General features: G+C 45.1%; 3 protein-coding genes, 1 long non-coding RNA gene and 1 pseudogene across 18 annotated transcripts; 2 read left to right on the top strand and 3 right to left on the bottom strand.

Moving 5' to 3' along the window:
* Positions 1–3230: 3230 nt before the first annotated feature.
* On the bottom strand, positions 3231–225284 carry DOCK8 (dedicator of cytokinesis 8). Of its 5 annotated transcripts, none has more exons than XM_028748429.2 (48): positions 225176–225284; positions 167971–169556; positions 165246–165421; positions 154975–155046; positions 149930–150053; positions 148049–148261; positions 146282–146367; positions 144479–144545; positions 143055–143204; positions 140123–140203; positions 139378–139537; positions 134411–134550; positions 131066–131159; positions 130156–130318; positions 119907–120024; positions 118999–119069; positions 101441–101579; positions 100521–100622; positions 98278–98373; positions 96871–97105; positions 96478–96642; positions 95489–95664; positions 94168–94263; positions 92449–92544; positions 90805–90954; positions 89128–89241; positions 86501–86656; positions 67350–67489; positions 66739–66908; positions 52829–52977; positions 51974–52156; positions 51499–51634; positions 48797–48884; positions 39632–39728; positions 38245–38379; positions 35490–35642; positions 32545–32703; positions 30999–31099; positions 29605–29797; positions 27855–27998; positions 26711–26842; positions 24422–24556; positions 22340–22429; positions 6033–6269; positions 5375–5518; positions 4785–4891; positions 4292–4462; positions 3231–3895 (listed from the first exon to the last, which is right to left on the bottom strand). In XM_028748429.2, exons 3-48 carry the CDS (start codon positions 165368–165370, stop codon positions 3835–3837), a joined length of 6114 nt encoding a protein of 2037 aa, XP_028604262.2. In that variant the 5' UTR covers positions 165371–165421; positions 167971–169556; positions 225176–225284; the 3' UTR covers positions 3231–3834. The 5 variants fall into 5 exon arrangements, with proteins under 5 accessions (XP_028604262.2, XP_077792023.1, XP_077792024.1 ...); XM_077935897.1 differs by lacking the exons at positions 167971–169556; positions 225176–225284 and adding exons at positions 170092–170194; positions 178809–180164; XM_077935898.1 differs by lacking the exons at positions 22340–22429; positions 167971–169556; positions 225176–225284 and adding exons at positions 170092–170194; positions 178809–180166.
* On the bottom strand, positions 55131–65670 carry LOC144329178 (uncharacterized). Its single transcript, XR_013394590.1, has 2 exons — positions 64308–65670; positions 55131–57738 (listed from the first exon to the last, which is right to left on the bottom strand). It is a non-coding gene; the product is annotated as an uncharacterized LOC144329178 (long non-coding RNA).
* On the bottom strand, positions 171237–175484 carry LOC144329176 (uncharacterized; annotated as a pseudogene).
* On the top strand, positions 203148–235607 carry ZNG1A (Zn regulated GTPase metalloprotein activator 1A). Of its 11 annotated transcripts, none has more exons than XM_077935927.1 (16): positions 203148–203214; positions 204307–204459; positions 205582–205668; positions 206497–206593; positions 209946–210037; positions 212933–212992; positions 214112–214149; positions 217967–218013; positions 219038–219124; positions 220119–220163; positions 223568–223624; positions 229503–229554; positions 231866–231934; positions 232678–232743; positions 234036–234165; positions 235383–235607. In XM_077935927.1, the coding sequence occupies exons 1-16, from the start codon at positions 203163–203165 to the stop codon at positions 235454–235456; spliced, it is 1206 nt and encodes a 401-aa protein (XP_077792053.1). In that variant the 5' UTR covers positions 203148–203162; the 3' UTR covers positions 235457–235607. The 11 variants fall into 11 exon arrangements, 10 of the variants coding, with proteins under 10 accessions (XP_077792053.1, XP_028603927.1, XP_028603924.1 ...); XM_028748094.2 differs by lacking the exon at positions 203148–203214 and adding an exon at positions 203232–203525; XM_028748091.2 differs by lacking the exon at positions 203148–203214 and adding an exon at positions 203511–203609.
* A 14898-nt stretch (positions 235608–250505) lies between these two features.
* LOC114606273 (uncharacterized) lies at positions 250506–254720 on the top strand. Its single transcript, XM_028748308.2, has one exon. It carries the CDS (start codon positions 252655–252657, stop codon positions 253576–253578), a length of 924 nt encoding a protein of 307 aa, XP_028604141.2. The 5' UTR covers positions 250506–252654; the 3' UTR covers positions 253579–254720.
* Positions 254721–274520: the final 19800 nt, after the last annotated feature.

Consider the following 274520-nt stretch of genomic DNA (forward strand, 5'->3'; position numbering starts at 1 on the left):
CCTGAACGTCAAGATCAACCTAGCGTCGGCGAGACACCCGCAGACCAACGGACAAGCGGAGCGGGTCAACGCCATCATGCAGCAGTACCTGAGATGCTACGCAAATCAGCAGCCTGCAACATGGGTGGACTACCTGCCGCTCGCCGAGTTCGCCTACAACAACACGAAGCACGTGTCCACGGGAGTGACACCGTTCTTCGCCAACAACGGGAGGCATCCCAGAACTTTCCCGGGATTAGAGAGAGTGGGGGAGGGGGAGCCACAGGCAGCGGAAGACTTAGCAGCAGAGTTGCAGGAGGTCCACGAACAGCTTCGGAGGCAGTTAGAACTAGCAAAGCACGCATACAAACTGCAGGCCGACAGACACAGAAGGGTTGGGGAAGACATACAGGTGGGAGACTGGGTTTGGTTAGCAGCCCAGGCAGTGCCGGCCAGATCGTTAGCAAAGAAGAAGCTCGGACATAAGCAGCTAGGGCCTTACCAAGTCGAGGCACTGGTCAATCCAGTGGCCTTCCGGTTGACACTTCCGGAAGGATCCAGAATGCACCCAGTTTTCCATAGATCAGAGCTCACGCCCTACAAAGCACCTCACAGATTTCAGGAGCCAGGCACGGCACCAGACCCACTCAGGGAGACGCCCACAAGGGGGGGGTCGCCAAGGGGGGAGCCCATCAACGACGTCACAGAGATTTTAGACTCGAGATGGGGGGAAGAGGGAGTAGAATATCTCCTAGCCAGAGAAGGTACCCCGGCCAGCGCCAACAGTTGGGTGCCGGACTATGCTTTGGAGGAACCTCTGCTCAAAGAGGAGTTTCATGCCCTTTTCCCACACAGACCCATGCCAGCCGAGTATTTCGACAACTGGCTTTTCACACCCACATTTTCAGCCAGCACGTTCCAGGGGTTCGCCTCAGACGAGGAACCGGCACCAGACACACGCTCCTCGGAGGGCTCACCCTCGGGGTCTGCCACAGACCGCTCTTATTGGTGGGACGATCGACCAGAGGAGCAGTGGCGCAGGAAGTGGCTGGGGGGTCCTTGGCAGGCATCACCTTCAGAGGGGAACGGGGGAGAGACGGACATGGGCGTGTTGGGAGAGGACGTGGGGTTCGAACACGGAGGCAGAGAGATGGAGGCAGAGGAGATCGATGTCGCTGAGGGCACGGAGAACGAGCCGGACTTCGCCAGCTGGATGTACGACACGGGGGACGAACTGTATCCGGCAATCACCCCCACAACGACGGAGCACCCAGTACCCCCACCGGAAGGAGGGGAGGGGGGAAGGGGGGGCTTCGAGGGGGGGATGGATGTCAGGGGCTCAGGAGCAGAGGCACAGGAAAGGGAGGAGATAGAGACCGAGGGGGAGGAATCCGAGGGAGATGTCAGCGATGACAGCCGTCCGAGGTCTCTGAGTCTCTCCAGCGAATCGGAGGATTCACAGAAAGGGGCTCCCGTGGTCAGAGCAAGGGGGTTGCCAAGGGGAACACCCCAGGAAGGAGGGGCCAGAGGGGAATCAGAGAGCAGCAGTTGGAAATCGGGACCAGCTTCCCCACCAAAGAGCAGTAGGGGGGAGGAGTCCCAGGTATCGGCATCAGGCAGCTCTCCGTCAGCAGAAGGACATGAGTCAGGATTGGCCACGCCTGCATCAGAGAGCGAAGAAACGGTCGAAAGGAAGGTCAAAGACAGGGCGCGCGCGCCAAGTTCAAACCTACAAGAGAGTGGCGCAGTGAGCAGCCCGGATAGGGAGCCAGGTCCTAAAGCCCGCCGAAGGGAGGGGGAAGAGTCAGAGGGGTCCGCGTCCGAAGCGTCCAGGAAGGAAGGGATCCCGGGGGGTAGTAGGACCCAGAGGCGGAAGGAGAGACGGAAGAGGTGGAGTAAGGCTAGAGTCTTAAGCTGGTGTACAGGGGGCGGAGATTCAGACGGAGCTTCGCCAGTCTAGTGTCTAGACGTAGAGACGCACGCTAGGGTTTGAAAATGGATAATGTACTTAAATAAAGACTTTTGTATATTACCGCTGGCTAGCGTTGGTCCTCTGTGAGCTGGGACCTGGAGGCAGTCTCTGACAATAGGGCTCCTTATCCTTTGCTTCAGAGATGGGGAAATAGGGGTCATACTGTCTGGGGCTGGTGGGAGTTGGGAGCTAAGCCATATCTGGAGGGCACCAGATTCTGCATCCAACTTGACAGTCTTTCAACTATTTAAATATCTGAAGCTCTTCTACAAGTTCTTAGTTTAGCTTCTTTTGCCCATCTTTCCCACCACAAAACCTTCCTGTACCCTTTTAGACAAGCTGCTGCCCTCAGGTGCAATAGAAGTCACTGTTTCATCGCCAGTGCTGAAATAATACCTAGCTGGCAGTACTATAAACTTCTGCAATTTGAATTGGGAGATGTGAGGAATGCCATCTTGTCCGTTTCTCCAGGCACCCAAATGTTTCATTACTTTTAAAAATGCTATTTTACTTGAAAAAGAGTAAACTCAATTTGAACATCTCCCTAGTTCTTTTATGATGGCAATGATGCCCACCTGAGAGGTGCCCAAACTCTAGCACTCTAGTTCTAGCAAGTTCAGGCTGAAAAAAGCCCTTCCTCTAAATTCCAAGGAGCTTAAGGTGCCACACGTAGTCCTTCACGAAAATGAAAACATGACTGACCCAACATCACCCAGTACATTTCATGGCTGAGTGGGGATATATGAACCTGGATCTTCTGAGTCCTAGCCCAATGCTTTAGCCACTACACTTTAGCCACTACAGCCTTGGGCTGGATCTGAGAATGTATCGGTCTGTCAACTGCTACCAGTCATGGTAGCTAAATGGAACCACCATGTAGACAAACAAGAGGGGGTGGTTGTGAGGCTGTTTGGGAACTTCCACATGCATCTGTCTTGCAACTGCTGAAGTACATTTCGGGTCACAACAAATATTAACAGCCGGGGCACTTTATGGCTCCAAAAGGAAAATTCGGAGATATTCCAAAATTAATTCAAACACATCCCGTCTAATGCTGGAATAGCATCTTGATCACTTCTGTGAAATTTTGCAAATCATTTAACATGTACTAGGAAGCTATGAAACCGGAAATCTGTTTGTGGGTGTAATGGGAGTCAGAGAACAAGGGCCACCAATTTGGCATCTGATCTGCATCTGTGCAACTCCCACTGCAAATCAAGTAGAGATGGAAACAGGGCTCTGGGTACACTTCTGGGGGAATGTAAAAAAGGAGTATCACTTTTGTTGTTGGCACGGTTTTAATAAGAGACAATTATGTTATAACTTTCAGGCGAAGAGAATCTATGGAACATCCTTCCAATGGAACATCCTTCCATTTGCTTTTCAAGGCTGTTCCTGATATTTTGCACCAATTTTGCACCTGATATTTTGCACCAACATACTACGTGCACAATCTAAGAAGATAAATGGGTATCTTTCTCAATTAAAATGTCCAGGTTATTAGTAGTACTATTACTAAGTGCCTATAACTACAATAGCTCTTAACTTATACACACATATAGGGAACATCTGTTGACAATGCAATATTGTGAACTGGCCTTTAGAATATTGGAGAAAACACAAAACTCTTTTCTCTGTGCGTGCAAATATCCATGTCAATTTATAATAAAATATCTGTTTTTCTGCAACTAGTTTTAATACCCACTCCCTTAGAAGATGTGATGAGTTATAACTCTTCCTTGTTGAGTCTTGTACAGAAAGCAATCTTTCCAAAATGTGTTCATGAGAAATTGTGGTGAAATTTTACAATTTGGAACAGCATTTGCATATTCTCTTGTATTTGATCCACTGCAAGTAGATAGCTCCTTTTCATGAAGCTGCTTTTAACTGTTCTGTGGAGGCAGATTTTCATATTTCCTAAAACTAGAATTAAGGAAAGAGCCCCTAAAAGAAATAAGAAGAAAATGAGAATAGAAATGACTGGACAAGTAAGTAAGCAAGTAAGTAGTAGTAGTAGTAGTAGTAGTAGTAGTAGTAGTAATAATAATAATAATAATAATAATAATAATAATAATATACCCCACTCATCTGGCTGGGTTTCCCCAGCCACTGTGGGCGGCTTACAGCACATAAAAAACTGTAAAACATTAGACACTAATTTTTTTTTGATACAGAGTTGCCTTCAGATTTTGGTTAGCCAAGGTGGTTCCCTCCAAATGTTGTTGGACTCATGATAACTGGTTCACTCATCATCTGGAGTGAACCACACTGGCTACCCCCGTCCTATGCTGTATTTTGCTATGGTTATTGGGTGTGTGGGGGAAAGGGAGTTTCTTATACCTTGAAATACTGTTAACTTTCACAATAGGTTTATACAGCTCTGGGATCTTCCTCTCAATCATTGGTCTGAGGTTCTCTTTCAACTTGTTGTAGTTCTTTTTCAGTTCTTGTTGATATTCCCTTTGGTCAGCAGTAATCAGACATTTATTTTTCTCCACTGCTTCACCACATCTGTTCCCAAAAAATGAAGAAAACAATTTTATTGATTAATATAACTGCACAGTATTGGACCATGTGCATCTTGTAATAAAGTTTCATTTTTGGCTGGGACTGAACATGAAGATTTGGAGTTACTTTTTAGTCTTGTTACCAGGATCAATTTAGTGTCCAATGGGACAATAATTTCACCAGAGGCTGCATTCCATGCTACAGTGGGGATTGTGTAATTTGTTTATATCTTTGCCGTGAAGCCACCTAACGCACAAGAATGTGCCGACACAGATTTAGTGTAATTGCAATTTTAACAGATATTTTACTTTGTCACGTTACTCACCTCATTATGAATTCTTTGAAGCATAACCTCAGCTTGTTGTGATGTCGATAAAGTTTTGGATCCTCTGGAATTTCAGCCAGGAACACTTGAGCTACTTCTAGTGGTCCCTTATACATAAACATAAAATTGTATTACATAAAGCATATTTCATGAGGAAACAGATGATCAGGTATCAACCAGAATTACTATCATGTAAAACCCAATAAATGGCAAAAAAATCTAGTCAGATTTCAGGAAGGCACAACTTTCAGAGCAACTCAGTTGCAACAGGAGGGAGTAGGAGAGGATTTCAGTGGGACAGTACTCAAAAACAGGAATTGGTAAGAAAATGCCTTTGGACACCCAGCTTTCTCTAACCCTTGAGAGGGAAATCTTGGTATTATAGGTTGATTGGGCTGCAGTTTTCATGTTTGGGCCTAAGAAGTCACCGGGATTAGTGACAAGGAGATGTCAGACTCCTTTAATAGGAGGATTAATCTACACCATTAATATGTGTAGGTGTGTGCCATTTTAATGTTTTGTTTATGCTGTTAACATGGCTAAGCAGAGAGAAGAAAAGAAGAAGAATCAACAATATTCTGACAATATACCTGATTTACTGTGGCCCCCACAGAACCTTGAAGCACCATCTGCAGCATTTTGGGATCTGGTGGCACCTGTCTGGTGGCAACAGCCAGTTCAAGCGTTTTCTTTTGCATGTCTTCAATAGCTACTTCAATTGGCATCAAAACAAACTGAAATTACAGAGGGACAGGTATGTTGCAACTCTTTCACAAAGAAACTGCAAATAACAGTTGCCACAAGGATGACAAGCTGTTTTTATGTGGTTGTTTTTTAAGCCAAAAGTAGATAGCATGGTCTTTCCACTCTCTGCCACTTGATAAAAGACTGGCAAAAGAGTTAAATGGGAGGAAGTTAAGTGAACCACTCCCATCAGACAGCTTAAATGAAAGAAGAGTAGGGAAAGCAGAAATGACAATTTTAAGAGTGTCCAGTCCCGCATGCTGTAGCTCAGTTTTTTGTGATTTAATATTCATTTTGTCTCAGTACTACTGTACATTTTATTTTAGTTCTATTGCTTTGGATGGTTGGATAGTGTTCTCAAAGCTACAAATATGAGTCTGACCAAACAGCGGGAGGTAGTGGAAGATAGAAGTGCATGGCGTGCTCTGGTCCATAGGGTCACGAAGAGTCGGACACGACTAAACGACTAAACAACAACAACATTGCTTTGGAAGCAGACATTACCTCCTCCTTTTGAATGACATTGATTCTAGTTTTGATGTAGGGGAAAGCATGCATTGTGGTCAAAATGGTCTTCCTCTTATACTGCTCACTCAATTCTCCTCGTGGCCGTCCATCCCGAGTGAAAGGGGTGGTATACATAAATCGTCGGAGGTTGAAGTTTTTCTCAAAATGGGTCACTCTGTCTTTCATCTCATAGTCATCAAAATAGGGTTCCACAAAGGTAATTTGTATGTAGGCCTGGAAAGACGGGGAAATGGAAAAATGTTTTATATGTAAGCTTATGTCAATAAAAATTATTTAAGCATGAAGCTGAACCTGCAACTGAGAGACATATTATGCTACTCACACAACAAACATAAGATGTTTAGATGGAAGAATGAAGGTATCCTTCTACAAACAGTCCCTATAAGCAAAGAAGCTTGAAGTGCTGGCTTGCCCCTTGATTTTCCCTATGGCATCGTAATAACTTGTGCACCAAACTGAGAGAAAGCAAGGCAACTTGTTTCCAGTGGGAGCTTGCCTTTCCAAAGCCAAACCGGACAGCTTCTCCAACGGCCAGGGCTAAAGCTGATTTGCACAAGCTCTGCTTATTGGAGGAGGTGGGAGGAATACCTACATACCTGAGGACAGCACCCTATATTGCAACCTGGTTTCTTCTCCCCCTCATTATAAAAATATTGTGGGGTTAAGGGAAGATAAAGACAACAGAAGATAAAAGGTTTTCCCAGGAATGACTGGACAATAGCCTCTGTCAGCTGGGACAGTGTATAGAAGGAGCCAGGACTTCTTTATTATATACAAGCAGATAAGAACAGGTGTAGCCAGGATTTATTTATATATTTATTTGCAGGGTATTACTTTTGTTAGCAGGCTATCTGGTCATTTAATTAAGTGTTTTTATTTATTTACTTAATCCGGTAGGGAGCTGCACCCTCTGGCTACACCTATGCAGAGAAGTTTGCCATATGAACTGTGTGTAATGTGCATCTAGGTTCTAAAGAACTGGACATATATATTGATGGACTGTAGGTATTTTTAGTTCATCCGTCACTCAAGAGTCCCAAGGGAGCAAACAACATTAAAACCACAGTTAGCAATAAATATTTAAAACAAAACAAATAAAACAACACCATAACATTAATAACAATTGCAAATTGTTATTAATTAACAGGCTGCAGAGGTAGTGGTGGTGGGAAACAGCACCATGCATTTCATCCCTCCACAAAAGCCTGGGTAAACTTGGTTGGACTGGTCATGTTGTGCGGATGCCTGATGATCGTCTTCCAAAGCAACTACTCTATTCCAAACTTAAAAATGGAAAGCGTAATGCTGGTGGTCAACAAAGAGGTTTAAAGGTCTCAAGGCAAATCTAAAAAAATGTAGTATAAACACCAAAAACTGGGAAACACTGTTCTGTGAGTGCTTCAACTGGAGAACAGCCTTTACCAAACACCTTTGGGCTTTGAAAATGATTGAACTCAGGACGAAAGGGAGAAACATGCTAAAGCACATTCGGCAAACCCTCACATCAAATCAACCCAAAAAACAAGGGTTTCGCCACCCACCGTCTCGGATTTTGATGAAACTAGGTGTACACCCTTCCCTTATGGTTGAAAGAAAGCCCCTTAATTTTTTTTAACTTCTATCGCAAACGGTTTTAATTTTATAGCACTTCAAAATTTCATGAAATCTGTGTTTCTGTCCCTCTTGAGATCCTCGGCCTTGTGTGCATTTCCCCCCCCTTTTTCTCCATAACCAATGATCAGATCTCTTTGAAATTTTACACAGAGCTCAATAACATGATGAGGATTTTAGGGGGAAAAAATACACCAGCAATCAAAAGGTTTTATAAATGCCTTTAAAATGTATACCGTATTTTTCGCCCCATAGGGCGCACCGGCCCATAGGGCGCACCTAGTTTTATTGGGGGGAAATAAAGGGGGGGGGAATTATTTCACCCGCCAGGTGTGGAGCTGGGGCGGGGGAAGCCCAAGCTTCCTCCGACCCCAGCCCCCAGAACAGACTGCTATCCGCAAGCCTAGGGAGCCCGGTGGGAAGTCGCGCTGGTCTCCCCAGGCTTGCGGATATCTGCCTGAAGTCGCGCAGCTCTTCCACGGCTTGCCGAGAGCTGCGTGAAGCTCGAAGCCTGGGGCGCGCTGAGCTCAGCGCACCCCAGGCTTCAGGATGCAGGCAGCTCTCCGCAAGCCTTGGGAGAGCTGCGCGACTTCGTGCTGGGCTCCCACGGCTTGCGGATAGCTTCCTGAAGCCTGGAGAGCGAGAGGGGTCGGTGCGCACCGACCCCTCTCGCTCTCCAGGCTTCAGCGAAAGCCTGCATTCGCCCCATAGGACGCACACATATTTCCCCTTCATTTTTGGAGGGGGAAAAGTGCGTCCTATAGGGCGAAAAATACGGTAAATGTAGGTTTTTTTGGTGGAAAAACTAGGTTTAGAAAACATAAATTTTCAGCATTAGCCCACAATGTTTTTGATGGTGAAAATCATCTTGCTCTTTCTCCACAAAGAATAAAATTTATGGGTCTCTTATGCCTTGTAACAAATTTTTACATTTTTTGGACATCTGGGGGGGGGGGGGAATGGCTACTGGGTACAACTTTCCTACAATCCATAGCTGTAATAGACAAAATTAATGAAACAAAGTTGTTCATCTTAAAATTTAAAATATTAGTTGGGGGGGGTTTCAAAAGTCCAGACATGTTTTTCAGTTTGGGGGTATTTAAAACTATGAAAATTGGCTATATCGTGAAATCAATCTAAAAAAATATATTGGTCAGAAACTTTAAATGTTGACATGTAAGGAAATAAGACCTAGAAAGAAAATGATTAAAAGAATGTAAAATTATGCATTATATTTAATTATGAGTACATCAAATTAGGCTTAATTTAAAAAAAAAAATTCATTTCAGAAATATTAAAAATATGAGACATTTTAAAATGTTTTCTCAGATTGCAGTTCAGAGAAGTCTTTTGTTTATGCTACATGTGTATGCTATATGATGTGAGGGGAGAGACACGGCCTTCTTCCCCCTGCCTTGCCCCCCCACAGGGAGCGCTTATAAGGAAGATGTGAGGGGAGAGACTCCATCAGGCAAGGCCTTCTTCCACCTTGCAGTCAATCTACTTCTGGTATCAGTGTGGTGCACTCTTATAACTTATCCAATCTTTGATTTTTTGGGTGCTAGTTCTTGCTGTGTTTTTCAACTGGAATAAGATGGAAAATTCAATATGCAGTGTGGGAGAGTTAACTGCTAGTGAATGCCGTAAGTTAACTTTCAGTCACAGAAAGGGGATTGAGAATGTTAATTGTTTAAGCGAAGAGGACAGAGGGCTGTTACATTTAAGAATTGAAGCTAAAGCTGAAGACTTAGAAACTATTTGCTTACATTTCCAAAGTGTATATTTGAAGAAATTTGAGTCTTGCCAAAAAAAACCCTACAGGGATCCTTTTAAAAAGCACAAAGGACCAGTCAAAAAATATCTACGCTCTGTAACGTTACAGAAGTCTAAAGATTTGCTAGAGACAGGAATTAAAGTAAAGCCAGGCCATAAATTGTGCAGAAGATGTAGACAAATTATTTATAGCAGCGATGTAAATCAAAGTGATGTTGAAGACAACCTGAAGATATAAGTTTAGAAGAAAAGACCTGTTTGGAGAGAAGAGAAGCCATAGAAAAGCTGAAGACATCCCTTTAAAATTACATGGTTTACCTGAACACTGTAAGACATCTTATGGAAAGAGGAAGATAGAAAAGTTTGAGGTAAATATTCATGATAAAATGAAAAAAGTGCTACAGGTTGAAATCCCAACTAAAGAGACTGAAGCAGACTGAAGAGACTAAATTACAGATAAGGTGAGTGACATGGACAAACTTGTAGAGGTGATGAAATATTCCATAAAATGCAGAAGAAGCAAATCCAGATGCTGACCATTCCTGCTTCTCTTTCATGGCCATGAAGAAAAATTCAATAAACATTTAGTGTATCTGATTATTCAGTTCACCAGGCACAGAAACGGTTTAAAGAGGAATTTTAGCTGAACCAGATCCCAGAGGTGGAAAAAAGCTTCCATCTGAAACTGTAAGCAAGGTTCTAAACTTTTATCACAGTGACGAGCAGTCCAGAATAATGCCAGGAATGAAAGATGTGGTCAGCATTGGTATCATAGGAGTGGCTAATACTGGGCAACCTCTGAGAACTGTATGCAGGCTTCAAGAAGCAATATCCCAGTGTTAAAGTAGGTTTCTCAAAGTTTTGTGCTTTGAGTGGTGTGTTTTCGCTGGTTCTAGTGGAGCCCACAATATATGTGTGTGTACCATTCACCAGAATCCCATTTTACATCTGCATGTGTCACGAATACAAGGACATAATGAAGCTTCTAGTCTGTGAGGATCCAAAGAGGGAATGCATGTAATAAATGTCCTGCAAAGAATAATCTTGATAAGATTTTGATGGAAGTGACCCCACTGAATTTTCTCAATGGATTTCCACAGATTGAATACACTTGATCAAAACCACTTTAGCACTAGATGAGTTCATTGATGATCTAACAGACAAAATAGAACGTTTGATTCCTTTCATAGCAAAGTCACAGTCTTCCTTCCTTAAAAATTTAAAAGAAAACCTTCCATCACACACTGCTGTTATTCTACTAGATTTCAGTGAAAACTTTTCATTCATCATCCAATATGAGGTACAAGGACTTCTGATTCTTGTACTTTGCATCCTGTGGTAGTGCATTATAAAAGAATCTAGATTTCAACAAGAAATCTTAAACAATGAAGTGAAAATTTTATCTAAAATGTATAAAATATTGTTGGAATGGAATACTGTGGACGAAGAGGTTAAATCTGTTATGATTAGTTGGGCTAGAGATTTCGGATATAATATTGAATTTGAGAAATGGACTAAATTATGGAAGGATGGGTTAAAGTTTACAGCTTGTACAACGATTAAGGAAAATGTTATGAAGATGTTACATAGATGGTATAGAACACCAGTAAAACTGGGTAAAATGTATAAAGTGTGTAATAAATGTTGGAAGTGTAAGGAAACAGAAGGAACGTTTTACCATATGTGGTGGGAATGTAACAAGGTAAAAAGCTTCTGGGAGATGATCTATAATAAGTTAAAGAAAATGCTGAAAAATACTTTTGTTAAAAAACCAGAAGCTCTCTTGTTGGGAATACTGGATAATGAAATTAGTAAAAAAGATGTGAAATTAGTTTTGTATGCAGTAACAGCAGCCAGAATTTTGCTGGCACAGAAATGGAAACAGGAAGAGATGCCCACGAAAGAAGAATGGAGGATGAAACTGATGGAATACGCAGAAATGGACAGATTGACGGGGAGAATTAGGAACCAACGTGACCAGAGATTCTCCGAGGACTGGAAGAAATTTACAGAGTATATCAAAAATTTCTGTGATGAGCAAATAACGTTCGTTGGCTTTCAAGAAGCTCTGTGAAATTACTGTTAGAAATATTGTTTAAAAAATATGATGTGATTAAGAGTATTTGAGTGCAATATAATATTGGGAAATGTGAGACGAGGATAAAAAATAAACGGAAAATTGACAAGCTGAGGGAAGTTCTGGAAAAAAGGGTTTAAGTTAAAAATGGATGTATAATTTTGTAAAAATGTTTTTTTTTAATGGGAAATCTAATAAAAAATATTTATTAAAAAAAAAAAGCCCAGACGGAGAGAAGTTGATCTCATCCCATTGCATTGCTTCTGATGATTTAAAGCATGATGTACAAAACTCAAGAATATAATTTTCCTCACATCAAACAGATGTGACAGCTGTGCAGCACACTACAAAAATAAGTTCAACTTCCTAAATCTCTGTCATCATCAGGAAGATTTCCAAATAAACGCACAGTAGTCTTTCTTTGGAACTGCTAGAAAAGAGAGTCTTGACAAGCAGATTACTACTCCAAAAACATTTTTTTTATTTCAGTGGAAAAAAAATATGAAAAGGCCAAATTCCATTATATTGCAAGGGAAGACAGGGACATAATCCGCTCTTCCTTCAAAATCCATTTCAGATACGTGCACACACTCCCTGGAACTCGCAATTTCCGCAACTTTAAACCACTCAATTCTACAGGCAAAATTAAAGCAAGAAAGATCATTGATAAAGAGCCCTCCCTCACTTTCAACCTGAGGAGCCTCCCCAAACTTTCTGTGAATGCTGATGATCTGTATCCTGGATGTTTTGTCGCTTGCAAGTATGATCATTTGTGATACTTTGGAATGATATCAGAGATTAATCAAAACAAGGGAGATGCTTTTGTAAAATTTCTTCAACCAAATGGACCTTCACCTTCATTCTGCCATGACGATTCTTGTGCAACACCATTTCCTCATATGCTTGGTATTGTACAACACCCACAGACAATAACTGGCAGAAGATACTTCTTTCCCAACAAGTGTATGGCATTGAAAATGAAAAGCTTACAGGTGATACCAAGGCTGCAGCAAGGAAACTGAGGAGCATTGAACTTGTAACATAATCTTTTTTTATTTTTTTAAAATAATTTTTATTAACAGGCCAATCAAATCACATTAATTCCAAATCACAATAATTCCAAATTACACAGTCAAATTTTTTGTTGGGGGTACCCATTCTTCGAGCTCCGAAAGAGATCCAATCATCTCTCTTGCTGCTGCTTTAATTACACAGTTCTGTCAAAATAATATTCACAGTTCTGTTCAATCTTCTCTTTGTTGTTTTCTTCATCTTCTTGTTGTTATCATATATTCCTTTCTTTGTGGTCTCTGATAGTCTCCACAAGCGGGTGGACAAACGTTGTTTTATCCTGTGTGGATTTTACACTCATCCAAGAGCCATAAAAGTGGGCAGCCGCCATTTCAACACCTCCGGACAAAAACATTCCAACAGTCTGTCCTGATCTCCCCAGGCCTGCCGCTCCGTCATAAATTTTCTCAGGGGGCCCTGCTAGGCCGAACCCACACTCCAACACACTCCAACATAGTAACAGCCAGTCCTCCTCCCCCTGAATCCGCCTGCCATGATAAATCTCTCTTTATCACAAAGGACTTACTTTCGTTTCCCGATGTTCCCATAAGCCACGTCATTGCATAGTAATTAATTTCCACACAGTTCTTAATTCTCCTGCTTGTGATTAGTAATTGCAATGATTCTTTTTGGGGGAGGGAGAGTTATTGGGTACTCACATAAGACAAAAAAAGAAAAGTTTTTCTCTCCCCCCCTTTTCAGTCTCGCTCCGACATACCAAACCTCTGATGAATCTTCTTCTTGATTTATTCTTCTTCTTAATTTATTGTTAAGTCCAGTCCATTGCTCCACTTCCCAGAGATCCCTTTAGTTACCAGTCTTAACTCCCGATCTTCGCTCGAAGTATGTTTGTTTGCTTCCGTTCTGATTGTTTATTTTGAGCTCCCGCAACTAGCGCGCAGATCAGAGACAGCGTCCAGGAGAGCCGACCCACACGAGGGCTTTTGTGCCTAGTGCCCTCACCCCCTTTCGAATCTGGGGGTGAATTATGGGCACAGCAGGCAAGGCAGCGTTCCCCATTCCCTTGGGGTAATGAGGGAGGCTGCATACTCCCATAACAGCCTCTTAATTACCTCGTGTGAACCGGAGAGATGGTATTGTCGGCCATTTTCCGATGTGCCCCCTTATTTTTTACTTTTGTTTAATTGTTGTCCTTATTGCTATAAAACTGCTTCATTGTGAATTACGCCTCAGTATATTTAACATAAATGTTAAAAAGTCTCCATGCATCTATTAATTCAAGATGGCACAAAAATATCATTCTCCCTGCCCCCCTTAAGACAGACATGTCTTTGTATGCAATAATATTCTGATAAACAAATTGGGGATCATGTAATGTTGCAAAATTGAATATATTGCACAACACCCACTGTGATGGGATAATGAGCTGCTTGTGCGTAAAAAGCAAGTCCCTCAGAGTTTGATCAGGTTCTCAAACCTCTGCCTGTGACGGAGCCCCTCCGGCATGGCTGCATCAGTCGCTAGCAGAGTCCGAAAGTGTTGCTTTCGGAATCTCTTCCAACATAAAAGCTCCTTAACGGAAACACGTCTTCTGGACTCTCTGCGTGACAGTTTCCGGCGAGGAGTGGGTGTCCCTATAGGAGGTCCTGAGACCTCCCCACTGTTTTCGCTGGAAGCGTCTCTGAGCCATCCCTCCGACTCACTTTCCCTTGGAGTTCCTTCTCTCCCCCTACTGGTTCCCTCTTCAGCTGCTGCGTCTCTCTCATCCTCAGTGAGCCTTTCCACCTCCTGTCCTTCCGATGGCAGTTCCCTGACATCCACCTCCCCTCCAGGGCCCCCTTCATCCCCTCCCGTCTCCTCCTCTATGGGCGGTGAGGAGGTAAAACCCCTGAAAGTTTCGAACACTTCCCTCCACTTGTTGCTGTCCCTGGTCTCCCGGTACTCCTCGTCATCGGAGTCAATTCCCTCTTCCAACTCCGAATCCGCGAATCCTTCCAGTTCCTCTTCCTCGTCGGTGGTGCCGAAATACTCCCTCCTAAACCTTGCTACCGGCTGAGGTTTCCTCGGGAATCTTTGGTGGAACGTTTCTATTAAAACCTCGTCATTGACCTCCCCTGCAGTCACCCAGGTGTTTTCTGACTCCGGTTCCCCTTCCCACGCCACCAAATACTCCACCTGATTTCCCTTCCACCTGGAATCGAGGATTTCCGCTACATGGTTGCTGCGTTCCCTTTCTTCCAAGGCTGGTCCCCTGGCGTGCTCCCCTTCACGTCCCCCCCGTATGGTGACAGTAACGACCTGTGGAACACTGGGTGCAATTTCATGTGGTTGGGCAACCGGTGTTTGAAAGCCACTGGGTTGACCTGCTGAATGACCTCAAAGGGTCCCAATCTTTTGGGTCTCAATTTCTTACAACCCCCTTTGGAAGGCAACCCTTGGGTTGACAGCCACACCTGATCCCCCACCCTTATGGTTTCACCTTCCCTTCTGTTCTTGTCTGCCTGCTTCTTATATTGTGCCTTGGCCCTTTCTAAGTTGAGCTGGAGCTGATGATGGATCGCTTCCATCTCTTCTACAAAATGTTCGGCCGCTGGGACGCTCCATCTCTCCCCTCCATCTCCTGGAAATGCCCTGGGATGACACCCGTAATTAGCCAAAAAGGGGCTCATCCCTGTGGACACATTCTCCGCATTATTGTAGGCAAATTCTGCCAGCGCCAACTTTTCGACCCAATCGTTCTCTCTGTCATTGACATAACACCTCAGGTATTGTTGGAGGATACCATTTGCTCTTTCCGCCTGCCCGTTGGTTTCAGGGTGCCGGGCAGTCGAAAAATTGACCTCCACGTGCAGCAAGCTCATGAGCTTCCTCCAGAACCTGGACGTAAATTGTTTGCCCCTGTCTGAGATCACCCTCAAGGGGGCGCCGTGCAACCTAAAGATGTGTTCTACAAACAACTTCGCGGTTTCTTCCGCTGTGACTGCATGTGAACATGCTACAAAGTGGCACATCTTAGTTAACAGGTCTACTACTACCATGATGGCTGTTTTCCCCTTGGACTTCGGCAGATCCGTCATAAAATCTATCGATACCGCTTCCCAAGGTCGTTCTGGCGTGGGTAATGGTTCTAATAACCCTGCCGGCGCCCGTCTTTCCCCTTTGGCTCGCTGACATTGGTCACACCCTCTTACATACTCCCTTACATCTTCCCTCACCTTGGGCCACCAAAATTCCCTGGTAACCAACCACATGGTCTTGTGTTGCCCAAAATGTCCCGCCGTGGGGCTATCGTGCAACTGCTTGAGTACTCTCCCCCTCAATTCACCTTCAGGTATATACAGTGCCCCTTTGTAATACAATGCCCCATTTCTTTCCTCAAAACCCCCGGGGCTCTCGCCCTCCCCCCTGAGACCTCTGAGCTTATCCTGGGCATATTCATCATTTTCCGTTTCCTCTACCAGTTCTCGTTGCCCCACCAGCGCCGCCCCACACACCCAGCGGTCCTCAGGGATGACATGTCTCTCTTCGATTGCCCCCTCCCCCTCCAAATACTCTGGTTTGCGTGAGAGAGCGTCCGCCCTGACGTTTTCTGGGCCTGGCACATAACGAATTTCAAAGTGGAATTTGGAGAACTCCTGTGCCCATCTCACTTGTCGTTGGTTGAGCACTCGAGCCGTTCTCCAATACTCTAAATTCTTGTGGTCGGTGCACACTTGCACCTTGTGTTGTGCCCCAATTAATAAATGTCTCCACCTCCGGAACGCTTCGTGAATGGCGAGTAGTTCCCTGTCATACACCGTGTAGTTCCTCTCAGATTTATTCAGCTTCCGCGAGAAGAAGGCACATGGTCTCCACTCCGACGTACTCCTCCCCGGTTGAAGAAGCACCGCCCCTACCGCCCGGTCGGACGCATCAGTTTCCACTCTCATGGGTTTTTGTAAATCCACATGCAGAAGTTGTTCTTCTGAGGCGAAAGCCCTTTTCAGTTCTTCAAAAGCTCGCTCCGCCTCCGCCGTCCAAACAAATTTCTTCTTGCTGCTGAGGCAGTCGGTGATGGGAGCCGTCAAGTGGGCAAAGTTCTTGATAAACTTCCGATAAAAGTTCCCAAACCCCAGGAATCTTTGCACATCCTTCTTGGTCTTCGGTGTTTTCCATTCCAGTACCGCTTAGACCTTGCCTGGATCCATGGCCAATCCCTTGTCCGACAAGCGGTACCCCAGGAATTCCACCTCCTTGGTATGAAACTGACACTTCTCCAGTTTCACCCACAGCTGGTTGGCTTGCAGCCTGCCCAACACTTCTCGAACGTCCCTCACATGCTGCTCCTCATTCTCCGAATACACCAACACGTCGTCTAAAAAGGCCACACAATTCTTGTAGAGCAAAGGTCCCAGGACGTGGTTCATAAAGGCTTGAAAACACGCCGAGCCGGCTTGTAGACCGAAGGGCATAACGAGATATTCAAAGGCTCCCAAAGGGGTGAACATGGTGGTTTTCCATTCATCCCCCTTCCTTATTCGTATCAGGTTGTACGCCCCCCGCAGGTCCAGTTTTGTAAAAATCTTTCCGTTCCTCACCCTAGTCAAAATGTCATCAATTCGGGGCATAGGGAAAGCCAGGGGTTCCGACACTGCATTCAGGGCCCTAAAGTCCACTACAAGCCTCGGCTTATCTGTGTTTTTTTTGTCCACAAAAAACACTGGGCTGCCCCCCACCGCTCGGGACTCTCTGATGAAACCTCTTTTCAGGTTTTTGTCAATGAACTCCCTCAACTCCTGCATCTCCCTGTCTGACATGGCGTACAGCTTGCCCACTGGGAGTTGGGCTCCAGGGAGTAGATTGATTTGACAGTCAAAGGGTCTATGCGGCGGCAGTTTGTCTGCTTCCCTTTCGCTGAATACATTGCTCAGATCTGCGTATTGCGGGGGCACCTTCCCTTTATCCGTTACTTCCATCCCGGCTAGGGTGACTCTGGCTCCTCCCGGAACCATTCCCTCTTTGCAGTGTTCTAGACAATGCGCTGACCCAAAGGAGACCACCCTCTGATGCCAGCCCACTAGCGGATCGTGTAGCGCCAGCCAGCTCATCCCCAAAATAATGGGAGCTCCTCCCAAGGTGGCCACATTAAACGCTATCCGTTCGGTGTGCCTTGCCACCCTCATTATCATCGGGACAGTCTGTTGGCTAACTTCTCCTCCCAACAGCTCTCTGCCGTCAATCGTGGTCACCTGCAAGGGGTTACTTAAAGGGATAGTCTGTATCTGGTGCTCAGCTGCAAACTCCTTACTCATGAAATTACAGGAGCTGCCTGAATCCAAAAGCGCCTTGATCTTTAGTGGGTGTCCGTTTGGCAGCTCTAGTAACACCTCTATCACTAAAGCAGGTCTTGGAGGTTCCGGCGTGGGCACTTTCACTGCTCTTTGGCCTGGCTGCTGTGCCCCGACGGTGGCAGCCAGGCGTTGGCTTTTACTTGCTCCTTGCCGTCCTCCTCTTTTTCCCCAACAGCTCCTGCCATCCCTTGCCATTCCTTTCTTTGTGGGCAGACTCTGGCAAAGTGACCTGGCTGTTGGCAGAGATAACATTTCTTGGCGCTCTTCCCCTCCTTCTTCCGCCCTTCACTGGGATTTGAAACTGCGCGCGCCCGCGCTGTTCCAATTTCCATCGGCTCTGCCGGCGGGAAAGGTGGCTCTGGAATGTCTGGAATGCGGAAATCCCTCCAACGTTCCCCTTTCCCTTCCCGCTTTTCCAAAGCCCTCGCCTCCTGGCGTGCTCCTATGGTCAGCGCGGATTTGGTCAGCTGGTCCATAGACTCCGCCCTGGGCGCCCGGGAAAGTTCATCTTTCACCGCCGAAGAAAGTCCTTCTTCGAAAAGCATCTGGATGGGTTCCGCCGATAGATCCCACCCCAACTTATGGATCAGCATGGTAAACTCAGTCCAGTACTCACGGACAGATCGGCTCCCCTGTTTGCAAGCCATTAACTGCCTTCGCACCACTCCCTGCTCAATGTCGCTGGAAAACATCAGGTCCATGGCGCGAAAAAACTTCCGCGTATCCTTTAGAATCTCATTATTCACTGCCATCAGGGGCCTGACCCAGTCTTTCGCCCCCGCTTCGAGATGGCCAATCACAAAAGCCACTCGCGACTCCTCGTCGGGGAAGTCATCAAACTGCAGATTGAGAGCATATTGCATCTCTGTTCTAAAGGCATGATAGTTCCTGGGATCCCCCCCAAACTTCTGCACCAATCCTGGCACCTTTCTGGCGAGCGGGGTGGTCTTTCCCTTTTCTGCATCCTGAGCCCTCCTCTCTTCAAGCCGTGCCGTTTGCAGCACCAGCTGGACCTCCAACACCCTGTACCTTTCTTCCAGGTTTGGACCGGCTCCAGCTCCTCCTGGACCTCCAGTTTCGGCTGGGTTGCTCATGATGCCTTTCTCTGCACAAGCTGCTTACAGAGACTTTCGGACTGCTGTGATGGGATAATGAGCTGCTTGTGCGTAAAAAGCAAGTCCCTCAGAGTTTGATCAGGTTCTCAAACCTCTGCCTGTGACGGAGCCCCTCCGGCATGGCTGCGTCAGTCGCTAGCAGAGTCCGAAAGTGGTTGCTTTCGGAATCTCTTCCAACATAAAAGCTCCTTAACGGAAACACGTCTTCTGGACTCTCTGCGTGACAGTTTCCGGCGAGGAGTGGGTGTCCCTATAGGAGGTCCTGAGACCTCCCCACTGTTTTCGCTGGAAGCGTCTCTGAGCCATCCCTCCGACTCACTTTCCCTTGGAGTTCCTTCTCTCCCCCTACTGGTTCCCTCTTCAGCTGCTGCGTCTCTCTCAACCTCAGTGAGCCTTTCCACCTCCTGTCCTTCCGATGGCAGTTCCCTGACACCCACAGACAATAACTGGTGTTGTACAAAATTGATTACATTCTTTTAATCTTTTTCTTGCTACATCTTATTTCTTGCTACGTCTTATTTCCTTACATGTCAACATTTAAAGTTTCTGACCGATTTTTTAAAATTAATTTCATGATATAGCCAATTATCATAGTTTTAAAAACAAGTCTGCACTTTTGAAAAAAACCCTGTACAGTGGTACCTCGGGTTACATACGCTTCAGGTTACATACACTTCAGGTTACAGACTCTGTTAACCCAGAAATAGTACCTTGGGTTAAGAATTTTGCTTCAGGATGAGAACAGAAATCATGCTCCGGCGGTGCGGCGGCAACGGGAGGCCCCATTAGCTAAAGTGGTGCTTCAAGTTAAGAACAGTTTCAGGTTAAGAACGGACCTCTGGAACGAATTAAGTACTTAACCCAAGGTATCACTGTAATAACTAATATTATTTTAAATTTTAAGGTGAACAACTTTGTTTCATTAATTTTTCTATTATAGCTATGGATTGTAGGAAAGTTGTACCCAGTAGCCATCCCCCCCCCCACGATGTCCAAAAAATGTAAAATTTTGTTAGAAGGCATAAGAGGCCCATAAATTCATGGGTCTCTTTGTGGAGAAAGAGCATCTCTTTGCAATAATTTTCACCGTCAAAAACTTTTAATTACATCATGCACTAACGCTGAAAATTTATGTTTTCTAAACCTAGGTTTTATAAAACCTTTTGAGTGCTGGTGTATTTTTTCCTGAAATCCTCATCATGTTATTGAGCTCTGTGTAAAATTTCAAAGAGATCTGATCATTGGTTATGGAGAAAAAGAAAAAGAAAATGCACACAAGGCTGAGGATCTCAAGAGGGACAGAAACACAGATTTCATGAAATTTTGAAGTGCTATAAAATTAAAACCGTTTGAGATAGAGGTAAAAAAAATATTAAGGGGCTTTCTTTCAACCATAAGGGAAGGGTGTACACCAAGTTTCATCAAAATCCGAGATGGTGGGTGGCATTGAACTGATGTAGAATGACCCCATGATCAACCCAGAAACCAATGTCCCCACGTATGGATCCAGAATTGGCCTCCACAGTCATGTATAGAAGGAGGAGGAGGAGGAGGCTAAGGTAAGAGGCATACCTGATACAACCAAATCCAATCAGGGCTCTCCCTTTTGAGAAGGTATTTCTATAATATGTTCATGGGCATAGCCAGGATTTTCTTCTTCGGAGATCGCCCAAGCTTTTGGGGGGAGATTATGGGTAAAAATTCCCCCCAAAAGTGTCACAGTCCAGGTCGTAGGCGGCGGCATTCCAGATCTGACACACCGGGACCAGGATAATAATGGTAGCAGTTCAATGGAGGACGAAAACCCAATGAGGCTTGAACACAGGAACAGAAACTGGAACAGGAGAAGGCACTGGAGCAAGGCCAGGAGCGCTGAAGCATGAACAGGAACTGGCAACAGCTGGGTATAAACCCCATTGCTGTGGCAAAGAACCAGGGCAAAATGCTGGCCTTACATCTCTTGATCTGGCCACACCTGCCAGGCCGCACTGACTCCCCCAAGCCAAACACAGCAACTCCTCACCGTGCTCAGGGCCTGGCCCCTGCAAATACTCATGGTACTCCATATGAAAGGAATACATTATGGGGGCAGGCTTTTGTTAGGAGGGACAACTTAATTAAATATTTTTAATGCTTTTCAATACTTTTTGAGGATGGGGGGGGTACTACACCCATGAATATGTTTCACCATTTTTATCTCTACTGTACGTATTTAGCCAAGTCTTATGTTCTTACTCCCTCTGGTTAAATAAAGACAAGCACAGGCCCCTGCATGATTTTATGAATAATAATAATATTTTATTTATTTTATTTTATTTATTTATTTATATCCTGTCCTCCCCGGCTGAAGTGCAGAGGCTTTATACTGCAAATGGGTTGTTCAGATACAATGTTTGTTTTTGTGCATTTGGCATATGAGCTTCCACACGTTCCTGTTTGTTCAGTTGTGGATATTCCCCCACTTGGCATCAGACAGTGGAATTTGACAATGTTCCAGGAGGTGTTTTTTCCTTTTTCTTTTTTAGCTCTCTTCCACAGTTGTTCTTCCTCTGTGCATGTACACCTTTGAATTCCCACCTCCTCAGGAAGTGTGCAAGACTGCCAATGTTACCAGCCTTATTTATCACAATGGGCTAAAGGGAGGCTTGTTTTGGAGTGGGGCCATTCATTTCTATTTGGTTTTTAGTTTAATACAGAGATTAATACATTAATTAATAGTTTAATACAGAGATAAATTTATTTATCTCTTTATAAAAAGCCCAATGTACTGTGTACAGTAATCCCCCAGATGTCCTCTGTGGAAAACTCAGGAGAACATTTCTCCTAACCGGGTTGTTGAAACTCAAGCATGTCTTCAGCATGCCACAAATGGCAAAAACAGGAATGCTTGTACTGCTGGAAACAAAATGGCTAGGTTGTGCTCAAGTGATGATCAAAAGGAAGCAGGGGTGTGGCACCAGAGGCTATCCACTGAAGCCTCACCACATGGGACTGAGTTTTTATGAATCATAGAATTTAGAGTTGGAAGGGACCATGAGAGTCATCAAGACAGTGTCATATGGACACTGCAAAAACCTATATAGCACTAATTGGACTTACCCAGTGAGAGCAAAGTTGTGGAATTGTCTACTGAATTCAATCATGGTGAAAGTATGAGAGAAGGGATGTACCTGTTTAACTCTTCCTTTAAACCTAGCCAAAGCAAATCTATATATGGCTATGATTACATAGTTTTGTCAAATGTGTATAATCAATTCCAGGTTTAGACTTCAGTTTTATGGTTGTAAAATGTAAGAATGCTCAATACAGAATTCCAAGCTCAATGGTAGTAAATGCCTTCCATACCTTACTGGGATCTAGCTTGCTCTTGTCTACTGGAGTAGAATCTTTAATCACTACAATGCGATCCTCCCCAAAACACTGACCATAAAAGCCCTGAAAAGGAAAACAAGATTATGGCTGAGGGGCTTTTTTGTTTACAATCCTTTTTAATGTACTTAGTTGGGTCTACAAGTTGTTAAAAAGATGAGATTATTAACTGAAGATAGCTTTACAACTAAACACTAGTTTTCACAAAGAAAAAGGTCACATAGAAATGTTGCAGGTTTCAGTCCTGTCATGTGGAAAAGAGTGAAATCTGAAAGTGAAACCAACTGTGTTCCTACAACACACTAAGACAAATATTGGCTTAGTGAGACAGCGAATGTGAGAAGAGCCCGTTGCCTCTTTTCTCTTGCTCAATCCTTTTAGCTGCTGTGCAACCACTTGTTACAGCTAGTGGTTAGTGAGGAGAAAGCATAGCTGCAACTCCTGGTTCTCATGACACGCTAAGCCAAACTCTGGCTTTGCTTAGCATGGTGCAGAAGCAAAATAAATAAATAACAAAGAGGAGTAAAGCAGCTGTATGGGGGGGGGGCGCATGTTTGTGAAATCCTGCTACGTGAAGGTTTGGCTTCATGTGCCATGTGAACTAGGCCATAATCTTGCTACAGACATTCTTCAAAACACATATCAGTGTATGGTCAGAACACTGCAGGCTGCCCTTAACAATTTGGTTTATATTTGAAGCCTCCCCTGATGGCTGGAACACATAGAATTCCCCAAGCACTCTAGCCCCATAGAGGGGATTTTAATTCTAATCACAGTAGGAATAGATAAACCTCCCCACCCCCATAAGCTCTTTCTCCCTCCGCAACTGTAATGAATAAAGACAGCTACTTGCCATGCTGTCTTTGAAGTATGACCCTGAGTCCTTCATCAGTAAATTAGAAATGGCAACGCCACCTGGTTGGGTTGTACAAATTACTGTGATTGTGTATATGAACTACTTTGAATGTTCAAAAAGTGGAATAGAAATGCTAAATATTATCATTATCCAAGCTAAAAATACCAGAGTTGCCACACTGGCTGTACTACTTGGCCATTTAGATTAAATCTACTCCAAAGGTACCAAGCTCAACACCATAGGCAAAAGATTAAGCAATTTCAACAATGGATTTGCTCTAAAGAGTTCACAGTGGCAAGCTCCCTTTGTGCACTGACAACCTAATCTAGGTTTATGGGGAAGAAAAGTATGTCAGCACGTTGCTTAAACATGTTGAGGAAAGTTGAAGATGGAGCCAGAGTTCCTCAGAAGATCAGGGCATGGAAGAGGAAAGGGCAGTTGCACCTCCAATTGATTGGGACAAAGATTCAAAGGTGAATTTGCAAAAGCCCTGCCAGTTAGAGCAAGTAGGAGCAGTTAACTGCACTCTAGGAACTGCAATAGAGGCTATTTACCCCCACAAGAGAACAATCATTATCACATACTCTGCATGAACATAGAAGGCACAACACAAAGTTGTGGCTGAATTTATGAATTCCACCCCCATGATCCAAATCCTGAAACTCCCAACAGACTCTGAAAGGGTTTTATGTTTCCATGGGGATTTTTTTTGAAATAATCTGTTCCTCTACATCCATCCATGAGGCACAGAAGTAAGGCCTCATGGGAGGATGAATATGTGATGAAAACATGTGCTTTTCCCTTTCAGCCTCACTCATTTGGGGAATAATGGATGCAGAAGTGCCTTCCTGTCAAAAGCTTCCCACTCCTCTCCACCATCAACACATCTTATTCACCTCATCCTGACCACTGCTGTCCATAAGTGCAGGATATTGTAGAGGTATATTTGTCACACTGCTGTGACACCAGATAGCACTGGAAATTATAGTGCTGGATTACTTCCCATTTGGAAAGGCTTTTTTTTTTTTTTTTTTTTTTTGCAAACTGCCAGGCTCTGAAGGTTAACTAGAGAAGTGAATTGTGGAATGTTTATCTGCATTATCTCTTTCATTCCCTGTCATTTTAGGTATACATGTTATTCCTCTTTGAATGCTATCCTTTTGCCATGATGTCCTAACGTTTACAGAAGTATAACCACTTACCTCCAGTCTATGAGAAATCTCAGGAAGTTTGGTAATGGCAGGCTCTTTGTAAACAAATTCCTGTTCATCTAAATCTCCAAATATGGCTCCATAGAAGCCAACACGGAAGTAAGTGCCAAACATTCTCTTCTGACCCTGTTTGAGGAATATGAAGTCACTAAATTTCAATTTCTTTTCATAGCTTTCTATTTTTGTGCAGTGATGAAATTAATTTTTATGGTAATTTATACATTTGTGTTTGTTATTCTACAAAGCAGCCGTATCTTAGTAGAACTAAGCATAATTAAAATAAACCAAGAGAAAGAGATATGGTCTGTAAATTAAAGATTTAAGCAAACTTGAAAAAGCTTTTCTACATCTCAAGAGCAACAAACACTATTTGTCTAAGCAGACAAATAGAAGAAGAGAAGATGAAGGAAGACATCAGCAGAACAAATAAAACTTGGGCAGAACCCACTGGCTTGCCCTCCTATACTAGCCCCATAGCACTCCTCCTGTTTGATTTAAATTGAGCTTGCAGGTAAGAACCTCCCAGTGTGCTTTGCCCATTCTCCTAAAATAAAAACATTGTCAGACATAATAAGGCAATTGTCAGGCAATAAGGGTTGACCTGTTTCTCTTCTTAACTATTAATGTCCATTTGCACTCAGATACTGCCTATAATTTAAAATCTTGCATCAGTATAGTATTGAATTGCTAGCTATCTTTGAAGGAGCTCCACAAGCACAGAAGACACTTTGTTGCTGTCAAAAAGGCTTATTTGCACACATGGACTGATTTAGTGAAGCTATGTGCACTCCCATTCTCTTTTGCATTCTCTGATGCATGTGCAAAGCCACTTCCTTTCTGGAAGATCCTGATCTTGTGCAATTTAGGATTGTGCCAGTTGACTATATATAGGTGAAACAGATTACCACTTACTACATGAGTGTCATGAAGCATGTCCTGCTTCATAGCTTCAATCATGGGGAGAGCTGGTTATTTGTTCACAGTAGCCTTACAGTTGAGTTTAAGTCACCATATCTCTACACAGGGGCTGAGAAATAGGCATCATAACAAAAGGTGGTTTGAAGAGTCATAAAAGCACTAGGCTATGATTATGTCTCAAATTTTGTGGGAAGGACTGCAGCTTTGTGGTAGAGTGCACACTTTATTTGCAAATGGTGCAGGTTCAATCCTTGGGGTTTCTATATAGGGTAAGACTCCTGCCTGAAACCTTGGAAAGCCACTATCAGTGACTGTCAATGATACTGAGCTAGATGGATCAATGGTCTGACATGAGATAAGGCAGCTTATGCTGTGTTCAATTTCATTGCACATAAATCCCATTACAACCAAGGGGACTTCAATATGCATAACTGACTGAAGAATAGGAAAGCATATATTCTAAGGGGAGTTAATGTTAAACATGACTTGCTCAGTGAAAAGGCAAAATGTTACTCATCCAATATAACATATTGCTGTTGCTAATTTAATTTCTGGCTTTGTAACACAGTTACAAGAGATTGATTCAGTTGATCAATCAATCAATCAATCAATCAATCAATGTTTATTATGGCAAACAGACAGCATATTAAACCAGAATTTCTGCATAATTCTCTACATAAGCAATAAAAACGATCAATATGGGATTTAATATCAATATACTAATTGAATGTACTTGAAATATGTGTCCAGACAAATACAACATCATAAAAGTTTAAAAGAATAAGAGATTCAACTTAGAACCATATAACAATTTATGCAGCTGTGTAATCATGTGCTTTCTGTGACTTATGACTATTGCACAAAATCTAGCTACATTTCTAGTAACATACGAATTCCAGTCAGACAAGAGGTAATTTAAATAGTATTTCTCTGACTTTCTAAATTTGGGGATGGTCAAATTTGTCAAATATTTGGTAAGTACTGGAGCCAATCTGTTTGTCCTGGGTGTGGGACAATCAGCTTGGACTAAGTGGTTTTGAAATTCAATATCCTTGGTTAGGATATTGTCGATGGAAAAACCAAAAATGAATAATTTAGTATTTAACTGGAGTAAAAACAATCGGTCCATGTGTCCTTTTAGTCAACAAGGAAGAGAGTCCTCTGTGCTTGTGGAGCTCCTTCAAAGATAGCTAGCAATTCTATACTATACTATGCTGATGCAAGACTTTAAAATATAGGCAGTATCTAAGTTACACCATGAAGTGCAAATTGACATTAATAATAGTTAAGAAGAGAAACAGGGCAGTTTTGTACTACAGATTGTCTTATATTCATGATCAACAAATGCTGCAGCTAACATACCTTATTTATGATGCTCTCAAAGGCTTTCTGAAGTTTACTGTGAGTGGAAGAAAGTTTCCTGAAATCTCGATGTGCTTCTAAGATGGGGGTGACAATCTTGTAGACCTCATTCACAGTTTCACACAGTCCTCCCTTGCGTGAAGATATAAAATTAAAACCGGTGTCAAGTCTCTGATGACATAGACAGATTTTCAACAACAAGCTGACAGGGATTGCTTAACCCTTTTCACACCTACTATTTTTCTACTGTTGTTGAACCTTTTAACCCCATGGGAGTTCCAGATTCATGTTTATCCTTGCAAACAAAGAAGCAGGCTGTCAGTTGCTGCCACACATGCACTCTGTTATAGTTTTGTCAGCCAGCTCAAACAATAAGAGGAAGGCAAGGTAAAAGTGGCTAAATAAATGAATAAAAGTCCTCTCAAATCCTGACACAAGCATGGCCCTAGAGCATAGCTTTCCAAACTTTTCATGCTGGTGACACATTTTTTAGACATGAAACATTTTGTGACAAGGTAATTCAGTTTTACTAGCAAACCAGAGGTTAAACTAATCCCTTTCCAATTTTTTCTGGGGGACACACAGATCCCTAAACATTTTATGAATCTTTGTACTTTTGTCCATTTACTGTATTTATTTTCCCCGATTTGAACTATAAAATGGTGATTTTCTTGAGTCAAAATGAGAGTACCCCTAAACATTTTTTAAGAAAAAAAAGCACTAGTGGGGAGTGTGTGAGGAGAACCAGAGCTTACAGGGTTAACAGCTCATGGAGTGACGTCCTGAGTCCTCAGGGTGCAACGGGTTTCTGCTTGTTTTACTTTCTGTTTTGCTAGGAGGGGAGAGACAGCATGTCTTCTCGCTTTCCTGGACTGCTGATTTATTATGCCGCTGCAAATAAAGCTTCTTAGATTAGAAAGAAGCTGCGTACGGAGTGTTATTCTGTATGCCTGAGATTCAGGTTACATACAGGTTACACCGCTGATTGCTATACTCTGGTAGAAGCCGGGAGAAGCACTGAGACGCAGTGGAAGCGTGCCAGATGTTCAATTTCACAGAGTTGACACACTTACACACAGCAGCCAACACACTAACATGTTCACACAGTTTGGAAAGCTCTGCCTTAGAATATAATACTACTCACAGTGTTAAAAAGCTCTGCAGCTTGTTCCAGCAGTCCCACCAAACCATTCTCTGAGAAATACCTTCCAGAGCACACTCCATCTTCATCTGGAGACAGAACATCATCAGAAACAGCAGACTCCTCAAGCACATTGGAGGAAATATTCTAAAAGACAGAACAATTGTGTGGTTCCAAGCTATTCAACCCTTTGCTTCTGCTATTGGAGCCTAGCTGAGCGGAGTGGTCAGTACAGTTTCTGGCCATGCCCTCATTTCATGGTGGTTGTTCTCTGCAGTCCCTCTGGGGGCTGTGAAGTAGTTCAGGCAGTGAGGAGGGAGAAAATGAGGCATGAACCCTCCTGAAACTTTCTGGAGGTGCTAAGGCACCCACTGAGTTGTGTAATCCCATGTCTCCTACTTCAGGAGGCAGAATGGGAGTGACCTGGGAGCGAGCCTCTGCCAAGGAACGAGCCTCCTTCATTTGACTAAGGTTCCTTCGTAATTTGACTAATTGGTTAACTCATGAGGCGCTTTTGATGCAAGATATGCAAGCAGTCTATGCTGAAAGAATCAGGACTTTTGAAGGTCTTTGAATGGTATTTGAGAGCTTTGAAAATCCCTGCAACAGCCAAGACCAGAGAAAGAAGAGGGAAGGATGCTTTATGTTTTCTTATGATTATTGGATGCAGTTTTCTTTCCCTCTGCCCTCCACTGCACAATGGAATGAGACATGTGTAGTCATTTGTTTCTTGGAAGAAGAAGAAGGGGAGGTAGACCTTTGATTTATGTCTTACAAGGAATTTAATATGGTTTTACTACGTTTATCCCCCCCACCTCAACTCAGGAGTGAATGGATGAAATTTATGACTACTTTCCGATGGGGCGGACTGCTGAGGAGAGGCTGAATTTGAGAGAGAATTGATGCGTTTTGTACTGGAGGAGAAGGCATAGTAGTGTGGGATCCAATGGCTGAAAGAAAAGTTCTGGAAGATTCGCCCTCCAAAATGTTTGACTGTGGTCTGATCACTGATCACTCCTTCAGGGTCAAATTCCACCTTGATGATAATCATTGAGATGGAATTTGACCTTGAAGGAGCACACAGATAAAACAGACACTGCAATATAACACTCAACTAGGTAAAGATTTATGAATAGAACAAAGAGCGAGAGGACTTAAGTTGGAATAAGACACAAAAGTCTAGAAACAAAGATTAATGGAAACACATATGTTGTATGGATTATATATACTTAGGTTTAATTGAGCTATTTGTTGTTTGCAGGGCTGTAAAGGGGCAGATCATAGAATCATAGAGTTGGAATAGACCACAAGGGCCATCGAGTCCAACCCCCTGCCAAGCAGGAAAATGAATGAATTAATAATATTGCCAAGTGTGAAGTAATGTCAACTAGAGACTAAGTGAGAACTGATGGAGCAGTGGGGGTACATCTTGGACATATCCTGTATTGAGAGCAGGAAACCATTTTTCAAGAAACTGTATTAAATTGAATTAATTTGGTCTGATTTGTAATTCGGAAAATAAATAAAAATAATTGGCAAAAAAGAGTGGTCAGTACCTGTGTGGCCCATCCACCACAATCAGGACATTACATTTATCAACCTGGTACCTTATAGATATTTTGGACTGCAATTCCCACCATCCACAGCTAACAAGGGCAATGGTCAGGGATGATGGGAGTTGTCATTCAACAAAAACAAGTGGAGGGCACCAGGGGAATGCTCACTTACACAAATAACAATTGTCTGTTTTTACCTGAAAGCTGACACTGCCAACTGGCAGGTAACTGTGATCTTCCAGCATGCTCAGGTATTCAGCAACAAGAGCAGCAGCATGAACTAGACACATGGCAGCCTCTGTGTAACATTTTTTCTTAGCATGCTTCTCTGCCATGTTTTGGAGCCAGGTCAACCTTAAGTCAGGTGATGTCTGATATCCTTTGGCAATTCTAATAACAGAGCATAAAAGATGTATCTTTCATTAGTCTTGGGGTTAAATTAAAAGCACTTCCTTTTCTTTTGTGGAGATGCCACATCATTTGCTAGGTTTTAATTCTTACAGAGAAGTGTGGATTTGAAGATAGCAGAAGCCTAACTAAATATTCTCTACAGCAAGATTTACCAAACTTGGTTCTCCAGCTGTTTTTGGTCCACAACTCCCTCCATCCCTAGCTAGCAGGACCAGTGGTCAGGGATGATGGCAATTGTAGTCTAAAAACAGCTGGAGACCCAAGTTTGGGATGTTGTTGTTGTTTAGTCGTTTAGTCGTGTCCAACTCTTCGTGACCCCATGGACCAAAGGACACCAGGCACTCCTGTCTTCAAGTTTGGGATACTCTGCTCTATAGCATTGTAAATACTTCATTTGTTCCACCAAACCTGGCATTACTTTTACTAATAAATGACTCTGACACTACAGAATTCCTTTCCAAGCACCTGCTTTCTAATACTTTCCATAACATTCTCTCTTTGTTCTCTTTAGATAGATTAGGAAAGAAAAATTATAAAAAATATTTTCAGACCTGCTAATATTGAGTTATTGTCAATGTGTAACATCCCAGGCAAAAACTGACTGAGTAGAAACGCTGCTAGAGAACCTATGCGGTGGATACAGAATGATCCAAGCTACACTGTGTATGCACATGCACATCTCTCTGGTCCTACCATCCCATTTTCAGAACGAGAGGGGAACAAGTGTAACTGTACGGTTGCCGTTCACAGAAAAGTGGTCCCACATCTGTAGGGTAACATTTAAAGGAATCTTGATATTATTCACAGTATTCACAGTAAAGGGACTACGAGAAGGCACACACCAACACAAAGCTTGGCCCCATCATGTTGACTTTCTCACTAACAAAATATCTGGGTCAAAATGTTTATCTACACTAAACCTGGTTAAATAGGCATTAACCCAGGATTTCATTCCCCATGGAATCTGATAACCACCATTTTCTAAATGGGCATAGAGATATTGTATAGAGAATTCCCAGGACTGTTTGTCAGAAGCCAAGGTACTGATAACTGATATAAATCTGTCATTGATGTATGCCCTTAATTGTACAGCAGATATTTTGGTTTTGACAAATTTAAATCTGAAAGGTTCTGCATCATTCATCGGAAATTGCTCAAGAGAAATATTAGTAAGCTCAACCTGTACATAAGATCCATGAGCATCTCTGGATCTTCCTGAAACTCTCGCATTTTCACTGTGTCTGACAATATGCTGTTCAGATTATACAACAGCTCTTCCACCTAAGCAAACAAACAAGTCCAACATTAAAATGAACAAATTACTGATGTGCAAAGAAATATAATATTTTTTTCATAATGAATATTTGAAAAGTCATATTTATGATGGAATTTTATTTTGAATATTTGTTTATTGCAGGGGTAGCCAACCTTTTATACCTACCGCCCACTTCATGCATCTTTCTTGATGGTAAAATTTCCTTACCGCCCACCAGTGCTCTGTGGAAGGAAGATTCAGCTTGTGCCATAGAACCCCCTACTGCCCACCTAGAATCCTGAAATGCCCACTTTTGGGTGGTAGGGACCAGGTTGACAACCCCTAGTTTATTGCATTATCATACCTTTCCCCCAATTTTATCCTCACAACAACACTATGAGGCAGTCAAAACAAAATAAAATAAATAAAATAAAAAAAATAAAAAAATCCTTCCAGTAGCACTTTAGAGCCCAACTAAGTTAGTTATTGGTATGAGCTTTCGTGTGCATGCACACTTCTTCAGATACCTATGAGGCAGGTTAGGCTGAGAGATTGTGGCTCAAGGCTCAAGGTCACCCAATGACTTTCATAGCTGAGCAGGGATTTTAACCCTGTTCTTCCAGGTCTTTGTCCAACACTCTAACCATGGCAGTACATTACACTACACTGGCTCTCTTTGTTGGATTAATCTACAAAAATGGCATATCGTAATATTTTTTCTGAAGTGTTCAATTTGTGACAATTATGAAATTTGGGGAGTGGGCAACAACTAGATAATGTGGTAGATCTGCAAGTAAACACAACTACCATCCTTAAGGTTTCAGAACTGAATGATTCACTACACCAAGGATGTCAGAAAGCAAAGACTCAGCAAAGTTAATGCCATTATCCATCAGAGCCTTTTGCCACAACTAGATTCTGGTTGGGTAGATCTTTCAATGTTCAGTGCTGGTTCTTTGCTCTCCTCCTCCTTACCATTGTTGCCACCCTGCCTCTCCCTCTGAGACAATCCACAGAGGATGAGACATGCAGAGTTTTCAAGGACTTCTGGTTTGGCTGTGTCCCGAAACAGATCACTCGGAGATGAGCGCCATTGGGGGGGGGTGCTGGGGTGACGCGAGGGCAAAGCACACCCCAATATGCTCAAGAGGGTGTCTTGAGCCCGAAAGAGAAAGCAGCGGTGGCGCAAAAAGGCACAAAGGGTTGGCAGTGAGCCCACATTGGGAGCATGGGTCTTGGTAGGTTGCCAGAGAATGTTGACCTCTGATAATGGGTCCTGCTTCTTCTCCCTTGGGCTGGGAGCAAGACACAAAATGGTTTTCCAGGTGGTTCTGGTAGCTCTGTATGATCAGCTTTCCTTCCGTCTGTCCTCCCTCACATGAATGCCAGCTGATTTTTGTAAGCATACAAATAATTAACTTTTGTCCAGTAACCTACTCAAATTTTGCACTAAAGTAGCAAAATGCCTTACCTGTCCCGGCAAGAGAGTTGGCTGCATGTCTACATCTTCCTCTGCATATGCCAAAATAGTTCGTAAAGACTTTCTGAGATACTCCTCGTTAAAATCTGATGCTTTACCAACCAGAGAAGCCAATGACATTGTCACTTGCATTTTGACTCTTGCAAAGTTCTTTTAAAAAAACAGAAAAGGGAGTGTCAGATTGTACAAATGAAATGTATTGTACTGATTTTCCGTCAGCTGATTTTTGTTTGCATGAAATTTAAACCTCCCTTTGGCTTAGACAGAATTTGTTATAATGGATTAAGTAAGCCCCACTAAAATAAATGGGATTTCCTTCCAAATATCATGGCATTATGAAAGCTACTCTTAGTTCATTTTGTGGAACAAATAAAATTCAGTTTCATAGGCACTGGTAATCTCACAAATTTTTTTAAAAAGTTTTTATTTATTTTCATGGTACAGAAGATAAATTTTGTGAAAACAATTGTTACAACATTAAACAACAAATAACTTGTCCTGATGAAATTACAGACTTTTATCATGCCATGTGTTAAAGTTTCATTTGATTACTCTAAGAGTCTGAACAATTTATGTATTCAATAAAAGTTTGTTATATGTTATAAAAAGATTGTGGATTGTGTTTGCCCTTTGCTGCTCTCACCTGGCATGCTATTGACCATACTCTGTCATACCAAGAGCCATACTTTTGGCCATACTTTGTTATACCAAGAATCAATGTTCAGCCCAACACCAGTTTTCCAACATCTGGCTATCATACAGGCGGTAGTCAATAGAAAGGCTAAGAGGTCATCTTCAGGATAATCATGAGCAGATGGGATCCTAAGCCCAAGTACTGCTGGTGCAGGGGACATTTCAATTGTTTTGTTGTATATCAAGCTTGTTTCTTTAAAGACAGCATTCCAGAAAGATTTGATTATGTCACAACCCCACATATGTAAATATGCACCTTTGACTGCACATTCCCTCCAACAATTGGGATTGACTTCCTTACATATTCAGGATAGCCTGCAGAAGTTTTAATGAGGCTTCCCTTATTTTTGCAGAAACTCACTGATTTATTCTGAGCTTCCCAAAGTAAGAGTGAGTTTAATAAACCAGAACAAATAAGAAATGTACAAATCTGTCAGTTTTGATTTTTCTCAGTTTCTCATTCTTAAATTAAGTTTGCCACATTTTCCTATCAGTTTCATATCAGTTTACAGTTTGATTTTCTTCTAATCTAATATACATATTTTAATGTAATTTCCCCAAATATACCCATTTTTGCAAAGCAAATTCCTCTAATATGCAGTTTTGTTCATTACTTTCACAAATGCATGTATCTTTTTCTCCTCACGCATGCATATTTGTATGCATTAATTGACTGGATAACTGCATTGAAACATTTGGCAAGTGTGAATTTCAAGGGATAGCTGTGTTTCAACTATCATATAGTTTCAGAAAGTGCAGATTAGGAAGGTTTCCCTTTAAATGCAAACTGAATTGAATCTTTTCCTCCTTCCATAATCAATAGTAATAACAAGTTAAAATGAGGTTACATCATTAAAATGTTACTTCTTCTCAAACCAAAGGCTACTAGACTATTATTCTCCCTTCCTGTAATGGTTGGGTCTCTCCCACAGAAGCGAGTCAACTCCGGCAGTAATTAACTCAAGTTTATTGCTCAAGACACACAAATCACTCTGGAACTCAGTCACTCAGTGACTGCTTCCAAATTAGCTGTTGCCAAGTCTGAGTTCCGCCCCTTCCTGGTCCCACATTTAAAGCCCCACTTTCGCTTCCTTACCTGTTCACACCTCTCATTAATTCTTGTGCACATCATCAGATGGGCTACTTCCAGTGGCCCTCCCTCTGAGTCCGAGCTTAAACTGTCAGTCTTCCCCCTTGAACTCCCCCCTTCCTTCTTCTTGTTCTCGGAGCTCAGGCTTCTACTGCTACTAGACTGCTCCTCCTGCCTAATTACCTCCTCCTGTCCCCCTCTGTCAGCAATGGGATGCAGCTGACACTCTCCTATCTTCTTTCAATTACAGGTTCCAGTTTACTCTTAACGGTTTGCATGCATACTGTTTTTAATGTATCATATAGTTCCATATTATGGGATTCAGAGTTACAAATCCTGTACATGAAGGCCAAAAAACTTGGGCCAGTGCAGCCTCATCATATATGGTATCCCTCAAACTGCATAGAGCTGCACAGTGTAGCATGGCCAGGCCATTTTCGGCTAGAAGGAAATAGCTTCTACTAATACAGTGGTGCCCCGCAAGACGAACGCCTCGCAAGACGGAAAACCCGCTAGACGAAAGGGTTTTCCGTTTTGGAGGCGCTTCGCAAAACGAATTTCCCTATGGGCTTGCTTTGCAAGACGAAAAAATCTTGCGAGTCCCCGAGGGTTTTTTCCGCTTCCCCCCCCCCTTTTCCTAAGCCGCTAAGTCGCTTATCAGCTGATCACGAAAAGCCGCTAGACCGCTGTAGCGCTAATCCGCTAAGCTGTCAATGGGCTTGCTTCGCAAGACAAAAAAACCGCTAGACGAAGAGAATCGCGGAACGGATTCTTTTCGTCTTGCGAGGCACCACTGTATAAAGTAATTATATCAGGCAAACAGACAATGAAGTAGAATATACAGTGGTACCTTGGGTTAAGAACTTAATTCATTCCGGAGGTCTGTTCTTAACCTGAAACTGTTCTTAACCTGAAGCACCACTTTAGCTAATGGGGCCTCCTGCTGCTGCTGCACCGCCGCTGCACGATTTCTGTTCTCATCCTGAAGCAAAGTTCTTAACCCGAGGTACTATTTCTGGGTTAGCGGAGTCTGTAACCTGAAGCGTATGTAATGTGAGGTACCACTGTAATGTAATTATTCTGTGGGAAAACAAAATAAATGCAAACACTGAATCTGTGATTTAGGCTGTGAGTATCTAAGGAAGTATCTTACACTTATGCAGCTGAAGCTGTATCTCATAAGGAGGTAAAGAGTAGCACAGGCTTGAATCCGAGTGGTATCCATGCTGCTGCTGCAGTGCTGAAGGAGTCTTTGACACAGGTCAGCACACTGCTCCACTTCCTCTTCAAAGAACAACTCTCCAAACTAAAGGAAGCAGAAGAAAAGACTGTAAGATGGTGTCACCATAAGAGCTTTAAAATGACCAGGTAGTAGCGAGAGGGTTTTTTAAAAAGTTGCCTCTGTGCCTTCTGAGACAAGGGGTGCCTCACCCAGGGGTTCAGAACCTGTGGTCCTCCAGATGTTGGTGGATTAGCCCTACAGACCAGCCCTAGAGACCATGGCCTTTAGTGAGGGAAGATTGGAATTGGAGTCCAATGGAAGGTAACCCTGTATGGTGACCTGTGCCAGGAAAGTGACAAGGGCAGTGCAACCGTATTGATTCTCCATCTCTTCTGAAAGAAGTTCAGTGTCACAACAAGGGAGAGGACCCTTTTAGAGGCAGCCCTTCATTTAAAGAATGTTCTCCTCAGAGATGCTTGCCTGACACCATCTTTGATATCATTTAAGAACAAAGCAAAAACTTTTCTGTATCAGAAGATGTTTGAATGCTGATGTTATTACTCTTGGGAATGGCTGCAGTACTTAGTTTATTTTGTGATAATCATGTCATGGTTGTGGAAGATTTTGGTGTATGATGGTTTTGATGGCTTCACCAAATTCACTACTTAATCAATTTAACTTGATATTTAATGTATTTTTTTATAAAAAATGAAAATTACATTAAATATCAAGTTAAATTAATTAACATTTTTTGTATTGCTCATTGCCTTGAGATGTCTCAGTATAAAGCAATTCATAAATTTTATTAGATCTAATCTAATGATATAGGAACATCAAGTCAGCAGTGATGACTGCCAGTTTTGAATTCTTCATGTTCTGCAGCAGCAAGAAGAATTCATCAGTCCAGATTACGGTTCCAAAGAGGCACCACAACATCAGACGCTGTACAAACACAGCACACATCAGATATAACCCCCTTGGCCAGGCAGTTCTACTGAAATACATTATATATAATGCACAGCAAGATGCTGTGACAAGCTGGAAGCTTGAGAAGGGAGGAGGAGCTACTCCTTATACTTCTTTCTTCTTCTAAGAGATGTGTTGCATGTTGTGAGTGCATGACATTCTGAAAAAATGTTTTTAATTACAGAACAGTTTCATAAATACAATAAAACAAAAAATGATTCTGATAAGCTAGCATGTGGGAGAGCTCAGCTGGCAGAGCATGCGACTCTCAATCTCAGGGTAATGGGCTTGAGCCCCACACTGGGCAAATGATTCCTGCATTGCAGGGAGTTAGACCACATAGTCCTCATGGTCCCTTCCAACTCTACTGTTCTATCACAAAGAAGACAGGTAAGAATGAACGTTTGTACAATAGGAACACCCACCATCCCTTATTGCTGTAAACTGGTAAGACAATTCCACTATATCAGATATTCCGTTTGCTTATTTCTCTGGCTATCCTAACATTGCTGAAATTCTTTGGATTTCATTGTCAAAGGAAATTTACAATGATATTTACAATGGTAGTATAAAGCACAGTGTCAAGTCATTTTGTCTAGAAGACAGATTTCTTCAATGGTACAGTAATTTTAATTGCAAGAGAGATTGGACAGATAACATGAAATAAGAGCTTAATCATGAATTTCAAAACAACTAATGGCACTGCTCTGTAACTTGTTAACCAAGTCACATTTCAGGCAACACTGGCTCTTATTTAGAAAGGCTATCCTGAGATTTTACATTTACATTTACACCTATACAATATATTTCTTAAGAACCACCCTGATGGATCAGACCAAAGGCCAACTACTCTTAGATCTTTACCACAGGGGCCAATGAGATGCCTCCAGCAAGTTCTCAAGCAGGGCACGAGGGCAAGAGCCCATCTCATACTGTTTTACCAACCCAACTGGTACGAAGAAATATGTTGCCTCTGATTCTGGAGGTCGCATATGGCCATCACAGTCATCAACAGCTGAATCTGGTGGCACTATGTGAATATGTGCTTCCTTTGGTCTGTCCTGAACCTCCCACTATTCAGTTTCACTGGATGACAACATTTCCTAGTATTATTCTCTATCACATATACTTTTATAAGTCTTTAACATGTCCCTCCTTCCTCTTCTTTTCCCTAAGCTAAGAAGGTTGTATCCTTTCCACAAAGCTGAGCTGCTCCATCCAATGACCTTTTTCTACAACACTGGGTATGTACAATTTCTTCAGAGGTTTATTCCTAACAATAAAACATTTGCAGGATGGTAAATGTAGCTAATGAGGTCTGTCTCCTGAACTTCACCTTGATGACAACTAAGCAAGCCATTACATAAAATGTTGCCCAGGTTTGTATTCTGGTATTTCTTTCTTTCTGAGGATGGATCACAAGGCCTGTCTTTCTCTGCTATTTTAAAATTTAAAGAAATCTAAGTAATAACCCATCAATCTTATTCTATCTCATTTTCTGCCATGTGTACCACCAGCAACTCAAACTCTGAAAACAGAAGTCTCTACTCACTGAGTTATCAAATGCATGTACAATTTTGTGAAAAGGTTACCTTGAGGGCTCTTGCACAGGGATAACAGTGCAATGTTTTGAGGGGATCACAAGGGGTTTGAACTTCAATAATGTGCCCTTCAGGATCCTAACAAAGAACCTGATAACATAAGTAAGCCAAGTACTTACCTTGACAATTAATGCTCGGAGAGTAGCAAAGCAATGAGTCAAGTAGGTTGTGCTCTGATCACAGGTCAAAGAATTTACAAGGACTTTCAACACACCTCCCAAGACATTATCTCTGCAATCCATAGCTGAAGTCGCCTACATCACAGAAGAGGATTCTTAAAAAACAGAGTTTATGCTATACTAGTGCCAGTCTTGACACAATAAGATAGCCCTAAGCAATAGACAGAAATTACCTTGATGCTTTTCACAGTAGAGGGGAGAATGCCCCTTCCGATCGTCAGGAGGAGGGGGGGTTGCGGGATCACGACCCGCCCACACTCGCAGGGAGGCAGGGATTCCCCCAATTAACATCCCCTGTGGCGCCAGCCAATCGGCTGGCGGCAGGGGCGGGCCTTAGTAAGGCCACTTAAGGTCGGGGCAGCCCTTGGCTCGCCCCTTTTTACCCCTGGAGTTGACGCGGTTTCCCACCCACCCGCCCTTTAGGTTTTGCCACTGACCTTGCTATGGGCTTCGGCTGGTCGCCGCAAGGGGCCTGGTAGGAGTTTTTCCATTTGGCTAATTGGCTGGTTTTGTGAGCCACTTGGTTTTTTCGCCTACCTCGTAGCAAATCGTCACAACTCCCTCGGTTTTGGCGGTAGGCATTGGCCGGGGTATTGTCATGCAGATGAGGTTGGGGGGGAGGAACGCCATCACCTCCCCCAATGCTTGAAGGGTAGTTCGTTAAAGGACTCCGAGGGGCGACGCCTCGTCCGAAACCTATGGAGGCTAGGGCCTAAAGCGCGCCCCCGAGCGGTAACCCCTCGGGGAGCGCCTAGGGATATGCATCTCGGGTGGCTCCCCCTGTTGGTGTTTAACCCTTCCCGGTTAGACCGGATAGTCGGTTAGGGGCCAATGCCTAAAGCCAATACCCTTCTTTCCTGTAATCAATAAAGTTGTGGCCATTTTCGCCCATTAACCTAAAACTCTGTGTCCGTTGTCTTCATTTATTCCACCTGTGGGGGGGAGGGAATAGCCACGCAAGGCATATAGCTACAAAAGATTTGTTAAGAGTGTATTCACGTACAGGGTTTTTCAAGCATTACATTCAATGAGTGTAATGATCTAAGACCCAGAAGTCAATGGGACTTGAGGAGACCTGTGTAGTACTCTCTGTGGACTCTCCTGAACAGCAAACTGAAAGATGCAATTTCATGTTATCTGAAAGTATAGGGTGGTAGGAATAGCATGAAAACAATTTACTCTTAACAATTGGGCACTAAGCAAAGAATCATTTTTAAAATTTCGACATATAGCAATTAAATATACCATGTACTACAACAAAAACAGAGGCAGAAAGAAAGCCTCCCTTTCCAAGGGTAGAGGAATTTGTATGCAGCCAGTTTCTCACCTGGATGATGTTCTCTTGCATGTCTAGGATAATCAGATTAGCTTCTGTGGCTAGGTTCCCACTAACCAACACTTCTTGGTCAATCTCAGCTTTTGTTCTAGGAGCATGACAAATCAAGTTACCAAATTAATTCATTAATCAAATCGCCTCTTACTTTAGCGTACTAGGCTTTAGAAACAGGACCTACAGTAACCCTGAAACTGCAATGCTGGGTCTACTTTTAGTTTATCATCAGAAATATTTATCTTCTTTGTTTCTCTTTTATTCGGCTCAGATGCTGTGATCCATGGTTAAACAAGTTTAACAGAATTAGTTAAACCCTTTCATTATAAGGATTGAGGCAGCTGCATTTGGTGGTAGATGCTAGTGACACTGACATGGTGGAAGACAATTTGGTGTATGCCAGCCTGTCCAGCACCCCTTAAATTTGCTGCCATTAGGTACATGACATGGGTGGGATATTGTAAGGCTTGGGTCTCTCCCACACAAACGAGACGGCTCTGGCAGTTAATTAATACGGATTTATTGGCACTTTTTTTTTAATAATAATTTTTATGAATTTTTCCATTTTAAGAATCCAATCAAATCACATTAAACATTCCAAATTATACAAATACATATCATAAAGTCCAAATATTTTGCCAAATTATAATTTTTTTTATTGGGGGTTCCCATGCTTCGAGGTCAGTGGGGTCCAATCATCTCATATTTCTACTGCTTTAAATGTCCACAAGTCCCTTCTTTAAATCTTCTTGTTATTATCCTTCTTCTTTAATAGCCTCTGAGTTCATTCCACAGGCAAGCTGAAACGAGCATTATTATGCCTCCGTGTGAACTTTGTGATGACTATCCCCCCCCTTTTTTGCAGCTGGTAAGTCTTTTGTTTGCAGTATATCCTCGCGCGCTGGTATTTATGCCGAATCCATCCGAAAGTTCTTCTCGGGTGGCAGGCGCCATCTTTTCTCAGTTCCGATGAAATAGAGTCTAGGCGTTTGCTCGTTAATTTTCTCAGAAAAGTTGCACCAAACATTAGTGTTTCCAGGCAAGGTTTGCCAAATCGAACTTGAAATACAGATATAATAACAAAGTAAAAGCTCGCCTCCCCCTATGACTATCAATCTCTGCAACATAGTCTGTCTCATAATGACGGATCCCGATTAAATAGTGCGTCACAAGAGAGTCTTTTTATCTTCTTCCAAATATTTCGAAAATCAAAGGCTTTAGTTAATATTTTTATTTCCACAGAGTTTATTTTCCAATCTCACTTGCTAAAGGTAGTATGACGGTTCTTCTGGGGGGGATTTGTTAGGTAGTGTCAGGGGCTCAGGAGCAGAGGGACAGGGAAGGGAGGAATTAGAGACCGAGGGGGAGGAATCCGAGGGGGAAGTGAGCGATGAGAGCCGCCCGAGGTCTCTAAGTCTCTCCAGCGAATCGGAGGATTCACAGAAAGGGGCTCCCGTGGTCAGAGCTAGGGGGTTGCCAGAGGGAACACCTCAGGAAGGAGGGGCCAGAGGGGACTCAGAGAGCAGCAGCTGGAAATCGGGACCAGCTTCCCCACCGGAGAGCAGTAGGGGGGAGGAGTCCCAGGCATCGGCATCAGGCAGCTTTCCGTCAGCGGAAGGACATGAGTCAGGGTTAGCCACGCCTGCATCAGAGAGCGAGGAAACGGTCAAAAGGAAGGTCGGAGGCAGCGCGCGCGCGCCAAGTTCAAATGTACAAGAGGGTGGCGCAATGAGCAGCCCGGAGAGGGAGCCAGGTCCTAAAGCCCGCCGAAGGGAGGGGGAAGAGTCCGAGGGGTCCGCCTCCGAAGCGTCCAGGAAGGAAGGGACCCAGGGGGGTGGTAGGACCCAGAGGCGGAAGGAGAGACGGAAAAGGTGGAGTAAGGCTAGAGTCTTAAGCTGGTGTACAGGGGGCGGAGACTCAGACGGAGCTTCGCCGGTCTAGTGTCTAGACGTAGAGACGCACGCTAGGGTTTGAAAATGGATAATGTACTTCAATAAAGACTTTTGTATATTACCGCTGGCTAGCGTGGGTCCTCTGTGAGCTGGGACCTGGAGGCAGTCTCTGACAGTAAACTCCGTCTCCAATTTCATCAGTTTTCTTCACCGAAGGAGTCGCTGCGTGAGTATACGCAGCGCGGGAAGGAGACTGGTGCCTCGCGAGCTCACAAGAGTCAGGCGAAATGACTACCGAACAGCAAATAGCTGCCTTGCAAAATGCGGTGACACAACTCAATGCAGAGGTAATCGCATCCAGGAAGAGAGAAGATGAAGCGGCTGCTGCCTGCAGAGATCTCCAAGCCAGGTTGGAAGTGCTTGCGAAGCAGGGGCAACCGGGACCCAGATCCGAGGGGATTGGGTTGGGGAAGAGAGGAGGCAGCCTTGTATCTCAGTTCGATGGGAATTTACAGCAGTACCCCAATTTCCGAGCAGACGTACAGTTTGCGCTGAAACTGCTGGAAAAAGACTTTAGAGATGAGCAAGAGAAGGTGGGGTTTATCTTGTCCCATTTGCAAGGGGACGCGAAAGCATGGCTGCGCAATCTGTGGAGAGATAAGGATCCAGCGCTCCGAAATGCAGATGCATTCATTAAAGCAATGGATTCCTGCTTTTTATCAAACATAGACATTGACATTGCCCGGAAGGACATATTTGGGCTAAGACAAGGGAAAGCCAGCGTAAGGCAGTTTCATTCCCGCTTTTTTGCATTGGTCAACGTCCTGGGTTGGAATAAGGATTCTCCGCCTGTTAGAGACCTCTTTTGGGAGGGATTGAACCCGCAGGTCAAGGATGAGATCGCAAGGGGGGAGAGACCCAAAAGCACTCAGCAAGTGGTTGAAAGAGCGCTAAGGATTGGGGTGAGGCAGGAAGAACGCCCATGGAGCAAAGAAGAAGGGTGTTGGGGACGCACACCAGCGAGAGGGCCCCCCCTCTTGCCCAGGGATGTCGCGCGTGCGCAGTCCACGCCTCCACAGGGAGGGGGCGAAGAGCCGATGGAGATTGGCGGTGCTAGGGCTCACTCAGCAACCGGAGCCTTAACACCGGGAGCAGTCAAAACGAAGCCGCCTAGAGGGAACAGGAAGTGCTATATCTGCGACAGTGGACAGCACATGGCGAAAGAGTGTCCCCAGAGGCTCCACAAGCACACTGCAGCTTCATTGACAGTAATGGAAGCAAATCAGCAGAGAGGACCACAGCAGGGAAACGACGGAGTCTGGCTGGAAACGGAGGCACTGGGGCCCAGCCAGACGAGTCAGTGAAGAAGTCCCCAGAGATGTTGCAGCCCACAGACCCCCTCCCGCCCAAACCAGTGGTGCAGCTCACCGCATCGCTCCAGCTGCCCAATGGACTCACCTTAGAAGTGCCTATTACGATTGACTCTGGCAGTAATGCGGACTTTATAGGACTGGAGTTTATTCAGCAACACAACATAGCGCTACTGCCAGCCACGCTGCCCCTGAAGGTGGTCACAGTAGATGGCAGGGAACTGCTGGGGGGGGCAGGTGGTACAGCAGACACCACCTATGGTGATGCAAATTGGGAATCACCGGGAAGTCATCAGCTTCAATGTCACCCAATTGTCGGACACGCCCGTAGTTTTGGGCATGAGTTGGCTGCACAGGCACAGCCCAGCATTGGCTTGGTACCAACGCCAACTGACTTTTGGCTCCTCCTACTGTGCGGAACATTGCATCCTACCTAGCCCAGAAGGGGAAGAGGATGACCCGCAGCTACATTTGGGCACGCTGCAAGCAGTGCCTCTCAAGTATGCGGAATTTTTGGAGGTATTCTGTGAGAAGGAGGCGGACAAGCTACCTCCGCACAGACCCTATGACTGCAAGATTGACCTCCTGCCGGGGGCGACGCTGCCAACCGGGAAACTGTATTCCATGTCTGAGGATGAACTGCAGGAACTCAGGGAGTTCATAGATCACAATTTGAAGCGCGGGTTCATCCGGGAGTCGAAAGCGGTGGGAGGCAGCCCAGTATTCTTTGTGAAGAAGCGGGATACGCCCCAAAAAAGACTGGTGGTGGACTATAGAATTTTGAACTCGAAAACCAAGCCCTCGGCCTTCCCCATGCCCAAGATAGACGACCTGCTCGCGACGGTGAGGAAAGGACGCGTTTTTACCAAGTTGGATCTGCGAGGGGCGTACAACCTGATTCGCATGCGGGAGGGCGACGAGTGGAAGACGGCCATGTTCACGCCGCTGGGCACCTACGAATACAGAGTTATGCCCTTCGGATTACAAAATGGCTCTCACTGTTTTCAAGCCTTCATGCATCACGTGTTGGCGGGACTCCTTTACAAGAAGTGCGTATGCTTCCTGGACGACATCCTGATATTTTCTGAGTCGCGAGAGGCGCACGAGAGGGATGTCAGGGAAGTTCTGCAGAGACTGAAGGAGCACAGGCTGTACGCCAAGCTGGAGAAGTGCCAGTTCGACATGACGGAGGTGGATTTCCTGGGCTACAAACTGTCGGACAAGGGGCTCGCCATGGACAGCGCCAAGGTTCGCTCAGTATTGGACTGGAAAAGCCCGCGCAATCGGAAGGAAGTCCAGCGGTTTGTCGGCTTTGCCAACTTTTACCGCAAGTTCATCAAGGGGTTCGCTATGCAGACGGCGGCCATCACCGACACGCTCAGCTCCAAGAAGAAGAAATTCATCTGGACGGAGCAAGCGGAGCAGTCCTTTCAGAAACTCAAGCGCCTCTTCGCGTCCGAAGAGCAGCTGCTGCATGTGAATCCCAGCAGACCGATGAGGGTGGAGACAGACACCTCAGACAGAGCCGTGGGAGCCGTCCTGTTGCAACAAGACCAGCAGGGGGACTGGAGGCCGTGCGCCTTGTACTCGAGGAAGCTCAGCAAGTCGGAGCAGAACTACACCATCTGGGACAGGGAGTTGCTAGCCATCCATGCAGCGTTCAAGGCATGGCGGCACTTCCTTATCGGAGCCAGACACACAGTGCAGGTCCGCACGGACCACAAGAATCTAGAGTACTGGCGCACGGCGAGGTTCCTGAACCAGAGGCACATTAGATGGGCGGAGTTCTTCGCGGACTTCGACTTCAAGATAGAGTACATCCCGGGCGACAACAACGTAATGGCGGATGCATTGTCCAGAAAGCCGCAATACCTCGAGGAGGCGGCACCGTCGGCGGCCAAGCACATTTTCGCACCGGAAGCGTGGGCATGCGCTTCGGCAACCGTGGACCTGGACGCCGTACGTCAAGCGCTGCAGGAGGACCCCTTCGCACGAGCCAAGATGGAGGAGGTGCACAAAGGCACGGCGAAGGACGACGAGTTCCAGATAAGAGACGGGTTACTCATCCGCAAGGGAGCGCTCTACGTGCCGGGAGACGACCTCCGCGCAAGGGTACTGCAGCAGCTACACGACGCTCCCACCGCCGGGCACTTTGGCAAAGAAAAGACGGTAGAATTAGTGGCCAGAGACTTTTGGTGGCCCAAGATGCGGGGGGAAGTAGCGGATTACGTCTCGAGATGCGACACCTGCCAGAGGGCCAAGTCAGTTCACAAACCGCCGGCGGGACTGCTGGAACCGCTGCAGACACCATTGGAACCGTGGGAGAGGGTGGCCCTGGACTTTGTCACGGACCTGCCCAGTTCGAGGGGAAAGACAGCAGTGCTAGTGGTGGTGGACATGTTTACCAAAATGGCACACTTCATTCCGTGTGCGAAGGTGGCCACGGCGGAACAGACCGCCAAACTGTTCATAGACCACGTGTTTAAAGTCCACGGTCTGCCACGGTCTATTCTCTCCGACCGGGGGCGACAGTTCATCTTGAACTTCTGGCAGAAGCTGATGGGCATCCTGAACGTCAAGATCAACCTAGCGTCGGCGAGACACCCACAGACCAACGGGCAAGCGGAGAGGGTCAACGCCATCATGCAGCAGTACCTGAGATGCTACGCCAATCAGCAGCCTACGACATGGGTAGACTACCTGCCCCTCGCAGAGTTCGCTTACAACAATACGAAGCACGTGTCGACAGGGGTGACGCCGTTCTTCGCCAACAACAGGAGGCATCCCAGAACCTTCCCGGGTTTAGAGACAGTGGGGGAGGGGGAGCCACAGGCAGTGGAAGCCTTAGCGTCGGAGTTGCAGGAAGTCCACGAACAGCTCAGGAGGCAGTTAGAACTAGCAAAGCACGCATACAAACTGCAGGCTGACAGACACAGAAGAGTTGGGGAAGACATACAGGTGGGAGACTGGGTCTGGTTAGCAGCGCAAGCAGTGCCGACCAGATCGTTAGCGAAGAAGAAGCTAGGGCATAAGCAGCTAGGGCCTTACCAAGTCCAGGCACAGGTCAATCCAGTGGCCTTCCGGTTAGCACTTCCGGAGGGTTCCAGAATGCATCCGGTGTTCCATAGATCGGTGCTCACGCCCTACAAAGCACCTCATAGATTTCAGGAGCCAAGCACAGCACCAGACCCGCTAAGAGAAGGGCCCAGAAAGGGAGGGTCGCCAAGAGGGGGCACATCAACGAGGTCACAGAGATTTTAGACTCGAGATGGGGGGAAGAGGGAGTAGAATATCTCCTAGCCAGAGAGGGTACCCCGGCCAGTGCCAACAGTTGGGTGCCGGACTATGCCTTGGAGGAGCCTCTGCTCAAGGAAGAATTTCATGCCCTCTTCCCACACAGGCCCATGCCAGCCGAGTATTTCGACGACTGGCTCTTCACACCCACACTTTCAGCCAGCACGTTCCAGGGGTTCGCCTCGGACGAGGAACCGGCACCAGACACACGCTCCCCGGAGGGCTCACCCTCGGGGTCTGCCTCAGACCGCTCTTATTGGTGGGACGATCGACCAGAGGAGCAGTGGCGCAGGAAGTGGCTGGGGGGTCCTTGGCAGACATCGCCCTCAGAGGGGAACGGGGGCGAGACGGACATGGACGTGTGGGGGGAGGACGTGGGGTTCGAACACGAAGGCAGAGACATGGAAGCAGAGGAGATCGACGTCAACGAGTGCACGGAGAACGAGCCGGACCTCGCCGGTTTGATGTACGACACGGGGGACGAACTGTATCCGGCACTCACCCCCGCTACGACGGAGCACCCAGTACCCACACCGGAAGGAGGGGAGGGGGGAAGGGGGGGCTTCGAGGGGGGGATGGATGTCAGGGGCTCAGGAGCAGAGGGACAGGAAAGGGAAGAATTAGAGACCGAGGGGGAGGAATCCGAGGGGGAAGTGAGCGATGAGAGCCGCCCGAGGTCTCTAAGTCTCTCCAGCGAATCGGAGGATTCACAGAAAGGGGCTCCCGTGGTCAGAGCTAGGGGGTTGCCAGAGGGAACACCTCAGGAAGGAGGGGCCAGAGGGGACTCAGAGAGCAGCAGCTGGAAATCGGGACCAGCTTCCCCACCGGAGAGCAGTAGGGGGGAGGAGTCCCAGGCATCGGCATCAGGCAGCTTTCCGTCAGCGGAAGGACATGAGTCAGGGTTAGCCACGCCTGCATCAGAGAGCGAGGAAACGGTCAAAAGGAAGGTCGGAGGCAGCACACGTGCGCCAAGTTCAAATGTACAAGAGGGTGGCGCAATGAGCAGCCCGGAGAGGGAGCCAGGTCCTAAAGCCCGACGAAGGGAGGGGGAAGAGTCCGAGGGGTCCGCCTCCGAAGCGTCCAGGAAGGAAGGGACCCAGGGGGGTGGTAGGACCCAGAGGCGGAAGGAGAGACGGAAAAGGTGGAGTAAGGCTAGAGTCTTAAGCTGGTGTACAGGGGGCGGAGACTCAGACGGAGCTTCGCCGGTCTAGTGTCTAGACGTAGAGACGCACGCTAGGGTTTGAAAATGGATAATGTACTTCAATAAAGACTTTTGTATATTACCGCTGGCTAGCGTGGGTCCTCTGTGAGCTGGGACCTGGAGGCAGTCTCTGACAGGTAGTATTGTAGAAGAAGAAAAAACTTTTATACCCCCTTCTTTCCGTTCCGTTTCAACATACTGGTTTAGATGTTGTTCTCTGATGTTATCTTCTTTCCAATCCATCACTCTTAGCGTCTCAGTGGCTGGCTTAATTAGCAGATAAAGTACTCCTTCTTTCCTCGAAGCATGTCATATAAATCTTATATCCAATCTTTTATCTTAAGAAATGGAATTTGGAGCGTTCCCAGAGACAGTGTCCAGGAGATCCGAGCTCACTCGAGGGCTTTCCATCCAGTGCCCTCACCCCCTCCTTCTTTTCGAACTCAGGGGTGATTTATGGGCAGCTGCGGATGAGACTGTGTCTTCCCTTCCACCGGGAAGAATCTAGGGAGGCTGATTACTCCCATCTCAGCCTCTTAATTACCTCGTGTGAGCTGGAGAGATGGTATTGTCGGCCATCTTCCAAGGCGCCCCTAGCGGAACCCGATTTATTGGCACTTTTAAAAGCTCCGGTTGGAGCTCCGCTAATTTCAGTTCCTCTGATGACCCAGTTGTCGGAACTAAGCTCCACCCCCTTTCCCCCCAACAGGAAAAATGCCACCTTCTCTTCTGGGTAGTTTCGCTTCTCATTTAATCTCATTATTCTACGAGATCTGGGAGACTGTACCCCCCTAAATCTGTGTCTGCATCACTATCTGAGCTCTGCAGCTGTATTCCTGCTCTCTGTGTTTCTCCTTCCTCTGTGTGCACAAAGATCGAATTCCTTTTGCTAATTGCTTCCCCCTCTTCTCTTAGGAATTCTCTCTGTTCTTCCACTGTCTCTGTTTCTGTCCTGTCAGAGAGTCCCGTTCTCTGACAGATAGGGTGCCTTCTTGTCTGGATTTACGAAGCATGGTTATGATAACTCTGGTTTATCATGAAGTCTAAAATTGACAAACCACCTGAAAGGTGTGGGCCGAGAGAATGAAACACTGCAATACTGACAAGAGGTACCTCCACCATAGATTTATTATTTGGGGGGGGGGGGGGAGAGAAGCAAACAAGAAGCTCTAACAGTAAATTCTTCTAAATGTCTACTCAGAAATATCGTTCATTTACTTCAATGGAACTTAGTACCAGAGCTGCAGTCTAAACCACTGTTGACACATATGTTAAGAACAGAACAGCTATACAGTCCAGGATGCTTTAAGGATAGAGTTTTCTGCCTCGGTTCAGGAATGAAACTAGATGGCCACAGAGAGAAGCTGCTCTGGTTAAAGCAATAAAAATTCATTAAATTACTTACTTATCTAGCCTCTCATTTGCTTGCCGCCAGTGTGTCTGCTCTTTCCTCCATCGTAGGTTCTCATTAAATCCTGGGAATTTATCGTTCCCTACAAGGGCAACATACATAGAATCACACTGAAACTTTAATATCAATATTTCCCTACTGATATGAGTTCTGCAAGAGGCTACATCCATTGTGCTAGCAGTGAAGGAAAGGGTATCTTTTTACACACAAACTAAAAGAGCACATTTGGTATGGAATTGTTGAAATACAACAGATGGGAACCATGTGCCCCTGAGAACAATGGGGCTTAGAGCCAGGAAATAAAACCAACCTAGAAGCAAAACAGGACAGGGGTGGTGCTGTGGTCTAAACCACTGAGCCGCTGGGCTTGCCAATCAGAAGGTCGGTGGTGCAAATCCCAGCAACAGGGTGAGCTCCCGTTGCTCGGTCCCAGCTCCTGCCAACCTAGCAGTTCAAAAGCACGCCAAAAAGTGCAAGTAGATAAATAGGTACCTGTCAGGTGCTGGTGTGGTTGCTCAAGAGCAAACAGGCAAGACTCCGACCTGTCTTTTCCAGGCTTTATTCTTAGTGTAAACTATTTACAGTGAAGAGCGTCGTAAGTTCATGTCTGGCTCAATCGCTATCAGAATCTGGAAGTGGTCGGTCTTTGTACCTCCCCCAGCATAACAGTCGCGTGACCCCCAGCCTTCTCCGCCCCTCCCTGCGCCGAAACCTACTGCACAGAAAAGGCGCTGGCAAAGGGGTACTTCCCTCCTCTCCGGTTTGCTCAGGCTTGGTGTTGAGGCTCTCCCTTATACCCCCTGCTCCCTGCACCTCCTTTCCACTGGAGGCGGGGTTTTCCTCCTCGCCGGAGGAGGAACTGCTTTGCAAGATTTTCCGAGGTTCCCTATAACACAACTGCCCTTCCACCTCTCGCCCCTGAGCTGATGGCAGTTTCCTGACAGTACCGCTCCGGCAGGAAGGTAAATGGTGTTTCCGTGCGTTGCTCTGGTTTCACCAGAAGCGACTCAGTCATGCTTGCCACATGACCCAGAAAAACTTGTCTGTGGACAAACGCTGGCTCCCTCGGCCAGTAAAGCGAGATGAGCACCGCAACCCCAGAGTCGTTCGTGACTGGAGTTAACTGTCAGGGGTCCTTTACCTTTACGAAGCAAAATATTGGACAGAGGCAGACAAATGTATGAGGCCCAGAAGTCCAGACTTGGGTGAGGTACAGCAGGAGTAGCCAACATCGTGCTACCAGATGCTGCAGGGACTCTTAACTCACACCAGCCTTAGGCACTATGGCCAATGGTAAGGGATGATGGGAGTTGCAGCCCAACATCATCTGGGACTACCACACTGGCTTAGGTATAGGATGTACTCTTGCATTACCCTCTTAATGAAAATATGTGTGTAACCAACACCTGCAAGCCACCTTCTTTCAATAAGCAGAAAGAGAGAATGGCTGGCAACCAGTCCCAAGCTCAGTTCACCTTTCTGCAGAAGTGGCTGTGCTACTGACCTGGTTGCTACCTGTCCTGGCTACCAGAAAAAAGCAGCCTGTATGCTTCTTTTGGCAGCCAAGGCAAGCAACAGCAGCAGGTGAGGACTAGTTCCATGCACGTCCTCATAAAATGGGCACCTTCAATTGGCCTATACTGTAGTAAGGATCAAATTGGGGAGTTGAAACAATGATCAAACCAGCTTTCTGGTCACTTTCTAGAAACTCGAGGACGAAAGAAGAGGGAGAGCAGTACTAAGCAATCAAGAAGAAGCCAAACTAGTACAGTTACTTGCTTAAAGAAGTGATTTGCTTACAAAAGGCCTTGGAAAATAATAGTCAATGATAATCCACTTAGATTCAGTGCCTTGTCTACTGCTGACACTTTTCCCCTAGGCATTTTCAAGTATATAAGCACAGTTTATCCCATCTAGTTGTAGGAAGCTAAGTTTAACAACAACAACAACATATTATTATTATTATTATTATTATTATTATTATTATTATTATTATTATTAACATTCACCACCTTTACTGGTTCTGGTTTAAGAGGCAGAGCTCAACAGAAAGGGCTCTTGCTTCTCTTTGCTCTCAGCCACTTTAATTGCATAAGCCTAAAGTTCCGGTATGCACTTGAATCCCTCCTACAAAAGTGTAACAATCCTCCAGGGCACCCTTAGAACAACAACAACAACAACAACAACAACAACAACAACAACAACAACAACAACAATAATTTATTTATACCCCGCCCATCTGGCTGAGTTTCCCCAGCCATTCTGGGCAGCTTCCAATCGAGTGTTAAAAACAATGCAGCATTAAATATTTAAAACTTCCCTAAACAGGGCTGCCTTCAGATTCTTTTAAAGATAAGACAGCTGTTTATTTCCTTCACATAGGAAGGGAGGGCGTTCCACAGGGTGGGCGCCACTACCGAGAAGGCCCTCTGTCTGGTTCCCTGTAACCTCACTTGTCGCAATGAGGGAACTGCCAGAAGGCCCTGGCGCTGGATCTCAGTGACCGGGCTGAACGATGAGGGTGTAGACGCTCCTTCAGTATAACGCAATTTCTTAATTTTCTAACTCAGTCATTACTCTTTTCAAATATTTCTTCAGACATTTTTTGCTGTCAAAAGTTGTTATGGAAAACTGTGTTTTTATATCTACAATTTCTTTTTGGTTTCACAAATGAGATAAAAAAGCAAGGAGCATACCAGCAGGCATCCTGCACCGCTTCATCATTTCACCCCTGGCTCCCTCTCCTCTTAGTAAGGCCTCTTCTAGCCGAGCTTTTACATCCCTTGATTTCTGGAGTACTTGAGTGCTGACTTTGTCTGAGCTTTGCTTGCCCTGCACAGACATAAAGAATTATGTGAGCTAAACCACCAGTATCAAAAGGTTAGTATGTCTTTTAAATGTACAGGGTGAGTCCTTCAAAAGAGGCCCCGTGGATACAGAGTACACATGTTATGCGGGGCCTCTTTTAAAAGACTCGCCCTGTACAAAGAAATCTACAAACCAATTATTTTGTACCTCTTGAAAAGTTCAATTTTGCACAAAGTTTTGCACAAAGTTAAAAGTGAAGCACACTTGTAAAATAAATGTAGCATATTTCCATCCAAGAAAACCTGTACACTGTGTCTGTAACGCATCAAAACACAAGTATGGACTGGACACCATTCTATTTACCTTATACTCAAAGCCTGAGACACAGATGTAAAGGACATCTAAAATCCTGTTTAGCTGCATAGATGGCAGGTCTGCAACCCATTTCTGAATAAGATTCTGATCAGCGTTTTTCATGATCCACAGGAAACAGATCAAAAGGTGGCGTGTAGTTTCTGGACTTAAAGTGTTGTATTGTTTGTAAGGCTTGGAACAAATAAAATAAGAAGTTCAAGAAAGTTAGACATAAAGAAGGGCATATTTAATAGTCCTAATGAATGTCACCAGTCACACAATTGGTAGGGCTCCTTTCTATTGTTTAAGGTGCCGTTTCCAGCTAATAAATCTGCTGTAGCCACTTAGATTTGGGAGTTGGGAATATCTCTATTTCAGGTGGTACACCTCTGTAGGTTTTTTTGCAGGTGTGATCGGCACACTTGCAAAAACAAAAAACAGCATCAAATACTCTGGAGTAGCCTTCCTCAATCTGCGGCTCTCCAGAAGTCTTGGACTACAAGTCCCATCAGCTCCAAACAGCAAGGAGGCTAAAGAAGCATAGAGCTATAGGAAACTACTGGATATTTGGTCCTACTTGCTTAGTACTGTCTACACTGACTGGCAGTGGCTTTCCAGGGCTACAGGCAGGAGTCTCTTGCAGCCTTACCTGGAGATGCTGGAGACTGACTGAACCTGGGACCTTATGCATGTTCTACCACTGAGCTACGGCCCTTCCCCCTGGAAAATATGCTCAGTATGCCCACTAGATCAAATGAAAGAACATAATAAATCCTTAAAAGTTGGCTCCTAGAATTTGGGTCAGTAATAGGGAGAAACAAAGCAAGAAAAAATTATGCAAACACATAGTGTAGGTAGACCTACCACTGTGGACACAGATGAACCATAGGACCGTAGGAGATTAAACTGATTCCCAGCAATGGCCAGAGCAATATTTTGGTTAATTTGGCTTGCAGCTTCTTGTTCTTCATCTGGAGATCCGATGCGGCCTTTCCCATTGCGGCCATCTGAAACTATATTAGAAAATATAAGTTGCATACTTGTAACTGAAGTTCTTGAGAATGGTCATCTGTAGAACCATTCATATGGAAATACTTATGTCTATGCAGTGCATCTTCACATACTCCACCCCTTAAGTTCCAGCTTGCAAGTCCAAAGAGGTTTTGCTCAGTTCAAAAATTGCCATACCAACATTCAATATCTAACCACAGTGTGCAGCTGAGAAAGTTGTGTGACTCCACATATGATCACTCAAGAGAACTTCAGTTAAGGTCAAGCTACCCATCCTTCTTCATGGTCTCTGTGCAGACACACATATGGGAGAATAGCAAGCTTTCTCATCTGAAATTTGTAGTAGGTTGTCCTAAAGAGTTAACACATTGGAGGATTATTGTTCCAAAAAATACATCAGCACAGGCTGAAGTATCAAGAGCACAGTGGAAGTTGAAAGTCAAGAGCTGTGATGATGTTGTAGCTCAACATGGCTCTGGGATTAACATTATCCTAGTGGTTGCTGCAAAGGCAGCTATAGCCTGCATGCAGCACACTCTGAAGCCATATTGCAGGGGACGATGAGCACTCTTGTAACCCACCCACTGAGGAGAAAGTTTGTGATCTTTATACAGAGTGGCATTAACAATGACAATATTAGGGTTGTTGTTTTTTAGGATAACAAGGTCCAATCAACACAAAGATCAACGATCAACACAGAGCAGGGGGCAAGAAAAAAGGTAATATAAAGTTGGGGTGGAAGTTTGACGAAGTCTTTGGCAGAAATTAAGAATCTGGATGGAAGACTACCTTGTCCCAATATAATGTCAGGAAGAGAGGACTGGAGTGCAGAGCTGCAAGTTACCCTACATCCTCAGAAGCTTAAATTGCCCCAAGAAAGGCTACGCTCCAAAAAACAAAGGAGAAAGGCACACTGCCAAAGGTTTGAAAGGATGGTGCATAAGTTGTGTTGGCACCAATTAAAGACTCCACTAAGGCAACAGTTTCCATACTTTAAGAAAAAAAACTTCATTAAAAGTTGTACAGACAAACTTGATTACAACAAGTTACACAGTCTGTGGTTATGTTGAAGTACGGTCGCCATATTTTGAGAAGCAAAAAAGAGGACACATTTGCCAACACTCATTTTATTTTATTTTTATAACAATATTTATTGAATTTTCTTTTTTTTAATACAATCAAAATAAAATTTTATCATCACATACATCTTTGCTCAATCAGAGCATCGACTCCCCCCCCCCCCTGGCTTCCATAATTCCAGATTCTTCCCATAAGTGATAGTTTCATTCTTCCCCACACTTCCAAATCTCTCTTAACTTCATCCCACACTTTTTCATATTAGCTCCGTTCGTTGCTAGAAATGAGTAGTCCGAATAGTTATTACTTTATAACACCTCTGTATCGATCGCCAGCAGCCCTGGAAACAAAGTTGCCTTTGGCAGAGCCGGCCGGGGTTTCTCCTCCCCCAGCGTTTCAGAACTGTCTTTCAGTCAAAATGAAATCTAAAGTCTATAAATCTGGAGTAAAATTATATATTTTTTTAGAAATCCATTCAGCCCTGCCTTATGAGGCTAGTGGAATAGCACTAAAATTATATCCGCTTGCGGAAAAAGGAACTCACGTACTTTCGATTTCGTAGAAATTCTTACTGCGCCCTTTTCTCACCAGCAATGGGACGGACTCCCTGTTTACATCCCATTATGCCATCTGTTCGCCAAATACTCCAAAATTTTACTTCACATCCAGTCAGTCTTTTTGCATCAGGAAGCCAGGTGCTTTTTTGCCACCGGAAACAGAGGCCTTGCAAGGCAGGAGTAGCGATAGATCCCAAGCACCCGCGCCTCAATCCCCTGGTCATTTGACCTCTTTTTACAGAGCCGTCCGACTAAAAGGATAGACACCAAGGGCGCCGCCCGATCCCCTGCACCCAAAACTCCCTTTGGGGTTTTTTAACGCAGCTCACAGCGCCTTTGTGTAGCTCCAAATCTCCTGCCGAGCTCGGACTTTCCCCAAGAGGCTAAATCCGCATCTGTAATGGCTCTGCAGCCGACCGGAAGTTGCAAACTCTCATTTTAAATACCCTTCTATAGCCTACAGCTATAGAAACTGTGATATATTGCTATGTTCTTAACTTTCAACAACAAAATAATAGTTGTATTTATTTGTTTGTTTGTTTGTTTGTTTGTTTGCTTTTATTAATTATCCATTATTTTTGCCATTAATTATCCATTATTTTTGCCATATTTATTGTAACTATGAACTTCAACCGTTTGGCTAAAGAGGGAAAAAACAATTCTTCCCAACACTTCACTTAAAATTGCTACAGGTGCAAAAGAAAGTTAAAGAAAGCAGCTGCTTCCGTCACTTCCAGTTATTGGTGGCACGATAGCAAGGGACCTGAGGGGAATCAACCACATGGCCGGGAAAAAATTAATGCAGCCTTTACCTCAAAGGGGTTAAATAATACCCTGATGACTAGTAATCAAGAAAAACAAATGAAACTACCTTCCACTGACTCACTCACACTTAGCTTGACTGAAAAAGGGGCAATGAACTTAAAAGAGGGAGCCCCGGACAGACTGTACTTCACAGTGAAAAATATTCTCTCTCTCTCATCCTCACACTTGTGCCAAGCTAGAAATGTGGGAGGGGCTCCAAGGGCCCCAAAAGCCTATTGCTTTAAGGAAATGCTAAGAAACTGCAAAAAGCTTTGGAACTGCTGAGAAAGCTTTTGTTATGCAAGCACCCTTTCCCATGGGAAGAGAAGAAGCTAACGTTTTTATTGCAGAACATACACAGCTATTTATGCAGGTTCAACAAAAGGACAATAGATTTTGCTATAAAAATGTAACACAATGTTTCTACATGGAGGCCATATAGATGACAGCAAAACAGCCAATGCTTATGCTTAGTTTGCACAAGCACACTAACATGAAATGTATCCAATAACTGAATGAGGTAATTAGAAATGCTTCAATGCATATGACTGAAGAAAATTGAACTGCTTTATGTAAAAACTTATAAATATCACCCCCAGACCACTGAATCGCAGTTGCAGCCTTTGTGGACCTATCCCGCTATAACCTATTGCTTTTGTTGTTGTTTCGTCGTTTAGTCGTGTCCGACTCTTCGTGACCCCATGGACCAGAGCACGCCAGGCACCTCTGTCCTCCACTACCTCCCGCAGTTTGGTCAAACTCATGCTGGTAACCTCGAAAACACTATCCAACCATCTCGTCCTCTGTCACCCTTCTCCTTGTGCCCTCCATCTTTCCCAGCATCAGTGTCTTCTCCAGGGAGTCTTCTCTTCTCATGAGGTGGCCAAAGTACTGGAGCCTCAGCTTCACGATCCCCTTCATGGATCACTGCCTTGCCGTGGCGAAGGGGCTTGAAGAACTCAGAGAAGCTATGAACTATGCCGAGCAGGGCACACAAGATGAACAGGTCATAGTGGAGAGTTTTGACCAAACGTGATCCACCTGGAGGAGGAACCGGCAAGCCACTCCAGTATCCTTGCCAAGAAAACTCCATGGACATGGACAAAGACAACCTATTGCTTAGAAAGTAATAAATCGTTGGAATCTATCTCCTCCCGGCTCCTGGGTCTTATTGGCCTGACTTAGGAGCCTGTATAAGCTTGCAACAGAAAGACTCATCTTCATACCCACTCAGCCCAAACACCTGCACACAGGATTAAGTTGACCAGTCCCAAATGTACACACTTCCATTTAACTACAAAGTGAAAATAGCTCATGCTTCCCTTTCAGATCAAAGCTGGTTTGAGGTAAAATGCATCAAGCAGCAATATTTCCCAATAAACTGAGGGTTAATGCTGTAGCATAGAATCTTGTGATGTCATGTGCCTGAGGCAATCCCCGCCCCCCATTAGTTCAGTTATCAATTGTTGTGTAAGTTTTAACTGTTAGAGCAGCAAGTATATCATGTTATGCTGCTGTTTGCCTCAGAGTCAGTCTGTAAATCTCAGTCAGTTTCAGATACAAATTACCCGGGGCAACTTCTGCACAACTCTGTAAAGCATAATTACCACAGAGACTACAGTGGTTCTCAAATGCCTTGATACTCAAACAACTTAGAACCCAAACACTGCAAAGCCGGAAGTGCGTGCTCCGGTTTGCAAAAAATTTTCAGAAGCCGAACATGCTCCATTTTGAGTGTTACACTTCCAGTTTGAGAGTTATGCTTCTAATTTGAGTGCCACGCTTCTGTTATGGAGTGTTACACTGAGGTCAGTCTGTTTTTGCTACTTATTTTGCGTTTTTGTTACTCTTTTTTTTTGTTTTGTGACTGTGTGGAACCCAGTTCAGCTACTGATTGATTGATTGATTGACTGTGTGTGTGACTGCAGTACATTGTTTATTGCTTTCATTTTATGGATCAACGGTCTCGTTAGATAGTAAAATTCATGTTAAATTGCTGCTTTAGGGGTTGTTTTTAAAAGTCTGGAATGGATTTATCCATTTTGCATTACTTTCTATGGGAAAGCATGCCTTGGATTTGGAACACTTTGGTTTTGGAACGAACCTCTGGAATGGATTAAGTTTGAGAACCAAGGTACCACTGTACAAGATAGTGCTTCATAATGGGTAACGTGTATGTTGAAATGTCACCAGCCCGGGAGCTATGCCAGCCTCCCGGTACACTCCAAAGACGAAACATTTCGATGGTCATCCCCTGGCTGCTATTCAGGAATCTTGCTCCAGTCCAGGTCAATAGGCAACTTCTCTTTCATAAGAAAAGCATACCTGTCAGAGCTGCTCTCCGATCCCAGCTCACAGAGGATCACGCTAGCCAGCGTTCGCTTTATAAAAGTTTTTATTGAGTTACAGTTTCCATTTCCAAGCTGCTGCGTGCAACTCTACGTCTTATGGCTAGACCGGCGAAGCTCCGTCTGAATCTCCGCCCCTCGTACACCAACTTAATATCCTCGCCTTACTCCACCTTTTCCGCCTGACCGTCCTTCTCTGGGTCCCTCTGCCCCCCGTGGTCTCCTCCCTCCGGGACTCCTCTGACGCTGACCCCCCGGACCCTCCTGTCTCCTTGCGTCGGGCTTTAGGACCTGGCTCCCTTTCCGGGCTGCTTACTGCGCCGCCTTCCTGTGCATTTGAACTTGGCGCGCGCGCCCAGCCTCCCACTTTCCGCTTGACCGTTTCTTCGCTCCCCGATGGGGGCGTGGTCACTCCTGACTCATGCCCTCCTCCCTGCTGCGAGCTGCCAGGGCTCGATCCCTGACGTCCTTCCTCTCCACTGCGCTCTGGTGGGGACGCTGGCCCCGATTTCCAACTGCTGCCCTCTGAACCCCCGCTGGTCCCTTCCTCCTGGGGTGTCCCCCTAGGCCCCCCCCTTTGCTCTGGCCACTGGCGCTCCTTTCTGTGAATCTTCCGATTCACTGGAAAGACTCGGAGATCTCGGGTCGTCGTCATCACTCATCCTTTCTTCGGACTCCTCCCCCTCGCTCTCTGTTTCCTCCCTTGCCCTCGCCTCTGCTCCTGAACCCCTGACATCCATCCCCCCCTCGAAGCCCCCCTTTCCCCCCTCCCCTCCTTCCGGTGCGGGAGCTGGGTGCTGCCGAGTCATGGGGACGAATGCCGGATACAGTTCGCTTCCCTTGGCGGGCCTCCAACTGAAGACTTCCGATTCTTCCTCCCTGCGCTCGTCGACAGCGGTCACCTCCGCTTCCATCTCTGTGCCACCGTGCTTGAAGCCCAGGTCCTCCCCGAACATGTCCACGTCCGTCTCCGCCTCAGTCGTTCCCGGGTCCGTCGCTCGACCTGGAACCTCCAGCCACTTCCTGCGCCACTGCTCCTCTGGTCTATCGTCCCACCAATACGAGGGCTCTGAGGCAGCTCCCGAGGGCGACCCCTCCGGGGAACGCGTGTCCATTGTCGGTTCCTTGTCCGAGTCGAACCCGTGGAAAGTGCTGGCTGAAAGTGTCGGTGTGAAAAGCCAATCGTCGAAAAAGTCTGCTGGCATGGGCCTGTGTGGGAAAAGGGCGTGAAACTCGTCCTTGAGCAGAGGTTCCTCCAAGGCGTAGCCTGGCACCCAGCTGTTGGCACTGGCCGGGAAGCCCTCCTTGGCGAGGAGGTATTCTACTCCCTCTTCTCCCCATCTAGAGTCCAAAATCTCTGTGACCTCGTTGACGGACTCCTCTTGTGTCACTCCCCCTTGTTCGGTTCCCTCTCGTAGCGGACTCGGAGCCGTTCCTGGTTTCTGAAACCTGTGAGGTGTCTTGTAGGGAGTGAGTACCGACCTGTGGAACACCGGATGCATTCTGGAACCCTCCGGAAGCATCAGCCTGAAAGCCACCGGGTTGACCTGGTCTTCGACTTGGTAGGGCCCTAGTTGTTTATGCCCTAGTTTCTTCTTCGCTAATGACCTGGCCGGCACTGCTTGGGCTGCCAACCAGACCCAGTCTCCCACCTGGATCTCTTCGCCGACTCTCCTGTGTTTGTCCGCTTGCACCTTGTATGCGTGTTTAGCCAGCTCCAGGTGCCGCCGAAGTTGGTCGTGGACCTCTTGCAACTCTGACGCGAACGCGTCTGCTGTCTGCGGCTCCCCCTCCCCCATTCATTCCAGTCCCGGGAAGGTTCTGGGGTGCCTTCCGTTGTTGGCGAAGAACGGCGTCACCCCTGTGGACACGTGTTTCGTGTTGTTGTAGGCGAACTCGGCGAGCGGCAGGTAGTCCACCCACGTTGCAGGCTGTTGATTTGCGTAGCATCTCAGGTACTGCTGCATGATGGCATTGACCCGCTCCGCTTGCCCGTTGGTCTGCGGGTGTCTAGCCGAAGCCAGGTTGATCTTGACGTTCAGGAAGCCCATCAGTTTCTGCCAGAAGTTCGAGATGAACTGCCGCCCCCTGTCAGACAGTATAGACCGCGGCAGACCGTGAACCTTGAACACGTGGTCTATGAACAGTTTGGCGGTTTGTTCCGCCGTGGCCACCTTCGCGCACGGAATGAAATGTGCCATCTTGGAGAGCAAGTCCACCACCACTAGCACTGCCGTTTTGCCCCTCGAGCTGGGCAGATCCGTGACAAAGTCCAGGGCCACTCTCTCCCATGGTTCGAACGGGGTTTGCAGAGGTTCCAGCAGTCCCGCCGGCGGTCTGTGTACTGGTTTGGCCCTCTGGCAGGTGTCGCACCTCGCCACGTAGTCCGCGACTTCCCCTCTCATTCTGGGCCACCAGAAGTCCCTGGCGACTAATTCTATCGTCTTCTCTGTGCCAAAGTGCCCGGCAGTGGGCGCGTCGTGCAACTGCTGCAGTACCTTGGCGCGAAGATCGTCCCCTGGCACGTAGATGGCCCCTTTACGGAGGAGTAATCCATCGCAAACCTGGAACTCGTCGGTCGCCGCCGTGCCCCTGTGCGCCTCTGCCATCTTTGCTCGCGCGAAAGAGTCGTCCTGCAATGCACGTCGTACCGCCTCCAGGTCAACAGTCGCCGAAGCGCACGCCCACGCTGTCGGTGCGAAGATATGCATGGCCGCCGCTGGCGTCGCCTCTTTGAGGTACTGCGGTTTACGGGAGAGGGCGTCCGCCATGATGTTGGTGTCCCCCGGGACATACTCTATACGGAAGTCGAAGTCCGCAAAGAACTCTGCCCAACGTATTTGCCTCTGGTTCAGGAACCTCGCCGTGCGCCAGTGCTCCAGATTCTTGTGGTCCGTGCGGACCTGCACTGTGTGCTTGGCTCCGATCAGGAAGTGCCTCCACGCCTTGAAGGCTGCATGAATGGCTAACAACTCTCTGTCCCAGATGGTGTAGTTCTGTTCTGACTTGGTGAGCTTCCTGGAGTAGAACGCTCCCGGCCTCCAAGCCCCCTGCGGGTCTTGCTGCAACAGAACTGCTCCTACGGCTCTGTCTGAAGCGTCCGTCTCCACCCTCATTGGTCTGCTGGGGTTGACGTGTAGTAGCTGCTCCTCCGACACGAAGAGACGCTTGAGTGCCTGAAAGGACTGCTCTGCTTGCGCCGTCCAGATGAATTTCTTCTTCTTGGAGCTGAGCGTGTCCGTGATGGCCGCCGTCTGCATCGCGAACCCCTTGATGAACTTGCGATAGAAGTTCGCAAAGCCCACAAACCGCTGGACCTCCTTCCGGTTGCGCGGACTTTTCCAATCCAAAACTGCGCGAACCTTGGCGCTGTCCATTGCGAGCCCTTTGTCTGACAACCTGTAGCCCAGGAAGTCCACCTCCGACACGTCGAACTGGCATTTTTCCAGCTTGGCGTAGAGCCTATGCTGCTGTAGTCTGCTCAGCACTTCTTTGACGTCTCTGTCGTGATCGTGCTGCGATTCAGAAAAGATGAGTATGTCATCCAGGAAACAGACACACTTCTTGTAGAGCAGCCCTGCCAAGATGTGATGCATAAAAGCTTGAAAGCAGTGGGAGCCATTTTGTAATCCAAAAGGCATAACTCTGTATTCGTAGGTGCCCAGGGGCGTGAACATGGCCGTCTTCTACTCGTCGCCCTCCCGCATACGAATGAGGTTGTACGCCCCTCGGAGGTCCAACTTGGTGAAGACGCGTCCTTTGCGCACCGTCGCGAGGAGGTCGTCGATCCTGGGCATGGGGAAGTCCGATGGCTTGGTCACAGCGTTCAAAATCCGATAGTCCACCACGAGCCTTTTTTGGGGCGTGTTTTTCTTCTTGACAAAGAATACCGGACTGCCCCCCACTGCCTTGGACTCTCGGATGAAACCGCGCTCCAGATTGTGATCTATGAACTCTTTGAGGTCCTGTAGTTCGTCCTCAGACATGGAGTACAGTTTCCCCTTTGGCAACGCCGCCCCTGGTAGGAGCTCGATCTTGCAGTCGTATGGTCTGTGGGGGGGTAGCTTGTCCGCCTCCTTCTCGCAGAAAACCTCCAAAAAGTCTGCGTACTTGTGGGGAACAGCTTGCAGCGTCCCAAGCTGCAGCTGTGACTCCTCTTCCTCTCCCTCCTGCTGGGGCAGGATGCAGTGTTCAGCACAATAGGAAGAGCCGAAAGTCAGCTGTCTCTGATTCCACGCCATCGCCGGGCTGTGCTTGTCCAGCCAACTCATGCCCAATACAATGGGCGTGTCCGATAATTGAGTGACATTGAAGCTGATGACTTCCCTGTGGTTCCCAAGTCGCATCACCATTGGTGGCGTTTGCTTCACGACTTGTCCCCCGAGCAGCTCCCTGCCATCCACCGTGACTACCTGCAGGGGCAGTGTGGCAGGCAGCAACTGTATATCGTGCTGTTCGACAAAGTCTTGCCCTATAAAGTCCGCATTGCTTCCTGAGTCAATAGTGATTGGCACGTCCATGGTGAGTCCATTGGGTAGTTGGAGCGATGCGGTGAGCCGCACTACTGGTTTGGGCAGGAGGGGGTCCGTGGGTTGCAATATCTCTGGGGACTGCTTCACTGACACGTCTGGCTGGGCCCCAGTGCCTCTGTCTCCAGCCAGACTCCTTCGTTTCCCTGCTGTGGTTCTCCTTGCTGAGTCGCTGCAGTTACCATTGCTGAGGCTGCAGTGTGCTTGTGGAGCCTCTGGGGACACTCTTTCGCCATGTGCTGGGGATTGTCGCAGATGTAGCACTTCCGGTTCCCTCTAGGAGGCTTTGCTTTCACTGCTCCCGGTGCTAGGGCTCTGGTTGCTGACTGAGCCCTTGCACCGCCAACCTCCATAGGTTCCGCTCCTCCTCCTGGCGGAGGCGTGGATTGCGCACGCGCTGCTTCTCTGGGAACGAAGGAGTAGCCTCTGGCTGGTTCGCGCCCTCCGCGCCCTTCGTCCTTGCCCCAAGGACGTTCCTCCAGACGGACCCCAACTGCGAGCGCCCTCTGAACGATCTCCTGCGTGCTCCGGGGTCTCTCCCCCCTCGCAATTTCGTCCTTAACCGGGCCGCTCAAGCCTTCCCAAAACAGGTCTCTGACTGGCGCCGAATCTCTGTCCCATTCCAGGGCACTGACCAATGCAAAAAAGCGGGCATGATACTGCCGTACACTGGCCCTCCCCTGCTTAAGTCCATGTACCTCCTTCCGGGCAAGATCCACGTCTATGCTTGATAAGAAGCACCCATCCATCGCTTTAATGAAGGCATCCGCATTTTGGAGCGCCGGATCCTTATCTCTCCACAAATTGCGCAGCCATGCTTTAGCATCTCCATGCAAATGGGACATGATAAACCCCACCTTCTCTTGCTCATCTCTAAAGTCCTTTTCCAACAGTTGCAGTGCACACTTTACATCTGCTCTAAAGTTGGGGTACTGTTGCAATTCCCATCGAAGTGAGAGACTAGACCGCCTGCTCGTCTCCCCAACCCAATCCCCTCCGGTCTGGGTGTCAGTTGCCCTTGCTTCGTAAGCATTTCCAATCTGACCTGGAGATCTCTGTAGGCAGTAGCTGCGTCCTCCTCTCTCTTCCTGGATGCAAGTACCTCGGCATTCAGTTGTGTCACTGCTTCTCTGAGATCCGCTATCTGTTGTTCGGCCGTCATCTTGTCTGCCGTTCGTGAGCTCTCGAGTAGGCACCAGCCTTCTCTCCTCTCCGCTAGGCTTTCGATGCCCACAGGAATGAGAGACGGAGCTTACTGTCAGAGCTGCTCTCCGATCCCAGCTCACAGAGGATCACGCTAGCCAGCGTTCGCTTTATAAAAGTTTTTATTGAGTTACAGTTTCCATTTCCAAGCTGCTGCGTGCAACTCTACGTCTTATGGCTAGACCAGCGAAGCTCTGTCTGAATCTCCGCCCCTCGTACACCAACTTAATATCCTCGCCTTACTCCACCTTTTCCGCCTGACCGTCCTTCTCTGGGTCCCTCTGCCCCCCGTGGTCTCCTCCCTCCGGGACTCCTCTGACGCTGACCCCCTGGACCCTCCTGTCTCCTTGCGTTGGTGCTTTAGGACCCGGCTCACTTTCCGGGCTGCTTACTGCGCTGCCTTCCTGTGCATTTGAACTTGGCGCGCGCGCCCAGCCTCCCACTTTCCGCTTGACCGTTTCTTCGCTCCCCGATGGGGGCGTGGTCACTCCTGACTCATGCCCTCCTCCCCGCTGCGAGCTGCCAGGGCTCGATCCCTGACGTCCTTCCTCTCCACTGCGCTCTGGTGGGGACGCTGGCCCCGATTTCCAACTGCTGCCCTCTGAACCCCCGCTGGTCCCTTCCTCCTGGGGTGTCCCCCTAGGCCCCCCCTTTGCTCTGGCCACTGGCGCTCCTTTCTGTGAATCTTCCGATTCACTGGAAAGACTCGGAGATCTCGGGTCGTCGTCATCACTCATCCTTTCTTCGGACTCCTCCCCCTCGCTCTCTGTTTCCTCCCTTGCCCTCGCCTCTGCTCCTGAACCCCTGACAATACCAATTTCCCTTTCAAACTCCAGAAGGGAAAAGGCAGTCTCGTAGTTTCTTTGCTACATTTTATTCACTGCAAAACAACAAAACACAAAGGACTGCATGTCTGAGCAGTCAACCTCTGGGTTTCACGACACAACCCAGCACTCTCCTCAGAGCGGAAGAGAAAGAGACTGAGAGAAACGCCTCCCAGCTCTCAGTGAGCACACAGTCTGAGAACAGTGCAGATAGGTAGCCGTGTTGGTCTGCCAGTCAAAACAAAAAAAAATCCTTCCAGTAGCACCTTAAAGACCAACTAAGTTAGTTCTTGGTATGAGCTTTTCGTGTGCAGTGACCTGGTCTGAACAAAGACATTGGATTCTTATCTCATTATACATGACAAAGCCATTTTTCACCTTCTCACCCCTTGCTTTTTCCTGTAAGACCTATTGCAGTCGTTAAGAGTCGTCAACAGGCTCATCACAGCTATCTGCCAATCACCCATTCCCACCACCCTTCTGAGTAATACCCCTCCCCACCTTCTCACTATATAGAAGGATCTGGCAACTTCTGTTTCAGTGTATCTGAAGAAGTGTGCATGCACACGAAAGCTCATACCAAGAACTAACTTAGTTGGTCTTTAAGGTGCTACTGGAAGGAATTTTTTTTGTTTTGAGAACAGTGCCTCACTTCTGTTCCCACGCTGTGAGACAGCACCTGCTGTTTCCTGCCAGCATGGCAACTGGTGAGGGCTAAAATCCCAACAGTGTGCACAGATTCAAAAGTCAGTGGTGAGAGTGCACTGGACTCAGTACTAATGGGTACACAGCCTTTGGCCAGAATCAAATAAGGTTTGATTCCAAAGCACAACACAGAAAGTTTGAATGTTTCTGGCAAGCCTGCTTAGTGAATTTTTGGCAATGCTCACAAGAAGCCATCAAAATCCTTTACTCAAAAGACTTGTGGCCAATGATGGCCAATTTCCCATCTCAACTTTTGCATTTCTTAAATGTAGGCTGCTATGCCACAAGGTGCAGGGGAGGGGGGAACAAAGAAGGGAAGAAAACAAAATCACAAAACCAATGGAGGGGGAAATGTAAAGGAAAGAGAGGGAGAGCTGTAGAAACAAAGACTCAGTGTCTTGCTCACTTGGTCTGCAGACCAAAGGAATGTTCTTCATGATGTCACAACTGCAGCTGTGGAAGAAGAACTAAGCATGTGGAACCAAGCATATGCATATGCGCTGGAACCGTAGGATAGACCTTGCCACCAAGAAGTCTCTATAGACTAACACTGTTTCAGGAATGCACTCAGCAGGCACAGGTTTCCCCACTTGTGTGCCTACACCAAGAATACAAAAAAGAACCTGCCATTACTACAAAACTCTCTGTAGTTGGAGGCATGTGCAATATACCGTATTTTTCGCCCTATAGGACGCACTTTCCCCCCTCCAAAACTGAAGGGGAAATGTGTGTGCGTCCCATGGGGTGAATGCAGGCTTTCGCTGAAGCCTGGAGAGCGAGAGGGGTCGGTGCGCACTGACCCCTCTCGCTCTCCAGGCTTCAGGAAGCTCTGCGCAACCCTCGGGAGACCGGCGTGACTTCGCGCCGGTCTCCCGAGGGTTGCGCAGAGCTGCCTGCATTCCGAAGCCTGGGGCGCGCTGGGCTTCGCGCAGCTCTCCGCAAGCCTGGGGAGACCGGCGTGACTTCCCGCCGGGCTCCCTAGGCTTGCGGATAGCAAGCTGTTCTCGGGGCTGGGGTCGGGGGAAGCTCGGGGGGGAAGTAATTTTTTTTTCTTTATTTCCCCCCCCCCAAAAAAAAAAAACTAGGTGCGACCTATGGGTCGGTGCGCCCTATGGGGCGAAAAATACGGTATACATTTCTGGACTACAAGCAAGGAAAGGCAGTGTGGGAATCTCTCTGAAGTCTAGTGAATAGGAATACTTATTTGTCTTATAAATTAAAAACAGTTCATATTACCAATCAATTAACAAGAAAAGCAATGAATAAACAAAAACAATAAAACTCATAAATGACCAGGATCCAACTGAGCCAATTAACAGTGTCTGTTAATTATTGCTAGTCAAAGAGCAGCTTCTGTTTTTGTTCCTATCAGTTCCTATTGCTTTGAGTCTACCTCTCCTTTTCTTTTGTCTTGTCTACCTTTCTTCTCTGTCTCTCTCTTCTGTCCTAACTCTTTCAGCATCTTCTCTAAGAACTTTTTCTTTTCCCCAAACTGTCACCAACTGAATCCCCCCACCTTGATCTTTCCCAACATTCTGTGCTCCTCCCACACCCCATGATGTCATGGGGGGGGACAAAATACATGATTTCTGAAGTTTGACCAAAACAACAATTCCTTCCTAGTCTGTTAGCTTGTAAGCCTTTTTAAAATCTTTGTGCAACAGTTTGAAAATGTTAGGTACTTTAACAACAGCAGCAACAACAAACTTATCTTGCCTGTAAAGTCATGTAACTGTGGAAGTGCATCCAAAATTATTCCAACCAGCGGCAGATAAAGGGCAGCAACTTTCACTTTCACTTCTGGTTTCAAGCAGGATTTGTCCAAGTCGTGGGCACTCAGCAGGCTGTGGATGGCACTGACAGCTTTCCTTTGCACTTTGCTTATTCTGTCAGCACAAACAAGAGAACAACGCTTGTGACTGATGCATATGTTGACAGTATGGATTAAGCAGGCTTCAAGCGATAACCAAAGATGAAAATAACATATGATATTAATTGACATGGTATGTTAATTGAATGGGCTACTTTTTTGCAATGTAAATTGCAGTCCCCTTTGGAGAGAGGACACAATCCAAATTCAGAGTGCAGTCAGAGGGGCAAATGGTTAAACTCCCCACCCCTCACACTAGGGTACTGCACTCAAGGTCACATGTAGTTCTGCCCTTCAGCTGCTAGGGAACTATCACCCAGAGTGCATCCCTGACACAGTAAGAAAGAAGGACTCAGCGCAAGGAATATTATGGGCAGCGTAAAATTTGGCACTGTCAACTCCTATAATCTGCTCACATAGTCAGGTCCCCGGAAAAAGAAGAAGAAACAAAACCTACCCTTCTGCTTCTGTGTCCAGGGCAGCTGCCAGTTCAGTGAAGAGTAACCCTGTTAGGAAGTGTTGCTGCCGATATTCTGCTGTCAGGTCAAACATGTTGGCAAATTTGTGATCTTGGAAACTTGAGCAGGAGCTTGAATTCTGCAAAAGAAAAATCGGCTACTGTGCAAAATATGAAATAGGTCTTAGGTGTGTAGTTCCTGATCTGTAGTGGCTCATATCCTCACAGGGCAACTAGGGAGCCAAGACTGCTTGATTCAGCTATTAGCAGTGTTGGCAGGTCTACTAGGGCAAATGGGGAACTGCCCTACCAAATGAATACCAGTTTGCATTCATCCAGCCCTCCACCTGCCTGCCCTTTTACTTATAACCAGTCCATGGGGCAACACTGCCAGACAGCATCCACCTCCTGAGTCTTAGTTTTATTCCACATGCCTCAGAAGCGAAGATTCCCATCAGCACCAGGCAGCATAACCAATGGCCAAGGCTGGTGAAAGCTGTATTCCAGCATCATTTGGAGGGCTACAGGTTCCCCATCCCTGCTCTAGATCAATACAAATCATCTGGAGAAATCTAAGTTGAGCCCCAGCCAGAGTCAGCTCAAGCACTGTACAGTGGTCCCTCTAGTTGCGGACACGATCCGTTCCGGGGTGCCATTCACACCCCGAAAACTCCGCAACTAGATCGGTGCTTCTGCGCAAGTGTGGAGCGTGATAGAGCTCTTCCACGCATGTGCGAAGCGTGCAGAACGCTTCTGTGTGTGCGGTGAAACCCGGAAGTATACACTTCTGGGTTTGCTGTGCTTGCAACCTGAAAAGCTGCAACTTGAAGCAAACGCAACAAGAGGCATGACTGTACAGGGAGGCAATGGATCATCACACAACAATTCCTATTAGCCAATACTGCAGAAAGCAGGAACTACATCTTTTAGCTGTCGTGCAAGCATGCCCCAAGCTGGCAGAAGTTCTGCAAGGAGACCAGAATTGTTCAGCTGGTAGCCAGCTGCAGTATTAAATCATGCAATTCTAGCAGAAGGCACTGCTGACTTCAGTAAGTTCACTTTGTAAGTCATTCTTAAATGTAAAAGGAGATGGTGTCCTTACTTAGCAGAAAGAGTTGCCTTTAACTCCTATCTCTAACCCTTTAACTCCTATCTCTAACCCTGCTGAACAGGGAACCAAGCAAAGGGCCAGAGTAGCTGGGGCAACCCTATCAGATGGGCAAGGTACAAATAATAAAATTGTTGTTGTTATGGAGACCTAGGGGATCTTAAGACTATCTACCCATGGAAGCTCAGTTTACTTGGCTGTAGGGCAGAACAAAATCTGAGGCCTGGTTTTGGTCTAGTCTAATCACTACAAAAGGAGAGAACCATACACTCGTTGGGAAAGAAGTATCTTCTGCCAGTTATTGTCTGGGGGGGGGCGTTGTACAATACCAAGCATATGAGGAAATGGTATTGCACAAAAATCATAGAATCATAGAGTTGGAATAGACCACAAGGGCCATCGAGTCCAACCCCCTGCCAAGCAGGAAACATCATCAGAGCACTCCTGACATACCCATAAAAGCCTTTTTTGTTGCTTTTAACCTCTCTAGCAAGCCTGAGTTCATTCTGTGCTTTAGCTTTTCTGACTTTGTGTCTACATGTGCTGGCTATTTGTTTGAATTCCTCTTTGGTGGTTTCCCCCCTTTTCCATTTTTTGTACACATCCTTTTTTAATCTTAACTCAGTTAAAAGTTCTTTAGATAGCCACCCTGGCTTCTTTAGGCACCTTCCATGTTTCCGTCTCATTGGTATTGCCTGAAGTTGTGCTTTTACTATCTCCCTCTTAACAAACTCCCAGCCATCATGAACTCCCTTTCCTTTTAGTATTACTGTCCATGGGATCTCACCCAGCACTTCCCTATGTTTTATGAAGTCGGCTTTCTTAAAGTCAAGAAATTGAGTCCTAGTATGCTTGGCTGCTCCTTTCCTCTGTATAGTAAACTTCAGAAGAGCATGATCACTCGCGCCTAATGATCCTTCCACTTCTACCCCACTAACCAGGTCATCAACATTGGTTAGGACCAGATCTAAAATGGCTGTTCCTCTTGTTGCTTCTCCCACTTTCTGGACAATGAAGTTGTCTGCAAGTCCAGTGAGGAATCTGTTTGACCTTATGCTCTTGGCTGAGTTTGACATCCAACAAATATCCGGGTAATTGAAGTCCCCCATTACTACTATCTCTCTTCCTTTTGCATGCTTGGCCATCTGTTCCAGGAAGGCATCATCTATGTCCTCCGTTTGGCTTGGGGATCTATAGTAAACTCCCACAATGAGGTCTCTGTTATTCTTCTCTCCCTTAATTTTGACCCAAATGCTCTCACTTTGGCTTTGAGGTTCTAAATCTTGGATCTCTTCACAGGTATACACATCCCTGACATATAACGCCACTCCTCCTCCTTTCTTGTCTGGTCTGTTTTAACGAGCTGATGTTTCAAATATGAGTCTTGCGTAGAAAAGCAGGGCCATAGGGTATATTGCACAATCAGTAATTGTTAGGTTCCTCTGAAATCCAAGCTTGCTCTCCCTGGGCCCTAGGGAAAGCTCGCGAGGATCAAAGATTCACCCTCACTTTGACATTAATCCATATATAACAATAATCCATGCAAGCAAATGCAGTTTTTTGTGTGAAAAATTCCCCAATTATAATCCATCGATTATCTTCAGCCTCTCCTGGAGGGGAGGCCGTTTCTTTTTCTCCTGCACCACAGCCTGCGCCCTTTTCTCAACCTGAGCCACATGTAGATCTGATCTTGTTTTTGCCAGTTCTAATTCATAGAATCATAGAATCATAGAGTTGGAAGAGACCACAAGGGCCATCGAGTCCAACCCCCTGCCAAGCAGGAAACACCATCAGAGCACTCCTGACATATGGTTGTCAAGCCTCTGCTTAAAGACCTCCAAAGAAGGAGACTCCACCACACTCCTTGGCAGCAAATTCCACTGTCGAACAGCTCTTACTGTCAGGAAGTTCTTCCTAATGTTTAGGTGGAATCTTCTTTCTTGTAGTTTGGATCCATTGCTCCGGGTCCGCTTCTCTGGAGCAGCAGAAAACAACCTTTCTCCCTCCTCTATGTGACATCCTTTTATATATTTGAACATGGCTATCATATCACCCCTTAACCTCCTCTTCTCCACGCTAAACATGCCCAGCTCCCTTCGTTTCCAGGCCTTTGACCATTTTGGTCGCCCTCCTCTGGACACATTCCAGTTTGTCAGTGTCCTTCTTGAACTGTGGTGCCCAGAACTGGACACAGTACTCCAGGTGAGGTCTGACCAGAGCAGAATACAGTGGCACTATTACTTCCCTTGATCTAGATGCTATACTCCTATTGATGCAGCCCAGAATTGCATTGGCTTTTTTAGCTGCCGCGTCACACTGTTGGCTCATGTCAAGTTTGTGGTCAACCAAGACTCCTAGATCCTTTTCACATGTACTGCTCTCAAGCCAGGTGTCCCCCATCTTGTATTTGTGCCTCTCATTTTTTTTGCCCAAGTGCAATACTTTACATTTCTCCCTGTTAAAATTCATCTTGTTTGTTTTGGCCCAGTTCTCTAATCTGTCAAGGTCGTTTTGAAGTGTGATCCTGTCCTCTGGGGTGTTAGCCACGGCTAGGCCAGTAGAATGAAGGTGAAGGTCCATTTGGGTGAATAAACTTTACCAAAACATCTCCCACATCTTGATTAATCTCCGATATCATTCCAAAGTACAGTGGTACCCCGCAAGACGAACGCCTCGCAAGACGGAAAACCCGCTAGACGAAAGGGTTTTCCGTTTTGGAGGCGCTTCGCAAGACGAAGTTCCCTATGGGCTTGCTTCGCAAGACGAAAGCCCATAGGGAAATCTCCGGGGACAGCGGGGAAGCGCCTCCGCTGTCGCCCGCCAGCATTTTAAAAAGCCCCGGGACAGCGGGGGACTTCTCCGCTGCCGGGGCGATCTTAAAATGCTGGCGGGCGGGAGCGAAGCCTCCACTGTTGCCCGCCAGCATTTTAAAAAGCCCCGGGACAGCGGGGGACTTCTCCGCTGTTCCGGGGCAATTTAAAAGCCCCGGACCATGCCCCGATGCCGGGCGGTGGGGCGGGAACGCCTCACCCCGCCGCCCGCCATCGGGACCATGTCCCGATGCCGGGGGCGGGGCCGCGAAGCCTGGGCGCGCTGATCTCGGCGCGCCCAGGCTTCAGGATGCCGGCATCTCTCCGCAAGCAGCGGCAGCGCTGCCGCTTTTTGCGGAGAGGTCCGCGAAGCCTGGGCGCGCTGATCTCGGCGCGCCCAGGCTTCAGCATGCCGGCATCTCTCCGCAAGCAGCGGCAGCGCTGCCGCTTTTTGCGGAGAGGTCCGCGAAGCCTGGGCGCGCTGATCTCGGCGCGCCCAGGCTTCAGCATGCCGGCATCTCTCCGCAAGCAGCGGCAGCGCTGCCGCTTTTTGCGGAGAGGTCCGCGAAGCCTGGGCGGACAGCTTTTGAAGGCAGGGGGGGAGCAAAGACTTTCGCCCCCCGCCGGCCTTCAGAAGAGGTCCTGGACCTCTTCTGAAGGCCAGCGGGGGGCAAAAGTCTTTGCTCCCCCCTGCCTGCCTTCCCAGGAGAGCGGAGAAACGCAGCGCGTCCCGGAGGGCTTTTGAATGCAGGCGGGGGGGCAAAGACTTTCGCCCCCCCCCCCAGCCTTCAGAAGAGGTCGGGGGACAGACTGTCCCCGGACCTGGTCTGAAGGCGGTTTCCCTAGGAACGCATTAATTGATTTTCAATGCATTCCTATGGGAAACCGTGCATCGCAAGACGAAAAACTCGCAAGACGAAGAGACTTGCGGAACGAATTAATTTCGTCTTGCGAGGCACCACTGTACCAAAAATGATCATACTTGATGGAAGAAAAAATGGAAAACTTACAGGTGATACCAAGGCTACAGCAAAGAAACTGAGGAGCATTGAACTTGTAACGTAATCAACTGTGATAATAGTATAATCTGTTATGGTAATTTTTTACTTTAGTTTAATTGTTGTCCTTATTGTTATTAACACATCTGCTGTCATAAAACTGCCTCATTGTGAATTGCACCTCAATATATTTAACATAAATGTTAAAAAGTCTCCATGCATCTATTATTTCAAGATGGCATGCAAAAATCAATCATCCCCCCCCCCAAGATAGACATGTCTTTGTATGCAATAATATTCTGAAAAACAAATTGGGGATCATGTAATGTTGCATAATTGAATATAATGCATAATTTTAAATTCTTTTAATCTTTCTCTTGCTAGGTTTTATTACCTTACTTGTCGGCATTTAAAGTTTCTGACCGATTTTTTATTATTATTTCACAATATAGCCAATTTTCGTAATTCTTTAAAAATATTTTATTACATTTCCATTTTATATATTAAAATACAATCAAATTATTCCTTCTATTAATTTTTTGCTCATTTGATAGAGGGAAGCTTAGCGACTTCCCTCCATCCCACCCATGGCTTTCAAAATATATCCTCGCATTTATACATTTTTTTCAAAATAATATTTTATTAAGTTTTCAGAAAAAAGAAAATAACCAAGCATATATCAAACATAAAAGACATAACTATCAATTATATATAAAAAGAAAAGAAAAAAAGAAAAACACAGTTTTTCATACATATGTTCCATAACCATCTGGACTTCCTCACGTTTCCCTTTCCTGCGTTCTCAATATAAAAGTTATGTTCAGCAATTTATTACCTTCCTTCAGATCTTATATTCTAATTCTAATATGTTATGCCTCTGGTTTTAACTAATTCCATCAAATATTTATCTGCTTAATTTAGGCATAACTTTACTTCAAATCTCATCAAAACTTATCTTTGTATTTCAGCTTATTCTCATATATATCTCATCTAAGCTGCTGTTACCATAATCTTTCCTTTCATGCACCTTCTTAACATTCATACAATTTATATGTTTTTTGTAAATAGTCTTTAAATTTCTTCCAGTCCTGTTCCACCTCCTCTTTTCCCGGGTCTCGAATTCTGCCAGTCATCTCGGCCAGCTCCATATAGTCTATCAGTTGCGTTTGCCATTCTTCCAGTGTGGGCAAATCTTGTGTCTTCCAATGTTTTGCAATCAGTATTCTTGCTGCTGTTGTTGCATACATAAAAAAGGTTCTGTCTTTTTTTAACACCTTCTGGTCGACAATACCCAAGAAGAAGGCCTCTGGTTTCTTAGGGAAGGTATACTTAAATACCTTTTTTAACTCATTGTAAATCACTTCCCAGAATGCCTTCACTTTCGGGCAGGTCCACCAAAGGTGGAAAAACGTTCCTTCAGTCTCCTTACATTTCCAACATTTATTGTCATGCAAGTGATATATTTTTGCAAGCTTGACTGGGGTCATGTACCACCTGTATATCATTTTCATAATATTTTCTTTCAAAGCATTACATGCCGTAAACTTCACACCGGTGGTCCATAACCTTTCCCAGTCAGCAAACATGATGTTATATCCAATATCCTGTGCCCATTTTATCATAGCTGATTTAACTGTTTCATCTTGTGTGTTCCATTTCAACAGCAAATTATACATTCTTGAAAGTACCTTAGTCTTAGGTTCTAACAATTCTGTTTCTAATTTCGATTTTTCCACCTGGAATCCTACCTTTTTATCCATATTAAAGACCTCCTTAATCTGAGCATAGTGTAACCAATCTCGCACTTTACCCTCTAATTTCTCCAAACTCTGCAGCCTCCAGGTTTCTCCAACCTTTTCAATTATTTCCCAATAATTCGGCCTCCATATTGAGTCTTTTCCGAGCCTTGGCCTCCAAAGGTGACAACCACCTTGGAGTCTTGTTTTCTAACAAATCCTTGTATTTTGACCAGACATTAAATATTGCTTTCCTGACAATGTGGTTCTTGAACATTTTATGAACCTTTACCTTGTCGTACCACAAATAAGCATGCCAACCAAAAGCATTGTTAAACCCTTCCAGATCCAGGACATCAGTGTTCTCAAGAAGTAACCAATCTTTCATCCAGCAGAAAGCTGCAGCTTCGTAATACAGCCTTAAATCCGGCAGGGCAAACCCCCCTCTTTCCTTTGCATCAGTTAAAATTTTAAATTTTATTCTGGGCTTTTTGCCCTGCCAGATAAACTTAGAGATGACTTTCTGCCACTTTCCAAAACATTCCACTCTGTCCACGATCTGTAGGGCCTGAAACAAAAACAGCTTTTTGGCAACACATTCATCTTTATAGCAGCTATTCGGCCCAACAAGGAAAGTTTCAATCTTGTCCAGATTTCTAAATCCTTCTTAATTTCTGACCAGCATTTTTCATAGTTGTCTTTAAATAAATTCAAATTTTTAGCAGACAAGTTAACCCCTAGGTATTTCACTTTTTTGACCACATTTAAATCCGTCTCCTTCTGAAACCTCTCTGTTTCCATGGATGTCAAGTTTTTTTCCAACACCTTGGTTTTCTGCTTATTTAATTTAAATCCTGCCAACCGACCAAATTCATGAATCAATTCTAAAGCTCTTTTCGTACTAGACTCTGGATCCTGTAGTGTTAAAACCAGGTCATCTGCGAACGCCTTTAGTTTGTACTGTTTAGCTCCGACCTGTATCCCTTCCACCAACCGGTCCCCTCTAATTATGTTCAAAAGAACCTCCAGAACCGAAATAAATAACAGAGGGGAGATAGGGCAACCTTGTCGTGTTCCTTTTTCAATCCTAAACTCTTCTGTCACCACATTGTTAACTATCAGTTTAGCTTTTTGCTCTGAATAGATTGCCTCTATTCCATTTTCAAACCCCCGTCCCACTCCCATCCCTTCCAAATTTTTCTTCATAAACTTCCATGAAATATTATCAAATGCTTTCTCCGCATCTATAAAAATTAACACTGCTTTGGTATTGATATTCGTCTGTAAAAATTCCAAAATGTCAATAATGTTCCTCGTGTTATCAAACAAATGTCTACCTGGGAGAAAGCCTGCCTGATCTTTATGAATTACTTCATTTAACACTTTTTTAAATCTACTTGCCAAAATGTCAGCAAAAATTTTATAATCCACATTCAGGAGCGAAATGGGACGGTAGTTCTTAAGTTGAGTCTTTTCAGTTTCCGATTTAGGTATCAATGTGATGAAAGCTTCTTTCCACAATTCCGGTGCCTTCTTCCCCTCCAAAATCTCATTACAAACCTCCAAAAGTGGTTGTGTCAAATCGTCTTTCAATGTCTTATAATACTTTGAGGTAAGTCCATCTGGCCCTGGAGACTTGCCTAGTTGCATGTTCAGAATGGCACCTTCATAGAATAGAATCATAGAATCATAGAATCATAGAGTTGGAAGAGACCACAAGGGCCATCGAGTCCAACCCCCTGCCAAGCAGGAAACACCATCAGAGCACTCCTGACATATGGTTGTCAAGCCTCTGCTTAAAGACCTCCAAAGAAGGAGACTCCACCACACTCCTTGGCAGCAAATTCCACTGTCGAACAGCTCTTACTGTCAGGAAGTTCTTCCTAATGTTTAGGTGGAATATTCTTTCTTGTAGTTTGGATCCATTGCTCCGGGTCCGCTTCTCTGGAGCAGCAGAAAACAACCTTTCTCCCTCCTCTATGTGACATCCTTTTATATATTTGAACATGGCTATCATATCACCCCTTAACCTCCTCTTCTCCACGCTAAACATGCCCAGCTCCCTTCGTTTCCAGGCCTTTGACCATTTTGGTCGCCCTCCTCTGGACACATTCCAGTTTGTCAGTGTCCTTCTTGAACTGTGGTGCCCAGAACTGGACACAGTACTCCAGGTGAGGTCTGACCAGAGCAGAATACAGTGGCACTATTACTTCCCTTGATCTAGATGCTATACTCCTATTGATGCAGCCCAGAATTGCATTGGCTTTTTTAGCTGCCGCGTCACACTGTTGGCTCATGTCAAGTTTGTGGTCAACCAAGACTCCTAGATCCTTTTCACATGTACTGCTCTCAAGCCAGGTGTCACCCATCTTGTATTTGTGCCTCTCATTTTTTTTGCCCAAGTGCAATACTTTACATTTCTCCCTGTTAAAATTCATCTTGTTTGTTTTGGCCCAGTTCTCTAATCTGTCAAGGTCGTTTTGAAGTGTGATCCTGTCCTCTGGGGTGTTAGCCACCCCTCCCAGTTTGGTGTCATCTGCAAATTTGATCAGGATGCCCTTGAGTCCATCATCCAAGTCGTTGATAAAGATGTTGAATAAGACTGGGCCCAAGACAGAACCCTGTGGCACCCCACTAGTCACTCTTCTCCAGGATGAAGAGGAACCATTGATGAGCACCCTTTGGGTTCGGTCAGTCAGCCAGTTACAAATCCACTGAGTGGTAGCATAGTCAAGACCGCATTTTACCAGCTTCTTTACAAGAATATCATGGGGCACCTTGTCAAATGCCTTGCTGAAATCAAGGTAGACTACATCCACTGCGTTCCCTTCATCTACCAGGCTTGTAATTCTGTCAAAAAACGAGATCAGGTTAGTCTGACATGACTTATTTTTCAGAAATCCATGCTGACTATTGGTGATCACAGCATTCCTTTCTAGGTGCTCACAGACTGTTTGCTTAATGATCTGCTCCAGAATCTTCCCTGGTATTGATGTCAGACTGACTGGGCGGTAATTATTTGGGTCCTCTCTTTTCCCCTTTTTGAAAATAGGGACAACATTTGCCCTCCTCCAGTCTGCCGGGACTTCGCCTGTTCTCCAGGAATTCTCAAAGATGACTGCCAGTGGTTCTGAAATCACATCTGCCAGTTCTTTTAATACTCTTGGATGCAGTTCATCTGGCCCTGGAGACTTGAATACATCTAGACTAGCCAAGTATTCTTGTACTATCTCCTTAGTTATTCTGGGTTGTGTTTCCTCTGCTGAATCATTTGCTCCAAATTCTTCAGGTCGGGCATTGTTTACTTTATCAGAGAAGACTGAGGCAAAGAAAGCATTGAGGAGTTCAGCCCTTTCTGTGTCCCCTGTTTGCATTTCACCATCTTCTCCTCTGAGTGACCCCACTGTTTCTTTGTTCTTCCTTTTGCTACGAACATACCCATAAAAGCCTTTTTTGTTGCTTTTAACCTCTCTAGCAAGCCTGAGTTCATTTTGTGCTTTAGCTTTTCTGACTTTGTGTCTACACGTGCTGGCTATTTGTTTGAATTCCTCTTTGGTGGTTTCCCCCCTTTTCCATTTTTTGTACACATCCTTTTTTAATCTTAACTCAGTTAAAAGTTCTTTAGATAGCCACCCTGGCTTCTTTAGGCACCTTCCATGTTTCCGTCTCATTGGTATTGCCTGAAGTTGTGCTTTTACTATCTCCCTCTTAACAAACTCCCAGCCATCTTGAACTCCCTTTCCTTTTAGTATTACTGTCCATGGGATCTCACCCAGCACTTCCCTAAGCTTTATGAAGTCGGCTTTCTTAAAGTCGAGAAATTGAGTCCTAGTATGCTTGCCTGCTCCTTTCCGCTGTATAGTAAATTTCAGAAGAGCATGATCACTCGCGCCTAATGATCCTTCCACTTCTACCCCACTAACCAGGTCATCAACATTGGTTAGGACCAGATCTAAAATGGCTGTTCCTCTTGTTGCTTCTCCCACTTTCTGGACAATGAAGTTGTCTGCAAGGGCAGTGAGGAATCTGTTTGACCTTATGCTCTTGGCTGAGTTTGACATCCAACAAATATCAGGGTAATTGAAGTCCCCCATTACTACTATCTCCCTTCCTTTTGCATGCTTGGCCATCTGTTCCAGGAAGGCATCATCTATGTCCTCCGTTTGGCTTGGGGATCTATAGTAAACTCCCACAATGAGGTCACTGTTATTCTTCTCTCCCTTAATTTTCACCCAAATGCTCTCACTTTGGCTTTGAGGTTCTAAATCTTGGATCTCTTCACAGGTATACACATCCCTGACATATAACGCCACTCCTCCTCCTTTCTTGTCTGGTCTGTTTCTTTGAAATAGATTGTATCCCTCCATTATTACATTCCAATCGTGGGATTTATCCCACCAGGTTTCAGTGATTCCTATTATGTCATATTTAGTTTGCTGTACCAGGAGCTCAAGCTCATCTTGTTTATTTCCCATGCTTTGTGCATTAGTGTACAGACATTGAAGTCCATTAATCATTCCCCCGTGTCTCTTATTTAAGGATTTTTTCCTCCCACCACTAGGTCTGCATGCTCTTTGCTCCATTCGGTCTATGACATTTGGATGATCATCTTCATCAATTGATAGACTCCTACCTTCAGGAGCACTGTCTCCCTCCCCCACATTAGTCAGTTTAAAGCCCTCCTGATGAGGTTTCTGAGATTTTTTGCAAAAACATTCCTCCCAACCGTTGTGAGGTGCAGCCCATCGCTTGCCAGAAGTCCATCTTCAAGAAACTGCATTCCGTGATCTAAGAATCCAAACCGTTCTTGTTTACACCATTTGCGAAGCCAGTTGTTCACTTCCACTATTTTTCCCTCTCTCCCTGGGCCACGTCGTTCAACTGGGAGGACAGATGAGATGACAACTTGTGCATTTAATTGCTTCAATTTCCTGCCCAGAGCCTCGTAATCTCTTTTGATCTTCTGGAGGCTATTGCTTGCAGTGTCATTGGTTCCCACATGAACCAAGAGAAAGGGGTATTTGTCAGTGGGTTTTATGATTCCTTGCAGTCGTTCAGTTACATCTTGGATCTTAGCCCCGGGGAGACAGCACACTTCCCGAGACATCTTGTCAGGCCCACAGATCACTGCTTCTGTTCCCCTCAGTAGGGAATCCCCTATCACCACCACACGCCTCCTCTTAGGTCTGGTCGGGGTTCTTCTGTGAGCTGTCCGTTCCAAGGTCGCCTGGACATTCCCAGAGGACTGCCTTTGCTGCTCGTCTTCATATAACTGATCGACTGTAATGAGGGAGAGATCCTCAAATGGAGTCTGCTCTTCGTCTTCCATGGTAGGGGAAAGGACCTCAAAGCGATTGCGTATTTCTAAACAATCAGAGCAAACCCTGGGCCTCCTACTTCTTTGAGTCACGTTTCTCCATATATCTGGCTCCTGTGTTGGTGAACTAGCCACCTTTTCAGGGGAGTCCCCTGTCTCTTCCTTGGTGGAGACGGTGTGCTCTGTTGCTTCCAAGAAGAGTTCCAGGTCTCTAATTCTTTGGAGCGTAGCTACACGTTCCTCCAGTTGCTGGACTTTGTCTTTTAAGAGGGCAATCAACATGCAATTGCTGCAGGTAAAGCTGCCTGCAACCTTTGGCAAGATGGCAAACATTGCGCAGGAACCACAGGCGACTGCAGCTGTTCCCTCACCCTCCATCTTGAGAACGTGCCGTTGGGGGTGACTACAGTGGTCCTCTATCATAAAAAGTGTGGAGACAGGACAAATAAATCCCCCCCAAAAGACCTAGGTCTCCCCCAACAAATGTTTGAGACTAGCTCCCCTAAATCTAAAATATGGATCAAACTGTGCGCGCCTACCTCAACAGAAGCCCTGCCCCCTCTGACCTTTGCCCAGAGAGAGCAGCTAAACAGCCACAAGAAACTCACACAAGAAAACCCTTTTTGTTCCTTCTTCAGCCGCTGCCCTAAAGCTCTGATATAAATTTCTTGTTGTGTTATTTTGCAATCTAGTATTGACCTCTTTTCCTGGGATAATTTTGGTAGTCCATTCTTCTTTAGGAATTGATCAATCTCAGTCTCTTTTTGTGGCCCTTGCGTATAGAGTTGTTTAAAATATCTCTGGAAGCACTTTCTAATCTCTTCGGGGTTTTGTATATTTCTCCCTTCATTTTCTAAGTTTGTCACCGTGTTCAGTTTTTGTCTCTTTTTCAGCTGCCATGCTAGCAGCTTCCCACATTTATTTGCTGACTCAAATGACTTTTGTTTCATTGATTTGATTTTCCACTCCACTTCTTGATTTACCAATTTAATATATTGAGCTTGATAAAATTTAATTTCTCTCAAGATCTCCTGCGACTTTGGTTTCAATCTCAACTTTTTTTCTCCTTCTCTTATTTTCTCCAAGATCTTGTCTTTTCTCTCATTCTGTACTTTTTTCTTAATGGAGTTCTGTTGTATCAAAAAACCCCTCATAACAGCTTTGCTTGCGTCCCAGATTACTCTTTTTTCCACTGTGGTGTTCAGATTTATTTCAAAATAATCTCTTAAAGTCTTTTGGGCCTTCTTAATAACTTCCTGATCTCTAAACAAGGTGTCATTCATTTTCCATCTAAAGGAGCCGGTTGGAGTTAGTCTCATTTCCATTTTCATAGCGTTATGGTCGGAGCAAGTTTTTGGGCAGATTTCCACTTTTCTAGTCTTCGGTGCCAGTCCTCTAGTTATCCATATTTGGTCGATTCTTGTCCATGACAGATGAGCTTCAGAGAAGAATGTTTCTTCTCTTCCTAGGGGGTTCTTTGTCCTCCAGATGTCAATCAAGTCCAGATTGTCAGTTAGCTCAAAAAAAGTTTTAGGTAGTCTGCCGTCTTTTGTTAAGTTTTGGTTTTGTGATTTGTCCATGTTAGTAGATACCACCCCATTCATATCTCCCATCATAATGATGTTATTGTAGTCCAGAAAGTCCAGCATTGTCTCATGCAGCTTCTTGTAGAATTCTGACTTCCCCTCATTTGGTGCATAGATTCCCAATATCAAAACCTTTTCGCCTTGTGCTTGTATCTCAATTGCCAAGATTCTTCCTTGCTCATCTTTAAATAAAAATTTTGGTGCTAGGCTCTCCTTTGCATAAATCACCACTCCTCTTTTCTTAACTCTGTCCGATGATATGAACTCTTGGCCTAATCTCTTGTTAACTAACACTTTCCTGTGGAGCCTAGTCACATGCGTTTCCTGCAAGCAGATAATGTCCAATTGTTCTTTTTTTAATATATGAAATATTCTTCTCCTTTTTTCCGGGGAGTTACCACCATTAATGTTCCAACTGAAAAGCTGCAGAGACATCCTGGTCAAATCTGCTAATCACTAGGTGGTGGCGTTTCTTTCTTCTGGTCTTCAGGCTCCAAAGGTGTAGGTATAGACGATGGTGTAGGTTCCGGTCGAGGTCCAGGCCCTGGCGTTCCAAAAATCCCTTTCTGAAGGTCTTCTCCGTAGTCGTTCAGAAATTTATCTTTGTCCTCAGGAGTTTTTATTCTTACTTTCTTCCCTTTGAGTGTAAAAGACAATCCTTGGGGAAATTCCCACCTAAAGGGGATGAGGTTGCTCCTCAACAGTTTAACAAGCTCTGTATATGTAGATCTAAGGTCCAAAAGTTGTCTTGGGATGTCTTTATAAATTTCTGCCTTCCTGTCTTGAATTGTTAGTGACTTTCCGTAGTGTAAACTTAATATTTTATCTCTCTCCTCCTTGGACCTCAGAATAAGCAAGCAGTCTCTGGGCTTGTCCTTCCTTGCCACTCTTCCCAGTCTGAAGGCGGTTACAATTTTAAAGTCCTTATCTTCCTCTAGGGCCCAGAACTTGGCAAATTCTTTTGTTAAATAATCAATTAAGTCCCCTTGTTCCAATTCTGGAATCGCCCTCAATCTGAGATTATTTTCCCGGTTTCGCAATTCAATCATAGACAGGTAGGCCTGCTGTTCAGCAATCTGCTTGTGTAGAGGCCTTACTTCTTCCACATTTATACATTTTTTGAATCTACACTTTCTTTTTAAATTTAGCTCAATCTTTAAATAAAAGTAAAAAGGTACTATTGTAAACATTACAAGATTTTTTACAATACTGCTAGATTTGTTAATTGATTACAATTATCCTTTAAACATTGCGTAAATTTACTCATCGTCAATTTTCATAATTTTAAATACCACAGAACAAAAAACAAATCTGCACTTTCAGAAAAAAACAAACCTATAATAACCAATATTATTTTAAATTTTAAGATGAACAACTTTGTTTCATTAATTTTTTTCTATCACAGCTATGGATTGTAATGAAGGAGGTGAGGACAGGTGACCCCACCTAGGCCCGAAGTCACCCCAGGCCTCAAGACTTCACCCCAGGCCTCAAAACCAAATTTCCCCTTTCTCTCTTCTAAAATCCACAGCTTCAGCTTTTCTCTGCTTTCTCACAAGATGCTGCTACATAAGCAAAACGTTATTTTTATCAGTACAAGAAAGCTTCAAAGCTAATGAGTGGCTCTGTCAATGCCAAGCAGAAGCAGGCATGAGAACTGAGTCTTGTCTCACCCAGTTGCAACAAATTTCGGACACGCTGACACACAGGCTTCTCAACCCCCCTTTTTCCTGGGAAGGGTGCCAGGAGTCCCAAGACAGGAGTTTCTGTTCATGCTCAGGAAAACTCATGAGGCAGGGCTCCTGAGGAGGGGGAGAAAGGGGAGGTAACTGGAGGGAATATATACTCTGTGCAATGGCTATAAAACTTGTGCTAAGCTTGTGAATTATCACGCTTGCTCCTTCTACCAGCAATAAAGCTCTTTCTCTGAAATTAACCCTTGAGTGTCTGTTTAACTCCCACTTCCCTTCCCGGGCGCAATGCTCTTCCCACCCGAAGGCAAAGCCTGAAAAGGCTACAGTACAAAAGTTGTACCCAGTAGCCATTTTCCCCACATGATGTCCAAAAAAGTAAAATTTTGTTACAATACATTAAAAAAACCCATAAATTTCATTCTTTGTCGAGAAATAGCATGTCTTTGCAATAATTTTCACCATCAAAAAACTTTTGATTTCATCATGCCCACATGCTGAAAATTTAGGTTTTCTAAACCTAGTTTTCCCACCCAAAAAACTACCATATTTTTCGCACCATAGGACGCAGTTTTTCCGTCTTAAAAACTAAGGGGAAATGTGTGTGCGTCCTATGGAGCGAACGCAGGCTCCCTGGCTTCAGCGATAGCAAGGCAAAGCCTCCGAAGCCTGCGCTCCGGAGGCTTCCCGTTGCTTCCGCTGAAGCCAGGAGAGTCTGCTCTTTGAGGCTGGCGGGGAAAAAGCAGCGCTTCCCCCATCGCCAGCCCCAGAGGATGGGGGGCAGCAGGAAGGCGCGCGGCGCCTTCCCACTACTCTCCAACCCTCCTGTGGGCTTTTGTGGGAGATGGGGGAATTCCCCAACCTCCCGCAAAAGCAGGCAAAAGCCGCGCGCTCTTTAAAGAGGCTCCGTGGCTTCTGCTGGCTTTTCTAGGAGGTGGGGGAATTCCCCCATCTCCCGCAAAAGCCCGCAGGAGCCGCGCACCCTTTAAAGAGCGAGCGGCTCTTGGGGGCTTTTCCCCAAGGAGGGAGAAGGGACTGACTGGCTGAGTCAGTCCCTTCTCCCTCCTGCGGGCTTTTGCGGGAGATGGGGGAATTCCCCCACCTCCCGCAAAAGCAGGCAAAAGCCGTGCGCTCTTTAAAGGGGCTGCGCGGCTTTGCTGGCTTTTCTAGGAGGTGGGGGGATTCCCCCACCTCGCAGAAAAGCCTGCAGGAGCCGCGCAGCCTTTACAGAGCGCGCAGCTCTTGGGGGCTTTTCCCCAAGGAGGGAGAAGGGACTGACTGGCCGAGTCAGTCCCTTCTCCCTCCTGCGGGCTTTTGCGGGAGATGGGGGAATTCCGCCACCTCCCGCAAAAGCAGGGAGAAGGTCTTGGAGTAGCGCACAGGCTGCGTGCAGCCTGTCCACTGCTCCCAGAGCTGGGGGGGGGGAATCATATTTTTTCCTTGATTTCCCCCCCTGAAAACTAGGTGCGTCCTATGGTCCGGTGCGTCCAATCGTGCGAAAAATACGGTACATTTATAATTTTTTAAGGCATTTATAAAATCTTTTGAGTTCTGGTGTACTTTTTCCTGAAATTCTCAGCATGTTATTGAGCTTTGCATAAAATTTCAAAGAGATCTGATCATTGGTGTCAGGGGCTCAGGAGCAGAGGCACAGGAAAGGGAGGAAATAGAGAGCGAGGGGGAGGAATCCGAAGGAAATGTTAGCGATGACAGCGGCCCGAGGTCTCTGAGTCTTTCCAGCGAATCGGAAGATTCACAGAAAGGGGCTCCCATGGTCAGAGCAAGGGGGGTGCCTAGGGGGAGACCCCAGGAAGAAGGGGCCAGAGGGGACTCAGAGAGCAGCAGTTGGAAATCAGGACCAGCTTCCCCACCAGAGCGCAGTAGGGGGGAGGAGTCCCAGGTATCGGGATCAGGCGGCTCACCGCCAGCGGGAGGATATGAGTCAGGATTGGCCACGCCTCCATCGGGGAGCGAGGAAACGGTCAAGAGGAAGGTTGAAGGCTGGGCGCGCGCGCCAAGTTCAAATGTACAGGAGGGCGGCGCAGTGGGTAGCCCGGATAGGGAGCCAGGTCCTAAAGCCCGCAGAAAGGAGGGACAGGAGTCAGGGGGGTCAGCGTCAGAAGAGTCCAGAAAGGATGAGACACCGGGGGGCAGAAGGACCCAGAGGAGAAAGGAGAGACGGAAGAGGTGGAGTAAGGTTAGAGTCTTAAATTGGTGTACAGGGGGTGGAGACTCAGACGGAGCTTCGCCGGTCTAGCTTCTAAGACGTAGAGCTGCGCGCTGCGGCTTGCAAATGGAAACTGTACTTCAATAAAGACTTTTGTACATTACTACCGGCTAGCGTTGGTCCTCTGTGAGCTGGGACCTGGACGCAGCTCTGACAATTGGTTATGGAGAAAAAAAATAAAATATACACAAGGCCGAGGATCTCAAGAGGGACAGAAACACAGATTCCAAGCAAGTTTGAAGTGCTATAAAATTTAAACTGTTTGAGAAAGAGGGGGGAAATTTAAGGGGGTTTCTTTCAACCATAAGGGAAGGGCATACACCAAGTTTCATCAAAATCCGAGATGGTGGGTGGCATGACCGCATTGAACTGACGTAGAATGACCAGGCAGTTCTAGAACTGGTAACAGCTCTCCTGCTTGAAAAGCTACAGAACTTGCATTTCAGACAAGGCTAAACTGTGAAACCTTTTTATTCTCTGCACAAATCAGTAGTGGCCAGTGGGGGAGGGCAGCACATCTGGCCTCTTGTCTACAGAGTCACTGGGGGAGGGATGAGTGTTGGAGAGGTTGGGACTGTGAGCAGAGTTGTAGCTAGCTGCTCCAGCACCTGGAGCGGCAGGGAGCGGGGCGATCCGCCCACGGGGGCACTGTGGTCTGCCCAGGGGGGTGGCACGGAGACCTGCCCACAGAGTTCGCCTGGTGGGCGCAAGCCCCACGCTGCTGTTTTGGGCAGCACGGGGCCCGAGCCACTGTATCACTCCCAGGAGAGACGCGTGACTTGGGCGCGCAGCAGGCCAGGCCCCGCGGTAAGTGCTGCCACCCGCGGTGCGCCATTTTGTCACCCCCCTCAAGGATGACACCCAGGGTGGGCCGCACCCCCTATGGACCTGGCTGTGAGGGAACAAAAATGGAGCCAATCTGGTGCTCCTGCCAGAACACATGAGCAGCCCCAAACCTCTCCACCATCTCTCCCTCTCCTGGTATGTGGCAGTGACTACATGAACAGAAATGTAGAGCTGTGGCTTCACCAATTGAGCCATTTCTGCTAAGAATGAACCAATAAAAACAACGTGACAAGCTGACCACCTGTTTACCATTATAGTATTGCCTGCCACCCCAATCACCAGGCAGTGTGAGATTCCAGGGCTTCCAGGCACTCACCCAGGGTTCGTGTTTCCTTTGGAAATGAGGAACGGTGGCGACTGTGGTGTCTTTATGATATATGGTTTATTTACACACATATACCTATGATGGCTATGATGGCCTATGATGCCTCACAACATTAACACCCCAAAAGGGTCTTGTTTCTCCCATAGCTCAAGCCTTGGATTCAAACAGACTATTTCTTCAGTTTGCTGCTTTACTTCTAGGTCATATCACTACTAACTCTACTCCAAACTCTGACCTTATCTGCTAAGGGAGGTGCCGCCTCCATTTGCCATCTTGCACCAACCCCCCCTTAATGGATCCCAGGCTATCACCCAGGCTATAACCTTACCAGGAGATTACCCTGGCTATTCCAAGAATTAGAATCCTTGGTTAAATTCTAACACTTGCTGGATACCGGAATTAGAAGAGTCTAGCACACAGCTTAACACCCCAAATTCATAACACTACCCAGTAGATGTTTACTCATACTTTCATCACACATAGCAAACTATAGGAGTGGGTACTTACCTGAGATGACAGAGAAGGAGAGGGAGATGTTGGAGCAGATCCTGAAGTCATAAAGAAGAGATTCAAATTGAGGTAATGTTCATGACTGCAGAGAATTTGGAGAAACTCCAGCCTCATGGAAATCAGTGTTGGAAGAGTGTTAAGTTTATTTGACAACTGGAAAAAAAATACAAAGGAAAACATGACTAGAGTGAATAATTGTATAAACAGAAAGAAATACCCTGCCTCACTTTAGCATCACTTTTTGTTTAAAAATAATAATGAAGGGGCATCAAATACTGTAAACTGCTCCTATTAATACTTGCATCTTGTAAGTTTCCATCCATTAGAATCTAATGGTTTGATGTTCTTTGCTAGCAAGAATGTTTTATCACTTGACCGACTTTCCACTAATGCAATGCTTTAGCAAATTTGTCTGGAAAGTAGTTTCCTTGCTTGTGAAATTAAAAATAACACTTGCAATTGTTACCAACAGCAAAGTAAACACATACGAGTCCAAAGGCCCTTCACACAACTGCATTAAACCAGCAAACTTTAAAGTGTTTTTCATCCACTTTATTTTGGATACAGGAAGTTGATGAGAGAACTTTAGCTTTCTTTGCACAAAAGTATAAAAACAAAATACTATATTTTTCCATGTATAAGATGACCCCTATTTTTTTGAATCCCAAATTAAGAAATCAATATTTTAAATTAGGGTTGCCAAAACCATGAATGACATTGTAACTTACAAGCAGATGGAAATCTGTAGCATTGAAAGGGGCAAGGAGGCATGTGGAAGAGAAAGCCTGCAGAGGACGGGCAGGAGGCCCCCTCCAGCCTGCTCCCCTATCCCCCAAAAGTCCCTAGCCCAGCGAGGGTGAGAGGAGTCTCTCACTGCCAGGGCCATCTCAAGCATATCCGGCACCTGGTGCAAAGATCCCTCCAGCGCCACCCCCCTTTCCCAGAGTTGTTGACCTTTTCCCAAGCCTCTACAGGGATCGCTTTCCTCCTGCGGAGGCTTGGGAAGGAAGCTGCACACCCGCCAGCCATATGGTTGACGGGGCACAGCTGGCGGGTGTGCAGGGAAAGGGGAGGCCGCTGGAAAAGCCGCACAGCTCCCCCACTCACTGAGAGGCCAGCACTCTGGCGCAACGAGCCAGTAAGCCCAATAGGAAAGAAAGCTCTGCTCAGTGCCGCCTTGCCCAGGGGGGCCTGTGGTCCCTGAACTACTCCAGAGTAAGCACGTTGTGCGTGAGAGGAGAGGCAGGGCTCTCCAAGGTGGGGAGGTTGGGCGAGGACAGCAACACCACCACGCAGCTCTGGGGAGGGTGACCTGAAGGAAAGGCAGTGAAGGGTTGGAGGCATTCTTGTGTGTGTCCTGAGGGGAGGGGGCTGGGACTCGGCAGAGGGATCGCGCTCGCTCACATTCAAATCTGGCTGGCTGATGAGAGTGGCAGCAGCAACAGCAGCAGTGCTTGGGCTGGTGCCGGATTTTGCTGTGAGTTGTTTTTTACTCCTCCTCCTGCTGCTGCTGATGCTGCTGCTGCTGCCTGATGCTTGAATGGTGGAGCTGAGCGCTTCACTGCTGCCACGGCTGCAGCAGCAGAACAAACAGTAACAGCTACTGGGAGAGAGGCTTGCAGGGCCCTGCCACCGGAAGAGCTCAGCCTGAGATAGCCATGTCCTGGGGACCATCAGTGGCAGCGGCAGCAGGTTCTTGAGCTTTTTTTGACCGATTGCTCTCCAAGTTGTTAAGGTTTTTTTCGTCCAAGCAGACAACCTGCCCAAGCCAAAAGTCTGAGTATAAGACTACCATCCGTGTATACCATGGGTAGGCAAACTAAGGCCCGGGGGCCGGATCCAGCCCAATTGCCTTCTAAATCCGGCCCACGGACTGTCTGGGAATCAGTGTGTTTTTACATGTGTAGAATGTGTGCTTTTATTTAAAATGCATCTCTGGATTATTTGTGGGGCATAGGAATTCGTTCATTCCCACCCCCCAAAAAAATACAGTCCGGCCCCCCCACAAGGTCTGAGGGACAGTGGACTGGCCCCCATGCTGAAAAAGTTTGCTGACCCCTGGGGTATACAGTATGTGGCTCAATGACAAAGGTCTAAGAACCAAGCTCTATCAGTGTCAGAGTGGGGGAAAAGACTCGTCTCCTAACAGATTCTGGCAGGAGCTGCTCTCTGCTTGACTCCACCCCACTGGACTAAAAGTTGATTCAGACATTCAGGAAGACCATGCCCTCATAACACAGTCCTCATGGGTCTGTATACTAGTCCAGAAGCCCCCCGGATGTTCACTTGTTCAGAGACCCCACCTCTCTTCACAGATGGCTTTTTGACCAGGAAGCCTAACAAGAAGCCTTCTGCCAAACGAATTAGCATCGCATGTGCAAGATGACTGTGATGTTGCATTGCGTTCGAGGAACTGATTCTCCTGCCCTAATAAGCTAATAGGGCTTATTAGCTGGAACTGTCCCAGCCGTATAATTAAAACAGAAGTTAATTATATGAAGGAATGAACTGAAGCTAACGTTGCCATCTAGGCACACTAGGGAGGGCACACTATTCCTACTGAACATGGTGGGGCTTCCTTGGATGGTGCTCCATGTTCTGGTGGAGGTTTCAGTCAGGCCTACCTGATTGCAGTAGTGTTTGATGAGGTTAAAGACAAATCCACGATCCATGAGAGATAGAAGATCATACAGGAAAAATGCTAGGCTAATGTTGATCTTTTCTGCTTGTTCACTTTCCTTTAAAATAACAATTAAAACATGTTACTACAATTAAAATTAGCTTTCTTTTTACACATATTTTGAAGGGGGAAACTTATAAAATAACCAGAGGACTTTTCAGGTCATTGTTTATGTGAGTGCCCTCTTGAACAGCCACGCAAGTTTGTCAAGCACCTGGAAAGCCACATATGTGCCATGCAGCTAATAGCCCAGAAACAACCACTTTTACAGGCATTGAAGAAACTTAATATTAGCATTTGTAAATGAAAATGGCAATGTGTCATTTAAGGCTCATTCTGCATTGAATTAATCATGATAATACTTGTAACACGTAACACAAAGTGCAAAAACCTGTTTGGCAATCTAAAGCTTGACTGATTTTAATAGAAGGCATTGGCCAGCCTTAGCATTAAGCAGTGTGAGGATGAGTTTGAAAGTCATAAAAGGGCAGTATTTGTTCCTTGTTTAACATGCTACTATTTTTCTTTTACTGCCAGAGAGAAGCACTTGTCTGATTTTCTGCCTCATGTCAAAATAACTTGGCCAGCCTTGAGTACAATGAACCTTGACCTGTGAAGGTGTGGGTGGTGAGGAAAATGTCATTTTCTGTTCAACCTGAGCTAGTAAAATGCATTGGGCCACCTCTGAAGTAATAAATCTCAATGGTGTTATAAAATCCATGGGTTTTGTAATCTTTATATAATTTATTATCCACTCTTCAATAAAATTAATCCTGGTGTCTTATTAAATTCAAATTTCAAAATCATCATAAAATAAAAAAATTATTTTGAAGCCCTGGAACTTTGCCACTTTAGGGCTCTTTTGGAAAACTAATTATGCAGAAAATCTGTATAAGACCATATCAAATTTGTTGCTGTTACATTTTTTGAAGCCTGCAAGAATAGAAAGTTCTTAACCTGGCTGCCTTATATAATAATTAGTTCCCATAGTGAAAAAGGTAAAGGTAAAGGACCCCGGGACAGTTAAATCCAGTCAAAGGCGACCATGGGGTGTGGCACTCCTCTCGCTTCAGGCCAAGAGAGTCGGCATTTGTTCACAGACAGCTTTCCGGGTCACTTGGCCAGCAGGACTAAACCACTTCTGGTGCAATGGGACACTGACGGAAGCCAGAGCACATGGAAATGCCATTTACGTTTAATGATTAGGTCCCATGGTATGTTCTGAAGACACATGAAGCCACTATCTTGCTACAGCCAAGTAGGTCTGCCCAGCACCTGAGATACCACCTTGGGTTTCATGATAGAAGAAAAGCAGGATGTAAATGTAAGAAAATGAATATATTTTAAAATACCTTTGTTGGTCTGCTCATATATCAGTATAAAAGAACATAAATCAGAGTATAATAGTTGGGGGGAACATATTCAAAAGTTATTCACAAAACAAATACCTTGGAATGCAATTTATTGGTGTTCAAACCATTTCTACCAAATTTCAGAATGTCTTTCTGTCTTATCGATAGAGTAGAGAAAGCAGATAAAGGGAAGTTTTTCAATTGCTCTGCCTTTTATAATACTAGAGCCAGTAGTCATCCAATTAAGCTGATTAATGGGAGAAAATTACCTTCTGAGGTTTGACTAAAAGTGCTGCAATCTCTGAGGTGACCACATTCACTATAGTGGTGATGTCATCCTTGAAGCGATTGGAAAATCTACTTCGGCGGGGCGTGTCCTGTTTGTTCATGTTATCAATATACTGAGCCATGCTCTTGATCTTTAAAAGAATAGGCACTGTTTAATAAATGTGTGGCTTTAAAATGGGGCCAAACTGGGGACTTGAGAAAAATCAGCATATTCTGGAGCCCTTTAAGAAACCCTCCTCAAGCTTTTCCTGCATTCCCTGAAACCTGAGACAAAAACCTCTAAAATCTGTACCAAAAATCTTTGCAAGGAATGTCAAGTATTCAAACATCAACTCATAATCAATACCCAAATTTCCAGAATTCCTGCATATAATGCAATAATACACAAGCTCCCTGGCTTGAGTTAAATATAATACTGGTGGTTTTTTTAAATTAAAAAAATCACAAAGACATCAGTGCAGGGATTCATGCAACTGGTGTCATGTTTACATTGGCCTATATTTGTACTTCTGCCTTTGCTTGCACATGAGAGGCTTGCCGAGTGAGACAGAACTGCAATGGCAGTGGGTTACTGAGTGAGAGGAGGAAAGGGAGGTTGGGGCTGTGTGGGCGCACCAGCGGCATTGCTAAGTTGACTTCACTGGTGCACCATATTAGTCCTGGCCTCCCCTGCAGTGACACAACTGCCAGGAAGCTAGCGTTGCGACTCTGCTCCATCAGGCAAGCATCTTCTGGTGTGGCATACATCTGGCCCACAAAATCCTGGCGTGCAAACATGGTGAATGGTTTCCATATTTAAATGTAACACTAGACACAGAGTTTTGTTTTAAAAATGAACCACACACACTTGGCATCATGTTTAAATTTATCTCCTTTTGTTTCTTGCTGTGTGAGTGATCAGCTCAGCTGAGTCAGTTTTCCTCCTTTTCACTGGCAGTCAAATCCTCACAGGTTGATCAGTGACCCAGAGTTTAAGCACAGCTTAAAGAACTCTCTACTGTGCTGTTGGAGAAACGGTCCTGATTCCTTGAAAGCTATTCCCTCACCACAGCTCCTTCCCTGACTAAGCTGTTATCATTTATAGGTTGCCCATAATTCACACTTTCATATGATTACAGTGGTGCCTCGCAAGACGAAAAGAATCCGTTCCGCGATTCTCTTCATCTAGCGGTTTTTTCGTCTTGCGAAGCAACCCTATTAGCGGCTAAGCGGATTAGCGCTATTAGCGGTTTAGCGGCTTAGCGGCTATTAAAGGATTAGCGGCTAAGCTGCTAAAAGGCTATTAGCGGCTTAGTGGCTTAGAAAGGGGGGGGGAGCGGAAAAAAAATCGCAAGACTAGCAAGACGTTTCGTCTTGCGAAACAAGCCCATAGGGAAAATCGTCTTGCGAAGCAACTCAGAAACGGAAAACCCTTTCGTCTAGTGGGTTTTCCGTCTTGCGAGGCATTTGTCTTGCGGGGCACCACTGTACAGAGAAAGGCTCGATAGCTGCGAGGGCCAAGGAACCATGCTAGGATTAAAGCATTCTTCACCTTCCTTCAATTGGGCCTCTTCAAAACTTCCAACAATGAGAATGCACTGAACTTGCCTGGTTACTGAAAACAAAGCACCGTTATAAAACCTTACCAACAATTCGAAGAAGAACCAAGCATACTTGAAGACAGATTCTCTCACGATGCCAGTGCTGACTACCATTTGAAGTGCTAACTCTTCATGGAAGTGCTACACAGTATATTAAAAACAAAACAAAAATAGGATAATCTGGTTTTCAACATTGGACATCAACACAACATAACTCAGACAGGGGCGAAGGAAGGTGTTGTGACACCCGGGGCGGGCGTCACTACGTAGGGCGCATGTGCAGCGTCGCTATGTACGACGCATGCGGTGTACGTAGTGATGCCGCACATGTGCTGTATAGCGGTTTGCTGCCGCTGCTGCTTCAGCGTTGTACGGACGGTGCCGGGATCCCTCCATCACCACTACAGCCGTGAACGGAGGCTGTGAACTGCATCGCATGCATGTGTTGTACTTAGTAGTTTGCCGCAAGCACCAGGATCCTCTGCTCACGGCTGTAGCCGCAAATGGAGGATCCTCCACATGTGGCTGCGGCGATGCATTGGCTGCTCGCACCGCTGCAAGCCCCCGTGGGGTGACTTCTTGTCACCTCCACAGACATGGAACCCGGGGCACACTGCCCCCCCCCATTGCGACGCCACTGCTCTCAGAGGGGGGAATCTAAAATGAAAGCCTTTTTTGATTAGTGCACACAGACATGCATAGGCTAAGATTAATGAAAATAGATAACAGGTAGATGAAAAAGCAGGTAGCTGCAACCCTAAGTAGCAGATTTGAAACAGAACAACATGAAGGAAAACAGGACAGTAGTGATCATTAACATCTCGGGTAAAATGAATTAACAATGCCAACAAAACAAAATGCATAGATATAAATATATTAAATATAAAGTTCATTTATTGAAGGCCAAAATAATTTGGAGGTATTACAATTAATATTAGGTACATATTGCTCAATCTGCCAGAGACCTTGTGAAGGTAAAATGGCTAATGTGCAGCCAGGCTGGCCTACAAATTCAATGGAATCCAGATACCATTCTAAATCTTTAATTCCATAAATATATATATGCACAAGGAGAATGTCACATGAAAACAATATGGGAGCCACTAGCATTATTTAAAGCAATACTGAAATCAATGCAGGCATCATTTTTTGAATAAGATATTTCAAATGTGGCTGAACATTCTGGCTGGCTGAATGCACTTGGGCATTTAGGCTTGGACACCAAAATGGGCTCATTCTTTTGATTTGCCTGGCCATACGTTGCCTCCCTTGAACACTGGGCTTCCTGCCATTCGTAGCCGCTCTCCCCGCAGCCCCCCAGGGTGATCTGCTGATAACTTCAGTCCTTTTATCATTTGCCTTCCACTCTTTTTCTGCTGCACTGGAGAAAGGTGACTGAGTATATTTCCAAGAAAGGTTTTTGGTTTTTTTAAATAAAAAACCACTCTGTTACAGTGTAGAGATCACTTGTTTAAGAGTAATTTTATAAACACATTGGTTTTATTTATTTTTTCAATTTCATATGCTACTATTCTGGTCCAAATGTACCCTTAAATTAATTTATCCAAAGATGATTGGCTTAGGTGTTCAGTTACTGATCACCTGAATCTCTGCGGAATGGTTCATCTGTCTGCCCGATACAACCCTCCTTGCAAAGGGTTCATCCTCCACACCTTCCTTTTTCTTCACAGGAATATTTATTGCCAAAACTGGTGTGCTTGCAGACCTAATCAGTGACTGGTGTTGCATTATGTGGCAGAGTACCTTTTTATTGGACGGTCGAGGGCTTCCACAGGGGCTTGACATATCACTGGTGGGCTCACTATAGCAAGACATCCGGTTAAAGCTGCGATCTGCAACCTGGATAAAAGCACCAGAAGCCATATATAAAACGAAATGAATGAATGCCTGAGCATACACAGTCTTACCAAATAAAGACATGCTGACTTTTTAATGGTGACTGCTTGGCAACTTTGCTTACACTGGAAGAATAAACCTGGTTTAACCCTACACAGGTGGCATATGGTATACTAGATTTCTGACAAATTGTTCTGGCAGAGAAATTAAGTGGCCAAATAAAGGAGGCAAGAGGACATGCTGACAATTTTGGAATGGAGTACTTTGTTTCATTTCTAATGTTAATACAGCAGATCCCCCAACAGAGCCACCTTCGACTCATGGATTTCTCTGGAGGGACACACAGAATTAAATCAACCGGATATTATATATCACAATGTTGTATCCAATAGTACTTCAGTTGGTTATGGTTGTTTATGTGTTGTATGTTTTATGAAAACTGAATAAAATACAAATATTTAAAAAGAAAGAGAACATGAACACCATTACCCATGGCGGAGTGTGCAAGTGTTGTTATATACTCAGTAAATTAAACAATGCAAATACACAACTGGCCTCATATGTTTCAGTTTAGGACTGTATTCCCAGTTTTCATGCTGGCTCTCAATCCCATCCAGCACTGAGTGAGCCTTTCTTGCATAGACTTTAGGGTCAGATTCATTTGTTATGTAGACACGACACACCTCTGGAATAAAGTAAGTTTTATCGTGGAAATAGTTGAAGTTATCTGCTTTTAATATTCAACTCTCTAACATAGGTATTTATTGCCCATTGATCCTAAACAATGCTGAAGGTACCAGAAGGGCATTAAATGAAAGTTAGTGCAGATTTTGTATTTTTTGCCCTATTTTATTATGAAGTTATTTGGAACTTTTGAGGTGCATTTGGGATTTTATTCCTTTTTTGTTTGTATTCTGTGATTTCCTATATTCTGCAATGCAAAGCAATGATCGTCACTGTAAAAAGCACTGGCATCCTTTGCATTACCTGCCTCAAAGCCTCAAATGAGATCAGTAAATGGCTCTAGCCATTTGGTGATCCAATAAGTGTAAACTTAAGCAATATAATGCTCGCTATAACTGTTAAACAACTGCTATAATATGCTTAGTCCATGAAGCGACTCTACTTGCTCCAATATACTACAGCCAGACACATTTGCTACTGGGTGCAGCAACAATAAGCACCAAAAATGAAACCCATCCTGAATTTCAGCTTTCTTGCACCTTACCTTGGAAGACATGATGTTTCTGACTTCTTCATCAGTAGAAGCCTGTGTCCCAGCAATGTCTGGATTACTGCAGCTTGTTGCCCGGCTTTGCAAGAGTCGAGAGCCCACGGAGAAAGCTGTGGTACGGCCATAAGTGTAATAACGAGATTCAGCCAGGTTAGTGCTGCCTGTTGCACCTGCCAGGAGTAAAACATTATTGTAGCCCATGTCCTTTCAGCCTTTGCTCCTAACTCAAGTGGTGATGCTCATCCATGTGCTATCCAGCACCTCATCTGATACCCTGGCTCTCTAGGCAGCCTCTTCTGTCTCCCACACATGGGAGGGGGAGGATTGGAAGGCCACTGCAGATGTACATATACTTTTATGTCATTCTTCTGTGCTTATAATCTATGTATTAGGTTCAATCCTTAAGTCATGGAAGCCTGTGGAGTATGTCATTGCCCCTTGGCGAAAGATTAGACATCCACCTGATAGTGATGATGGTGCATTAGGGACGTGGGTGGCGCTGTGGTCTAAACCACTGAGCCTCTTGGGCTTACCGATAAAAGGTTAGCAAGATTCAAATCCACGCAACAGGGTGAGTTCTGGGGTGATTTGTCTGTGGACAAACGCCGGCTCCCTTGGCCTGAAAGCGAGATGAGTGCCACACCCCATAGTCGCTTTTGACTGGACTTAACTGTCCAGAGGTCCTTTACCTTTACCTTTTAGTGATGATGCAATTTCAGACATTGCATCACTCAACATACATAGCATTTACTATGTCACATACATCTCCTTATCTGGCTTATCCTCAGTGAAGCTGTTACCTTGTGCACCCTTAATTGGAGTTAAAACCAGCTGCACTCACTGCAATTTATTTCTGAGCACATGTTCACCGGACTGAGCTATAAATGAGCAAAGAGGATGTCAGGACCTTCTTACTTGCTGCCCACAACCAGAAGGTTCAGTTCATAAGCAGTTTATTTTTACTAGAAGCCCAAAAGCAATACCTAGCCTGATAGCATCTCTCTGTACTTCAGGAAGGCGGAAGACATAGTAGACATAAGATGCTAGGAGACAGTTTCTGCCATGCAGGTCCTTGCTCAAGTCTTTGCTGTTGTGGAGGCTGTTCACTATCGCAGCTGCAGATTCAAAAGCAAACTGGGAGAAGTTGGCTGGAGACAAAAAGAAAATACTTAGTTTCTGATACATCAAAGAAAAGGTATAAAAGGATCCAAGTCCACTTTATCACAGACATTCCTCAAAACACCTTTCTTCTTATTTAAATCTTGCTTGATGTAGCAAATAGCATTTTTTTGTTAAACCAAAACAAAACGCTGCAGAAAGTATGATGGGGTTTGGCCATCAACAGCATCATTTTGTGAAACTACAATGATAAGTACCTGTCTGGCCAGCTATAACCATGGGCTGGACAGCCAACTGGAAGAGTTTATCCAAAACCAAGTGTAAAAACAACACAAGGGGCTCCAGGCGGGAGGAGTGCAAGCAGATAATGCTGAGTTTTAGTTCATGTTCAAGAGTGGTTTCTGTGATCTTCTCATTCAGCACTCGAATGGGGAATGCAGCTTGGCTTTCTAGTGCATGGCACAGGATGAAGAATTTCTCCAGGTGATTGTCCTATAAATATAAGCCAGAAAGATGTATACGATGTGGGGAATCTATTACGTAACTTAACTTCCACTACTAAATATTAATCCAAACAGAAAATGGAAAAAGGTAAGAAATCATAAAGGATCAATGTTTAATCATTTCTGATATTTCTCTAAAATTCAAAACTGCTTTGAAATACAAGACTAGACGCGTCATACACGAGGATTTTTTCAGGATTGTAATCTTAACTGCTTTATAGTGGTACCTCGGGTTACAGACGCTTCAGGTTACGGACACTTCAGGTTACAGACTCCGCTAACCCCAAAATAGTACCTCGGGTTAAGAATTTTGCTTCAGGATGAGAACAGAAATTATGCTCTGGTGGCATGATGGCAGCAGGAGGCCCCATTAGCTAAAGGTTAAGAACAGTTTCAGGTTAAGAACGGACCTCCAGAACAAATTAAGTTCTTAACCCGAGGTACCACTGTAGTTTAAAGTGAAAAAGCCAACAAAGCAATGAAACTAAGATTACATTTGGAGACTACTACATCATTCCTTTTATCCTGGAACAGGTTTTATTTCCCCATTTGAACTGCAAACCTATTCTAAGATACACATGAATAAACTTTGCTGAACTTAATGGGCACCCATATTCCATTACACACACACACACACACACACCCCAAGTAGCAGAAGAACTGGTTTGCGTGTGTTGGGGTTTATGCCTAAAATGGTCTAATGGGAAAGGCTTATGAAGCACCCCTTCCGCTAATACTGGTATATGAACAGGTTCCAAGTTTACTGGAAGTTGACACCTTCTCCCTGGTTCTTTTCATGGATACTTGTAAGGGCAATGCACATGATTTCAATTGGAAGTTGTGACGCCATTTTCATCTAGGGGGCTTCTTTGAGAACTTCATTTGGAACACAACAGGACTACAAACCAGTCTTGCTCAGCACCTAAAAAAAGTCTCATGGAACTACACAAATAAGCAAGTTGCATTATATTTTAAGTTGGGTTTCCTTGAATAGGAAGCTGGTGACAACTGTAACTCAGGCTTCAGGTATTCCAACAAATTTTTTTTCTAATGCCAGAATTTTTTTAAGCAAGTCATTTTATCCAAGCTATGAACTTGAAATAGCTTCTCTGATGCTTGGGATTTCAGTTGCCAGTCTCCAGGCAAAAATTAAATCCTCACCTGTGTGTGAACTGATGATATACCTTGCACTTCAATATTAAACACTCCCTTGTGTCCTTCAACCCATTTAACTGGAGGAGATTGTGGAGGAACTTTCTGTATTGAAGATAAAACAACTTGTTGATCAAACCACACACACATACACACAATGTATTCAAGATGCCAATACAATTCTACTAAGTTTTTGGCCTTTTTTGCAATTAACACTTAATGTTTACACCCACCATTAACATTTGCAATCCAGTGCAGGTCATTCTCAGCCTATCAGGTTGCTGAGATTATGGCACGGCATTTTATATGGCTTTACAGTATGTGATTAATTCATCTGGGTTAAGTTTTTACCAATGCTCATTGTTGAAACTGACCAAGACATTAGCTAAGAAAGTGCTCATGAGCAAGTTGCTGGAAATAATCATGATCTCCTAGTCTATACATGATTACATATGATTGTGTAAGCACAAAGGTGGGGGCAGATGAAGTTTTAAAACAAAATAAAGCAGTGTCTGGACTACTTCTCCCGTGTTTCATAGAAACAAGTTGCAGTGGTGGAATTGAAATCTATATCCATTACACCTTGTATTCCTAGAAAGTTCTCCCACAAACAATGTCCCAAAGGAACATAAGCTGCAACATTCCTCTGAATATTAGAGCCTGATATTTGCTTGCTAACCTAGAGGAACAAACCAAATAATTCCATAACATAATTTTTAACATGAATCTGACTGAGCTGTAGGACCAAGTCATAAGTCCCATTATGAAAATAACAAAGTTCAGATACATGTCTTTTTTAAATGGCCGGCAATTAAGACCCTGTTTTGTTTCATGCTGGAGAACTAGATTATGCCTTTCCCCATATTACTTCCAGAGACTTTGCTGAGATTTAACATACATAGGGCAGGATCCACCTAATGAACCCCTTCAATGGGATTCCTATGCAAGGGATTTTCCAACCTTTCTTCCACCCTGTGTGGCTCTGGTGGTGCCAAGAGAACCTCAAGAACAGCACATGGCAGAAGAGGATTATTCTGCCTTGCAAGCTGATAAATTCATCTTAGTGCAATGTCGAATTCCACCCCTAGTGTATACACCCCTTGCATTTATATATGATACTCTATTTAAGTAAGGCAAATATTAGAATGCAGGTTGGCAACTTGTAGTGGGACATGGGTGGTGCTTTGGGTTAAACCACTGAGCCTAGGACTTGCTGATCAGAAGGTCAGCGGTTTGAATCCCTGTGACGGGGTGAGCTCAAGTTGCTCAGTCCCTGCTCCTGCCAACCTAGCAATTCAAAAGCATGTCCAAGTGCACGGAGATAAATAGGTACCGCTCCAGCAGGAAGGTAAACAGAGTTTCCTTGCACTGCTCTGGTTTGCCAGAAGCGGCTTAGTCATGCTGGCCACATGACCTGGAAGCTGGATGCCGGCTCCCTCGGCCAATAAAGTGAGATGAGCGCTGCAACCCCAGAGTCAGCCACAACTGGACCTAATGGTTAGGGGTCCCTTTACCTTTACCTTTAGGCAACTTGTGGCCTGGACTTCATTTTATGCAGCCCCTTACACCTTGTTGTTGTTGTTAGAATTTATATACTGCCCTATACCCAGAGGTCTCAGTGCGGTTCACAGAACAAAATCAAAATACAAAATCACAAAATACATAATCAAAAACAAAAACACCCCCCTAAAAACCCCCCACATTTTAAAAGGGCCTAGGAAGCTTCCTCAGTCTTCCATCTTATCAGAGTTCTTTCCTTCCTATTTGTTTCCCTCCTTATTTTCCCCAAAGTGTTTTCTTCTTCCTTTTAATAAGTTTCAGAACAATTGGAAGGAGTGGCATTTTATTTGATAAAAAATAAATGCCCCCCCCCCCCAGCATGCCAGAGGAGGCTGGGCCCCCTAATATTCCGCAGCCTGGCAGGCCCCGTCAGGTTGCAGCTGCAACTAGGCCCCGTTGGGCTTCCTCCCACCATGTGACATCATGCATGCGTGCCAGCCCCCCCCCCCCCCAATATTGGGTGGAACTCGGCGTGCCTGCCACCCCCGTCTTTTATCCTGGATGCTTGACTTGGGGGAAAGTCAATCAATTGACTTGGACAATCTTTATTCCAGGTTAGATAATGCAGAACACTTTTGTCTCTCGGTCCCCTCTTGAGGGAAAGTGGCCCACCTCTGCATTATACTGAAAATAAAGTCGATCGTGTCTGTTTAAAAGGGGAGACTGTTTCTTTCTGTAGTTTTTCCCATTACCTCTGCTGAGTGCATGGAATAGTTGGCAGGCAGTCTATCCAAGGCAACAGGGAGGCAATAATGGCCTGTCTGGAGACGATCATTTAACAGAATTGGCAGCCACTGAAGAAATGAATGGAAAAACAGTGTTATATCATTACTTCATGTGATGCTGGATACTGATCTGGCTTAATTATATTCTTGAGTAAAATATTTAAATACCAACTGAGATTGTATTCCTTCCTATAGTGGATAATGTAAAGACTTTTACAGTCTAATTTCTTTGATAGCTACTTTGTAGACGTTATCTGGATCACTGCCACCATCTTTTGTTCTGTAAAAGTGATTAGTTCTGAACCAAAAATTATGAATAGCTTTTTAAGAGTCCAACCAAATGAAGGCAGATTACTCTTCTTGGTAGGCTATACATTTATACACCAGAGCTGCAGCTGCTCCTGGACGGAGTCATTCCTAGTTGGGATGACAGATGACATGCCACATGCCTATATGACAGGTGTGATATACATGTAAACCATGAGTTATATGTGGGATCTAAGACATGTACCCAGTCCATGCACTATCATATATGCAACAGATGCAACAGACACTGGCACACATGTCTGTGACCTATGCGTGTCTCATTTTCTTGTCATTTGAACTATGCTACATATGCCTTGCACATATATACAAGTGTATTGCAACTATGTTTCTAGTGCACTTTTGCCGTACACATTACAAACATGATAGTGTGGTGGATTATATTTCACTCATGCTCCTTTGAAATCTTGCATCCACGCATAAGAAATTCAAATAATTTTGCCTTTGGTTGAAAAAATCTTTTGCAAGTTTTGCAGGGGGAAATTGTTACAGTGGAACGTTGAGCTTTGTGGAAAATGTCTATTTCCTTAAGAACTTGCCAACATGAACCAAAATTGACCTACTGAATATCCCAGGAGAGTTTCTACACAGGCTCCTTGCTTTGGCTGACAACTGATGTGGTAAAATGTGAATAGCAGGTGATGTTTTTCTGTGAGTTTAGCTGGCAGCTTAATTTTCACTTCTTCATAGAAATCAGGAGATCTACATTTGAAAATATAAAACAAAACAAATATACGTAGCAGTGTTAAAGCCAAGTAGCAGAATTCCAACTTGACAGAGGAGGTGGAGAGGAGCCTGTGAACCTACAGTCTTCTCCTGGCTTTTTAAGCACTATGCAGCCATTGGCAACACTGTACCTTCATCAGCCACCTCTGAGGATTTCATATTTCAGTGCCACTATTTTTTTCAAAAAATCTTTGGTGGATCAGAAGAACAACTTTATTACATCAATTTCACCACTCCTTTTGCAGAAATATTGCTGTTCAGGAAGATGGTAATTCATACACCTTGTTCACCAACACAACCAGTCCCACCAAACTACTCAATATCCATCACGAAGATGTTCCATCCAGCAATTCCCAAGTGATGGCTGTCCAGCCTCTCATGTTGGCAAAAGAGCACAGCCTTCTGGCAGTGCAACAGTTGGGCAAAACTTTCTGACTAAAGCAGCAAAAAGAAGCAGCAAGCCTTGCTCTACCCAGGTGACCCTTCCTGATAAAGAGTCTGATACTAGGAGAAAAATGAAGAGAATGCTCCCATGCTAAAAATGTTGCCTTGAAGATTCCTGCCTCTACTGATTCATAGCCTCAGGGTGAATCAGTGGTCCATCAAGACTGGTATTGCTTGTTTAATAGCACCTGGTGTCCTAGACCAGGCATGTCCAACTTCCATCAAGGTTTGATCCACTTTCCAATATCAAAAACTGGTAGTGATCTACCACACTCTCCCATTGTCATTCTTCAACTTAAACATATTATATTTGGCTGAGCTTATGATAAAAATAACAACAAATGATAGTCGCTTCCATAAAACCTGAAGAGTTAGTTATAAATCAATATTTTTAACAAAATACATGCTACCTCCATCGGCTCTGCCTGCTCCACCCCCTGGCACAGCCCAAGTCCCAGCCTGCACCCCCATTTGCCAAAACAGGGTGCAGGCTAGGATCCAGTTCCTAATGGGGGGGCATCTGCCCCTCCCCCTCCTACCAGGCAGGGCGCAGCATTTCTGCAGGCATTTCCCCCCCCCCCCCAATGTGTGTGGGGGGACGGGACAAGAAATTTTCCGTACCAGGTACCACCTGACCTTGGTTTGCCACTGACTGAGGGCTTAAGATTGACTATTCCCGACTGATTATTTTCTTCCCTTTGCCATCTAATATTTAATCTAATATTTAAGAGCAACTGATGCAGCCATCTTAATCACTGATTTTCTTCCATAAATTGGCCTGTTTTTTTAAAACCCAACCCAATAATAATCATTCATTCATTCATTCATTTAAATTTCTATACCGCCTTTCATCTGAGGATCACAGGGTAGTTTACAATATAAAAACGCAAAAATACATAACCTAGTAACTAACAAAACAATATGTTTAAAAAAGCCACAGATTGTTTAATTAGCTAAAGGCCTGAGAGTTGAGGAATGTTTTTGCCTGGTGCTTAAAGATATGTAACAAAGGAACCAGGTGAGCCTCCCTGGCTATAGATTTTTTCTCATATATGAGGCCATAGATGGGTCAGCAAACTTTTGCAGCAGGGGGCCGGTCTACTGTCCCTCAGACCTTGTGGGGGGCTGGACCATATTTTTTAATAATAATAATAATAATAATAATAATAATAATAATAATAATAATAATATTTATACACCGCACATCTGGCTGAGTTTCCCCAGTCACTCCGGGCGGCTCCCAATCGAGAGTTAAAAACAATACAGCATTAAATATTTAAAACTTCCCTAAACAGGGCTGCCTTCAGATGTCTTTTAAAAATCGGATAGCTGCTTATTTCCTTGACCTCTGATGGGAGGGCGTTCCACAGAGTGGGGGCCACTACCGAGAAGGCCCTCTGTCTGGTTCCCTGTAACCTCACTTCTCACAATGAGGGAACCGCCAGAAGCCCCTCGGAGCTGGATCTCAGTGTCTGGGCTGAACGATGGGGGTGGAGACGCTCCTTTAGGTATACTGGGCTGAGGCTGTTTAGGGCTTTAAAGGTCAGCACCAACACTTTGAATTGTGCTTGGAAACGTATGGGGAGCCAATGTAGGTCTTTCAGGACCAGTGTTATATGGTCTCGGCAGCCACTCCCAGTCACCAGTCTAGCTGCTGCATTCTGGATTAATTGCAGTTTCTGGGTCACCCCACGTAGCCCCCCCCCAAAGGTAGCCCCACGTAGAGTATATTGCAGTAGTTCAAGTGGGAGATAACTAGAGCATGCACCACTCTGGCAAGACAGTCCACGGGCAGGTAGGGTCTCAGCCTGCGTACCAGAAGGAGCTGGTAGACAGCTGCCCTGGACACAGAATTGACCTGCCCCTCCATGGACAGCAGTGAGCCCAAAATGACTAACAGGCGGTGACCTGGTTCTTCAGTGGTGCAATTACCCCATTCAGGACCTGCCCCCCCCCGCCCCCCAAATAGTACTTCTGTCTTGTCAGGATTCAACCTCAATCTGTTAGCCGCGATCCATCCTTTAACTGCCTCCAGGCACTCACACAGGACCAAAAATTGCCTATGTAATCAGCCAGCCTGAAGGCAATGCCACTTATGGCTAGTAAGCACCATGCCCTATCAAATCTGAGCGAGTTTCTGCAGATGATGAATTGTACCTTTTGGAAGATGAAAAAATTATACAAGAAGCACGGAAAAAACTGTTGGAGTATTTTTCGGACAATATGAATAAAGGTACAAAGATGAGTACAGTTTGGGATGCAAGCAAGGCCGTAATGAGGGGATTTTTTATTCAACAGAATGCAATTAAAAACAAGAACAAAGAGAAAGGAAAGAAGGAAATCCTGAAACAAATAATGGACAATGAGCAAAAGTTAATTAAAAAACCGAACAACGTTAAAATAAAACAAACTATCAAAGCCCTGCAGACGCAATTCGCTATGATTATCAACAAGGAAGTGGAATGGAACATCAAAAAATTAAGACAAAGGAATTTTGAATTTGCAAACAAACCTGGTAAATTGCTGGCATGGCAAATCAAGAAAAGAAAGGAACAAAGTACAATCAACAAAATCATTGTGGACGGAGAGGAGATAGAGAATCCAAAAGGTATCAGAAAAGGATTCTTGGACTTTTACAAACATTTATATGCAAAACGAGAGAAAAATAATATGAAGAAAATAGAAAAATATTTACAAGAAAAAAAGGTGCAAAGGATCCCGACAGAAAAGAAAGACAGACTGAGTGCCCCGATTGAGAAAGAGGAAATAATACAAGTTATAAAAGAAATGAAAAAAGGGAAGGCACCAGGACCGGATGGGTTTACAGCGACTTATTATAAAGAAATGAGAGACTCTCTGACGGTACCACTTAAAGAATTTATGAATAACATTATGAAACAGCAGGACATACCAGGAACTTGGAAAGAAGCCTTTATCACACTTATACCAAAACAAGACGCGGATCTTACACAAGTGAAGAATTATAGACAGAACACAGAATTATAGACAAACACTGTGTTTGTTGAACACAGATTACAAGATCTTCTCGGGAATTTTGGCAAGAAGATTAAAAAAGATACTGCAGGAATTTATCCATGAAGATCAGGCGGGTTTCCTTCCTGGCAGACAGATGAAAGATAATGTGAGGAACATAATAAATATTTTGGAATATCTGACTGCCAGGAATGAGAAACAAGCCATTTTAATGTTTATAGATGCAGAGAAAGCGTTCGACAATATATCATGGGAATTTATGTTGAAAAATTTGGAAATGATGGAAGTTGGAGAGGACTTTTTCAATGGGATAAAGGCAATCTATTCAGAGCAAAGTGCAAAATTGATTGTAAATAATGTAATAACAGAAGAAGTAAAGATAAAGAAAGGTACAAGACAGGGATGTCCTCTCTCACCTTTGCTGTTTATAACGGTCCTGGAGGTCCTTCTAAGCTCAATTAGAGGAAATGAACAAATAAAGGGGGTCACAATAGGTCGAAACGAATACAAAGTAAAAGCCTTTGCCGATGATCTAGTAATTACGATAGAAGACCCGGCAAACAGTTTGAAAGAGGTGTTAAAGGAAATTGACCAATTTGGTAGGGTGGCCGGGTTTATCTTAAATAAAAGAAAAACCAAGTTAATGGGTAAGAATGTAGACCAGACTCTAATGGAAGAAATGCAAATAGAAACAGAGATGGAGATGGCAAAGAAGGTAAAATACTTAGGAATATGGTTAACCCCAAAGAATATTGATTTATATCAAAATAATTATGTAATGATCTGGAATGGCATTAAGAAAGACCTCGATGTTTGGGGTAGGATGAAATTATCCTTTTGGGGCAGAATCTCAACGATCAAGATGAGTGTGCTTCCAAAGATGGTATTCTTATTCCAAATGATTCCAATAATCAAAGGGACAAAGATCTTCAGAGAATGGCAAAAAGTGATATCAAGATATATGTGGCAGGGCAAAAAGCCAAGAATACAATTTAAGTTGTTAACTGATGTGAAGGAAAGAGGTGGCTTTGCCCTGCCAGATCTGAAACTATATTATGAAGCATCTTGTCTCTGTTGGTTAAAGGAGTGGATAACATTAAAAAATAATAAGTTGCTAGACCTTGAAGGTCATGATAATAGAATTGGTTGGCACGCCTATTTATGGTTGGGAAAGAAGAAAGCCCACAAAAGTTTTGAAAATCATATTTTTAGGGGTTCTTTAATAGAAGTATGGGAGAGGTACCAAAACATTCTGGAACCTAAAGTACCACATTGGTTGTCTCCACTGGAGATGATGAGTGTAAAGAAAATAAATATGAGACGGCACTGGATCACTTATGGAGACATAGTTATTAAGGAAGAAGGGAAATGGAAAATGAAGCCATACGAACAAGTTAAGGATCATGTACATGATTGGTTGCATTATCTTCAAATAAATGAAATGTTTAAAAAAGATTCTAAAGAAAGGGGATACATCGAAAGAGAGTCCAGATTTCAAATAGAGATAATAAATAATGATTATAAAATATTGTCCAAAATGTATAAAATGTTACTGGAATGGTTTACAAAGGATGAAGAGATTAAATCGGTCATGATACATTGGGCCAGAGATTTTGGTCATAATATACAATTAGCAGACTGGGAAAAAGTATGGAATGAAAATATGAAATTTACTGCATGTATGACGATAAAGGAAAACATAATGAAAATGGTATATAGATGGTATATCACCCCGGTTAAGCTTGCAAAAATGTTTAAAACATGTGATAAGTGTTGGAAATGTAAAGAAAAGGAAGGGTCTTTCTTTCATATGTGGTGGGAATGCAAGAAGGTGAAGGGCTTTTGGGAAATGATTTACAATGAGTTGAAAAAGATGTTTAAATACACATTTGTAAAGAAACCAGAAGCTTTTCTGTTAGGAATTACAGGAAGAGAAATTAATAGAAGTGACTTTAAACTTTTCCAATATGCAGTGACTGCGGCAAGAATTTTAATGGCCCAAAAGTGGAAACAAGAAGAACTACCGACAGTGGAAGAGTGGAGAATGAAACTTATGGATTTTGCAGAGTTAGATAAAATGACTGGGAAAATCAGATATAAGAAAGACCACAAGTTCACCGAGGACTGGAAAAAGTTTACGATTTATCTGGAAAATATCTGTGATGAACAGACAACGCTAGTTGGGTTTAAAGAGGCTTTGTGATGATAAAGGGTATTGTAAAAGAAATAAGAAGAGAGGATTTTATTAACTGGCAATATATTATAAAGAAAATGTGTAACAAACATATAAATATGAGGATTGTGGGAGGAACCGGTGGAAGTCAAAAATTTGTAATTTGTGAAATGGTAAATATGGAAATGTTTGAATAATTTGTAAAAGAAAAATCTGTTAAAAAATTTAATAATAATAATAATAAAGAATTGTATGTTTAAGAATGCAGCGGCAGAGCAGCAGCTGCTGAATCTACGCCAGGGCAAGAATTCTGTCTCTGCCTATTGTACTTCATTCAGCTTGTTAGTTCAAAAACTGGGCTGGCAGCTAGACAGTAAACCTGTGGCTGCACTGTACCAGGCAGGCTTGAGTGAATCAATTTTGGATGAGTTATCGAGAATAGGGCCTCTTGAATCCTTGGAAGAGCTTGTGCAATCGTCCTTGCAGCTGGGACTGAGAGAACACCAGAGGAGGACTTTTTACCATATGTGGTGGGATTGTAGCAAAAAAATTTGAAAATTGGGAAATGATATATAATGAGTTGAAGAAAATGTTCCATTTAACATTTCTAAAAAAAAACCTGAAGCATTTTTGTTAGGGATTGTAGGAAAAGACCTGCCAAGGAAATTGAAAAATATTTTCATGTATGTGACAACGGCGGCAAGAGTTTTAATAGCACAAGGATGGAAGAATGAAGACACTCCAACTAAAGAACTGTGGCAGGACAGGAATGGAGATCTGAGACTGTGTGCGTTTCATTATTGGAAGTTGAATTATACCATTTGGGAAAGAGAATTGCTTGCCATAAAGGAAGCTCTGGGTGTGTGGAGGCATCTGCTCAAAGCAGCCCAACACCCAGTAGAGGTGCACACCGACCACAAGAACTTGGAGTACTCGAGAACTGAGAGGCACCTGAATCAGAGACAGAGCCAATGGGCAGAGTTTTTTGCCCAATTCAACTTCCGGATAAGATATGTACCAGGACACCAAAATCAGAGAGCAGATGCTCCGTTCCAAAAGCCTGACTACTTGGAGGGAGAACCAGACACCGGGTTGAAATATATGTTGAAACCAGACCAACTGCAACTGGCAGCGGCATGGGTAGTGGACCTCGCAAAGTTTAAGAGGCAGACGGTAGCGGATGAGTTCGTACGAGATAAACTAGAAGCAATGTGAGGAAATGGGGACAGTGTTGAAGGCTTCAGTGAGAAAGACGGTTTACTGTTCAAGAGGGAGGCACTCTGTTTCGGCGGAAGAACTTCGGGCTCGCGTGCTACAAGTGTCATGATAACCCTACAGCAGGTCATTTTGGATACTACAAGGCACTGTATCAGCTCACGAGGCGATTCTGGTGGCCAAAAGTGCGAGAAGAGACAAAAGAGTATGTGAGAGTGTGAGAGACCTACCAGCGGGCAAAAACGCTGAGGGATTGCTACAGCTGCTTCCCACCCCACAAGGACCTTGGGAGACAGTCGCAATGGATTTCATCACAGATCTGCCAGAGTCAAGGAAACAGACCGTGATATGGGTGGTGGTGGTGGACTTATTCACAAAAATGGCGCAGATGTTGTGGACCACGTGTTTAAGTTGCACGGGTTGCCATTGAGGGTTATTTCAGACAGAGGTACACAATTCACTTCGCTGGTTTAGAAGATGATACAGCTGTTGGACATGGAAGTGTGCCTGACCTCATCAAGACACCCTCAAACCAATGGAGAGTTGGAAAGAACCAATGCAACGCTGCAACAGTACCTTTGCTGTTATGTTAATTATCAGCAGGAGGACTGGGTGGACAAGTTGGGACTGGCAGAGTTCGCCTACAATAATGCTGTGCCGCGTCAACCCAGCAAGCTCCATTTATAGCCTACAGACAACACCCAAGAGTGTTCCCAGACCCTTGGAGTAACCTGTCGGTGCCGGCGGCGGAGCACCTCGTGGAAGAAATGCAGACCTTACACGGATTATTGAGGGAGCAGCTAGACACCACCAAGGCAGTGTACAAGAGGAGTGTAGACGAGCATAGACGGTCAGGGCCTGAGATCAAGGTGGGAGATCAAGTATGGTTGTACACCAAGGACTTATCTCAGAAAGGGAGGTGCAAGAAGTTAGGACCACGAAGGGTAGGGATGTTTGAGGTAGTGGAACAAATTAATCCTGTATCGTTCCAGCTCAAACTACCAAATTCTATGAAAATACACCCCATATTCCATAGGGCTCTCCTATCACCGGTCACACCAGCCCATCAATATCAGAAACCTAGACAACCTCCTCCACTACAGGTAATGGTGGAGGGAGAGGAGATATATGAGATAGAAGCAATATTGGATTCTCAGCTCTGCAGGAGGAAGCTGCAATACTTAGTTGCCTGGAAAGGTTATGGGCCTGAGGATAATTATTGGCAGAAGGCAGAGGATGTGCATGCCCCATTATTGCAGAGAGAGTTCCACCACTGTTTCCTGCACAAGCCCAAACAAAGAGGGTGGAGGGAGGAAGCAGACTAGGTTACTAGTAGCAAGGAATCTCCAGAGGAAGAGGAATTGGCTGCACCTGAGTCTCCACCTCCAGAGGAGGAGGAATTAGCTGCATCTGAGACACCAAGAAGTAGGAGGCAATTAGAGCAGAGGCGGGCAAGGACGTGGCGTATATCTGGCCTGGGAGGGGTCAGAAACCAGTCGAGTCAACTGACTCCAATGGCGAAGGATGAGTTGTGGAAGCTGGGACTGCTGTAAGCCAGTTATTGAGAAATAAACCTCAGCTACTTAAACTGCCAGAGTCTTGTGTGGGAGAAGCGCTAAACCTGACATTGCCCAAGATTGGTAGATTTGAGACTGGGCAATAGTTGGCCATATTGGCTGGGTGTAAAGATTTTTTTTTAAAGAAGCGTTTTAATGACTGCCTCTTTCAGCGGGTCTGGGAAGGCTCCCTCCCAGAGGGAAGCATTCACCACCCCACAGTACCCATTGCCCAGCCCTTCCCCGCTCACTTTTATTAGCCAGGATGGGCAAAGATCAAGGAGACAGGTGGTCGGTTTTACTTATCTAAGCAGCCTGTCCCCTTCTTCGTAGGTAACAGATTGGAATTGATCCCATGTAACATGACTAGACAGGACTCCAGCACTCTCCCACCCTGGCCCTGCTCCCACAGTGGAGTCTACCTCCTTCTGAATCTGAGTGACTTTATCTGCAAAAAACTTTGCGAAAGCATTGCAGGAGATCTTGGGGTCTGTACCAGGCTCCGGCGACGAAGGTGGTTCCGCTAAATTGTGAACCACCTGAAAGAGTCTCCTGTTGTTGTTTTCTGCAGATGCAACAGAGGTGGTGAAGAAGGTCCTCTTCGCCATCGCCATTGCCACTTGGTAGGCTCCAGATTGAGCTCTAGGCTGTGTCTGGTCTGATTCAAAATGAGTTATCCGCCACCGGCACTCTAGCTGTGTCAGCAATTGTTTCATTGCGCTTGGCTCAGGGGAAAACCATGGGGCTGTCCAGGCTCCATGCAATCAGAGAGGGTGCTTCGGAACCAGACAGTCAATAGCCCTGGTTAACTCCGCATTCCAGAGGACAACCAGGGAATCAGCTGAGAGGCCATCAACATGGGATAAAACATGCCCTACCACTCCCTGGAAGCCAACTGGATCCATTAAGTGGCGGGGCGGACCATCCAAATCGGTCCCACCTCCCTGCAGAGGGGATGGGTCGCAGAGAAGTCCAGTTGCACCAGGAAGTGACCTGACCATGGCACTTCTTTTGTTTCGCTTTTACTTAGTGTCAGATCACCCACAACTGTAGAAGTGAACACCAGGTCCAAGGCATGTACACGGCTATGAGTTGGGCCAAACTTATTCAGGGACAGCCCCATGGAGGCCATGCTTTCCACGAAGTCCCGAGTGGCCCCTTGTAAGTTCGTGTCAGCATGGATGTTAAAATCCCCCAGGACAACCAAACTAGGTGTCTTCAGGAACACATCCGCCATGACCTGAAGCAGCTCGGGCAGGGAATCCTTGGTGCAGCAGTGAGGTTGGTACACGAAAAGGAATCCTGTACTGCCCCTATTACCCAACTTCCAGAACATGCACTCAGAAAACTGGGTCTTCCCAATAGGATGCCCAGGGTAAACTAGTGACTTCCTAAAAATCACTGCAAAAAATCCCACCCTGCCCACATGACCTGGGTTGCTATGCGTAAGAGAAACCTGGTGGACAAGCAGCTTCAAGGACAGGCCCATCTGCTTAATCCAACCAAGTCTCTGTGGATGGAGGTCAAATCCTCCATCCACAATCAGGTCGTGGATGGCAGTGAATCATTGATATGGCATTGCAGAGCACCACATTCAGGTCATGTGGGTTTCCCTTGCTGATTCCAGTATCCTTCCGGTCAGGACCAGACCTGGAGGCAGGGATAGTCTTCAAAAAACAACTAAACCTGCCTCTTCAGTAATGACACGGACTGGTCCTGGCGTAATGGCTCCTCTTGCGCGTGATCACTAAGATCGGGTGCCCCAATACATCCCCCCTTGGCACCTGCCCCAGCTATTCTGTTGGCTGAGGCCCACGCCCAGGCAGCCCTGAGCCTTTCCCCTTAAAAAGCAAAATACAAACTATACAATAACTTAACAAAATAGTGAAAGTAAAAACAAAGCAAGAACCAATTATGCTAAAATTAAACTACTCCCCACCCCGACTAAACATTTGTCCCTCCCCAAACAAAAAGAAAATAATAAAATAAAATAATATTTTTAAAAACCCACCATTTGAGGTGCAGCAGATTAAGAACACTTTTTAAAATTTTAGAAACATTTTTGCCACTTGCTGCAGAGAGCTGCTCAGGGTATTAGTGAGTGTAGGCCCCGCCCCCTAGGCCCGATGGAATTGGCTGGAGGAGGGAGCGGTCTTCCCAAACACTCACAGGAGCAGCAGCAGTGCTCTGGAGCCATCTCTGGAGCCTCTTAAGCTGTGGCAGTGAACAAATTTCACCTGCCCACAAAGAGGCCTGAAGCTGCTTTGCTTTACCTGCTCCAGTTGTCGTCCCAATAGCTGCAGTTGGGCTTCTCCAGCCAGCCAGGTGCCATGGCTGGGTAGGAAGCTGAGTTGGCCAGCGAAGACAGAAGCAACAGCCCCGGCGGAGGAGCCGTGGATGGAGGTAGGGCAACTGGAGGACTCCCCTGAGTGAGTGCCTGAGGGCCCTGCTCTTGCCACTTACCATCTGGCCTGGGGCGGGGCCTGAAGCCTCATAAGGACTGCCTGCTGCTTGCTGCCTGCTGCCCAGGAGGACTCCCCTGAGTGAGTGCTTGAGGGCCCTGCTCTTGCCACTTACCATCTGGCCTGGGGCGGGGCCTGAAGCCTCATAAGGACGGCGTGCTGCTTGCTGCCGCTGCCCAGGAGGACTCCCCTGAGTGAGTGCCTGAGGGCCCTGCTCCTTCCTGCCACTTACCATCTGGCCTGGGGCGGGGCCTGAAGCCTCATAAGGACTGCGTGCTGCTTGCTGCCTGCTGCCCAGGAGGACTCCCCTGAGTGAGTGCCTGAGGGCCCTGCTCCTTCCTGCCACTTACCATCTGGCCTGGGGCGGGGCCTGAAGCCTCATAAGGACTGCGTGCTGCTTGCTGCCACTGCCCAGGAGGACTCCCCTGAGTGAGTGCCTGAGGGCCCTGCTCTTGCCACTTACCATCTGGCCCAGGGCGGGGCCTGACAGGCCTCACTAGGACAGTTGTTATTGCCGGAGGGGCACAGAGTGTTTTTAAAGTGTTTTTTAAAAAAATTTCTTTTGGATTTTTGTATTTGGGGGGTGGGATGGATGTTTGGTTGGGCTTGGGGAATTATTTTTTATTCTGATGTTTTTGTAATTTTTACATTTTTTTGTTTGTATTGTTTTATTGGTTTGGTTTGTTTGTTTAAAGTCTTATTTTGATCTTAGGGGGAGGGGTCAGGGCTGCCGGGGAGTGGGCACCAGCCCACAAAATGGCTGGGGCATGTTCCACAGGGGGGGATGCACTGGGGCAACCGATCTCAGTGATCACGGGTAGGAGGAGGAGTTACGCTAAGACTAGACCATGTCATTACAGAGGGGGCAGGTTTAGTCGTTGTCTGAGGACTATTCCTGCCTCCGGGTCTGGTCCTGACCGGATGGATACTAGAATCAGCAAGGGATACCCACATGACCTGAAGGTGCTGCTGTGCAATGCCAGGTCAATGATTCATAAGACCACTGCCATCCATGACTTGATCATGGATGGAGGACTTGACCTGGCATGTGTAACAGAGACTTGGTTGGATGAAGCAGATGGGCCTGTCCTTGCCGCTGCTTGTCCACCAGGTTTCTCTTACGCACAGCAACCCAGGTCATGTGGGCGGGGAGGGGGGGTTGCAGTGATTTTTAGGAAGTCATTAGTTTGCACCAGGCGTCCTATTGGGAAGACCCAGTTTTCCGAGTGCATGTTCTGGAAGTTGGGCAATAGGGGCAGTACAGGATTCCTTTTGGTGTACCGACCTCCCCGCTGCACCAAGGATTCCCTGCCCGAGCTGCTTCAGGTCGTGGCGGATGTTCTCCTGGAGACACCTAGCTTGGTCGTCCTAGGGGATTTTAACATCCATGCCAACACGACCTTACAAGGGGCCGCTCGGGACTTCGTGGAAAGCATGGCCTCCATGGGGCTGTCCCTGAATAAGTCTGGCCCAACCCATAGCCACGGACATGCCTTGGACCTGGTGTTTACCTCTATGGATGTTGGTGATCTGACACTAAGTAAAAGCGAAACGAAAGAAGTGCCATGGTCAGATCACTTCCTGGTGCAACTGGACTTCTCTGCGACCCATCCCCTCTGCAGGGAGGTGGGACCAATTCGGATGGTCCGCCCCCGCCACTTAATGGATCCAAATGGTTTCCAGAGAGTGGTAGGAGATGCTTTATCCCATGTTGATGGCCTTTCAGCTGATTCCCTGGTGGCCCGCTGGAATGTGGAGTTAACCAGGGCTATTGACTGTTTGGCTCCGAAGCGCCCTCTCTGATTGCATGGAGCCCGGACAGCCCCGTGGTTTTCCACGGATCTGAGGGCAATGAAACAATTGTTGAGACGGCTAGAGCGCCGGTGGCGGATAACTTATTCCAAATCTGACCGGACACAGGTTAGAGCTCAACGTCGAGCCTACCAAGTGGCGATAGCGACGGCAAAGAAGAATTTCTTCACCGCCTCTATTGCATCTGCAGAAAACAGCAGCAGGAGACTTTTTCAGGTGGTTCACAATTTAGCGGAACCACCTGCAACATCGGGGCCCAGTACGGGCCACATGTTCTCCTGCAATGATTTTGCAAAGTTTTTTGCAGATAAAATCGCTCAGATTCGGGAAGAAGTAGACTCCACCGTGGGAGCAGGGCCGGGGCGGGAGAGTGCTAGAGTTCTGTCTAGTCAAGTTGAGTGGGATCAATTCCAATCTGTTACCTCCGAGGATGTGGACAGGCTGCTTGGACGAGTGAAACCAACCACCTGTCTCCTGGATCCTTGCCCATCCTGGCTTATAAAAGCTAGCCGGGAAGGACTGAGCGATGGGCTTCGTGGGGTGGTGAATGCTTCCCTCCGTGAGGGAGCCTTCCCAGACCCGCTGAAAGAGGCGGTTATTAAACCGCTTCTTAAAAAACCATCTTTAGATGCGGCCACGATGGCCAACTATCGCCCAGTCTCAAATCTTCCATTCTTGGGCAAGGTGATTGAGCGAGCGGTTGCCGAACAACTCCAGGCACGCCTGGAAGAAGCGGACCATTTGGATCCCTTCCAGTCGGGATTCAGGCCTCATCATGGGACTGAAACTGCCTTGGTCGCACTGGTTGATGATCTCCGGCGGGCTAGGGACAAAGGTGAGAGCTGTTTCCTAGTTCTGCTGGATCTCTCAGCGGCGTTTGATACCATCGACCATAACATCCTTCTGGACCGTCTTCAGGGGCTGGGAGCTGGAGGCACTGTCATACAGTGGTTCCGCTCCTTCCTCCTGGGCCGTGTTCAGAAAGTGGTGGTGGGGGATGAGTGTTCAGACCCCTGGGCTCTCACTTGTGGGGTGCCTCAGGGTTCTGTCCTCTCCCCCATGCTTTTCAACATTTACATGCAGCCGCTGGGAGAGATCATCAGGAGGTTTGGGCTGGGTGTTCATCAGTATGCGGATGATACCCAGCTCTACCTCTCTTTTAAATCAGAACCAGTGAGGGCAGTGAAGGTCCTGTGTGAGTGTCTGGAGGCGGTTGGAGGATGGATGGCGGCTAACAGATTGAGGTTGAATCCTGACAAGACAGAAGTACTGTTTTTGGGGGACAGGAGGCGGGCAGGTGTGGAGGATTCCCTGGTCCTGAATGGGGTAACTGTGCCCCTGAAGGACCAGGTGCGCAGCCTGGGAGTCATTTTGGACTCACAGCTGTCCATGGAGGCACAGGTCAAATCTGTGTCCAGGGCAGCTGTTTACCAGCTCCATCTGGTACGTAGGCTGAGACCCTATCTGCCTGCAGACTGTCTCGCCAGAGTGGTGCATGCTCTGGTTATCTCCCGCTTGGACTACTGCAATGCACTCTACGTGGGGCTACCTTTGAAGGTGACTCGGAAACTACAACTAATCCAGAATGCGGCAGCTAGACTGGTGACTGGGGGCGGCCGCCGAGACCATATAACACCGGTCTTGAAAGACCTACATTGGCTCCCAGTACGTTTCCAAGCACAATTCAAAGTGTTGGTGCTGACCTTTAAAGCCCTAAACGGCCTCGGTCCAGTATACCTGAAGGAGCGTCTCCACCCCCATCATTCTGCCCGGACGCTGAGGTCCAGCGCCGAGGGCCTTCTGGCGGTTCCCTCATTGCGAGAAGCAAAGCTACAGGGAACCAGGCAGAGGGCCTTCTCGGTAGTGGCGCCCGCCCTGTGGAACGCCCTTCCAGCAGATGTCAAAGCGATAAACAACTACCTGACATTCAGAAGACATCTTATGGCAGCCCTGTTCAGGGAAGTTTTTAACGTGTGATATTTTACTGTATTTTTGGTTTTTATGGAAGCTGCCCAGAGTGGCTGGGGAGGCCCAGCCAGATGGGCGGGGTATAAATAAATTATTATTATTATTATTATTATTATTATTATTATTATTATTATTACTGGGGCATCGCTGGAGCTTTTACTCACCACCTCCTGCTGCTGCTGCTTCCGCTTCCTGAGAGGAATCGCAGAGAAGACAGAGCCACCCACCAACGCACAAGCGACAGCCACAGCCACTGCAACAACCCACCTGAACGCCATGGGAGGAATGAAGGAGGGAGGCAGCCAGGCAGGTGGCAATGAAGAAAGTGTGCGGAAAAGGGGCACAGAGAAGGAAGGAAGGGCAGACTGAGGGAGGAGGAGGAAAGCGCAGCAGCAGCTGGCAGCCAGTGTCACACACACCCTTCACAGCGTTGCCCGGCGTGGGACAAGATTGCTCCATCCCTGAGGAGTAAAACGCTGCCATGTGAGGGAGAGGGAAAGTACGTGCGTGCTGGCAATCCACGTGGCAATTCCCGGACCATCCGCGGGCCGGATCTAGAAGGCAATTGGGCCCAAAGAATCATGGCAAGGAAAATTGATGGACTATGCAGAACTGGCAAAATTGACATATAAGCTTTGGTCAAATCTGAAGCTTTCCTTGTTGGGTCGAATTGCAGCTATAAAGATGAATGTATTGCCTAGAATGTTGTTTTTGTTTCAAACACTGCAAATTGTGGACAGGATGGATTGTTTCAGGAAGTGGCAGAAAGATATTTCTAAATTTGTCTGGCAGGGCAAGAAGCCCAGGATAAAATTTAAGATATTAACTGATGCAAAAGAAAGGGGTGGATTTGCCCTGCCAGATTTTAAACTTTATTATGAATCAGCAGCGTTTTGCTGGCTGAAAGACTGGCTGCTTCTTGAGAACACAGACATTTTGGATTTAGAAGGTTTTAATAACATTTTTGGGTGGCATGCATATTTGTGGTATGACAAGGTTAAAGCACATAAAACATTCAAAAACCATATTGTCAGGAGAGCTTTGTTTAATGTTTGGATTAGATACAAGGATTTACTGGAAAATAAAACCCCAAGGTGGCTGTCGCCAATGGAAGCGAAGCCTCAGAAAAAGCTTAATATGGAGGCCAAATGGCCGAAATATGGGGAGATTTTGGAACAAGAAGGAGATAGATTGAGACTGCAGAGTTTTGAGAAATTAAAAAACAAGGTGCAAGATTGGCTACATTATTTTCAGATAACGGAGGCCTATAATTTGGATAAGAAAATTGGCTTCCAGGTGGAAAAATCTAAATTGGAAACAGAATTGTTAGAACCTAAAACTAAGATTTTGTAAAAAATGTATAACTTGCTGTTGAAATGGAACACTCAGGATGAGACGGTTAAATCTGCTATGATTAAATGGGCTCAAGATGTTGGACATAACATCATGTTTGCTGACTGGGAACAGTTGTGGACCACAGGAATGAAATTTACGGCATGTAATGCCTTAAGAGAAAATATTATGAAAATGATATATAGGTGGTACATGACCTCAGTCAAGCTTGCAAAAATCTACCATTTGCCCGATAATAAATGTTGGAAATGTAAAGAAAATGAAAGTACATGTTTTCACCTTTGGTGGACGTGCCCTAAGATTAAGGCTTTCTGGGAAATGATTTATAATGAATTGAAAAAGGTACTTAAATATACCTTTGAGAAGAAACCAGAGGCCTTTCTCTTGGGCATGGTCGGCCAGTTGGTGTTAAAAAAAGATAGAACTTTTTTATGTACGCTACAACAGCAGCAAGAATACTTATTGCAAAGTATTGGAAGATGCAAGATACTCTGGAAGAATAGCAGATGAAGTTGATTGACTGTATGGGATTGGCAGAAATGACTGGCAGAATCCGCGACCAGGGAGAAGAGTCGGCAGAAGAAGATTGGAAGAAATTTAAGGACTATTTACAGAAATATTGCAATATTAAGGAATGTTGAATGATGTTGGATTGAAATTAAGTGGTTTCTAGCTGTAATGGTATAAAAGGTTATGAAAAAACGGTTATTTTAAGGTAAATGTTTAAGTTTCAAGAAGATGGATAAAAAATAAAGTGTTATTTAGTGGTAATCTTATGAGATAAGTATTTGCTGAACAAATAATTTGAACTAGAAAACAGGAAGGGGAGGTATGAGGAGGTCAGTGAAATATGTTATTGAAAATAAGTTGTGAAAGATATGTGTTTTTAATATCTTTTTTATTTTTGTTTTTGCATTTTTCTCTTTGTTTCTATAAAATTGAAAACCTTAATAAATATCTTATAAAATAAAACAAAAACAAAATTGACATATAAGCTATGGGAGAAGGATAACTGTGACTTTAAGGATGAATGGGAACCTTTCACAAAGTATCTGAAGACGCAACAAAGTGAATTGGACTCCTTGGCAGGTTTTGAATAAACATCCACAATTTTTTTTACTGATAATAATCAGCTAAACAGTTTGAGGATCTATACAACTTTGTAACATGCAGAAAATAGCAATATTAGAGAAACCAAAGACTGGAACTGAGGGAAGTCGAGAGGTGGGGTGGGGGTGGGGTTCTGGGGGGGAGGGGGAGGGAGGAAAAATGGGGGGGGGAATAAGGATATGTTTTTGGATAATATGTCTTGTTATAACTTTGAATAAAAAATAAATAAATAGAAGGCAATTGGGCCTGATCTGGCCTGCGGGCCTTAGTTTGCCGACCCATGCCATAGATGGTAATGATAACCTTACTTGTTATGATATGTAACAGGTGTGCAAACTTCTGCAACAAATTCTGGACCTGAGGATTTCCCAAAAATGACCTACATGACAAAACATAAATACATTAAACAACATTAATTAAAAAGTGACCAAGACATAAAGATATGGTTATAACATAATGCATCAATATTAGGCATTCATTTGAAGACAGGGTCAGGTTTGGATCAGGCTCAGGACATGTAAACGCTAATTTAAAATATAAAAACTAAAGTTGACTTGTTAACAAAAATCGCTTTAATTGGTTGTAATGGTTCTAGGGGTTGCTTGTGTGTAAATCAACGCCACCCTTGGCTGGTTGCCTGAATGAACCCTTTCTGTCTGGACAGCCACGCGCCCGTGGCTGTCTCAATCGCTGGCAGAATCCGTTAGTGGGCGTTTCTTGAACTTCTTCCAGCAAAGAAGCTCTTTGACGCCTAGTCTCCACCTACTTTCCCTGCGCGGAGGGTGTGGGCATCGGAGGACCCGTGCTCTCCCCACTGGTTCCCGGCGAGGAGTCTTGGAGCCACCTCGCCGATTCCCCCATCTGCCCCCCTTCTCCACTGGTGTTACGCTGATTTCCTTCCCCAGAAGATGTGCTGCTTCTCTCCCTCCGGAATCCCTCTGGAGCCCTCCCTCTCCCTCTCCCTCTGGCTCCGATGGCAGTTCCCTGACATTGGTAGTACATGAACATTTAAAAAATATTTATTATTGCATTTAGATCTCACCATAGTTGATTTCAGCTTTTATTAGCTCGGCTACTATCTGATCTGTTTTGCCACCTAGTAAATATATGTTGTTATAAATTGGCTCAGTCTTACCCTGAAATTAATGGACTACTTTTGAATTTAAAATGCTGCCTATTTTTATTTTGGCTAGAAATGCACAATAAACAATCTTACCGGCATTGCACAGGCAGGGTCTTCTCCACACATAAACTGTATCTTAATGGTAATATTCCGGCCTGAAGCCAGGCGGTTTGCAAAATTCAGCCGTTGTGGATACACATATAGAAGATTTCTGGGGGGAAATGAAATTTCAGAAAACCAAGAGATAATTTTATGTCACTTTTGTATTTGTTTAGAATTCTGTCCTGCCATTTGATACCCCAAATATTCCTGATGCAGCACGTGTGAAAGGAGTTGAGGTGTCACTCCTGACGGTTTTAACTTGCCCCACACTGCACCAACTTGGGCCCCACACCATGGGAGCCCAGCATGCATACACTTCCAGTAATAATAATAATAATAATAATAATAATAATAATAATAATAATTTATTATTTGTACCCCGCCCATCTGGCTGGGTTTCCCCAGCCACTCTGGGCGGCTTCCAACAAAGATGAAAAATAAACTAAAATGTCACATATTAAAAACTTCACTGAACAGGGCTGCCTGGTAAACACCAGGTCCAAAGCATGTCCGTGGCTATGTGTTGGGCCAGACTTATTCAGGGACAGCCCCATGGAGGCCATGCTTTCCACGAAGTCCCGAGCAGCCCCTTGTAAGGTCGCGTCGGCATGGATGTTAAAGTCCCCCAGGACAACCAAGCTAGGTGTCTCCAGGAGAACATCCGCCACAACCTGAAGCAGCTCGGGCAGGGAATCCTTGGTGCAGTGGGGAGGTCAGTACACCAAAAGGAATCCTGTACTGCCCCTATTGCCCAACTTCCAGAACATGCACTCGGAAAACTGGGTCTTCCCAATAGGACGCCTGGTGCAAACTAATGACTTCCTAAAAATCACTGCAACCCCCCCTCCCCGCCCACATGACCTGGGTTGCTGTGCGTAAGAGAAACCTGGTGGACATGCGGCGGCAAGGACAGGCCCATCCGCTTCATCCAACCAAGTCTCTGTTACACATGCCAGGTCAAGTCCTCCATCCATGATCAAGTCATGGATGGCAGTGGTCTTATTAATCATTGACCTGGCGTTGCACAGCAGCACCTTCAGGTCATGTGGGTATCCCTTGCTGATTCTAGTATCCATCCGGTCAGGACCAGACCAGGCAGGGATAGTCCTCAGACAACGACTAAACCTGCCTCCTCTGTAATGACATGGTCTGGTCTTAGCGTAACTCCTCCTCCTACCCGTAATCACTGAGATCGGTTGTCCCAGTGCATCCCCCCCGTGGAACATGCCCCAGCCATTTTGTTGGCTGGGACCTACTCCCTGGCAGCCCTGACCCCTCCCCTTAAGAACAAAATACCACCTTTAAAAAAACAACAACAATAAAACAATACAAACAAAAAACAGTAAAAATTACAAAAACGTAAAATCAAACAAATTCCCAGGACCAATAAACATCCATCCCACCCCTACCCACCCCACATACAAAAAATTCAAAAGAAAATTTTAAAAACATTTTAAAAGCACTCTGCACCCCTCCAGCAGTAACAGCAACTGTCCTAGTGAGGCCCGTCAGGCCCTGCCCTGGGCCAGATGGTAAGTGGCAGGAAGGAGCAGGGCCCCCAGACACTCACACAGGAGAGTCCTCCTGGGCAGCAGAGCGCAGCAGTTCCTGTGAGGCTTCAGGCCCCGCCCTGGGCCAGGTAGATGGTAAGCGGCAAGAGCAGGGCCCTCAGACACTCACACAGGAGAGTCCTCCTGGGCAGCAGAGCGCAGCAGTCCCTGTGAGGCTTCAGGCCCTGCCCTGGGCCAGGTAGGTGGTAAGCGGCAAGAGCAGGGCCCTCAGACACTCACACAGAAGTGCCACCCACCTGGACCGGGGCCTGCACCTCTGCCATGAGGACTCTAGCCGCTGCGCAACCTCCATCTGTGGCCATAGTGGGCCCCAACAAAGGCCCCATGATGAAGACACAGGCCCCAGCCCAGTCACCACCATGGCACCTGACTGCTGGAGTTAAGGCGGTGCTGGTGAGTGTTGGTGGCACCCACCCAGAAGGCTGTTAGGATATTTCCGTTCCACCTTAAAAAGGGAGCAGGCTTTTGTGAGTCTGCGTATTTCCTGTTACAGGATGTTTATGTTTGCTATTCCTTTCGGTTTTGCCTGTCTGTGCATGAACGCTGAAGCAGACGGACATGTCTTTCCTTTGTTCTGACCAACGTTGAATAAACTGTAAATATACTCTCCTGCTGTGCATCTTTTGCTGTGTGGAGTCTGCTGAAAGAGTGTGCACCAGCCTAGGAATGTGGATCCAAAGGCTTCGTGTCGCTAAATGATACTGCGTGACTGCGTGACTACGGGAGGCAGATGGATGTCCGGCAGCCGGCTTGGGGGCTCAGATGGACGTTATCTCCCTGGCAGTATCCCAACAACAAGGTTTCGGGCCCAGATTCACGGCACTTACAGGAGAGTAAGACAACTGCAACAGACTGCTAAGGTATGTTGGAAAAGCGAAAGCAGAGGCTTTTCTGTTGGGCCGACGCAAAGAGCCTTTGATGTCCGGCAAGGCTTAATTGGCCTGGGAGCTGAGCCAAAAGGCATCGTGATTAATGAGCTGCCACGATAAGGAGTCTTTGAAGGCATAAAGGCTCACGGCTCAAGTAAAAAGCTGGAATGGAGTTTTTCCACGCTTTTGAAGCTTCTGAAGCTGCTGAGTGCCCAAAGTTAAATCGGCACAATTATGAGACCTGGGCAAAATGGTGTGAGAGTTTGCTGCGTCAGTATGGAGTGTGGCATACTGTGTCCCAAGCCCCCCCAGATCCTCTGACAGAGAAATGGCAGGCCGAGAATTTGAAGGCCATAGACGTAATAGTCTTATCCGTCTCTCTGGAGGAAATAAAAACGCTTGCTGGCAACGTGACGGCACGAAAGATGTGGAATGCTTTGAAGATAGCCCACATGCCAGTCATCCCAGCTCAGAGTTTGAATGCCCAGAGTTTGACTGCATCGGAGGTCCTGGCTGTTTCCCAGAATGCGAATGAATGCAGGGATGCTGAGGGCACCGGTTGCAAGCTGCAGGGGGAGCAGACTGTGATGTCATCCCAGGCAGCATTCCAGCCTCCAGGGGGAGCCAAGGAGTCGGCAGCTGAGAGCTCTGTTTCTCATGGGAACCAAGGTCATCGCCTTTGCAGAGGCCGGAAGGCCAGAGGTAAACAAAGACAGATGCCTGCAGATGGCCCGAAGCAGAAGGGGGGTGAAGAGCCCACGCCAGTGGAAAACAAGGCTTTGTTAGCTGGCATTGCTTCACCAAAGGCTAAAGGCAAGTCTCATGGCCAGGAGCAGGGGGGCAAGCTGCAAAAGCCCACGCCGGTGGAAAACAAGGTTTTGCTTGCTGCAAAGACTGCTCCAAAGGCTAAGGCCAGATTTGTTGTTGACTCAGGCTGTACGCGCCATCTTTCGAAGGACCGCCATCTGTTTATCTCCTTCATGCCACAAGAAGGAGAGATCCACCTGGCTGATGGAAGGACGTTGCAAATTGCAGGAGAAGGGACTGTGAAACTTGCAAGTTTGCATACAACCATCAGTAATGTACTGTATGTTCCTGGAGCTGCAGACAATTTGCTGAGTGTCCCACAGCTGACTGGGCGTGGTTTTGAGATATCCTTCAAGAGGAGCGTCTGTGTCATCAGGAAAGGCAAAGAGGACATTTTGCATGCTAAGTTTATAGATGGTTTATTCTGTATAACTTATGATGACAATGCTGTTGTGTCTAATGCTGATTCTTGTTGTGTTGCACAAACTAACAAGGTTCTTCATGCAGGATGCATTCATGATGCACATCGAAGATTTTGTCACATGTCTTGGCAGGCGCTGGCCAAGATGCCTGGATTGGTTGAAGGTTTGAACATCAAACCTTGCAAATTTCACATGAAATGTGTATCTTGTGCAGAGAACAAGGTGAAGGTTGCTCCAAAAGGCAAGGAGTCTAGCAGGCAGGCTTCCAAACCCTACCAGCTAGTTCATGCAGACCTAGTTGGTCCTCTTGCGCCCTCTTTGGGAGGAGCAAGGTTCTTCATGGTTCTGATTGATTCTTTTTCTAGGTACATTCATGTGTTTTTGCTCGAACAGAAATCGCAAGCGTTTCCGAAGTTTAAGGCATTCTGTGCTTGGTTGGAGAATGTGCACGGTAAACGTATTTCCTGTCTGTTTTCCGATCGAGGTGGGGAATTCACTTCTCAGCAGTTTGAAGCTTTCCTGACTGAGAAGGGAATCCAGCATGACATGTCAACCCCCAGATCGCCATGGATGAATGGGCTTGCGGAGAGAGCAAATCAGACATTGCTGCAAGGAATGAAAACCTTGTTGCATGATGCCAATCTCCCTGATAAGTTTTGGGGGGAAGCTTTGGGGAATTTGGTTTACTCCTATAATCGCAGATTGTCATCACCCATTGGTTGTACCCCCTATGAGAAGATGTTTGGCAAGAAACCCAACACCAAACACATGAGAATTTTTGGTTCTGACATGTGGGTACGCACCCCACAAACCAACAAGCTTGGGAAGCGTGGGGCACATGGTTTGTTCATGGGGTACGAAAAAGGTGCATACAGGGTATGGATGACTGACTCTAAATCCATTAAGTTCACAAGGAGTGTTGAGTACAATCCTAAGTGGGGGGGAAATGTGGGAATTTTCCAGAGTTACCCAGAGGAGGATGAAGGTGATGTCAAGCAAGTAGCTAAAGCTGAGGAAGCTGCTGAGGATGATGAGGATGAGGATGATGATGATGATGATCAGAGTTCAGATTCCAGTTCAGTGGGCGGCGCTGCTGCTAGTGTCAGTGACAGTGATGACACAGCAGACTACCAGAGCGCAAAGGCCTCAGTCAGACCATCTGATGCGTCTGACAATGAACTGGAAGAACCACTGTTCACCATTGGTCAATTTTCTCCTAAGAAAGAGGAGATGTGTCCAGAAGACTTGCGTCTAGTACGTAGGTCTGAAAGGGCGACCAAAGGCAGACCTCCAAAGAGGTATGCTGATGAGTTTGCTAAGACAGCAACTGCTGTTCTTAGTAGCTCAGAGAAGGTGTGGGAACCTTCAAGCTTCAAAGAGGTTCAGGAGTTAACCTCTAAAGATGCTGAGCCTTGGCTTAATGCCATGAAGGCTGAAGTTGATTCCTTGAACAGGAACCAAACTTGGGAACTGGTACCGGTAGTCCCAGGAATGAGACTGGTTGGCAGCAAATGGGTCTTCAAGGCCAAGACAGACCAGAATGGCAAGGTAGTCAGACACAAAGCCAGATTGGTTGCCAGAGGTTTTTCACAGGTACCAGGACAGGATTACCACGAGACCTACTCTCCAACTGTCAAATATGAGAGCATTCGGCTGATGCTCAAGATCGCTGCGGAGGAGAAACTGCATGTTTCCCACCACGACATTAATACAGCTTTTTTGTACGGGATTTTGAACGAAGAGCTGTTCATGCTTCCACCAGATGGGATGGAGATACAGAAGGGAATGGTCTGTAAATTGCGGAAATCCTTGTATGGTCTCAAGCAGAGTGCCAGGTGTTGGAACACCAAGCTCACTGAGACATTGCTTTCTCTAGGTTTTCACCAGGGCAAAGCTGATCCATGTGTGTTTGTCAAGGAGGAGGGGCAAAACAAACTGTATTGTTTATGTTTTGTTGATGATCTTCTGATGTTTTGGAAGAATCAGGCTTTTTACCAAAGCACCCTAGCTCAGCTGAAGGAGCACTTTGACATGAAGGATCTTGGTGAGGTTTCCAACTATCTTTCTCTGCAGGTGGAGAAGGACCAAGCAGGTAATTTTCTGGTACACCAAACACAGAAAATTACTGATGTATTAACCAGGTTGAATTTGGTTGATGCAAACCCAGCAGACACACCGATGGTGACAGGTTACCAGGTAGATAGTACTGCTGAAGCGTTTTCTGACACAACGCTGTACAGATGCATTCTAGGCAAGTTGAATTTCATTGCTAGATGCTCAAGACCTGACATTGCTGTAAGCACTAACCTGCTTAGCAGACATGCTAACAATCCTACTGTTCAGGATTGGAAAGCTCTGAAGCGCATAGCCCGCTATTTGAAAGGGACTATGCACTACAGGCTGAGGTTCACCAGTCAGAAGACTGGAGGTCTTGAAATCTTTGCAGATGCAAGTTTTGGAAGTGACACCACGGATGGTACAAGCACTTCTGGAGTATGCTACATGTACAACCACTGCCTGTTTGACTGGTTGTGCAGGAAGCAGACGACAGTGAGCCTAAGTTCCTGTGAAGCAGAACTCAATGCTCTGTCATTTTCACTCATGGATTGTGAATGGTTGATGCAACTGTTTAAGGACATCGGGGTTTCTGTGAAATGTCCTATACAAGTGTATCAAGACAATAGATCTTGTTTGGCTTTGCTGAACTCGGAGAGTTGCAAGCAGAGAACCAAGTACTTGCAGATTAAGCTACATCGTGCAAGAGAGTGTATTCAAAAGGGACTGATTCGGGTGTCCTACATGGCAGGAAATGAAATTCCTGCTGATCTGTTGTCTAAGGTTGTTAACAGAGAACAACTTAAGGTTTACGTACAGAGGTTGCAATTGGGTTGAACCACAGGTACTACAGGTTACACGGAAAGGGGGAGGATGTTAGGATATTTCCGTTCCACCTTAAAAAGGGAGCAGGCTTTTGTGAGTCTGCGTATTTCCTGTTACAGGATGTTTATGTTTGCTATTCCTTTCGGTTTTGCCTGTCTGTGCATGAACGCTGAAGCAGACGGACATGTCTTTCCTTTGTTCTGACCAACGTTGAATAAACTGTAAATATACTCTCCTGCTGTGCATCTTTTGCTGTGTGGAGTCTGCTGAAAGAGTGTGCACCAGCCTAGGAATGTGGATCCAAAGGCTTCGTGTCGCTAAATGATACTGCGTGACTGCGTGACTACGGGAGGCAGATGGATGTCCGGCAGCCGGCTTGGGGGCTCAGATGGACGTTATCTCCCTGGCAGTATCCCAACAAAGGCTGGGCAGTGGTGGCAGGGGGGAATGCTGGGTGGTGCTGGGGCGCCACAGTGGTGGTGGGGGCAATGCTAGTGGGGGGCAGAGGCTGGGCACCCACAACAAAAGAATTGTGGGTGCCAGGCACCCAGTGCCCACTGAAGTTGGCACCAGTGCCCATGACTCACTTCCATAAAGCAGCTTGATAGACCTCCATCTTGGTATTAGACATTAGCATCACATTCTCCCATATCCTTTTGGAGAACTGAGTCAGACAAAGGCCGCTGGCCTCCTTGGCATTTCTCTGGATTATTTGGGGTTGGGCAACAGAGGAATGTATACTTTGATCCAAATTATTGATTTTAGAAGCAGAAGTTGCAGGAAGGAAACAGGGATTGCAGAGATTATGCTGGGAGACTCTCTGAGAGAATGTGTGTGTTGAATGCAAATTATGCATGTATGTCTCTGTGTGTGATGAATGCATGCATTTGAGTGGGATGTGCTGTACTGTGTGTGTGTACATGCACACACAGTGAGTAAGATGGGGATGCCCACTTTTGTCTTGGTCACACCCACTGCTGGCTTGCGATCACCAGAGGAAATCTGGCCTTCAAGCAAAAATTAATAATCTTCATCTGTATTCTAGGACTTGCACCCCAAATTACTGAGTACACAGAACAGTGGTATGGAAACAGTAGGTTAGGCAATTTCAGTCATTTCTACTAGAGAAATAAAACTTCAGCAGGCCTCTGCAGGGAGGTGGGACCGATTCGGATGGTCCGCCCCCACCACTTAATGGATCCAAATGGTTTCCAGAGAGGGGTAGGGGATGTTTTATCCCATGTTGATGGCCTCTCAGCTGATTCCCTGGTGGTCCTCTGGAATGCAGAGTTAACAAGGGCTATTGACTGTCTGGCTCCGAAGCGCCCTCTCCGATTGCATGGAATCCGGACAGCCCCATGGTTTTCCCCGGAGCTGAGGGCAATGAAACAATTGCTGAGACAGCTAGAGTGCCGGTGGCATTTTGAATCAGACCGGACACGGGTTAGAGCTCAATGTCGAGCCTACCAAGTTGCGACAGTGATGGCGAAGAAGACCTTCTTCACCGCCTCTATTGCATCTGCAGAAAACAGTAGCAGGAGACTCTTTCAGGTGGTGTACAATTTAGCAGAACCACCTGCTCCATTGGGGCCCAGTACGGGCCACATGATCTCCTGCAATGATTTTGCAAAGTTTTTTGCAGATAGTCACTCAGATTCAGGGCCAGGGTGGGAGAGTGCTAGAGCCCCATCTAGTCTGTTACCTATGAGGATGTGGACAGGCTGCTTAGACAAGTGAAACCAACCACCTGTCTCCTTGATCCTTGCCCATCCTGGCTTATAAAAGCAAGCTGGGAAGAGCTGGACAATGGGCTTGGCGGGGTGGTGAATGCTTCTCTCTGTGAGGGAGCCTTCCCAGACCTGCTGAAAGAGGCGGTTATCAAACCGCTTCTTAAAAAAAAATCTTTAGATGCGGCCAATATGGCTGTGCTGGTCCTGAGGGTTAACTGTGCAGCGAGGTCTGAGTCCAGTCCAAGGTCGAGGGTGCGGTATGGAGGCTGTCCATCAAAGCTGAAGCTGGGTCCAAGGCAGGGAGTCGGGTGAGGTCAGGAACTCTGGCAGAAGAGCAGGACAGGGTGCAGGAACAGGCTACCAACAATGTTGCTCCTGCAACCTGGGACTGGGGCTGGCTGGCTTTTATCTGCCCCGAGGCATAGGGCGGCCCCGGTCCACAGGTGACTCGCCTCTCCTGGCCTGGAGGTGAGCACTCCTCCTGCGGGAACTTAGTTCCCTCTATCTCTCTGCCCTGAGCCTCTGCAGCTCAGGAGAGGCTGGAGGGTTACTGGACCCAGAGGCAACCTCAGCTTCCCCTGACGGGGTAACTGTGCCCCTGAAGGACTAGGTGCGCAGCCTGGGAGTCATTTTGGACTCACAGCTGTACATGGAGGCACAGGTCAATTCTGTGTCCAGGGCAGGGTATAAATAAGTTGTTGTTGTTTTGAATGCAATGGGTGTTAATATCTGGCATGCACGCCCTCTTAACATTTCACAGGTGGAAATGAGCACAAAATGTACTGTGTGAGACTCTTGTTTTCATGTCAAGGATCACTACCACATTGCCCATCCACTGCACATTCCAAAAGTCTCAGCCATTTATAAGCTGTATTCATTCATTCATAGCCTATTCTACACAGACGTATAAGCAAACAGCACACTGAAACACTGAAACAGGGGGGGAAACACTTATTTGCCTGATGATAGGCTGCTGACTATTCAAAACAAACCTCATCAGTTGAATTGTGCAATTGCAGGCAGCATGCTGGATGGTGTATTAAGTGTTCATGAACACACATTGGCATGCACACAGACTCAGGACAGATGGCAGTTGTCTTCCGTACCCCCTGCCTAGTCTCACAGATTTAACCTTTCAAGACCAGGAGGTAAGATGGGGAGGAGGTCCCAGCAATTCTCCTTATCAGTATTTTAGAGCATCCCCCCACTCCTAATCTCTCCAATTTGGACAACCATACATAACCAGAAGTCAGTGGCTATTCTGGGTAAATAAAGAGTTTTTTAGATTTGATATCCCGCTTTATCGCTACCCTAAGGAGTCTCAAAGCGGCTAACATTCTCCTTTCCCTTCTTCCCCCACAACAAACACTCTGTGAGGTGAGTGGGGCTGAGAGACTTCAGAGAAGTGTGACTGGCCCAAGGTCACCCAGCAGCTGCATGTGGAGAAGCGGAGACGCGAACCCGGTTCACCAGATTACGAGTCTACCGCTCTTAACCACTACACCACAGCAGAGGGGCACTGAACATACAAGGAGGACATTTTTAATCCTTTCAAAAACCACTTAACATTTTATCCCAATTGTTCACAGTTGCAGCAATTCTCAGAAAAGGAGGCAGATTTCTTTATGGAAATGCAGTGGCTCCCAGGAAAGGGGCGAGACTTTTCTCAAATCCTCTCCCAGGGTGCATCTTGACTGGGCCACCCCACCCTACATGCAATAGTTCTTCTCTGTCACTAGAATTACCACAAATAAAGTTTGAGGAGGCATTCAGCAACCTCAGCTAGTTATACTTCAACATTTATTGTCTGATTAACTTTGCTATGAATTACTTTCCCCGTATGTCTTCAACAGCATTACCTGGTAATGCCAACTAGACAAGAGGTCTAGCTCATTTGATTTAGATGTGGGTCCTAATCCAGGAAGAGAATGGATTTACCTTGATCATGTTAATCCTCTTACCTATATACAGTATGGGGGACATAGACTTCTCGCACTGGAAACTCCAGAATCTCTTTATGAGGCCGACTGCGGTTTTCAGGGAATGGCTTCACCAGCAACAACTCTGGGCTGAGACAGCAACTGAGACCTTCTGAAGCAGGGGAGATCTCCAACTTGAGCAATCCTTTAAACAAAATATAGTAACATGAAAGACAAATGCTTTATTAAAAATAAACAAGACAGAAAAAAATGCCAAATCTAACAAATGAGACAGGTCAATACACTCTGATTCACATATAGTCTCAGCATGTACACAGCCTGAGATGGCTGAGAGTGTGAACACTGGGTACACCATCCTCCACAGGATATTTAGCATGAGGTGATTCTCACAGGACCACCTGCCATTTGATGCAGTGGGGAACAAATGGGAATGGGGAGGAAAGGTAAAGCATTGATTAGGGAAAATTATAATGACATGACATGAACTGAGGTAAGGTAGCCTCAGCCTCAGCCCAGGAGAAGGAATGCTAAGAGAAGCCAGGGGTGGCAAGGAGAACAGATGAATCCTTCAAGGCAAATACTCCAGCACAAATCCCCAATAGCAGGAATACTGCTTGCCTGCTCCAACACCTGAGGAATCCCAAGAAACAAACTTGGCCAGGTTTGGATAATCTTTCTCAGCTTGACAAACCAGGGTTTATGAAGCAGGGAAGGCGTGCTGTGCGGAATGCTCTTCCTTCAGCCATCATCTTTAGGTATTTCATTCCTGACTTGTATTAATCCCAATTTCCTCACTGCGTCCAAAATGGTGGACAGTGGCTTAATGTCAATGAACAAACAAGGATAATAAGCCATCGCTTATGGAGCTGGGAAAGCCTGTCTGAATTCAGTCACTGTATATGGCTGGACCTAGCTTTATTATTAAAAGTACCTGGTATAGATTTCACTCTTCTCTGCAAAGAAGACGATCTCTTGTAATCAGCTAAGAACTTGAATAAGTCTTCATCAGTCAGCCGATCTCCTTCCTGTAAACAGCGAGAAATTTGATAACAGTCTCACGATTATATATATAATCAAATATTTTCTTTTGCAGCTAACTATATATGAAACACTATGACATAATGGCACCTTCATGGATCACTGCCTTGCCGTGGCGAAGGGGCTTGAAGAACTCAGAGAAGTTATGAACTATGCCATGCAGGGCACCCACGATGGACAGGTCATTGTGGAGAGTTTTGACCAAACGTGATCCACCTGGAGGAGGAACCGGCAAGCCACTCCAGTGTCCCTGCCAAGAAAACTCCATGGACAAAGACAACAGGCATATAAAAGGTATGACGCTGGAAGATGAGCCCCTCAGGTCGGAAGGCGTCCAACATGCTACTGAGGAAGAGCGGAGAACAAGTACAAGTAGATTCAGAGCTGATGAAGTGTCTGGGCTAAAGCCGAAAGGTCGCTCAGTTGCGGATATGCCTGGAAGCGAAAGGAAAGTCCAATGCTGTAAAGAAAAGTATTGCATAGGAACCTGGAATGTAAGAACCATGAACCTGGGTAAGTTGGATGTGGTCAAAAATGAGATGGCTAGATAAATATTGACATCATGGGCATCAGTGAACTAAAATGGACGGGAATGGGCGAATTCAGTTTGGATGTCCATCATATCTACCACCGTGGGCAAGAATCCCATAAAAGAAATGGAGCAGCCCTCATAGTCAACAAAAGAGTGGCAAAAGCTGTACTGGGATGCAATCTCAAAAATGACAGAATGATCTTGATACGAATCCAAGGCAGACCTTTTAACATCACAGTAATCCAAGTTTATGCACCAACTACTGGTGCTGAAGAAACTGAAATTGACCAATTCTATGAAGACTTACAACACCTTCTAGAAATGACACCAAAGAAGGATGTTCTTCTCATTATAGGGGATTCCCTAAAGTAGGGAATCAAGAGATAAAAGGTACAACTGGCAAGTTTGGCCTTGTAGATCAAAACAAATTATACAAGGAAGGCTCAAGCAGTATGTGGACCGAGAACTCCCAGAAGTGCAAGCTGGATTTAGAAGAGGCAGAGGAACCAGAGACCAAATTGCAAACATGCGCTGGATTATGGAGAAAGCTAGAGAGTTCCAGAAAGACATCTACTTCTGCTTCATTGACTATGCAAAAGCCTATGACTCTGTCGACCACAGCAAACTATGGCAAGTTCTTAAAGAAATGGGAGTGCCTGATCACCTCATCTGTCTCCTGATAAATCTCTATATGGGACAAGAAGCTACAGTTAGAACTGGATATGGAACAACTGATTGGTTCAAAATTGGGAAAGGAGTACGACAAGGCTGTATATTGTCTCCCTGCTTATTTAACTTATATGCAGAATTCATCATGCAAAAGGCTGGGCTGGATTAATCCCTAGCCGGAATTAAGATTGCTGGAAGAAATATCAACAATCTCAGATATGCAGATGACGCAACCTTGATGGCAGAAAGTGAGGAGGATTTAAAGAACCTTTTAATGAGGGTGAAAGAGGAGAGCACAAAATATGCTTTGATGCTCAACATCAAAAAAACGAAGATCATGGACACTGGGACCATCACCTCCTGGCAAATAGAAGGGGAAGAAATGGAGGCAGTGAGAGATTTTACTTTCTTGGGCTCCATGATCACTGCAGATGGTGACAGCAGCCACGAAATTAAAAGACCCCTCCTTCTTGGGAGAAAAGCAATGACAAACCTAAACAGCATCTTAAAAAGCAGAGACATCACCTTGCCAACAAAAGTCCGTATAGTTAAAGCTATTGTTTTCCCAGTAGTGATGTATGGAAGTGAGAGCTGGACCATCAAGAAGGCTGATCGCCGAAGAATTGATGCTTTTAAATTATGGTGCTGGAGGAGACTCTTGAGAGTCCCATGGACTGCAAGAAGATCCAACCTCTCCATTCTGAAGGAAATCAGCCCTGAGTGCTCACTGGAAGGACAGATCGTGAAGCTGAGACTCCAATACTTTGGCCACCTCATGAGAAGAGAAGACTCCCTGGAAAAGACCCTGATGTTGGGAAAGATGGAGGGCACAAGGAGAAGGGGACGACAAAGGACGAGATGGTTGGATAGTGTTCTCAAAGCTACCAGCATGAGTTTGACCAAACTGTGGAAGGCAGTGGAAGACAGGAGTGCCTGGCGTGCTCTGGTCCATGGGGTCACGAAGAGTCGGACACAACTAAATGACTAAACAACAACATGACCTAATGGGTGACTTAGGTTTGGTAGTGTCAGGGAACTGCCATCGGAGCTAGAGGCGGAGGGAAGGCTCCAGAGGGATGCCGGAGAGGGTCCCAGTAGGGAGAGAGGCAGCCCATCTACAGGGGAAGGAAATCAGCGTAAAACCAGTGGAGAGGGGGGGCAGATGGGGGAATCGGAGAGGAGGCTCCAGGACTCCTCGCCGGAGACCAGCGGAGAGAGTACGGGTACTCCGCTGCCCACACCCTCCCTGCGCAGAAGACTTCCGCGCAGGGAGAATAGGAGGAGACTTGGCGTCAAAGAGCTTTTATGCTGGAAAAGGTTCAAGAAACGCCCACTGACGGATTCTGCCAACAACTGAGACAGCCACGAAACTTGAGGCTGTCCAGACAGAAAGGGTTCAACCAGGTAACCTAGCCAGGAGTGGCGGCAACTTACGCACGAGCAACCCCTAGAACCATTACAGGTAAGGTATCAATGTTCCATGTTCATGTTTATTATGTACCTTGATACTAATTATGTATCACTGTTAAATACAACTCCCTTGTGTTCACTTACAAAAAAACAGCATTCAAAAAAAATATCAAAAAGAAACGCACAATCACAAAAACTAAGCAAAATACAATATATTCAAAATTTTACTCATTTTGAAAGGTACATAATTTGAAAAAGTAGGTTTGATGGGAGCCAAGTTATTTTAACTGCCTTGACAGAGGAGAACTTTTGTCTACTCAAAATAAGTCCTACTGAATTCAATGGAGCTTATTCCCAGGGAAGTGGGGCTAAAGTTACAGCTTAAACAATTCATAATTCTGCAACAGATTTAAAAATGCTGAACTTTTTTTGTTTTCAATATTTATTAGACAAGAAAAACTCAGAAACTGCATACTGGTATTTTCAATTTCCTCTACATTACTACCCAAAAATACAGTGGTAAAAGTACTCCTCTTACTTTTCATGCTATTTTGTTAGGCTACTTGTTTCTAGGTCACTGGAGGGGGGAAACCATAAAAATCTTGAAGATGTCAGTCTATACTATACCTGTTTAAAAAATGTGCTGAAAGTCAGAGTGGTGTTTTTGAAGGTTGGCAAGGCAGGAACATCCTCCAATCCAAGGCTTCTTTCAGAAAGTCTTCTACCTTGCATTGCCATTGATTTTCTGTCACCAGTGGACCCTTTGCCTTCAGAGAAAAAATTTCAAATGCATCTTAAAAAGGTAAAGGTACCCCTGCCCGTACGGGCCAGTCTTGACAGACTCTAGGGTTGTGCGCCCATCTCACTCAAGAGGCCGGGGGCCAGCGCTGTCCGGAGACACTTCCGGGTCACGTGGCCAGCGTGACATCGCTGCTCTGGCGAGCCAGAGCCGCACACGGAAAAGCTGTTTACCTTCCCGCTAGTAAGCGGTCCCTATTTATCTACTTGCACCCGGGGGTGCTTTCGAACTGCTAGGTTGGCAGGCGCTGGGACCGAACAACAGGAGCGCACCCCGCCGCGGGGATTCGAACCGCCGACCTTTCGATCGGCAAGCCCTAGGCGCTGAGGCTTTTACCCACAGCGCCACCCGCGTCCCCAGATGCATCTTAGTTTCAATAAAAAAAACGAATCACTTTACTATTGTTATGTTGCACACTTTCGGGATGTAAGAAACTGAAAGACCTCCTCATTTGCTTACATTTTCCATCACCTCATCTTGAAGCTGCAATACATCACTTAATGCAGAATCAAACAATTGTATCCTATGTTTTAGCATGTGATAAGATTGCAAATTTTATTAACATATACATATATATATATTTCATAGAAGCAAGTGTTACATTTAAGTAGTATATAAATAAATAAAGAATATCACATACTTAATTCAAGAAAATTGTAAACACCTCCTGTCAGGGAAGAGTTAGAGTTAGAAGTTTCCAGTTTCCCAGAGGGAGAATGTTTTCCCCAAGGGGGCGAGGAGAGCAATGAATCTAACAGAAGAGAGCAACAGGAACAACAGGGAGGACAGGATGTTCCCAGGAAAGGCAAGGGTTAAGTCCTATCTCCTGTTGCTTCGTCTGCGGAAAACCAGGCATCTAGCACGACAATGTCACAATCGTAAAGGATGGGAGTCTCTATCTGGAGCAGACATGGGAGGAGACAATTGCCTGAAGGAACTGCATCAGGGAAACGAATGTCCCCGGCTGGAAATGGGAGCTTGCAGCCGGGTGGAGGAGCAATAGAAGGCTCTCACGCGGAACAACCTATCCCAGGACTAATGGTGAAGGTGCAACTACAACTTCCCAATGGACATAGGGTCCAGGTAGAGGCGTTGTTAGACTCAGGAGCATCAGCAGATTTCATAGACCAGAAATTGGTACAGGAACACAAAATCTCTTTGTTACCTTTAAATTTCCCACTGCGAGTGAAAACAATCAACGGCAGACCGCTACTGTCAGGAGAAGTGATTTACGAGACTCTACCAATGAAAACGGATATGGGAAAGAGACCAGGGCATTTCATGTGACCGAACTAGCTGGCCACCTGATGGTGCTGGGCATGAGTTGGCTCAATCGTCACAATCCGGTGATTGTCTGGCATCAAAGGTCTTTGTTTTTTTTGTTTGATCTATTGTATGACACATTGTTTGGGGCAAAAGGGAAAAATCTTGGTGGAAGTAATGGGAACAGAGGTGGAAGGGAAGTTGATGGGGAATGAAAGTGAGATTCCATCACAATATATTGCTTATCGGGATGTTTTTTGTGAAAAAGAAGCAGATAAACTTCCACCACATAGGCCCTATGATTGCAAGATAGACCTAGTCCCTGGGGCACAGTTGCCACCAAGCAAGATATATGCCATGTCGGAATTAGATTCTGCAGCATTGAGGGAGTTCCTGCAAAAGAATTTGCAGAGAGGTTTTATTAGAGAGTCCACAGCCTCGGGGGGTGCACCCATCTTTTTTTTCAAAAAGAAAGGGGAGGAAGGGGCACCAAGATTAGTATGTGACTTCAGAATCCTTAACAGCCAAATGAAGCCTCGCGTGTGCCCACTGCCACGTATAGATGACCTCTTAGAGAGAGTTAGGTCAGCCAAAGTCTTTACCAAGCTTGAGCTACGAGGAGCATATAATCTGATAAGGGTCAGAGGTGAGTGGAAAACCAGTTTTTGTACTAAGTATGGTGCATTTGAATTCTTGGTAATGCCTTTTGGCTTACAAAATGGCTCAGGGGTATTTCAAACTTTCATCAATCACGTCTTAGCAGGTATACTGGATCAGTTCTGTGTCTCTTATTTAGATGACCTCTTAATATATAATGAAAGTATGGAGGAACAAGTAAAACATGTCACGCAGGTGTTAGAGAGATTGAGGACCAACAGGTTATATGTGAAGTTAGAGAAGTGTAAGTTCCACACACAAAAGGTGAAGTTCCTGGGATATTGCATTTCCCACAAAGGGGTGCACATGGACACCAGTAAAGTTCAGGCAGTGGTGGAATGGGAGGCACCTAAAACTAAGAAAGATCTGCAGAGGTTTTTAGGATTTGCTAATTTCTATCATAAATTCATAGGCAATTACTCCAAAATCACAATGCCACTGACTGATTGTCTAAGAGGCAAGGGGCCATTCAGATGGTCTGAGGAAGCACAGAAGGCCTTTGATAAATTAAAGGCGGTGTTTGCTTTAGAAAAATATCTTATGCACTTAGACCCAAGTAAACGTATGAAGGTAGAAACTGACGCCTCTGAAAGGGCTATTGGGGCTCTTCTGCTGCAACAGGACAAGGAAGGGGACTGGAGATCCTGTGCATTCTACTCTAGAAAATTAAATTAATCAGAACAAAACTACACCATATTTGATACGGAACTTTTAGCTGTGCATGCTGCCTTTAAAGTGTGGAGACATTTTTTGGAAGGGGCATCACATCAGGTGGTGGTACAAACAGATCATAAGAATTTAAAGTATGGGAGAACTGCTGGACAGCTAAACCAAAGGCAAATTAGGTGGGCGGAGTTTTTTGCTGGGTTTAATTTTAGGATTGAGTACATACCTGGGCATCAAAACGTTCGTGCAGACGCACTATCACGCAAACCTGAGTATATGGAAGGGGAAGCACCTCCCAAGTTGCAAGAAATGCTGAGATCGGATCAGTGGGGGTGTGCAGCCGTAGTAGTGGACGGCAGGGAATTCCAGCAATTGACAGTAACAGATGAGTTTGCACAAAAGAAAATGGAGGAACTGAGAAAAAGTAGAGGGGAAGAGGAAGGTTTCAAGGGAAAAGGTGGATTGTTGTACAGGACAGGGGTGCTGTATGTACCTGAAGGTGAATTAAGAGGTAAAGTGTTGAGGCAACATCATGATAACCCGACTGCAGGACATTTTGGTAGAGAAAAGACCCTGTATCAAATCACACGGCAGTTCTGGTGGCCAAAGTTGAGGGAGGAGGTAACACAATATGTAAGAGGTTGTGAAGTATGTCAACGAGCCAAGGCACCCAGAGCAGCTCCCGCAGGGTTGTTGCAACCTATGCCCACGCCAGGAAGGCCTTGGCATGTGGTGTCTATGGATTTTATAACGGATCTACCGTCATCGCACAGGCAAACAGTGATCTTTGTAGTGGTTGACATGCTAACCAAGATGGCAAATTTCATACCATGTGCCAAAATTCCGACCGCGCAGGAAACTGCAAAGATGTTTTTAGATAATATTTTTAGGTTGCATGGTATGCCATCACAAATCATTTCAGATAGAGGGGCCCAATTTACATCACAATTTTGGAGGAGGTTAATGCAGTTACTAGATGTGGAGCTAAGCCTCACGTCAGTGAGACACCCGCAAACCAATGGGGAAGCTGAAATAACGAATGCAACACTACAACAATATCTGAGGTGATATGCTGGTTGTCAGCAAAGCGGGTGGTTATAGAAGTTGAGTCTAGCAGAGTTTGCATATAATAATGCAATGCATGTGTCTACGGGCAGAGCCCCATTTGTGGCAAACTATGGCTTGCACTCAAGGGCATTCCCGGGTCAAGAGGAGCAGTTAGCAGTACCAGCAGCAGAACAAATGATAGAGGAGTTGAGGTGCATTCATGAGATATTGAAAGAGGATTTGGAAGAAGCTAAAGAGGTTTACAAGAGAGCTGCAGACAGGCATCAGCGAGTTGGGGAAGAAATCCAAGTAGGGAGCTGGGTATGGCTGTCTACCAAGGGACAACCAATACAAGGGATGTGTAAAAAGCTAGAGCCAAGAAGATTGGGATCTTTCCAAGTAAAGGCTCAAATTAACCCAGTCGCTTTCAAGCTTCATTTACCTGAAAATATGAAAATACACCCTGTATTTCATAGATATTTATTGTCAGTGTTTGTACCAGCACATAAGTATCAAATTTCAAGGGAACCACCTCCTTTACCCACCTTGATGGGGGAAGAGGAGACCAAAGTGGAAGAGATATTAGACTCGAGAATAGTAAAGGTACCCCTGCCCGTTCGGGCCAGTCTTGACAGACTCTAGGGTTGTGCGCTCATCTCACTCTAGAGGCCGGGAGCCAGCGCTGTCCACAGACACTTCCGGGTCACGTGGCCAGCGTGACGAAGCTGCTCCGGCGAACCGGCACCAGAGCAGCACACGGAAACGCCGTTTACCTTCCCACTATACAGCGGTACCTATTTATCTACTTGCACTTAAGGGTGCTTTCGAACTGCTAGGTGGGCAGGAGCTGGGACCGAACGACGGGAGCTCACCCCGCCGCGGGGATTCGAACCGCCGACCGTGCGATCGGCAAGTCCTAGGCGCTGAGGTTTTACCCACAGCACCACCCGCGTCCCAGACTCGAGAATAAGTAGGAGGAAATTACAGTATTTGGTTGCATGGAAAGGGTTAAATCTTCCAAAATGTGCTTTACAAATACAGGACACAAATTACATTATAATCTAGAGGCTGAAGCAAAGCCACTTCCTTGACATGATATTTTTAAAACTTCCTGTTTCAATATTAATTCTTATGTACACATACACACAACATTTAAACTTACCATTTAAAACTTCTAACTCTGCTATATCTCTTTCAAGTGTTGAAACACTGAAGAAATTTGCTAAATTTATTGGAACCCAAGCAAAAGGCATACGATACTTTCCCAAACGTTGGCAAAAGGACTCAGCATGCACTTTTAATTTCTCAATTTTTTCTTTAGTCTGAAAGAAAGCAGAAAAGGGGATTAGCTAAAATAAGACATGGATCCAAACACTGTGAAAATTAGTTTGTAACACACACTAGCAACCTCTGTTAATTCCTCTATGGATGCCATAAATTAAGGTAGTTAGAACAGGGGTGGAGTGAAAAGTGAAGCGGCAGAATAGAAGAGAGAAATAGCTTCAGAAATGGGATTGAGAAGGAGAAAAGTTTGCTAATTCATTACTTTACTTTATTTTATTTATTAATCTATTTATTTCACAAGATTTATATACTGTTTTGATTGGACTCAAACCTCAAATTGGTTTATAAAAAACCCAAATCATCAGTAGAAAAGCAGATAAAAATGACTAAGCCAAAATGTGGGGGAATGGCAGGTGGAGCGTGTAAGCAGGGAGAGCAGGAACATCCCCCCCTGTTATTATACATAGATAAAAACAACAACAGTCCTGAGGCACTGAATTTAGACTGGAATAGGAGCGCTTTAATAATATTTCTGGTTTAAGTTTTTGCAAGCCATCTTTGACAGATGTATCAGGGAAGCAGGTGTGCATTTCATGTAAAAATCTTTATTATATCATATGTACCTTCCCAACTTCACTTTCTTTTAGAACCAGGTAGGGTTCTGCACAATCTCCAATTTCGCCTTGTTGAAGGACTTTTTCAATCTACCAAAAAAGAAAGAAAAGAAAAGAAAAAAGAGATTTCAAAACACCGAAAAGAAAATGAAATTTAATAAAGTGCATTGCTAGTATATGTCAACATAGTAAAATTTGGAACATAAGCTATAGTTACTAATTACAACCTTGGTCAGTACTGAGAGAAATACCTTCCCTTCCTGTGCTGATGAGATTCAAAGGAGAAAATGGAGAGATATTCAGACGTTGAAAAAGATGTACATGGAGTATTATAGGATGGAAGTGCTAAACTGGTGAAAATTAATAAAAATTATTTAACCAAAAAAAAAGAAAAAAGAAAAAAGGAGGAAGTGCTGAGCTGGGGAGTGGAGGGGCTGAGTTAACCTTGAGAAACCAGCTATGCACTGAATAACAACCACAACAGCACTGCAGGCACCCAGAAAGGAATGCCGCTCATCATCTTTGGAAATGGTGATGATTGATATAAATGGCAGAGGATAAGGTCAATGAAAATTATATACTAGAATTGTCATACACAGAATGAAATGAAAGCAGTATTATATTATCACTTGAAGCTTTACAAAAGTATGTAAATGCTTTAAATCGGTGTTTCTCTTTTTTTGTAAATTTTTAAAATTAATTCTCCAATATACCTCCAATAATAGCCAAATTATAACAATTCCCAAATTATACAATTCTCAAAATGCCAATCTACTTCCAATTAATACATTTTAGTTAAAGTAGCTCTCTGCACGACGGTTTGGGTGCATTTCCGAAAGTTATATAGTTTCCTGCTTGGCAGGGGGTTGGACTCGATGGCCCTTGTGGCCTATTCCAACTCTATGATTCTATGATTCTATATCACTGTGTTCTATAATCTTAATTAATATCAGTTACATTTCAGTAATAATAATAATCCATTAGCCAACAGCTGTGAGGAGAATCAGAATTTACAAGGTTAAATAGTTCTGTGTGACGTCTCTGCATACTGAGGCATGGTTTCTTTCACATACAGGAATCTTTCTTTGTATGTGAGTTACTTTCACTTTTCGCTGATGAGCCGGAGAGAATGTCTGCTCGATCTCCCGGCTGATTTATTGTGTTTTTCTATACATGATTAAAGCCTTCTTAGATTAGCAAGAAGCTTGCGTACAGACTATGATTTATTGCACCTACACAAGGCACACACCGCTGCTGCGATACTCTGCTTGGAGCCAGGGAGAAGTCTGAAGACTCAGAGAGGCACAGGAAAGTGTGCTGGACACCATTCTAACTCCAGAACAGCTCCATTATTAATGATTTCCATTCATGATGTTAAAATATATAAATTTATAAAGCTTCAAGTGAGGAACTCAAACTATTATCTTTCTTTTGCCCTGTGTGTGAAAACTGTTCTATTCATGGAGATTCCTTCTTTCCATATATGGTACTGCCTCTTTTACTTCCCAGCTGTTGTTTTCTCCCATCACGGCTACTGGCAGAACTGAATCTCCAAGTTTCTCAGGGGTCTTATCTCTCCATCCCTTGCTTCGATGTCTTCAGAACAGGTGACAGTCTGCTAGAAACCATTCTGTCTCACTAATAAAACACGTTGCAGATCTTCGCCATTTTCCCCTCAGACTAGAAAAAGGTGGGCAGTTTTCGAACACGCTGAAGATTTAATACTCCTTTCCAACTCCCAGAATCTCTGCAGCGTTCTTATCACAGTCCCCCATTTTCCTTCCAGCAAGAGATTTATGGCTCTGTTAAACTTTATCTTATATTACATTCTGTCAGTAGAACACACAAATCTGTCTCTTTTTCCTTGTCTGTTTTTTTAAACAGATATGAGGGGAATTACTCGGTCTTTCCAACACATCATACTTGAGCTTCCCCTCCCCCTCCTTTCTTCATTTCAGATCACACACAGTTTCCATTTTTGCTTGTTAATATCAATATTACCTCTACGTCCCTGCCTCACTTGTAAATATCTTTTTATCTTGTATTCTGGAGAGGGTTGCAGAATCATAAATATATAAAAGAAACTTAGAATAAACGAACATAGGCTTCCCTCTCCCCAACCGACTCTCACGCTGAAGAAAATCTTATCTCAATTCAAACCTTTGATCCATGCAGCTGATATGATCTGCAATATGTTGTTGCAATCCTTTTCCAGCACGTGCCGGTACTTTAAAGCCAATTAAAAATCCAATTTAACGGAGAACCTCTGCTTCCGAATGGCAGCGTAGGAGGGTTTTCACCAGGCAAAGTGCTTTTGAACTCATAGCCTCCCTGGCCCCCGCAATCCATGCTGGAGCGAGAGCCAGGTGCCAAGACAGACTGCAAGTGAAGCCCATTACCCCCATTACGGCTTTTGAGTTGGATGAGGAGGAGCGAGAGGGGCCAGAGGAAGAGGAAGCACTGGAAGGAGTGGGAGAGCAAGGGGAGGTGGAGGCAGGGCTGCCTGATGTTAGGGAGCCCCAGACCACTCCAGCTCTGGCACAGAGGGAGAAGGCACACCACTGTCCTGCCCAGGACAGGAGGGGGTTAAAGCGTAGGGAACAACGCAGACATATGAGATTACCCAGACTGCTTTGCTGGAGGCGGAGCCGGAAGCCCCCACTGCCAGGATTGGTTGCTGATGATTCGGATGCATGAAGAGATGCTCTGTACTTTGTAAATATTTGTACAATAAAGACTGTAAATACCACTACCGTCAAGCCGAGGGATTTATTGCGAAGGGCAAACCTCCCCCCACCTTTACAGTCATGCTCAGTAGACTCAAGAGAATTTTATCGTGTCCGATCTTTCCATACAGTTAATATACACAAGTTTGCTTATTCTGCATCAGTTCTAGTTAGAGTCAGAAAATATGATTTTAAAATCCACAAATATGACTTACCTTCACTACTAGATAGATATCCGGAGATGGATATGTTACAGAAAATACTGCAGACCTTGCCTGACTAGATGAGTCAATACATGGTACATGTGATCGCAAGAACCCTTTGAATTGTTCAGAGTTCAAGTCACAATGAAAATTTTCTGAGATCTTTAAAAAAAATGTAAAAACAAAAAGATATTTCACAACTTTTGCAGGAACTGGTGCACAACCTATCATAAGTAAATAATCACAGCATTTTCACAGGCCCATAAAAGATCAGCGTACACAGTTGGGACTGATGAGCATTTACTGTTCCCAACTCTAATCCTGCGGAAAGCCATCTAATTCAGATTTTAATTTGATCCTGTCTTGTTTTTAAGAGGTGATTTAATTATTGTTTGATTTTATATCAATGTTATATAATTGATGTTAGGTGCCCTGAGCCCAGTCTCAGCCGGGGAGGACGGGATACAAATAAAAGTTGTATTATTATTATTATTATTATTATTATTATTATTATTATTATACTAATGTGTGTGTGAATTCTGGTGTGGGTGTTGTTTTAAGCATTGGAACAGAGCCAGTTACTTTAGAGGTGAGATTGCACAGCTTCAGCGGACATTTTGGCTCTGGGGAGTCAGAGAAATGTGATTTTTTACACTCAGGAACTCTCTCTAATCCCAAAGGTCCCTCTGCTGGATTTTGGTGAGGTTAAAATGAAAGAACCACACAAATGCAAATATTGGTTTTTAGCCAAGTAAATTCTACTCAGACCAGACCCACTGAAATCAATTGCCCTAAATTAGTTACGCCCGTCAACAGGCCTGCTCTCAATTTAATTAGCTCTGGATACAACCCAGAGACAGAATCTCAAAAGTCCGCCAAAATTAGTTCTCACTCATCCATCACTGTGTCTAATTAATTGCAGTGGATAAATAAGGTGGTGGTTTTCTCAAAGCATATTTTAGAAACTGCTGAATTAATTTCATAATGACTGATTTTATTTTGCAAAACATGGCAAGCAGCTTATTATGGTTGATTATTATGATTCATAAACTACAGTCAGTTGTGAAAATGTTGAGTTGCACAAACTTAAGGATAGGGTACATCCAAAGGATATTTACCGTGTGGTGACCATTTGTCAATATATTGTTGCAGCATGCATGCAGCTAAGGGGAAATCTATGGCTACCTATCACATTCGGACATGTCCCATGCCTCTGCTACCTTACTGCTTCAACTGATTGCAGAGCTCTGGTAAACGTTGCCTCAACTTTCCATGTGGCTTCCTATCTCCCACAGTCATCTGTAGCCACCCAAAGCACAGTCCCAACAATTCATATGTGAACAATTTTGAAATGAGGGAGGGGGTGATGTTTTTAACTAATGTCTTGTTTACATTGTTTTATCATTACCCTTGGTTTTGTTCATCTGCACTCTTACCTTTTTCCTTTCTTTTATATCATAGAGGGCTAAGCTTGCGAATAATGGCTCAATTTCTATCTCAAATCTGAAACAGGAAAAGATGGGGTACTGATTAATAACTACGCACATTTGACACATGTAAACAAAACACAACACAAGGGTTAATGTGCAGTATCTGTGCATTGGCAACATTAATTTAACTCAAGTTCTGGCTTGTCCCTTTAATCCTCCTTCCCTACTCTAACCAAACTTTAAGTGTATGTGCTTTGCATATTCTTCACTTCCAACCCGTCTCCCTCCATCCTTCCTTCTGTTTTTCTCCACTGTCCTTTTTACATTGTAAGCTCCTCGGGGACAGAGACCTGGCTGTTTCTGCCTATGACCAACTGTAGATGATGATGTCCGGCTCGGGGAATTCTATCCCTCCCCTGGTGGCAGCAAGAAGCAGGGAATATCAAAGAGAGTCCTGACTAATGAGTTTATTTAATCATCACGGTGAGAGACAAATAAATTGATCGCGTTGCTCCAACTGAGTTCCTCCCTGCTCCCTTCCTAGCAACAGCACCTCCCCTTATGGTGTCTGCCCGAGGCCATGTGTCTCTGCATCCTTTGCTCTCGCACTCTTAACAAACGCCGAGTTCTAGGAGATGGGGGTCAGCTATACTCTCCAGTGACAACATGTCAGCTGGCTGCTCTGGCTCTGTCTCCCCCTTCTCTTCTCCCAACACCTCCCAACTCTTCTTTTTGCCTGTCTCTGAGCTGTGATCTTCCTCAAACCCCTGATGTAAATTAATACTGCCTTCCTCTTCTCTGGAAGCTTCAGGAGGGGGGGGGTCTCCCCAATCTCCCCCCGCCTTAAGTCCAGTCCCTGACAGATGATGATGATAAAATCTGAGATACACATTTGATTATCACTCCACTACATTTTGACTTCTGCCATAGTAAAATAGCATTTGATATTACATTTGGTCTTTGTTAGCTTAAATTTGTTCCATTTTTAAAAAGAAGAGCACATTGTCAGATACAAGCAAAATGGTTGTCAGTGATAATATGAAGAGGAATATATGGGTTACTATTAATTGTTCACTATTATTAGTGCATTTTGGCAATTTTTCCATATTACCGTATGGGCCCAAATATAAGCCACTCCCTTAAAATTCCACAGGCACTCACACCCATTCCGTTTTACCATATGTCTGTTTCAGCAGCGAAGCCAATTTTTGTAAGTTCGTGAATTTAAGCCGCACTTTAACTTTTCATGGTCGGAATTTGGAAGAAAAAAAAGTGTAGCTTATATTCAGGCCAATATGGTATTATTATTTTCAATCCAGCAGAAAAGAGCAGATCCGTAGGTGGGTTTCTCCCCTCTTCATGGCCTTCAAAGCCAAAAAAACTTCAGTTAAACTAAGAAATGTGAAGGTTTTTTTAAAATATCCTGAAGTAGAGACAAGGCTTGCAAAATACTAGACGGGTAAATATTTCAGGAGGCTACCTCTGTAGGTGGTGTACTGTGAGAGAATCAGAAACATTTCACACAAGCAAAAGACTACCACGTTAGAGAGAAAAGTTCAACACCTGTCCTCTCACTGATCTGCTAATTTTCTTTTTGCCTAAAGAAAAAGGTAAATAAGGGAAGAATCCACCAATATGATCTCACATCTGCAGGCTGAAGTTGCAGAGTCTATTCTACCATCTCAGAAGTGTCCCACCTCATTCTACTGCATGTGCAGGTGTAACCTCAACCTCTGAAGGTCACATGATGGAACAATATCCAAACCTGAAAACATGCCCTGTGGAACCAAAAGTCACAGAGATACTTACTTCAGAGTCTGTACTTTCACCAATATCCTATTGCCCAGATATTCCTTGGGGCACTCAGGCACCGGACGTATTTCCACAGCATCCTCCTATTAACAAACACATTATGGAACAGTTCTTTTTGATCCAAATATTTATGATGCTTCTGTGTTATCAGTCCCAACAAAAGCAAACGTAACCCAGGCTGCACACAAAACAACAAGGGTGATATCCAACTAAATCATATCCAAAGCAGATCCACTGAAATCAAAGAATGCAAGTAACTTAAGTCCATTGATTTCAATGGGTCTCCTCTGAGAAGGGGGTGGGGAACCTCAGGCCTTAATTTTGCCTCTGGCCTGGCATGTGGCACTTGGAATGTTTCCAAGAGCAGAATAGGTCCTCCCTCTGAAAAGGCTCCCCAGTCTTGACTTTGTGCATGACTTAGTTTGGTAACATTCAGTAAGATACTCACATACAGTGGTACCTCGGGTTAAGAACTTAATTCGTTCTGGAGGTTCGTTCTTAACCTGAAACTGTTCTTAACATGAGGTACCACTTTAGCTAATGGGGCCTCCCACTGCCGCCGCGCAATTTCTGTTCTCATCATGAAGCAAAGTTCTTAACCCGAGGTAATATTTCTGCGTTAGTGGAGTCTGTAACCTGAAGTGTATGTAACCTGAAGCGTATGTAACCCGAGGTACTACTGTACAGATCTCCCAAACCATATGCTTCAGGCAATTCAACTAACAAGTCTGCCATGAACAAGTTGGAGCAAAGCCATTAATCCTTTAAATTTAATTTATAACCTACATGCTAATCCCTTTAATGTATTCCTTCAGCTGAAGTCGGAAATGCCAACCCACCTCACAAACCCTTCTAGTTCTAATGAAAGAATGAGATATCTGCACATGAAACCTAAGGAAAGTAAGGCTGATCCACAAGGCCATAACAGGCTTTCATTTGATTGTGGAATGGCAACTTTTAATTAGCTCTCATTGAAGTTGGAGTGAATTTGGCTGCATGATAATCTGAGTGCTCCATCAGAGCTCAGAGGTAATGATTTAGTATCACGGCAAAAAGCCACATTTCAGGCTTTGTCTGAGGTTCTGGTTTTCCACAGGTTGAGGTTCTTTACTGGATACACTTGGCACACTTCTAGCCTGTGGGATCTGTGTGTGACACTTATTTCCCCTATACAGTCATGGTAAAATGTACTATCTGTTCCAAAGAGGTGCACTCTATTTGAACAGGGGTGATATGATAGCCATGTTCAAATATATAAAAGGATGTCACATAGAGGAGGGAGAAAGGTTGTTTTCTGCTGCTCCAGAGAAGCGGACACGGAGCAATGGATCCAAACTACAAGAAAGAAGATTCCACCTAAACATTAGGAAGAACTTCCTGACAGTAAGAGCTGTTCGACAGTGGAATTTGCTGCCAAGGAGTGTGGTGGAGTCTCCTTCTTTGGAGGTCTTTAAGCAGAGGCTTGACAACCATATGTCAGGAGTGCTCTGATAGTGTTTCCTGCTTGGCAGGGGGTTGGACTCGATGGCCCTTGTGGTCTCTTCCAACTCTATGATTCTATGATTCTATGATCTGGCGTGACCAGGTTGGCAAAGCCTGCACTAACATAACGTGGTCAACACAGAGACAGCAAGCAAAGCACATTGGTGAGATGTTTTGTGGGCACAGACTGAGGCAAGCTCACAACTCTTGTTTGAATCTTAATTCTTTGTGAGATATTTCCTTGTTAAGCATGCAACTGCACAATGCAGGTTTATGGCTCACCTCATCTATATTGGGATACAGTGCAAACAGTTCTGCAGGCCTGTTGGCTCGTCGTTGCTCCTCATTTTGCCTTCGAAAGTCTTCTGCACTAATGTGCTGCAACAGGTCTGCCAGACGAGCATCTGGCTGTAGGCTGCGCAGGTCAAAGTCCCCAGATGTCAGTGTGGCTCGACTGGAGTCATCACAGAGAACTTTTAAATGCCTGGGAGCTGTCTGCTCAAGTGGGCATGAAGTAGGAGGCAACATCATTAAGCACTTTTTAGTTCGCAGATGTTAAAGATACTCAGTATTTCTCTGCCATAATTCTTTTTCAACTCACTGCAATAATACCTTTGAAAGAACTATTCTCCAAAACAAGTAACAGATGATACGGACAGACTAAGGCCAAGCCAAATATTTCCCCCTTCGTTTTTGTGGGATCGTTTCTCCCCTGCAAAAAACGGGCAGGAGTTTGGGTTCTCACAAGAGAAATGATTGAATTCTAATAACTTTAGGGTAGGGGGGTAAAGAAAAGGTGGCATGGTTTCTCCTTTTTCTATTATTATTATTATTATTATTATTATTATTATTACAAAAAATGAAAGATAGGGTAGAAGCTCTGGTGATATTTATGAACTGCAACCTTTACTGGAAAAGGGAAGGGTGCACTGATATTTCAGGGGTGAAATCACTGGGACCATATGGAGAGCCAGTCACATGAAAGCATTGTCATGTGAAATGCCCTCTCCCCAGTTGTAGTGCAAGTAGCCACACATGGATAAAGATGGGCTTTGGGCACTGGCAGAGGAAGAGGAGGGGGGGAACGCACCGCCCCCACCAGCACGATCCTGGTGGGGTTCCATTGCAGCTGTGCCCCCTCACATGCTGGGCGCCCCGCCCCCGCAGGCAGTGCCCCCACCCCCAGAACGCACACCACGCCCCTGCAGTCAGTGCACCATGCCTCTGGGACGTGTGCCAGCCCCGCCCCGCCTGCTCTCCACCCCCCACCCCCCCGGTGTCAGAGCATGTATTGCTATGAACAGTGCTATTTTTCTAGAAAAAGAGATGCCAGAACTCACTGTGAATGCCTCCCTTGTTCTCTTATAATGACAATGGTGCCCAACTGAGAGGTGCTAGAATTGAGTTCCAGTGGCTAAAAAAAAGCTCAGTTTATGAGGGGGGTTTTTGGGGGGTGCCAGATCCCTCTAATCCCTGGATCCAGCAAGTGTTAAAATCTAATCAAGTCAAGCTAATTTCCTGGTGAGGTGATGGGCTATTAAGGCGTTTGGTGTGAGATGACCGCCTCCTTCAACAGATAAAGTCAGAGTTTGGAGTAGTAAAGAATTGTGGCAGTGATGTGACCTAGAAGAAAAGCAGCAAGCTGGAGAGAGAAGGATATTTGATTTCTGTTTGAATCCAAGGCTGCAGCTATGAGAGAAACAAGACCCTTTTGGGGTGTTGATGCTGTGAACCTCTACATTGTAGGCCCATGTTATATATAGGTGTAAATAAATCATACGTCACAAAGATACCAGTCTCCACCGTGCCTCATTCCCCAAAGGAAACACAATCCCTGTGTAAGCGCCTGGAACCCCTGGAATCTCACATCGCTTGGAGATTGGGGTGTCGTGCAACAATATTAAAAATTTCAAGTGATTTGCCCTTTAGAGTCATTAGATTTACCAATGAGCAAGTGATGAATTAAATATCTAGTGTGCCTAATATACCAAATACATATTTGGTATGTAGCGGGCAAGAATGCAATTAGTTGGGAGCTGCCCTGAGTGGCTGAGGAAACCCAGCCAGATTGGAGGGGTATAAATAAATGATACTGCTGCTGCTGATAGTTCTACCCCTCTTCCCTGTTCAGCCCAGGCCAGAAGCTATCTCAAAGGAAAATACCTGATAATTTGAATCACTGTCATCTAAAACTTCAGATTCAAATGTTTGCTTTTGAAGGGACTTGTGGAAATCGCTCCGGGATCCCCTTTTCGTTAAGATGAATGTCTCATTACTTCCTTGGTTTCTTAAATAATAAAAAATAGCAAGTTAGATTTCAATTAAAATGGGGGGGGGGAGGATGAAAGCACAATTGCTATCAAATAAATAAGTTCAGCTGAAATATCATGGCATCCATACAATAGTGCCAGTCTAATGAATTAACATATGTGCTTAAATGGAATATAAATTTATCATAATATACTGTAATGCTATATCCATATTATGAAGTTCAAGTTAAAGCAGATTACAAAGGATATTCCATGTTTATATTTATATTGTTCATCAAAAGAATGCCCTGCTCCAAAAGTCACTCAAATAAACTATGTAACTGCCAAGCAGAGTGAGATTAGGATGCATAACCCCCCCCCCTTGAGCCTCCCTGGTCCTCTGCCTGCAACTGCTCTCACTGCATACGTATAGTATCCTTCCAGTGATGGATTTTCAGCTGCCCACGTCTCCTGGAGAGCGATGATATTAAAGTTTTGATGGTAGAAGGGAATGTCTGTAGAATGGGAGAGGCATCTGGACCAGCCGGCAGCATTCCAGGAGATGATGTTTAGGGCACTAGTTGATTCTTGGGTTTTTAGATTCCAGGCACTCATAGCTGTTTTCTGCCGCTGATTCCTCGGGTCCTTTGAGTTTGGCTTGAGCCGCAATGCGAAGGCATGGGGGAGCCTTTTGAGGGAAAGACTAATTTGGGGGTATTAATTTGTCTGTCCAGGCAGTCACCTGCTAAGACCTTATTTCATTCCTCTGCAAGAATAGCTTCTAGGATTCCCCAGCAGTCCATGAAGATTGAGCCAATTCCCGGCGCTGGCACCACCAGTTCAACTTGTTGCGATTTGGATTGGGCTATTGGAGGGGGTGTTTCTTCTGGACACAGATATCGACAAGTTGTCCATTCCTCGTTGGTTAAAGGCTTTGCTTTACAATTGATGTAATTAAATTCCATGGGAGGAAGCGGGGCTAGAGGTGGAAGGGAGTTCCTTATGGTCGATAGTCTTTCAATTAGTGCATCCTGGGAAAGGAGAATCTGCTCGAGGTAGGTTGTTAGGAGTTGTTCATCCTTCAAGGAGAAATCCTTTTCTAGCTTATTTGGTGAGGGCGGGGTTTTGTACAGCCTGCCAGATTGTTTAAGGTTGCCAGCCTCTGGGTAGAGCAGCTTACCGTTTCCGGCACTGTTGGATTCTGCAGTGCTGGTTTTGGTTTTTGGTCTGGCTGGCCTATGTGCTCCTAGAAGTGGTAAAGGGTCTTCGATGTTTTCGAAGAAACGGTGCACAAGCAAGCCAGCCCTCAGGAAATTGTCTTTATTAGAAAGGGTCTGTTTAGTTGAGAGCCCGTCCTTAAAAGTCACTATAGCCCTATTTTGGGCCGTATCATGAGGGAGGAATTTTACCTTGATGATATTTTCTGCTGTCACGAGACCCCTGGTGACTATTCCGATTTTTTCAGGAATATTTACTTTTCTTTGAGCATATGATGGATGACATCTGTTTGTGGGAAGTATTGTGAAGGCAAATTTGTGTTTGTTTAGCGTTAGCTTCCAACAAGTCTGTGTTGTTTTATCTTGATCCTTTTTTGTTATATTAGGGTACACAGGATTTATTTGCGATGTCAAGAGAAGGGTTGGTTGCTTGGGAGCTGAAATTTCCTTTGGTTTTCCTATTTTCCCACTAGAGGGCGGTGTGTGATCTGCTGGGGCGTGGGGCTTTTCCTCAGAGTGCTTTATTGGCATGCATGAGTTTGTGATTTTCTTTTGGGTTGTAGAAGCAGAGTTCTTTGTTGTTATATTCTCCAGCACCTTAAAGAGCTTCTGGAAATTCATTTTTTCAGTCCGGCAGGTCGGCGCTCCTTTATGGCCTCTCAATTTGATGTTTTTGGTCTTATTCATTTTTTGTGTTGAGCATTTTCTCTTTAAGGTCGGCTTCTTGGGAGCAAGGGACCCTCCCTCCTGCACTGAATTGTTTCTGTTTGTTTGTTTGTAATCGAGTCCCGGCTTGGTTTCACCTCCATTAGTCCTAGTCCCAGATGTCATGTGAGGGAAAGCGGCCTCATGGTTCTTAATCAATTCAGTTAGGGTGGTAAGCAGGTTCAAGCTTTCCAAAAGGAAATTTTTAATTGGCTCAAGTTCTTTGCTTATCTGTGTGAAATGAGTTTTGAGTAACTCTTCAAACATCCCTGACAGGTAGAAGATAAAGTTGTCCGGGTGCTGTAACCTTAAGCTGTTTGGCCATTTGTCTGTCTCAATCGGCTCAGTCGGGGAAGGGCACCTTAAATTCTCTCCTGATAGGGAGGAGAGGGGAGGCTCGTTTAACATGGCTTCTGGGTTTTCCAGGAATAGCTCCTGTTCTAAACTTGCTTCATGTCCCTCTGTGGCTAGCTCAGCTTGTTTTAGTTCCATTTCCAGGTCCACTCCCTCACCTCCAACGTTAGTTTTTTCCTCCCTTCCAATCCAGGTGTGGTCAATAGACCACTCATGAGAATGGAGATTTCCTGGATTATTTGCTTCATCAGCCTTGGGATGGAAGTAGGTTGAAATTTTGGCCTGTTTTTTCTTTGGGGGAGTTGTTGCAGGTTGTAAAGGTGGAATCCCCAGTTCTTTGCAACATTGTCTTGTAAGTACCATCTTCGTACTTGGAGATAAATAGGGCTATTTTATCCAGCCCACAGCTTTATGGGCTTTTCAATGGAGGTGGTTCAAAGTTGATTTAAGTAGCTTTGAAAGGGGGGGGGTTTAAAAGTTCACCCGACAGCTCCCAGAGTCTTTTACTGATAAAAGTTGGCAGATATTTTCATAGTTTGAGCCTTTTTATCAGGGTAATTTGATCATTAGAGCTCCTACTCGCACAGCAGAGACTCAGTTGAGACTTGACCCGGCGCCATCTTCCCCGCCCCAAGCTGGTAATTTGCTATGAACTTTTGGGCAAGGACATCTTAGAATGGTCAGAGGCATGAAGTATGTGGCATGTGGAGCGATACAATGCAGCAGCTGCCCTTACAATGGTCTCCATGCAATGCCAGACTCTGTATAACATTCCAAGCCACAATGTGTGTTCCAGCGGAAGCCACCAAGAGACTACTGCCACTGCTTTGGTTGTATCTAGTCTTACTTCTGGCCTAGTTACCCGCTCTAAATCTCTAGACTTTCTAATGTTTGCTTCCATGCAGGGCTCTATTAAGGCCATAAATAGGATCATCTGAACCTACCAGTCAGACTCACTCATCCCATGCCACTTGACAGCCCCTCTGAGTTCTGACCGTCTCCACTGCAGGTTCACCAGAACTATCTGCCTGTAGTTCTAGGTCCCATAGCACACCCTTAAACATCATAGATTCTGCCCTTTATTGAGATTCTGCTACAAGCAACTTAATTTACTGCTAGACTGAAACCCAAGACTCTCCATGGGTGTCCCCATAGCTATGACCAGAGCAGAGCCGCTTTCATTTTGAGATATTGAGAAAACACTTTTTTGCAGCCAGGCCTACTAAGTAACACCATGTTGATTAATTCAGGTTTCTTTCTTTCCAAAGCAACAACAATACACTGAAATGCTTTGTTGTCTTGCATAACAAATATGCCACAATAAACAATTGCAGTCCCTCCAAGTGTCCCTATTTTCCAGGGACATCCCTGCTTTAGAGAAGACATCCTGGTTTTTGATTTGATCCTAAAATGTCCCACTTTTCCTTATGATGTCCCCATTTTATTGGAGAAAATTTGCCGGTTATGGAGTTATCTGAACCCCAAGTCATCTGAAGACAATCCTGTATAGGTTTTTTAAAAGTGTTTAAATTTTTTATTATGTTTTTATATATGTTGAAAGCTGCCCAGAGTGGCTGCAGTAGGATGTGTGGGGTATATATAGTAAAATTATCATTATGGAATGGGATGTCCCTATTTGCATCAGAGAAATGTTGGAGGTCATGCAATTATTGATCACAGAGACACTTTTTATTACATTTTTGGGGAGTAAATGAATTATATGCACTGGTGGTTGTCTTTTAATAGATTGCATTTTAATTGTTTGCCAGTTGACTGAGAATGAAAAATGAAGCTATAAAGCACCTTACTTGCCTTCCCTGTTCTCCTTGGGCATGACCTTGCTTGGGAAACAGTCTTAACTACACAGCATTAAAGACAAGAGTGCTGGATAGTTTTTATTATGAAGCTATAATGTCTGAGAATTGTTTTTATGTGGTGAAAATGTAGATACTTCCTTTGTAAGCATTGAATGCTTTGCTGCTTTCATGTTTCAGAATACCGTAGATTCTGGCGTATAAGATGACTTTTAAACTCCGGAAAAGAGGTTAAAAAGTCGGGGGTCGTCTTATATGCCGGGTATGGCTTTCTCCCGGCGCGGAGCCCGCCCACCCACTGCAGCTTCGGAAGCTGCCAAAGCTGCCGCTGAAGCAGCAGCAGGTGGTGGGCTCCGCTTCGGGCTGGGTAGCTTTCTCCCGGCACGGAGCTGCCCAGCGTATTAGGCGACTGGACTTAGAAAACAAACCACCAAATTGGCAACTGCAACTGCCGGAATCTACAGTATACCAGGATAGGCAAATAACCATCAAGTTGGAACCATTGGAAGTTGCCCTATACTGAGTCAGACTAATGGTTCATCTTTGTTCAGCACTACCTACTCGGACTGGCAGCTGCTCTCCAGGGTTTCAGGCAAGAGTTTTTCCCCCAGCCCTGCCTGGAGATGCTGGGGATCGATCCTGGGACCTTCTGCCTACAAAGCAAATGCTCTACCACTGAGCTATGGTTCTTCCTCCTTCTAGTTGCCAGGCCTTTCTAGACTGAGCCAGTGATAATATCTTGTGAGAGACTAATCCTACATCTTGACAAGTTAAGGGACTAGTCAAAACAAAAGATGTTAATATTCCTCTGGGAAGAAAAAATATTTAAAATCATTGTTTTGACACTCTGCTGCAAATGTGGCACTTACTTTCGATTCACAATCAGCCAGTCACGAATATAGGTCTGAATACAATCCCGGACATGCGGATCCAACTCAGCCCTGGAGAGGGTACAAGAATATTAATATGCGTAGCTAATTACAATGCACAACTTATTTTTTTGGAATATGAATGGGGAACTCCAGACTCGGGGGCCAAACACAACCTGCTAAATTTCTTTATCTAGCCTTCAGAACTTTCCCCAAGTCACATCCCTCCACAGCCCTAATTTACTCTCAAAGTGTTTTGTCCTGGCCAAAATGCATCTTTAAACTTTGAGTATGCCCCTAGCTTTTCTGCAAGGGAGATACTGAGGAGCGTGCCAGTATGTGTAGAAATTTCCTACCATTACCAATGTAAAATTTATATTTGTTCCTTTGCCCACTTCTTGTTCTGGCCCCATCCCCCATCAGCAACTGTCCCCACTCAAACATGGTCCAGAAGAGGATGTGGTCCTTGGGTTTAAATGGGTTCCCCACCCCTGAATTATAGCTAAAAAGGAACAAACCATACAAAGCCAAATAATAAACCACACAAATAAAAATATCATTTTTTTAAAGGAGTATATTGTTTAAACTCCAAAAAATAATCCATGCAATCTCCAGCCAGTGAAGTGAGGAGCAGCAGGAGACTAAATGATTGGTCTTGGAGTGGAAAAATTGGAGTGGAGGGAGAATGCATTCTGGCTCAAATGAGATAAAAGTAAAAAAGCTAAAGGACCCCTAGACGGTTAAGTCTAGACGAATTTGACTATGGGATGTGGCGCTCATCTCCACTTTCAGGTTGAGGGAGCCGCCGTTTGTCTGCAGACAGATTTTCTGCGTCACGTGACCAGCATAACTAAACCACTTCTGGCACACAGAACACTGTGAAGGAAGCCAGAGCACATGGAAACACTGTTTACCTTCCTGCCACAGTGTTACCTATTTATCTACTTTTGTTGGGATGCTTTCAGACTGCTAGGTTGGCAGGAGCTGGTTGCGTGGATTCGAACTGTTGACCTTACGGTCTGCTAGCCCAAGAGGCTCACTGGTTTAGACCACAGCACCACCTGCGTCCCTCAAATGAGATAAACATTCATTTATCTCAAGCCTGGAAGGAGGAATTGCTAAGTGATGCTCGGGTCTTTGCTATCAGTGGCTACTAGCCATGGTGACTATGCTCTGCCTCCCTGTTCAGAGGCAGTCTCCTTGGGAATCCCAGTTGCTGGAAACCACAGGAGCGAAGGGGACTCTTGTGCTCATGTCCTGCTTGTGGGTTTCCCATAGGCATCTGGCTGACTGCTGAACTAGATGGACCATTGGCCTGATTCTGCAGGCTCTTTAGGTTTTAAAGGATCAGGCAGTGCAACCTTCCCCAGCCTGGTGCCCTCTAGGTGCTCTCACACCTTCCAGCAGTCCCTAACCAACATGGCCAGTTGTCAGGGAGGACAGGAGCTACAGATGCAGCAACATCTGGAAAGTAGGCAGTACTAAACGGAACAAGACAGACCAACAAAGAGACTCAGCGTTAGACATCTTTATCTGTTCACTCTTATATTTGGCCAGGGCGTAACGCTGCACCTGCTAAGTACTTAATTTGCTGAGTTGCCCATTCCTCATGTTTGCAGTAATGGGTAACTCAGCAAATGTCAAAATGCAGTGCCACATTCTCACTCTGTCCCACCCACGATATAGTGAAAAGAGAATATAGTGATTAGTGGATAGCGAAGGGGCAGCTATATTAATACAGAGCTCAAATGAAGTGAGTGGCTCATGTGTGGCAGATGCTTGCATGTGTCAATATAATAGCAGAAAAAGACCACAAGGTGTCAGCACAGCATCAAATTCTCACTCAAAGTGCATTTCAAAATGTTTTCATTGGTTTCCTAAGTCAATAGTGAACAGTGATAGTTCCTACAGTATCTGAAATGGATCGCACTCCAGCTTCCATCTGTATCCTCTGTTGATACAGGCTTGAGTGTACCAGGCTTGATCTGTCATAAAGTATGGAAACTCTCAGATTCAAATATTTCAGAAGATTTATAGCCCCTTTAGAATACAGTGGTACCTCGGGTTACAAACACTTCGGGTTACAGACTCCGCTAACCCGGAAGTAGTACCTCGGGTTAAGAACTTTACCTCAGGATGAGAACAGAAATCGTGCTCCGGCGGCGCTGCAGCAGCGGAAGGCCCCGTTAGCTAAAGTGGTGCTTCAGGTTAAGAACAGTTTCAGGTCAAGAACGGACCTCCGGAACGAATTAAGTTTGTAACCAGAGGTACCACTGTACTGATCTGGAAGGTGTTGTTATTGTGAGAGAATTCGAATTTAATAGGAAAGCTGCAGTAATACCATAGACTGGCTCCCTGCAAGATACCTGTGATCTCTGCAATGTAAAGTCTCTATCTCTGTCCAGCCATACCTGTTTTTGAATAGCTGAACTACACTGGAGTCTGCTGACCAATCTTTTTACAAGGGCAAATTGTTGCACATGAGATGCTATCATTGAAGTTTCACTGTCAGGTATTTAAAAATATACTTGCATCAAAGATGGTTTGTACTTTTATCTCTGCACTTAGCTACTAGCACAGTTTCTCATGCCAGACATGGAATTATTTATAGGGTTATTGCAACCAAATCCTATGTAAGGTAAAGGTAAAGGGACCCCTGACCATTAGGTCCAGTCGTGACCGACTCTGGGTTCGCGGCGCTCATCTCGCTTTATTGGTGGAGGGAGCCGGCGTACAGCTTCCGGGTCATGTGGCCAGCATGTCTAAGCCGCTTCTGGTGAACCAGAGCAGCACACGGAAATGCTGTTTACCTTCCCACTGGAGCGGTACCTATTTATCTACTTGCACTTTGACGTGCTTTCGAACTCACCCCGTCACGGGGATTCGAACCGCTGACCTTCTGATCGGCAAGTCCTAGGCTCTGTGGTTTAACCCACAGTGCCACCCACGTCTCATATATATATATATATATATATGCTTTCGTAGATTTTCACGGGTACAGGAATGCAGGTTTTGGTGTCCTCGGGTGTCTTCCCGTGTAAAAGTTGGGGTGTCTAGGCGACGTTTCGACGAGGTCTCACTCGTCATCTTCAGGCTGGTGCTTTCGGCTTCTTGTTACTGGAACAGAGCAGGATCTCAGTGTTTGAGTTCCTATAAATACTGTTGAGGAGGTGTGGTGTATAGCCTCCAATGTTCTGGGCCGAGAGGAAGTTCCCAGGCTAGTGTGCCTTTTCTTCTTTTGTTCCTTAATTGCTTGAGGGATATCTTGAGTGATTTCTTGAGTGATATCCTGAGTACCACTTAGGTGGGTCATTAGGTGTGGATTAGTTGCTAAAGCCTTTGTGTCTTGACCTCTTGAACTTTGTGAAGAGTTTTTCTGAGAAGATGGCTGTACTGCACTTAGTTGTGCTCTGGCTTGGCTTCGTGTATAGGGGCGAGCTGTGGTTTTGTGGCCTGTGCCAGCCAGATCTGTGTAGGGATTGCAGGGGGGTGCAGCATCCGGAGGTGCCACCATGGTTTGGCTACTGGATGGTGTCTGTAATTTATCTGTGGAGAGGGTCTGGGTTTGGGTCTGGTGTGGTTGATTGGTGATGGCGTTCTGTGTGCCTCTGGATCTGGTGTCAGTTTTTGTGGGGAGGGCTAATTTCCAGATGTCTGGCAAGCGGGATGTGTCGTCACGCTTGTTCATGTTGTGAGGGTGTTTCTCTATCTCGATGGCTTCCATGATTATTCTCTTGTGGTGATGTTCCATGTTAGAGAGCAATTTGGAATCTGCAAAATTAATTTCGTGTCCTGTTTCTTTCATGTGTTGGAAAAGAGAGGAAGTTTTTTCTTCTTTTTTTGACGGCATTCTTGTGTTCTGCGATACGTGCATTTATTCGTCTGTTTGTTTGTCCAATGTACGTGGCTGGGCAGACTTTGCAGGGTATTTCATAGACCCCTTGGTTTTCCAACTGGATTTTATCCTTGGGGTTTCTGAGGATATTGGCTATCTTTTGGTTGGCGCAAAAGGCTGTTTTGATATTGTGTTTATGGAGGATTTTGCTAATTTTATCTGTAGTGCCCTTGATATAAGGAAGGAGGGCCATGCCATTGTTTTCTTCTGTGTCTTGGTTTTTGGGGGGTGTTTCTTTTTGGATTAGCTTCGTAACCCTGTTTTGCTGGTATCCATTGGCAATTAACACATTTGAGAGATTCTGTAACTCAGTTGTCAAGTGGTCTTTGTCAGCCAGGCGTTTGGTTCTGGAGATGAGAGTCTTGGCTACGGAGTTTATTTGTGCAGGGTGGTGGTGTGATTGTGCATGTAAGTAGCGGTTGGTGTGTGTTTTTTTTCCGGTAGATAGTGTGTCCTAGGGAGCCATCAGGTTTTTTTGTAGATTAGGACGTCAAGGAAGGGAAGTTGGTTGTTGGCTTCTATTTCCATAGTGAATTGTATTTTGGGGTGTAGGCTGTTGAGATGTGTGAGGAAGCTGTCCAGTTTTTCCTTCCCGTGTGGCCAAATTACAAAGGTGTCGTCAACATATCTGAGCCAAAGTTTGGGTTTGTGTTCTGACTTGTCTAAAGCATTGGTTTCAAAGTGTTCCATGTACAGGTTTGCGATGACCGGTGAGAGGGGTGATCCCATAGGTGCTCCTTCTATCTGTTTGTATCTTTGTCCATTGTGGATGAAGTACATGTTGGTTAGGCAGTGGTTGGTCAGGTCCAAGATGTATTCCCGAATACATCTTGGACCTGACCAACCACTGCCTAACCAACACGTACTTCATCCACAATGGACAAAGATACAAACAGATAGAAGGAGCACCTATGGGATCACCCCTCTCACCGGTCATCGCAAACCTGTACATGGAACACTTTGAAACCAATGCTTTAGACAAGTCAGAACACAAACCCAAACTTTGGCTCAGATATGTTGACGACACCTTTGTAATTTGGCCACACGGGAAGGAAAAACTGGACAGCTTCCTCACACATCTCAACAGCCTACACCCCAAAATACAATTCACTATGGAAATAGAAGCCAACAACCAACTTCCCTTCCTTGACGTCCTAATCTACAAAAAACCTGATGGCTCCCTAGGACACACTATCTACCGGAAAAAAACACACACCAACCGCTACTTACATGCACAATCACACCACCACCCTGCACAAATAAACTCCGTAGCCAAGACTCTCATCTCCAGAACCAAACGCCTGGCTGACAAAGACCACTTGACAACTGAGTTACAGAATCTCTCAAATGTGTTAATTGCCAATGGATACCAGCAAAACAGGGTTACGAAGCTAATCCAAAAAGAAACACCCCCCAAAAACCAAGACACAGAAGAAAACAATGGCATGGCCCTCCTTCCTTATATCAAGGGCACTACAGATAAAATTAGCAAAATCCTCCATAAACACAATATCAAAACAGCCTTTTGCGCCAACCAAAAGATAGCCAATATCCTCAGAAACCCCAAGGATAAAATCCAGTTGGAAAACCAAGGGGTCTATGAAATACCCTGCAAAGTCTGCCCAGCCACGTACATTGGACAAACAAACAGACGAATAAATGCACGTATCGCAGAACACAAGAATGCCGTCAAAAAAGAAGAAAAAACTTCCTCTCTTTTCCAACACATGAAAGAAACAGGACACGAAATTAATTTTGCAGATTCCAAATTGCTCTCTAACATGGAACATCACCACAAGAGAATAATCATGGAAGCCATCGAGATAGAGAAACACCCTCACAACATGAACAAGCGTGACGACACATCCCGCTTGCCAGACATCTGGAAATTAGCCCTCCCCACAAAAACTGACACCAGATCCAGAGGCACACAGAACGCCATCACCAATCAACCACACCAGACCCAAACCCAGACCCTCTCCACAGATAAATTACAGACACCATCCAGTAGCCAAACCATGGTGGCACCTCCGGATGCTGCACCCCCCTGCAATCCCTACACAGATCTGGCTGGCACAGGCCACAAAACCACAGCTCGCCCCTATACACGAAGCCAAGCCAGAGCACAACTAAGTGCAGTACAGCCATCTTCTCAGAAAAACTCTTCACAAAGTTCAAGAGGTCAAGACACAAAGGCTTTAGCAACTAATCCACACCTAATGACCCACCTAAGTGGTACTCAGGATATCACTCAAGAAATCACTCAAGATATCCCTCAAGCAATTAAGGAACAAAAGAAGAAAAGGCACACTAGCCTGGGAACTTCCTCTCGGCCCAGAACATTGGAGGCTATACACCACACCTCCTCAACAGTATTTATAGGAACTCAAACACTGAGATCCTGCTCTGTTCCAGTAACAAGAAGCCGAAAGCACCAGCCTGAAGATGACGAGTGAGACCTCGTCGAAACGTCGCCTAGACACCCCAACTTTTACACGGGAAGACACCCGAGGACACCAAAACCTGCATATATATATATATATATATATATATATATATATATATATATATATGACGCGGGTGGCGGGTGGCGCTGTAGGTTAATATATATATATATTCTGCTTTCTTAAGACTAATGAAACTTATATCTAATTTTTAAAACAAACCTGTCCTAACTGAGAGACATGTTTGATCAATATTGTTTCACAGATAGCTTCGTACTGTATTTATACTTCACTTTTTACATGTTTTATAAGCCAGTCATTCAATGGTCTAAACTGAGGGCACATGCACTGCCTTGCCTCCACAACTGAGGGGGCCGGGGTCACGCAGTGGGTGCACACACTGCAGGGCATGCTGATGTGTCCTGCAGGCGTCACCCATCTTCCGCATGTGATGCGAGCATGCCCCACAGCGTGCATGCACAGCCGCCACAGAACCTTGAGGGGGCCTGGCTCCCTCACTGAAAGTTGCCCTTGACTGAGGGCCAGACATGATGCTAAATACATCCCCTGACATGACTTAGTTGGGCCTTGTAAATTCCTAACCGCTGTCAGGTTTGTGTCCTGACTTTCAATGGAGTTTGACCCATGTTGTACAGGAAGGGGAGAACCTTTCCTTTCCCTCCAGTGGAATAATGCCTTTGAAGACGAACAGCCACTGTGTGTGTACTAGTGGGGAAGTGGGGCTGGGATCGTCACTGGGTTCTGATGAAAACCCACCCTCTCAGTGACTATTAACAATTTTAAAATGCTGTCAGAGGCAATATTCCTCTGGATACCAGTTGCTGGGCTCAGAAGTGGGAAGAGTGCTGCTGCACTCATGCCGTGCCTGTGGACTCCCCTTGGGCTTCTGGGGGGCCACTGTGAGAGAATATGGACTTTTGGTCTGATCCAGAAGGGATTTTTTTATGCGCTGACTGTGGCACTTCAAGTGTCGCATCCAGGTTGAGGGCCTATATGTTATGTAATATGTGAGCTGTGACTAGGTTCCTCCCCACATAAATTTTTTGGAAGATTTAATTAGTAACTCTTAAGCAAATGTTTTTAGATTAGGGCAGTGGCACTCTAGGAGAAGGTGTCTGATCCTGTCCTTATTTTTAAAATTTATTTATTTATTTAGATTTGGAAACTGTCCTTCAGCCACAGATCTAAGGGAGGTTCACAGCATAAAAATACAAGATAAAGACACAAAATACATAATAAAAAACCCCAAAACAATAACCCCCCAACACATTTGATGTCAGTCAGCCAAAGGCCTGGTTAAAGAGGAACATTTTCACCTTGCGCGTAAAGGTATGTAATGGAGGCGCGTGGTAAACCTTCCTGGAAAGCGCATTCCACAAATGGGGAGCCACTGCAGAAAAGGCCCTTTCTGGTGTTGTCACCAGCCAAGCCTCTCGTGGAGGAGGCACACAAAATAAGGCCTCACATGATGATTGCAGGGTCTGAGTAGGTTCACATGGAGAGAGGGAGCCCTGAGCTGTGGGTTTATATTTCAAAACCAGCACTTTGAGCTGGACCCAGAAACTAATTGGCAGCCAATGCAGTTGGGCTGGGATCAGTGTAATAATCTAAATCATTTCTTTTATAGCTACTAATTCTGAAGGAGGAGTGGGTAGAATGAGAGGTACAACATCTAGCTTTTACAGTGGAACCTCGGTTTTCGAATGTCTCTGTTCACAAACATTTTGGAACCCGAACGCCGTAAACCCGGAAGTAAATGCTTCTGTTTTCAAACGCGCCTTGGAAGTCGAACTTCCAAGGCAGCTTCTGTTTTGAGTTTCCCTATTGTTTTGAGGCTTCTGTGTTGAGTTTTTGAACATTTCAGAACTTGAACGTTCTTCCGGAATGGATTAAGTTCAAAAACTGAAGTTCCACCGTAACAGAGACAGGGAGAGGGAACTGCTGTTAGCTTCATGAAGGGGCCGGGGCGGAGTGCAGCATCTGTACCAATCTCCCTCTTATTGCTTTTTGTAAGGGTGATACATCACTCCAAATCCTGATAGTTATACATCCATTCAAATCTGAGTACATGAGTGCATCTCTCCCTTCATCCTACACAGATATTCCAGTTCAAAATGCAATCTCTGCAGCTTTGCTGGATGAGAGGTGAATCCCCAAAAGCAAAGGTTTTCAACCTTTTTGAGTTCACACCTCCCTTGACCAACTACATTCTTTCTGCAGCACCCCTGTGGGGCCCAGGAGCCCAGTTATGTCCCCCTTTGCCTGCAGAGCTGGCAGCCTCTCACTGCTGCTGCCCCCCTCCCCGGTCTCCTGCCCCTCCCCTGCTCCAAAGAGAGGTGCCTCCTCACACTGCCCCACAGGGGCCTGCCAAGGGGATCTCCCCAGCCTTAGTGGCCCAACAGAGACTGGCCAAAGATGAATGTGAGGCCAGCACCTTACTCACCTTCGGAGGCGGCAGTGGCAGCAGCAGGTGCTGCTGGTGCTGGGCCTGTGTGCGGGAAAGGCTCCCCGTCAGCACCAGGCACTTAGCTCCCAGGCAGGCCTTGCATACAGCAAGCACAAGAAAGGCCAATGCAGTGCTTGCCCAGACTCCCAACAGCAAGGGCTGGCGGACTGGCTGGCTGGGCTCCCTCCCCTGCTTGCTTGCTTGCTTGCTTGCTTGCTTGCTTGCTTGCTTGCTTGCTCTGAGCCGCCTCAGCTCCTGGCACCCAGCACTGCCTGACCAGCCCCAGAGGCACCTTTTGCCTGGGGAACTTGTAGCCAGGGCTGCTGCAATGAACAGCTTTGGAGGCCAAGATGCGAGAGGGCATCCGAGGAGGGAGAGAAGGAAAGAAGGACAGAGGCTGTGTTGTCCGCAGCACCCCTGACCATCATTCAAAGCACCTCAGGCTGCCACGGCACACTGGTTGAAAACCACCATCCTCCACTATCTATCACTTAACTCAGTCCATGCTGGTTCTCTATGGAAACACGGCATTGAACAGAAAGCCTTCCTTGAAGGAACAAAATGTTTCATTGTGGCAATTACCGTACTTTTTCGTGTATAAAACAATGTTTTTTCTTTAAAAATTATGTTTTAAAATTGAGGTTGTCTTATACATGGATTGTGCATAGGGAGGACGTGGGATTGGTAGCTGCTGCAAATCAGAGACTGTCAGCGGCTATATGCCGTGTTATTGGTGGCTGTGTCAAGGGCTGGGGTTGATTGGCTGTTGCTGCAGCAATAGGGCGTGCAACTGGCGGCTCAACAACTCTGGGCCATTTTCTCAATTTGGAGTCCCCAAAAATAGGGGCCATGTTATACACGGGAGCGTGTTACACATGGAAAAATACAGTAATGTGCCCACAGAATTTAATACATGCCTTTCTTCTCCAGATGTTTCCCTGGAACATATTTTCAATACCAGGTGAAGCCCCAAACAAGAGTAATAATAATAGTCTATTCCCTAAGCCACTGAGTACTCACAGCCCACTTCTACACATCATCTGATGGTTAAGGGGAGATGCTTCTTAGCTCGGAAAGTGTACTATCTCTCTGGTGGGCTGCAAACCTGTTGGGAGTTTCTTTAAAAAGTAATCCCTGTTTCCAGTCAAGGACTGGAGTAAATTTGTGGATTATATGAAAAGCATATGTGATGAGCAAACAACGTTTGTGGGTTTACAGGAAGCTTTGTGAAGAAATAATATTAGAAACACTGTAAAAAGGGGAACAAGGGAGTAAGTTTATTTAAAACAAAAGGCAATGTTAAATTTAGAATTGCGGATAGAAGATTTGATAACGGAAGATTTGCGGATGAGTCGAAGGAAGTCAAAATTTGTATTTGTGATAATATTGAAAATGTATGTTTAAATTTTATATTGGAAATTGAATAAAAATAATTATATAAAAAAAGTAATCCCTGTTTCCATACCCTTCTTCTGGCAATGATGGCTGCAAGGTCCTGTGCTCCTTTGGAGTAAAGACTACCTCCAAATCATCTTCAGGAAAGTCACCAAGTTCTTGCAGGAGTTCCAAATCCAAGTTATTCAGCTGCATTGTTAGGAAACCTTCAAAATCCACTGGTTCTACAGCATCATAGAACTGAGGCTAGGTGTTACAAAACAGAAACAAGTAGCTCATAACTTTTTTATATAGGAATGTTTTAAGTACAGCCAATGACTATGGCTCATATTCAGTTAAGTTTTACTTAGGGTAAACCCAATTAAATTAATGGTGCCTCCAAGTTTTCCTGAAGAAAAGCAGTAGGGCAAACATGGATGAGCCCTCTGTTTCTTGGGTGGGTGGGCTTTAATCAGTGCTTTTTCTCTTAAAAAAATGTTTAGGGGTACTCTCATTATCCTACTCATATTGAGATACTGCCCCTCAATGAGGCGAAGCTTAGATTCACAAAATGTTTAGGGGTATACGTATCCCTGCATCCCCCCAGGAAAAAAGCACTGGCTTTAATTATTTGCTTCCTTTCAACCATTTTTCCTTTTCTTTCTTTTTATGGAAAAATAGCACTACTTCAATATAACAGTATCCCCAGATGCTGGATAATTACAAGGTAATTAATATTAACTCCCCAGCAATTAACAGGAAGCAGTGAAACTTTTCAAACAGGAAGCTTTTGATTAAAGAAACAGAAGCCCTTAAAATCCTCAAAAGCCTCTCCACAATAAGTAGGCAATATGACACAGCAACTGTGTTTATAAAAAAACAAGCAAAAGCCCACCCAAAGTTAAGTCTGAAAAAGTAGGATAACACATAAAATATTGAATGCAGTAATTTAGCAATGTCATCTGGAGGTGTAATGAAAAGTGAGTGGGTGACATTTTGAGGGTAAAAGGCCTATGGTTGAAGGAGCTACAGTGGTATCTCGGGTTACAAACGCTTCGGGTTACAAACTCTGCTAAACTGGAAGTAGTTGCTCCGTGTTGCGAACTTTGCCCCAGGATGAGAACGGAAATCGTGCACCAGTGGCGCGATGGCATCGGGAGGCCCCATTAGCGAAAGCGCACCTCAGGTTAAGCACAGTTTCGGGTTAAGAACAGACCTCTGGAACAAATTAAGTTTGTAACTCAAGGTACCACTGTATTCTTAACTGTAAGTCAGAAGAAAAGCAAGTTGTTTCTAAAAACATTACTTTTCACATAGCTCCCAATGGTGGGAGACTGCAAAGGGCAACATTATTTGATGGGTTAGATATCACTGTGCAATCTAGCCAAGAAAAGGGTAGTGACTAAAAACATCCAAGGATGTGTGAACATTATAGTTAACATTCATTATAGTTATGAAGAGGGACAAGCATTCTGCCCATAGGAACTTTCAGGACTTCATATGTTCTTCAAAATTGCCTTCATACGGAAACTGGTTTAAGCGCCATGGCTGCAATCCTATCCCCACGTACCTGGGAGGAAGCCCCACTGAATTCAATAAGACTTTCTTCTGAATAGACATTGTTAGACTTGCACAGTTAGTCCTGGTGAGCCTGGGTTCAAATTAAACCCTAGAAATTGGCATCAGTTTTCTATCCTGCTACTGGAAACTCATTCTCTATCCTGAGATAGTATTAAAAAGTGAGCCCTTCTCTACATCCTTGCTCACCTCACCAGTTTTTTAAACAGTCCTGTCAATAACTTATTGGGTTGAATATTTTAATAATTAAGGTGTGTTTTTTCAAGTCCTTGTTTTCTTTTCTCAATCTCACTGAAGTTTTGCTTAACTGCTAGTATAAAATGAAAAGTAAAGTGCATTTGCATTTCAGTGAGTTCTTTTTTTTTAAAGATGCTTCAAGAGATGTGACCAAGAGAAATAGTGCACAGAAAAAAAACATTCTTATTCTGTCTCTTGCCAAACCCTTCTTGTGGAGAAGTACAATGCCACTTGAGGTTCTTAAGCAGCTTTAGATAAGTTAACTGTTGAGACTACAAACTTGTGTTAGGGTGCTTAAATCCCATTCATTTACTGGACAGTAGCCAAAAATATTATTTCACCATATAACATTTTTCACAATCAAATGATTTCTTTCAAGAACACAAGGTTTACGTTAGATGTATCTTTTAACTGTTTTGGTATAATCAAAGGAAGCCATCTGAGAAGTCTTTTGCTTCGCAATCCATTGCTTGGTTCTCCAAGCTTAAATCCTCTTTAAGTCAATGGCACTTACATGTTCATAACTGAACACTCCCATTTTCCTTGAGGAGAACCATGTACTATGATACCTTATGACACCATGAGGTTAAAGACTAACAAATATACTCTAGGGTCAGATTTTGTATACTGGATCCACTTTTGGCCCCTCTGGAATTTATATCAGGCACACATTAGGCTGCAAAGAGTTTTAAAATTAATAAACAAAATCTAAATGTACTTGTGGATAAACACAGGCTGTGCCATGTGTTTTTGCTTTCCATCCATGTAAATTGTGCATAATTTGCTGCTCTAAAATTGTGTGCTTGTCACTTCCAGAAAGTTTTGCAAACTTCTGAGGCAAGAATAAAAAATATGAGAAAAGGGTTGAAAGAGTATTCATTATAAAAGAAAATCTGTCAAAAAAAGAAGTTCAGTGCAGCTGCTGAAGAACTGAACCTATTTAAGAAACATGGTTTATCCAGTGAAAAGCAAAGTAAGGATCACACAAATTGGGTACATACCTTTTCTGTACGGTACAGTCAGCAGCAATCAAAATGGCGGATACAGGAAACAAACAGTTTTAGCAAGCTTCTTAGCAGAAACATTTGAGAGCAAAAGATGGACACACACACCCTCCCAACGAACAACCCACAAAGAACAAGTTAAACACCACAACTTCTCAGATTGAGGAAGTGAGTAAAATGATGGTGGTTAGCTTTGACAGACAGGAAGCGTACAATTATTATAGCGTTCCAAAGCTGTAGCTTAAGAAAATGTAGTTTTAAAAGTCTGAAGATCTCGTATTCAGCAAAACTATGCAATGACAAAATACCCTTTACATTTAGATGAAACAGAAAGGAATGATTATATCTGAATAATAGGGGTTGTCATGTTTAGTTTATAATAGGCAGCTATTCTGAAAGATTCCATGTTATTTCAAAACATCATGGGGACAGTCTAGAAAAAGTAATACTCTGTAGAACCTTAGGACTGTATAACTCTAAAGTGGGGGTAGGATAATTTTTATTATTTCTTTTTATTTATTAAATGTCTATACCTCCCTTCATCCCAGGATCAGTATGTTTTGCAATATAAAAACACAAAAATATATAACATAGTAACAAACAAAAGCAATATCCGGCCACACAGTATTTATTTGTTTATTATTTATTGTTAATTTTGCTGCATTAAATGTGCAGTCTGTAGTTGTCTTCCTTTGTAATGTTTTATTTTGAAATATTTAAGATAATATTTTAGTTTCCTGTTAATTATGGTGATTTGAATGTATACTTTATATTTTACTTTATTCAGTCATGTTTTATTCTAGATTGTTGTAAACCACTTTGAGAAATAATAAGAAGTTATGTTTTGCAAAAACTTTATCTCCATCCCCCCGCCCCAGGCCAATGTTGACTCATGGGCAGAACCATCCACCAGTGAATCAATCATCTGGTGTCAGAATGACGTCAGATGGTTGGCACCTGTCAGAGTGTAGCACTTTCTGTAGCACTTCCCAAACACCTACTCATTGCGCTCTTGGAAGCCCTGCACAAGGAGCTTCGTAGGCACTGCCAATTGGCAGTATGTGCAAAGCCCCCTTTGGCTCAAATTTGCAGGTGAAAATGGCATGCAAGCCAGGAGTTTCCTACACCTCCTGTATACAGCTCCACAGAACAAATCATGCTGCAAGTTTGAAAATGCCACCTCAGGTATTCCACATACAATTTTAAACATTTTAGCTACTGATAATGTTATGGGACGCGGGTGGCGCTGTGGGTAAAACCTCAGCGCCTAGGACTTGCCGATCGCATGGTCGGCGGTTCGAATCCCCGCGGCGGGGTGCGCTCCCGTCGTTCGGTCCCAGCGCCTGCCAACCTAGCAGTTCGAAAGCACCCCCGGGTGCAAGTAGATAAATAGGGACCGCTTACCAGCAGGAAGGTAAACGGCGTTCCATGTGCTGCGCTGGCTCGCCAGATGCAGCTTGTCACGCTGGCCACGTGACCTGGAAGTGTCTGCGGACAGCGCTGGCTCCCGGCCTATAGAGTGAGATGAGCGCACAACCCTAGAGTCTGGCAAGACTGGCCCGTACGGGCAGGGGTACCTTTACCTTTAATGTTATACTGCTCTATTTTTAATTTGTATTGTTTTTAATTTTATTGTATATTTTGTATATTTTGCTTTCATTCTTGTGCACCACCAGGAAATAATTACATAAGGGACGGTATATAAATAAATATATGTTCCCTTGTTAAGCATGGTATTCATTCTCAATTGCTTAAAATAAGGGGACACACCAATAAAATTATGCATTTCATCAGGATACTTTAAAATCCTAAACATTATTGGTCTGATTTTAAATCATTGTCAGGTAGATGCACTTACAATGGTCAAACAACATCTCTGAAGAGTGGGCTGTCCTATTTACATGCAAACATACTAACAGCATTGTTTTATAGGAAAAGGGAGATGGAGAGCTTAGAAGTGGCAGAAGGCTGTGTGCATAACCTCTTCCCTGCCCAGTTTCTCCACTCCAAATTCCCTCCTATAGCCCATCCCACACACTCAAAGGCTCTGTTCCTTGTGTTAACTGGAGCTAACGTCATGTAAAGAGCACAGAAATACACCACAAGCTCCATACTTACTAGCTGAAGGGAAGAGAAACCAGGGTTGCTGATACTTCGCTGAGACAACTGTCCATGGTTGGCCTGCTGCACAAAGTGTCGTCTTATTTCTGCCGAGGAATGCCTTTGACATAAAAAGGAAGAAGATACCAGCTATTCCCAAATTAGGTCCTATTTTACTTTAAGTATTTTGACACGTGATACACACAAGTCCTGCTATCCAAACATTTGTCATACAAAAATTCACTTATCCAAACATGAGGAGTTAGCACCCAAAAATACAGACAACAAATTCAGATTTCCAAACATGTACTGTTTAGCATGTAGTACTATAAATAAATAAGCACAGTAAACAAGCCTTACTTCTTTGTGTTTTTCTGGTTCTCAGCAGCCACTTTGTCAGAAACCCGGGGGGGGGGGGATTCAACAAATAAGAGAGCATTTTTTCCTTCTTTGTTTAGCTTTTGCAAGGTTTCAGATGGTTTTCCCTGGTTTTTTCATCCTTTCGGGGTCAGAATTCTGAGGTTAGGTACGCATTAGAAATTTCCCCATAGGAATCCACAGAAATTGCAGACTCGTTATGTAAATGTTTGCCTAACAAATGATTTCCTGAGAACACATTGTGTTTGGATAGTGAGACCTGCATGTATTTGTATAAAAATATGCTCATGGCCTCTAAACTAGGCATAATGAACTCACAGCAAGATAAATCAAGTGGAGCTTCTATGGCTATATAGCAAGTGCAGAAAAGAGAAAGGAGGGAGAAGTCAAATCAAACCACCAATTTAAGAATCCCATAAAAATGTTTAGCAGATATGTTTAGCAGAGCGTGAATTCTCAATATTTCTGTGTCTAGCCTCTAGTGACTACGAAGCAAAACAATCCCTTTGATCATGGGTGGGGAATTTGTGTCCCTCCCCTAGAATACTTCAACCATGGCCCTAGAATGCTTCAACCATGGCCAAGGTGGCTGAGGCTGGTGGGAGTTGATTCCTAAGACCATGGTGGAAAGAAAATGATTACAATACTACATCAAGTATGGATTTAAAAGACTCTGAGCAATCTTTATTTATTCAGAAGTATGTGCCGTTCATTCTGTATCTTACATAAATATTTAAAACCGTGTGTGTGTGTGAGAGAGAGAGAGAGAGAGAGAGAATCTACTGTCTGCAAAGAGGAAGCAACAGATTCGAAGCAGGAAGTTCCTTTGGTAGTTATTCGGAGGAATGTTTTTGCCTGGTGCCAAAAGATATGTAATGATGGTGCCAGGCAAGCCTCTCTGGGGAGAGCATTCCATAACTGGGGAGCCACCATAGAAAAGGCCCGTTCTCTTGTTGCCACCCTCCAAACCTCTCTGGGAAGGAAAACATAGAGAAGGGCGTCAGATGACAAGCGCGGGGTCCAGGTCGGTTCGTAAGGGGAAAGGTGATCCTTAAGGCATTGAGGTCTTGAGCCGTGCAAGGCTTTATAGGTCAACACCAGCACTTTGAATTGGACCCAGAACCTAATCAGCAACCAGTCCAGTTGTGCCAGGATTGGTGTTAAATGCTCAAATCGTCTTGCTCTGGTGAGCAATCTGGCCATTGAATTTTGCACCAGCTGAAGTTTCTGAGCCATATTCAGAGGTCTTACCAGAGCATAGGCCACAGAAGTCAGGCTACCCCTGTCCAGATAGGGGCAGATGAGCCACCAGCCAAAGCTGGCAGAAGGCACTCCACACCACTGAGGCCACCTCAGCCTCAAGTGACAGTAGTGGATGCAAGATCCTCGCCCCAAGCTATGAACCTGCTCCTTCAAAGGGAGTGTAATCTCCCAGCCATCCGGTCTAGGGAACCACCCACTAACAGTGCCTCTGTCTTATCTGGATTGAGCTTCAGTGTATTGACTCTCATCCAGTCCATTACCAAGGCAAGACATGAGGCAAGATAACAAAAGTAGCAGACATCTCAAAATTGTGTAGATTACAGGAATTGGTGGAGACGGCTCAACTGACTAGTAAACCCAGAGGAAACTCAAAGCAAAAATTTGCGAAAAATGGGGTGGTTATAGAAGATATGTTCAAAAATACAATAATAGTTTTGACTCCGTGCTAGCATTCGAGTGATAAAGGAACTAAAAGGAGGTGGACAACAATTAAGGATTTATTATGTTTTCAGAAGGTATTAGAAAAATTATATAGAAAGGTTTATTGTTTTGTGTACATTCAAATGCAAGATAAAATATATGCAAAGGGACTTGACAGGAAGTCAAAGTTGAAGAAAAAATTTTGGAAAATAAAAGAGAGAAAAATATTTACTTTCATTATTATCATTTTGTGTGTGGGTGTGGGTGTGTGGGTGTCTGCATATATGTGTGTTGCTGTATGCAATGTTTGGGAGGAAATAAGACAGTAAATAACAAATAACAAACTAAATATCGATGTATGTAATTTTTATTTCTTAATTATATTTAGTGGTAGTATGGCTGTATTGTTTTTTGTAACATAAAATCATTCAATAAAAATTATTTTTTAAAAACCCCAAAGAAAATTGTGTAGATTATTACTGCCAGCACCATAACAGCAGGATGGATATTTGGTACAATGTTTTGCCAGTCATGCGAATATTGTTCAAAACTGGAAACTCAGAAATAGGAAGTTGCTATGTCACAACAATCCACCAGGGTTCCTGGTGCGCACAAGTCGTATCCCTCATGACACACAGTTGTGGAAGACAGCACACAGGAAATGCTGGCAGTGACCACAAAGCTGTTCAAAAAACCCTTACTGTTCAAAATTGTATGGTTTTGTCATGAAATCAGGCGGCCAGCAGTTACCGGTAAGTTTGCTGTGATGGTATCACATAATAGCAGGGTGTCCCTGAACGTATCAGTAGACTCAAGAAATCCTATACAAAACAAAATCTACTAGGAGGTTGGATGGACTGGCTGCCAACTCAAGATCTCAGTATTTTATAACTATGTAATTCTGAATGGTGGCAGGTGGGTGTGGATCTGGATACTGTGAAACAGAAAAGGTGCCATTTCCTCCTCCCCTTCTCTGAAAGATCCCCCACCAAACATAACCCTCTATGTCTAGGACGTTTGCTATAGGCTTACAGGCCTGAGCAGCACAACCTCCTTCTCTTTCCTTATCCCACCTCTTCCCCAAACAACACCTCAACATATTGTAGGCGTTCTGGAAGCTCACAGCTCCTTGTCTGCCATTTTAAGAAAATGTTTTTCTTTTAACGGACAAACTTATACGTTTCTATATACCTAGCGAATCCTTCAAACATGTAGAAGCCATAACCTAATTTTAAGGTGGTTCGGTTTTGCTTGCCACCTGGTAGGCATTCAACCAGATGCAGTTCACAACATAAAAATATAATATAAAAGCCCTAAATATATGATTTTAAAACCCCAATAACTTCCCACACACACACTTTAAAGGGGTATTGTGGTCTAAACCACAGAGCCTAGGGCTTGCCGATCAGAAGGTCGGCAGTTCGAATCCCTGTGATGGGGTGAGCTCCCGTTGTTCGGTCCCAGCTCCTGCCCACCTAGAAGTTCGAAAGCACGTCAAAATGCAAGCAGATAAATAGGTACCACTACGGTGGGAAGGTAAACGGCGTTTCCGTGCACTGCTCTGGTTCGCCAGAAGCGGCTTAGTCATGCTGGCCACATGACCCGGAAGCTGTCTGCAGACAAACGCCGGCTCCCTCAGCCTATAGAGCGAGATGAGAAGAGTGACTAGTGGGGTGCCACAGGGTTCTGTCTTGGGCCCGGTCTTATTCAACATCTTTATCAACGACTTGGATGATGGACTCAAGGGCATCCTGATCAAATTTGCAGATGACACCAAACTGGGAGGGGTGGCTAACACCCCAGAGGACAGGATCACACTTCAAAACGACCTTGACAGATTAGAGAACTGGGCCAAAACAAACAAGATGAATTTTAACAGGGAGAAATGTAAAGTATTGCACTTGGGCAAAAAAAATGAGAGGCACAAATACAAGATGGGGGACACCTGGCTTGAGAGCAGTACATGTGAAAAGGATCTAGGAGTCTTGGTTGACCACAAACTTGACATGAGCCAACAGTGTGACGCGGCAGCTAAAAAAGCCAATGCAATTCTGGGCTGCATCAATAGGAGTATAGCATCTAGATCAAGGGAAGTAATAGTGCCACTGTATTCTGCTCTGGTCAGACCTCACCTGGAGTACTGTGTCCAGTTCTGGGCACCACAGTTCAAGAAGGACACTGACAAACTGGAACGTGTCCAGAGGAGGGCAACCAAAATGGTGAAAGGCCTGGAAACGATGCCTTATGAGGAACGGCTAAGGGAGCTGGGCATGTTTAGCCTGGAGAAGAGGAGGTTAAGGGGTGATATGATAGCCATGTTCAAATATATAAAAGGATGTCACATAGAGGAGGGAGAAAGGTTGTTTTCTGCTGCTCCAGAGAAGCGGACACGGAGCAATGGATCCAAACTACAAGAAAGATTCCACCTAAACATTAGGAAGAACTTCCTGACAGTAAGAGCTGTTCGACAGTGGAATTTGCTGCCAAGGAGTGTGGTGGAGTCTCCTTCTTTGGAGGTCTTTAAGCAGAGGCTTGACAACCATATGTCAGGAGTGTTCTGATGGTGTTTCCTGCTTGGCAGGGGGTTGGACTCGATGGCCCTTGTGGTCTCTTCCAACTCTATGATTCTATGATTCTATGAGCGCGCAACCCCAGAGTCATCCAAGACTGGACCTAATGGTCAGGGGTACCTTTACCTTTACCTAGATGTTTATCAGCCAAAGGCCTGGTTAAAGAGGAACGTTTTTGCCTGGCACCTAAAGGTGTATAATGAAGGTGCCTGGCAAACGTCCCTGGGGAGAGCCTTCCACAAACAAGGAGCCTCTACAGAGAAAGCCCGTTCTCGTGTTGCCACCCTCTGGACCTCTCAAGGAGGAGGCACATGAAGAAGGGCCTCAGAGGATGATCTCAGGGTCCAGGTAGGTTCATATGGAGACAGGCAGTCCTTGAAGTATTGCGGCCCTGAGCTGTTTAAGGCTTTATACCTCAAAACCAGCACTTTGAATTGGGCCCAGAAACTAATTGGCAGCCAGTGCAGTCGGACCAGGATTGGTGCAATACATTCAAATGGTCTTGTCCCAGTGAGCTGCTGAGTTCTGCACTAACTGAAGTTTCTGAACCATCTTCAGAGGCAGCCCAACATATAATGTTGCAGTAATTTAACCTTGAGGTTACCAGGGCATGGACGACAGTAGTTAGGCTATCCCTGTTCAGATAGGGGCATAGCTGGACCACCAGCCAAAGCTGAAGGAAGGCACTCTGTGCCACTGATGCCACCTGAGCCTCAAGTGACAGCAAAGGATCCAGGAGCTTCACTTTGTTGGCTCTCATCCAGTCCATTATCAAGACAAGACAATGGCCCAGCACTTCCACCTGAGGATGTAAAGGAGAAGTAGAGCTGTGTGTCATCAGCATATTGCTGACAAAGGTACTCCAAACCTTCACTTAGCAGTTTCATGTAGATGTTAAACAGGACAGGGGAGAGAATCGAGCCCCACATCGAAGCTTCCACGGGGCTGAAAAATATTCCCCAAGCAACACCCTCTGGGAATGACCATCCAAGTAGGACTGCAACCACCGCAAAGCGGTGTCACCCACCCCTAATTTGGATACCATGGTTGAGGGTATCAAAAGCCACTGAAAGGTCGCAGAGAAGTAACAGGGACACATTTCCCCAGTCTTTCTCCCAACAGAGGGCATCATACAGGGTGACCAAAGCAGCTTCTGTGCCAAAACCGGGACTAAACCCTGATTGAAATGGATCTAGAAAATCAGTTTGCTCCAAGAGTGCCTGGATCTGGTCTGCAACCACCCACTCTAGAACCTTGCTCAGGAAAGGGAGACTAGCAACTGGCCAGTAGTTTGCGAGATTTTCTGAATCCAGGGAGTGTCTCTTGAGAAGTGGCTTTACCACTGCCTCCTTCAAGCAGGCAGGGACCACCCCCTCTCGTAAAGAGGCATTAACCATCTCCCTGGCCCAGCCAGCTGTCCCCTCCCTGCTGGTTTTTATAGGCCAAGAGGGCAAGGGTCCAGAGCGCAAGTGGTCTCCCTGACTGAGCCAAGGACCTGGCATTCAGCAACAGGAGCCACAGACCTGAGGGCTGGCCGATAGGACAACTGCAATTCCCCAGGTTGGAGAAGGGGCTGGCACACGGCACAGTCACCAACTGCCTGTGTTGTGTGCCCCTTACTTGGCCTGCCCCTCCATGCCATACCTCCCCCTACCTTGAACCACTGTGACTGGGGCCCCCTGCTCTCCTTCACTCCTCTCCTCTCAGGCACATCCAACAAAGAGACCTGACTTTGACCACAAATAAGTTGTCAGTTAAAAACAGTTAAAAATAATTAAGACAATTTAATCTTGCATGTACAGTGAAACACATTTTACTATATAATAACCAGAGATATGAGTCTCCTGAGGAATAATCACAGGTGATCAGAAGTCCCTTAAGAACATGAATTGTAAAACAGAAAACTAAAATGGGCTCTTTAACAAGATTAATTTGTCTTTATCTTGATCGGTAACTTTCATCACATATTGAAGAACAATTGCTATTTATACACTGTGATCTCATTATTCATAAGATCTGATAAGATCATGAAAACTCAAAAATAAAATCTGCATGTGCCAGTCATTCTTAAAACACTTATCTGTGTTCTTCTCCCCATGATTCCTTACTCTATAAACACAGAATGTGCATGATTCTGGTACAAAAAGCAGGATAACCTTGTAGTACAACCTGGAATTCTTCAGTCTGATGGCAGTGATTATTGGAGGAGAAGAAGAAGAAGAGTTTGGATTTGATATCCTGCTTTATCACTACCCTAAGGAGGCTCAAAGCGGCTAACAATCTCCTTTCCCTTCCTCCCCCACAACAAACACTCTGTGAGGTGAGTGGGGCTGAGAGATTTCAGAGAAGTGTGACTGGCCCAAGGTCACCCAGCAGTTGCATGTGGAGGAGCGGGGAATCGAACCCAGTTCACCAGATTATGAGTCCACCACTCTTAACCACTACACTACACTACACTACACTACACTTTTGACAAAAGAGCATGAAAATATTAATTGCATTACTGGAGTAGACAAAAGTGCATCTCGTCCCACATTTATTCTATACCTGTGACCAGTAAGATGCCCCATAATAGTCATCACCTTTCATTTATCCTAGCAACTGGAATTAGATTTGTTTAGCTAAGCATATACCTGGACATGCTAGAGGGAGAGCACTGAAGCATCTGAAAGGTCCCAACAGTTGAGTTTCTACAATCACTTACATTTTCTGCAGTGGCTTTTACTCAACTGCCACAATACAAAGACATTTTTGCAATTGCACAACTGCAGAATTTCCCGGTTGTTCTATCCTTCAACTTACTGAATTTGACTACACATAGAAAAGAATCAAAAGGTGTGAAATGCTTCAGACTGGGAAAAACCTTTAACATTTTTATCTGCAGTTTTATTTTAAAGAACGAAAGCCTTCCATCTTGTTGTGTCAGGGACTAGGCAGATGAGGAGTGGTGGAGACTGCCATCCCTGGAGGCTTCCAGGCAGGAGACAGATGAAGATAGCATGGGCCCAGGTTCGTGGTGGTGGCACACCTCAGAAGAAGAAGCAAAGAGCTGGGAAATAATGGAGGGTGAGGAACAGGAGCAAGCTAGCAGATGCACTAGTCCTGAACAGAGAGAGGAGTCAGAAGTAGTAGAAACAGTACAGCCACTTGAAAGCCTGGGAGAGCCCCTTCCTCCTCCTAGAACTAGGCTCTCCCTTCCTGTATCTGGACAGAAAGATTTCATTGCTGCCCACCGTAGACGGCAGTGAGCCATATATTCAGCAGGTGAGTCTGCCCGTTACTGTATTTCTATGCCTAGGAAAGTAGTGCCTGTTGAATTTCTGCTTGTACAGTTATTAAAGGTGTATGGAAAAAGCAAAACATTCAATCGACAGCAAGCCACAAGTTACTTACATCCTTAATTGCACTCAATTGGCATAATCCCAGTATTTTCACCAGGATTTTTTTTAATGGAAGTATGCCAAACATATATTCACTGCGGTTCAGTGGCGTAGCGTGGGGGGTGCAGGGGGGGGCCGGCCGCACCGGGCGCAACATCTGGGGGGCGCACGCGCACTCGAGTGCTAAAATCCACGGGTTAGGGGGTGCAAATTACTTGCCTTGCCCCGGGTGCTGACAACCCACGCTACGCCACTGCTGCAGTTTAGAACCATGCTGAGAACAAGTTCTGACCAAGTTTTTAACACTTCCTATTTCTCAGAGCTATGAAAACCTTCTATCAACTTATTACCACCTCTCTGTGCAAATAATAATATGATCAGGGTTTTCCTCCCAGGAGGTGAGGCTTTCTCCTTCAGAATCGACCAAACAACAAGCTGCATCTAGATTTCTAACCCAATGCCAAGCGCAAACAAGCCTGGAATGAGGGAGACTGATTCCAACTCCCCCCGCCAAAAAGCAAATTCCTTCGGCGCGTGCGTGTGCGCCCGCTCTGCTTCGCCTCCCCTGAACGCCCGCGGACCGCGGCTCTGCGGCGGAGTCCCGGGCGGTGGGCAGATGGGGCAAGCGGCAGATCTGCTCTCCGGGCGCGTCTCTCCCGGAGCTTCCCCGGCCAGCGAGGCCAGTCAAGAGCCGCTCTTGGGGAATGCCCCCAGGCGCCCTTACCTGTTGATTTTCAGAGCAAAGGCTCTCCTGTCCGAGCTGGGCAGAGTGGCCATGCCAAGGGGCCGGGCCGCGATCGCCCCGCAGGGTCCCGCTCCGCCGAGGAGGAAGCCTCTTTCTCGAGCCCTGCTCCGGGGCCTCCTCGGCAGGCACGTCGGGGCAGAAGAAACTTCCGCCTTTTCGGTCTTCCTCCTTGAAATCCGCAGGCGACGGGCAGGGAGGGGCCAGCGACGCCTCTGCCGCGGCGGGAGGCAGCCGGGGTGCCCCAGGCGGGCGGGCGGGACGGGGCGTCCCATTTGGGAATGTGGCGTAGCCGGGATCAAAACACCCCTGCAAGCCAAAAAGAAGTCTAGCTCATCAGGGAGAGGACGAAGCCGAACCATTTCCCCTGAGGTGCTGGCTTTCCATTTTGAGGGGTGCGTCGTCTTCATACCTTTCTTCCCTGCCCTTTCTCACCTCATGGGATGTATCCTGCCATAGGGCCGGCCGCTGACCGGCCTCCAGACCTGCTCTGCCCAGCTTGTTAAAACGTTACGCCATTTTATAATATTATTACAGTACTCTTTTTTAACGGCTTCTAAGTGACACCGAACACGTTTCTTTCGTTTCGGGAGGAATCTGTTTCCTTCTGAGAAAGCCTTTCAGAAGTCGGTCCCGCTTGGGAGATCTCCCTCCACGTGCGTGAGCCGGGAGCTCTCGTCCTGCCTTCCCCGAGGACCGGGGCGGGGGCGCAGTTTGGGACTGTCCTGCATCATAAGGTGCAAAAACGACCGAGCCGCCCTTGTCAGCCGAGCTGCCGTTGCAAGAACGTGTCAGCTGCTTGCACAAGCCGCTCTTTTGCAAAGCCTTCCGTTCGCCGCCCTTCAGTCTCGGCGCCTGCGGGGAAAAGCTCGAGATGATCGCTCATTGAACAAGATTCGGGTTTCAAACCAAGGAAAATATTGGGCGGCGGGATGTGGGGCTCCTCGGGACGGAGTTCGGGAAGGACGGCTGGACATTTAGCAGCAGCAGCAGCGCGTGCGAAACGCAAAACGCCGATAGCACGAAGCAGCGCCCGTGGGTTGCAAAGGCTGCGCCTCTGTGCCTGGGGGTGGGGGAAGAGCAACTGCCCAGGGTGGGAATTTAACAGACAAATAAATACAAATTAATCACAGGTTGTGAAAACAAATCCAGGCATGTGAGCAAGTTATGCACTCAGTCTAGCACAGTACAGGAGGGAAAGCCTAAGCCGCCATGCAATTTAAACATGTATTTTACACAGCACGGAGGAAATAAAAACGACTCCAGGATGCACACTCTATTACGCTTTTTCTTTACAGAGGGGGCTATGCATGTTCCATCTGCCTTAAAAGTTTACAGTGCAAAAGTGGTTGCAACTATGGCCTATGCGGTCCCTTTATGGGGCACTTTTGTAAACCTTATGCCTCTGGTGACATTGCAAAATCTTTTTCTCAGATGACTTTTGAAACTACCCCCCTGTGTAAGCAACTCGGCTATTCGCTTAGAACTTAAGACCCCCTCCTTAGAGATCCTGATGTGGAGACATGCCTTTAATTACTGGCTGTCCCTTTGGCATAAATTGCCCAATTACCATCTTATTCAGTGCCTTTGGAGAGATGAATTTACCAGCCCATGGGCAACAAAAATCCATTCCAAACTGTTGTCTTATGGAATCTCTCCTTCCGATATACTAAATCTAGATCTAATTACAGCAAATAAGGTTATCAAACAAAGATTGGAGGAGGTTGATTTGCAACAAAATCTTACTACAGGTGGACTCGATATCTGTCTACCTTATCGGTTGCGTCGCATAGATTCGCTTTTGTTAGAGCCAGATTTAATGTGTTCCCCTCAAATGTGCTGAGTAATAGATTTTCTAACGGTAAAACCTCTGTTTTATGCGCATGTGACAACAAATCAATAGAATCCCTTTATCATATCTTGTTTAATTGTCCTTTATATATTGTTCCCCGATCAAGGATTCTGAGTTCAATCGTTTTGGAAACTGCTGCTAAACCACCTGAATTACATCTAGCTTATCTACTCCAGGACATTGACTCTTATAGAACATTACAGGTTGCCAGATTCCTGAATTCAGTTCTCTCATATAAAAGACTTCATGGAATGCTGCATGACTATTAAAAATCTAGTAAACTCTATCCACCATCTTTATATTCAAGGCCACAATATGGTACATCTAGAGATTGTATGTAACGTGAAGGAGATTATGCCTTGAAATATTTTAGTTGATATTTTAGAATGTAAAATGCTATTTTATTTATTGATTGGTTTTACCTTGTGGGCTTATAGCCAAATAAAGTATTATCTATCTATGCATGACTCCAGGATGATATCTTTTTTGCATCCGTTCACCCTTATATTTTATTACCCCACCTCCCATTCTATCCAGGTCACAATGGGACCTAGTATATTGAAGTATAGCATTCATCCATTGACTTTTTGATTTGCACAGCGGCTCTGATGCTCAGAGAATATAGATTTACAGCATATACAAAAGTTTAATTCCTTTGCACTTCTAGACAAAATACTGAGATAGCAATCCTAAACCTTGTAGTGAAGTAGGCATGTATAGGGTTGTGATGTGGACCAGTTAAGATAAATTAGACTAGAGCTAACTGTGTGGGAGTCAAAGAACAAACAAAACTGCACACATTTGTCTTACTACAGAAAAAAATTAACCACCTGGCTTTTAAATTACTTGGATTGCTGGTCCACCTAGGACAGTAAAAAAAATGATAAAAATCCATTTTCAGATTATTTCCAGTGAGAAACTCCCATAACACTCATAGTATGGATTTTTTTTTTAACCAGGAACAATTTCACAGCCTAATCCTGCACATTCCACCAAGAAAGTCTGTGTGTGGTTGCAGATGCCGGGATGAACAAAATGCCTTGGAATGACAGATGGGGATAAACAAAAGGTTGCTGTGATTCATAATGTAGAAATGTTCAGTATGAAGTGCCAGCTAGTGGATTCATGGACCATCGCAAGGATTTTGTTTTTACCACCAATGTTGTTGTTTAGTCGTGTCCGACTCTTCGTGACCCCATGGACCAGAGCACGCCAGGCACGCCTGTCTTCCACTGCCTCCTGCAGTTTGGTCAAACTCATGTTGGTAGCTTCGAGAACACTATCCAACCATCTCGTCCTCCTGTCGTCCCCTTCTCCTTGTGCCCTCCACCTTTCCCAACATCAGGGTCCTTCCCAGGGAGTCTTCTCTTTTCATGAGGTGGCCAAAGTATTGGAGCTTCAGCTTCAGGATCTGTCCTTCCAGTGAGCACTCAGGGCTGATTTCCTTCAGAATGGAGAGGTTGGATCTTCTTGCAGTCCATGGGACTCTCAAGAGTCTCCTCCAGCACCATAATTCAAAAGCATCAATTCTTCGGCGATCAGCCTTCTTGATGGTCCAGCTCTCACTTCCATACATGACTACTGGGAAAACCATAGCTTTAACTATACGGACCTTTGTTGGCAAGCTGATGTCTCTGCTTTTTAAGATGCTGTCTAGGTTTGTCATTGCTTTTCTCCCAAGAAGGAGGCGTCTTTTAATTTCGTGGCTGCTGTCACCATCTGCAGTGATCATGGAGCCCAAGAAAGTAAAATCTCTCACTACCTCCATTTCTTCCCCTTCTATTTGCCAGGAGGTGATGGGCCCAGTGGCCATGATCTTTGTTTTTTGATGTTGAGCTTCAGACCATATTTTGCACTCTTCTCTTTCACCCTCATTAAAAGGTTCTTTAATTTAATCCCCTTCATGGATCACTGCCTTTGGCCCAGCCGCTTCATCAGCTCTGGATCTACTAGTACTTGCCCTCCGCTCTTCCCCAGTAGCATGTTGGACGCCTTCCGACCTGAGGGGCTCATCTTCCAGCGTCATAACTTTTATATGCCTGTTGTCTTTGTCCATGGAGTTTTCTTGGCAGGGATACTGGAGTGGCTTGCCGGTTCCTCCTCCAGGTGGATCACGTTTGGTCAAAACTCTCCACTATGACCTGTTCATCTTGTGTGCCCTGCTCGGCGTAGTTCATAGCTTCTCTGAGTTCTTCAAGCCCCTTCGCCACGGCAAGGCAGTGATCCATGAAGGGGATCCATGAAAGGAAAGTCCAATGCTGTAAAGAAAAATATTGCATAGGAACCTGGAATGTAAGAACCATGAACCTGGGTAAGTTGGATGTGGTCAAAAATGAGATGGCAAGGATAAATCCTCCCAGTCCTCCCAGTTGAACGACATGGCCCAGGGAGAGAGGGAAAAATAGTGGAAGTGAACAACTGGCTTCGCAAATGGTGTAAACAGGAACGGTTTGGATTCTTAGATCATGGACTGCAATTTCTGGAAGATGGACTTCTGGCAAGCGATGGGCTGCACCTCACAACGGTTGGGAGGAATGTTTTTGCAAAAAATCTCAGAAACCTAATCAGGAGGGCTTTAAACTGACTAATGTGGGGGAGGGAGACAGTGCTCCTGAAGGTAGGAGTCTATCAATTGATGAAGATGATCATCCAAATGTCATAGACCGAATGGAGCAAACAGCAGCAGACCTAGTGGTGGGAGGAAAAAATCCTTAAATAAGAGACACGGGGGAATGATGAATGGACTTCAATGTCTGTACACTAATGCGCAAAGCATGGGAAATAAACAAGATGAGCTTGAGCTCTTGGTACAGCAAACTAAATATGACATAATAGGCATCACTGAAACCTGGTGGGATAAGTCCCACGATTGGAATGTAATAATGGAGGGATACAATCTATTCCAGAGAAACAGACCAGACAAGAAAGGAGGAGGAGTGGCGTTATATGTCAGGGATGTGTATACCTGTGAAGAGATCCAAGATTTAGAACCTCAAAGCCAAAGTGAGAGCATTTGGGTCAAAATTAAGGGAGAGAAGAATAACAGAGACCTCATTGTGGGAGTTTACTATAGATCCCCAAGCCAAACGGAGGACATAGATGATGCCTTCCTGGAACAGATGGCCAAGCATGCAAAAGGAAGAGAGATAGTAGTAATGGGGGACTTCAATTACCCGGATATTTGTTGGATGTCAAACTCAGCCAAGAGCATAAGGTCAAACAGATTCCTCACTGGACTTGCAGACAACTTCATTGTCCAGAAAGTGGGAGAAGCAACAAGAAGAACAGCCATTTTAGATCTGGTCCTAACCAATGTTGATGACCTGGTTAGTGGGTAGAAGTGGAAGGATCATTAGGCGCGAGTGATCATGCTCTTCTGAAGTTTACTATACAGCGGAAAGGAGCAGCCAAGCATACTAGGACTCAATTTCTTGACTTTAAGAAAGCTGACTTCATAAAACTTAGGGAAGTGCTGGGTGAGATCCCATGGACAGTAATACTAAAAGGAAAGGGAGTTGATGATGGCTGGGAGTTTGTTAAGAGGGAGATAGTAAAAGCACAACTTCAGGCAATACCAATGAGACGGAAACATGGAAGGTGCCTAAAGAAGCCAGGGTGGCTATCTAAAGAACTTTTAACTGAATTAAGATTAAAAAAAGATGTGTACAAAAAATGGAAAAGGGGGGTAACCACCAAAGAGGAGTTCAAACAAATAGCCAGCACATGTAGACACAAAGTCAGAAAAGCTAAAGCACAGAATGAACTCAGGCTTGCTAGAGAGGTTAAAAGCAACAAAAAAGGCTTTTATGGGTATGTCCGTAGCAAAAGGAAGAACAAAGAAACAGTGGGGTCACTCAGAAGAGAAGATGGTAAAATGCAAACAGGGGACACAGAAAGCGCTGAACTCCTCAATGCCTTCTTTGCCTCAGTCTTCTCCGATAAAGAAAACAATGCCCGACCTGAAGAATTTGGAGCAAATGATTCAGCAGAGGAAACACAGCCCAGAATAACTAAGGAGATAGTACAAGAATACTTGGCTAGTCTAGATGTATTCAAGTCTCCAGGGCCAGATGAACTGCATCCAAGAGTATTAAAAGAACTGGCAGGTGTGATTTCAGAACCACTGGCAGTCATCTTTGAGAATTCCTGGAGAACAGGCGAAGTCCCGGCAGACTGGAGGAGGGCAAATGTTGTCCCTATTTTCAAAAAGGGGAAAAGAGAGGACCCAAATAATTATCGCCCAGTCAGTCTGACATCAATACCAGGGAAGATTCTGGAGCAGATCATTAAGCAAACAGTCTGTGAGCACCTAGAAAGGAATGCTGTGATCACCAATAGTCAGCATGGATTTCTGAAAAATATGTCATGTCAGACTAACCTGATCTCGTTTTTTGACAGAATTACAAGCCTGGTAGATGAAGGGAACGCAGTGGATGTAGCCTACCTTGATTTCAGCAAGGCATTCGACAAGGTGCCCCATGATATTCTTGTAAAGAAGCTGGTAAAATGCGGTCTGGACTATGCTACCACTCAGTGGATTTGTAACTGGCTGACTGACCGAACCCAAAGGGTGCTCATCAATGGTTCCTCTTCATCCTGGAGAAGAGTGACTAGTGGGGTGCCACAGGGTTCTGTCTTGGGCCCGGTCTTATTCAACATCTTTATCAACGACTTGGATGATGGACTCAAAGGCATCCTGATCAAATTTGCAGATGACACCAAACTGGGAGGGGTGGCTAACACCCCAGAGGACAGGATCACACTTCAAAACGACCTTGACAGATTAGAGAACTGGGGCCAAAACAAACAAGATGAACTTTAACAGGGAGAAATGTAAAGTATTGCACTTGGGCAAAAAAAATGAGAGGCACAAATACAAGATGGGGGACACCTGGCTTGAGAGCAGTACATGTGAAAAGGATCTAGGAGTCTTGGTTGACCACAAACTTGACATGAGCCAACAGTGTGACGCGGCAGCTAAAAAAGCCAATGCAATTCTGGGCTTGTGCTGGTCCCGGGGGAAGGTTACTGTTATCGTAGTCAAAGTTCAGTCCTGAGTCACTAGCCTGGTAATAGTCCACAAGGTGCAAGGCGAGGTCCGAAACAGGGAGCCGGGCGGGGACAGGAACACTCGAAGATCAGAAGCAGGGAGCCGGGCGGGGAACAGGAACACTGGAAGGTCAGAAGCAGGAAGCCGGGCGGGGAACAGGAACACTGGAGGAACAGGACTGGATGCTGGCCGAAACAGCTCTTCAATAACGACGTTGCTCCCGCACCCTGGGACCGGGCTGACTGGCCTTTATCTTCTCTAAGGCCAGGGGTGGTCCCAGGCCCCAGGAGCCCCGCCTCTCCTGGCCTTAAGGCGAGCACTCCTCCTGGGAGAAACCAGTTCCCTTCGCCTCTCTGCCCTAAGCCTCTGCAGTTCAGGAGAGGCCAAAGGGTTACTGGGTCCCGGGGGAAGCTCACTGTAGACACTGAGTCCCCAAGCACCTCTGGGGCCAGAATGGATTCACCTGGTGCCTGCTCCTGAGGATCTGGCACAGGTGCAGGCTCCTCAGAATCTAGGACTTGCCCCAGTTCAGCCGGCCCTGGAGGCGGGGACTCCTGTGCCGGCTGGGATTCCTCCGGTTCGCTCTCAGAATCGGAATCCCAGGCCATCACAGGGCTGCATCAATAGGAGTATAGCATCTAGATCAAGGGAAGTAACAGTGCCACTGTATTCTGCTCTGGTCAGACCTCACCTGGAGTACTGTGTCCAGTTCTGGGCACCACAGTTCAAGAAGGACACTGACCTACTGGAACGTGTCCAGAGGAGGGCAACCAAAATGGTCAAAGGCCTGGAAACGATACCTTATGAGGAACGGCTAAGGGAGCTGGGCATGTTTAGCCTGGAGTGTCAAGTTGATTGATTACGCATGACCCCGCTAATTGGATTTACGATCCCCAATTAGCTCCGGCAGGTCTGGCACACTTTCTCTGAGCGCCTCTGCTCCTTCTGCCGCTCCAGTCATGCCGTAGCAGAGTTAACACAGCGGGAAAGCTATCACGTCCTTTGACAAACATACAGAGTACAGGTTTGTCTATTTACAGTTGTTTATTCCAACAATTCTCCGGAAAATCCAGGACTACTTGCAGCCATGACAAACTGCGTCCTTTCCCCTCACAGCACAGAGAGGAATGGCAACAAACTCCTCCCAAACTCCTCCCAGCTTCGAAAGCTGACGTCAGAATGTTGTGGCATCATGGGAACAACTTAACCTGTTAAGTTCCAAACTCCACACCCCCCCTTGCCGCACATTCTGACAAGACCTTTTTGAGTTCAACACCTTTCCCTTTGCCTTGTGCCTCTTTCCGGCATCTTTCCCCGGCACCTGTTGAACCCCTTCAACACTCCCAGAATCACACTGTGCGAAACATACCCACGCACTTGTGGCCTGATACCTTTCAGGTGGAATACCCTTTGTTGTGCGACTGGACCTTCTGGGCACAAACTCAGATGTTACCTCTGACTCACCGCCACCAGAAAATGTGTCCTCAGCATCACGGGATTCCCCCTCTGACTTAAAGCGTTTTCGAATCCTCTCCATTACACTCACAGGAGAACTGGGCCCGCTTTTGGGTGTTCTCTTAACATCTTGTGGAGAAGCTACAGATACCTCCTCCTGCTCCTGACTTTGGTCAGCGACCTGATCGTCATCATCCGATTCTGAACCCTGATCTTGGACCTGGTCCTCATCACCGGGATCAGCCTCTGCCTCCCTTTCCTCCTCAGAATCAGATAGACATTCTGAGAGCACATCACGCATGACAGCAGTTTTTGACCTTTTATCCTGCTCATAGAACTCAGCGTGTTTACTGATCAGCACCTTACTCTGATCACCTGATGGATATGCAAACCTCCATGCACGTGCTTCTGGCTCATACCCGCAGAAGATCATTTTCCGGAACTTGGATCCATCTGGCCCCTGCAAAGCAGTAGGTACCGGCACAGATGCACTTGCACCAAACATACGCAGAAAATGAATCTGGGGTTTCCTGCCATGCAACAACCCAAAGGGTGTGTCACCTACTAGTGAATTGTAGGTACGATTCCAGGTGAAGCCCACATACTTGATTGCCTCCAGCCAAAACCTTGGAGGTAACTCAGAATCTGCCAGCATCACCTGTGCAGCCTTAACCAGAGCCTCACTTCTCAGCTCTGCCACCCCCCTCTGATTGGGTGAAGTCACTGTGTGACGTATCCCTTTCTTGTGAAAGAATTTCTGCAAAGCAGACCCTGTATACTGAGCTCCTCTGTCACTGGTGACTGCTTGCACTCTGGTGGAAAACCTTTGTTCCACCTCCTCAATCCATCCTTTGATCAGCTGTGCTGCATCATCCTTGGATTTGAGACCATGGGTCCAGGTGTTCTGCGTAAAATTATCCTGCACCGTCAGCAGAAACCTTGCACCTCCCAGACTCGCTTCCCTTACAGGACCCCACAAATCTATGTGGACCAGTTCAAAAGGTTTTGTGGTTACCCTCTCCACTTTTGGATAACTGCATCCTTTTACCTTTGCCAGTTTGCAAGTTTCACAATTTACAGCACATCCACATTCTGTAATTTCACAACCTTTGGAAACCTCAGGCAGCACCTGTAGTTCTTCTAGAGAACCATGAGCTGTTCTTGCATGCCACGCATGCGCACATGTCACATGATTGTTGATTTCAGCACGTAGAGCCTGTGCTTTCCCAACCTTCCCCTCACCCTCCAGAGGTGATTTAAGAATAAAGAGATCATTCTGCCCCTTTTTAACCTTGGCAAATATCCTCCCTCCTTTGGAGATTGTGCAGACAGCATCTTCGAAACAAACCTTAAACCCCTTTTTCAACAAATAAGGCACAGATAAAAGACAGTGGTGCATCCCAGGAACGGTACAAAACTCCAACGTCTCCTGTAAAGCAAACACATGCACATTCACAACATTAGTTACATTCTTTTTCTGCCCATTTGCAAAGAGTACAGTTTTCCCAGCCGGAATCGCCTTGCAATTCCACATCTCGACAGCAGGGGTCTCTGGAATCAAATTGCAGTTCGCTGCAGAGTCTATTACAAAACAAAGCTCTGAGCCTGTCTCACAGCTGTCCTCAAACAAAGCCAGACTGGCTGTGAGTTGATAAGCCTCCTCACGTTGTTTTCCACGTCCTTCTCTTGCGTTCCCACGCTGGCCTCCTCTTCCAGACTGGTTACCATGGAAACCCGACTGATTCCCATGGAAGGTGTCCTTGAAGCCTTCCTGTGCAGCTGCCCTCGCTCTCTGTGGGCAGCCTCTTTTGAAATGGCTGTTGGATCCACACACATAGCACCGACGAGTGGAAAAAGCCTGAACAGAGCTCTCATCTGGCCTGGCCCCCCCCCTTGCTTCCGGTGGAGCTGCTTGCGCCAGACTTGCTCTCCCTTTCCAAAGCAGTATAAGCTTCATGCGCAGAGTCCAAACCCTCCACAAGGGGCAACTGTGAGCCCTCCAAACTGAGCACTATAGCTCCCAGGGCTTTCTGATTTTTTCTCTGCGAAGGATGCGCATTTGCAATGTCTGCAGCCGAAGCTCCGGCGGCTGGTGGAGGCAGTGGAGGCCCTAGGACCGCCTCCCACAGACCCTTGGCTACCAGCCAGGCCTTCAGCTTTCGACTCCATTCCGCCCAATTCTGGCCGTTTAATTTTTCGAAAGGCACGGAGAATGAATCATGGCCGTCCGCCATCTTCTTCCGTTCTCCCAAGGGGCCCCAAGCTCACTCACCAGCTTATCCGGCACCCGTCCGTGGAGAAACGATTCCTTGCTGCTCTCAGCTCTCAGCTCCGCAGCTCTCTTAGCAACAGGCAAAAATCTCACCACCTCCTGCCCCAGCTCCTTTGCTCTGAACCGCAAACTTGAAAGCGTCCCGGCAGTCTGCAGTGATAGCTTTACGATCGGTGATTAAGGTTACCCATAACCTGTCAAGTTGATTGATTACGCATGACCCCGCTAATTGGATTTACGATCCCCAATTAGCTCCGGCAGGTCCGGCACACTTCCTCTGAGTGCCTCTGCTCCTTCTGCCGCTCCAGTCACGCCGTAGCAGAGTTAACACAGCGGGAAAGCTATCACGTCCTTTGACAAACATACAGAGTACAGGTTTGTCTATTTACAGTTGTTTATTCCAACAATTCTCCGGAAAATCCAGGACTACTTGCAGCCATGACAAACTGCGTCCTTTCCCCTCACAGCACAGAGAGGAATGGCAACAAACTCCTCCCAAACTCCTCCCAGCTTCGAAAGCTGACGTCAGAATGTTGTGGCATCATGGGAACAACTTAACCTGTTAAGTTCCAAACTCCACATGGAGAAGAGGAGGTTAAGGGGTGATATGATAGCCATGTTCAAATATATAAAAGGATGTCACATAGAGGAGGGAGTAAGGTTGTTTTCTGCTGCTCCAGAGAAGCGGACACGGAGCAATGGATCCAAACTACAAGAAAGAAGATTCCACCTAAACATTAGGAAGAACTTCCTGACAGTAAGAGCTGTTCGACAGTGGAATTTGCTGCCAAGGAGTGTGGTGGAGTCTCCGTCTTTGGAGGTCTTTAAGCAGAGGCTTGACAACCATATGTCAGGAGTGCTTGGCAGGGGGTTGGACTCGATGGCCCTTGTGGTCTCTTCCAACTCTATGATTCTATGTTTCTATGAAATATTGACATCCTGTGCATCAGTGAACTAAAATGGACGGGAATGGGCGAATTCAGTTAAGATGACCATCATATCTACCACTGTGGGCAAGAATCCCATAAAAGATATGGAGTGGCCCTCATAGTCAACAAAAGAGTGGCGAAAGCTGTACTGGGATGCAATCTCAAAAATGACAGAATGATCTTGATACGAATCCAAGGCAGACCTTTTAACATCACAGTAATCCAGGTTTATGCACCAACTACTGGTGCTGAAGAAACTGAAACTGACCAATTCTATGAAGACTTACAACACCTTCTAGAAATGACACTAAAGAAGGATGTTCCTCTCATTATAGGGGATTGGAACGCTAAAGTAGGGAATCAAGGGATAAAAGGAACAACTGGCAAGTTTGGCCTTGTAGATCCAAACAAATTCTACAAGGAAGGCTCAAGCAGTATGTGGACCGAGAACTCCCAGAAGTGCAAGCTGGATTTAGAAGAGGCAGAGGAACCAAAGACCAAATTGCAAACATGCGCTGGATTATGGAGAAAGCTAGAGAGTTCCAGAAAGACATCTACTTCTGCTTCATTGACTATGCAAAAGCTTTTGAATGTGTCGACCACAGCAAACTATGGCAAGTTCTTAAAGAAATGGGAGTGCCTGATCACCTCATCTGTCTCCTGAGAAATCTCTATGTGGGACAAGAAGCTACAGTTAGAACTGGATATGGAACAACTGATTGGTTCAAAATTGGGAAAGAAGTATGACAAGGCTGTATATTGTCTCCCTGCTTATTTAACTTATATGCAGAATTCATCATGCGAAAGGCTGGGCTGGATGAATCCCTAGCTGGAATTAAGATTGCTGGAAGAAATATCAACAACCTCAGATATGCAGATGACGCAACCTAGATGGCAGAAAGTGAGGAGGAGTTAAAGAACCTTTTAAATATTTACTACTTCTGCTTAGGTAATTATTATCTTATTTTTATAACCTTACAACTTAATACTCTTATTATCAGTTTTATACCAAATTTTGCTTCATTATTACATCTTACAGTCAGTTTCATTCCATGTTGGCCTTACTTAACTACCTGATCATGATGTATTGTTGTTGTTGTTTAGTCGTTTAGTCGTGTCCGACTCTTCGTGACCCCATGGACCAGAGCACGCCAGGCACTTCTGTCTTCCACCGCCTCCCGCAGTTTGGTCAGGCTCATGTTTGTAGCTTCGAGAACACTATCCAGCCATCTCATCCTCTGTCGTCCCCTTCTCCTTGTGCCCTCCATCTTTCCCAACATCAGGGTCTTTTCCAGGGAGTCTCCTCTTCTCATGAGGTGGCCAAAGTATTGGAGCCTCAACTTCACGATCTGTCCTTCCAGTGAGCACTCAGGTCTGATTTCCTTAAGAATGGATGCATTTTATCTTCTTGCAGTCCATGGGACTCTCAAGAGTCTCCTCCAGCACCATAATTCAAAAGCATCAATTCTTCGGCGATCAGCCTTCTTTATGGTCCAGCTCTCACTTCCATATATCACTACTGGGAAAACCATGGCTTTAACTATACGGACCTTTGTTGGTAAGGTGATGTCTCTACTTTTTAAGATGTTGTCTAGATTTGCCATCGCCTTTCTCCCAAGGAGCAGGCGTCTTTTAATTTTGTGACTGCTGTCACCATCTGCAGTGATCATGGAGCCCAAGAACATAAAATCTCTCACTGCCTCCATTTCTTCCCCTTCTATTTGCCAGGAGGTGATGGGACCAGTGGCCATGATCTTCGTTTTTTTGATGTTGAGCTTCAGACCATATTTTGCGCTCTCCTCTTTCACCCTCATTAAAAGGTTCTTTAATTCCTCCTCACTTTCTGCCATCAAGGTTGTGTCATCTGCATATCTGAGGTTGTTGATATTTCTTCCGGCGATCTTAATTCCGGCTTGGGATTCATCCAGCCCAGCCTTTCGCATGAAGAATTCTGCATATAAGTTAAATAAGCAGGGGGACAATATACAGCCTTGTCGTACTCCTTTCCCAATTTTGAACCAATCAGTTGTTCCATATCCAGTTCTAACTGTAGCTTCTTGTCCCACATAGAGATTTCTCAGGAGACAGATGAGGTGATCAGGCACTCCCATTTCTTTACGAACTTGCCATAGTTTGCTGTGGTCGACACAGTCAAAGGCTTTTGCATAGTCAATGAAGCAGAAGTAGATGTCCTTCTGGAACTCTCTAGCTTTCTCCATAATCCAGCGCATGTTTGCAATTTGGTCTCTGGTTCCTCTGCCTCTTCTAAATCCAGCTTGCACTTCTGGGAGTTCTCGGTCCACATACTGCTTAAGCCTGCCTTGTAGAATTTTAAGCATAACCTTGCTAGCGTGTGAAATGAGTGCAATTGTGCGGTAGTTGGAGCATTCTTTGGCACTTCCCTTCTTTGGGATTGGGATGTAGACTGATCTTCTCCAATCCTCTGGCCACTGCTGAGTTTTCCAAATTTGCTGGCATATTGAGTGTAGCACCTTAACAGCATCATCTTTTAAAATTTTAAATAATTCAGCTGGAATATCATCACTTCCACTGGCCTTGTTATTAGCGATGCTTTCTAAAGCCCATTTGACTTCACTTTCCAGGATGTCTGGCTCAAGGTCAGCAACCACACTACCTGGGGTATACGAGACATCAATTTCTTTCTGGTATAGTTCCTCTGTGTATTCTTGCCACCTCTTCTTGATGTCTTCTGCTTCTGTTAGGTCCTTTCCACTTTTGTGTTTTATTATGGAAATCTTTGTACAAAATGTTCCTTTCATATCTCCAATTTTCTTGAACAGATCTCTGGTTTTTCCCATTCTATTGTTTTCCTCTATTTCTTTGCATTGCTCGTTTAAGAAGGCCTTCTTGTCTCTCCTTGCTATTTTTTGGAAATCTGCATTCAATTTCCTGTATCTTTCACTATCTCCCTCGCATTTTGCTAGCCTTCTCTCCCCCGCTATTTGTAAGGCCTCGTTGGACAGCCACTTTGCTTTCTTGCATTTCCTTTTCATTGGGATGGTTTTAGTTGCTGCCTCTTGTATAATGTTACGAGCCTCCATCCATAGTTCTTCAGGCACTCTGTCCACCAAATCTAAATCCTTAAACCTGTTCCTCACTTCCACTGTGTATTCATAAGGGATTTGACTTAGATTGTATCTTACCGGCCCAGTGGTTTTTCCTACTTTCTTCAGTTTAAGCTTGAATTTTGCTATAAGAAGCTGATGATCTGAGCCACAGTCAGCTCCAGGTCTTGTTTTTGCTGACTGTATAGAGCTTCTCCATCTTTGGCTGCAGAGAATATAATCAATCTGATTTCGATACTGCCCATCTGGTGATGTCCATGTGTAGAGTCGTCTCTTGTGTTGTTGAAAAAGAGTGTTTGTGATGACCAGCTTGTTCTCTTGACAGAACTCTATTAGCCTTTGCCCTGCTTTGTTTTGAACTCCAAGGCCAAACTTGCCAGTTGTTCCTTTTATCTCTTGACTCCCTACTTTAGCATTCCAATCCCCTATTATGAGCAGAACATCCTTCTTTGGTGTCACTTCTATAAGGTCTTGTAAGTCTTCATAGAATTGGTCAATTTCAGTTTCTTCGGCACCAGTAGTTGGTGCATAAACTTGGATTACTGTGATGTTAAAAGGTCTGCCTTGGATTCGTATCGAGATCATTCTATCATTTTTGAGATTGCATCCCAGTACAGCTTTCACCACTCTTTTGTTGACTATGAGGGCCACTCCATTTCTTTTACGGGTTTCTTGTCCACAGTAGTAGATATGATAGTCATCCGAACTGAATTCGCCCATTCCCGTCCATTTTAGTTCACTGATGCCCAAGATGTCAATATTTATTCTTGCCATCTCATTTTTTACCACATCCAACTTACCTAGGTTCATGGTTCTTACATTCCAGGTTCCTATGCAATATTTTTCTTTACAGCATTGGACTTTCCTTTCGCTTCCATGCATATCTGCAACTGAGCGTCCTTTCCGCTTTGGCCCCGCCGCTTCATCAGCTCTGGATCTACTTGTACTTGTCCTCCGCTCTTCCCCAGTAGCATGTTGGACACCTTCCGACCTGAGGGGCTCATCTTCCAGCGTCATAACTTTTATATGCCTGTTGTCTTTGTCCATGGAGTTTTCTTGGCAGGGATACTGGAGTGGCTTGCCAGTTCCTGCTCCAATCATGATGTATAATTCCCTTTAATGTTGTTTTCATCCTGTTGGCCAGAATATTAGCAAACAGTTTATAATCATTATTTAATAGCGAAATTGGCCTATAATTTTTTATTGATGTCAGATCTGTCTCTTGTTATGTATTAAAGTTATGTAAGTCTCTCTCCACGTGTCCGGCACCTCCCCAAACTTTGAAATTTCATTCATTGTCACTTGTAATGGTGCTAATAATTGTTTGTATAATTTTTTATAATACAGTCATACCTCATGTTACATTTGCTTCAGGTTGCGCGTTTTCAGGTTGCGTCCTGCAGCGACCCGGAAGTACCGGAAAGGGTTACTTCGGGGTTTCGCCGCTTGCACATGAGCAGATGCGCAAAATGATGACATGTTCAGAAGCGGCAAATCGCGACCCACACATGTGCAGACGCGCAGACACAGGTTGCGTTCTTTTCAGGTTGTGAACGGGCCTCCAGAACGGATCCCATTTGCAACCAGAGATACCACTGTATTTAGCTGTCAATCCATCTGGTCCTGGCATTTTTCCTGTTTTTGCCAAATTGATGCCTCCAATGCCTCCGAACATGTTTTGGGGGCATTTAGAATTACTAACGTCTCTTCTGGGAGTTTTGTTAATTTACTTGCTCTCAATAATTCCTCTATTTCAATCTTTTTTTCTGGTCCTATCTTATATAAATCTGCAAAATTCCTTGATTTAAATTTAACTCAAAATGGTCCCCTAATCTTTTTCTGCCTTTTCTAACATATTCTGGTTGTCTAGCAGATCTTCATTTAATTTCCATCTAAAAGTGGAATGTTTTTCATTTTGCAATTCTAAAATTCATGGATTGTGGTCTGATAATGTTCTTGGCAATAGTTCTGGTTTCTTTTTACTCTTAGTTCTAATTCCTTTGAGAGCCACATTGCATTAATTCTCGCACTACTTTCATACACATGTGAGAAGAACGTGAACTCTCTATCTAGAGGATATTTGACTCTCCATACATCTATCAAATGTATGCCAAATAAAACAAACTTGTTGGGAGTCTCCCTTCTTTAGTCTCTTTTTTTATAATTGTTCTGTCCATTTCAAGTGAAAACACCCTATTTAAATCACCTATTAAGATCATTTTTTGATCAGCATATTACAAAAAATATGTTTCCAAAGCTCAACAACTTCAATTCTAAAAAAAGCTCAATAACTGGGCGAAAATCCCCCCCAAAAGCTTCACTTCAATCCTAAAAAGTCAGCTTGTTCACTTCATCAAATCTGGCCCTCTTTGAAAAAGTTTGGACATAGATTCCATTTAATAAGATTTTTCCACCTTGTACTACTATCTGTACTGCAATCACTCTTCCTTCCTCATCTTTTTTTAAAAAGGCTCAGATTGTTGTTTAATGTAAAAAAAATGCCTCTTTTTTATTTGTCTGCTGTTATAAATTCCATTCCTAACTTTTTATTAATTAAAACTCTTTTATGTCTTCTTGCTACATGGGTCTCTTGTAGGCATATTACATCTATATAATGGGTAGGCAAACTAAGGCCTGGGGGCTGGATCCGGCCCAAACGCCTTCTAAATCCGGCCCGCAGATTGTCCGGGAATCTGTGTTTTTACATGAGTAGAATGTGTCCTTTTATTTAAAAAGCATCTCTGGGTTATTTGTGGGGCCTGCCTGGTGTTTTTACATCAGTAGAGTGTGTGCTTTTATTTAAAATGCATCTCTGGGTTATTTGTGGAGCATAGGAATTTGTTCATCTTTTTATTCAAAATATAGTCCGGGGCCCCCCACAAGGTCTGAGGGACAGTGGACTGGCCCCCTGCTGAAAAAGTTTGCTGACTTCTGATCTATATTTTGCTTTATAATTATATGTTCAATTTTGTTTCTTTTAGCTTTATTGTTTAGACCATTTACGTTCCAATTCCACACTTTTAAATCTGCCATTTTTTCCTAGAGTCTTTTTTCCTTCTCTTCTTGATTATTGAAATTATCTATTTCCCCCCATTGTCCCCTCTCCTATTCCTCCTGTTGCTCCCTCTGGTTCAGTTGGTGTATATGGGTTGTCACAATCTCTCATATGTCTTCGCCAGAAGTCCTGTGCTTGATCTATGTTGGTAAATCTGTGTCTTTGTCTTTTATATGTAAAGGAAATTCCTTCTGGAAATTCCCATTTATATTGTATGTTGACTCTTTTCAAAACATCTGTCAGGAATCTGTACTGAATTCGTTTCTGTAACAAACAAGCGGGAATTTCTTTCAGCATGAGAATCAGGTTTCCTTCAATCTGGAGTCTGTTTGTATAATTATTTTGGACTATAGCGTCCTTTAACTTCTTGGAATTAAAAGTCACCAAACAGTCTCCAGCTAATTTCCTGGCCTTAACCAATTTAGACCTCGCCCCCAAACAGCTGTCAATTGCATCCAAAATGTAATCCTGTTCTTCACCTAGCCAATTGGCAATTGCCTTGGCTAGATAAACTTTGAGGTCCTCTTCCCTCTCATCTGGCACACCCCTCATTCTCAATACCTGTGATTTCTGCCTCATCTCCAAAAATGCTAAACTGTCTTCAGACTGATCCTACCAGAGAGTTCTGCCATGTTCCCCCTTATTGTTGCCTGCTCTTTTCTCAAATCAGTGTTGTCACTTTCAATTTTTTGAGATTTGGCCTCCAAACCTTTCACAGAGAGGTCCAAATATTCTTCTTCTTGTTGTTGTCAAATTCTCTAGTTTATTGGTCATCTCTGTGACCATCTTGGTATTTTTTCCCAATTCCGCTACCATCTTTTCAGAATGTTTTTGCATTTATTTTAATATATCTTTTTTTAAAAATAGTTTTTATTATTTTTTCTATATATACATCCTTTATGAAATATTTCCATTTTTTCCTGCCCCACTCCCCTGGACTTCCCTCATAGTTCCACTTTGTTTTACTTTCAGTTTATTCATCCTGCGTATTATTTCGCCAATTAATTCCTGATATTTTAACATATCTTTTAAAAATTCTAACAAAAAGTCTGCCATTTCTGGGGAGACAGGTCTATCAGGTATGTCCTGCACAGATGCCCTTCTTGTTGCTGTAGCTGCGGCTGCCTGTTTTCTGGTTATTCTAAATTATTTTATACTATTTCTATACCAGCCAGTTTCCTGGCTTGTTCTCAAAACAATAGTTATTTCAGCTTATTATTATCAGCCCTTCAAGGTTACAGCTCTCCCAGTTTGTTCTCACCACCTAGCCTTGGTTAGGAGAGGGCACAAGGAGAAGCAAAATTACCAAACCAAACACCCCCCCCCCGATTTCTGTTAAGCAAGTAGGAATCCTGGATATGTGATTTATTCTTATAACCACTTTACAGGCTGAAATGTGGACAGGTGGGATAGAAATATTTTAAAATAACTATACTAGGTTAGTCAATGATATTGCCTTCGGATTGCTTCCCTGTTCCAAGTGTCTAATGTGTTTTAAAATGTTCTTAAGCAGTCTGTGGCATTTAAAGTTTTTTTTCATTTCCCCCCTTCCCTTTTGCTTTGTTGGGGATGGGATGAACAACTGGTTGGGGATTAATTTTAGTATAATTGTTACTGTTTTGTTTGGTTTTTTATTGTTGTATTAGCTGTTGTATAGTTTGTGTTTTGTTTTAAGGGGCGGGGTCAAGGCTGGATGTGAGTGGGCCCCAGCCAACAGAATGGCTGGGGCAGGTTCCACGGGGGGGGGGGGCACTGGGACATCTGATCTCGGTGGTCACAAGTAGGAGGAGGAGTTACGCTAAGACCAGACCATGTCATTACCAAGGAAGCAGATTTAGTCGCTGTTTGAGGACTATCCCTGCCTCCAGGTCTGGTCTTGAGCGAATGGATACTGGAATCAGCAAGGGAGAAACACATGACCTGAAGGTGCTGCTGTGCAATGAAAGGTCAATGATTCATAAGACCACTGCCATCCATTACTTGATCGTGGATGGAGGACTTGACCTGGCATGTGTAACAGAGACTTGGTGGGGTGAAGCAGATGGACCTGTTCTTGCTGCTGCTTGTCCACCAGGTTTCTCTTACGCACAGCAACCCAGGTCATGTGGGTGGGGAGGGGGGGGCTGCAGTGATTTTTAGGAAGTCATTAGCTTGCACCAGGCATCCTATTGGGAAGACCCAGTTTTCTGAGTGCATGTTCTGGAAGTTGGGCAATAGGGGAAGTGCAGGATTCCTTTTGGTATACTGACCTTCCTGCTACACCAAGGATTCCCTGCCCGAGCTGCTTCAGGTCGTGGCAGATGTTCTCCTGGAGACACGTAGATTGGTTGTCCTGGGGGATTTTAACATCCACGTCAACACAACCTTACACGGGGCTGCTCGGGACTCCGTGGAAAGCATGGCCTCCATGGGGCTGTCCCTGAATAAGTTTGGCCCAACTCATAGTCACGGACATGCCTTAAACCTGGTGTTTACCTCTATGGATGTGGGTGATCTGACAATAAGTAAAAGCGAAACAAAAGAAGTGCCATGGTCAGATCACTTCCTGGTGCAACTGGACTTCTCTGCGGCCCTTCCCCTCTGCAGGGAGGTGGGACCAATTCAGATGGTCTGCCCCCTGGCACTTAATGGATCCAAATGGTTTCCAGAGAGTGGTAAGGGATGCTTTATCCCATGTTGATGGCCTTTCAACTGATTCCCTGGTGGCCCGCTGGAATGCAGAGTTTACCAGGACTATCGACTGTCTTGCTCCGAAGCGCCCCCTCCAATTGTATGGAGCCCGGACAGCCCTGTGGTTTTCCCTGGAGCTGAGGGCGATGAAACAGTCATTGAGATGGCTAGAGTGCCAGTGGCGGAAAACTCATTTTGAACCGGATTAGACATGGGTTAGAGCTCAACGTCGAGCCTACCAAGTGGTGATAGCAAGGGCAAAGTGTACTTCCTTCACCACCTCTACTGCATCTGCAGAAAATAGTAGCAGGAGACTCTTTCAGGTGGTTCACAATTTAACTGAACCACGTTTGCCACCAGGGTCTGGTAAAATATTTCCTGCAACGATTTTGCAAAGTTTTTTGCAGATAAAGTCGCTCAGATTCAGGAAAAGGTAGACTCCACCATGGGAGCAGGGCCAGGGTAGGAGAGTGCTAGAGCCCTGTCTGGTTGAGTTGCATGGAATCAATTCCAATCTGTTACCTCCAAGGATGTGGACAGGCTGCTTAGACAAATGAAACTGACCATCTGTCTCCTTGATCCTTGCCCATCCTAGCTTATAAAAGTGAGCCAGGAAGAGCTGGGCAATGGGCTTGGCGGGGTGGTGAATGCTTCTCTTTGTGAGGGAGTTTTCCCAGACCTGCTGGAAGAGGCGGTTATCAAACCGCTTCTTAAAAAAACATCTCTAGACCTGGCCAATATGGCCAACTATCACCCAGTCTCAAATCTTCTATTCTTGGGCAAGGTATAGAGCGAGTAGTTGCTGAACAACTCCAGGCACGCCTGAAAGAAGCGGACCATTTGGATCCCTTCCATTCGCGATTCAGGCCTCATCATGGGACTGAAACTGCCCTGGTCGCGCTGCTCGATGATCTCCAGCGGGCTAGGGACAAAGGTGAGAGCTGTTTCCTAGTTCTGTTGGATCTCTCAGTGGCTTTTGATACCATCAACCATCACATTCTTCTGGACCGTCTAGAAGGGCTGGAAGCACTGTTATACAGTGGTTCCGCTCCTTCCTCCTGGGCTGTGTTCAGAAAGTGGTGGGGAGGGGGATGAGTGTTCAGACCCCTGGGCTCTCACTTGTGGGGTGCCTCAGGGTTCCGTCCTCTCCCCCATGCTTTTCAACATCTATATGAAGTTGCTGGGAGAGAGCATCAGGGGGTTGCGGCTGGGTGTTCATCAGTATGTGGATGACACTCAGCTCTACCTCTCTTTCAAATTGGAACCAGTGAAGGCAGTGAATGTCCTGTGTGAGTGTCTGGAGGCGGTTGGAGGATGGATTTAATGGCTTGAGATTGAATCCTAACAAGACAGAAGTACTGTTCTTGGGGGACAGGGGGCCGACAGATTTGGGGGACTCCCTGGTCCTGAATGGGGCAACTGTGCCCCTGAAGGTCCAGATGCTCAGCCTGGGAGTCATTTTGGACTCCCAGCTGTCCATGGAGGCACAGGTTAATTCTGTGTCCAGGGCAGCTGTCTACCAGGTCCATCTGGTATGCAGGCTGAGACCCTACTTGCCCACGGACTGTCTCGCCAGAGTGGTGCATGCTCTAGTTATCTCCCGCTTGGACTACTGCAATGTGCTCTACGTGGTGCAACCTTTGGAAGTGACCCAAACTACAAGAAAGAAGATTCCACCTAAACATTAGGAAGAACTTCCTGACAGTAAGAGCTGTTCGACAGTGGAATTTGCTGCCAAGGAGTGTGGTGGAGTCTCCTTCTTTGGAGGTCTTTAAGCAGAGGCTTGACAGCCATATGTCAGGAGTGCTCTGATGGTGTTTCCTGCTTGGCAGGGGGTTGGACTCGATGGCCCTTGTGGTCTATTCCAACTCTATGATTCTATGACCCGGAAACTACAACTAATCCAGAATGCGGCAGCCAGACTGGTGATTGGGAAAGGTTGCCGAGACCACATAACACCGGTCTTGAAAGACTTACATTGGCTCCCAGTACGTTTCCGAGCACAATTCAAAGTGCTGGTGTTGACCTTTAAAGCCCTAAACGGCCTCGGCCCAGTACACCCGAAGGAGCGTCTCCACCCCCATCGCTCTGCCTGGACACTGAGATCCAGCTCTGGTGGTTCCCTCACTATGAGAAGCCAAGCTACAGGGAACCAGACAGAGGGCCTTCTCGGTAGTGGCGCCCGTCCTGCGGAACGCCCTCCCATCAGATGTCAAAGAGATAAACAACTATCTGACTTTAGAAGAAATCTGAAGGCAGCCCTGTTTAGGGAAGTTTTTAATGACTGATGTTTTATTGTATTTTTAATCTTTATTGGAAGCCGCCCAGAGTGGGTGGGGAAACCCCGCCAGATGGGCAGGGTATAAATAAATTATTATTATCCATCCTCCAACCGCCTCCAGGCACTCACATAGGACATTCACTGCCTGTTACCTGGATTCAAGAACTAAGGTATTTACCATCTCAAAAGAGGCCACCGGTGACCAATTTTGTCAGACAGGAGACAAGCCACATTTTTGAATTTCTGTTTTAGACTGCCTTTTTCTGTGACATGTGTATGATACTTTTGGGTAGTCTTTGACTAAGGGACGGGGCAATTTCCAAAATCTTTAAAAGTTATTGCACACCCTTGTTCCAGGTCCTCCTCACTCCTCTGTTGCAAATGAAAAATAAAATCTTCCTTGCTTTCATTGGGCCCTGCCTCCGCTCAATTCTCTCTGACCATTGTTGGCCAGCCACCCCTGCGGCCCTGCCCCTGCTACACCCCCACTCACAGTTTGCCTGGCGGGACTCACACGAAGCAGTGTTCATGAGCAGCCGTCTTTCCATGTGGGGCTGATTTGGAGACTATTGGCACTTTTTCAAAGCCACGTGAAAACCAAACTCATAGCTGTCAACCTTCCCTTTTTTTGTGGGAAATCCCCTTATTCCAGCGCTGTTTCCCGCTGCTTCCCGCTGCTATCCCGGATTGTTAGATAACCCGTAGACTGTCCCTGGGACAGGTGAGGCTGCTGATCCCTTATTTTCAAATCTGAAAGTTGACAGCTATGACCAAACTATAACCAGCTTCTCTGATTCAGGAATGGAGCATAGCTCCATATGGCTGGATGGAAGAATTTGCCATTTCAGACGGGTGTTTCTAATGCTACCAACCCATTGCTCTTTCCACCCTTAGCTATGGGCAAAGCACCTTTTCTGCAGGAACATCCACCCCACTGTGCTCCATCCACAATAAGGGGCCTGGTACTGCCGCACAGAATGGGATGCGGGTGGCGCTGTGGGTAAAAGCCTCAGCGCCTAGGGCTTGCTGATCGAAAGGTCGGCGGTTCGAATCCCCGCGGCGGGGTGCGCTCCCGTTGTTTGGTCCCAGCGCCTGCCAACCTAGCAGTTCGAAAGCACCCCCGGGTGCAAGTAGATAAATAGGGACCGCTTACTAGCGGGAAGGTAAACGGTGTTCCGTGTGCGGCTCTGGCTCGCCAGAGCAGCGATGTCACGCTGGCCACGTGACCCGGAAGTGTCTCCGGACAGCGCTGGCTCCCGGCCTATAGAGTGAGATGGGCGCACAACCCTAGAGTCTGGCAAGACTGGCCTGTACGGGCAGGGGTACCTTTACCTTTACTGCCGCGCAGAACAATCCACCCAAGCACCCAAGTCTTTCACAATTGATTTTAAAATCCTGTTTTTTTAATTCACTGAAGGGTGTGTGTGTTTCTTTTTAAAAAGGTGCAATTATAGAATTCTGGTTTGTGAAGTTTCGCCGGGAGCTGAAGCTCTGTAAACTACAGGGCCCAGAATTCCTTGAGTGAGAGGAGGGGTCCGCTGCCTCCCCGAACCTTCTTCCTGTGACGCCGATGCCGACATGGCAAGATGCCCTCTGACGTCTCCAATGACGCGGCCCTTCGCAGCCTCTTGTACGGCAGCAGGAAGGAACCGACGTTCCTCGCCTGGGAAGGAAGCTGAGGCGCGCATGCGTGCGTGGCTGGGTAGGAAGCGGCGAGGCGACGGGGCGGAGCTTGCAGGTGCGCGAGAGAAGGCAGGGCGGCTGTCCGTCCAATAGGTGCCCCTTCTGCGCGATCTCCTGCGCATGTGCAGAGTGTAGCGGGTTTCCTCGCGCAGGGGGGTCCCGCGAGATCTGCGCGGGGCTTCCGGATCTCCTTTGCGGTCGCGAGGGAGAGAGGAATTCCGCCGAGGGACCCGACCCCCCGAAATCTGCTTGGCGTTTCTAATCCTCACCTCAGGCATTACTGTATCTCTGGCTCCGAAGAGTCGAAAAGGGTGACGACATTATTCTTCAGCCTCCAGGCCTCGCTCCTCTCAGCTTTCGCCCCTGGTGAGAACACCCTCTGAATGTGCCGTCTGGAGCGCTGGATATTTGCCCTTTGGGTTGGGGGGGCAGCGGCCTCCCCCCAATCAAGTAAACAAATAAAAACGTTAAACTAAAAGTAGAAATAATCAGAATATATTTTTGCAAAATACTTTCATTAAATATTTTACTTTAGACTTTTTAAAATAAGATGGAAAAAGATCATGTTCTTTGTAATTTTGCAAAATATTTCAGCCGTATGAAAGATTCTCCCTGATGTAACTTCCTAGTTTTCAATGATTGAGGATTTTGACAGAATTTTCTGAACACTTGGGGGTCAAAAGAAAGTAGTTTAAAACAACTGTTGTTGAGGCATTCCAAATCTGCAAGAGAGCCAGACAGAATGGTGACAGGTGCATGTCCCTCCCCCCCAGCTATGCCTTCAGTGGAGGTAGGTACTGCACACAGTGTTGATGTCAGCGATCACATGGTCTGCAGGTTCTTGCTTCCTGTGAGGCTGTGTTCAAGTGCAAAACTTGGCCTCTTCCTATCTGAATGGCTCCATTCTGGATTGTTTTGCTTTATTGTGCTGCAAGGTAGGAGACTGGCTTTTATATAGATTTAGGGGGAAACTGCATGATGCTTCAATGAGGAATATGTGAGGGGCAAAAATGAGGCATAGCACACATGGTTGTGAAGAGTTAGGGTTTCAGGGTCTCTTATTCACAGCCCTCTGGTTCCTAGCGTTTAAAGGCTTCCCTTCTTGAGCCCTTCCCCATTGGTTTTAACTGTTGTCTTTGATTGGCAGGTGGTTATAGTGACTCAGAAATGGAAGGCTCTACTGTGGAGGAAGAAGAGGATTGCCCTGAGCTGATTCCAATAAGAGAACAGCAGATAAAGGACCATGCAGGACAGGATATTCCATATAAGATTCCTGTTACCATTATTACTGGCTATTTAGGTAATAAACTGTATGCCAAATTGTCACTGTAGGGTGCTTAATAATGCATTTTTATTATTATATGGAACTATGATTTGTTTTATTTAAAAGTAGTATTACAACAATTTTTGCACTTGTCTTGTTTTCCTTGTATATGCTCTATACTAGAGAAGAGTATAGTAGAGTTCATGTAAGAAATTTAAACTAATGTAAAAAAATAAATAAATTGTGTTATGAATTAAATCCCTGTGCTGTTGACGTGATGTGATTAGAGAGCAAGGATGTTCAGGTCAGTTGTTGGAGCATAAAGCCTGCATTTAGAAGCAAAGAAATGCCTTATACTGGTTCTCTTTGTGAGATGGAGAATTAGTTTGCAGCAGCCCATCACCTAAATTTGCACAGAAGCTTACATGCATTGTATAATCTCTAGGTAAATCAGAAGTCAAGATGCAAATATCAGTCATGATGCTGATTCCCTACTTTGCAGGATTTGAGCATCTGTACAGGGCTAAATTGCTATCACAGATAAGTTTTTGAGTTCTATGACAGCAAGGTGATGATGGCGCCTTGGCATCTTTTAAGGGGGTAGAGTCATGGTGCGCTTCTTGACCACTAAGAAACATCATTATTTTTAACTCAAAGACATTTCTATAACTTTAACTGAATCAAGAACTTATTAAAATTGCATTTTTTTAGCCCCCAGAAATTTGACCAAAGTACATTGAAGTTTATTTCCTAGTTTCAAAGTTGGTTTCATAAGTTTCTGAAGATATGCCATGATATCAAATCTAGGAGTTTTCCATTGTTCGGTGTAGTTGTTTATAAGTACTGGGAAATGAGTTTGTAGTGATCAAAACACACACACATACTGGGTGTTAAAATTACATGATGAAGCAAAGAAAGAAATGTTTTTAGTGTAACTTGAAAAATGTGCTGTGTCCCATAAATTTATATTAAGAACATGAGGTCCATCTTAAGACAATATGTGCAATGTTTGTGAAGCGATCAGGAATTAAGATTAACATTTCAGGATGTTCTGGTCACTGCCTGTAAAGTTCTATTTGAAAGCATATTTTTATTTCTAAGTTGTATATATGTATTTATGCATTTTCTTTGCATAAAAAGTTTGTTCTGTTTTTTTAGGTGCTGGAAAAACCACTCTTCTTAATTATATTTTGACGGAACAGCACAACAAGAGGATAGCAATTATTCTAAATGAATTTGGTGAAGGTATGTATAACTATGCATAAAACAAAAAAGTTTTGTATATCAGAGCCTAAATCTTGTAAAAATAAAAATGTTCTTGAAACACTTTGCACACTTACATCCTTGAGAGAGGAAAAAACTCATTTTTTATCTTTTAAATTATTTGAAGTACAGTTGTTGCTTAGAAACATGTACATCTGCTCACCCAGCCGTATGTGTTTGGGTGCTCTTTGGTATTAGACTAATCCCTGTAGGCTGAATACATAGTATTTTCAACCAGCACAAAGGTTCTCAGCTGACTTTTCAAGGTATGAAGTACCTTGTTTGATCAGCTGGGATGGCATTGTTATAGGATATTATAATCTAGACTGCTCTTTATGAGGTGTGGAACAAAATTAAACCCTACCTGAATTCTCATTTTCTTTAGTAAAAGGTGCACACCTCACTTGTCAGTCTTCATTCAGACATCAATCCATGGTCTTCATCTAGTTTAGAGGAGAGGCTCAGCAATACAAATTGTCTGAAGAGTTTCCTCTTTCTTACTATATTTTCCTTTTACCTCTTATTCATGTTAGTATGTTATAACTGAAGTATAAGATGGTATAAAGTATGAAAGGTTCTCAGCCTAATTAAAATGGAGTTTGATTTGGACTTAGACTAGGATTTTTTTGGCCACCCTTGGCTAAAGGTATAATGTCTTGGTCCGAGAAGAATATAAGCCAAGACATTTTGGATTCTGCTTTGTGACTGCTGGAGTTTTGATCATTGTACCTGCTCTCTCATGTTTATCAGAAAGAATGAAAATTGAGTGTAAGACACAATGTTACGGTAGTATTTTTCTTGTATTTTCAGGAAGCGCCTTGGAAAAATCCTTGGCTGTAAGTCAGGGTGGAGAACTCTATGAAGAATGGCTGGAACTCAGAAATGGATGTCTATGCTGTTCTGTAAAGTAAGGGTTTTTTTAAAGGTAAGGTAAAGGACCCATGTGGCACTGTGGTCTAAACCACCGAGCCTCTTGAGCTTGCCAATCGCAAGGTCGGCATTTCAAATCCACACAATGGGGTGAGCTCCCATTAGTTTGCAAACCCAGCTCCTGCCAACCTTGCAGTTCGAAAGCATACCAGTACATGACCCGGAAAAGCTGTCTGCAGACAAATGCCGGCTCCCTCGGCCTGAAAGCGGAGATGAGTGTTGCACCTCATAGTCAAATTCGACTGGACTTAACTGTCCAGGGGTCCTTTACCTTACCTTTCACCTTTTAAAACAACAACCACTGACTTTAAAATTGATCCTTTTCCTTTTAACTCATGTGTCTTCATAGTTCAGCATGATTCTCCTGTAGTTATTAAGTAGTTCTCCTGTGGCAGGAACCAGTTGGTGAGAATTCCAGTGTTAAAAAAAATACATAATATATTGCTGTTTATTAAAGTTGTGTTCTGCCTTCAACCCAAAGATTCACAGGGCAGTACATAGCAACCTACTTAAAACACAGTGAATATAAGAGCCAACAATAAAGAAAATAAGTATCAGAAAAAGACCTCAAAGATCAAAGACCTCAAAGCAGTTGAGATCATACATCAATTCCCATAGGTCTGAAGTAACAAATGCAACTTAAGCTGATGCCTAAAAACAGTAGAGGACAAATGTGGGGAGGGAGCTCTGCATTTGGGGTGCCATTATTCAAGAGCGCCTGTTCTGTGCTGTTACCCTGAGATTAAGAGTCTCTTGCTCTACTGACTGAGCTATTCCATGATCCCATTTTGTGGAGCCAGTCAACAAGCTGGAGGTCACATTCTGCACCACCTGGAGTTTTTAGACCACCTTCAAGGACAGCCCCAAGTTGAGAGCTTTACAGTAGTCTAAGCAAGAGGTTGTAAGAGCACTTAGTACTATAGCCATGCTATCTTGGTTCAGGTAAAGAAAAAGCTGGTGAACCAGCCAGAGATAGGCATAGGTGTTCCTTTGCCACAAAAGACACCTAAGTTCCAAGTGGCAGTGATGACTCCAACAACAGCCACAAGTTACAAACATCAGAAGAAGGATCTCTCTTCAGAACAGACATCTCCCAACACGAGGAACCACTCAACATCAATCTCTTCATCTTACCAGGATTCAGCTTCCATTTATTGGTCCTCATGAATCCATTGCTGCCTCCAGATACCAGTCTATCACCTGACTTGTTGCATGTTATCAGCATACTGATGGTACTATACTCCAAGCTGCTGGGCAACAGATCTCAACTGCTTCATATAAATGCTAAAAAGCTGTAGAGATAAGATGGGATTGCAGGACCCCACAGCACAAGTGCCAGGGAACTAAACAAAGGTCTCCCAGTGCTGCTCTTTGGTGTTGGTCTTGCGAATAAAAGCAGAGGTCTTGTAGTATGGTGTTTCCAACTCCCAGCCCACAGAAGCTGGCCTAGGAGAATACAGGATCAGTTGCATAAAAAGCCATGGAGAGATTGAGGAGAATTAACAGGGTCACAGTCCTCCATCCCTTTCTTCAGAAAGGTCATCAGTTTGAGAGACCAAATCTATTTAATTCTGAACCTGGGTCTGAGTCCAGATTGAAATGTGTCTGGACAGCTTCATTCAGATGCTGTTGGAGGTCACCATGCAAAAGGGGGCGTTTTTGTCCAGGCATTATTCAATACCTCTGTGTCGAGAAGGGATGGGGCCTTACCACTGCCTCCTTCAGGAAGCTCAGAAGCATCAAGGACTTTGATTTTGTGTACATTTTCTCATTATTCCTATTCTTTTTTAATATGAGAAAAATGGCTTATAGGGAGACTTAATAATAATATTTTTTGCAAGCTGAGCTAGATGAAAATTCATTTGTGTTTTAAATAAATAACATTAGCCTCTGTAGGACCAAACCTGAAAATTAGTTGCTTTTTTAATGATTTCATATTGAAACCAATGAATACAGTGGTACCTCAGGTTACATACTGTCAGAGCTGGCTCCAGGTCCCAGCTCACAGAGGACCAACACTAGCCGGTAGTGATGTACAAAAGTCTTTATTGAAGTACAGTTTCCATTTCCAAGCCGCAACGCCCAGCTCTACGTCTTAGAAGCTAGACCGGCGAAGCTCCGTCTGAGTCTCCACTCCCTGTACACCAGTTTAAGACTCTAACCTTACTCCACCTCTTCCGTCTCTCCTTTCTCCTCTGGGTCCTTCTGCCCCCCGGGGTCTCCTCCTTTCTGGACTCTTCTGACGCTGACACTGACCCCCCTGACTCCTGTCCCTCCTTTCTGCGGGCTTTAGGACCTGGCTCCCTATCCGGGCTACCAACTGCGCCGCCCTCCTGCACATTTGAACTTGGTGCGCGCGCCCAGCCTCCAACCTTCCTCTTGACCGTTTCCTCGCTCTCCGATGGAGGCGTGGCCAATCCTGACTCATCTCCTCCCGCTGGCGGTGAGCCGCCTGATCCCGATACCTGGGACTCCTCCCCCCTACTGCGCTCTGGTGGGGAAGCTGGTCCTGATTTCCAACTGCTGCTCTCTGAGTCCCCTCTGGCCCCTTCTTCCTGGGGTCTCCCCCTAGGCACCCCCCTTGCTCTGACCATGGGAGCCCCTTTCTGTGAATCTTCCGATTCGCTGGAAAGACTCAGAGACCTCGGGCCGCTGTCATCGCTAACATTTCCTTCGGATTCCTCCCCCTCGCTCTCTTATTTCCTCCCTTTCCTGTGCCTCTGCTCCTGAGCCCCTGACACATACGCTTCAGGTTACAGACTCCGCTAACTCAGAAATAGTGCTTCAGGTTAAGAACTTGGCTTCAGGATGAGAACAGAAATTGTGCTCCAGCAGTGCGGTGGCAGCAGGAGGCTCTATTAGCTAAAGTGGTGCTTCAGGTTAAGAACAGTTTCAGGTTAAGTACGGACCTTTGGAATGAATTAAGTACTTAACCCGAGGTACCACTGTATACTGAAGAAGATGCAAGATAGCAGAAATGTGCTGCAGGTTGGATATGTGGAAGCACTTTTTTAAAAAAATTAGGATGGATTTTTAAAACAAGCTTCCAATTACAGGGTATGAGGTACTGCAGTTCGTAAAAGTTTTTTAAAAGCCCTGATGAACTTATTATTTTATTATTATTTTATTTCTTTGCTACACTTTGCTACACTTTTTACTGCCTAATAACCAAAGTTCTATGAGTGAATTACAATAAAATTTATTACCATGTAGATTTCTAATTTGGATACTAAATAGGTTTTAGGATAGTATTGTGTTTCATTTAGAAAGTACTGTAGCATAAATAGCAATAAAGATAATTCCTTTTAAATGATTTCTTTTTTCATCAGGGACAATGGTTTGAAGGCTATTGAAAATTTAATGCAGAAGAAAGGCAAGTTTGACTACATCTTGCTAGAGACAACTGGATTGGCAGATCCAGGTAAATATAATTTGGGGAAGGGGATGGATTAAGAGTGCCCCATTGAATTCAGTAGGATGTGGTTAGGATTGTGTTGTGAGAATCTGGGTTGAAATTTTTCTTTATGGGATGAGCAGAAATGCATTGGGTATTCCGTTGTGCCTGTCTGTCAGGATGTAGATGTAGCTTGGATACAAAAGAAAAAGAATGGAATTGTCAGGAAACAAGAGTAGCCAAAGGTGATTCCACAACAACCATCCTTTCTGTCAATAGTGCATCTTATAACCCCTACAATTCAAGAACCTGATGGATCAGACCAAAGACCCATTTAGTCCAGCATCCTGTTCTCACACTAGCCAACCACAAACAGAGAGAGCATTTTTTGAAACCATAAAGAGCAACATCAATGCAAAATCTTCTTGCTCCTCTCAATCCTCTAGTCAGACACACATTTATGGTATCCAGGAGTGGCTTGTCAGCGAGGCGAGGTGAAGCCATTTGCCTTGGGTGGCAGATCTGCCCCCCAGCCCTGCTACACCTTGGCTCACACTGCTGCCACAGTACTGTTGCCTTCACTGCTGCGCCCTTGCTGCTGCATTGGCAGTAGCGTGGGGGCAGGTGAGGGGACACTTGTGTGGCGACTTTGGGGGTGGCTTTGAGCATAAGAGGGACGCGGGTGGCGCTGTGGGTAAAACCTCAGCACCTAGGACTTGCCGATCGCATGGTCGGCGGTTCGAATCCCTGCGGCGGGGTGCGCTCCCGTCGTTTGGTCCCAGCGCCTGCCAACCTAGCAGTTTGAAAGCACCCCCGGGTGCAAGTAGATAAATAGGGACCGCTTACCAGCGGGAATGTAAACGGCGTTCTGTGTGCTGCGCTGGCTCACCAGATGCAGCTTGTCACGCTGGCCACGTGACCCGGAAGTGTCTGCGGACAGCGCTGGCTCCCGGCCTATAGAGTGAGATGAGCGCACAACCCTAGAGTCTGGCAAGACTGGCCCGTATGGGCAGGGGTACCTTTACCTTTACCTTTTTGAGCATTTTGCTTACTGTGACAAAACATCTCAGACCAGCCCACAACAGCTATAATTATATTTGGTCTAAAAGCTAATCTGAGAAAGCCAGGATAAAAAAAAAAAATTGCTTAAGAATTCATATTCAGGATTTGGCTGTATGCCCTGTTTTCCATGGGAAAAGCTGTGTGTCTAGACCTATAACAAGATACAGAATCTAGATGGAATCTTTCTTATTTAATTCTAGCCCCTTGGGGGCTTCAGTGAAATCAAATGTACTCTAGTATAATATGCTTTTTAAACCCTTCTTGAAGTTGCATATTTGTTGTTTACTAGTCCAGCAGTACATAGTCGTTGCAAAAAATAAAGCCTAAACAGTCATTGTGATGAATAAAAGCTGCCTAAATTTTATGGGCCATTTTAATTAAACCTCTGAGCTGTTGGCTAGGAGGGTGAATAAAATTCCTTTTTGCAATTCAATTGTTTCATGTTAAGGAGACTGACACTCTACATTTCAAAGCAAAATAATTGTAATGGTTAAATAATTTTCTTCAAAAGAAATAACATTGATTCTGTTTCTGTTATACACAAATCCTATTTCAGTTTAGTTGAAAAACTATTAAGGCATTTGAGAAAGAAATCAATAGATTCTGTGGCCCTTGCTGTATATTGCATGAGTAATCACTGTAAACAGCTGACAGGTATTTTAGTCGTGACACCCAGTGATGCTTGGGAGACCACATCTTGTCACCTCGGGTGGACAGCAGTCTTCAGCTGTTATTTTTTATGCCTGTGTGTTTCGTTTTTTAAGACAGCCCTGGAATCAATTATATTTGTGAGCTTTTGAAAAAAAATACTTTCATTGCTGTCTATTTCTTGCATCCTTCATGTTGTGACATAAGTGCATGTTGAACGTCAATACAAATTTTGATTTCTTATTTTTCAAAATATAGCATCCTGCAGAAGTTTTGTTATTTCTTTACTGTTCAGTAATAAATGTTCATGTATTCACACTTTTCCACAAAGGAAAGATAAAGAATTTTACAGATTCTTACTAAATAATTTTCAGACTGTTCTTTATTAAAAATGGGTATCCCTTAACTCCAGGGAATCCAATATGTTTTAAAACTTTACAGGTGTGATGATCTGGAGTACAATCCTAACTTCACTTACCCAAGAGTAAGCTCCATTGAATTCAGTGGGGGTTACTTCAGAGTAGACATGGTTAGGATTGCAGCCGTGGTTCTTTCTGTAGGTTGGAGTTGCTCCCATAAAATCGTATTGGTGAGAAGAATTTAATTCTGTATATAATAGTTAACTCCAGCCATGGGTAAGAGTAGTGTGTGATTTCAGACCTAGTAATTGCATTCTTCAGTTCATAATTTCTAAACACTTTTGTTCCATAATAGTGTTACATGCCTGGTTGAAAGTATGTATTATTGATGTCTATAGCCATAACTTCTAAGAGACAATTGTCCTGAACATTTTTTTAAATTTAGGGGAAAGAGCACTCCCATGCATACAGATGGCAGCTACAAGTCAGAAATGACAATTGTAATATCTAAGCCATGGTGTTTTTATCAATGCACAATTTGAAGGTAGGCTGGCTAAAAATGTTGCCTTCTTAACAATGGTGCTGTTTTAAGTGCAAAAAAACTGCCCAAGATACTGGCCAGAGGTTTTCAGTACTGGTAATGTAGATCAAATATATGTTTCTACGTGCCTTTGAATAATTTAGGGCAAGTAAAATCTGATGTGGCCTAAATATAGCCACTGGGTTGCCCCCCCCCCCCAACTTTCTGATTTTCTTTAGCCTTTAAGAATTGCAGAAAAGTAACAGTTTTTCAACCAGTTTTTTAAAACCTGCCTTTTGTGATGCATATATATTCTGAGCTATGTATTGATAGGTGCTGTTGCCTCCATGTTTTGGGTTGATGCTGAATTAGGAAGTGACATTTATCTTGATGGTAAGAAATTAAATCCAAGTTACTCAATTGTTTTTCTAGTGCATGTTTGGGAAACTTTGTTCCCACAGGGGCCACATTCTTTGGGGGGAGGATACATCCCTGCAGTGTGTTGGCACAGAGCAGACAGTGGGTGGGGGCACAGTTGTAGTTTCTTATACATGCGCACACACTCTTCTCACCCCTCACATATCCATTCACACATAGTTCCTCCCCTTCCCCTCTCTCTTCCCTCCCCAGCTTACATTGGTGTCAAAGGTCTCTCCCTCTTCCCAAGCCTCTTTAATCTAGTGCAGGGGCCAGCAAACTTTTTCAGCAGGGGGCCGGTCCACTGTCCCTCAGACCTTGTGGGGGTCTGGATTATATTTTGAAAAAAAGAAGAGTGAAATCCTATGCCCCACAAATAACCAAGAGATGCATTTTAAATAAAAGCACACATTCTACTCATGTAAAAACACGCGGATTCCCAGACCGCCTGCGGGCCGGATTTAGAAGACGATTGGGCCGGCCCCGGCCCCTGGGCCTTAGTTTGCCTACCCATGATCTAGTGTATGTGCATTATGAGTTCAAGATAGCAATGTGCATAATGTGTGCTAATGATTTTAGACAGTATGCGTGAAGGTGGGTAAAATGACTAGGTTCTATAGTTTAGAGCATGGATAGGGAGCCTCTATGTTGAGGGTCACATTGTCTTATGGTTAGTTTTGTCAGGGCTGCCTTCTAGCAGTGGGCAGGACCAGAACCAAAAGTGGGCGGGGTCATCCCATTTCTCTCTTCTCTTCCTCCCCTTCCAACAGGCTGATAGATGAGGGACACTACATTCTTGCTGGAGGTCTGAACTAGACACTTGCAAAGGATTTTTCTTCCCTTTTCCTTCCTTTGCTCCATTCACTTTGATTCCCCAATCCTGTTTCCCACTCCCTTTTCCTTCTCTTCTTTTAGACTCCTTATCACCTACATAAAACTAGGCCAAAGCCAAGCCATATGTTGCTGACCACTGGTTTAGAGATCTCTGATGGTTTTTCCTATCTCTATGTAGAAAAGCTGAATAGCAACTTTGACTTCACTTTGCTGTTTGTGCTTCTCAAGTTCAAATTCCTATCTACAAACTTCTTTTTGCAGGTATCATATCTGTTGTTGATGCAAAGTATGGACTACAGGTAAAGTAGTAAGACTGCAATCATTACTCAGTAAAGTACTTGTTCCTTGCATCTTTTTTTTAGAATACACAAAAATAAAAACAGATTTTATTCTTATCCTAGTGAGCAAAGAAAGAAAGACTCCAAAAAGGCTTTGAAATAATTAATGTATAATATTCAGTAGATTTGGTGGACAGAGTGCCTGAAGAACTATGGATGGAGGCTCGTAACATTATACAGGAAGCAGCAACGAAAACCATCTCAATGAAAAGGAAATGCAAGAAAGCAAAGTGGCTGTCCAACGAGGCCTTACAAATAGCGGGGGAGAGAAGGCAAGCAAAATGCTAGGGAGATAGTGAAAGATACAGGAAATTGAATGCAGATTTCCAAAAAATAGCAAGGAGAGACAAGAAGGCCTTCTTAAACGAGCAGTGCAAAGAAATAGAGGAAAACAACAGAATGGGAAGAACCAGAGATCTGTTCAAGAAAATAGGAGATATGAAAGGAACATTTCGTTCAAAGATTACCATAATAAAGGACAAAAGTGGTAAGGACCTAACAGAAGCAGAAGACATCAAGAAGAGGTGGCAAGACTACACAAAGGAATTATACCAGAAAGATATGGATGGCTCGTACACCCCAGGTAGTGTGGTTGCTGACCTTGAGCCAGACATCCTAGAGAGTGAAGTCAAATGGGACTTAGAAAGCACTGCAAATAATAAGGTCAGTGGAAGTGATGGTATTCCAGCTGAACTATTTAAAATTTTAAAAGATGATGCTGTTAAGGTGCTACACTCAATATGCCAGCAAGTTTGGAAAACTCAGCAGTGGCCAGAGGATTGGAGACAATCAAGTCTACATCCCAATCCCAAAGAAGGGCAGTGCCAAAGAATGCTCCAACTACCGCACAATTGCACTCATTTCACACGCTAGCAAGGTTATGCTTAAAATTCTACAAGGTAGGCTCAAGCAGTATGTGGACCGAGAACTCCCAGAAGTGCAAGCTGGATTTAGAAGAGGCAGAGGAACCAGAGACCAAATTGCAAACATGCGCTGGATTATGGAGAAAGCTAGAGAGTTCCAGAGTTCCAGAAAGACATCTACTTCTGCTTCATTGACTATGCAAAAGCTTTTGAATGTGTCGACCACAGCAAACTATGGCAAGTTCTTAAAGAAATGGGAGTGCCTGATCACCTCATCTATCTCCTGAGAAATCTCTATGTGGGACAAGAAGCTAGAAGAAATCTCTATGTGGGACAAGAAGTTAGAACTGGATATGGAACAACTGATTGGTTCAAAATTGGGAAAGAAGTATGACAAGGCTGTCTATTGTCTCCCTGCTTATTTAACTTATATGCAGAATTCATCATACAAAACGCTGGGCTAGATGAATCCCAAGCCAGAATTAAGATTGCCGGAAGAAATATCAGATACACAGATGACACCTTGATGCCAGAAAGTGAGGAGGAATTAAAGAACCTTTTAAAGAGGGTGAAAGAGCAGAGCGCAAAATATGGTCTGAAACTCAACATCAAAAAAACGAAGATCATGGCCACTGGGCCCATCACCTCCTGGCAAATAGAAGGGGAAGAAATGGAGACATTGAGAGATTTTACTTTCTTGGGCTCCATGATCACTGCAGATTGTGATAGCAGTCACGAAATTAAAAGACGCCTGCTTCTTGGGAGAAAAGCAATGACAAACCTAGACAGCATCTTAAAAAGCAGAGACATCAGCTTGCCAACAAAGGTCCGTATGGTTAAAGCTATGGTTTTCCCTGTAGTGATGTATGGAAGTGAGAGCTGAACCATCAAGAAGGCTGATCACCGAAGAATTGATGCTTTTGAATTATGGTGCTGGAGGAGACTCTTGAGAGTCCCATGGACTGCAAGAAGATCCAGCCTCTCCATTCTGAAGGAAATCAGCCCTGAGTGCTCACTGGAAGGACAGATCGTGAAGCTGAGGCTCCAGTACTTTGGCCACGTCAGGAGAAGAGAAGACTCCCTGGAAGAGACCCTGATGTTGGGAAAGATGGAGGGCACAAGGAGAAGGGGACGACAGAGGACGAGATGGTTGGACAGTGTTTTCGAAGCTACCAGCATGAGTTTGACCAAACTGCGGGAGGCAGTGGAAGACAGGAGTGCCTGGCGTGCTCTGGTCCACGGGGTCACGAAGAGTCAGACACGACTAAACAACAACAACAACAACAACAACAACAACACATTCAGTAGCTTTGGAATTCAATGCATCATCTTGCATTCTTAAATCAATAAACAGATACAAAGCTTGACATGCTGTCAGTGTGATAGCAGCTTTTAAATTTTGTCAGTTATATGCCAAATAAATAACTTTTGCTTTGTGTAGAAACTTTGTGCCCTTGTCCAATTCCTCCCGTTTCAAAGCTTGACGTCCACCTTGGCTTGTGATTTAAAGAATTCTGGAGGCAATACAACAATGACACTAGGATAATAGGCAGCAATTTAGAGGTGTCATGCTTCATGGATCTAGCCTAGTCCATGTAAAGCTGAGAAATTGTACCCTGTGGCTTGCAAGCCAAATTGAAATGGATGTGGTAATTGATATCATGGGCTGTCACTCTAATGGGATTGTCACCCAGCAATCTGAAATATTCATGTTTTAATCAAAAGGCAAATGATTGGACAACTTGCAGTGACAGGTCACAACTCTGAGGACCTAAAGCGATGCTATTAACACTCTTCTTTGCCAATCTACAAAGCCTGACAGTATTTCATGCAGAAGAATAAATGAATGTTGGAGTTACAGAGAAAAGGTCAAAAGAGAGGTCTTGTTCTCGTCATCCTGTTATTGCACAAACCACTTAGTCAGATAACAGTTTTGACTGGAGATGTCAGGAAAATAGACATTGTGCAATGAAATCGTTTTGAGGATTCAGTAGCGTTTAAAGTAGCAGCAACCTCTACTAGTTAAAAGAAGTTTGCTCTTTTTTCCCCATTCAGGGGTGCTGAAAAAATTGCCTACATTAGAAAAATATTTATATTGAATTTCCTTATTGAAACATTGCTGTTTGTAAATAAGTTACTCCTTACCTAAAGTTAGTGAAAAGTAAATAAATTTATTCAGTGGCTGTAGATGGAACGCACTTGTTACAGTTTGGGTGCCCATGATGTACGTTAGTATAACTCTCACTGCTATGTAAAGCTTGAAGCATATGCATAAATCTAAAATTATTTCAATTATGGTCCTGGAACATGGATAATCATGTAGATGAATAAGTTAACTGTGCAGTCCTATACGTATTTACATGGGGGAAGCTCTCCCTGAACTTAATAGAAATTACTTTTAAACAGGCATGAACATAATGACGTAGTATGTACATTATAGAATCATAGAATTGTAGAGTTGAAAGGGACCCCAAGGGTCATCTAGTCCCAATACCGTACACTGTTGAATTAATAAATTTATTACTTCTGTGGACACACAAACCCATGGATTTTGTCTTCTGTGCAAAAACCATCTGTAAACGTTTCGAAGTCAGAAGTATTGAGACAGATCCAAAAGTCTTTGAATTATGACAGCTGGACAACATGAGCCTCAAAGCATTTCACCTTGCATACTGTCTCTTAAGCTAGTTCACATCCTTTGAAGCACATGGTCCTTAAGACTTTGTATGTGTAAATTCATGGTTGCAAGTAACCCAAGCTTTCCTTCTAAATCAGTTATTTTTGTCTGAACAGAAGAGCTAAATGATGCCCTCAATAGTTGCGGCATAAAGTGCCTTCAGTATCTGTCAGCAATTCAGTTAATAATGAAATCAATTTTCCTATTGTAACTGTCTTTTTTTAAAATCTTTGTTTAGCATCTCTTAGAAGAAAAACCCAGTGGCCTTATCAATGAAGCAGCTAGGTATTACTACAACGACCATTTTCTATGTGTGTGAATCCTGAACTGTTTATTGGGAAGCATAGTATTGGAAGGCAGCCTTGACCAAGGACATTATTAATTTTGAGTTTTAGTTTCTAGACCTGACTCACTTCTTCTAGCTGTTTTCATTTTGTGGATTTATCCTGTTGTACCAGTTTCTTTGTGGTAGTTTTATTTTGTTAAATTTCATTTCCAGTATTCATTTTTTCTGATTTGTACTCCAATTTAATGTCAAGTTGCCAGCAGCATTTCACTGTATCTTTTTTTAAAATGATGGATGCTAGCCATTTAGACAAATTGCTCTTAAGGACATGAATAAGAGAAAAACTGCATAGGACAGTGGCTAAAAGTGTGAACTGGGATATCCCTGATTCAAATCTCACTTTAGTCATGAACTCCATAAATACTTCTGACACCTTTTCTCAACTTCAGCCCACCCCCATCTACTACTGAGCTTGGTAAAGTTTACTTGGGCAATTTATGTGAAGGGTTTTGCAGCATCATAACACACCCCTAGTCTTGATATAACATATTGGCCCGAATATAAGCTGCACCCAAATATAAGCCGCAGCTTTAAAATTGGAGGGGAGGAGGAGAAAAAAAAATACCCGAATATAAGCCGTTCCATTCCTCGCTGCTCCTGGCTGCATACTTGGGGGGGGGGGGGGACTGCGCTGCGTTGCCAGCGGCCTTTCCCCTTTTCCCCTTCCTGGTTCTCTCCCTTCCCTGCCTTGGGGGAGAGAATGTGGAACTATGTGCTGCTTCGCCACGCTCCTGGCCCTGTTTGCCCTGCACTCCAGGCTGCATGCCATAAGGTCGCGAATATAAGCCACACATTTAACTTTTTATGGTTGGAATTTGGGGGGAAAGTGCAGCTTATATTTAGGCCAATACGTTATAAATGGAATTTCTGTTAACAGTGACAAAAAGATAAATCCTGTATTGATAGACAATGAAGAGTTCACTCCTGCACCTCCTATTCATGAGTTCACTCTTTCTTGTGTAGACAGATTGCATTAGCAGATCTTATAATCCTCAATAAAACTGATTTGGTTTCTCAAGAAGCACTGATGAAACTGAGAACAGCTGTCAGGTAAGCAAGAATATAGGTGCTGGTGAATTTTTCTTCGACTCCTACCTGTTTCCTATCTATGCCTGGTAGCAACTAGAATTGCAGATTGCATGATTACTATGACAGTATGGGTTAGGACTCAAGAGGAAAGTGTATGCTTTCTTTCTTGAGAGCAGTCAGCTGTATTTACTTGCTGCTAGCTTGATGTTTTGCTTGCATCAAGCAGATTAAAGTGTTAATGTAGTAGCTGCATAATCCTTTCTTAATTCTGATGGGTTTTACATGGATCAGTGTCAGTCTTTCAAGGAGAAATGATCAGTACTCAAGTTATTCTGAAATACAGGCATTTGTGGCCTTATAAAAAGAGGGGCAGTGGCATGTTCTAACAGATTTGGACACAATTTAAGGAGTGTAAAAAGTTGCGTGTAGTTGGGGGTGGAATAAAAAATGGTTTGTACCTATATTCTACATCCCTAACCAATAAATGAATCAAAAATAGGTATCCTTCAAAATTTGAACTTATCCAAATGTTTAGTGCAACCAAAAAGTATGCACAAAATGCATAAGTATGCACAACATACAAAACCACATTATATTAGGGAACATTACTTGCAGAAATGTCTCTGTGCAGAAGAATGCATACAAATTTTCATGCATATGTTTTAGGGGGGGGGAATGTAACAGGAGTGAACTGAACTTACGGTTGGAAAAATGAGAAATGGATTGAAAACTAAATTGACAGATGTGTCCATGCTTACCCACAGTGCGCCATGATTCTGAAGTTTGACACCATTAGGCTGAAAACCCCTCTACCCCCAGTTTTTCCTTGACTTGCCCCAGATCCTCACAAACTGTGCATGGAGTTTGCAGGGTTTTGTTAGTGTCTTTACTTCTTGAGAACTTACGCTCCCAGCATTGAAGAGTATCAGATATAGGTAAAGATATATATGGCTGGGTACAAATGTTCTTGTCACAATCTAAATTTATGTTTGTTCTCTTTTTTCAATGATGTTAGGTCAATAAATGGAGTTGTCAAAATTTTAGAAACTAAGAGATCCAGGTAATGATAATGTAAATCAGAAATAGTTATTGCCACTTTTCCTTCCTCTTGTGATTGCTACATATTGATCTGAAATGTATATTTGATCAAGAAAGGCAACATATGGCCCATAGGCAGTACCCAGTTGGTTTTGGTTTGGTTTCCTTCTCTGACTATTCCTGTTGCCTGGAAGCTGGAGACTGTGTGGAAGACAAGAAGATTATTTTGTCTGTTCCGCTTTACTAAGGACCATAGCAAGGCTGGTGTAGCCTTCCAAGAGCTTTTTGTAGTATTCAAAGTAAAGGCTTGCCTACTCAGATGTTCTGTTCCAACAGTGTCCAACTGGGTCATTTGTAAATACTGTAATCTCCATATTAATTTGAATTAAGTCCTATCTGCAAATTAGGAGTTGGTATCAGAAATTAAAAAATCCTACTCTAAAAGCCCCTTGGTTAGCTAGCAGCTCAGAGTTCCATAGGGAATTCATAAATCATGATCCCAAGCCCTCCATTATAAGTATGCTTAAAGAATTACATCAAAGGAAAGTAGATACATTGAAAGAAATATGAAAAAATATTATTTCCCCCCCTCCCCCAATAATTTAAGTGGCTGTTATGTAGCTGTTTCGCAGTGAAAGTCTTTGTAGCCTTGCTACTTTGGATTGAAAATGTCGTCCCCACCCAAAAAGGGGCAGAGGAAAACTAATGAGGAAACCTATTGAAAGTTTACATAAACTTCCTTGTTATAATCCAATGACTGAATATTTGCTGATTTTTTGTTATAATGTCAGATTTTAAAACCTAACACTGGTAGGGAAAGGAATAAAAAGCATGTAGTCCAGTAAAGATAAGGTTAAAGTTTCAAATAAATTATTTTTTTGAGAGAAGAACATTCAGACCAACATAATCAGCATCCTAAATGCTGTAAAGAGTAGCTCAATGCAAAACAGGCTGAAAATTAGCAGTCACTAGATACTGTCATATATCTGTTTATACAGCCTTAAATAGTTTGTATTTTGTATTTTGTAAATTAGTTTTTCAAACATTCAGTAGGGTAATTTGTGTCTCATTATTATCAGTCATGGGGGGAGTAAGCTTCTAAAGCTAGAAATGCTTCTAAAGCTAGTAAATTTTCTTCGTTGTATCATATTAACTATCCTATTCATTCTAGGAAGTATTTTCCTAAGCACCATAAGCAAGCATAATGGACTTTATAGCAGTGCAGGCCTCTTCCTTGTATGAATCGCACAGTATAAAGTGGAGCGAGATAATATATTTTATATATTTTCTGAGGTAGGCAATTGTGTGGGCATCAAAGGTCATGTGTGACAATCCTATATTTTACCTGACAGCAACACCAAAATACAGTGCAACAAACATTTTTGCTGGTGTATATACATGAGTTCAGGGGACGCGGGTGGCGCTGTGGGTAAAAGCCTCAGCGCCTAGGGCTTGCCGATCGAAAGGTCGGCGGTTCGAATCCCCGCGGCGGGGTGCGCTCCCGTTGTTCGGTCCCAGCGCCTGCCAACCTAGCAGTTCGAAAGCACCCCCGGGTGCAAGTAGATAAATAGGGACCGCTTACTAGCGGGAAGGTAAACGGCGTTTCCGTGTGCGGCTCTGGCTCGCCAGAGCAGCGATGTCACGCTGGCCACGTGACCTGGAAGTGTCTCCGGACAGCGCTGGCCCCCGGCCTCTTGAGTGAGATGGGCGCACAACCCTAGAGTCTGGCAAGACTGGCCCGTACGGGCAGGGGTACCTTTACCTTTATACATGAGTTCACAAGCTATATATATATATATATATATATATATATATATATATATATTGCAAGGTAATCAGCTGAATACTGCATTTCAAGACATTTAATCCTGTTAACAGAACCATTGATATAACTTATTAGAAATTCTGCCTTCAATCTGCTCCATTCTGGAGGCTTTGCCCTGTGCTAAACAGTTGCTCTATGAAGATTCTTCTCTGTAGTGATGGCCATGTTAATTTATATGGATTACCGTCCTTGCAATTCTTTTGTTCAGGTAGGAAGGAGGAAAGTGTTAAAATAGCTTCAAAAACTTTTTAAAATTCTATTAAAGGGGACTCAAAATATAAAGTACTATAGCTCACCTTTTTTAATGCACAGTTATTCTGTGGGTATATTACCTTGCCAATATTTTACATTTTCTATTGATCAGAGCTATTCTTCCCACAGGACACTGTATAAACAGTATTGTTAATATGGCCAATGTATATGACACTTTTCAAAAGAGTTCAGCTTCCAGAACCAGCAGTAGAAGTTGGTAGGAGGTGCTGAGCAATTCTTAAGATCTGATAACTTCATTGTGTGTCCAAAGCAGAATATTTTCTAAGAGTGATATGTAGTTGCTTGTTGAATATATTTTTTAAAAACTGAGACAGAAATATGATTTTTTGTTGTATATTTTAAAACTAAATAAAAAACAAATATTTTTTTCTAGTTCTTAAACTATATTTAAACTGCTTCGTAGGAACAAGCCAGGTTAAAATCAAAGTTTAAGATCCTGGCTTGTTCTCAACCCAGCATTAAAACTGCAGTTCCCCAGGTTTTGATGTTACAGGGTACTGTGGCTAGTTTGAAACTAAAAACTTCTCTTTTACAAAAGCTCAAAAGAGGAGGAGCAGGAGCATGCAAGTCCAAGGCTCACAGCGGCTCATTTCCTGAACTCATACAGTCCAGGAAACTGTATTTTCCTACCACAGGTGCCAACTTGAATAAAATATTGAGGGAGCCCAGGTAAGCCCTGCCCTATATAATCAGTTACAAGTTGCGGTGCGCACACACCATTTGAATGGCAATGCCCATTAACTGGGGGGCTGGCCCCCTCAAATATTTTAGGGTGGGCTCTCAAGGGACCTTGGCCCCTAGGAGTTGGTGCCTGTGTTTCCACCTATGTCTGAACTGAGCCTTAGGAATTCAAAATATCCTTACTACTTGTAACCGTGATATGCTTTTTTCAGCCCCTACATTCCATTCATGCTTCCTTTCTTCTATTGAAGACAGATTTTGGAGCACTGCAGAGAGCAGATAGTTCAAACACAGCTGGCCATAAATGAAAGAGAATATTTGCTTATGCTGTTATCTGTGCATTACAGTGATTTCTCTTAGAAAAAGGTCTTGCTTTAAATTAAAAAGAAGTGGTCACTCCATAGGTCTCCTTTCTCTGTTTTGCTGTTGTCTTTTTAATATGACAGCCTCTCCCCACTAGATCCCAGACATTTATTGAGAGTCCCTTGACCATCAAGAGAAGCTTTTCAGGGGCTGCAGGGGGCGGGGGAGAGAAGGAAAGTGGGAAAGCCTTTTTATAAAAGAGGCCTTCTGCTCATCCATAGGCTGCATGCAACCCATAAAACACTTCAGTAGGGGAAAAGTAAATTTATTTGTTTTTTTCTTAGAGTTGACATCTCTGATGTCTTAGATCTTCATGCTTTTGATAGTTTGTCAGGAAAAAGGTAAGATTTTATTTTACACTGTTACTTGATCAGCAGATTGCTAGCTTTTACATAAGAATTATGTATAGTTATGATTTAGAATTCAACTTGTAGCACAGTCTCAGGTACACACCCAGGTTCAGAACTGCCATAATTAGTCAGTTATATCCAACTAATTGAACCTAAATTAGTCATGTCTAGTAACTCCAGTGAGTCGACTCTGAGTACAGCTAGCATTAGATACAACCCATGGTCTTTAGGTATTATTATTATTAATTGAATTTATATACCACTCTATACCCAGAGGTAGGGACGCGGGTGGCGCTGTGGGTAAAACCTCAGCGCCTAGGACTTGGCGATCGCATGGTCGGCGGTTCGAATCCCCGCAGCGGGGTGCGCTCCCGTCGTTCGGTCCCAGCGCCTGCCAACCTAGCAGTTCGAAAGCACCCCCGGGTGCAAGTAGATAAATAGGGACCGCTTACCAGCAGGAAGGTAAACGGCGTTCCGTGTGCTGCACTGGCTCGCCAGATGCAGCTTGTCATGCTGGCCACGTGACCTGGAAGTGTCTGCGGACAGCGCTGGCTCCCGGCCTATAGAGTGAGATGAGCGCACAACCCTAGAGTCTGGCAAGACTGGCCCGTACGGGCAGGGGTACCTTAGAATCATAGAATAGAATCATAGAATCATAGAGTTGGAAGAGACCACAAGGGCCATCGAGTCCAACCCCCTGCCAAGCAGGAAACACCATCAGAGCACTCCTGACATATGGTTGTCAAGCCTCTGCTTAAAGACCTCCAAAGAAGGAGACTCCACCACACTCCTTGGCAGCAAATTCCACTGTCGAACAGCTCTTACTGTCAGGAAGTTCTTCCTAATGTTTAGGTGGAATCTTCTTTCTTGTAGTTTGGATCCATTGCTCCGTGTCCACTTCTCTGGAGCAGCAGAAAACAGCCTTTCTCCCTCCTCTATGTGACATCCTTTTATGTATTTGAACATGGCTATCATATCACCCCTTAACCTCCTCTTCTCCAGGCTAAACATGCCCAGCTCCCTTAGCCGTTCCTCATAAGGCATCATTTCCAGGCCTTTGACCATTTTGGTTGCCCTCCTCTGGACACGTTCCAGTTTGTCAGTGTCCTTCTTGAACTGTGGTGCCCAGAACTGGACACAGTACTCCAGGTGAGGTCTGACCAGAGCAGAATACAGTGGCACTATTACTTCCCTTGATCTAGATGCTATACTCCTATTGATGAGGCCCAGAATTGCATTGGCTTTTTTAGCTGCCGCGTCACACTGTTGGCTCATGTCAAGTTTGTGGTCAACCAAGACTCCTAGATCCTTTTCACATGTACTGCTCTCAAGCCAGGTGTCACCCATCTTGTATTTGTGCCTCTCATTTTTTTTGCCCAAGTGCAATACTTTACATTTCTCCCTGTTAAAATTCATCTTGTTTGTTTTGGCCCAGTTCTCTAATATGTCAAGGTCGTTTTGAAGTGTGATCCTGTCCTCTGGGGTGTTAGCTACCCCTCCCAGTTTGGTGTCATCTGCAAATTTGATCAGGATGCCCTTTACCTTTACCTTTATACCCAGAGGTACCCAAGTTAGAGAAGGAGTGAGCTGAAAATGTAGTTAATTACTTAATACTGTACTGTAAACAGAAATTCACCAAAGATTAGTCAACTGCAAATATTACATTAAAATCAGTTCAGTTCAGTTCCAGCCAAAGGCCATTATTAACAATAGTGTTAATAAAAGAATACAGAAAATACATCCATAATACAAACAAAACAAAACAAAAAAGACTTTACCAAGTTCCTGACCATGAAAACACAGTTTCCCTTGTACATCTCAGACAGCATCAATTCTAATATTATTTTGCCTTTAAAAAATCCAATTTCCCAACATCTTTTTTGGATGCTTTCTAGTCAGTTATGGTATATTAAAGGGACCCCTGACAATTAGGTCCAGTCGTGACCGACTCTGGGGTTGTGGCACTGGGGTTGGGAGGAAAAAATCCTTAAATAAGAGACACGGGGGAATGATGAATGGACTTCAATGTCTGTACACTAATGCGCAAAGCATGGGAAATAAACAAGATGAGCTTGAGCTCTTGGTACAGCAAACTAAATATGACATAATAGGCATCACTGAAACCTGGTGGGATAAGTCCCACGATTGGAATGTAATAATGGAGGGATACAATCTATTCCAGAGAAACAGACCAGACAAGAAAGGAGGAGGAGTGGCGTTATATGTCAGGGATGTGTATACCTGTGAAGAGATCCAAGATTTAGAACCTCAAAGCCAAAGTGAGAGCATTTGGGTCAAAATTAAGGGAGAGAAGAATGACAGAGACCTCATTGTGGGAGTTTACTATAGATCCCCAAGCCAAACGGAGGACATAGATGATGCCTTCCTGGAACAGATGGCCAAGCATGCAAAAGGAAGGGAGATAGTAGTAATGGGGGACTTCAATTACCCGGATATTTGTTGGATGTCAAACTCAGCCAAGAGCATAAGGTCAAACAGATTCCTCACTGGACTTGCAGACAACTTCATTGTCCAGAAAGTGGGAGAAGCAACAAGAGGAACAGCCATTTTAGATCTGGTCCTAACCAATGTTGATGACCTGGTTAGTGGGGTAGAAGTGGAAGGAACATTAGGCGTGAGTGATCATGCTCTTCTGAAGTTTACTATACAGCGGAAAGGAGCAGCCAAGCACACTAGGACTCAATTTCTTGACTTTAAGAAAGCCGACTTCATAAAACTTAGGGAAGTGCTGGGTGAGATCCCATGGACAGTAATACTAAAAGGAAAGGGAGTTCATGATGGCTGGGAGTTTGTTAAGAGGGAGATAGTAAAAGCACAACTTCAGGCAATACCAATGAGACGGAAACATAGAAGGTGCCTAAAGAAGCCAGGGTGGCTATCTAAAGAACTTTTAACTGAGTTAAGATTAAAAAAAGGATGTGTACAAAAAATGGAAAAGGGGGGAAACCACCAAAGAGGAATTCAAACAAATAGCCAGCACATGTAGACACAAAGTCAGAAAAGCTAAAGCACAGAATGAACTCAGGCTTGCTAGAGAGGTTAAAAGCAACAAAAAAGGCTTTTCTGGGTATGTCTGTAGCAAAAGGAAGAACAAAGAAACAGTGGGGTCACTCAGAGGAGAAGATGGTGAAATGCAAACAGGGGACACGGAAAGGGCTGAACTCCTCAATGCCTTCTTTGCCTCAGTCTTCTCCGATAAAGAAAACAATGCCCGACCTGAAGAATTTGGAGCAAATGATTCAGCAGAGGAAACACAGCCCAGAATAACTAAGGAGATAGTACAAGAATACTTGGCTAGTCAGTCTGACATCAATACCAGGGAAGATTCTGGAGCAGATCATTAAGCAAACAGTCTGTAAGCACCACAGTTCAAGAAGGACACTGACAAACTGGAACGTGTCCAGAGGAGGGCAACCAAAATGGTCAAAGGTCTGGAAACGATGCCTTATGAGGAACGGCTAAGGGAGCTGGGAATGTTTAGCCTGGAAAAGAGGAGGTTAAGGGGTGATATGATAGCCATGTTTAAATATATAAAAGGATGTCATATAGAGGAGGGAGAAAGGTTGTTTTCTGCTGCTCCAGAAAAGCGGACACGGAGCAATGGATCCAAACTACAAGAAAGAAGATTCCACCTAAACATTAGGAAGAACTTCCTGACAGTAAGAGCTGTTTGACAGTGGAATTTGCTGCCAAGGAGTGTGGTGGAGTCTCCTTCTTTGGAGGTCTTTAAGCAGAGGCTTGACAACCATATGTCAGGAGTGCTCTGATGGTGTTTTGTCAGTGTCCCTCTTGAACTGTGGTGCCCAGAACTGGACACAGTACTCCGGGTGAGGTCTGACCAGAGCAGAATACAGTGGCACTATTACTTCCCTTGATCTAGATGCTATACTCCTATTGGTGCAGCCCAGAATCTCATTGGCTTTTTTAGCTGCCGCGTCACACTGTTGGCTCATGTCAAGTTTGTGGTCAACCAAGACTCCTAGATCCTTTTCACATGTACTGCTCTCAAGCCAGGTGTCCCCCATCTTGTATTTGTGCCTCTCATTTTTTTTGCCCAAGTGCAATACTTTACATTTCTCCCTGTTAAAGTTCATCTTGTTTGTTTTGGCCCCAGTTCTCTAATCTGTCAAGGTCGTTTTGAAGTGTGATCCTGTCCTCTGGGGTGTTAGTCACCCCTCCCAGTTTGGTGTCATCTGCAAATTTGATCAGGATGCCCTTGAGTCCATCATCCAAGTCATTGATAAAGATGTTGAATAAGACCGGGCCCAAGACAGAACCTTGTGGCACCCCACTAGTCACTCTTCTCCAGGATGAAGAGGAACCATTGATGAGCACCCTTTGGGTTTGGTCAGTCAGCCAGTTACAAATCCACTGAGTGGTAGCATAGTCAAGACCGCATTTTACCAGCTTCTTTACAAGGATATCATGGGGCACCTTGTCGAATGCCTTGCTGAAATCAAGGTAGGCTACATCCACTGCGTTCCCTTTATCTACCAGGCTTGTAATTCTGTCAAAAAACGAGATCAGGTTAGTCTGACATGACTTATTTTTCAGAAATCCATGCTGACTATTGGTGATCACAGCATTCCTTTCTAGGTGCTCACAGACTGTTTGCTTAATGATCTGCTCCAGAATCTTCCCTGGTATTGATGTCAGACTGACTGGGCGATAATTATTTGGGTCCTCTCTTTTCCCCTTTTTGAAAATAGGGACAACATTTGCCCTCCTCCAGTCTGCCGGGACTTCGCCTGTTCTCCAGGAATTCTCAAAGATGATTGCCAGTGGTTCTGAGATCACACCTGCCAGTTCTTTTAATACTCTTGGGTGCAGTTCATCTGGCCCTGGAGACTTGAATACATCTAGACTAGCCAAGTATTCTTGTACTATCTCCTTAGTTATTCTGGGTTGTGTTTCCTCTGCTGAATCATTTGCTCCAAATTCTTCAGGTCGGGCATTGTTTTCTTTATCGGAGAAGACTGAGGCAAAGAAGGCATTGAGGAGTTCAGCCCTTTCTGTGTCCCCTGTTTGCATTTCACCATCTTCTCCTCTGAGTGACCCCACTTCCTTTTCCAATGCATCAATTCTGCTAAAGATTCCTTCTGCTGTTTGTTTAGACAGGATCACATAAAAGTTCCCACAGTGAGGGAGTTTCAGGCTCTGTTGTGGTCGATTCTATTATGCCAAGATTGAGATTATGCCTAGTTTTTGTTATGGAGGAAGCTGAGGTTGCCTGGGAGCATATATATCTGCTCCTAACAAGTCTGTATCAAGTGGCCAGTGAGCTAAGCTTTCATTAGAGGAATTAACCTTAACTGCTGAGCCAACAGACTTTTCAACTATTCAAGATTAAGACAAAACCATGGAGCTCAAAGACAAGCAGTCTTATTTGTCACCATCTTCACCTGTAAGCCATTAGGACTAGGGGGTGGAGGTGTGAATTCCATTTAATTATTGAGGTCACAGGCTCAAATTAGTCAGATGCACAATCACTTTAACATGCAGTAGCCTGAAAAGCAAAGGTGGAAATTGCTGGGGGGAAATTGCATTTAACCAGCAGCCTTCAGCTGGGGATAAGCTGCTGTATTCCCTGCAATGAAAGATTGACCTGGGTGGAAGAATCTGTGTCACTACAGCAGAGTTTCCATTGCTCCAGGATAATGGAACATCTGTACACAGCCAAAATGTTTGTCTTTGGTGGTATCTTGACTCTACACTTGCCAATTTACCTCTGACTGCTCATCATAATATCTTGCAAATGCTTTTTAAATGAATTTTATATTCACAATATTAGATACTTTGTATTTATTTCTGCTTAACATAATGCTGACAGTGCTCTACTTATTTTAAGTTTGCAGCAGAAGCTGCAGCTTGAGGAAGTACCTAAACCACACCTTGATAAGGTAATTATTTTATCTTATATCCATCTATCAGCTCTACATTAAGCATGATTTGCTAGGCAAGTGTTTGTAACTATTTACACATTATTTATGTATCTATTTCATTTATAAAATGTACATAACAATGCATTTGTATCTTTTCTTTTTCACCCCTCATAACTTGATCAGTCATCTTGGGGTACAGGGAAACGTGCTAAAGTCAGTCTAATGAATGGTAAAAAGGGAGGAAGCACATAAGAGCTTGAAAACTTAGTAGTTCTGTGCACATGTACAGTGGTGCCTCGCAAGACGAAAATAATCCGTTCCGCGAGTCTCTTCGTCTAGCGGTTTTTTCATCTTGCGAAGCAACCCGATTAGCGCTATTAGCGGTTTAGCGGCTTAGTGGCTATTAAAGGCTTAGCGGATTAGCGGCTTAGAAAAAGGGGGGGAAAGCGAACAAAATCGAAAGACTCGCAAGACGTTTTCATCTTGCGAAGCAAGCCCATAGGGAAATTCGTCTTGCGAAGCGCATCGAAAAACGAAAAACCCTTTCGTCTAGCGGGTTTTTCGTCTTGCGAGGCATTCGTCTTGCGGGGCACCACTGTACAGGTATATTTTTACAGCATATTGCTTATTTTTAACCTGCAACATTTTAAAGACATTACTGCTAATGTATTTACAATTTTTTGTGGTTTTTTCAGTCTTAAGGCTGGATACATAGAAGAGCAAGCAAAACTCCATTTGCACAGTCCTTCTCCACACCCAATTGCAGCCCTTTCTGTGTATCAAGCTCTCCTGAGGATTGAGTGACCCTCTTTGCCTTAGAACCAAATGGGATTTTTTACATTAGGAGAATTGAAAGGAAATAATAATAATAATAATAATGGTAAAAGGTAAAGGGACCCCTAACCATTTAGTCCTGTCATGACCGACTCCGTGGTTGCGGTGCTCATCTCACTTTATTGGCCGAGGGAGCCGGCGTACAGCTTCCGGGTCATGTGGCCAGCATGACTAAGCCGCTTCTGGCGAACCAGAGCAGCGCACGGAAACACCGTTTACCTTCCTGCCGGAGCGGTACCTATTTATCTACTTGCACTTTGAGGTGCTTTCAAACTGCTAGGTTGGCAGGAGCAGGTGGCCAGCATGACTAAGCCGCTTCTGGTGAACCAGAGCAGCGCACGGAAACACTGTTTACCTTCCTGCCGGAGCGGTACCTATTTATCTACTTGCACTTTGAGGTGCTTTCGAACTGCTAGGTTGGCAGGAGCAGGGACCGAGCAACGGGAGCTCACCCCATCGCAGGGATTCGAACCGCTGACCTTCTGATTGGCAAGTCCTAGGCTCTGTGGTTTAACCCACAGTGCCACCCACGTCCCTAATAATAATAATACAATAATAATACAATAACAATAAAAATTTCTATATCCCACCCATCTGGCTGGGTTTCCCCAGCCACTCTGGGCGGCTCCCAACAGAATTAAAAGCACAATAAAATATTAAAAGCTACCCTGAACAGGGCTGCCTTCAGATGTCTTCTAAAAGTAAGGTAGTTCTTTATTTCCTTGACATCTGATGGGAGGGCGTTCCACAGGGCGGGCACCACTACCGAGAAGGTCCTCTGCCTGCTTCCCTGTAACTTGGCTTCTCGCAGTGAGACAACTGCCAGAAGGCCCTTGGCACTGGACCTCAGTGTCCGGGCTGGATGATGGGGGTAGAGACACTTCATCAGGTATACCATTTATTTCAAAGGCACAATTTTATCTGGACCAAATGGAAACTAATTTATGAAAAATCTCCAATTTTAATAAGGCTGTATAATAATATATTGTACTAGCAAATAAGTGATCAGAATTGGATTCACAACAAACATCATCATGGCATGTGGATTTGCATTAGTACTGCAGTGTTCTTCAATGTTGCCATACTGAAGTAAACACCATTGCTTGGTGCTGTATTGCATAAAGCTGTTGTGTGGTTCAGAAATGTGTGAAATGCCACTTGAAATATTTTTTCAGATAACTACCTCAGTATAAACTACAAATTCAATATATGATAGGAAAGTATTGGCAGGGGATTTCAGCTGATACAAAGCACTAGGAGGATGGGGCATGTACTGATACTAACTATGCTTATGTTTAGTTACGAACTTTCAGACTTAAAGCATTCCCAGGTATTACAAAAGCGCACATGCACACACACGTTCTATATATTTTATGGCTTTATTTCATATTGTTTTTGTACACTGCCATGAATATGTATTAAAACTTTTTAATTAAGGTGCATTTTGCCCTTATTAAAGAGCTGATCACAGCAAGTTTTACATTTCTATTTTCAGAGTATTGTTACATTCACATTTGAAGTGCTAGGAAGCACAACTGAAGAAGAGCTAAATGTGTTTGTTCAAGTAAGTGCTATATACTTTGCTTTTGAAGCATAATCACTTGTGAATTTCTCTGTCATGGATGCTTTAGTTGAGATTCTTGCATTGCAGGCGGTTGGACTAAATGACTCGGAGGTCCCTTCCAACTCTACAAGTCTATGACTGTTATTCATCCACTAGGCCAGGGGTCTGCAACCTTTAAGACAAAAAGAGCCACTTGGACCTGTTTCCGAAGGAAAAAAAACTGGGAGCCGCAAAACTTGTCATTATAAAAATAACTTTTTTGTCACTCTTTTTAATTATTTCTTTGTTTGACCCCTCAGAATTACTCCTCCTCATAGAAATAAACATTAAATTAACAAGTTACCTTTTTTTGCGTGTGTGTTCTTCACTCCCCTTCAATACATTGACCAGCGTACATGCCCCCTTTCAATGCAGTGACCAGCGTACATGCCCCTTACAATGTAGCGGGCGGGTGGGAAGGTGACGTCGGGACAGTGCGTGACTAACGCACGCACTGCCCCCATGCGACGTCACAGCCAGTACAGCGCCCGCCACAGTGGGGAGTGTTGGGGCGCACAATGCGCCTCCTCCCCTCGCTAGTATCCACCCCGGAGCCGCGGCAAAGGTGTAAAAGAGCCACATGCGGCTCCGGAGCCGCGGGTTGCAGACCCCTGCACTAGGCAGAGAACAGAAAAGGGAACATGCACACTCCTGTGTATCGCATTATGAATGCCTTATTATTAAAAGCCCCTTTCTGTTTATAGGATCTTCTGTGGGAGAAGAATGTAAAAGACAAGAGAGGTAACCCCATGGAAGTAATAAGACTCAAGGTTCAGTATTCAGTCCTACCAAACTTGTTTTCAGAAGTATTGTTTACTTTGTTTGTATTGTTTTTTTTTTTTGTTTTTTTTTTTTTTGCTTGGGCACAAAAAGTGAATACATGCACAGCAAACATAAGCATAAATTACCGTAGTGTGTGTCAATTCAGATGTATCTGTTGAATCAGTAGTATTTGAATACTGAGATTTAGGTTTGTTCTGTTGGAGCCATCAGCATGGCACTTTCCTGCAGCTATTGGGTAACATCTGAATCTGTAAACCTTCTGGGAGAAATCTGTGATATATCACTCCTCCCTATTCAGTGGTACCTCGGGTTAAGTACTTAATTTGTTCCCGAGGTCCGTACTTAACCTGAAACTGTTCTTAACCTGAAGCACCACTTTAGCTAATGGGGCCTCCTGCTGCTGCTGCTGCGCCGCCAGAACATGATTTCTGTTCTCATCCTGAAGCAAAGTTCTTAACCTGAAGCACTATTTCTGGGTTGGCGGAGTCTGTAACCTGAAGCGTATGTAACCTGAAGCATATGTAACCCGAGGTACCACTGTATAAGCATTACCTCTAATCTAGGACAGTGGTGGTGTGGGAAGAAACCATGTTGTGGGCTCCTCCAAGGCAGCCCAGGACTTCTACTAGTACCCAGTGTTGTAGAAGAGGGGCATGCCATGATCACTGAGCAGGCCTTCTTAACTCAGCCCTAGCTCAACCCACAGTGCCACTCAGCCCTGAGCAGGCCTTCTTAGCTCAGTCGGTAGAGCATGAGGCTCTTAATCTCAGGGTTGTGGGTTTGAGCCTCATTTTGGGCAAAAGATTCCTGCACTACAGAGGGTTGGGCTAGATAACCCTCGTGGTCCCTTCCAGTTCTATAATTCTATGATTCTATACTGTTGTCCAGTAGAAGATTTGTGCGTACTTGTTACCTCCTCCTATGCCCCAGTTTCCAAGGTCTGTGCTAAATCCACCATTCTTAATGTGAGGACAACATTTCCCCAGTTATATTGGAATTTTAAAAAAACCCAAAGTACAACAATAATGTTATATCATAATAGATCATATAATTTTATATAATCAAATAGTTATAGAATTATATTTTCACTTGCATCTGAAATACTTTCTGTATTTACTGTAATGAGCTTAGCCTTTTCTCAATCTGTCAAAGTAATTAGAATGAACACCAGGCAATGTTATTTTTGTGTGTGTGTTGGCTACATAATATCACCACACCTCAAATTAAATCTATAGATACTTTCCTTTTCCAGTAACTTATTTATATTCTTTCTAACCAGGGACTTGTGTCTATCAAAAACAAACCTCATCAGGTGATAGTCCAAGGTGTTCATGAGCTGTACGATCTAGAAGAAACCACTGTAAGATGGAAGGAGGAGGCTGAACGAACAAATAGATTGGTTGTAATAGGTAAGAGCAGTATATACATTTCATAGGCCTATTGTACAAAATCACTGAAGAAAGCCAAATGATTATACAAAAACATAAAGATAATTCATAAAATTGTTCTTGATACAGTACTGTGCAAGATCTACTAAAAAACTGAGATAATGTCAAGTTTCTATCAAGCTATTATGGTCTTTTCGGTAGTGCTGTTTGTTTCTTCTTGGCATGTCTATTTTTCTCTCTGTGGCCCAAGCTACAGAAGAGTGTTTTAAAATGTGGGGTGTCTTCCAGCAGGCTATGGGGAAGAGCTGTTTAAAAGAGCAAAAAGAACACATGAACAGGGAATGACAAGTTCTCTACCTATTTGTAGTTTGCACACTGTTCTTTCCTTCAGTGTGGTTCTAAAACTAGAAATAAGCTTTAGTAGAAAAATGTACATAGAGGGAAGCGAATAATGTGTTGGCGGGGATCATGGTTTATCACTCCTCGGCTTATAAGTTATCTGGACAGTTTTTTATCTAAAGACTTCGATCTGTCGTTATCCACAAGTAAGTTTTTATCATGGACCTCAATCAGTAGCAATTGGTTCACAGCAGAGTAGCTTCACTGATTTTTTAGGCAGACTTCTTCCTTTTGAAGTATGGTAACTCCGGGTGCCAGGGTTTCTCTCACCTGGGTAGAGGCAGTGCAAACAAGCTTGGGGTGAACATCTATCTTGCCCTGTCAGAGTGTTGAAGAAATACAACCTGTGCAGTTGATGATTGTGCCTGAGTCTGTAGCTGAGGCAGATCCAAGGAACACACTGGACAGAAAAATAACAAAGCATCATGCCGTAGCTACTTTTGCACCATTTGCTGTTCGTTTAACTACCTGCTTTCCTTCCCCCAATAGCTGCTCAACTACAAGCAGGGAGATTAGGTAACAAAATGAACTTTCCCAATATGAATGAAGGGTTAGGAAATATGAGAGGTTTCATCCCCCTATTCAGCTATTTGCAATAATATCCTTGTATTGAGGTGGGAAAGAATTTTTTTGCAGCAGGTTAGATAAGATAATGGGGCTATGCTGCTCTCTTGCTGGGACACTTGCCCTGTATCCCTATATCTGTCGTTTGAGTGGAACTTGGCTGTACTAAGTGTACTAAGTGCTTTCTTTCTTTCAATAGTGTAGATTATTGCTTTTATAATAATGCAAAATATTGATTAAAAATGTTTTTCTTTTTTGTGTTGTCCTCTTTATAGGTAGAAACTTGGATAGAGATATCCTTAAAGATGCCTTTATAGCTACTGTGACTAAGAGAGGAGGAAATGGTTAATGTCATCTTCTGAAGAAAGTACCTTTCAACAATTCATTTCTATAACGAATGAGCCAGAGTCCTGGAGCTGTTTTCAGCTTTTGCACTGCTGTTAAAATTTGATTCTTCTACAGTTTAGCAGATTTTATTTTATTAAATTTCATTAATTTAATTTTGTAAACTGGTTCTTCACAGACATTGGAATGTATACTTAAATAATGGAGTACAGTCGAACCTTGGTTGTTGCACTTAATCCATTCCGGGAGTCTGTTTGACTCCTGAAACGGTTCAGAAACCTGCACTCAATCGGAAGCCGCGTTGGACGTTTGGCTTCTGAAAAATGTTTGCAAACCGCAACACTCATTTGTGGGTCTGCGGCATTCGGGAGCCAAAACATCCAAGTACCAAGGCGTTTGAGAACCAGGTACGTCTGTAGTTATTGTTTGGAAGAATGGGCTTGCGTGCATGCACAACCTAATTCACTTTAGCTTCCCCAACTTACCAGGGTCTAGTGTTGCTTTATTATATTGACTTGAAGAGTGACTGAAAAAAAGATTGTCATGGCTATTGATATAATGGTAAAACAGAAGGTAAGTTATCAGTTGTCACAATCAAATGCCATCAGATCACAAAGCTAGAAGGAAATGGAGATGATGTGGTCTTCTTGCACAGTAGACCCCTATTATAATTATTACTACTACTACTACTACTATTATTATTATTATTATTATTATTATTATTATTTCTTTTTTAAAAAATATTTTTATTGAATTTTACAAATAAGATTTCCATCAAAGCATATCATTCACCATTACATATAGGATTCTCTTAATCCTTGACTTCCCACCACCCCTCTCTGATTTCCATTACCCTCCCCTTTTCCATACAGTTTATCCAATTTTATCTAAATTGTTATTAATATTGTCATCTTTTCCTTGTGTGTTTTTATGTTACAAGTATTAATCTAATCCTACCAAAGTTTTTAATTGTTTGCAATGCTCTTTTAAATACATTATAAATTTCTACCATCCTTTCTTAAACGTCTTCTCCTCCTGGTTTCTGAGTCTCCCAGTTAGCATTGCCATTTCGGCATAGTCCATCATTTTCATCTACCACTCTTCTTGTTTTGGAACTTTGTCTTCCTTCCATTTCTGGGCCAGTAGTACTCTCGTTGCTGTCTTTGCAATACATGAAAAGTCTTTTCTGCTCCCTTGGAATTTCTGTATCTGAAATGCCTAACAAGAAAGCCTCTGGTTTTTAACAAATGTTATTTTAAACATCTTTTTCAACTCGTCATATATCATTTCCCAGAATGTTTTTGTTACCTTGCATGTCCACCACATATGGTAGAACGTGCTTTCTTTTTCTTTGCATTTCCAACAAATATTGGAAGCAGTTCTGTACATCTTTGCTAACTTCACTGGTGTTAAATACCATCTATACCTCATTTTCATATACAAAACAAAAAAAATTCCTTCCAGTAGCACCTTAAAGACCAACTAAGTTAGTTCTTGGTATGAGCTTTCGTGTGCATGCACACTTCTTCAGAAGTTTTCATATAGTTTTCATATAGTTTTTTTCATATCATTTTCATATAGTTTTCTTTTAGCAAACAGCAAGCTGTAAATTTTAGGTCTCCCTTCCATAATTTCCCCCACGCCTCTAATTGAATGTTGTGCCCTCTATCTTGTGCCCATTTTTATCATTACTGATTTGACGTCTTCATCTTTTGTATGCCATTCTAGCAACAATTTATACATTTTAAGATAATTTTTCATCATTTTCCAATCATTTTTTCAAACCTTGAGAATTCTGTACTAAATCCTCTTTTCTTATCTACTTTGAACACATCATTTATTTGGTGATATTGTAACCAATCTGTGACTAACTGCCTTATATCTTCCATGCTTTTTAATCTCAGTTGTTCCCTCTCAATAAGCAAATCTCTAAGTTGCCCATTCTACTTTTGCATTCACCTTTTTAAGGGATATCGCTTCTATTGATGAAAGCCACCATGGGGTTTTCGTTCCAACAGGTTTTTATACTTTTCCCATACATTAAATATTGCATTTCTTATTACATGATGTAAAAAACCTTTATGTACTTTGGTCTTCTCATACCATAAATATGCATGCCATCCAAATCTGTTATGACCTTCCGGATCTAAAATATCTGAATTTTTCAATGTTATCCCTTTAGCCAGCAGAGACAGGACGCCTCATAATACAATTTTAGATCTGGCAGAGCGAAGCCTCCTCTCTCCTCATCTGTTAGTAATTTGTATTTAATTCTTGGTTTCTTCCTCTGCCAGATAAATTTGGTTATATCTTTTTGCCATTGTCATTCCCAGATTTCCATATCCCTCTTTATCTCTTTCCAAATTGTTATGCAGTTATCTTTAAATTTATTTATATTTTTCACAGATAGCCAGATATTTCACCTTTTCCTCAAATGTTAATTATGTTGTTAGTTGTAATTCATTTTTACTTTTTTCTGTCATATTTTTGACCAAAACTTTCATTTTACTTTTATTTAACTTAAATCCTGTGACCCACCCAAACTCGTGTATTTTATCCAAAACCCTTGGTATGCTCACCAATGGGTTTTCTACTGTTATTACAAGGTCATCTGCAAATGCTCTTAATTTGTACTCTTTACACCCCACTGTTATACCTTCGATTTCTTTTTCAGATCTTATATTCCTCGGTAGTACCTCTAACACTAGAATAAACAATAATGGTGATAAGGGACAGCCTTGTCTCGTCCCTTTTGTAATTTTACATGTTTCTGATACTACATTGTTCACTAATAACCTTGCCTGCTGTTCTGTATAAATAGCGTCAATTCCTCTCTGAAGTATTTCTCCAAAATTCATCATTTGAATCACTTTTTCCATAAAATTCCAAGATACACTGTCAAAGGCCTTCTCTGCATCCACAAACATCAATGCTGCCTGCTTTTCGTTCCTCACCTCCAGATACTCTTATTATATCAATTATGTTCCTTGTATTTTCCTTCATCTGTCAGCCAGGAAGAAAGCCGGCTTGGTCATGATGAATTAACTCTTTGAGCACCCTTTTCAAATGATTTGCAATAATATTGGCAAATGGCTCATATTCATTATTGAGCAGAGATAGTGGCCTATAATTTTTCACCAATAATATATCTGTATCTTGTTTTGGCAGTAGTGTTATGTATGCTTCTTTCCATGACTCAGGGATTTTCCCTGTTATCAGTATCTTATTCATAACTTCCCTCAGCGGTTATATCAGAAAGTCTTGCAATTTTTAAATAATATTTGCCTGACAAGCCATCTGGTCCTGGTGATTTTGCTACTTTTGAATGTTGTAATTCCTTGTTGTATTTCTGGAATTGTTAGTGGTGCATTTAAATAATTGATCTTCTCTGCCAGAATTTTAGGTAACTTACTTTTTACTAAATAGTCTTCAATTGCCTCTTTATTTTCTTTACCGGCTCTATATAATTCTGTATAATATTTTACAAATTGTTTTCTAATATCTTTTGGATGGTCTATTATTCTACCTTCCAGCTCCAATCTGTTAATTAAATTTTGTTCTTGTTTCTTTTTTAATTCCCAAGCAAGTAATTTCCCAGGTTTATTTGCAAATTCAAAATTCCTCTGTCCCAACCATTTAATTTTCCATTCAATTTCTTGGTTTACTAACATTGAAAATTGTGCTTGTAACATTTTTATATTCTGTTTTACTGTTCCCCTGGATTTTTAATTAATTCTTTTTCATTTTTAATCAATTTGTCAATAATTTCATTTTTCTTACTTTCTCTAATTCTTCTTTGGCACTCACTTTGCTGAATAAAGAGACCTCTCGTTTTTTCCACTTTTTGGATAGTCACTTGATTGTCTAAAAGACTTTCATTTAATCTCCACCCAAATGTGGAGTTTTCTTCTCCTTTTAATTCTAATACTACTGGATTGTGTTCCGATAAAGTCTTTGGTTGTATTTCCATTTTTTTTATTCTCAGTGTCAACTCATTTGATATCCTTATCGAGTCAGTTCTCCCGGCAGATTGGTTTGACTCTGAATAATGGGTATATTCTTTTTCAAATAGGTGTTTAGCTCTCCATGCATAATTCAATTTTAAATTATCCACCAAATTAAAGTATGTCAGGGGTAGTCTACCTTCTCTTCAGTCTGTTTTTCTTATTGTCCTGTCCATTTCTAGTGAGACTACCCCATTCAAATCCCCCATTTAAATTATTTTTTGGTCCATTAAATCAAACAATTTCTCTTCCAATTCTTTATAAAATTCCGGGGGTTTTCATTGGGTGCATAGATTCCAATTATGACTATTTTCTCGCCTTGTAATGTTATCTATATAGCCATCACTCTTCCCTCCTCATCTTTAAATAGCTGTTTAGGGTCGTATTTGTCTTTTACATAAATAACCACCCCTCGTTTTTTTATCTTGTCTGATGTGATAAAGTCCTTTCCTAATTTTTTATTTATCAATACTCTTCTATGTTTTCTTGTTACATGTGTTTCTTGCAGACAAATGATATGTACATTTTCTTTTTGTAATATATGCTTAATCTGTTCCTTTTTGTTTTATTTAGTCCATTTACTTTCCAAGTTTTAAAAAAATTCATTTTTTTATTTAAATATTTATTTGAATATTTTATAGTCAATTGTATCTTGTTGTTTGTCCTCTTCCTGCGAATCTTCATCCTTTCCAGTTGAGGCTGTTTCTCCTTCTCCTTGTCCCCTTATTGCGTCAGGCTTTTTCTTCCCCAGTTCTTTCTTATATTTCCTCCAAAACTTTTCTATGCTTCTACATCTTTGTTTCTTGCCTTTGTAGGTGAAAGAGACACCTTCAGAGAACTCCCATCTATATGCAATCTTGTTAGTCTTCAGAACATCAGTTAAGGTTTTATAATTGGATCTCTTTTTCAACAATCTCAACGTGATTTCCTTAAGGATTATGATATTTCCCCCACCAATTATGAGCCTTTTTTCATAATTCATCTGTAAGATTCTATATTTTACCATTCTCGAATTGAAGATCACTAGGCAATCTCCTGGTGATTTCTTTTTCATGGCATAACTTGATTTGACTCTAAATATTTTATCAGTTGTTTGTTGTAATGTATCTTCGTCCAAACTCAACCATCCTGCCATCTCTGTTATGATTCTCTCTTATGTCCTCCTCCTCCTCCTCAGGGATCCCTCTATAGTGCAAAATTAACTCCTTTTGCTCCATCTCCAAACCGCCATCGAGTTCCATGTGGCCTCCTGTATCTGTACCATTTCCATCCTTTGCTCCTTTATCTTTTCCTGCTCCTTTTTCATCTCTTTTCCCTCTGCTTGTGTCTTTTTTGTTGATTCCTCCAGGCCTTGTGTTTTTCTCCCTAACTCTTGCATAATTTTTCTAAGTCTGTTGTCTTTGTTGTAAATTATTTAATCTGTCCCGTTAAACCCTCCACAGTCTTGTTCAAGCATAGGCAAACTCAGCCCTCCAGATGTTCTGGGGCTGCAACTCCCATCATCCCTAGCTAACAGGACCAGTGGTCAGGGATGATGGGAATTGTAGTCTCAAAACATCTGGAGGGCTGAGTTTGCCTATGCCTGTTCTTTGTGTTCTATTCAGTTTCCCCCGGGATTTTATCCAATTTATCTGAATTTTCTCTTAACTCTTGTCTCAAAACCATTAAAATGTCTGCAATCTCCACCTTTGGTTCTGTCTCTATAACTGAACCCCTTCTCATCTGTGTGGGAGTTGCGCTTCCTGCAACTGATTATAACTTTTTTGCTGCCACATTCACTTTGTTTGTTTTCCTGTAATTTATTTTAAGTAAATTACCTTTGTATGTTGCTCTTTTTCCTCTCAAACCTTTGTTCCCCTTGTTTCAATTCTTACTTTCCTCTCCTTTACTTGGAGAGGTACAGCCAGACCATCTAAATGTAGCAGGGTGTATATAAAAGGGGGGGGGGGTTTCCCTTCCCTGCAGTTACCATTTTTCACCACTAGATGCCCTTCTCTCCCATCCACTCCCTCCACCTTGCCTACCTCCCTCTTTCTCCTTTTGTCCTTTTATTATTATTTCTATACCACCCATCTGAAGATCACAGGACGGTTTACACTATAAAAATACAAAAATATATACCATAATAACAAACAACTCCCCACACGCTTGCACACACACAAAGCACAATTTAAAAGGTCATGTTGTTGTTGTTTAGTCGTGTCCGACTTCGTGACCCCATGGACCAGAGCACACCAGGCACTCCTATCTTCCACTGCCTCCCGCAGTTTGGTCAAATAAAAGGTCATAGATTGGCTAATTAGCCCAAAGGCCTGGGAGAAGAGGGATGTTTTTGAAGGCACCAGGAGAGCCTTACCACAAGTAGGGAGCCACCACAGAAAAGGCAGAAGCTAGGCTATCCAGATAGGGGTGTAGCTGGGTTACCAGCCAAAGCTGATGGAAGGCACTACGCCACTGAGGCCACCTGAGCCTCAAACGACAGCAATGGGCCCAGTAATACCCCCAAGCTACGTACCCGCTGCTTCAGAGGAAATATAACCCCATCAAGGGCATCAGTCTAGGATGAGTGTGGCAGGAGGCAAAGAACAAGAACTAAAAATTTAAACAATGCCCTGATTAAATGAATTGTAGTAAAATTAATCCATATGGATCAAGCGAGACAGATTGTGCCACACTCCTGGAAAGAATCACTTGGTCACTTGGCTGATAAAAGAAAAGGGGGGGGGTTTGTCACAGTAAACACAATGCTAAGATTAGTTTGTTTTTCTTCTTCTGTAAATCAAATTACATGCCATCCCTCCCTTTGCAATGGTTCCTGCCCATTGCCTCTGTCATTATGTGACCTGCAGTGAGAGTCTTATCAGCAAAAGGGGTAAGGCTTCTGTCAGGGCTGCCTCAGGTCCCAGCTCACAAGAGACCAACGCCAAGTCCAGTTTATATACAAAAATGTTTATTGAAGTTCATTGTACGCTCCACAGCCGAGGCGCGCAGCCCCACGTCTGTTACGCTTAGACCGCTGAAGTCCCCTCTGAGTCAGTCCCTCCTCTGCACCAGTTTAAGAGGGCTGTGCTGCTCCACCTCTTCCTTTCTTTCCTTTTCCGCAGGGTCTTTCTGCCCCCTGGGGTTTCGCCCCTCCTGGATTCCCCTGACGCTGAATCCCCAGACAGCTCTTCCCTGTGACTCCCCTTGGCCTTACCACAGGCGCCCCCTTCTGGGAATCCTCCGATTCACTTGAAAGACTCATGGAATCCCTCAAGTCATCGTCATCCTCTTCCTCGCTGTCCTGGGATTCTTCCCCCTCGCTCTCCATCTCCTCCCTCACCTGTGCCTCTGTGCCTGAACCCCTGACATCCATCCCCCCCTCGAAGCCCCCCCTTCCCCCCTCCCGCCGCTCGGGCGCAGGTTCTGGGAGCTCCGTGGTTGCGGGAGTAGATGCTGGACACAGGTCGTCGACGTCGATCTCCTCTGCTTCCAGTTCAGTGTATGTGTGCTCGAACTCGGGTTCGTCCCTGAAATTGTCCGCGTCCTCCTCTTCCCTTGTAGCTTCGGGCGGTGCTGATTGCCAAGGCCCCTTCATCCACCTCCTGCGCCAGTCTTCTTCTGGTTGGTCGTCCCACCAGTAAGAGGGGTCCGTGTCCACCCCCGAGCACGATCCCCTTGGAGGGCTCGATTCTGGCGTCGTCTCCTCTGTGGAGGAGAACCCCCGGAAAGTGCTGGCTGAAAGTGTGGGCGTAAAAAGCCAGTCGTCGAAATACTTGGCTGGCATGGGCCTGTGTGGGAACAGAGCATGGAACTCGTCTTTGAGAAGAGGTTCCTCCAGAGCATAGTCTGGCACCCAACTGTTGGCGCTGGCCGGGGTACCGTCTCTGGCTAGAAGATATTCTACTCCCTCTTCCCCCCATCTCGAGTCCAGAATTTCTGTGACCTCGTTGAGTGGCGTGGCCCTCGGTGACTTCCCCCCCCCTTGGTGACTCTCTGCGTGAGTCTGGTGCCGTCCCTGGCTCCTGAAATCTGTGTGGGGCCTTGTAGGGTGTGAGCACCGACCTATGAAAGACCGGGTGCATTCTGGAACCTTCCGGGAGGGTCAACCGAAAAGCTACGGGATTGATCCTGGCCTCAACTTGGTACGGCCCTAGCTGCCTGTGTCCTAACTTCTTCTTAGCTAACGACTTGGCCGGCACCGCTTGGGCTGCTAACCATACCCAGTCCCCCACCTGGATGTCTTCTCCTGCCCTCCTGTGCCTGTCCGCCTGCACTTTATAGGCTTGTTTGGCTAGCTCCAAGTGCCGCCGAAGCTCCTCGTGGACCTCCTGCAGCTCTGCTGCTAAATGTTCAGCTCCCTGCGGCTCCCCCTCCCCCGTCGTCACCAACCCCGGGAAGGTTCTGGGATGTCGCCCATTGTTGGCGAAGAACGGTGTCACCCCCGTTGACGCGTGCTTCGTGTTGTTGTAGGCAATCTCGGCCATCGGCAAGTAGTCTACCCAAGCTGCAGGTCGTTGATTGGCGTAGCATCTCAGGTACTGCTGCATGATGGCGTTGACCCTTTCCGCTTGGCCGTTGGTCTGTGGATGTCTTGCCGACGCTAAGTTGATCTTGACGTTCAGGATACCTAGGAGCTTCTGCCAGAAACTGGAAATGAATTGGCGCCCCCTGTCGGACAGGATGGACCGTGGTAAGCCGTGCACCTTGAACACGTGGTCTATGAACAGTTTGGCGGTCTGTTCCGCTGTCGCCACCTTCGCGCACGGAATGAAGTGCGCCATCTTGGTGAACAGGTCTACAACCACAAGTACCGCCGTCTTGCCTCGGGAGCTGGGCAGATCAGTAACAAAGTCCAGCGCCACCCGCTCCCACGGCTGTAGTGGCGTCTCCAGCGGTTCCAGTAGTCCCGCTGGCTTCTTGTGCACTGGCTTGGACCTCTGACAGGTGTCACACCTGGCGACGTAATCCGCGACTTCTCCTCGCATCTGGGGCCACCAAAAGTCCCTGGCTACCAAGTCCTTGCCGAAATGACCCGCGCTGGGTGCGTCGTGCAACTGCTGCAGCACCTTCGCGCGTAGATCGTCCCCCGGCACGTAGAGGGCACCTCTGCGAGTTAGCAGACCGTCGCGTATCTGGAACTCGTCGTCCCTCGCCGTACCTCTGCGCAGCTCTTCCATCTTGGATTGTGCAAACTGATCCGTTTGCAGCGCGCGACGCACCGCGTCCAGGTCCACGACGGCTGAAGCGCACGCCCACGCCTGCGGTGCGAAAATGTGCTTGGCTGCCACTGTTGCCGCTTCCTCGAGATATTGTGGTTTCCTGGAGAGCGCATCTGCAATGACATTGGTGTCTCCCGGGATGTACTCTATTCGGAAGTCGAAATCCGCGAAGAATTCCGCCCAGCGTATGTGCCTCTGGCTCTGGAGCTTCGCCGTGCGCCAATACTCTAGGTTCTTGTGATCCGTGCGGACCTGCACGGTGTGCTTGGCTCCTATGAGGAAGTGCCGCCACGCTTTGAAAGCCGCGTGAATGGCCAACAACTCCCTGTCCCAGATGGTGTAGTTCTGTTCCGACTTGCTGAGCTTCCGGGAATAGAAAGCACAGGGCCTCCAGTTCCCTTGCGGATCTTCCTGCAAGAGGACGGCTCCAACCGCTCTGTCGGACGCGTCAGTTTCGACCCGCATGGGTCTGCCGGGATTCACGTGTAACAGCTGTTCCTCGGATGCGAAGAGGCTCTTAAGTTTCCGAAAGGACTGCTCCGCCTGGTCCGTCCAGGTGAACTTCTTCTTGGAACTGAGAGTGTCCGTGATTGCTGCCGTCTCTTTCGCGAAACCCCTGATGAATTTGCGGTAAAAGTTGGCGAAACCGACGAACCTCTGGACCTCCTTCCGATTGTGCGGGCTCTTCCAGTCCAACACCGCGCAGACCTTGGCGCTGTCCATGGCTAGTCCCTTGTCGGATAGCCTGTAGCCCAGGAAATCCACCTCCGTCACGTCAAACTGGCACTTCTCCAGTTTGGCATGCAGCCTGTGTTCCCGTAGTCTCTGCAGGACCTCCTTTACGTCCCTCTCGTGAGCTTCCTGCGATTCCGAGAAGATCAGGATGTCGTCGAGGAAGCATACGCACTTCTTGTAGAGGAGTCCCGCTAGCACGTGGTGCATAAATGCTTGGAAACAGTGGGAGCCATTTTGGAGACCAAAAGGCATAACTCTGTATTCATAGGTGCCCAATGGCGTGAACATGGCCGTCTTCCACTCGTCACCCTCACGCATGTGTATGAGATTGTATGCTCCGCGTAGATCCAACTTGGTGAAGATTCTCCCCTTCCTCACCGTCGCTAGCAGATCGTCAATCTTGGGCATGGGAAAAGCCTTGGGCTTTGTCATCGAGTTTATGGCCCGAAAGTCCACAATGAGTCTCTTTTGGGGCGTGTCCTTCTTCTTCACGAAAAACACAGGACTGCCCCCCACTGCTTTGGATTCCCGGATGAATCCCCGCTTCAAATTGTGCTCTATGAACTCCCTGAGTTCTTGCATCTCATCCTCAGACATGGAATACAGCTTTTCAGTCGGCAGCTTCGCCCCTGGTAAAAGGTCAATCGCACAGTCGTAGGGCCGGTGGGGTGGCAACTGGTCAGCTTCCTTTTCGCAGAAGACCTCCAAAAACTCCTTGTATTTGTGGGGCACTGCCTGCGCTATGCCAAGGTGTAACTGCCGCCCTTCCTCCTGGCCTTCCTCCTCCTGGCCTGTCTGGATGCAATGTTGTGCGCAGTAAGATGAGCCAAAGGTGAGCTGCCGCTGGTACCACGCTAATGTTGGACTGTGTCTATCCAGCCAGCTCATGCCTAACACTATAGGCGTGTCTGACAGGCGGGTGACGTTGAAGCTAATCACCTCGCGATGATTCCCAATCTGCATCACCATGGGTGGCGTCTGATGAACAACTTGCCCGCCCAGCAACTTCCTGCCATCGACCGTGACAACGTTCAGGGGCAGTGTGGCTGGTAGAAGCGCTATGCGATGCTGCTTGATGAACTGCACCCCCACGAAGTCCGCGTTGCTGCCGGAATCTATTGTAATGGGGACTTCCAGGGTGAGACCATTAGGCAGCTGGAGCGTTGCATTGAGCTGCACCACTGGCTTGGGTGGTAAGGGGTCTGTCTGCTGCAAAATCGCTGGGGACTGCTTTACTGACTCGCCTCGCTGAGCCCCAGCATTTATGCTTCCAGCCAGGCACTGTCGTTTCCCTGAAACTGCTCTCCTTGAAGCACCTCTTCTGTTACTGTTGCTAATGCTTCAGTGTGCTTCTGGAGCCTCTGGGGACACTCTTTGGCCATGTGCTGCACGCTGTCACAGATGTAACACTTCCTGCTCCCTCTAGGAATCTTCGCCTTGACTGCACCGGACGCTGGGGCTCCGGCCGCTGTCTGAGCCTTAGCACCACCAAGCTCCATCGGTTCCTCCCCCTGCCTCAGCAGAGGCGAGGGATGCGCACGGCCCAGATCCATGAGTATAAAGGGAGGCACTTTCGCTGGTGCGCGCACCTGGCGACCCTCTTCACTGTGCCAAGAACGTTCTTCGTGCCGCACTCCAACCGTGAGTGCCCTCTGCACGACGTCTGCTAGGGTCTGAGGTCTGTCTCCCCTGGCCAATTCATCCTTTATGGAGCCATGGAGCCCTTCCCAGAACAAATCTCTCACTGCTTCGGAGTCCTTTTCCCAACCCAGTACGTTCAGCAATGCAAAAAAGCGAGAATGGTACTGACGCACTGTTGCTTTGCCCTGCCGCAATCCATGCATCTCCCGACGCGCCACATCAACGTCCACGGTAGATAGGAAGCAGGCGTCCATGGCTTTGATAAATTCGTCAGAGTCTCTGCGGGCAGGACCATCTTCGCGCCACAAATTGCGCAGCCAGGCTCTAGCTTCCCCATGCAAGTGGGACACAATAAAACCCACTTTCTCCTCCTCATCTTTAAAGTCTTTCCGAAGCAAATGCAGCGCATATACGACGTCTGCTCTGAAACTGGGATAGTGCTTCAGGTTCCCATCGAAGGGGGCTACTAAACTGCCCCCCCCCCCGCCTTCCGAGTCCGGTTCCCTCTGATCTGGACCCCGGGAACCCCTCTTTGCATGCACGTTCCCACCTGACTTGCAGATCGTGGCATCGCGCCTCCGCTTCTTCACTCTTCTTCTGGGAGACCACTACCGCAGTGGAGAGCTCGGTGACTGCGTTTCGGAGGGCTGCTAACTGTTCCTCCGCATTCATGGCTGCCAAACTTCGTGAGCTTTGCAAAAAAAAAATTGCGTTCTTTTTGAGAGGGGACTTACTGTCAGGGCTGCCTCAGGTCCCAGCTCACAAGAGACCAACGCCAAGTCCAGTTTATATACAAAAATGTTTATTGAAGTTCATTGTACGCTCCACAGCCGAGGCGCGCAGCCCCACGTCTGTTACGCTTAGACCGCTGAAGTCCCCTCTGAGTCAGTCCCTCCTCTGCACCAGTTTAAGAGGGCTGTGCTGCTCCACCTCTTCCTTTCTTTCCTTTTCCGCAGGGTCTTTCTGCCCCCTGGGGTTTCGCCCCTCCTGGATTCCCCTGACGCTGAATCCCCAGACAGCTCTTCCCTGTGACTCCCCTTGGCCTTACCACAGGCGCCCCCTTCTGGGAATCCTCCGATTCACTTGAAAGACTCATGGAATCCCTCAAGTCATCGTCATCCTCTTCCTCGCTGTCCTGGGATTCTTCCCCCTCGCTCTCCATCTCCTCCCTCACCTGTGCCTCTGTGCCTGAACCCCTGACAGCTTCCCTTGGCACCTTCCCTATAGCTTTGTGTGCTGGACAGTAGCATCCAGGTGGTGACTGTTTTCTCAAGGAATTCCCTAGTCTCCTGGTACATTACAGGCACCAGTAAGCCTTTTGGAGGTCTCCCACTTTTGCATTCCACCTTTTGTTGCCAGAGCAAGCTCAGAGGAGGGGGAGACAGTGGTAGTTCATGGGGTGTGTGTGTCTGAATGAGAGAACTATTACTTTCCCCAGTTACATCACTGCAAATGCAACAGCATTTCAAAACGGAATGCCTCCTCTAGTCTGGGTCTTGTGTGAGGATGCTTGTGTGACTGGTCTTTCTTGATACCAGTGAGCAGCAACTGAAGGTTGAAACTAATATAGCCTTAATAAATCTCCGAATCTATTTTAAATTACGTATGGGTTTTGTTCCATTATTAAGTCATTCTAATGCATTTTATTTCCCCCAGAGTGGCTGGGGGAACCGAGCCAGATGGGCAGGGTATAAATAATAAATCATAATAAAGTATTATTATTATTATTATTATTATTATTATTATTATTATTATTATTATTATTGTTTTATTTTCTACTTTATATTCTATTCTAATCCATGAGCATAGCCAGGATTTTTGTTGCGGCGGGCACTGGCCATGCTTGTTGGGACTGATGGGAGCTGGAGCTCAGCAACATCGGAAGGGCAAAAGGTTTCACTCGCCTGCTGTAAAGGAACCACAACTGAATGTAAAAAGATTCATTTGCACTTAGAAAATGTAAAGTAGACATTTTTAAAAAAAAACAAAGATAAGTACGTTGCTTGGAAGACGAGAGTGTGAACCTCGCACGTTAAGAAGGAATTCATAACAGCTGGAAGGTTTGGCCAGTTCTGGAGCTCCAGAAATGAAGTCCCTGCCTGGCTTCGGAGATGCTTCAGTCAGTGCCTCCCCTCTTTCAGAATAGAAGTAGCTTCCGGTTGGAAGCTGAACAAAGATGATGGAGGAAAAGCTGCTGAAACGATGTGTCAGCGGGCAGCCACCGGCCCCTCGAAACCGTCACACGGGCGAAACACCTGCCACTCACCCGACACTTGCAGCCATGGCCAGCTCCCTTTGGCGCCTCCGGCCATCGCGTTTCCTCTTGTCGGCTATAGGAGAGGAAATGGTGGTGTCTCTGCTAGCCTTTCTCAACCTGTGGGTCCCCAGATGCTGTTGAACTACAACTCCCATCACCCCTAGATGGGAGTTGTAGTCCAACAACATCTGGGGACCCACAGGTTGAGACCCTTCTTGGAGCCAGGACACGAAAGGCGAAACGATTTTAACAGCTATAAACGCATTTCAGGCTTGGCTTAAATCTTAATAAACCCCCAGCCCCAGGTTGCTTTAAACTTGCCAGGGCTTCTCATCCCTTAAGCTCCTGTAGTGGACCTTAAGAAGAAGAATCTTATCCATAAATTAAAACAATACTTTAAAAAGATAGTTAAAAAGACTCCTCTTAAAAACTCTCTTAAAAGAATCAAGTCTTCAAAAAAAGTTATACGATCTAAGAAAGTCTTTAAAATAATCCTTCCAAAAGAATTTAAAAATTATAATATACTGTAGCACCTTAAAGAACAACTGAGTAGTTTACCTAAAAGAGTCGGACACGACTAATCGACCAAACAAGTTTAATGCAACTAAAAAACAGAAAGTAGAATGCGCGAGTTGTGACCTCCGCAATTACTTTTAAATCACAAAAGGTGCCTTGAAAGAACAGCGAAGTGGTTTTCCCCAGGCGCGCTCCCGGAGCCAGAGGGCAGAGCCCGGAAAGGGAGCGGGTTGGCCAGGGAAAGCGAGCCAGACACCGAAACAGGTCCTCGGCCTTTTTGAAGCAGCCTCAGGCCGAAGAGGCTTTGCTCCTGCCACGTCTCCGGGCTGCAACGCGCTTACTGTTGCGTCACCATCATTATGACGTCATACACGCCGTGCACAAGAGACGAATACTGTCACCATAGACCTTGAGAGACGAGGGAGGGAGGGAGCGGCGCAGAAATGATAGGGAACCAACGGGTGAGAAAATATTCCGTAATGGGGGACGCATCCTACACGTCACAAAAATTCTAGAGGGATTTTGTGGGGAAGGGCAATAACGCTGAACAGGAGACGTGGGGGCGGCTGGGGGGCTCCGTCGGGGGCGCGCCTCCCGTGGCGGAGCTGCTTTCACAATGTCTGCCCCAGAAGCGAGCGCTCGTGAGAATTTGGCCGACGTCGGACGGGGCTCCTGGGCTGCCCTCGCGGGGAAGCGGCGCCCGCAGACACTCGAAGCTCTTCCGCGGCCTCCTTTCCTGTCCGGCCCCAATCCTAAGCGCGCTTGCCTCTGGCACAGGACGAGCGGCCCAGCCTTGGCTGCTCGGGGGCGGGGTCCCCGGGGGTCGGAAACCGTGGGCTGCTCCCCCTCCGTCGGCTGCGCTTCTGGTGCGCTTCGGAGTCAGCCTGCCTGGGACTGGACAGCCGGGCTTTAAAGGGCAGCTTCTGATTCGGAAGCGAAACCGGGCGTGTTCTTCAAGATTGTGATGTTACTAAGACGACAATTCTCTGTTGATATTTGTATTATCAAACACGTACTATGCTAATATATGGAAATATATACTTTGATACTTGTATACAATATATGTATGCTGATGGCATTGTGTTGGTTTTATAGGAAAACTATATTATATTTGAATGGAATCAGACAGTTCTTTTTAAGACATTTTTTTTAAAAAAACATATCCCCTGAACGTGCTCAAAAGAACTCCCTGTTTATATTTACTTTCGTTTAATAAGCTTGCAGAACATAATTTCAGAACTAAAAATAAATGGCAGCATAAAAAGTCTCGTTTTCACACCAGTAAGCAAGAAACACAAAGTGTGGCAAAGCTCATGTTCTACAACTTGATACAGATTGATATGGATCTGCAATCAAAGTACTTTACTTTCATCAAGTTAAATAGGCACCCAGTAGAAAACTGGGCACCATATTTGGCAGGATTTTTATATGGCGCTTGGGGGACTGCCAAATTAACTTTCTTTGAAGCTGTTTCCTAAATTGTAAATAGTAATTGTAGTTCCTTTTTAATTCCTGTTAAAGAACAACTACTCAGTAGTACTTCGTGCTAGAATTTACTATTTGATGCTTATTTGATTTCTCTGACCCTCTAATATTCGCATGTCATCGCTTCCCTTGTTCAAGGGAGCGGAAAATACGTTTGCACCCTTTCTCCATCTACTTCCTTTTGGAGTGCGGGCTAAATTCACCTATGGGAATACAGAGTATGGGAATACAGAGTACGTGAGCGACCGACAGTAGTCTTGTTTGGTACTAAATGTGCATTTATATTAATGTGCTGTATTTGGTCTGCTTGGACATCTGTTGGAATACTGTTGGCAGGAGAAGTAGGAAGGATAGTAAAGAATACTTTTCTAACCCACGTTTTTTATAAATTGCTGTTCTTTCCTTGTTGATTTTTTTTTGGGGGGGGGGGCACTACTATAAACACAGTATGGCTGTTTCCCCAGCATTTCCCCTAATTGTCGTCTTCTTTCTGCTACACCTGTGATGTTGCCTGGTTATTTCCCCCCCCCCCCATGCAGATAATAATTTCCGTTTATATAATCTTTTTGTGTGGTGGTGCCCATCTTGGCTTGCTCTGCTGCGAAATGCTTTATCGCAGTAGTTCCCACTTAGCTAAGCACTGCAGACTCTCTCTTTTTCAAAAGCCAAGCCATGGATCTCCTACTTTTGAAAATGTTGATATCTCTATGATAGTTTTTGTTATGTGAATGGAGCCACGGACCCCCTGGGTGGGTTATGCGCACCCCCTAAGGTCCACAGACCATCAGTTGGGAACCACTGCTTTATCGTGTTGCTCTAAGCAGTAGTCTTTCGCTCATTTCCCCACCCTCACGTATTTTGGTAGCAAGTTTTGTGTTTGTTTGTATTTTGTATTTAAGACTGGAAAACAAATTCAGATTTTGATTTGAGATTACAAATCTTGGTACTCCTGAATACTTTCTGAACCCTGACTCGTGCAAGTATAAGTAGTTGTTTTTAAACTGCTGTACTGGGCTCTAAATAGTTTCAGGGGTCACCTCAATCAAAGATGATTGACTGAGGCAGTCAGTCTTAGGCAGGACCTTAGGCAGCCTTCTGCCCGCGTTGCTGATGCAGCTGCACGTCCAGTTGCACATCCACTTTCAAAGTCCGTTCTAGTCCAGTGCTCTGCCGATAGGAATAGGGACACACATCTTCAACCCTGATGGTGACCAGTTTGCTCATGACAGCTGGACCTGCTTTCCGTGTTGTGTTCACGTTTGGGAGGAGAGATGGCAACCTGCAGGTGTTGCACCCATGTCGCCCTTGTCGGTGAGACGTGATCCGTTTCCCCACTTGCCTATTGCTGTATATAGCCTGTTTTATGTTCAGAACCTCACTAATGAAAGAAAAACCGCGTGTGCTTCGATTTCCAACTCGTGTTCCCCACCATTGCTCACTCAAGTGGCAGCCAATGGGCAGCAGGATCCCTCCCTCCCTCCCTCCCTCCCTCTTCCAGGGTAAGGAAGGTCCCCGCGGGTCTCCCTGGGCAGAGCCAGCGAGCCAGAGGCGGCTTGGGGCCGGTTTCTCCTCGGGGCCGGCTGCGCGGACTTTGCTCGCGATGAGTCTCCGTCGTGAGGAGGCAGCTTTCGAGCCGCTCCGCTGCCCGGGCTCCGATGGGGAAGAAGAGCTCGCCATCTCGGGCGGCCGGCCGTTGCTCCGCGGGCAGGAGGCGTCCGGCGGGGGCGGGGGCGCGGCGGGGGCGCCGGCCAAGCCGCCCTACTCCTACATCGCGCTGATCGCCATGGCCATCGCGCAGAGTCCGCGGCAGAAGCTGTCTCTGAGCGGGATCTGCGCCTTCATCCGCGGCTGCTTCCCCTACTACGGCGAGCGCTTCCCCGCCTGGCAGAACTCCATCCGCCACAACCTGTCGCTCCACGACTGCTTCGTCAAGGTGCCCCGCGAGCCCGGCCGCGCCGGCCAAGGCAGCGACTGGAGCCTGCACCCGGCCGCGCAGGGCATGTTCCGCCACGGCAGCTTCCTCCGCCGCAGGAGGCGCTTCAGGCGGCCCCCGCTGCCTTCCCCGGCCGCCCCCGGCGCCGGGACCCCGCTCCTCCTCCTCCCGCCGCCGCCGCCGCCCGGCTCCGCGCTGCCCGGCGGGGAGCGGCCCCCGGGGGCGGAGGGGGGCCTTGGCCGCGGCCCCCGCAGCTGCTCCTTCAGCATCGAGAGCATCCTGAGGGGCCCCTCGCCGATCCCCACCCCAGGAAGGGCAGCCCGGATCGCCGCTGAAGGATGCGAGCGGTGCTAGCTCGGATTGGAGCCCGAAGTGCAGACGCTCAGGCACAGACTCACTTTCTGGTGCTGCTCCTCCTCCAGGAGGTTTTCTGCCGACATCCCCATCTCAACTGGTCTGGGATTTAGGGAGGGTTACTCTTGGACATGAAGTGTTCACAGCGCCGAAGATCTGAAGAAAGGCAGTCTAGTACTTCCTGATGTTTTAAAATAACTCAACAAAAAGACTTTACTGTAGTATGTTTGTAGAATGGCTATGATGTGATAAACCTGTTAGTCTTTAAAGTGCCACCAGGTCACTGTTGATTACCTCTCCGGTTTATTCTGCTTTATTAGATGTTCATTGTTGTACAGAGGGGCTAAAAATCACAACAAAAGCAAACATTTGGTATGAAAAGTTACAGGATTTCAACAGGAAGTTCAGATATGCATTGACTGGAAATTAAGCAGCATAACTGCCTGAAAACCTTTATAGGTGCAAAACGTTTTGAAAGCAGGGTCGTATATAACCATCCCAATAATGTGAGCACAAAGCATCATGAATTGCACAATAAGAAGGGCAACTGAAGAGTCCCTAACAGCGCTACCACAGTTTGATGTTCTGAGAAATCTACTATCATCACTTGCCTGTGCAAAATTAATCAAAAGTAGAAACAAAATTGAGAATCGCCCCATATCAGTTTACCAAAGATTTTAAAATGCCAAATGGATGTTAGACATATCTAAATAGAAAGTCCAGCTAAATATTTATTACATGTGACCTCGGTTATTGGAATTTGCTGTAGTGCATTGTTGAAGTGATATCTTGTTTGGGACTCAGATAAAATGATATGTATCTTTCTGTCTGATTTTTAATAGAGATTCATTTATTGGACTGGGGGTGAATTCATTCATTTGCTGGTTGGTGCTGGCCATAAAAGTCATATTAATTGGTTAACTGGTTAAAAAGATATTGGTTAGGTTTTTTTAAAATGACAACAGCATCATTAAATTGGTGGCTGATTGCTCTGGTATGAAGCATTTATTATTATTATTCCAGCAGACTTTTAATTCAGTTCTGATTTTATGGTTTAATCTCCTGTATCCCACTTAGAGGTGACTGTGATCAAGCTGTATACAATTAATGAAATACAATAAATAAAAATCGGATGTGGAGTACTGGGAGGGTGCAAGCCTTTCACTTTCCTCCTTGTACTTTTTTCTCTAGTTTACTTTACATCCAGTGTCAGGGCTCAGCTAGAATAAAAGCTTATTCCAGAACAGACTGTGGGGAAATAAACTGATGTCTTTTGTAGCATTCTAGCCTCCCATGTTGATATCTATGGAGGAACTACATAGCTGCCATATTTGAGGTGACCGGCCAGTGCTGGAAGTATAGGAAACAAGACCTAAAGAAGCTGAACTCAAGGCTGAAGGGGTGCTGAATGCCCCTCCTCAAAAAGCTTTACCAAAACTAAAGCTGATGCTGTTCATGAAACTTAGGTTAGAACTTTGTTGTTGTTTAGTCGTTTAGTCGTGTCTGACTCTTCGTGACCCCGTGGACCAGAGCACGCCAGGCACTTCTGTCTTCCACTGCCTCCTGCAGTTTGATCAAACTCATGCTGGTAGCTTCGAGAACACTATCCAACCATCTCGTCCTTTGTCATCCCCTTCTCCTTGTGCCCTCCATCTTTCCCAACATCAGGGTCTTTTCCAGGGAGTCTTCTCTTCTCATGAGGTGGCCAAAGTATTGGAGCCTCAGCTTCACGATCTGTCCTTCGGGTGAGCACTCAGAGCACTTCCCTAAGAATGGCTAGGTTTGATCTTCTTGCAGTCCATGGGACTCTCAAGAGTCTCCTCCAGCACCATAATTCAAAAGCATCAATTCTGCGGCGATCAGCCTTCCATATGGTCCGGCTTTCACTTCCATACATCACTACTGGGAAAACCATAGCTTTTACTATACGGACCTTTGTTGGCAAGGTGATGTCTCTACTTTTTAAGATGCTGTCTAGGTTTGTCATTACTTTTCTCCCAAGAAGCAGGCGTCTTTTAATTTCGTGGCTGCTGTCACCATCTGCAGTGATCATGAAGCCCAAGAAAGTAAAATCTCTCACTGCCTCCATTTCTTCCCCTTCTATTTGCCAGGAGGTGATGGCCCCAGTGGCCATGATCTTCGTTTTTTTGATGTTGAGCTTCAGACCATATTTTGCTCTCTCCTCTTTCACCCTCAATAAAAGGGTCTTTAATTCCTCCTCACTTTCTGCCATCAATGAAGCAGAAGTAGATGTCTTTCTGGAACTCTCTAGCTTTCTCCATAATCCAGCGCATGTTTGCAATTTCGTATCTGGTTCCTCTGGCTCTTCTAAATCCAGCTTGCACTTCTGGGAGTTCTCGGTCCACATACTGGTTGAGCCTACCTTGTAGAATTTTAAGCATAACCTTGCTAGCGTGTGAAATGAGTGCAATTGTGCGGTAGTTGGAGCATTCTTTGGCACTGCCATTCTTTGGGATTGGGATGTAGACTGATCTTCTCCAATCCTTTGGCCACTGCTGAGTTTTCCAAACTTGCTGGCACATTGAGTGTAGCACCTTAACAGCATCATCTTTTAAATTTTTAAATAGTTCAGCTGGAATACCCTCACTTCCACTGGCCTTGTTATTTGCAGTGCTTTCTAAGGCCCATTTGACTTCACTCTCCAGGATGTCTGGCTCAAGGTCAGCAACCACACTACCTGGGGTGTACGAGCCATCCATATCTTTCTGGTATAATTCCTCTGTGTATTATTGCCACCTCTTCTTGATGTCTTCTGCTTCTGTTAGGTCCTTTCCACTTTTGTCCTTTATTATGGTAATCTTTGTACAAAATGTTCCTTTCATATCTCCTATTTTCTTGACGGTTCTTCCCATTCTGTTGTTTTCCTCTATTTCTTTGCATTGCTCGTTTAACAAGGCCTTCTTGTCTCTCCTTGCTATTTTTTTGAAATCTGCATTCAATTTCCTATATCTTTCACTATCTCCCTCGCATTTTGCTTGCCTTCTCTCCCCCGCTATTTGTAAGGCCTTGTTGGACAGCCACTTTGCTTTCTTGCATTTCCTTTTCATTGGGATGGTTTTCGTTGCTGCCTCCTGTATAATATTGCGAGCCTCCATCCATAGTTCTTCAGGCACTCTGTCCACCAAATCTAAAACCTGTTCCTCACTTCCACTATGTATTCATAAGGGATTTGATTTAGATTGTATCTTACCGGCCCAGTGGTTTTTCCTACTTTCTTCAGTTTAAGCTTGAATTTTGCTATAAGAAGCTGATGATCTGAGTCAGCTCCAGGTCTTGTTTTTGCTGACTGTATAGAGCTTCTCCATCTTTGGCTGCAGAGAATATAATCAATCTGATTTCGATGCTGCCCATCTGGTGATGTCCATATGTAGAGTCGTCTCTTGTGTTGTTGGAAAAGTGTTTTTGTGATGACCAGCTTGTTCTCTTGATAGAACTCTATTAGCCTTTGCCCTGCTTCGTTTTGATTACCAAGGCCAAACTTGCCAGTTGTTCCTTTTATCTCTTGATTCCCCACTTTAGCATTCCAATCCCCTATAATGAGAAGAACATCCTTCTTTGGTGTCACTTCTATAAGGTGTTGTAAGTCTTCATAGAATTGGTCAATTTCAGTTTCTTCAGCACCAGTAGTTGGTGCATAAACTTGGATTACTGTGATGTTAAAAGGTCTGCCTTGGATTCGTATTGAGATCATTCTATCATTTTTGCGATTGCATCCCAGTACAGCTTTCGCCACTCTTTTGTTGACTATGAGGGCCACTCCATTTCTTTTGTGGGTTTCTTGTCCACAGTAGTAGACATGATGGTCATCCGAACTGAATTCGCCCATTCCCATCCATTTTAGTTCACTGATGCCCAGGATGTCAATATTTATTCTTGCCATGTCATTTTTGACCACATCCAACTTACCCAGGTTCATAGTTCTAACATTCCAGGTTCCTATGCAAAATTTTTCTTTACAGCATTGGACTTTCCTTTCACTTCCAGGCATATCTGCAACTGAGCGTCCTTTCGGCTTTGGCCCAGCCGCTTCATCAGCTCTGGATCTACTTGTCCTCCGCTCTTCTTCAGTAGCATGTTGGATGCCTTCCGACCTGAGGGGCTCATCTTCCAGCGTCATAACTTTTATATGCCTGTTGTCTTTGTCCATGGAGTTTTCTTGGCAGGGATACTGGAGTGACTTGCCGGTTCCTCCTCCAGGTGGATCATGTTTGGTCAAAACTCTCCACTATGACCTGTTCATCTTGGGTGCCCTGCTCGGCATAGTTCATAGCTTCTCTGAGTTATTCAAGCCCCTTCGCCACGGCAAGGCAGTGAACCATTAGTTAGAACTAATGGAGGGATAATGTCATTCTGGAGAGGTGACTCCACAGAAGAAACAAGTACTAGTCACAAGTTAAGTGGTATGACAGGTGGCAGTACCAAGGAGTTCATAAATATCGACAAAGCATGGTGAGCAGGTGGGCAGGCACTGGTATTGGTGAAGCCCTCAGGAGTGTGGTGAGTGGTGTCATAAGTGTCTGTTCTGATCAGGACTGATAGTGAGAGCTATTCTGATGTTTTTTCTAATGTGCAGAGAAACAAGAAAAAAAAGGTCCACAGTTTATCCTTTACAATATTTTGGAGCAATTTCCTTTGGGCTAGCTTGAGTGTGGGCAAGATTTCTTCAGCAGGAATAAGTCCCACAGTGAGAATGTATTTGGACTGCCAGCCACTAAGCAGTTATTTACAGCGTTTAAAAATGCTACCATGCTGCCTGAGCCAAGGAGTTAAAATAAATATCAGAGAACACTGAATTTTGCTGCCCTCTAGTGGAAACATTAATTCATCTTCCAAGATTTAGGATATCAGAGTCACAGATACCGAACGAAGAAAACTACTTCTTTTTTTCCTTTTTGAGAAATCCGCTGATGGACTCTGAAAGTGAACACATTTATGTGATACATATAAATCAAGTTAAGCTAACAGAAATATAGTCGAACCTGTGTTGGATAACCAAAGTCAGCCTGCTCAGTTTCCTGCATGCCCCCACAGGAAGGCGCAAGAAAATCATGAAGTCAACAGCCCTCCCCCATTCTATACCTCTGGCACCTATAATTATGTTTGAAAATGGAGCTTCCAATTACCTATCATGGCTTTTGATAGATTCCTTATGATTTCATTTAATTCTTTATAAGCTAGGGGCTATCATCACATCCTATCACAGTGAATTCCATAAGTTACTCCATTTTATACTGATTAATGAGACAGTGTTTTCTCTCTCTCTCCATTGTAAATTTCTTTCATGTCCACTCCCAGCCACATTTTTGTCCCAGATATTTGAGCCATCTAGTGACTGCAGAGTTCATAATACAAATTTGCCGAGCTGGGCTGAGAGCCAAATGGAGTGCCATTTCCCCCTCAAAGTTTCCTTCTGTGTATAAGTGCTCAAAGCCAAGTTAACATTTAATATCATCCCTTACTCTCTATGAAACTGAGAGCCATTCGTTTACAGTGAAACACATATGAACCAATTGAAATGGTAATGTAGTTTATTACCCTCCCCCAATTGCTTTTTTGCATGAATAAATAAATGAATTTTCACTAAATTAATCCTGGTTAAATTTGACATCTGCAAGTTTGAGGTGTGTATGTGTCAGACTACCCACCCCCCTCACCCCCTCACACTCCTGGGCCCCACAGGGGTGCTGCAGAAAGAATGTAGTTGGTCAAGGGAGGTGTGAACTCAAAAAGGTTGAAAACCTCTGCTTTTGGGGATTCAACCGTCATCCAGCAAAGCTGCAGAGATTGCATTTTGAACTGGAATATCTGTGTAGGATGAAGGCAGAGATGCACTCACGTACTCAGGTTGTTTGAGATATTTCCCTTTGATCCATATAAGGGGAAAATGAACATGAGAAATCACTTTAATGGAGAAGATACACATACACAAAAAGATAGCTTAATGAGTCAGTTGGTCAATTGCTTACCATTGAATGGAATTATTATAAAAGGTCCAGCAAAAGATCATTGACGTTGCTTGCACACACTAGTCCTGGTCCTGCCTTAGTTTGATCACAGAACTCCAGATGGCACTATTCAACCACTTTCAAAAACCTAAACAGAATATGTTTTGTAAAAACTTCTTTAATAAGGTACCTCAAGGATTAGCGTGCTCTGGTTTTCTGATGGCACAAGAACAGGGTGGCCCTAGATTAGGCAGAGGGAGGTGGTCACCTCAGCTGGCCAATACTGGGGGTGGGTGGGGGAGTGATGGTAAAATGTTGGAGGACAGAGCTGGGTGTCCCACACAGTCTGCTGTGCGCCCCCGAAGCAAGCTTGGCACTCTCAGATGTGGTGGAGGATGCTGTCCCTATGCCATTGTTGAAGTAAGCTTGAAATGCCATTCCAGCCAGCATGGAATCGGGAACCAGGCTCCATCCTGTCCTTTTAACTAATGCATCAAAAAGTATTGGGCTGGCCCTGCATGAGCGACATTTAATGTTACAACTGTCTGATTCACTAGTGCAAGTGGCCAGCAAACAATATTTATAAGAGAAGATACAATGCCAAGATTGCAAGTTTGAGCCTCACCTGAATCCTTTACTTTAAATTATTGTGGGCTTTGTTTGAAATGAAACCATACTGGTTGCTGCATGCAGACAGACGTGGAAAAACCAAAGTGGGCTACGCTGTCTTCAGAGAAGCAGGCCACTCCCTAGGTCATTGCTTTTTTACATGCCATTGCTTTTGAAGATACTCCAGGCAGTGTGTGATACTCTGTAATAGGAGCTGATTTAATGCTAAGGGTTTGAGTTTAATGTTCTGGATAATTTCCTTTAAATCTCATGAGTATGGAGCAGATGAGGTGTATTTAGGAAACCTCGCCTGATTTTATTCTCTTGGTAGCTGAGGAGTTTACTATGAAAAAAGCCTCTCAATAGATGATAAAAGTTAATTAAGAGAAAAAGAGAGATACAAAGCCAGGTGTAGCACCTGCAGGTAGTAAAGCAGGAACTTCAGTTCACCTTTACCAGATAGACATTAATTGCCATGAGGGCAAGGAAAGGCGACCACCTCAAGCAGCAGGATCCACAGGGGCAGCAAATCTGGTCTCCAAGGAGCACATTGCCTGCTGACGCCACTGTTGTTACAGTGTCAGCGATAGCTGCGGCCTGCTCCTTAGAGGCTCAACTGCCGCCTCCTCAGCAGCAGCCCCCCCCCCATGCCACCTCTGCAGCAGTGGCTTGGTGAATAGGAGGCACTGCTGGTCTCCTCCCACATTTGTTCCCAATGTAGATTTCCCCCCCCCTCCCCTTTTCCTGAGCTCTCCACTCACTCCTTCTTCCCTGGTCGGGAGGATCCACCATTTTGTGGTTGTGTCAGATGCGAAAATATCTTGGACCCTGTTAGGAGTTGAGGAATCTTCCTGTGGAGTCTCTGTTATGGACCAGAGTCATCTTAGCTGGAAAGTACTGGTAAGTGTAATGTGAAGCAAGGGAGACCATACTCAGAGAGGAATATGACAGCAGATGAGCCCTGTTTAAGTTGTGTGGTAAAAGCAATAGAAAAGTCATGTTGTGATATAATCTGTTCAGATAACATCCCAGTAAACACTATTTTTTCCTGCAGAGAGAAAGTAAACTAAGAATCTAATTAAGATGGCTCTATGACCTTGTTTAAAATGAATGCCCTTCTTTGCTAAAATAATGATCCTTCTGACGAAAGAAATTGAAATTTTTAACTCTGGGTTGTAGCCTATGCTTTTGTATGCCTGAATTACTGTTACCCAAATCTCTTGCTAGGAGTTTTGTGCAATTTGTAATGTTGTGTTGTTGTTCATTTGTCAACTCCTCTTACATATGTTACAAGTGTGAGTTTCTCTGTGAAAGTGATTACCACCTTATGCTTTTAATATCCTGAAATATGTTACTGGTCCCTGCTAAAAAGCAAGCAGTGCCTGGCTTTCGTCCCGGATGGTTTTTTTTTTTCTTTACTGGGTATAAGTGGCACTGTTTCAACCGTAGGTGCCATGTCCAAGAGGCCGAACTACCTTCGCCCCCCCTTAAATTATTTGAGGGGCCCCCTGCCCGGTTGATGCATACCCTGCAAGCCAGAACAGCCAATTCCTAGAGCAGAAGGCCAACAGCCTGCGAAGGGTTGGGGCAGCCTCACACCCACCTTTTCCCAGGGCAAGCCAAAAAAGCCCAGGTTCCATCAGATAATATTTTGTACCATTTGTGTGTGTCAACATTTCCCTTGCAGGAAAGGTGGTATACAAATGCAACGACTAACTAACAGATTAAGGAGGCCTGGGATCAGATGGGGGGGGGGGATAAGGGAGGGTGAGGGGAGATTCAGTACCCTCTTTCTGCATGCACCTTGGAATATTACACACTGCTCCCTTCTTTATACAGTGGTACTGTTAAGTTGTGGGTGAACATATCAGACAACACAGCGATTCTTCAAACAGCTCTTGTTTATTCACAGGCCAGAACAGAACTGAACTGAAGGGTTCAGTCAGCCTGCTTATATAGAGCTCTACTAGAACACAACAGTAACAATTTTCTGTAACTATCCAATCACTGAAAGTTACTTTTGATTCCTTATTTGCATATGTGGACCTGAACTATCTACAGTATCCCCCTGCTGGCCCAGGGTGAGAACTTCAGTACATAACACCCCTCCCCACCGAGATAAGGCTTAGTTACAATCGTAATGGTTTCCTTATATATATGCCTGCCGGAAGGAGAAAACGAGGTGCAAAGAGCCAGAAGATCATTATTGGGACTCACAATTCCTCTAAAACAAAGAATCGGCAGAGAGCCAATGCCATCTTTCCTGGCTCAGAAACAGAGCGGGTTGAGGAAGCCAAGAAAACGGAGCAAATTGAACAAACAGTGAGTAACAACGTTGGGGGAACCTTACCCCCCCTTAAGGAGGATGACAATGACCCAACTCCCCCTCCTCCCAGAAAAAGCTAATCCGTCCAAGAGGGCAAGAGCAGGAGCAGGAGGGATTCCTCCCACTCCTAACGCTGACCCACCCATGCCTCTAGAACAAGATATCAGAGGAGCCTGCTTTCGACCGATTCCGGATACGCACCCCTACCAAGAGATTTGCATGCTGTCTGCAGAAACTTTGGTTCTCCAAAGACTGAATGAAATCCTCACCAAAATAGTTAACATTGAGAAACAATTGGATACTAGTTCCTCCCCTTTAAATGCCCAAGGGCTTAAAAGGATGATAAGAAATGACTTTGTTAACAACTCACCAACTCAATCTATGGATGAAGTGAGGTCCTGTTGCAAACGAACCAGATAATGCTTGAGATTCACCGATAGACTCCTAGGTGGATGAACCGCAGACAAATTACTATGTCCTTGTCTCAGCTCCTGAATTACCATTACCGAAATGTAGATCTAGAAAATTTCCACTTCCTGCCTACCGTGAGAAACACAACGCACCTATTTATGACCTTTAGGTCATCAGCCCTACCATCTCGACTCATGGAGATAAAGGATACTCTATGGTGGTTCCATTCTCTCCGCCCAGTGAGGGTATTTAAGGACGAAACAAGGAGGCAATTGGTCCCTTGCATAGAGTCAAAGCTAATGCGGATAAGGGAAACCAAGCTCAACACTAGAAACACTAATTGCCCAAAGGAAAAAAAGAACTCCGTAAGCCTAGAATTACAAGACCTGAAGAAGAGGCTAAAGACTGAGATTTCTACCCAAAATATAAGGACAGTAGAGTCTAGAGCACAATATTTAAAGACGTCCAACAGCTCTTTATCCCATAGAAAGACACCAGTGCAACTCCCTGTTCCTTTTTCAAACATCACCGAATTAGATGAGGAATTTGGCACCTCCAACATTTCTATGGCAACAACACCTAAAGAACTCTATGTTGCTGACAATCTGGAGATATCCAGCACCAAATATACATCTGGACCTTTGCCTAATGTTCCAAAAACTTATCAGAATTATCAACCTTCTCTACTGTACTCCGTCCGGGCGAGACAGGATGGACAGATCTTCCGAAGCTGGCTCTTTGTTGGCCAGTGATCCACATTTTATAGCGCGTACCTCATTAATACTCCCACAGCCACAGATAGAACCAACAACCCTCCAATCAACCCAGGAGGGAGAGGGGGATTGACAGTTAACGAAACACCATGGGACTGTCCTCCCTGCTTGGGGTGCGGTTGGTTGGGTTTTATCTTCTAGGGATACTTACCCTATCAAACCTCCACCTCTTCCCCATACCATTTTGACCCAGGAGTCCTGGCCCAAGGATGACTTGTTATTGAGGGGATGTTACCCCTCTATTGGGGAGGCTAGTTTGGGGTCTGGGATTTCCACTATTGAAGGGCTAGGGAGGAATGGCGGTGGGGCTAGATATCTCTATCGGCGAAGGGTTTCGAGATGCAGTGATCCTCGAACCCCTTCCAATCTACGCCCCATCCCAAGGGATGAGGGTAGGGAGAGCAAGGATTACCCACCCCCGTCATTGGTGCTGTGCAATGCCAGGTCCATAGGCAACAAAACCGCCACCATGCGTGACTTTTTTGTCTCGCAGGGGATTGACCAGAGACCTGGGTACAAGAAGGCAAAGTAGTCTCCCTACATGAGATAACACCCCCCAGGTTTCTCTGTCCTCCATCAATCGCGGACTGTGGGTCGGGGGGGAGGAGTAGCGTTGTTAAACCAGGAGGATTGCTCTTTCAGAGCTCTGCCATCACCGGTGATCTCCGGCATTGAATGTGTTGGTCTTGTGTGGGGCACCAAGGAGAGCTTGGCTGTCTGGCTGGTGTACCGACCACCTAGCACACCGGCAGCCACCCTGTCAGACCTGCTGGAGGTGGTGGCGGGCTGGGCCTTGGAGTTCCCAAACCTACTGGTTTTGGGAGACTTCAACGTCCATGCCGATGCCGCTCCCTCCTCACAGGCTCTGGACCTAGTGACTTCCATGGTAACACTAGGCCTCTCCCAGTTTGTTTTGGGCCCCACTCATCAAGCAGGCCACACGCTGGATCTGATCTTTGGGACTGGCATAGATGTGATCATGCTCCCCCCTGTGGAAGTGCCATGGTCTGATCAATACGCTCTGAAAGCCAAGATTGACTTCCTGTTCCTCCCCTGCTCGGGTGGCGAACCTATTTGGGCTCGTCCACAAAAACAGATGGACGAAGCCTTGCGGGACCCAGCTTCTCCTGGCGACTCATTAGATCAGTGTTTCCCAACCGGTGTTCCGCGGCACACTAGTGTGCCGTGAGACGTTGCCTAGTGTGCCGTGGGAGGGAGGCGGGCGAGTCGGGCGGCGAGAGGCGGGGCGGCGGCGGCGAGCACACGCGGGGCGGCGAGCGAGCTCCCTCCCACATCCCATCGCCACGAATGCAGGCTTTCGCTGAAGCCTGGAGAGCGAGAGGGGTCGGTGCGCACCGACCCCTCTTGCTCTCCAGGCTTAAGGAAGCTATCCCCCCAGCCGCGCAAGCTCCCAGAGCGATGCCAAAGCTGCGAGCACCTTCGCCATCGCTCTCCGACCCGTTCGGGGGGCTGGGGACGGGAGAAGCTCCGGCTTCCCCCGCCCCCAGCCCGCGCAAGGTCCCAGAGCAATGCGGAAGGTGCGCGCACCTTCGCCATCGCTCTCCGACATGCTCTGCGGGCTGGGGATGGGAGAAGCTCCGGCTTCCCCCGCCCCCAGCCCGCGCAAGGTCCCAGAGCGATGCGGAAGGTGCGCGCACCTTCGCCATCGCTCTCCGACCTGCTCTGCGGGCTGGGGACGGGAGAAGCTCCGGCTTCCCCCGCCCCCAGCCCGCGCAAGGTCCCAGAGCGATGCGGAAGGTGCGCGCACCTTCGCCATCGCTCTCCGACCCGCTCTGGGGGCTGGGGACGGGAGAAGCTCCGGCTTCCCCCGCCCCCAGCCCGCGCAAGGTCCCAGAGCGATGACGAAAGTGCGCGCACCTTCGCCATCGCTCTCCGCCCCACTCTGGGGGCTGGGGACGGGAGAAGCTCCGGCTTCTCCCGCCCCCAGCCCGCGCAAGGTCCCAGAGCGATGCCGAAGGTGCGCACACCTTCGCCATCGCTCTCTGACCTGCTCTGGCGGCTGGGGGCGGGGGAAGCCAGAGCTTCCCCCACCTCCAGCCCCGCAAGCTCTGGGAGTGATGGCGAAGGTGCGCTCACCTTTGCCATCGCTCTCGGACCCTTTCTGGGGGCTGGGGGCGGGGGAAGCTCGGGCTTCCCCCACCCCCAGTCCCGCAAGCTCCGGGAGCCACTCTGGCTCCCATTCTGGGGGCTGGGGTCGGGGGAAGCTCGGGCTTCTCCCGCCCCAGCCCCGCGTCTGGGGGGGGGAATAATTTTTTTCCCTTTATTTCCCCCCCAAAATCTAGGTGCGTCCTATGGGCCGGTGCGTCCTATAGGGCGAAAAATACGGTAGTCAATATAGGCACAGAGTTAATTTTTTAAACATTTTCTAATGGTGGTGTGCCTCGAGATTTTTTTCATGAAACAAGTGTGCCTTTGCCCAAAAAAGGTTGGGAAACACTGCATTAGATGACCTTGTTGAGGACTGGAATAACCCACTCTTGGCAGCCATTGATGAGATCGCGCCTAAGTGCCCTCTGCGACCCCGTCGAAACCAGGCCCCTTGGTTTACTGAGGAGCTCCGAAAAATGAAGCAGGATCTCAGACGGCTAGAGCGAGTATGGCGACGGACTCGTGACGGAGCCTCAAGAACATCTTATAGGACACTTATGAAAGCCTATGAGATGGCTATGAAAGCTGCTAAGAAATCTTACTTTGCAGCTTCCATTGCATCTGCTAGCTCTCGCCCGGCACAACTTTTTAGAATAATTAGGTCAATAACATCCTTAGGAGGACAACCAAATTTAAGCACAAATTTGACCCACAGCTGTGAGACGAGCTTTTTTGCGGAGAAAGTCCTGTTGCTCCGCCGTGACCTCCCTGCTAATTTAGATACAGTGACTGAACTGGAGGCCCCTCGACTGACTTCAGGTCCAGTGTTGGACCATTTCGATCGGATACTCCCTGCTGATGTGGATAGATTCCTCCAAGTTGGTAGGCCCACCACCTGCCTCCTTGATCCGTGCCCATCTTGGCTGATTAGGGAGTGTCCAGATGTTGCGCGGACCCCCCTGGTTTAAATTATCAATTTGTCCCTTCACACGGGGACATTCCCAGGGGAACTGAAGGAAGCAGTAGTGTGTCCACTCTTAAAGAAAACTTCATTAGATTCCTTAGACCTATCCAATTACCGCCCAGTTTCAAATCTTTCATATCTGGGTAAGGTAATTGAGAGAGCGGTTGCTGAACAGCTTGGTAGGTTTCTGGAGGAAACATCTGCTTTATTTTTTTTTTAAAAAAATATTTTTTATTGAGTTTCTTTTCTTAAAGTCATAGACACAAAATTAGGGTAAGAAAATACAAGAAACAAATACAAAACCGAAATAATAAAAAGGTCAATACAATCCAATTTTCAGTCGTTTTTTCAGTATTCCAAATGGACTTCCCCACATCCTCCCGACTCTGCGTTCTTTGTAGTAAAAGTTTCAGCAATTTGTTACCCTGTTTCTTAACTTACTGTATCTTTCAGTTATTATGTTTCTAAGTTCACAATATTATATCCCAACTTTGTACATTTAAAATTAACATAATAAAATTGTTTCATATTACCACCTCTTTTTTCTTGTCTTAATTTTCAGTTTACCTAATCAAGTTGCTAAAGCAAAAAAATTCCCTAATCGTGCGTATTTCTTAACATTCATACAACTTATAGTGTTTTTGCAAATAGTCCTTAAATTTTTTCCAGTCCTCTTCCATTGTTTCCTCGCCCAAATCTCGGATTCTGCCAGTCATCTCAGCCAGTTCCATGTAGTCCATCAACTGCGTCTGCCACTCCTCCAGCGTGGGTAAATCTTGAGTCTTCCAGTGCTTTGCAATAAGGATTCTTGCTGCTGTAGTAGCGTACATAAACAAAGTTCTGTCCTTCTTTAACACCTTCTGGTCCACCATGCCCAATAGGAAGGCCTCTGGTTTCTTGGGAAAGGTATACCTAAATACCTTTTTTAACTCGTTGTAAATCATTTCCCAGAAGGCCTTCACTTTTGGGCAGGTCCACCAAAGATGGAAGAATGTCCCTTCTGCCTCTTTACATTTCCAACATTTATTATCAGACAAGTGGTATATCTTAGCTAACTTGACTGGGGTCATGTACCACCGGTATATCATTTTCATAATATTTTCTTTCAGGGCACTACATGCCGTAAACTTTATACCGGTGGTCCATAACCTTTCCCAGTCTTCAAACATAATGTTGTGTCCAATATCCTGTGCCCATTTTATCATGGCAGATTTAACTGTCTCATCCTGTGTATTCCATTTAAGCAGCAAGTTATACATTTTCGAAAGTGTCTTAGTTTTTGATTCTAACAATTCCGTCTCTAATTTCGATTTTTCCACCTGGAAACCAACTTTTTTGTCCATTTTAAAAACCTCTTGGATTTGAGCATAATGTAGCCAATCCCGCACCTTGTTTTTTAGTTTGTCTTGGCTCTGCAACCTCCATTTGTCTCCAACTTTTTCAATTATTTCCCAATATTTTGGCCAATAGGCCTCCATGTTGGGTCTTTTCCTAGCCTTGGCCTCCATCGGTGAAAGCCATCTCGGGGTCTTGCCCTCCAATAAGTCTTTATATTTTGACAGGAAACATCTGCTTTAGATCCATTTCAGTCCGGTTTCCATCCTGGTTTTGGGACCGAGACGGCTCTGGTTGCCCTAACAGATGATCTCCGTAGACAACTGGATCGAGGCGGGTCAGGACTGCTGATCCTTTTAGTTTTGTCAGCAGCCTTTGACATGGTCAAGCATGATCTTCTGGACCACCACCTCGCAGACGTGGGGATACAGGGCATAGCCCGTAACTGGCTGTGCTCTTTTATCTCTGGTCGGGGACAGAGGGTGGCACTAGGGAGGGAAATGTCGCCACGCCATTCCTTGGTGTGTGGAGTGCCGCAGGGCGCAATCCTCTCCCCGATGCTTTTTAACATCTTTATGCGCCCCCTTGCCCAGATTATCCGGAGCTTTGGGCTGGGCTGTCACCAATATGCTGATGACACTCAGCTCTATCTGCTGATGGATGGCCACACCGACTCGGCCCCGAACACACTGACCAGATGCTTGGAAGCTGTGGCTGGATGCTTTCGTGGGAGCTGATTGAAACTAAATCCTTCGAAGACAGAGGTCCTATGGCTGGGTCAGGATGGCATGGGGATGAGGGACCAACTCCCTTCTGTTGCAGGGGCCCAATTAGTGCCATTGCCTTCCGTTAAGAGTTTGGGTGTAATCCTTGACGCCTCCCTTTCCATGGAGGCGCAAGTTACAGCAACAGTCAAGGCGACATTTTTCCACCTTCGCCACATCAAGCAGTTGGTCCCTTACCTTTCCTGCCCCGACCTGGCCACAGTGATCCATCTCCAGGCTTGACTACTGTAATTCGCTCTATGCGGGGCTGCCCTTGAAGCTGACCCAGAAACTCCAGAGGGTGCAGAATGGGGCAGCAAGGCTCCTCACGGGGTCTCTGCCATGGGAGCATATTCACCCAGTGCTTTTCAAACTGCACTGGCTCCCGGTAGAGTACAGGGTCAGATTTAAGGTGCTTCTTTTGACCTTTAAAGCCCTTCATGGCCTAGGACCCTCGTACCTACGGGACCGCCTCTCCCGGTATGCCCCACGGAGAGCCTCAAGGTCCATAAATAGCAACACCCTAGTGGTCCCGGGCCCTAAGGAAGTTAGATTGGCTTCAACCAGAGCCAGGGCCTTTTCAGCTCTGGTGGAACGCTCTGCCTCATGAGACCAGGGCCCTGCAGGATCTGATTTCTTTCTGCAGGGCCTGTAAGACAGAGTTGTTCCACCTGGCCTTTGGCTTGGAGCCAGTTTGATTCCCTCCCTCTCTTTCTTTTTTCCTTTCCTTCTCCTCCTGCAATGAGGCTACATTTTAATATTTTAATGTTGTATTTTAATTTTGTTTTTAAGTTGTAATCATTCAACTTGTTTTTATTATTACTTGTAAGCTGCTCTGAGCCCGGCCTTGGCTGGGGAGGGCGGGGTATAAATAAAAAATTATTATTATTATTATTATTATTATTATTATTATTATTATTATTATATACAGCACTACACATAATGGTTCAATTAGGCACAAAAGCATATTGGTTACTTTTCACCTACTTCCATTAGACTGACAGTATTACATGTCCAACAACATAGTCCTTTAAATAAGTTGGGCACTTGGAAACTCTGCCAGACCACCGGGGAGCGGTACCCAGGTTCGGGGGGCCGCCCGATTCTTGCTGAGGCTGTGGCGCGACCCTAGGTGACGTTGAAACCAAGTCCCCTGGATCCGCTGCTGTGGGTGGAACATCCGCAAGTGGAGTTGGCGGAACGTCAGGCACAGCAGTGGTCTGAGTGTGTGGGAAGTCCGGCAGACTCTCTGAAGCGGCTTGGTTCAGCTCCATGCCGGCAGTTTGCGAGAGAGGTGTAGGTGGAGCCTCACCATCTGTAAGTGTCTCTTCCGGAGCCATGAGCACAGTTGGGGGCATTGCGGTAGTGTCCAAGTCTCCAACCCTGCGCCTAAGCTGGTCTATGTGCCGGCGCCACAAACGTCCGCCTTCGAGTGCCACCTGGTATGAGCAAGGTCCAATGACTCCCACTACTGTGGCTGGCACCCAAGGAATGTCCCCCACAAAGTTCCGGGCAAAGACCTGGTTTCCTGGAACACAGCCTGGGGGTTCGGCCATGGCAAAGTCTGGGTCCAGCCGGCCAAGCGGAGATCTGAGGCGGTGGCCCATAAGCAGTTCAGCAGGACTCCGCCCTGTGGCCACATGAGGGGTGATGTGTTGCATGAACAAATATTTGGTGACCTGCTTGTGCCAGTCTCCTTGGTCCAGGCGCACCAGTGCCTCTTTTGCCAAGCACACCATTCTCTCCGCTTGCCTGTTGCTGGATGGATGAAATGGTGCCGTTAGGGCATGGCGGATGCCCAGTCCCAAAAGGTATTGCTCAAAAGTGCCTGACATGAACTGCGGTCCGTTGTGGGAGACAAGGACATCAGGACACCCATGCGTCGCAAAGAGGCCTCGCAGCACCTGGATGACTGCCTCAGTAGTGGTGGAGGGCATCAGGGCCACCTCCAGCCATTTGGAATAGCCGTCCACCACTACCATAAAGGTCCGGCCGCGAAAGGAGCCAGCCATATCAATGCGCACCCTCAACCAGGGTGTCTTGGGCATCTCCCAGGTGTGTCCCTTAGCTGCCGGTGGCACAGGCCTAGATTCTTGGCACGCTTGACAGGCGGAAACCCAGGCAGTGATGGCATCGTCCATGTTAGGCCACCAGACGTAACACCGAGCCCACGCCTTCATTTTGACAATTCCCGGGTGGCCAACGTGCAGAGCCTCCAGGACGCGTTGACGGAGCCTTTGGGGAATCACGACATGGTTTCCCCACAGCAGACAGCCGCAATGAGCCGAGAGTTCGTGTTGTCTGGTTGCAAAAGGCCCTTGTGGCCACCCCCTCCACACCCAGTTGAGCACACGGCTGATGGTGCGATCCTGGGCAGATGCGGAGGCCACAGTGGCAGCTGATACAGGCGCTGCCGGAAGATCTTCAATCAGGAGGAGCGATGAAGCAGGAGCCAGGTCTTCCACAAACGCTGGAAGAGGGCAACTGCTGAGGGCATCAGCATGGCCCATCGATTTCCAGAGGCGATGGACAAGCCGGTAGTGGTAGGCAGCCAGGAAAACTGTCCATCGCAGCATGCGCGGTGAGAGGACCGGTGGAGTTGGTCGATCACTGGCGAGGAGGCCCAGGAGCGGCTTGTGGTCGGTAATGAGGTCGAAAGTCCTGCCGTAGAAGTATTCATGGAACCTCTTCACTCCAGCCACAAGTGCCAGTGCCTCCTTGTCGAGCTGGCTGTAATTCCATTCCGTCGGAGATAGCGTCCTGGAAAAGTAGGCGAGCGGTGCTTCTCTTCCGTCTGGAAAACGGTGACTAAGGACAGGGCCAATGCCAAAAGGTGAGGCGTTGCAGGCAAGGACCAGCGGCCTGGCTTCACTGTACTGTACCAGCACACTGTCCGATGAAAGGAGAGCCTTGACCGCGTTGAAGGCTGCTGTCTCCCGATGATCCCAGGAGCAAGGTGTCTTTGTGCTGAGGAGTCGGTGAAGAGGCTCAGCCACCGTGGCTTTGTGGGGCAGGAACATGTTATAAAAGTTCAGCAGCCCCAGGAACGCCTGCAACTCCGTCTTGTTCTTTGGGATGGAGGCCTGCTGGATAGCACGGATCTTGGATGTGGTCGGGTGAAGGCCGGAGGCATTGATAAGATAGCCCAGGAACTCCACCTGTGGAATGGCGATCTGGCACTTCTCCCTCTTTACCATGAGCCCGGCCTCCTGGAACCTGGTCAGCATGGCACGGAGGCGCTCAAACAGCTGCTGGCATGAGTCTGCGGACACCAAGACGTCATCAAAATATGGTACCACACCCGGAAGCCCTTGCAGGAGACGCTCCATAAGGCTTTGGAAGATGCCAGGAGCCACACTCACCCCGAACTGCAAACGGTGGCAATGGAATGCCCCACGGTGGGTGACGATCATCTGGGCTTCTGCAGTGCCATCATCGACGGGCAGTTGTTGATAGGCTTGGGCAAGGTCCAGCTTAGCGAAGACCTTACCCTCACCCATGGAATCCAGCAGGTGTTGGACAACAGGAACCGGGTAAGCGTGCTGCTGAAGTGCCTTGTTGATCGTGTACTTGTAGTCGGTGTAGATTCTCACCGACCCGTCTGGCTTGACAGGCGTGACGATGGGGGTTTCCCACTTGGCGTGGTCAACCGGCTCCAAAACTCCTTGGGCGATCAGCTTGTCCAGTTGTTCGTCCACCTTAGCCTTGAGAGCAAAGGGAACCTGGCGTGGCTTTAGCTTGATGGGGGCGACTTGTGGATCAAGGCTAAAGGAGATGGGTGTACCTGTATATTGCCCCAAAGTGCCGTCAAAAACCTCAGCAAAGTCTTTGACCAGGCCCTCAGTCTTTACGTTAGAGATTCAGTTGACTTCCAGGCCGAGGGCATCAAACCAGTCTAGCCCTAGGAGGCTTGGCCACTGCCCTTCAACCACCCTCCAGTCGGAGCAGGCCCGAAAAATCCTTGAAGGCGACCCGGAACCGGCCAACGCCTACCACGGGAATGTCATTTCCCTGGTAGTCTCTCAGGTGTACGCGGTGAGAGTCGACTTGCCTTTTAGACACTCTGGGTACCAGTCTTGATGGTGCTCCAAGACACGATGGACAGGGCAGACCCGGTGTCAATCTCTATGTCACATGGAGCTTCTTCAATGAGCACCGTGACGTTCAGCTTGTGTCGCGTAGACGAGTCGGTTTGGCCAATCGTGGTTCCAGACGGGCAGCGGCAGTTGGTGAGAGCGAAACAGCTTTCCTTGGTGGACTGGAGACTTGGATTTGTGAGTCGGTGAAGGGGGGGGTGTCAGATGGAGCCTATCAGCAGACCTTAGCGATGTGGCCCCTTCTGGAACTCTTCCGACAGATGGCGTCTCTGAATCGACACTTGGCACGGGAATGGTTGCCTCCGCAGCCAGCACATTCTGATTGGCCCTTGGACTTCTTTTGGAACTTCCTGCACTCCCGCTTTGTCTGGTGCACGTCATCGTCTTCACTGGAGGATGCCTCATCACTGCTGGCCTCTTCATGATGCACCGTTGCAGATGGATGTCCCGGACCCCACAGACGATTCAATCCATCAGGGCATCGTCTAAGTCTTGGAACTTGCAGTGCATTGCAGCCTGTCGGAGGGCAGTGGTGTAGTTGTTAATTGACTCCCCCTCTGCCTGGTTCCCGTGGTAGAACGCATGGCGGGCAGCAATCTTGGATGGCTTTGGCACATAGTGGTTGTGGAGCTTCTCTTGAATCATGTCCCACAGTGTTGCCTGGACTGCTACAGGCGCAACCAATGCTCGGGCCGTCTCGAACACCTCAGGCCCACAGAGGCTGAGGAATAGGCCCCGCTTACGCTCCTGTGATACTTCCGTCAGCTCGTTGGCTTGGAGGTAGCAGTCGAACCGAGCGAGGTAGGAGTCCCATGATTCAGAGGCTGGCGCAAACGGCGGTAGAGGAACAAGTGAAGCCATGGTTCCGATGCCGATGTGGGGCGATGGATGGAACACAGTGCTCTAGCCAGAACGGTCAGCTCTGAATTGGTTCTGTTCAGTGATTTTGCTCAGTGTTTCAGCTCAGTGATTCAGCTCCGCTCAGAGGGTGGCTGCATCTGGCTGTGCTCTGTTGTCTATCCATCCCATCCTCGTCGCCAGTGTTAAGTTGTGGGTGAACATATCAGACGACACAGCGATTCTTCAAACAGCTCTTGTTTATTCGCAGGCCAGAACAGAACTGAACTGAAGGGTTCAGCCAGCCTGCTTATATAGAGCTCCACTAGAATGCAACTGTAACCATTTTCTGTAACTATCCAATCACTGAACGTCACTTTCGATCCCTTATTTGCATATGTGGACCTGAACTATCTACAGTATCCCCCTCCTGGCCCAGGGTGAGAACTTCAGTACATAACAGGTATCTCGGGTTATAGACGGTTCAGGTTACAGACGGTTCATGTTACAGACTCCGCTAACCCAGAAATAGTACCTTGGGTTAAGAACTTTTCTTCAGGATGAGAACAGAAATTGTGTGGCGGTAGCAGCGGGAGGCCCCATTAGCTAAAGTGGTGCCTCAGGTTAAAAAAATTTCAGGTTAAGAACGGACCTCCAGAAAAAAAATTAGTTCTAACCTGAGGTACCACTGTATGCAGACAGGGCAGACATAGAAAAAGAACTATGGTATGTTTGTCCCCACCACATCTAC

Source organism: Podarcis muralis, chromosome 11, assembly GCF_964188315.1.
Source record: "Podarcis muralis chromosome 11, rPodMur119.hap1.1, whole genome shotgun sequence".
NCBI classification, from domain to species: Eukaryota; Metazoa; Chordata; class Lepidosauria; order Squamata; family Lacertidae; genus Podarcis; species Podarcis muralis.

Bases quoted from the DNA above. Each gene is read 5' to 3' on its own strand.
- DOCK8 (XM_077935897.1), bottom strand. From the start codon at position 179,236: ATGAAGACGACGCACCCCTCAAAATGGAAAGCCAGCACCTCAGGGGAA. The intron at 96,643-96,870 runs GTACTTATCATT...TTTTGTCTCCAG, and splicing joins GGTTATAGCTGGCCAGACAG to CCAACTTCTCCCAGTTTGCT. The intron at 38,380-39,631 runs GTGAGAAACTGG...TCTGTGATGTAG, and splicing joins TGCAAGAGAACATCATCCAG to GCGACTTCAGCTATGGATTG.
- ZNG1A (XM_077935921.1), top strand. From the start codon at position 203,986: ATGGTCTGCAGGTTCTTGCTTCCTGTGAGGCTGTGTTCAAGTGCAAAA. The intron at 205,669-206,496 runs GTATGTATAACT...TTGTATTTTCAG, and splicing joins TCTAAATGAATTTGGTGAAG to GAAGCGCCTTGGAAAAATCC. The intron at 206,594-209,945 runs GTAAGGGTTTTT...TTTTTTCATCAG, and splicing joins TGTCTATGCTGTTCTGTAAA to GGACAATGGTTTGAAGGCTA.
- LOC114606273 (XM_028748308.2), top strand. From the start codon at position 252,655: ATGTTCAGAACCTCACTAATGAAAGAAAAACCGCGTGTGCTTCGATTT.